The 277,954-nt window shown below is 39.4% G+C and overlaps 11 protein-coding genes, 2 long non-coding RNA genes and 1 other non-coding gene across 24 annotated transcripts; 8 read left to right on the top strand and 6 right to left on the bottom strand.

The window, feature by feature from the left end:
- Positions 1-15,317: 15,317 nt before the first annotated feature.
- On the bottom strand, positions 15,318-23,912 carry ak7a (adenylate kinase 7a). 2 transcript variants are annotated; one of them, XM_085432252.1, is made up of 18 exons: positions 23,668-23,912; positions 23,432-23,581; positions 21,677-21,791; positions 21,346-21,440; positions 21,159-21,269; positions 20,928-21,011; positions 20,755-20,843; positions 20,572-20,662; positions 19,796-19,873; positions 19,216-19,365; positions 18,346-18,474; positions 18,027-18,132; positions 17,592-17,720; positions 17,423-17,506; positions 17,139-17,336; positions 16,560-16,777; positions 16,309-16,464; positions 15,318-16,216 (listed from the first exon to the last, which is right to left on the bottom strand). In XM_085432252.1, the coding sequence occupies exons 1-18, from the start codon at positions 23,743-23,745 to the stop codon at positions 16,187-16,189; spliced, it is 2,091 nt and encodes a 696-aa protein (XP_085288378.1). In that variant the 5' UTR covers positions 23,746-23,912; the 3' UTR covers positions 15,318-16,186. The 2 variants fall into 2 exon arrangements, with proteins under 2 accessions (XP_085288378.1, XP_085288377.1); XM_085432251.1 differs by having other exon boundaries at positions 16,309-16,467; positions 23,668-23,911.
- Positions 23,913-29,990: 6,078 nt separating this feature from the next.
- actc1a (actin alpha cardiac muscle 1a) lies at positions 29,991-33,647 on the top strand. Of its 3 annotated transcripts, none has more exons than XM_085432248.1 (8): positions 29,991-30,058; positions 31,292-31,445; positions 31,560-31,688; positions 31,769-31,964; positions 32,057-32,218; positions 32,466-32,657; positions 33,056-33,237; positions 33,376-33,647. In XM_085432248.1, the coding sequence occupies exons 2-8, from the start codon at positions 31,317-31,319 to the stop codon at positions 33,517-33,519; spliced, it is 1,134 nt and encodes a 377-aa protein (XP_085288374.1). In that variant the 5' UTR covers positions 29,991-30,058; positions 31,292-31,316; the 3' UTR covers positions 33,520-33,647. The 3 variants fall into 3 exon arrangements, with proteins under 3 accessions (XP_085288374.1, XP_085288376.1, XP_085288375.1); XM_085432250.1 differs by having other exon boundaries at positions 30,022-30,058; positions 31,300-31,445; XM_085432249.1 differs by having other exon boundaries at positions 30,022-30,058; positions 31,296-31,445.
- Positions 33,648-35,726: 2,079 nt separating this feature from the next.
- LOC146692217 (uncharacterized) lies at positions 35,727-37,175 on the top strand. The gene is made up of 5 exons (XR_014915055.1): positions 35,727-35,763; positions 35,853-35,957; positions 36,173-36,325; positions 36,874-36,921; positions 37,026-37,175. It is a non-coding gene; the product is annotated as an uncharacterized LOC146692217 (long non-coding RNA).
- A 154-nt stretch (positions 37,176-37,329) lies between these two features.
- Positions 37,330-38,651, top strand: LOC146692216 (uncharacterized). Its single transcript, XR_014915057.1, has 4 exons — positions 37,330-37,371; positions 37,530-37,610; positions 37,839-37,992; positions 38,495-38,651. It is a non-coding gene; the product is annotated as an uncharacterized LOC146692216 (long non-coding RNA).
- A 6,070-nt stretch (positions 38,652-44,721) lies between these two features.
- Positions 44,722-46,986, top strand: LOC146692215 (inactive Rho GTPase-activating protein 11B-like). The gene is made up of 8 exons (XM_085433258.1): positions 44,722-44,897; positions 44,976-45,072; positions 45,411-45,667; positions 45,870-46,021; positions 46,115-46,222; positions 46,328-46,495; positions 46,576-46,666; positions 46,911-46,986. Exons 1-8 carry the CDS (start codon positions 44,722-44,724, stop codon positions 46,984-46,986), a joined length of 1,125 nt encoding a protein of 374 aa, XP_085289384.1.
- A 489-nt stretch (positions 46,987-47,475) lies between these two features.
- On the top strand, positions 47,476-52,782 carry scg5 (secretogranin V). Its single transcript, XM_085432246.1, has 6 exons — positions 47,476-47,760; positions 48,193-48,418; positions 49,752-49,901; positions 50,186-50,298; positions 51,462-51,515; positions 51,727-52,782. Exons 1-6 carry the CDS (start codon positions 47,689-47,691, stop codon positions 51,853-51,855), a joined length of 744 nt encoding a protein of 247 aa, XP_085288372.1. The 5' UTR covers positions 47,476-47,688; the 3' UTR covers positions 51,856-52,782.
- A 357-nt stretch (positions 52,783-53,139) lies between these two features.
- Positions 53,140-54,347, top strand: LOC146692213 (gremlin-1-like). The gene has a single exon (XM_085432245.1). It carries the CDS (start codon positions 53,173-53,175, stop codon positions 53,710-53,712), a length of 540 nt encoding a protein of 179 aa, XP_085288371.1. The 5' UTR covers positions 53,140-53,172; the 3' UTR covers positions 53,713-54,347.
- Positions 54,348-54,612: 265 nt separating this feature from the next.
- fmn1 (formin 1) lies at positions 54,613-82,967 on the bottom strand. 3 transcript variants are annotated; one of them, XM_085432242.1, is made up of 19 exons: positions 81,260-82,967; positions 76,848-77,020; positions 71,872-71,980; positions 71,383-71,409; positions 70,182-70,243; positions 68,255-68,940; positions 67,121-67,262; positions 66,686-66,773; positions 64,928-64,989; positions 64,756-64,844; positions 64,469-64,598; positions 64,224-64,370; positions 63,543-63,602; positions 63,041-63,161; positions 58,280-58,372; positions 56,200-56,251; positions 55,577-55,726; positions 54,982-55,063; positions 54,613-54,785 (listed from the first exon to the last, which is right to left on the bottom strand). In XM_085432242.1, exons 1-19 carry the CDS (start codon positions 82,932-82,934, stop codon positions 54,633-54,635), a joined length of 4,101 nt encoding a protein of 1,366 aa, XP_085288368.1. In that variant the 5' UTR covers positions 82,935-82,967; the 3' UTR covers positions 54,613-54,632. The 3 variants fall into 3 exon arrangements, with proteins under 3 accessions (XP_085288368.1, XP_085288369.1, XP_085288370.1); XM_085432243.1 differs by lacking the exons at positions 76,848-77,020; positions 81,260-82,967 and adding an exon at positions 72,174-73,918 and having other exon boundaries at positions 54,613-54,760; XM_085432244.1 differs by lacking the exons at positions 71,383-71,409; positions 76,848-77,020; positions 81,260-82,967 and adding an exon at positions 72,174-73,918 and having other exon boundaries at positions 54,613-54,760.
- On the bottom strand, positions 67,486-67,573 carry trnay-gua (transfer RNA tyrosine (anticodon GUA)). Its single transcript is given in 2 exon segments — positions 67,486-67,521; positions 67,537-67,573. It is a non-coding gene; the product is annotated as a tRNA-Tyr (tRNA).
- Positions 82,968-85,673: 2,706 nt separating the features above from the next.
- On the top strand, positions 85,674-199,714 carry ryr3 (ryanodine receptor 3). Of its 4 annotated transcripts, XM_085432231.1 has the most exons (107): positions 85,674-85,788; positions 101,459-101,578; positions 105,789-105,893; positions 109,818-109,838; positions 113,959-114,033; positions 115,977-116,055; positions 116,418-116,530; positions 118,961-119,060; positions 119,609-119,702; positions 120,397-120,471; positions 122,450-122,606; positions 125,025-125,189; positions 127,556-127,677; positions 127,790-127,970; positions 128,281-128,416; positions 131,050-131,145; positions 132,281-132,399; positions 133,497-133,630; positions 133,756-133,997; positions 135,976-136,168; positions 136,614-136,830; positions 137,341-137,445; positions 139,311-139,414; positions 139,927-140,010; positions 140,704-140,863; positions 140,978-141,122; positions 141,462-141,667; positions 141,995-142,169; positions 142,653-142,861; positions 143,038-143,201; positions 143,295-143,343; positions 143,456-143,616; positions 144,593-144,755; positions 145,771-145,857; positions 146,267-146,493; positions 147,552-147,764; positions 148,477-149,086; positions 149,499-149,699; positions 151,644-151,746; positions 152,710-152,844; positions 155,854-156,127; positions 156,269-156,383; positions 158,773-158,905; positions 160,556-160,659; positions 161,455-161,590; positions 162,834-163,017; positions 164,107-164,209; positions 164,320-164,440; positions 165,160-165,329; positions 166,725-166,945; positions 167,365-167,455; positions 167,668-167,808; positions 168,376-168,539; positions 168,646-168,724; positions 168,913-169,002; positions 169,552-169,695; positions 170,602-170,664; positions 170,755-170,830; positions 170,929-171,052; positions 171,370-171,485; positions 171,590-171,657; positions 171,751-171,872; positions 172,005-172,054; positions 172,136-172,196; positions 172,331-172,569; positions 172,885-172,966; positions 174,020-174,150; positions 174,309-174,427; positions 175,110-175,308; positions 175,904-175,998; positions 176,255-176,400; positions 176,619-176,706; positions 176,803-176,895; positions 178,504-178,671; positions 179,081-179,140; positions 179,237-179,371; positions 179,635-179,747; positions 180,720-180,816; positions 181,843-181,955; positions 182,190-182,241; positions 182,319-182,375; positions 182,464-182,563; positions 182,840-182,919; positions 183,023-183,099; positions 183,181-183,254; positions 184,194-184,208; positions 185,517-185,597; positions 185,739-185,827; positions 185,930-186,058; positions 186,157-186,261; positions 186,495-186,576; positions 186,741-188,023; positions 188,124-188,176; positions 188,260-188,422; positions 190,920-191,006; positions 191,402-191,602; positions 191,682-191,812; positions 192,294-192,336; positions 193,110-193,237; positions 193,556-193,616; positions 193,703-193,849; positions 194,984-195,118; positions 195,665-195,821; positions 195,924-195,988; positions 196,902-197,002; positions 197,078-197,129; positions 199,493-199,714. In XM_085432231.1, the coding sequence occupies exons 1-107, from the start codon at positions 85,741-85,743 to the stop codon at positions 199,586-199,588; spliced, it is 14,565 nt and encodes a 4,854-aa protein (XP_085288357.1). In that variant the 5' UTR covers positions 85,674-85,740; the 3' UTR covers positions 199,589-199,714. The 4 variants fall into 4 exon arrangements, with proteins under 4 accessions (XP_085288357.1, XP_085288359.1, XP_085288358.1 ...); XM_085432233.1 differs by lacking the exon at positions 109,818-109,838; XM_085432232.1 differs by lacking the exon at positions 184,194-184,208.
- Positions 199,715-200,240: 526 nt separating this feature from the next.
- aven (apoptosis, caspase activation inhibitor) lies at positions 200,241-240,471 on the bottom strand. The gene is made up of 6 exons (XM_085432236.1): positions 240,216-240,471; positions 237,832-238,003; positions 203,608-203,678; positions 203,246-203,341; positions 202,511-202,820; positions 200,241-201,112 (listed from the first exon to the last, which is right to left on the bottom strand). Exons 1-6 carry the CDS (start codon positions 240,393-240,395, stop codon positions 200,955-200,957), a joined length of 987 nt encoding a protein of 328 aa, XP_085288362.1. The 5' UTR covers positions 240,396-240,471; the 3' UTR covers positions 200,241-200,954.
- chrm5b (cholinergic receptor, muscarinic 5b) lies at positions 222,317-244,115 on the top strand. Its single transcript, XM_085432235.1, has 2 exons — positions 222,317-223,132; positions 240,936-244,115. Exon 2 carries the CDS (start codon positions 241,008-241,010, stop codon positions 242,538-242,540), a length of 1,533 nt encoding a protein of 510 aa, XP_085288361.1. The 5' UTR covers positions 222,317-223,132; positions 240,936-241,007; the 3' UTR covers positions 242,541-244,115.
- A 1,608-nt stretch (positions 244,116-245,723) lies between these two features.
- On the bottom strand, positions 245,724-251,554 carry emc7b (ER membrane protein complex subunit 7b). Its single transcript, XM_085432241.1, has 7 exons — positions 251,188-251,554; positions 249,572-249,691; positions 249,339-249,477; positions 248,642-248,722; positions 248,260-248,405; positions 247,100-247,123; positions 245,724-245,952 (listed from the first exon to the last, which is right to left on the bottom strand). The coding sequence occupies exons 1-7, from the start codon at positions 251,418-251,420 to the stop codon at positions 245,895-245,897; spliced, it is 801 nt and encodes a 266-aa protein (XP_085288367.1). The 5' UTR covers positions 251,421-251,554; the 3' UTR covers positions 245,724-245,894.
- A 543-nt stretch (positions 251,555-252,097) lies between these two features.
- katnbl1 (katanin p80 subunit B-like 1) lies at positions 252,098-257,990 on the bottom strand. 3 transcript variants are annotated; one of them, XM_085432237.1, is made up of 10 exons: positions 257,771-257,990; positions 257,100-257,227; positions 256,924-256,961; positions 255,929-256,193; positions 255,688-255,803; positions 255,541-255,591; positions 255,049-255,138; positions 254,662-254,766; positions 253,248-253,341; positions 252,098-252,688 (listed from the first exon to the last, which is right to left on the bottom strand). In XM_085432237.1, the coding sequence occupies exons 2-10, from the start codon at positions 257,211-257,213 to the stop codon at positions 252,656-252,658; spliced, it is 906 nt and encodes a 301-aa protein (XP_085288363.1). In that variant the 5' UTR covers positions 257,214-257,227; positions 257,771-257,990; the 3' UTR covers positions 252,098-252,655. The 3 variants fall into 3 exon arrangements, with proteins under 3 accessions (XP_085288363.1, XP_085288364.1, XP_085288366.1); XM_085432238.1 differs by having other exon boundaries at positions 257,100-257,224; XM_085432240.1 differs by lacking the exons at positions 256,924-256,961; positions 257,100-257,227 and having other exon boundaries at positions 257,771-257,989.
- Between the last annotated feature and the right edge of the window lie 19,964 nt (positions 257,991-277,954).

The raw sequence follows: 277,954 nt of genomic DNA, 5'->3' as shown, positions 1-277,954 counted from the left end.
ATGCAAACAATTGTGCAACTATGCTACATTTTTATTTGTTTTAAATACTTTACATACGCATCCCTCATTGTGCTTTTTTATTTAAACAATTATCATTTAATTATAGCCTACCTTGTTCACAATGTTCCGATCTTACTACCGCCCACCCTTGATGTCAGTTGCAGGATCATCAAGTGCTTGGACACACTCTGTATCCAATGGCAGGAATTATTTGCTAATTTCAGTTTGCACTTTGCACCACACGCTAACTTGGAAGGTATATTTGAGAACCTTAAACCTAAAACTTGCAGAGGTCACTGGAGGGGGGATTTTAATTACAGTTTCTTTACATATTATGAAGGCTCAGCATCTCTAACCCCAGACTCCTGTCAGAATAACACATAGCCAAAAGAGCAACAAATATTCATCATGTTTACCAGTGAAAATACTCTACTGTTGTCTTTTTGGTGCCCAAGTAAAGCTAACTGATTTTTTTGCTACTTATAGTTTATCTAGTAGATGTAGAAAAGTTTTGATTCACTTGAAAGTTGTATATTTTTTTTTTCAGATTACAACACTCAGTGACGCTGTAACATAAATAAGGAGCTGTCTGCTATGAGAAAATGTTCAAACCAAGGCATGTTGTGCTTACTGACCAGTATAAATCAACCCACCAGATTTGCTTTCACTTCAGAGTGAATTAAACTTCACTTTACAGAGTAAAAGCTCCAACTTCAAAATTTTCCTGAAAATCATTAATGGGGGGATGTAACACTTCTTCCCTCCCTCCACACCACAACTGGCTGGTGATAAAGAAGGTTCAGTAGTCGTAAAAGGCTGTATGTGGGAAACAGTTTATTACCAAAAACCCACAGGACCAATGTGTTCTGCTGATTGTGATGTGATGTCATGCCTGCACATGGCTGAACTGTGTAATGTAGAAAAAAAGCCCTGAACATCTGTAATTCACATTATAGGGTTAGGGTTAGTTGTCTTTTCAGCCCTCTTTGCCCTCCCATTTCTCAGGTGATATATTGCAGCCATAAGTAATTCTTTAATGGCCATGTTTAATTTAAACATGCTTACCTTTTTATTAAGATTGGCACCTCAAGCAGTGAAACTATTTACCTCTGTAAGTATAAAAGCTTTATAAATTAGATAACTTACTTTTCAATCTTCACTTGTCTCTTTAAGATAAAATTCTCCATTAAGAAGTCTGTTTGAGGGGTGGGGCGGGTCTTTTAGCTTTCTGTCTGTATGACAACTCGGCTTGTGTAATTTTAAGCATATTGACATTAAACCTGCCAGAAGTGGGAGGTAGCATACAGAGACATTACCTAACCTTCGTCAAGACACACATACATGCACGCACATATACCACAACATTTGAGACGTTAGCTAACTGTTGATTTGACAGGCCCCCAAAGAATTCATTACATAGACAGCTGTAAAAACACTCTGCTTTTCCCTGTGGCTCAGGTAACTCATACTATGTTTGTGTGTGTGAGAGAGAGGACAGATATCACACCTGCTGCAATGTGTGATTAACAAGTCACTGTTAAATAAACACATACTGGCTTACACTTGGAAAACACACACACACACAAAATCGTCACCAGTGATGTGGTAAAGACATTTTGAGGCAAGTTAGAGGCCCAGTTAGAGTAGTTTCACCTCAGCTCCTTCACATCCACCCAGTGTACAGTTCTCTTTATTGCCTCAGATGTCCACCAACACACTTGACTTCCAGAAACCCGACACAGTGCCTACTAGCCCAAAAACATGCATTGCGTTGACTGATGTGATTTGTTGTTTCGTTGCCCAAATACAAACAATTGCTAAGAAATTGAAGTTACATCTATACTTCCTCCATCCCTGTAGAATATACAATATATATTTTAATTATTTGTCAGAAGGTTCAATAAACACAATCCCAGGACAGGAACAAACTCCACCCAACAACTCAGCAGGCATGCCCAGGTGTCCACACCCTAAGAAAGAAAAGGAAAAAACCCACAGCCATCCTCTGGTGGGAGGAGTCACACATAAACACTGATAATAACACTCATGTTTGAAAAAACTGAGATTTATCTGGTCATAATTTCATGGTTCAGGCTTTAGAAGGGTTAAACTCTGACTTTAGGAGAATTCACAGAAATGTTCTATGTTCACATAATTTATATTAAAACACCATATGTGTGTGTATATACATATTTCATGTATCCACACACACACAAATATATACATATATAAATTCAAATACATATATATATATGCATGTATATGTGTAGATAGATAGATAGATAGATAGATAGATAGATAGATAGATAGATAGATAGACAGACAGACATATATGTGTGTGTGAAATATGGAACTGCAATACAGTTGTTAAATACACTATGGTTACATTAAGGTAAGATTCACCAAGTGAATCACCATGTAAAGACTAAGGAGAAAACTGGAAAGGTCTGTGACACAACTTCTGCCAAGTTTCAAGGCTCAGAGGCTCAAGATGAGAGATGGACTCAAACAAAGATTCAACCAAAGACTCAGGAAGTGATAAGCAAAGAACTTTATTTAACAGTGATGAAGTGCACATGGTAAACAGAGCTAAAGCTATGAACTGAGCACGAACTATGAACATGAACTAGAAACTCATAGCCAAGAGGGAAGGGGCAAATAACATGAACTGCAAGGGGACACTATGACGGCTGGGTGCGGGAACTTGACGAGGCAAAATGTGACAGGCCAAGGCATTGTCTGGAGGTGGAGAGAAGTAGGAGGGGAAGCCGAGAGACAGAGGTCTGGGTGAGTCCAAAATTCCAAGCAGTAGAATAGGGAGGCAGGCAGGTGAGAGTGGTGAGTAACAGAGAGGTTTTACCAGCAGCAGCAGCATGAATGAGACCAGCATCCAGGCAAGCAAGGCCATGGCATGGTTGCAATGATCGCTTCCGTGAACCGACTACAAGACAGGAAAGCAAGGTAAGTACAAATTCTGTGATTAGCAGGGTTTGGCGAGCGGTCACACACTAACATGCATTAGCTGACATTCTGGTGGAGACTGGTTGAGAATGTTGTTGGCCTGATTTCCATCAGGTGGGATTCCCAGGAGGAGCCATGAGGGCTCCGCCCAGAGGAGGAGAGCAAAGACTGTGGAAATGTACTGTGACTCACCCACAACCATGACACCAAGATTGTTACTATACAGCTAAATGTATATCTGCATTGCTGTGCCTGGAAGAGGCAACACTTGAACGAAAGAACCATGAAGGAGACTGTGACTATTATGAAGTGCCACCTCTGCTCTAAAGATAACCTCATAAAGTTTAATCCTGCATTTTCTACAACTAAATGTTTCACTCCAATATTTGCAACTTATCAAATACATAAACACACCCATATTTGAACATGTAATTCCTAGAAGACAGTGTTTACAGAGAAATCTTTGTGATGGTGATGTTTCTTTATTTATGGCTATCTGTTAACTTTGTTTAAGGTCTCTTTAGTTTGTAAATGTATGTTTATTAGATGGAAGGAAAGTAATGATATATTGGATTGATTATCATGGTATAGTTATGTAAATAATTATAAATAATTATGTAGTAATGATAAAGAAATGAACAAAGAACAAAGAACTCACTCGAAAACACAGACTTCAATTTTCATGTTACACACCTGTTTACCTTGAACATTCGCCCAGCTCTTAATCCACTTTCTAAGACTTTTACTCCCCCGGAGGAGAAATGGCTCGGCTAAAAATTCAGCTTCATGCAGACACCCTCAAGTCAAGTTATTTCAATAAGTAACCTTACATTTAATCCAGAAATGAAATTAAAGTATTATAAGTTTGTTTGCTCTGCATAGCTGCAAAGGAACATGATTTTTCCCCCATTTTTTTATTATAACCATGTGTTTTTATGAAGTTTTAAGAGAAGCTGCAGCCAAATAAGGAGGATTAGTCTGCAGCGACCAGCTGGAGAACATTTGGAGAACATTTTTGTCTGCATTTTATTTTTTGACACGCTGATGTTCCAGTGAACTTGCTGTCTGTTGTCAAGGTCTGTTTATGACAGTTGCAATGTAAACTTTCTTCTCATTAAAGTACTGGTAAGAAATACTGATAAATTGTTCCTCAGAAGTGTAAATCAAGGCATTACACAATTTTATGTGGTTTCATATAAATAAAAGAATCTTATGAACAACTCCAGAAATATGTTTAAGAGTGGGCCAAAGTTTCTTTGCCATTAAGTTGAAAATTGGTACATTTTTGTCTCTAGCTTTGATTCAGTTCTGGTTTATTTATATAGCACCAAATCACAACAACAGCTGTCTCATGGTGCTTTACGTGCAAAGTAAAGGCCCTACACTATTCAGGAGAAAATCTTAAGAAGACAGCAGCAACATGATGGTGGCTTGTTGTGGATTGGTGGGTTTTCTCGCTTTGCCTTTTCTCATTGGGTAAAACAGGCCTTATTCTGTCCTTTCCCCATATGGCTGACAGCTGTGAGGATGAGTCCTAAAAGTTTCACAACAATAAAAAAAAACCCAGCCATTTGTTTATAAAGTCAAAAAGAAAGAGATTCCTTCTGACTTTGTTATATCACTAGATCATAACACCAGTATAATTTTACTTTTACCACACGAAACAAGATAATGTCCAGTCTGCACATGTAGTGTTTTTGGATCAATGACAAGGTCATCTCTTTGCTCAGAATTCAACTAAACATCCAGTCTTTCACATCTGCTCCACATTTTAGGATAGGAAGTGTTATTGGGCTTTATGGGGAGCGATATCTGGGTATCATCTGTGCAAAAGGGAAAAGCAAAACCCCTTCTGCATATGATGACACTACAGGGATGCTTAAAATGTGCTTCCTACCTTAAACAAGGTCTGTTTCTTTAAAAACTGAGCCCAGCACATGACCTTGTACAGACACACAGCCAGACCCTTGGTTTACCCTCGTTCAGTGTTTTGGGAGGAGATGGAATATAAAATTAAAGCCCTCGCCTCATTTCCCTCTCTGTGTTTATAATAACAGAAACCCAGCTGCTTTGAATGGACACTGGTGTTTTCAGACTCTAGACTCTGCTGTCTCTGCTGTCTTTCCGTCTCACACTCATTTCAAGTGACGCTCAGCCTGCATGATTTAGCACAGCCGTCCTGACAAGAGGAAATGGGCTGGCCGTTACACATTTAAATAACCTCTATGCTGCTATACATCTTCCTTCACTACAAAAACGCAAACACAACAAAAATAAAAACAAGCACACATATGGGGAATAAAGAAGAGAGGAAAACTGGATCTATGCAGCCTTCATAATTCACTCAGAATAATGTGATGTGTTGAGTCTTTCAGAGATATGCATCCCATATCATCAGCTGCTTTTGTGCATGTAGGGACGTAATCATGTCATAGACAAACCTCAGTGATCCCAAAGACTTCACCACTGACATACAATAAAGTCAACAGTTTTTGATTTTCTTCCTCTGTTTTAAAATTCAGAGTTAGGAGCTCTTTGAGTTTTCACTAAAAGTGCTATATACATGACGACCGCATACCTAACATTATGTTGGTTCCCCTTTTTGCTGCACAAATGGCCCTGAACTGTTGAAGCGTGAACTCCAGCAGACCTCTGTAGGTGTGCCGATGTATCTGGAGTCAAGATGTTAGCAATCCTATCCTGTCCTGTATGTTGCAAGTGGGGCCTGGAGTGAGTTTGCAAAGCACAAAAATATGAAAGAATGGTCTGGTCCACAAAATAAATCTCAGAGCGAAACGTTAAAACTGCTTCTATAGTTTAAACTTGAAATATAATCAAATGTACCAATTAAAGCTGTAAAGCTGTGTAGCTACCAGTGTGTGGTCCTTTGCGTGCGAAAACCGCTGCTTATGTTTGTGTGTAGTCACGTGTACAATCTATAGCAGAACCATATGGCAATGTTGATAATAAATAGTTGTAAAGAATTCTCCTGAGTTAAGAGTTTGGGCGACACAGTGAAATGTGACAAACAAAACTGGTCCCGCATGTCATCATAGGTAATCATTTCCATAGGGAGGATATGAAGCGCAACCTATAAATGTGACAGAGCCTCAAATGTCGAAGGAAAGGTTGTAAGACTGTGGGTTTGAGGGAGCCTGGGTTCCCCACGGAATCACAGTTAAGTATAGGTGTGTGTGTGTGTGTGTGTGTGTGTGTGTGTGGGGGGGGGGGGGGGGGGGGTTATAAAGTTATTGCCTGAAAAATGCAACATTTAGTGGAGTCATTCCACTACATTTTTAACTGCTCAAGGTATTTATAGCCAGGTGACTGTTTTACTCTCCACAATTCTGGATTCTCATTGAAAATCCACTTTACTGAATGGCCAATGGAAATCTGATTCTCCACCATTTTTTCTGTATTGGATTACACGTCACATGTTCCTTTTTTGTATTCAAACATCCTCATTTTGGTCATCCAGAGAGAGAGAGACCATCGCAGAAGGTAGCTGCTCAGATATTTTTCCCCTGGGATTATGAGCTGCTTATTCCGAGGTGGACGGGAGTTAAACTGGATATTTACTGTACTTGAAATTTAAACTGATGCTCCAAGATGATTAAAGAAGTGTTGGCTGCTACCAAGAAGATGAGTGATTCCCATTTTTGCACCCTGTGTTGAAGGTGCAAGTGTTAAGTAGCTGATATGAATACACAGGAAATATTTTGGGGATGAAACAAGCATGCAGAAACATTTGCTTATCCATTAACTGAGGAGTCTGCTGATAAAATCTCTACCAAAACAAACAAACACGAAATAAATTAAAATTTTAAAAAAAGCAAAACAAATTTTATGATATTTTTTTTGTGTTTTTGTGTTATGTGTTGAGCACTCAAGAAATAAGAAACATCCAGTTTGCAAAAGGAAACAAATTAACGATTAAGGTTCAAGATTTCCACATGGTTTGACTTGTTTGGCATATTTATTCATATCAAAGCATTTTGTTTGACAATGAATGTAATAAACGGGGTGATAACGCAACATATCACCCACTTTTACGGTAAATATCCACATAATCATAAACATCTAGTGCAGAGGAACACACAAATAAAAGAGCTGCCAGATGAAGCAGCAGGACTCCACATGCTCAAAAGACGGGGGCGAGTGAAACCTTCTGAATCACACGATATGAATTAGCTGCATGTTCAAAGTCTTATCTGATCATAAGTGTGAGGACAACAGTCATCTAAATTTAAAGAGCAACTGCAGTGAAGTGATCTATTTAAAGCAAGATTATTTTATGATTTCATGATCAAGAGAAACTTCATAAAGGTATAAGAAACCTTTCTTCCGTGTGTAGCTTTAATTCTAGCAAAACAACTGCAGTAACTGTTTATGGTAGGCTAAAGTTTAAGGTGTTAAGGTGCAGTTTTATATATAGTCCCAAAATGTGTTAACCTGTTGGAAGCAAACATCAGAAGATGCAATTTCCGGAACTATATTCAGGTAGTCTGGTATTGGCGCAATGTTAGTGCTATGGGGTGTGCCATGGATCCATGCTTTCATAATTACACTAAATGCTGACTGTAACATCCAAAGGTTTCAGAATGAATCAAGACTCATCAGAGCAGCCGATGTTTTATTCCAATCTTCTATCGGCCTGTGTGAATTGTAGTCTCAGTTTCCTGTTCTCAGCTAACAGGAGTGGCACACAGTGTGGTCTTCTGCTGTTTTAGCCCATTTGCTTCAAGGTTCAATAACGTGGATTTAGAGATGCTCTTCTGTATCTTCTATATGGTGGTTGTAACAAGTGGCTATCTCTTCTGATCTCACATCAACATCATATTCATCCGGAAAACTGTTACTGAAAATATCCAGTATTTTCTGTTTTTTGTGTTGTTCTCTGTAAACTCAGGAGATGGTTTTGTGGGAAGATCTCAGTAGATCAACAGTTTTTCTGGCACCATGCCACAGTTAAAGTTACTTAAATCACCTTTCTCCTTTATTTTGATGCTCAGTTTGAAATTCAGCAGGTTGTCTCAGTGTTGCTATGTGACTATCTGATTAGATGTTTGACATTGAACGGAATAAAAGTATGCCATAAAGTGGCTGGTGAGTGCAGCTTCACAAGTTTTTTAGCAAAATTTAAGACTTTAACATCCTCTTTGTGGCATTGCTGATGCAATATCTGTAATATCTGAAGACCTCTTTTTACTGCTTATATAAAACCTGCATGAGTTCATGTTGTAAGATCTGTAATCAATCATCTGCTTGCTTGCTTTTTTGGCTTTTAGTCTATTCTTTACATCATGTCCACTTTCCCACACTGTCAAATAAGTGTTGACAACATCAACTTTGTGCCCGACATCTTCAAACAGTCAGCCTCTACTCTGCGTGCTTTAAATTTCCCTGCTCATCTGTCATTCTATCCTGCAGACTGCTTTATGCAACCTTCATCCTCCCATTCCAGAAATCTTATGAAGAAGTTAATTTGCGTGTTTAATGCTTGAGATCATTGTTTGTATGTCAACATTTGTTTGCAGTTCTACTACATATGTTCTGTAAGGATTCTGTCCCAGACTAGTTTAAGGACTCAAAGTATTTGTCTCATTCTGTTCCACAATATTGTGTCCCCCTCTCAGACACTTACATCGGATTACAGTAATAGTTAGTGTTGCTGGGTTACAGACCTCTAATCTAACTTGATGTGGCAAAAACATAATTTGGAAAACTAGCGAAACCACATCTTCAGCAGGAACACACAGACATCGTTTTGGTTAAAACAAATGACGTCTGACCTCTTAGACCCTGCCCCTATGGTTGGCTGGTTTGCATGCACAGTAAAGCATGTCTGTATGTACACACATGGACACAGACGCACACGCACTGCCACGGACTGGGCTGCAACGTCAGTTTCATTGTCCAAGAAAAGCAAGCACTGCTTTTAAACACAAAGTGTGTGTGTGTGTGTGTGTGTGTGTGTGTGTGTGTGTGTGTGTGTGTGTGTGTGTGTGTGTGTGTGTGTGTGTGTGGCTGATACATAGCAGTGGAATGATTTATTCCTTAAAGTGTGAAGACAAGATATGCAAGATTACATGTGACATCTATGGCATGTTTTTCTGTGTTATCACAATGACAAATACAGAAATGGTTCACTACACTTCCCCATCCAGTTAGAGCCATGGGTATAAAGGTGTGTGTGTGGTCCCCGTCTAACATGTTCAACCACCAGCAGATGTTAGGGTGACCACTACGGGGGTGGCATGCTATTTCCACTGCATGCGTGTGTGCGTGACCTGTACAAGGGGTGGTAGAGGTTGTTGTGACTGGAAGCCCAGCAGATAAAACAACACAGCTGAGACCACCACAGCCCTCACACTGACTCTTCTCTAACCCTCACCCCAACCCTAAACTGAGTCTCAACAACAAGATTAATACAAGCACACACACACACACTGGGACACACAAGCTGTGTGCAGACTACTCGGCACCATGGGTAATTTTACGGTTTTACACGGATGAATATATTCAGTCTTTTCTGCCTCTCATTTGCTGTAGGTGAAAAATGGATTGCAGAATGGAGAAAATGACAACATATTTCCTATACACTGGAATTTAAACACACACTCACAAACACACACACATTGACACACACACACACACACACACACACACACACACACACACACACACACACACGCAGTTGTTGTGTGGCTCAGCACCTAAAATGACCCGTATAAGATAAGCAGGGGAATTTAACTACATCTGAAAAGTGATAGAAGTGGAAAGGTGTTGTGTGCTATGTGTATTTATACTGCATAATGCAGTTATTATCTGAACTTTATGCTCATAGTCTTCAGATAATAAACAGGGCATGTAAACGGTACTATCGTCCAAGCAGCGAAACACAAAACAACATGACCCCCACCTGTCTCTGTAGCCCGACTAAGTATTTCATTCGTTTGCATGCTCTCCTCATGTTTGCGTGGATCTGGTACTCTGGGTAATTCGGCTTCCTCCCACAGCCCAAAGACATAGGAACTAGGAAGTGAAGTTTCCAAATTACCCAGCAAGCATTTCTACATTGAGCAACAGCCAGTTGACCGTCTGTTCCCGACATTTAGTCTTGGCTAAAAAAAGAGTTATTAACTGAAAGTCATGCCAGCATTAAAAATGCAGCCTCGATGTCTGCTGGATGTCCTCAGTGGAAAGTTTCTGTTCGAAAATTCAATCAAAATGAAACGAACAAAGCATTCTAGCTTCTGAGAAGAGTAACAAACTCATGAGAAACACTCTGGCTTTAGGTGCATTTCTTAGCTCGACAGTGTGAAGACACAGTTAGCACAATAAATATTACCACGCAGTAAATGAGACACAATACCATCAGATACACTGTGGATATTTGCAATTTGAACACAGGTGTTGTTTATATCTATCAAACAGACATCTAGGTTATGAATATCTATATTCAATTTCTTTATCACAATAATCTAATTGATATTTTTTTGCTTTTGTTAGAAATTCTCTGACATGTCCATCTATAGTTCAGTGTTATACCACAGCCAGTTTTGATCTGAGAAATAGTAACACTGTTTCCATCTGTTATATGTGGATTTATGGATCCAGGTTCACACTCACTCCAGATGTATTGTCTGGGACTGTAGCCCTCGTCTGTTTGTGAAATTACTTAGAAAACAACAGTGACCTTCCTGCTCAGCACCAAACAGCAGACACAAGTAGCGACTAGCTGGTGAATAATTGGACCAGTTAGTAGCAAAAGAGTCACCAAAAAAAAAAAAAAAGACATATGGAAATTTCTAAAATTCTTTTAGGAATAAAAACCAAATAAAGGCACTTTGAAAACTAGCTGAAAAATTGTGATAATAATTCTTACCTTCATAATCACCCATTAAGAGACCTAGCCTCCTTGTAGCAGATTCGTGGAAGCACAAGATTAATGGAATTTATGGCAACGTAATGGTGATGATGTATGTATGTATGGAATGACATATGTAAGACCATATGTGTTTTAAAAAGTAAAGTCATTTTTAAATTTATTATATTTTAATAATATTCAGTTATATTATTATGGTAGCTGGGTGAATGAATGGATTCCAACGGTAAAAAAAAAAAGGAGGGGGAAAGAAAAAATAGAGGGGTACCCAAAGGAAGGTGGAGAAAAGGGGGTAGCAGGTTAAGAGGGCAGGCCTGTTATGGTCTGTTTTAAGATGGGAGGGGTGATGCGATTCCTCTATTTGGAAATGGAGGTGGATGTTGTACTTGGAAAATAAAAGAGGAGGTTCTGATAGAGGCTGGATGTTTGGGGTGGTTGAATCATACGTGCAGTGAAAAGGCTGCACAATGGTATTATTATTTTTGTAACCAACAGTGACTTGGACATTGCTTTGCATGAGATGCGTTACTGATAAAATCCCCCAGTACGAACTTAAAATGACACATTACATCTACATCCAGGAAAAAAGAAGAGAAAAACACGATGATGTAAAATCAGGAAGCACCGAGAGGAAAACTGCACTCAAAATAAAGATGAAATAAATGAAACAAGTAATTTAAAAAAGGTCGAGGGAAGAGGATTTTCTTTCCATTTTAAGTCTTCTGTATTTCATCTGCTTGAGCTGACGCCCTTCATCACAGAATGAAACCTTTCTTCCCTGTCTGCTGCTTGTTCAGGTGAAAGTTCTCACTATTCCTGGCACCCAGGATTAAAGGCTTTCCACTGGAGAGCAGCCATTATCGTGGACCAGACACTGACCTCTGGCTGTTACTGCTGAGGAGTTTCACAAGTGAACACTCAACTCTTTGATTTAGTTTATATGAATGTTTAGATGTGCAATATGACTCTCAGTTTTACTATCAAATCAAAGGTGGAAAATTAATTAGACCATGAGTTGCCTCCATATTTTTTGTGTCTGTGGTTTTGAATTGATACTTATGGAAGGATTTGAACTGTAACCTGTTGTTCATATTTGTTAACTGCGTGCATGAATACAGGGGAGAGCTTAACTAGCAGTTCATAAATAAATGACTACTACTCTTTTTTCTCAGGACTCGCGTAACTAACAGTAGGTCAGTCACCCTGAGGACAAAATCCAATGGAATAACACCACCAGATGAAAAGGTCTTCACAAACCTTCTTTCTATGATCTTGAACCGTCCATGAAGTTACACAGATGAATCCTTTCCGTCAGCTTAAGTATCAAAAGTGATTTCTGAGTGGACTTTACAGAAAAAGGGGGATTCCCAACAAAGAGGAAAGCGCAATTGCATAACCCCGGTTCAACACCTTTTTTCTAACATGCAACAGAGAAGGTGAGAAGTTTTAGTATAACAGCAGTTGGACAAGCTCATGTGCTGGCTTTCAGAAACAAATACTACAGTTGTTTACAACAAATTCCCAGCATTCCTTTTGACTTTTCTGGAATGCCAGATGGGTGAAATTAAACTAAATTGATATCTGGCAAATGTAAACAAGTGGTGCATGTTAACACTATGAGAATCATTCACATTAAGTTCCTTTAAAAAATAAAACTTTTACCAAAACTGCAAAAAAGTACATAGTTAAAAAAAGAAAATAGCCTTTAATAGGTGGGATAATACAATCCTTTCCCAGCAGTAAAATACTGGAAACGAGGGAGGAGCTGGCTGAATTTTGGGGCCAGTAAAAGCTAAACCATGCACACATCTACACTGACATGAATTATGGGAACTATGGGAGTTTGGCAGGAGATTGCTCAATAAATATGAAATTAAATATCGGTGACAGAGCTGGACCTGCTCTCTGCAGGGGAAATCTGTTTTAATTTGCTTCTGCCAGACCAGTCAGGCTCTCACAGTGTGACTGCCAACACTTACTGTGGCTGATTGAGACGAACCTTTCACCTCCTGCTAATTATACCCTTCCTCGCCAGTATTTTACTCCTCTACACTCCATCTCTTCCACACATGCAAGGACATCGCCATCAAATTGAGAAGTTTGGTAGATCTCCTATTATTCTGATGTGATTTACATGCTAAAATTGAATTATTATTGAAGGAAAATCCCAAAATTAAAGAATGGTTTATACAGCAGACACACCTTTTGGGCACAGATCAGTCTAAATGCATGTGATTTTATCATTTATTACCTAAAGTGGTAAATAGTTCCCTCAACAGGAAGGTTAACCAAATCTCAGGAAGCTAAATGTGAGTCAGAGACTATGTATGTGTATAGGATAATATGGAACACACTGTTAATGCTGTGAGACAGCCTTAAAGGGACATGTGATGACATATGATGTGATGTGTGTCGTTTTATGTCATGTTCCTGTAAAAATGAAACGAGTCTTTGAAAAGCCTTCCACCACCTTTACCCCATTGGTTTCTCAGTATTTCTTGTAATTGCATCTAATTTACTTTATGCTGTCGTACAAGTTCTACTGAAATCTGAACATCTTGGAACTTTGAGGTGAATTATTTGTGTATAGCTAAGGCAGCAAAAGACGGTGATGGGTTATTTGACCTGAATTTGACCCATGATGACAGCCTTCCATGCTTTCTTCATAGCCAGAGGAGAAAAGCCAGGCATCAGAAACACCTCAATAATATAGTGTTGTCTTTTAAAAACTAGAGCCAACCAAAATGTGGAACAATATATCAATATGTGGCACAAGGGCTGAGGGAAAGAAATGCTGCCCTAGAAGGTGGTTGAAACCACACCAATTTAAAAGGAGGGTTGATATTACTTGCAACGCAAAGTAATATCTAGCAGCCTGTCAGAAAAAACCGAGATACAGAAAAACAGGAAGTGATAAATCCAAATTTGAGCATTTTTGGTTCAAGTCACTGCAAGTATGTACAAAGGAGGTCAGGTGAAAGGTACAACAGTGTTTATGGCCATCTGTAAAACACGGTGGAGGCTCTGTAATGGTTTACAGCCACATTTCAGTCAGTTGTGGATCTTGTTAAAACTGATGAAATTATGAATGCAGAAAAATACATGAAGATTTTCATGCACCAAGCAATGCCATCTGGAAAGCATCTGATTGACTTCACTTTCAAAGAAATGTGGGGTGTGTTATTTCTGTGTTACCTTACAGCCAGTCCAGGTTGAATCTTGCGACTGCGTTAAGCAGTTTGTTTGTTTTTTCCAAATAACTGATAATACTTGTTTCATGTACAGGGCACAAGTGGTACAAAAAATGGATATATAAGTATACATATCAGTTTGGGTAAGAGGTTTGTTAGCAAACATTAATAAACTGTACTGATCCACTGCACAGACACACAATGTTTAAGCATAAACCTTTGGATGTTTTTGAAAAGCATAGCAGACACAACTTGGTTAGCTAACTGTGTGTGTGTGTTTTAACTCACCCACTAGAGGTATGAAGGGTGAAACTATCCAAAAAAGAACAATTAGTAATGTTGTAAAAAAATAGCATTTTAACGTGACTCTGGTGGGCGGCCACTACAGGAACTGAAGTTTGAGTTTGCGTAGTGTATACTTTGAAAAATTAAATCATAATAAAGAGTAAAATAAGGCTCTTTGTCACCATATCTCCACAAGCCTTGTATGTAAATTAAATATTTACACACCAAGTATTTCTTTTTGAGACTGTTTGACACCGTAACATTATTTATTACACCATATTTGCTGCCACCACCATATTTGACAGTGGGCATGGTGTGTTCAGAGTGATGTGCAGTGTTAAGTTTTCCGCCACACATAGCGTTTTGCATTTTGGCCAAAAAGTTCCATTTTAGTCTCATCTGACCAGAGCACCTTCTTCCACATGTTTGCTGTGTCCCCCACATGGCTTGTGGCAAACTGCAAACGGGACATTTGCAGGGAATCACCATGTCACCATGGGCCTCTTGGCTGCATTTCTGATCAGCACTCTCCTTGTTCAGCCTGTGAGTTTAGGTGGATGGCCTTGTCTCGGTAGGTTTACAGTTGAGCCATACTTCTTCCATTTCTGAAAGATCACTTGAACAGTGCTCCGTGGGATGTTCAAGGCTTGGGAAACCTTTTTGTAGCCTAAGCCTGCTTTAAATTTCTCATTAACTTTATCCCTGACCTGTCTGGTGTCTAAATCCAATCGAGAATCTGTGGCAAGAAGGAATTCCAACAAAAATTGATTCATGTTTGTGGCTGTAATGTGAAAAAATGTGGAAAAGTTCAAGGGGGCCGAATACTTTTGCAAGCCACTGTATTCTCTATGGAGCATAAGTGAGCCTAGAGACAGCTCCCTCCTCAGTCACAGACTACAAAGCAGACTGCAGACTTGGCCTTTAATGACCACTACAACAGGAATGCCCCACTCTTATTTTATGACATATTTTACAAGAATATCACAACAAAGGCTTTTTCTTTGTGCAGACTAATTTATTCAGCACAGCAAGAAAGCAGAACAGCAGAACATAAACACTGTCTTGTTATTTGGAAGAATTGAGAAACACATAATTAAAAAAACCCAAACAGATTAACTGAAGTAACAATCTTTCCTTTCTCTGTAAAGTTTACAGAAAGACTACCTGCTCCATCTAGTGTTGAAAGAACAAATTTAAAAAAAAATGGCTGGAGTGAAGTCTCAAATTTTACTCACTGAATTTCTCCCTTGCAGTTTAATTTTATTTATTTTTATTATTAATAACTAGAAAAGCAACATCTATTTTTATTATTTTGATAAATATTAACATATGCAGAAAATACATTAGATTCCATTCCATATGAACAAGGTGTAACAATATATCAATGAAAATATATTTACAAAGTTCTACTTCAATACCTGCAGAGCCTTACACAGTGCTAATTCTAAATAGTACCGTGTTATCATAAAACCAGTCCCAGCATAGTTGTTCTTCCAGTAAGTGCTTACTCAGCAATAGTCTGAGCTGAGTCACCCACCAGCTGGATGCTCAGAGGGGACAGAGCTGTAATCATACTTCTACTACACCTATGAGCATGTAGTACAATTGATACTTAAGGTGTGTTAAAAATTAACTGTTAAAAGTTAATTTTACTGTCAATGCTAAATATTTATTTTTGGTGATGAGCTTTTTGTACAAGTTTTTTAATTGAATGCCGAGTTCATTTTGTAGTGTGCAGATAACACATTCTTTAACAAAATTCTCTTCAAACCATTTCATCTTAATTACAATACTGTAACAGTGTAACAACATAAAAATGCTGCTCAATAGCATCGGAGCACGGCCTTCATCGGAGCAATTCTCATTCTTCTTGTCGTAAAAGATATTCCGCCTGAAAAAACAATTTAAAAAAATTCAACTGCCGTATCAGCTCACTGATGTTCAACAAAGGTAATTCTGTTGGAAAGGGGTTTTTTTAAATACCAAAAAGTCAACAGGGTCCTCCGGTTTAATCTCGCTGCACTTTACCATGGCCTCAGTGAGCGAGGGCATCACATACTTCATCAGGTAGTTTCGCAGGGGAAGAGCTTGAACTTCCAGCTGCTCACTCTCTTGTCTCTTCACCTCTGATAAATTTTTCTGCTAATGATTAAATCATTTAACCTGCAGTTAGTATTTAAGAGTCATTTGCTCCTCTGCATCTTCTGGTATGAAACACTCACAGTGTTACTTACCCAGTCCTCATACTGAGCAGCCATCTCAGCCAGTACAGCCTCATTCCTGAGTTTCCTCTCAGCAGCCTCTGCGGACCGTTTCTGCCTCCTCTCTTCCTCTTTTTTCTGGTCCTGCTCCTCCTGCTCCTCTGGACTCAAGCCATAATTCTTAGGAGGGCCCACCACCCGTGTGATCATCTTCATGATGTCTGTGTATTCTGGATCATCTGTCCTGACCTCTGGAGAAGAAGAAATCACACAAACAGAGCCACTGTAAACAGGAAAGACCTTTTTTTCGTGGGTAACTGACTGCTAATAATGGTTGCAGTTTACTTTCTACCTTTCTGTACATGTATAGGGTTACACATTGAATCTACATAATATTATACATCTGGCCCCTGACGCTGAAAAGAGCAAAAGACTAATAGAAACAGACAATATGGAGACAGTCGGACACTCTCACAAAACATGTTCTGAAATGTTTGACAGCTTCACTGTTCTGTTCATGGTTTATCATTTATGGGCTCTTCAGTACTCTTTGCCTCTTGTTTGTGATCAGTTTATCAGAGTGCAGTGTTGTGGTGGCTTTGCAGACAGTACCGATATGTAATGGGTGAATCTCAATCTGATCAAAGTAGTCACACACTGTTTCCTCAGCTCCACTGAGCTGTCTGTGTTTTGTCAGGCGAGGTACAAATTCATCCTGGGTGTAGCGCATTTTTTCTGCCACGTTTTCTGGAAGTCCTTGTACTCTTCTTGTCAGGAAGTCATCTGATGCATCAAGGGCAAAAACATACTCTGCAACACATGTTGGAAACAGAAGTAAGTCCATTCTGATAAGTCAGCAAAGGCTTAGACAAAGACATAACAAAGACATAAACAACCTGGAGCGATGGCCTGTTTGTAGGCTGGTGCTTTGGACATCAATGCCAAATCCTCTTTCCCAGCATCCTCATCCACATTCACATCTGAGCAACAGAAACAAGCGCTATACTTTATGAGACAAAGACTTTAAAAGATTATACAGTGACTCAAATAATTGATGAAACCTACCAGAGAAAATCATCTTCGCTTGCTCATAAGTCTTAGGGAAACCATCAAGAACAAAGCCTTGGTTCTTACATGGCTTTGAGTTTAGTTTTTCTTCCACAATTTCAAAAAGGAGACGGTCAACCAGTCGACCTGATGGAACAAAACACTAGTTTGAATAAACCACAGAAATCTGAACACAGACACACAGAATCTGAGAGTTTGGGTAAATTGAAGCCTTTCGAAACAGAGACCCCGACAAATTGTGATTTACAATGCTGTCCATCCTTCCACAAAAGCGTGTTGTTTTAGAGACTTTTCAAGTAAGTTTCAAGTAAAAGAAAAAAAAACCTAGACTGAAAAAGACTTCAAAGAAAGATTTTTAAATAAATCAAACGTGTTTTGCAGTTTTCAGCCTCACAAGATTATATTATTTAGGGTTATAATTCTGTTACCAACCTTGATTTTCTTTCATGCTTTTGTGAATATTCCCCAGTTGTGTCTGTGCAGCAGTCATTATCTCTTGACTGATATTTTCAGGGTTAGGTCCATTTACTATCTCCTTCTGCAGCATACAAAAGAAACATAAGAGATTTTCTTTATTTTTAAATGTCACTGGTACCACATAACAAGTCTCAAAGTACACCTGCATTAGTACATCGACTGCCTTCACAGAAAGACTTCCACAGGAGGGCAGCACATTTTCCTGTAGCTGCAGGACAGCAGTGAGAGGAAAATCAACTGTCTGGTATGTATGTGCAGTTCTGCTTCCACTGACCAGTTGTGCAATCTTCTCTTCGAGGACCTCTTTGAGCTTGATTTGATGCAACCGGTAATGATGGCAGAGCTTTCCTGCAAGGGTGGTTTTCCCCACAGCTGGAGGTCCAAGCAGCAAGATTCGAATGGGCTAAACAAGAACAATTTTTTAAAAAGTCGATGATTCAGAAAAGTTTTTGTTTTTCAGAAATGATCAGCTGTCATGAAAGAACAAGCGAGAGATACAGAAACAAACACTGGATGCATTGTAGCTCAATTTTCAGTTTTCCTGCCACCAAGTGGGACACCTACATTTTGTAGGATACATACATTTTTACCTACATTTTCATACTCATTTTCTGTCTATGATTTACACACACAGTCGTATTTAACACTTGTGATTACGGCAGTGGAATGAAGAGCTAACGTTGTTGTCACACATTCCAGATAACAGTTGGGACAACTTTCGGTCTTCAATAGGTTTTTCAAAATCTCTTCAAATTGAACACATGGACTGGCATGAATCCCAAGATGAATCGATGAGCTCTTCATAATTAGTTGCTTAATTGATTATTCAGAGCAATGCAGTGTCCTCATCTGCAGCTGCAGTGCCTACCATCTGATAAATTTTTTGCAGAATGACCAGATGGTATTTTTTTAAAATTCTCCACAAATCAGAACGTATGAATTACAATATAATACTATAGTAATATAATGATGTGTAATATACAAATATACTGGGGAAAAAAGTGAGAAAAGTATTTTCTTTTCTATTTCAGGTTTTCTCAAAATTTATGATGACTTAAGCAAATGATGTAGCACATCCTAAACGATGCACTAATTTGCATAAATGGATTGATGAAATTTAATTTGACAGACTTGGAACACTCACAAGCAGCTGCCAGGCGTCTTTGTATTCCTGCACAATGTTATCCATGTTTTCAACCATCCCAGCTTCGGACGTCCAGCTTAGGTTGAAAAAGTCATTTATGATAAAGGTCTCCAGGCGGAGGTTGATGCCGAGGCACTCCAGTTCCTCTGGCTGAAATAAAAAGGTGTTAAATTACCAACAGTGTGTTTGATAATAAATATTTTTCAGCAAACATCTAAATAGCACAGATGTTTACTACAAGCCAAACAAACAGCAGATAGTTTATTTGATCCATATTTACAGAAACTGGAGTTGTAACAGCAAACAGCTCGGAAAGAAAATACATTTTAAATCTCTCAACAACAGAAATTGAACGCAAACTTTTGAGTCTTTTCCTTGTGTCACAAGCTGTTATTGCAACACTTTCAGGGACTAAAGAAAACATTTACATTTGCAAGTGACAGTAATAGCAGTACTAAGCTTGGGTGAGTAGTCTGCTTAAAATATTTATATGTAGAGCTCTAGATCTTTGCATTATAGGCAGAAAAAAAATCGAAATCATCTTAAAATGAAATAAAATAAATCACATAGTTTACAGTACCTTAAACGCCTTCATGACAATCGCTTCCTGTGGTGGTAATTTCTGAATTTCTTCTGGTCCAAGCACATGACTTATCATCTAAAGACATAAAGGTAAGAAAGAGATTGTTTTGTGTGTTTTTTCTCCTTCTTTGCCAAACGTGACTTCTGACAAAGGATCTCAGTTGGATTTTCATCACCTCAAAAGAGTATTCTTCCTATAAATACACTCACTGGACACTTTATGGGGCGCTCCTTACTAGTTATTAGATACCGTTTTACCTTCAAAGCTGCCTTAATTCTTCATGGCATAGATTCATCAAGGTGCTGGAAAAATTCCTCAGAAATTTTGACATGACATCATCACACAGTAGCTGGATCTCAAAATCCACCACCACATCTCAAAGGTGCTCTATTGGATTCTGATCGGGTGAATGGCAAGGCCATTTGAGTACACTGAAATGATGTCATCTGTCTGTCATCTTCAAGAAAAGTGTGAGATGATTTGAGCTTTGTGGCATGGTGTGTTATTTGCTGTTGCTATATATATTTTGGTGAGCCCATGTGAGTAGTTTTCCCTATAATGATGCTCGGTTTGAACTGCAGCAAGTCGGTTTGACCATGTCTACATGGCTATGTGCACTCAGTCGCTGCCATGTGAATGCTAACATTCACATTAACAAGCAACTGAATTACTATAACTAATAAGGTGGCCAGTGAGTGTAGTTTTCAATCTACTGTTTTTCTTCATAATGAAAAGTCTAGCTGTTCTAGTTGAAATTAGAATCACAAAATCACCTGTACAATATCCTCTAAAGTGTTCCTGGAATTATCAATGGCAACAATGTACTTTGGTCTTGGTCTGAGTTGAATGATGTTCTGGATCACTCTGCAAGACAAATATATATTTAGTCCAGGTCTGTGCCATTTATCTCCAAGTATATATAGCATATGTGCAGAAGTACAGTTAAATAAACTCACCCTCCAAGGTCAGATACATGAATCGTGGGAATGTAATTTGTGCCATGTCCAAATATGGGAACTTTTGGAAACTCCATCAGCCAAGAAACCTTTTAGAAATATCAAATACATATTATTCAAGCAGTATAGACAAAGACATGCAGTGTAAAAATGTGTTAATGTGTTAATATTACCTTGAAAAAGTAATGAAAGAGGTCCTCCCCCTTTCCATACTGAAGGCCACTAGCTACAACATAACTGGCAAGTTTGGACTTTTTCTGTAAGATTGAAAAATCAGAGCACTTTTAGTTAGTTTTAGATATATTTATTTTCCTGGGATCCTTATGAAATCTTGGGATGAATTGCTCCTGTTGTTGTGAAACATATTTTGGAGGATTCTGTGATTTTCAGCATCATAATCTTACCCCTTTAGCCAGGTTTAGCACAAGTTTTTCCAAACTGTGGTGTTTTCTGAATGCAGGGTGAGGCCTTCTTCTTATGAACTGTTCCTCTGATACCAGAACATCAGTTTCATCCTGAAGAGTAAGATTACACTCTCAGTCATGGAAATCTGACAAGTTCACACACTGTTTAGCTTTTCTCCAGACTCACTGGGTTTTGAGGTTTAGTCATGGCCCACGTCATTACAGTGGAGACTAAGATGAACAATTTCTGAGACGTGAAGCTCAGCATCTCATTATGAAGGGCTGTTTGTAAAAGAAGAACGGGCAGGGATGACAAACAACATTAGCATGTTATTGGAACAATGCAGTCTCTTTTAAATGTTGTCTCATGAAGATAGATAGCGATACATTTAAAATGAGCACATGAGGTACAATCTTGCAAACAGTGCCCTTTAAAGGTACCCGGCCTTTAAAAATCTTTGTCTATGATTTAAAAAATCGAATCCTTCACTGGTCTTGTAGAAGTCTTACAGTCATACCTGTAAGAACCCACGTTGCTTCTTCAACCTGTTGCTGTGTGGCACTTTCTGAGATGTTGTACACCACCACATCACACTCCAGCAGGTGCTGGAGGAGCTCATCACTGCTTGGTGACTGCAAAAGGAAATTGTATACCCTATTAAACGTTCAATTGTTCTTGCTGTGTCCATAAATATATTTAAATTAAAGTTGCTTAGTCTAAAAATAATTGGTTTTAAAAATACGGCATTTAAAATTATTTGTCCTTATCAGAATCTTAACGTATGATGTTCTATAAACACACTGCCCGGAGCAAAAAAATGTCACATACTCATATTATTCATAGGACCACCGTTAGCTTTGATGACGACACGCATTTGCAGGAGTATCGATTGGATAACTTTATGCAATGCCATGACATTTTTTTATACAGAGTTGCACTTATTTTTCACTAAATCTCAGTGGGGTTAAGGTCTGGACTCTGTGGTGGCCAATCCATGTGTGAAATTAATGTCTCCCAGAGCCACTCCTTTATGCCTTAAGCCCAATGAACCCTGGCGTGTATCTTGCATGTATACCTGTTTCATCAGGGAAGAAAAGCACCCATTGATGGAAAAACCTCCTCATTCAGTATATTCACATACTCAGCTGACCCAAATGTTTTGGCATATAATGTTGCTAATGGTGTTGGGTGCCATCTCCAACAACGATGAGGCGGCCTACATGGATGAAGTGAAGAATCTGGCATCGTGGTGCCAGGACAACCACCTCCAGCTGAACGTCAGCAAGACCAAGGAGCTGGTGGTGGACTTCAGAAGGGGTCAGCACAGAGACTACAAGCCCATTATCATCAATGGAGCTCCAGTGGAGAGGGTGCAGTCCTTCAAGTATCTTGGTGTCCACATCTCCTCAGACCTGACATGGGCTGCCCACATTCAGGTCCAGACCAAAAAGGCTAGGCAGCGCCTGTATCACCTACGACAACTGAAGAAGTTCAGGGTCTCTCCAAAGATCCTCAGGATTTTCTATACAGGCGCTGTGGAGAGCATCCTCACACAGAACATGACATCGTGGTTCGGGAACAGCTGTGTGAAGGACCAAAAAGCTCTCCAGAGAGTGATCCGTACAGCAGAACGCTGCTGCAGGATTGCTCTCCCCCCGCTTCAGGACACCTACACCAGGAGATGCCAGACTAGAGCAGCGCAGATACTGAAGGACCCGTCCCATCCTGGCAACAAACTGTTCCAACTTCTGCAATCTGGTAGAAGGTTACGCATCTTCCGGGCAAGGACAGAGAGACTCAAGAGGAGCTTCTATCCCCAAGCCATCTGTGCCCTAAACACACACACCCGCCCTCTCACATCATCTATAATTGACTGAGACAGGACTCTTCCAGACACTAAACCAAGGCACAATGTACATTTCAATTCCTTTAATTTTAAATATGTTTATATTGTCTATCCTGTAAAATAGTCAGATGTCTAGTCATATTAATGTACAGAATTCACCTGCTTGCTGCTACTACTGCACATTCACCCAGTGTATATACTATATGTATGTATATATATATATATATATATAATGTTCTTCCTCTACCCCCCCCCCAATTTTTGCACACGTCGAGGAGCGTGTCAGGCTACATTTCACTGCGTGTTATACTTGTATAACTATGCATGTGACAAATAATAAAGAACCTAGTACCTAACCTAACCAACTGGAGCAACCCCAGATCATGACAATGTCCCACAGTCTTTCGCATTTAGCACCTCGCTCACCTCATATTTCTCCCGTAGAAAATCCCACTTTTCACCTTTAGAGGAAGGAGACACCGTACCGACGACATGGAAAGCAGGTTCACCTTCATGGGAGGCTAATGCCTCTGCTTCTTCCTCATCCTCAGAGGTCACCACGCATGAGGCTAAAAACTGTTCAGACAAGTCAATAATATTAAAATGGACTAATGTGACTGGTTAGGCAGGAACAATAAAAACTCTCTTTTCCCTATATTTACCTTTGCGATGTGCTTGGAGGAATATCTGTCAACATCGTTGATAAAAATTCGCTTAGTTTGTTGCTTGTTGTCCCCCATTTTAAAAACTAACGCCTTGAGTGATTTAAAAAGCTATATTTATTACCAGACTGTAAGTTTTACAACAGGAAATGAGAAATACGAGAAAGACAGAGAAACTTCCATCTTGCACCTAGTCTTCTTAAATGTTGCTAGGGACTCGCTACTGTTGCTATGGCTGAGCCAATGAAGCTCGCTAGCTAGCTCTCGAGCGCTTCCATGGCAAGGGGTATGGAGGGCCAGGAGTGACAAAATTAATTAATTAAATACGCCATTAAATAATTAATTAAACGTGTCAATGGTTAATTAATTAATTAAATAAAATTTGAAATAATTTATTAAGTGTTTTAAATGAAATGAATAGGCATTTAATTAATTATTGACACGATGAATTAACTATTTAATGGTGTTTCTAATTAAATCATTTTGTCACTCATGGCTCTCCAAAGTGAGTAGCCCCCATTTTAAAACAACTTTTAAACATTATTAACATGTTTCATTTCCCCCTCATTTAACCCCTTCCTCTCTTCTGCCCTCTTTCCCCATTTAACATTATCTGCTTCTACTATGCCCTCTCATTGCCTCCTTGCTTTCGTTTGCTGCTTTCTTTCCACCCACTATTAGATCTCTGCCTTCCTCTTTCCTCTTCTTTCCCTCTCTTCCTTTCCAGCCCAATTCTTCACCTTTTAGATAGAAGCATGAAGAAAAAGGGTGAGGCTGTACCTCTCTGGACTGCTAACAGGGTTGGGCTGTGAGTTTTTTTCCCATTAAAGTGACAGTTAGCTACATGCAGAACAATTAGCTGGAATATTTCAAAGAGAGAATAAGATCCATCAGCGTGAACTATCGCATGTCCGGCATGAACTGCCCGAAACCGGAAGTGACGTCATTTTGCGGAAATGTAGTTTTTTACCATCGTGGCCATATGAGCCTATATTTGTGTTTTTAAAAGTTATGTTTGACTTTATGACTTTCTGTGTCGTTTCTGGGATGCTGAGGACTCATATTGCACTGCTGGAAATATTTTATTTTGATGCATATGCTGTTATTTTGCAAATTTGCACTATAATATATTTTTTCGTTTTTCCTGCAGTATATGAAAATTGGTGTATCTCAAAAATAAAACTATGAAGACACTTAAAATAAATTTCCTTTGGTGGGAAACTAGTTTGTGCAACTTTTTTGTATTTACAGTTTTGAGGGATAAGCCTCTTAAATTTCTCTAACTAGAAATATATGTTAAAAAAACAAAAACGATTTTAAATTTTTTTGTAGTTTATTGCACTTTTTTGCAATTTATGTAATTACTATGCACTTAATGCAGACATATTATTAAAATTTGGGCTATAATGGTTGTATTGATGTATAGCAACTTGAAATGCTCCAAAAAATGGCTCCACAGCATGTAAAAATATAATATAAGCTCTGGTGGACTTGGTTCTATGGTAGGTCTTAAAGGGTTAAAGAGACAGCGCTGTGCAAATGCATATTTGGTAAGTTTGACCTTTTATTGTTGTTTTATGAGCCTAAAGTGAACAATAAAGAGATCAATTGATGTGCTGGGTGCGTTTAACATTTCCTTTGTCCAGTCTTTGCTAGATTTCTTTGTCTTTCTTAATAACAAGATTTTTATGTCCTGTTACTCTGGAGATGGAGTCGTAGGTCTTCGGCTTCTTTTGTCCTCTTGTTGTACAGTTTGTACATCCCGAGGAACCCATGTTTTCTTTTTTTGAAAGGATACACGGCACACCATGCTAAGACATATCAAATGTTCTGCTAATAGCTCTTTCAAAATCAAAGTGATGTGGCAGTTTGCTGATTTCCGCCTGGTGACTAGGGATGGGTATCGAAAACCGGTTCTCAACAAGAACCGGTTCCCACTGTTTCAATTCCTTGGAATTGTTTGCCATTTTTGCAAACGATTCCCTTATCGATTCCAGTCGCCCCGAATGACGTCACCACGTTGCGGAGCGTCATTTACTCGGCAGGAAACACGGCGCCAGCGGCTCAAATGCTCAAACGTTTGGTCATACTTTACGAGAACGGATGACAACAGGGCAACTTGCAATACTTGCAAAGTAGATATTTCATTTAAGGGAGGAAACACTACGAATATGCAAAAGCATTTGCTCACAAAACACACGATAACCTTAAATGAATGTCGTGTTTTTAATTCCGCTCCGGACTCATGAATCTCAACCCAGCAGCAGCGGTAACGTTTGCACGTCCTCTCCCGTTAATGTGGCAGGTAAATAATCAACAACAGTGCATATTATGTTAGCTGCCTTATTACAAAACCTGCCATTACTGTGCATTTAGGTGACCGTGATGAGACAGACAGAGTCTGGCTGGCTCAGATGCTGGCAGTTCTCGCTGCAGTCTACCGGTAGCGTCTCCTTTCAGGCCAGGATAGACGAATGTCACCGAGCAGTGACTGAGTTTGTGGTCAAAGGCTTGCACCCATTTGCCACAGCAGATGCCCCCGATTTCACTTTGATAAGTGAATGTGTTTAATTGTAGGCAGGGACATTTCTGGATATTCTTGTGTAATTGCTACAGAATAATTTATGTTACACTTTGTTATTGCTACAGAAGAATATTTATTTTATTATTTTACATTTACATTTTTTTTCCTGGGGACCCTGTGACACCCCATTGAAGAGCCGTAGGCTGTGGATCTCTTAAGATCTCACTGTTGGGTTTGTAAGGCCATGTTACTCCTAAATTTCTATCTTGTTCAAAGAGAAGATATAAAACAAAGTTCTAAGCTAATCGACTTTAGTGTTCTCCTTTTTTAAAAATAAGAATCGATAAGAGAATCGATAAAGAATCGAATCGTTAAACAGAATCGAAAATGGAATCGGAATCGTTAAAATCTTATCAATACCCATCCCTACTGGTGACTTTCATGTTTATCAGCCCAGTAGTTTACAGACTTTCTCCCAGCTGAAGACAATTAACAAGAGGTTATTCATGTGCTCTAATTCCCCTTTTCCCTTTTTGTTATTTGTATTTTTTTTTTGTGTTTATTTTTGTCCTAGATGGCCTGACACAGCAGGTAGGGGTGAACTCTATGTCTGAGTTTGTCTTTGCTCAAGCTGTCCAGAAATGGCTCAGATGCGCTCCATATCGTATGGGTGGTGCAGGGCGCCCAACATCCATCCCCATCCCGGAGTAAATAACAAAAAGTGATGTGAAACAAAGAAATGTAAAAAGGAAACTGTCGTTTAATAAAGTATTTTGCAAATGATACATGTCTATTGGCCTTTTTTGTTGTTTGTTTTGTTGTTTGTTTTGTTGTTTGTTTTGTTGTTGTTTCTGATGCTTTATATTTTCGGGATATTACTATTGACATGATACATTGTAACATAATTTTTAACATATAAAGGGTGTCCAATTTGTACAATTATCTGGTGGTTTAAGTATTGATGGAAACTTGCAGTAGTTTAGTATTGATTAAAATAGCTATAGATTGTATATATTTGTAACTGTAGGTTTCCAGTCATGATTTTACTGTTGTTTCAATAGAAACCAACTGTGCAAAAGAGGTGGAAAATCAACGTCATAGTTCAACAGTGTTTAAATATCAGAATCTAACATTGTTTCAATATTAACAGTGTGTCATAATTATATGTTAAATCAATGTCAGCGTTCAACATTGGTTTCATATCAAAACCTGACGTTTCAGTATTAATAAGGGTGCAAGAGTGACGTTAGGTCAACATCAGATTTCAACGTTGATTCAATAGAATCACCTGATATTGACTAAACATTGTTTCAGTGTCTCCTTGCTCTCTGGGAACACACATTTAAAAAACTGTTTTTACATAATCTCAGACCTACTCAGGTTTAGAAGATATAAAAAACTATTTGAAAGCAATCTAACCTAAATTCAGCAGATTTTTTATAGCTTAACCTTACGGTCCTCAAATGCTGAAGAAATGAACTTTTACTCAAATTGCTAATGTGTAGCACTACATTTTTAGAAAATGTAGAGTCTTTTTTTTTTCTGAAAGGTATATTGTAAATGGTCAAATGATAAACAAACCCCTGTGTACCTAACAGGCTGTGCAGAAGCAGTTGTTGCTAACAGCTGCTTAAGTGTGTGCATGTGGACGTGGGGGGCTGCAAAGGAGGCAGCTGTCAAGACAGACATACTGTGTGCTTCCTACATTCCCTTATAAGGACGAATGTCCCTCAAAACCATGACCCATTTAAGACCATTCTCTTTTTTCCTGATTAAGACCTGGTGATAAAGATAGGACTGCCAAAAAGTGCTTCTTTGACTTGAAGGGAGCTGTTGACAAAACACAGAAGCAGTTTCACCCAAAGGCTGGTGTGATCTTTCTGCTTCATATGTTTTTGCTCAGAACAACAAGCCAGATTATGGTGAGCACACACTAACGCCATATTGAAACAGGTATATTTGAGCATTTCTGTTGTAACACTTTTACACTTTACTGCAGTAATTCTAGTTATTTTTTTATTCTTCACAAATAAAACACACAGTCTATAAAGTCTCAAATAAATAGCTCCAAAATAAATGCAGAGCCATATATAAAACTGCTTTATTTAACTCAGTTGCAGTTAAATATGATTTTTAACTACCACATATATCTATTTAATATGTAGAAAGTCCATCTTTGCCAACAACATGAGTGCACGTAAAAGCAGGAATTCATGTTTTCTTGTCCAACTATATGATCTGAATACTTTTTTCAATTCTAAGTCCTTTTGCAGATCATCAGAGGGCAAATGACTCCTGAAGCACTGCGGTCATGCACTATGATTGCTGCTGCTATAAAAATGTAAATATAGAAAATAGAAGAACACAGTGTTCAGATATGACCTGACATAATCTATGCACAGTCTATCCAACATCAACACAGGGCGGTCGTGCCTGATTTTCTTGTTGGAGTCCCCATAGACACTGAGATCACCAGTGATATATCAAGCTCTTTACAAGACCCCAGATCCTTTTCAAATCTGTCTTGATTACAAAAATGATTCTGCTCATGGTAGGTGAGAAAAGATTCCTTCCAACGTTACGCAGCAAATTTAATAAACTGGACAATTTAAGAAAGTTGCGATATCCAGTGAAAAAACAAATTTTTGGACGTTGAATTGTATAAACAGACCGTGAGAGTCAAAAAAATGTGAGTAGAAAAAAACAACAAGTAGGTTAGTAGTGCCTTTGCCTTGCACATGGCTACAAATGGAATATTTCAAAGTCTTGATGTTGCGGGGGGTATTTACATTCTTTCTGCACTCGCTGTTGCCTGTTCTGGCTTCAACATGGGGGTAGTGTGAGTTGACGAATAAGGAGTGTGAGCTACGCTGTGTGTGTGGCGACGTGCAGACTCTGGCACCTGCTGCTCTGTATTTCCCTAAAAGGACACTCTGGAGCCAATCAGAACAGAGAACGGATACTCGTCACTCTTGCATTTGCCATCCCAGGAGTCTGTTGTCTGGTGGAGGTTTTGGAACTGCCTTTAGCTCCCTCCATTTACCCCCTTACATGATTGCCTCTCAGCTATCTGGAATTTTATGGCCCCCACTCTTTACAAACGACGTTGGCAAACTCTCCCAGGCAGGTCCACCGTAGACGACTCCTTAACCAGACTGCTCAGGCAAGATCTCGTATTACTGTCACACCATCTAATCATCCACATCCCCAGGACCCTGTTTGAGCTTAGTCATATTAACACATCCCTCGGGATCTGAATGGCAGCTCCACAAACTATGAATGGGAGAAATGTGTTGCTATGCATAAATCTCCATTACAAACTATTTACTGATGGTTTTGCAGCTGATTGTTTTTCCCTGATGGGAGTACGACAAGCTCAGCTTTTATATTTATAAAGAATCCACAAAAATAATTTGACAGCTAAAATACAACTAAATTCACTATTTTCATGTACAAATAATATTGGTTTTAATAATACTCCCATGCATATAACATTAAAATCCTTAATCATATAGAAGATCCACATTCACTGTCATTTATCACATTTAACCTTCATGTACCTTTTAAATACTTCATAATGTAATCATCTATCTTTAATAAATTTTCCACTTGCTGCTTTCCCCCCCCCTTACTTCTATCTATGGCATTCAATGTCCAGGACAGCATCTCTATAGATTGGTGGTATTTCCTGACACAGGATCCACTTTAATGGACTATTTTGCTGAGCAACACTTAATTTGGGCTTGTGTGAACCCTTGAGCCCGCCCACCGTCCCCCAGCTCCAGGACGCAGAGGCATATTTAAGGAACCCCTTGCACCCTTGCCCCTTTGTCCCAGTGGAAACTCCAGTCTTGTGGTTACAACTTGGTGAGTCCTTTTGCTGGATCATTGCTGTGTTTCAGATGCTGCTTTTTGGAGGATAGGTGTCAGTGAGGATGACCAGATAGTGCTGCTGTATATTACAGCCAGTACATGGATATACTGTATTCATTACAGCTAGAAGTTGTTTCTTGCCTAAGCAGATGTTTTATTGTTTTGTTGAAGAGTGGTAAAAGGATAAGTTGTGTGTGCTGAATAGTTTAAGGGCTGCTGCGGTATATAAGGGCAAGTCAGTTGCCATCAAGACTTAGGGTGGAGGATATATGTGATGCTTGACTCGGAGAAACAGGCAAACAACACTAGCTCAGGTTAGACTCAACATAAGGAAAATTATCAGTTCATTATTTTTTCTTAAAAAGGCTTCCTCACTGATGCTTTACTGTTTTTACTGTTTTTAGCACAAGTTAAAGAGCATTCTGAAAAAGGTCATTTCCCACATTTCTAGGTTATATTTAAATGTCGGGCTGTGTAGTATGGAAAGCAACAGATAAAGATTTTTTACAGATTTTTATGTAACTGTTATGTTACTTGAACTAAACTGATAATTAGACTAATTTACTGAACATAATAATTGGTAAAATATACCTTTATATTCAAGTTTTATGTTTCTCAAAATCAAGTTTTTGTAACTTGGTCATATTCACAGTTACAGACAGCAGTCTCTAAGGTTTACAGGGTTGTGGCCTACTATAGGACATATTAGACAGAATAGGACAGCGGTAAGACTCTTCAAAGAGGGGATGCTGGCACTTGGGATGCAGGCTCAGGCCTGAGAGCCTGGAAGACTCCAAGCACATGGTCTCCATCCAAACAGAGGAGACTACTATGTGGCGACAGCTGAGAGGAGAGCCAGGCCTCCACTGCCACTTGTCAAAAGTCACACTGCCTCAGCTGTTAACTGGCTCTGGCTTAACGATGAGATACTAAGAAGGGGTTGTGGGGGCAGAGGGGGCTTTACAAGAGTCCAGAGGCTGAAAATAGACCCATGAGTGTGTGGTGGTGGTCCTGTTTTGGCTTTTCAAGCAGCTATAAGGCTCAGAGAGATTAGACTACTCAAAAGTGTCTTCATACTGAACATAGCGCTACATTATTTCATAGAATTGCACAACTTTGTTTCTTCATGTGAACTTCTGCTTCTTTAAATGGAAATAATATGCATTTAAACATTTCTGTAAATATACCATAAAATTCTGATTAATTTCTATTTTTTGTGTTATATAGAAAGCCAGCCCGGTACAGACCAAACATGTGTGACGACGACGAGACCACTGCCTTGGTGTGCGACAACGGTTCTGGCCTGGTCAAGGCTGGGTTTGCCGGTGATGATGCTCCCCGTGCTGTCTTCCCATCCATTGTTGGACGTCCTCGTCACCAGGTTGGAATACGGGAAAGGCCCCAAGTTTCTGGGAGATTACATATTTGTTGCCCTGTCACAAGATGTCTGTTTTTAAGTCTTGAGCTTGAGTTTGTTTGTTTTATTCATTCTCAGGGTGTGATGGTAGGTATGGGTCAGAAGGACAGCTACGTGGGAGACGAGGCCCAGAGCAAGAGGGGTATCCTGACTCTGAAGTACCCAATCGAGCATGGCATCATCACCAACTGGGACGACATGGAGAAGGTGCGAAAGATATAAAGATGTGGGAAAACTGAAATGTTATTTTTGTCAACAAATAACATCATTCTTTCCTGGATTCACAGATCTGGCACCACACCTTCTACAACGAGCTCCGTGTGGCCCCAGAGGAGCATCCCACCCTGCTGACAGAGGCTCCCCTCAATCCCAAAGCCAACAGAGAAAAGATGACCCAGATCATGTTTGAGACCTTCAACGTCCCAGCCATGTATGTGGCCATTCAGGCTGTGCTGTCCCTCTATGCCTCCGGCCGTACCACTGGTGAGCCCTCTTCTGTGCAATGTCGCATGTAAGTTAAACCATATCAATCTGTGCATATTTTCTTCTAACAAACTACTGCCTTCACTGGACAGGTATTGTGCTGGACTCCGGTGATGGTGTGACCCACAATGTGCCCATCTATGAAGGTTATGCTCTGCCCCACGCCATCATGCGTCTGGATCTGGCTGGTCGAGACCTGACTGACTACCTGATGAAGATCCTGACTGAGCGTGGTTACTCCTTTGTCACCACTGGTAAGAAAATTACCAACTTTAGCCAAAAACAATCCCACAGAATTTTAATGAAAAATGTAAACTGTAAACAGTGATCTATTTCAACATTTTTAGCCTTTTAATCACATGAGCTTACCTACAGTTTCCAAATTCCTGAACAGGCAATATGCATATACTGTGACCGTGCTTTGTCAAACGGAATTCTGAACGTTCTAGATATAAACAGACTTTTCCTGGTTGACTGAACTGTGATATTTCCTCCATTTAGCTGAGCGTGAGATTGTGCGTGACATCAAGGAGAAACTGTGTTACGTGGCTCTGGACTTTGAGAATGAGATGGCCACAGCCGCATCGTCCTCCTCCCTGGAGAAGAGCTATGAACTCCCTGACGGTCAGGTCATCACCATCGGAAACGAGCGTTTCCGTTGCCCGGAGACCTTGTTCCAGCCTTCTTTTATTGGTCAGTCGATCCACCGCACATTCACAGAAAGGCACAAAATATATTTTGGTTTCATACCAATACCAGCAATAGTAGTATCTACTTAGGTGTATTGTTCTCATGGGACCTAATGTCCCATAAGAACAATAAAGCCATATATAGGCTGTGTATAAATATAATTCATAATACACTATACTGGAGTTCTGAGTTCAGTATAGCCTCCCCTAATAGCCCTTTATATCTATAACGCTATTAATTCATAGACACTTACGAATCTTACTAAAATGATGTGTAAATGATAACTAGTAGCATTTTATCTCCTGAGTTTCTTCTTGTTTTATTGTCTACATCTTAAATGTATTGCAACGACCACCACTGTTAGCTGCATGAATACTTACCTCTTTACAACTTTTCCCCAGGTATGGAGTCTGCTGGCATTCATGAGACGGCCTACAACAGCATCATGAAGTGTGACATTGATATCCGTAAGGACCTGTATGCCAACAACGTGCTCTCTGGTGGTACCACCATGTACCCTGGTATTGCTGATCGTATGCAGAAAGAAATCACTGCCCTGGCTCCCAGCACAATGAAGATCAAAGTGAGTCCAAGGAGTGCAAAGTTATTAAAATGTATTTTGTCAAAGAAGAAATAAGCAAGCCTTTTGTTCAAATTTTGGCATGGTGTAAAATGTTCTAATATGTACTTCATTCCTGATTTTCCTATCCACTCCTTCCAGATCATTGCTCCCCCTGAGAGGAAATACTCCGTCTGGATCGGTGGCTCCATCCTGGCCTCTCTGTCCACCTTCCAGCAGATGTGGATCAGCAAGCAGGAGTACGATGAGGCTGGCCCCTCCATCGTCCACAGGAAGTGCTTCTAAATCTTCAGACATCACCAAAAATCTCAAAACCAACCACACCAGCTTTGCTTCTATTTCTGTATTTCTACTGTTCCTTTTGCTGTATATACATGTACTGTTGTAATAAATATAGTTCCTTTTATCAGTAATCCAGAGAGTTGGAGTCATGCTTTTTCCCCAAAGAACATCAAATATAATTCTGAAAAACAAATACAATACTTCAGATGAATAAATAGTGTGTTTGAAAAAGATGGCAACACAAATATACAGTATACTCTAAAAAAAGTGCACTTTTAGCAAAAGAGTGGTTACATAAACCATTTTAATGAAGACTAAATAAACTTTTAATTATTTTAACAAACTGCCCTTTTCAAGGCATTTTCAGTTTTCTATAGCTCAAAAGTTAAACTGCTTAAATAAACAATGATGGTCAACTACTATAGTTAAAGGGTTGAAAACTTCAGCAACACTATTCTGTGACTGCTTTCTTTCCTTATAGACCCTGCAGTTAATAAAATGATAAACTGATGCATTTATTATTATCAATTAGTATCTAAATAACGCCAGTCTTACACACATTATAGCAAGCTGGTTTTGATCAGTCTGTGGTTTACACAGAGTTTTATACATTTTGGTATGCAAGATAGAATAGTTGAAACACTGCTTTACCTTTATTGCTATCAGAAAAAACAAAAATAAATTAAAGCTGCAAGCAGCGTTATGAGGGCCCTCGAACCCCGGCACGTCGAGCCACGCCCAACACCTACAACCAGCACGTCTGATCTGATGTCACATTGATGGAATTCATGCATTTAACCACCAGCTAACAATTCATCTCATTCAATCACGATTATAGTCGTCCCACTAGGTGGCGCTCTAGCCATTACTGACAATTGGCATAACAAACATTTCCAAGCTCGAGTCTCATCATGCCTGCGACCGGAGAGATTGGACATTGTGTTTTTGAGTGACAGCAGATTACTGCTTTTTGGCGAGTGATTGAAACTCCACGTGCCGCCATGACCACCCCGTTTCCCTGAATGTAAAAAGCTTCGCAATTTAACATCACAAAGGTCTTTAGATTCCACACAGAAGATATCGCGTCAATCTGACGAAATCCCTTGGAGGAGTTCCGAACATTCCGGAACCTTGGCGCATTCTGAACATTCTGATTCTGGAATTCCGAACATTCCGATTCCGATTCCGGAATTCAGAACATTCCGGAATTCCGAACATTCCGGAACCTTGGCGCATTCCGGATTTCCGAACATTCCGATTCCGGAATTCCGAACATTCCGGAACTATGGCGCATTCCGTAATTCCGGAACCTTAGCGCATTCCGGAATTCCGAACATTCCGGAAATATGGCGCATTCCGAACATTCTGATTCCGGAATTCCGAACATTCCGATTCCGGAATTCCAAACATTCCGAAACTAAGGCATATTCCGGAATTCCGACCATTCCGGAACCTTGGTGCATTCCGGAATTCCGAACATTCCGGAACCTTGGCGCATTCCGGAATTCCAAACATTCCGGAACCTTGGCGCATTCCGAACATTCCGAACATTCAGATTCCGGAATTCCTAACATTCCGGAACTATGGCGCATTCCGAACATTCTGATTCCGGAATTCCGAACATTCCGATTCCGGAATTCCGAACATTCCGGAACTATGGCGCATTCTGAACATTCGGGAACCTTGGCGAATTCCGGAATTCCAAACATTCCGGAACCTTGGCGCATTCCGAACATTCTGAACATTCCGATTCCGGAATTCCTAACATTCCAGAACTATGGCGCATTCCGAACATTCCGATTCCGGAATTCCGAAAAATTCCAGAACTATGGCGCAGTCCAAACATTCCGAACATTCCGATTACGGAATTTCGAACATTCTGATTACGGAATTCCGAACATTCCGGAACTATGGCGTATTCCGGAATTCCGAACATTCCGGAACCTTGGTGCATTCTGAACATTCCGGAACCTTGACGCGTTCCGGAATTCCGAACATTCCGATTCCAGAATTCTGAACATTCCGGAAATATGGCGCATTCCGAACATTCGGGAACCTTGGCGAATTCCGGAATTCCGAACATTCCGGAATTATGGCGCATTCCGAACATTCCAATTACGGAATTCCGAACATTCTGATTACGGAATTCCGAACATTCCGGAACCTTGGCGCATTCCAAACATTCCGAACATTAGTCAGCAGAGCACCTGCTCTGCTGACTAATGATTTGACTTCAGCCAGAGAAAGGTAAAAAATGAAATGCTTGGGGCATCTTTGGCTGAAAGTTCCTTTTTAAAAATGGCTTTTGAACAATACTTGGTATATGTTAACTGCAGGACTGAATGAGTCACACATCCTGACTCACATCACATCCCATCCAAACATGACTCGGCTCAGTTGGACTGCTTTGGTTTTGTTAATGAGCATTTTGCAGGGTCCAGGTGAGTACATGAATTCTGCTGAATCTTTACAGGACATTTGTTATCTTAGCTAAACGTTCAGCAAGTGCTAGTGTATCACAATTCATTTTTCTTTAAATGAATTATACTTTTGAAACAAGATGACCAAAAATTTTGAATATCACAAGTTCAACTATGGTAGCTATAATGTCAGTGTTAACTAAATCGATAAAAATATTTGTCAATTTTTATTTCAGGGTCATCCAATTCTGGACATGACTGTTCAAGAAATGGAAATTCCAATAAAAATAATTTCATGGATATCAGAAACTGTTTCAAGCAGAAAAAAAGTTCTGTTGTTGTCGATAGTTTCTATGGCAATATCAATGCAACAAACTACTGGGGACAGAGTAAGTCAAATACACGTTTCAGTTACAACTGCTTCTCATTTTTCACAAGTTGCGATGAAATGAGATTCTCTGTTTTTGCAATCACCGTCCAACAAAGAGGAAGTTAAACAAAAGCCAAAGATTTGACCTGTTGAAATTAATTGGACTGGGATTGAGATTTCTGGGAACTTTGATTGGAAATGCAACATATAACGAACATTTCGGTTTGACATTTTAATATGAGACCTGGTTCGACAAGACTTTATGGAGATTAATTCATTTAAAGGAGCCTTTTGATGTGTTATAATCAGGTAACTTGAACAGGTTACTTAAGCATGTTGGGACAAACTCCAAGTTTAGATAAACATGAAGTGCAACACATTTACATGGATGTTTTGTCCTGTGTGAGATGCCTCATCCCTGTAAATGCACTTTATTTAGACCTTGTTAAAATGTCAATCCAATAAAATTCTGAAAATGTTTTTTTTTCTAGATATTGATTTATAGTTGTTAAGGCATGTAAAAGATTTAAATGTATTAAAAACACACACTGTTCTTTGCCTTTACAGCAAAAGTGAATTGCATAGTATTTGTAGAGACAAACGGAACTGAATTGGGTGAGTCCAGCTTAGTTTCATATTGTTTTAGTTGCCAATATTTGACTTTCTAATCAGCATTTTAGCAAATAAAAATGTATCTGTATGTTGTTTTTTAATACCAGAAAATTATACCAGAAAAATTCAGGACACTTGGCCAAAAATTAAAAACAATAGCAACATTTTGAAACTTCACATTTCAAAATGGCATATAGATCAACGTGTGCATATGTACGTTCTGTATGGGACATTCTGCAACGACACACAATTGAACTTTCCAGGTAAAACAACTCTTCAGTATTTTATATTTTTGAACTTCTTGTTTTTTCAGCATTGTTAGCAAATTAAAATAAAAAAGATTAAAAAATGATAAAATATGATAAATGATAAAATAAAAAAATATCTAATTAACCAAACATTTTTGTCATCCAGATCAAGGTGAAAACTGTAGCTTCAATACCACAGACACAGGTAAATTCATATCAATGAAAAGATAAAATGCAGAGCTAATAGGAAACATTTAAAAGTTGAAACCTTGAAAATAAGGATTAGAATGCAATGTTAATTTTTTTTCTCCTGCCTTTCTTTCTCTGATTGTGGTGGTAAAATCTGACAAAATAATGCTGAAGAGTTATGTCACATCAGATGTATCAATACAAACACGGTGTGTAAAAACTCTGCCTATGGTAAAGAAGAATGCAGTACCATGGGTAAGTTTAGATAAGTGCAGGCAAGTATCACACTTTCATAATAGTCATTTTTCCTGATGAGTGCACAATGAATCGGACAAATCTTGCCTAACAGAGTCTTTGCATTACGCCATAATTTGATTAAATAAAATTCATATAAGTAAAATGCTGAGAGTAAAATAACACCTTTCTTTATATTTTGTTAAATGTTGAGTTCTTAAGTTTAAACCTAAATTCTCCACCTTCCAGCTCCAAATCTCCAGAATGAATACATAATCAACATAAACTCAACAACCACCAACTGTATAAACTGTAACAATCCAGTGAAAAAGCCTGAGGAGAAAAAAGTACTTAATACAACACTTTCTGAAAAAGGAGGAGAAATTATTCCTGCAAATGCCGCGTAAGACACACTCACTTACCAAATGATATACTGCATGTATTCGTCATTTATTTTCTATTGAGTTATTTAAGAAGATCTATATCTAGAAGATCTAAATCTGAGTTTTCCACTCGGTTTTTCTCATTTTCCACTCACTGTCTAGTTTTGCTTTCACTTGCTACTTAGATTTAGGCACTACTACCTACTGGGCTCAGGATCAGTAAACCTTACTATTGAACTGAAGAGTTGAAAGTGATCTCCATATCTCACTAATACAATTAAACTGTGCGTCACACATTGCTGCCAAAAAACAACTTACGTGTAAGACATTCTAGCAGCTTTGAAAAACTCCTACATTATTTTCCCCAGAAGGAAAATGCTGAAAAGTTTAATTTGGTTTTTGACATTTAACCCCCCCCCCCCCCCCCCCCCACTGTAAAACATGTTTTTTTAAAAACTGGTTTTACGTACAGCATCTTACATTTATAGTATAATATAGAAATGTTCTCACATCTGTCTGCAGTAAACTAATGAATGACATGAGCAACTTGGCCGCCAACATAAATGGATCTTCAGCTGAAATATCTGTAGGAGAAGGAGTCAAAGGAGTTTTGGTGAAAGAAACACATAAAGACGAAGTAGAAGAAGTATTATTTGCTTATCAGTCTCCAAATGACAGCATAAATGTAGGTGGAATTAAATTTATTTTGACTTTTACACGTTCTATTGTTCTGTCCTAGCATTTCCTCCACTAAAATCCCAGCAGTAGCGGGTTCCCAAAATGTCATTGCTTCGATTTAAGATTTACCTAGAAATCATGACACCTACAAACTGGAAGGGGCCTTTGTCCATAATTGCATGTACAGTGGGGCAAAAAAGTATTTAGTCAGCCACCCATTGTGCAAGTTCCCCCACCTAAAATGATGACAGAGGTCAGTAATTTGCACCAGAGGTACACTTCAACTGTGAGAGACAGAATGTGAAAAAAAAATCCATGAATCCACATGGTAGGATTTGTAAAGAATTTATTCGTAAATTAGGGTGGAAAATAAGTATTTGGTCACCTCAAACAAGGAAAATCTCTGGCTCTCACAGACCTGTAACGTCTTCTGTAAGAAGCTTTTCTGTCCCCCACTCGTTACCTGTATGAATGGCACCTGTTTGAACTCATCATCTGTATAATAGACACCTGTCCACAGCCTCAAACAGTCAGACTCCAAACTCCGCCATGGCCAAGACCAAAGAGCTTTCGAAGGACACCAGGAAAAGTATTGTAGACCTGCACCAGACTGGGAAGAGTGAATCTACAATAGGCAAGCAGCTTGGTGTGAAAAAATCAACTGTGGGAGCAATCATCAGAAAATGGAAGACATACAAAACCACTGATAATCTCCCTCGATCTGGGGCTCCACGCAAGATCTCATCCCGTGGGGTCAAAATGATCATGAGAACGGTGAGCAAAGATCCCAGAACCACACGGGGGGACCTGGTGAATGACCTGCAGAGAGCTGGGACCAAAGTAACAAAGGTCACCATCAGTAACACACTACAACGGCAGGGAATCAAATCCCGCAGTGCCAGACGTGTTCCGCTGCTGAAGCCAGTGCATGTCCAGGCCCGTCTGAAGTTTGCCAGAGAGCACATGGATGATACAGCAGAGGATTGGGAGAATGTCATGTGGTCAGATGAAACCAAAGTAGAACTTTTTGGTATAAACTCAACTCGTCGTGTTTGGAGGAAGACAAATACTGAGTTGCATCCCAAGAACACCATACCTACTGTGAAGCATGGGGGTGGAAACATCATGCTATGGGGCTGTTTTTCTGCCAAGGGGACAGGACGACTGATCCGTGTTAAGGACAGAATGAATGGGGCCATGTATCGTGAGATTTTGAGCCAAAACCTCCTTCCATCAGTGAGAACTTTGAAGATGAAACGAGGCTGGGTCTTCCAACATGACAATGATCCAAAACACACCGCCCGGGCAACAAAGGAGTGGCTCCGTAAGAAGCATTTGAAAGTCCTGGAGTGGCCTAGCCAGTCTCCAGACCTCAACCCCATAGAAAATCTGTGGTGGGAGTTGAAAGTCCGTGTTGCTCGGCGACAGCCCCAAAACATCACTGCTCTCGAGAAGATCTGCATGGAGGAATGGGCCAAAATACCAGCTACTGTGTGTGCAAACCTGGTAAAGACCTATAGTAAACGTTTGACCTCTGTTATTGCCAACAAAGGTTATGTTACAAAGTATTGAGTTGTATTTTTGTTATTGACCAAATACTTATTTTCCACCCTGATTTACGAATAAATTCTTTACAAATCCTACCATGTGGATTCATGGATTTTTTTTTCACATTCTGTCTCTCACAGTTGAAGTGTACCTCTGGTGCAAATTACTGACCTCTGTCATCATTTTAAGTGGGGGAACTTGCACAATCGGTGGCTGACTAAATACTTTTTTGCCCCACTGTATCTCCCCCCACCACTTCCCCTGCAAGTGGCAGACACCCTCAGACATCGGTGCATTGCTTCTTTGTGTCCGGGGATGGGCGTCCAGGTACACACCAGCTCACTCCTTGGTGGCTGCTTATCGGGGCCTGGAGCCTGGGGCTCGCTCGGGCCACTTCGCGCCTTGAGGCGACTTTTGTTGTGATTTGGCGCTATATAAATAAAATTGAATTGAATTGAATTGAATTGAGGGTGGGGTGCCCTCTGCCTCTCAGCCCTTGGATCGGTCCCTCTGGCGCAGCTGGCTGCCGGCGGAGCGCACGGGCACGTCACTGCAACCCCCCCTGGCTTCTGCTCCGCGGCTGCTGAGTGACCCCTCATCTGGGGCTCTCCTCAGCTCTTTCTGGGATAGTGGCGTGGCTGCCCCTCTGTTGGTCTTCCTTGGTCTCTTGTGTTCTGGGGGCCTCTGGATGTTTGGAGTTTTGATCTCCTCCATACCTGCTTCATGCCCTGGTGGACGGGGCTGTGGCTCCCCACACCCTCTAGCAGATCATTACATGAAGGAACCTTTTAAAAACAAGCGGGTCCATGCTCACAGGTGTACACACGGGTGCTCACACACACAAACTACACTCTCTGTCAGTGCGCCCCAGGGCAGCTGTGGCTACAATGTAGCTTGCCATCGCCAGTGTGTGAATGTGTGTGTGAATGGGTGAATGACTGAATGTAGTGTGAAGCGCTTTGGGGTCCTTAGGGACTAGAAAAGCGCTATACAAATGCAGGCCATTTACCATTTACCATTTTTGGCTCCTACCTCAAAGCGCACTGTGCGCTGTCGATATTACGTGCACAATAATGTTTAACATTTAGTATTTACAGTTATATTCCCATATATCATCGTGATGTTGTTTATTATGTTGCTCTCGTTTTCTTCTGCTTGTTTTCTTTTTTCTTTCTCAACAGGTGATCCAGGTGATTGATATATGTATTTTTTTTGTCTGCTTATTTAGTTGGTTTTTGTTTTTTTGCCCTTTATCCCCATCCCTCTTCTCCGCTGTTTTTCTCCCCCCTCTTCCTTTCTCCCTTTTATTTTCCTCATTCAAGTCTGTTCCGTATCTAGCAAGTGAAAATAAAAAATAAATAAAATAAACAATAAAAGGTGAATAAAAAATAGACCATTATGGCAAGGCTGGGATGGTCAATTTGGTAAAGTAAATCCGTTGGGCATCTTTCTTCGCCTTTAGACAATAATTCTGATGGCAAAAGAACCAAACGGGACAGGCAGAAAAAAAAATAAAAATAAAAATAAAAATAAAAAAGAAGATGAGTGGCTGACTGAATGGGTGAAAGCACTGGAACCTGAACTCATGACAAAGTTAATGGCTAAACAGCGGACTGACAGCACACACTCACTACAGATAAATGGAAGCCACCTTAGTTGGGATTGTGTATTTGAACTAGGAGGGGTACGAAAACAGAAATCGGTTGAATGCAGTCTGCTATGTACTGACATCTAGTGTTGAGATTTTGCACACTGTTACTTTAATCTTGAATAATATTCACAATAAAAATATTAATCAAACATTTTGAAGACTGTATGTGTTTCACAGTGTCTAACTGTTCTGGTACATTTAAACCTAACAATTACTACATGATGGAAACACGTCATGTTATCTCTTTTAATAAAGTTTGTGTATGTATACACAGGTCATGCTGATATTGAACAAAAAACACAAAGATCAGATGTTAATCAGATTTATTTGCTCTCTTTCCTTCTTAAACATGTTTTTAATGTTAGTTATGATTCAGAATTGGTGACTGAAGACTCCACATGCCGCCATGACGACCCCGTTTCCCTGAATGTAAAAAGCTTTGCAATTTAACATCACAAAGGTCTTTAGATGCCACGCACTGCAGATCGGTCCAATCTGATGAAATCCCTTGGAGGAGTTCATCAAAGTACAGTGCCTGAAAAGAGGGGAAAATGTCGCTAAAATTACACATTAATTTTAAAATGGCTGACTTCCTGTTGGATTTGGCATATTGCTCCAAGAGACTTTTTTGTACATCTTAATATCTTCCATAAGCTTAACAGGTTTCAGACTCATAGATAAAACACAGAGCAGGGGCTGATGCTTTGAAATTTCAAGACTTTTTAAACTTTCCAAGCCCCTCAAAAGCCACTTCATCTTTCATGGTGAACCGCGTTGCCACCAGGGTGCGCCGTTTAGTTTAAAGTCACAATTTTCGCACTGAAGCATCATGAGGGACTGATGGTGATATTCACCGCTTTTGAGGTGGCCACGATGAACCTGTGGAAATCAGTACAACAAAGTGAAAGACATGACATTTCCTGTTGCCACTAGGTGGCGTTCTGCGTATTCCTGACAATGGGCACATCAATCTGTTCAGGTCGGCCCTGACATCACGCCTGTAAAGTCTGGTACTGATCAGACTGGATTTCATTGAGTTATACTAATTTGTTTCTTCATGGCGAGACATCAAAGTTCGCCATGCTTTCGGGGTCACACCCTTCTGCGAAAACTCACAGTTTTCACTGTAACCCAAGACCAACTCCTTAAGGCTTTCCTGGAGAAATTTGAGGCTGCAGATGTCACCCATCACTATACTGTACCCCAAAGTGTAAAACATGACATTTCCTGTTCCCACTAGGTGGCGCTGTCCTTGATGTCAAATATGGCAGTTGAAATATGTTCAGGGCTGGAGCCTTATCATATGTGTGCTCTTTGGCCCAGATTGGACAATGTATGACAGAATGAGAGGCAATACGATTTTCATGGCGAGTCATCGAAATTCGCCGTGGCTCTGCAATTTAACATGGCCCAGGTGTGTAGTTGACACTGACCAAAGATGAAGCTTATACGACCAAATCCCAAGGAGGAATTTGAAAAAGTTTGAGGCATGGAAATGGCAAAATTAGAGTCAAAATGTCACCTTCACTTCTAAATTGCGGACTTCCTGTTGGGTTTGCCTCAATGGGCCCACAGACTTTTTTGTTTGTCTTGGCATGGTACACATGTGTGCCAGATTTCATACATGTAGCTCAAACGATGTGGTCATAGGGCTGTATTTTACAAGGCATAGGTGGCGAATACAGAGCCATTTTCACATGCCCATATGTAAAACCATTAAAATACAAAATTTTTCACCAGACCTGGCATGTGTGCAAAATTTCATGAGTTTTTGAGCATGTTTAGGCCCTCAACAAGGCCCTTGTTTTGCCTGAATAATAATAATAATAATATTAAGAATAAGAATAAGAATAATAAGAATAAGAATAAGAATAAGAATAAGAAGAATAAGAATAAGAATAAGAATAAGAATAAGAAAAATAATAATAATAATAATAATAATAAGAAGAAGAAGAAGAAGAAGAAGAAGAAACGGAGCAGATACAATAGGGCCTTCGCACTCTCAGTGCTCGGGCCCTAAAAAGCTTCAGTCTAATTGCAGCATACTTCAGAAAGATGATAGTGGGAGTTTGAACCCTTTAACGACAAACATTAATGCTTTCGAATCACTTTTTTTGTTAGTTGCACTCCCACAACCCACCAACTAAATAACATCTTGGCTACAACGCCATCAGTATGCTGCTTCTGTTAAGCTACTGGCCTTTTAAGAGCCAAACCCACATTATGTAGTATAAGGTGGTATAATTTCCAGCAAAAGAAAATTCTAGGAATGAGGAATTTGTAGGCTACATCTGTGAATAATCATAAATGTCTTGCACAGCCACTGATGTCAGCGGTTCCAACATTTAGGCAGTAATTTTGTGGTGATGACTTTATCGGCCCCAGTGCTGGTATGTTTTCAGTAAAAATGCATTTAATCAGTTCTAGATTTGGGAGCTGGCACTCAAGTATGTTCAAACAAGTGCATTCACACTAGCATTTATTAGTATCACTGCGATCAATACTGAAAGATCTCAAACAGTATTTGGCTACAACTTTACAGTCTTCTGCACTTCTACAAATGTTTGTCGTACATGTGGGGAAATACTGCTGAAACACTGCTGATATAAAGATGTTGTGAAACTGAAACACCCACTTCCGGAAAAAAAGAATTACTGTAAAAGTGTTTCAATAGCAATCTAAAGTGACTCACGTTTTACACCACTCCTGAATGCATCACTTTCCCTTCAGCGCTCACTTCCTGTGTGGCAGGTGATACGGATTAGAATAATAAAGCCCACCTCCTTTACTCATTACTGAGTTTGCAGAGATTGTGGTACCACGGTGAAAGGCCGTTAATGTGCTTAGGTTTTTCTTTGCTTCCGGTCAAATCATGAAGCTTACAGACAGCAATGTCATTCGGTTCCACCTTCAAGTCCTTTATGGGATCTCTATCAAGAGTCTTGAGAAGAAAAGGGAGAGACTGATGATCAGCGGTTCAAAGATCTTTGGTGTTCCTCTGGAAAATTTGCCCAGGTGTTACATTCCTGAATTTGGGCTTGTACCTTGGTGAGTGGGAAAGGGAAATCATTAAATGTAACTTGGGAGGAACACTTCTAAAACTTTGCTTAATAATTTGTGTCCCAGCTTTTTGGTGGACGCTTGTTCTTTCCTTCTGGAGCGTGGTGGGACTGTGGGCCTTTTCAGAAAACCAGGCTGTCTTGCTCGTATTAAGACTCTCAGGGTAAGAGTCTCAATGTTTGTTTGTTTTAAGTCTTAGTTCCACAATATTTTCTGGAGCAATAGTGCCATCTAGTGGTTTAAGTCACTTTACTGACCTGTCACCTACACTTCTACATTTGCAGTAGTTGCCACATGTTTGTAGGGTACAAATGCAGGCAAATAAAATAGTTTTACGAATCCTTCAAAAAGGATGTTTGTTGAAACTGAATGGGTGTTTCTAATGTTAATTATATCTATTAAACAGTTTAATCTGGTTATAGCTAGACAAACTACTACAACAACACTACATGCAGATATGCTCTTTTTTTTTTTGTTTTGCTCTTGTTGTGTCTGGTTTAGGCCAAACTGAATCGAGGAGAGAGTTGTCTGTCCACTGCCCTCCCCTATGATGTGGCCACTCTGATCAAACAGTTTTGCAGGGAGCTGCCAGAGCCGCTGTTTCCCTCGGAGCTTCATGCAGCTATGCTCAAAGCTCAGTCTCTGCCCAACCTACAGGACAGGATGGCAGCCCTCCAGCTGCTGTCCTGTCTCCTTTCTGCAAGAAACGCCTCCTGTCTGCATTACATGTTCGACTACTTGGCAAAAGTTTCCCAGCGGTATGAAAGGATTTTTTTTTTAATTAAACGTTAGCAGAAATTAGTCGCATACACAAAGTGCCGATTTAAAGTAATTTTTGTCTAGGAAACAAGTGTTTCTGTCAAAGCTGGTTCTGCCCCAGGTTGTGTGCTTCAGATGGAAACAACATGATAGTTCAGGAGACCTGATATTGTTTTTTTTCACTGTATGTACTGCTGTCAGATGCAGTGAGAACTTGATGACCAGCTCCAACCTGGCTATAGTCTTCGCTCCATGTCTATTACCCCCGCCAAACACGACAGAGATGTCTGAAGGACGGCTTGAGCTCAGAGTTCTTGTTCTGCGCACCTTCATTGAAAATCCTCATTTATTTGGTAAAAGACCAGTTATTTGGTGTTGATAAAAAAATTTCAAGTGGCTTTATATGCAATGCTTTATATGCAATGTTTTAATCTGTATGACAATAGGTGTGATTCCCAAAACTGTAATCGATAGTATGGAATATCTGATGAACTTCCATTTTGTGAAAGATGTTGGCTCCAAAAGTAGAAGTAAAAAGCGGCACAGTTTCAAAGGTAAAAAGACCACAGAAGTTACTGAGCAAATCACTCCGTTCAAATTATGTTTAACCAGTTTTTACTATTTGAATTCTCGAGCTTAAATTTCTCAAACACATGCAGGAATGCGCTCTGTAAAGACGGTGCCCTTGATTCAGGGAGGGTCGAAGCTCAGGCCACCAGAGCAGAGCCACGGGTCCACATCAGGAGACAGACCAACGCTGAGGAGAAGCCTTGGCCTGGATTCTTTCCCCAACATCCTTTTGTTCAGGACCTACATGCCTTCAGCAGGTAATTATATGGCGAAAGAATCAGACTGGAATGTGTGAGAATATTTTATTTGTGCAGTCTAATCTAAAAACTGTTTCTAGATCAAAGCTTCAGGCCTGCAGCAGCTTTGTTGGATGATGTCATTGCAGCTGAAAAAAAGTTAAACAAGATGCCACAAGATGGTCTAAAAAGGTAAACGGTAAAGGTTTATAAATTTAACTTCAGTGTTCACTCTAACATCAGTGACAAATTAGAGAGCTAAGGCTTAGAGTTGATGCTACTTGGTTTCAGCATTTGGTTTCAAGGAGCCGCTTCAAGTAAAGCAAATGTTAACTGTAGAATAAACCATGGTGCTTATCAGCTTTGGCCAAATGCGCACTGTCTGCTGTGTATTTGTTCAATGTGCCTCTGTGCTTTACATATGGATCATCATCAGGTTCACCAGAGGTGTCGATGGCTCTCCTGCAGGAAAACTAAAGCTCATGCTTTGGAGAAGACGCTCGTCACTATAATTCATGCTTGTTTCCCTAAAGTCAAGACCTCTGATCAACCAGGAGGTTGACAAGAGTGGTTTGGGGGGAGCGGGGAGCTATGTTTTATGATTTGTTTTAGTTGTTTTTTTTAACTGTATTTATGTAACAAGAGACTGAACAATGTATGTACGGCTTTCCCATACATTTTTCATTAAATAAAGATATATTTTTAGTCTCTCTCCTTTCCTAAAGTCAATTTTATTAAATTTTCTGTGTATTATAGCCAAACCCAGTTTTGAGGAGTCCCATTTCCTTTCTTTATTGTTAAAAAAGAAATTATTCTGAAATATAAGAACATGGAAAACGGAGTAGCCACTACTAAATGGGGGAAAATGCATTTGGGCTCGGATTTGTAGCGTCAGTGTAGCGCTCCCGAAGAGTAAATGGCACTTTGTCATAGCCAATGGGAAAAGTGGATTTGCTGTTTCCTGGCAACTGCATCTGAACCGTGAAACGAGACGGATGCAAGGTTGTAAAATGTACACGTATGAAGACATCAGAAATCAACTCTTCAAAACAAAACGAGACGGAAAATAAAAAATTTTCACCAAACGCTGCCCATAAACGAATAATGCGCAGAACGCTGGTGAATCAACTTGGGACAGAGTGAATTTAGACGAAAATCTGTGTTTGGCTTTTTGTTCCTCCGCGTTTGTAAAGCTTTATTTTGAAGATCCGGAAATGTGCGTTTTCTTTGTGGACGACTTGACGGAGGTCTCCCTCAGCAGGTCTCCCTCCTTAAACGCAAACAAGGTAAGGGGAAAATGCAGAAATCTGATTTTTGATCCTTCGCGATTCCTTTGTAACAACAATAAATAAAAATCTATGTAATTACATGTTTATATTGAGTTTCATTATAAGTGAAGCCGTTTTTGGTTGATGGGGAGCTATTTATAGGCTTTTCACAACGGCCTTAATGACTCTGTTTACAGAGTAAGTGGCGCATCAAAGATTTATTCATTTTACGGACCACATGATGCCTTGTTTTTGTTTGTTTTGCCCACAATGACATTCAATTCAGGCGATTTTGTCGTATTATGGATCTTTATCCACAAATAATTGCGTATATGTTTATAACAGGAAATTCATCCGTGTTTGCACACGAATAAACATCTGTGAGCTACTGTGTGTGTGTGTGTGTGTGTGTGTGTGTGTGTGTGTGTGTGTGTGTGTTTCTCCCTGTAGATAACGAAAATGGGCTCGGCGGTGCGGTTATCGTTACTCAGCCTCCTGCTGTGCCTACTGCTCGGCAGAGCTCCAGCCCGCAGTCCCCGTACGGCTGACCAGGTGTCTGAGGCCGACATCCAGCGCCTCCTGCACGGTGTCATGGAGCAGCTCGGAATTGCTCGGCCCAGGGTGGAGTATCCTGCACACCAGGCTACCAACATTGTTGGGCCTCAGAGCATACAGGGTATGTTATAGAGATTTATGAAGGATCTTCTAGTTTAAGAATATTGGAGGCAATATTCCCCACCACTTCATCTGTCTTAACTCTGTATTTTTTATTTTTTTTCTTCAAATTTTCATCTTGTGGATAAAATCTAATAAAATCTAAACTTGAGGAAATCTTGAAATTTTCAGATAACCTGAAATATTGACTTATGGATGGGTAAAATGGGTAACAGATTTTCATATCCCCTTGAGACCAGAAAAATACTGAATGCTTAAACCCAACGGATATAAACATTAGGGCCATCATAGCTGGAAAAGTGGCAGGAGGGATCCTTGCAAAGCCTAAAATTAAAAGTTTGTTTTTATTTGCAGTTTTTCACCCTTTACAAATGAAGCCAAGTGGTTTAGTCCACACCATACTCTACAGCTAATTTATTCTATCAAAGTGGTAGCTAATGGACAAGAAGGAAGAAGTGGAGAGGGAGAGGACACGCACTCAGTGAGCTGTTAACAAAAAGAGAGACGAGTCTATGAATGGTTTAGCTATCAGTAGTTGTTTAAGGCAGTAAAGTGGTGTCAGATGTGACTCTGTGTCTATGAAATAACCCACCACAACTTAGCACAATTAAAAAACAATCTGCAAAACCATCAGTCTTTTCTTTCTGATGACATTAAAAGAACACTAACAAAAAATGGCCATAATATCATATAAGGTTAATTGTAAACTTGCTTTATGTTTATAATTGCTCACAGTTATCAGTATAATCACATTCACAGTTATTATGGTTTGCCTTGACCTCTGACCGCTGATATAGTTGAGTACTAAAAAGACTAAGAACAGTATTAGGCTGCAAGCAAGTTAAGAGGCTAATCTTGATCCTGTATGCTTCATTCTGTGTAGCAGACACTGAGCAAGATGATGCGATAAAGACTACCGTATGTTGAGAAATAAATGTTTAAAATGTGTGGAGATTTCAAACTGTGCAGACTTACAGGCACATCATAGATTTTTATTAACAATCTTATTCAGTTCAATTCAATTTTATTTATATGGTGCCAAATCACAACAACTGTTCCCTCAAGGCACTTTATTGTGTAAGGTATAGACCCTAGAATAATACAAGAGTTGATAATACAACATTATATGAACAGTTCCTTGCCTGCTATCGTGATGACAGCTCAGTTATTCATTCAAAAGCAATCAAAAATGTACGAAAGATTTGGATCATGAAAGGAAGGGGGACCACAGTTCTGTGCTGCCCCCCCGGTAAACAAAGCTATTTGGACTTGGAAGACATGTAACGCTGCATTTATGATTTTGTGGAGACTGTAGTGTCTGATTTGCCCACCAGGTGGTGCCCATGAGGGACTGCAGCATCTAGGCCCCTATGGAAACATCCCCAACATTGTGGCAGAGCTCACAGGGGACAATGTTCCCAAAGATTTCAGTGATGACCACAGCTACCCAGACCCACCAAACCCCTGTCCCCTGGGAAAGACAGGTAGGAATTCTTCCCCTGTGCAGAGTATTTTTAAAAAAACACTCATTTCTGCAGAATCAACACAGGCCTTTTATGGGGCTAATGGAAAATGTTGCTATTAATGCTGTTTTTAAGAATATGCATAGTTTTTCCATCTTCTTTTTGGCCTTTAAGGAAGTAATGACATAAATAAGTGCATTAATCGCTTTCTGATTCACTGCTAGCCTTTTCCAGAACACACATGGCTTGCCTAATGAACAGAAAAAAGTGACTCCCTCTCTGCTACCTATTTATTGCATACACAGCAGCAGATGGATGTTTGGAAAATGCTCCTGACACAGCTGAGTTCAGCAGAGAGTTTCAAAAACACCAGCACCTGTTTGACCCAGAACATGATTACCCTGCCCTGGCAAAGTGGGTGAGTACAAAACAGGACCTCAGGAATCGATTAATTTAATTATGGACTAATTACTTGGTTTATTTTGATTTATTGATTTTAATTTATTCTACTGCCCAGAGTCTCAGATTATTTGATAGCCAGAAGAAGTCCAGAACACAGAAAGATTTACCTCATAATGAAATGAAAGAGAGTAAAGCAACAAAGTAGTAATACTGCATAAATATTTTTCAGCAGGAGATCAAATAAATGTGCATTTGGAACACCAGAGTCATCATGATCAGGAGCAAATCACAACAACAGTTGCCTCAAGGTGCTTTATATTGTAAGGTCAAGACGGTACAACAATACAGAGAAACCCCTCGAGGTTTTCAAGCAATCATTAATCGATCGCAATCCACATCTCCACGGGCCAGGTTGGATGCATTAAAATCAAACTACCATAAAAACGAGAAGCTATTCATTTCTTTGTAAGGTGCAAACTTGCAAAATCAAATATTTTCCCAGTTTTAGTTTTGGTAGATACTGCAGACAGTTACGTTAAAATAACAAAGATTGGAAATAATGGAAAGCCCTCTTGATTGAATCATCACTTGGCATTTCTTTGTGCGCAGCTGGAATTCTCAGTCAGCTTTTTCCATATTGCTTCACATATTTGGGTGTTATTCACTATTAACCACATGGGCCACTTTAAGGTAAAGTACAGACTACAGATTGCCAACTGCATCATCTTACCTGCCAAACATGGCTTCTAATTAATTTGAGGTATTTGGACCATATTTGCTTTTTTACCATTTGAGGTTCATGTCAATTTTCCAAGGTCAGAAAAAGGCCATCAGTGTCAGCTGTTTGCCAAAAGAGGCTTATATAAGCCATTTTTTGCCATCGGAGATGGCAACATTGCAACAGTACTCATACTTGTGGATTCTGGGGTTCTGCTGCATTTCTAACCGCAGAAACAAAAAGTCAAGACTTCTGTTATTTGAAAGATCAGATAAAAGTTTCTTGTAATTAGCATGGATCCATTTCCCAGTTTGTCCTCTGATATGTCTGGTCTGAGGAAGTTATCCACTGAGAACACTGTTTTTATTCCCTAAAAGGAGCATTCAAACAATTTGTTGAGCGTAACAAATGAATACATGATTTTAGATCTGAAATCTGCTTTTTTATTCTTTTGTTTTCAGAACAAGGAACTTTTGTACCAAAAACTGAAGGGTGGACCAAAGAGAAGAAAACGGGTATACTATTTCTTGGTTGTCTTTTTGCTTTTCCTGTGTGGGATTGTGTCTGAGAAATCACAAAACTGAGCACTCTGCACTGAGTTTAACCCCTGGTGGGAGTTAAGCCAAGAGTCACACTTTGAATTTCTGTTGAATTTAATCAGATGCATGCAACTTATAGACATGTTTATAAGTTTGTGTACAAACAGTTTTATGCTTGTGTCCACAGAGTGTCAACCCATATTTATTGGGCCAGAGGTTGGACAATGTCGTTGCCAAAAAATCAGTTCCTCACTTCTCAGAGGAAGAGGAGGAAGACGGACCTTCTGTCCCCGCTGCCAGCAAATCCACAACCTAAACTCCTGCAATACCCACTGCAATATTACAACATACTGTCAGATAAAAGGTTTTAATAATTTAAGCATTTTGGTTAACAGTCAGTGGGTCTTTGTGTGTGTTTTGTAAATGCTTTGTTTGATTGTATTGCAAAAACATGGGATCTGTCAAGTTGTCTTTTGGTTTTAAAAAAATGTTTATTTCTTGATCTCAGAGCTTTGCAAACAGCAATTACAATGGACCTTGTTCTTTTCTTTTTTTAAAGATTGAAAAGCTATTTTTGGTTGGTAGTTTGAAATCTTGCCTTGGCAATAAAATAGGTTTTCCCTGAAACAACTCTGTCTCTTAGCAGAAATACTCACAAGTGAGATATAGGAATGAAAAAAGATCAGCCTGCCATGATATCTGTCATACTGTATTTATTAAAACACTGAAGATCTGGGCTCTTTATAGGGGGAAAAGGAGATCTCAGTTCATTTATACCAACTGTTTGCTTCTTTTCTTATTTTTAAGAGATGTAACACACTACCACATTGCCAGAGAATTAACCCTAAATCAACCCCAAAATAATAGAATATATGCTGGTAAATACTGATCTGACAGTGTACAGTATATCTATCCCTCTATCATAACAATACTTTGTATAAATATATATTGATCTGAACGAATGTTATATCAAAGTTTTTCTTGGATGTACAGAGATTGGTTTATTAATACAAATTCATTTTGTATGTGACGAATTACTTTGGTGTCTTGTGTAAGAAGTGTATTTCTATTTCCAATCAAATACTTGCCAGTAATTCTGGTAAAAGTCTTACTTTGCCATTCAAAGGATGATGGTGCAATACTTCACTATAGCATGTTCAGTATTTATTCACTGGGTTGCTTCATCTTGTCTAAATGGTTGTGTTCTGTTAAATCAAATAAACTGTTTATCTGCATCAACAAAGTTTGGAAGAGGATTTTGATTTGCATTCACAGACAGGCAGGATGGAGTGGATATGGGTTTGGGGGCGTGTTCTGGAGAAACTCAAAATTGGATATCTCCTCACTGTGTAATCCATAAAACCACAACTGAGGACGGCGGACCTCTAGAAGACACGCATGCTGACTGGATAATTGTTTTCACGCTAGGAGTTTAAAAAAAAAACAAAACCAAAAAACAGGTAACTCCACTTAACAGATATTGGTTCTGAAATGTGTATAATATATATATAACTTGTGTATAAAATTATCCACTGCTTGCTTCTATGGTGCTTTATGTGTGCGTAAAAGTTGTGCGTAAATTCCTTTCCATCGAGGACTTAACTTTTGTTCCGTTTTCCTTTCAGGTTCAACGATGCAGACACATTCAGTGCAGAGCTTTGCAGTCGTTTTGGCACTGCTACTCACCCCGCTGAATAATACGAAAGCTCAGAGCTTTCAAAGCGCGTTTCCACAGCCAAACAAACACAGCCCGAATGAATCGTCGACGTGTGTACAGCCCCCTCTTATTGGATTAATTTCTCGCGCAACGGGGCCAGTAACCTCAACATACGAAGTGCCGGAGTCCAGCCAGGAAGCGCTGCACGTCACTGAGCGTAGATACCTGCGGCTGGACTGGTGTAAGACACAGCCGCTCAAGCAGACCATAGAGGAGGAGGGCTGCCTTCGCCGCACCATCATTAACAGGTTTTGCTACGGACAGTGCAACTCCTTTTACATCCCGCGGAACAAGTACCAGGACGGAAACGCCTTTCGCTCCTGTTCGGCCTGCAAACCCAAAGCCTTCAGCACCGTCACATACACCCTCCTCTGTCCGGGACAGACGCCCAGCACTAAGAGGAAACGAGTCCAGCGCGTAAAGCTGTGCCGCTGCACTACTATCGATATGGATTAGCCACAAACTAAAACATACTGGCCAGTAATATTGTCTTCTGTGAAAAATATAGAAGGGAGAGTCTATTTTGCTTAAAAGGCGCATAAGTTGGAATAGAAAAGTGAGGAACATGCTTGGGGGGAGAGACAGTTGACCACTAAATCTGCTAAAAGACAGTACACACTGCTAAGTGGGAGATTCATGTGTCACGTTCTGTATAAGGTGATAATTTGACCTGCAAATACAACTTTACCACACAATGACCAAACATCTGCCAATTATCAGTCACCGCTTGCAGTTTTGTGAGTGTAAACAGACTTGGATGTGTTGGCACATGCACTTGCAGACAGGAAGTTTTAGGCCAATGCGAACCATTGAGGTGCAGGCTGGTTTGCGGCAGTCCAGTGACAAAATTTGTCCAAACAAACAAACAAACAAAAAAAACCCAACAAGCTAATGGATGTGCAAAAATATAAGATGACTTCAGAGGTTGCATTGTTTCCACTGTGTGGGACATGGAGCTGAAGGTTTTAGAGACATACACTTTTATACATGCACTGCTAAAAGCCACTTGATTTCATGGCTGTGCATAATTTGTGTATCATTCATTGTAATGGCACTTGTAAATAAAACTGCATTCAAGCTATTGCATCACAGTTTTCTATGAGCAATGATTTTATTTGTGGAAAAATATTGTAAAAGATTTGATTTTACAGTTTAGATTTGATGCAAAAATGTATCTGTCTATACACAGTTGAAGCTGTTACTTATGTCTAAATATTGCACAGAAGATTTTTTTTAATATTTAAAACTTAAATATATGTTAGACAACAAGTTATAATATGGTTATAATATAAATCTTCCACTTAACAAATACAAGTAAATACAAGTAAATAAATAAACTACATTTTTCAAGGACCATGCATGTTTGGTACCCTTGCTCACATCCTGTTGGATCCAGCTTTGTGAGGACATAATCCGGTGGTTAGAATGATTTGGATATAAACAATTTTTTTTGGTTTCTTTAAGTTGAAGATATGCTGGCTTCTTTCTGACGCAGTCGCTCTTTCTGTTGGGAGCAAATTTAGACTGGACTGAGAAAAGAAGAAATTTCCAAAAAGATTTTCTATTAAGTCGATAAAAGCAGCAATGCTAAAAAAGTAACTTTGCAAGAGAATTCCTGAGTTGGTATGAGTTGATCTGTTTTTCACATTTAAGGCCTAATTCCACAAATGTCATCTAAGGCAAATCTTTTTGCTTCCTCAGTAAATCAACTGATTCCAGTCTTACCAGGCTGCTGGGGTTGGTCTTTCTCGTCTCCACCTTCTTCTCTCCGGTAATCCTCTTCACTGACTGCTGAGCCTCTTTTAACCTGCAAAGTGAAGCATTTAGTAAATGAAAACACTCCAGAGAACCACAATGAGGCCAAGCTATTCTATAAATATGCAGCAAAACGTAAAGTAGAGAAATAGAAATGTGCAAAATACTCTTTAAGCCAGCAGTTACAGATGCACCTATACGTTGGATAAACACTGATGCCAGCTAATATATAAACAATATCACCTTTACTGATGTCACTGAGAGATATTTGCCTTTTGTGTCAGATTAATGTTGGATTGGTTAAATGTTAAAAAAGACTAATAAAGAGCTAAAAGGATTCATAACAGTTTTCTAATATTAGATATAATTGTTATGTTTCATTCTTATGTTGCAATAATTAAGTGAAGACAAACACATTGTTTTCCCACACAGGGTATCGGTAAGGTCTTTATTAGAGGATTATATTTCTTTAGTTTTTAATTTAGTGATTCCCCTTGAGGTGGTTTTTGTGAACCTGTTTACAAAGGGTGACACACACACATACACACACACAGCTATTACTTACCTCTCTTTAGAGATATTCTTGTTCTCCCTTTTCCACCTGGTCTTGAAGTCGGCAGAAAACTCAAACCAGAGCATGAAGAAATAGCCAGCTGTCACCTCCGTCTCCCCCGTCTTAGGCATTACCCCAAAGTACAGGATCAAGTCCTCGAAACTGAAAACAAGTATTTAAAAAAATCAAGATCAAAATTTTATTTTATCTTAGTGTTTGTGTCTCCTCTCATCTAAAAACATAACCCAGGTCCTCTGCTTTGTCCTCCTCAGCACTTTGTTTCAGTAATACCTGTTATTACACTTCTATAACTTTAACAGACTTTTACCATTTAGTTGGTATGATGTTTGGCCTGTTACTACGAAAATATTTATAGACATGAAAAAAAGACAAAAAGAGATATGATAACAAAGAGTCACAACGTAGCTAAAAGAAATGGAAAACAACGGGAATAACTAAAATGGCAAAAAAAAAAAAGAGTTGCAAGATAATAAAAAGAAAAAAAGGGAGGGAAAATGGGAAAGTGATAAAAATAGACACAATATTATGAATGGATGAACTGCAAATAGCTCTAGGAGCCAAATTCAGATAGAGACCTGCATGCTGCACATGAATGAACAACTTAATTTTCCTACCTTTTTCGTACAGTCATCATCTGATAAGAAGCTTCAGCGTGCTCTTTTCGTGCTGTTAAAAAAGTGTGCCGGTAAAAAGTTTAGTTTTTGCAAGACTTTCCAAAAAAAAAAAAAAAACAGATTAATTTTAAACTTTATGGAAAGTCTGTGAATCTAATTATTCATAGTTACACAATAAGATCCTCTTGTATGATGATGACCTTGTCTAATGGAGCCAGACAACCATTTGGTCTTAAAACACCAATTATGCAGTCAATGGAGCCATTCTTGCTATTATGCCATTATGTCAAATAACAGGTAGGCTACTTGTTATCTGTGTCTGTCTCTCTGTAATGTTTTGGAAGTCTCCTTCAGACCCAGAACAATAAAAAAAAAAATCAATTTTAAAAAGCTACAGAAATTACCCACTAATGAAATTTGTAAATAAAGACACACCCTCTCATAAAACCCAAATTCCAGTTCTTGTTTGAAGACTTTTTTTAAACTCTTGTGGTTTAATTCACATCTATATTTATCTAAGAGGAAGAGAATGCAGGAGGATAAACTTCAAATCTTAGAACAAAAGATAAAGTCTTGGAAAAAGATCCTGCATGCAGTCCAATTGTCTGGTGTAGTTTTAGAACAAATAAAACAAATGGGAGACAATAGACAAAAGATGATGATCTGAATAGGCGGCTCTCTTAAAGACACTGATTTTGAAGCTTGATTGTGATACCTTTGTTACTGGGTGGAGAGGAAAAAAGATGACGCTCACAAGAAGAATTATTAAGTATTCACTGAATACTCAAATGTGAAATGGGTCACTATAAACATTTTACACAACATGGAATTCCTCAGCTCATAAGAGTTAACTTTTTTTGCAGTGAAAGAGCTCCATAGAAGGCCCAGTGCCTGTGTGTCTCAGCCATTGCCAAATCTGTCTGATCCCTATCTGAGTGTCTAGGCTGTATTCTGAATTCATTCTGTCTCCCTCACATACAAATACCAAAGACACTCCATTGGTAATTTTCAGGCTACTAAAGACACAAAGACTACATTTATAAGAGGCAAGGAAAGACATGTCTTGATTGAATGACAAATTACTTTAAAAAAAAAAAAAAAAGAATCAACAGCAAACAGAAAACAGGTACAAAGATATCTCTTTGAAGCAATGACTCTTGCTTTTCTATGAGGGCTGGGGGGACTTTTACATGTCTGTCGACAGTATGGCTATCTAATAATCTGCTCATGAGTAGGGGTTATGGGGAAATAATTGAGGATAATTAAGAATGTGAAGAAGAGCAGTCAGTTTTTTAAGTGCAAGCAGGCAATTACATGTTAATTGCAGTAGAAGCTGCACGGAGCTTGGAGGATATTCAAAACAACAAAAATCTGTCTTTCAAAAGATTTTAACGCTTTTAAAACTGAGCTCATAATGTCAAATATTCAGCGTGTATGTGACCGTACTTCTCAATCATATTTCAAAAGATGTGCGCAACATTTAATTTCCTTGCTGGAATAATCATTACAAAAAATGTCATGGGAAACAAAAACTAAGTAGACTCCATAATTCAATAGCTTGTAGCACCACCTTTAGCAACAGTAACTACAGGTCTCATTCTCTTAATGATAAAGTCATATAGAGGAATTCTGGCCCACACTTCTTTACAACACTGTTTCTGTTGATTGAGCCTTGTGGGCATTTGTTTATATGAATGTGTCTCGTTTTCTCTTGCAGCTGATGTGACTGCTGTTTGTGCTGTCTTTGCTTTCTGCCACATGCTGCACTGTGCATTGTGACCAAACATCTCCACTTTGGTCTCATCTGTCTAAAGGACATTGTTCCAGAGGTCTTGGGTTTTGCCCAACCCTGGGAAGATTATAGCATTGTGTCAACACGCCTGAATGACCCAGTCGAGGAAACTACCAGAACCTCGACTTTTATAGGGATCAATTAATCAACCATATTTTATTCGCTGTATCTGGCTGCTAAATACCCTCTTAGTTCCTGTGGAAGCACTGTGGGCGCACTCTTTTTTTAATATGACTGTATCTCATTGATGTTTTTACATAACACATTAAATGAATGGTAACTCCTCACCACTGAGCACAAAAGCCTCCATCTTGTCTTTAAATGGCTGCAGGTATTCTTCAGGAGAGTCAGAGCAAACCTTCTGTACGTCTTTCTCGCACCCTGAAAAGAACACAATGATGACAAAATTCAGGAAGCATTACACTTTCAATATTTAGACAAAATTTCAGATAAGAGCCTGGAGAAGATTGAAGCTATGAAGAACATTTCTTTCTTCTTCTCTTTGTAACAATTTACGGCTTGTTTAAAATAACCATAAGAAGAGAATAAGACAACAAACACGTTTAAAGGTGACCTTTATGCCACCATCTTTTGTCTGAAACCAGAAGATGCTCAGATGCATTCCAGATTTGTAATTTCTGCCTTAAAAAACTATCCTATATTTGTTTATTTGTTTCCAAGTTTAAATATTGGACACACTCGTCTGAATTGGCAGTATTGTAAAGCTAGTATTGGGTTTTGTCAGTTTTAATGATGTTTTTAATACTACAAAATAAGTAATTAAGACCTTTCAATAGGGTTCTTCATTTATGTATAATTATATGACTTCATTGACTTTTCCACCTCATTTTGTGTCATTACTGTTTTAGCTGTATGTAAGAAAATTCTCAGTGCTACAATTATTTGACATGGTCAATAATCAATAACAGAATACTTTACAAAGACATAAAATGGATTTATAGAACCAGCAGTTAAATCTGATAAAATGCCTTTTTTACCCCAACATCTACAACAACCTCGGCTATTGCTCAATTCTCCCACAGATTTAAATGAAGGATTCTTCAAGTGTCATGTCTTTTCTTTATAAGGTCTCTGTCAGACGTGCAGATTCACATAGAGAAGGACGAGCTCTGGGTTGAACTAGGTCCACCTGTACCCCAGCGTGAGGTTATCTACGCCGCTTCCTCTTCAGATATCACTAGTTGAGATTCGTCCAGAGATGGCGACTGCTCCTCTCTCTCTCCCTTTTCCCCTTCCAGTCTGCGGCTCCACGTTGCTGTGTCCAATCAGTGGATCACAGGAGCCAGTCTGTGGAGCCAGTCATAATATAGGCTGAACCAACCCCACCCCCACCCCGATGCTCGATCAACATCTTTCAGATAAGATTACAAAAGAATACTGTTTTCATTCGGGTTTGTGTAAACTGTAGAGGCACGTATCTCCCTCTCTTTGCATTGTGTGGGGAGCCTTTCTTTCTTCTGTCTGCCTTTTGGGCCTGACAGACGTTTGCTTATTTCAGACTGAAGAGAGTTATGGACCTTCATGTAAATATAGCTGACTTCAAATGTGAGACTGCAATTACACAAACTGCACTGAAACAATGATTTTGATTCATAGTGAGGGATAAATGCTTTCTTAAGGAGGTTGACAGTATTTTGTGATGATATGCTAGAATTATTCATCTCTCAAATTACACCATTACTTCTGTAGGGGGGTAGTTTATATAGGACTGGTTCAAGTGACATTTTTAACAGTGTTCTTTACTTTGGAACAAGACAAGCAAATATGAAATTTGAACATTGTCCTTGTTTTATCCTTCCTTTTTTCTTATTTATTTGAGCTAAGGTCTTAAAGTGATGGCTCCACTGCCATTGCTCACAAAACAAGACAACACTAGTAGCTACACCTACAGCTTTGTGAGTACTTTGTGCTAGATGTATTGAAGTTTTGCAAACACATGACTACTAACCACATGATTTTATCTTTTCTCCACAATTCTGGACAAGTCACTGGTGAATATAGCCACAGTCACACAGGCTACTGGTAATGAGCGGAAAATCCTTGACCGGTTGGCAAGTGGTTGCTGGAGGCTGATGGCACTAGCCTGGAAATTGTTTGCTAAAGACCCAGTAAAAAAGACCCACAGACCAGTCAGTGACCTTCTGGCAACACGTTTCACTGAGTGTGTATTTCCTGTCCGAGGCAAAAACCTTCTTTAGATAGTTTTGGTTGCTAGCAGTGTTGGGTGTAATGCGTTACTAAGTAACGCGTTACTGTAATTAAATTACTTTTCCACTGAAAAAGTAGAGTAACTAAATACTGTTCATTTTTAGGTATTTTAATTACAGTTACTTACAATGTACTTGCATTACATTGTAAAATAATTAAACTCGCTGAATATCATTATTTAATTTCAATAATTTATCTTCTAAACGTAAAAGTAAATTCTGCCGCTTTAACATCGCTGTAGTGCAGCTGTACGTCATTTCCCACCAGTTTGCTGCATAGTTGTATTCTAAAGCGGAAGATGTCGGACTCGGCTGAAGCGAGTGGCTGCTTTATGAAATGGAAATATTCCCATCTCTTCACTTTTCTGAAACAAGCAGACAAGAATATTACAGTAATATGTAAGCTATGTCCTGGGAAGAAAAAACTATCGGCCGCTGTTAATAGCAGGAGTAATCTACTGAAGCGCCTGACACGAGAGCATAGACGAACACTTCTGAGTGATTCTTGTTCATCATCCATGGATAACACCGCGGCAACTCCTGCTAAGCAGGCAAAAGGTGATTTTACTTCAGCAGCACAGAAAGCGTCTGAAGGTGAGCTTAAAAACATTATTGCAGGCTACATTGTGGAAGAGATGCTACCGCTGCGTACTGTAGAGTCTCCGTCTTTTAAAAAAAAAAGTATTTATTATTTAAAGAGTTTAATTTCTATTGTTTGTCCGCTCAAGGTTTATAGGGATTTTAAAAAGTATCACACCACATTAGAACATCAGCTTTTATATTGTAAAGTAAAGACCCTACAGTAATATAGAAAAAAATGCCTACAATCAAATGACCCTCTAGGAGCAGGCAATTGGCAACAGTGGGAAGGAAAAACTCCTATTTCACAGGAAGAAAACCCGAGCAGACATCTGCCGTGATTGGTTGCCCAGAGTTTGCAATTTACCTTCACCAGCTCTCCAAGCAGCAGTGAAACTGTGAAAACTGGAAACCGAGAACATTTACTTTCAAAATAAAAGTGGCACATGCATTTGTTGGTGCAGCAGCCTCTTTATGACAGATTTCACAAAACAACTGCCAGCAACCTACAGCAACCAGTCCGGGAATATTCTTTTCCCCCTCGCAGGCAGTGGTTGTATCATGTGAAACATCATGGATAGCTCTTGATCACTGTGTGCATGGCATATACAAGTATATAAGCACTAAGCCAAAAATAAAAAAATAAAAAAATTGTAATTTGATATAATAAACTGTGTGGAGAATATAAAAAGGTGTACCAAATTCAGCAATAACAAATCGGACAGTTGTTGAGTTGTTATTAAGGAAAACCAAGAAATCACCAGAGTCGAGAAATCACTTAGGACCATGAATGCTTGTGCAAAAATATATGCATCTACCTGTAGGTGAAATAGCATGGACCAGCACAGACACAGACTGCTAGCATGGCTGAAACCATGACTGATATACAATAAAAAACAACTAAACAAAAAAAAAACCCTTTTGCAACTCTGTGGCTCAATAAACTACTTTTATTGCCACTGTAACAGACACAAGAAAATTTAAGGCCCAAGAAGGGTACACAATGTGTAGTTTTAAAAACCCAACTACAGATATAAATCCAAATCTGCATAGCTAGTTAGCTTTATTAATAATTTGAATGAACTTCCCAATGAATAACCCATGTAAATGCAATATAGTCTCAACATGGATGACTTAAGAGAAGTTTAACCACAACAAACAGAAAGATTTCATACCAGCCAAACAGAAAACAGAGGGAGAGTGACGAATGACAAAAGCAAAGCCTCAAACCAGGCATGAGGGCAGTTCAAACAGGCAGAACAAAAGGAACCTGCGACAGGCAAACCAGATTGCACGGTGGTTTGGGTAGACAGTGCGATAAGACAAAGCTGTGTTGAGAGGTAAAGAAAGCTATCTGTGGCACACATCTGGGGGCCACACTGGAGCCCAGGTGATACAGGTTAAGGATCCGTGCATTTCTGCAAAGATACCAGAGATACTAGGGGTCTGGAGATTACATAAGTGGGAAGCTACGGTCTCCCTGCACTGGCGACAGGGGCACAAAGCAACAACGATGGGAGATCTGATGGGCTAAGGATTAGAAGCTGGATCTGAAAGGCGCCAGGCCAGTATCAGCAGCAAGACTCCTGCTAGTCTCAGAATACATGCACATAAACACGCATTCAACAAAATGCATGCAAAATCACATGCATACGTAGGGACACAACAATGAACTCACTCATAATCATACTCATGCACAGTAAGCATTGTCCTCAGAATGACTTTTAACTGAGCGGCAGGCTGAATGGCGTCATATGCGCACACTTAGGCAGTGAAAAGAACACGCAAAAAAGGATTAGAAAGACAAGAGGAAGTCTTTTGTTCTTGAGCTTTCACTAACATGAGTTTGCTCACAGAGGAAAGCCGTTGGCCTTAAGTATAAACAGCTACTCAATGGCTGGGGCCAGTGATGGGAAACCAGGGTAGTGAAGGTGGGAGGGGGATGTCTGTGGAAAAACGATGCCAGACTGAGCCAAAGTTTGGTCTGTGGGAACCTCTGGAAAGTATCAGAAAATCACACTGACAGAGTTACACTGGCTGATTTTTTCAAACAAAAGCACACAACAAAATGACCACAAGTTGAGAATACTCCTGGTCACCCCAGTCACATGGAAGCTTGCCATCTGTCTGGAATGTGTGCAACCATCTAATAATATTAACTGAGAAAAGGGGACTGAGTCTGTTTGTTATTCTTCTTTTCAAAAACTCAGAGAACAGGAGATGGTATGGTAACGTCACGTACTTGTCAGATCTCGTCCAAGATGTCTCAGATCTCTGTCGAGGTCAACAAACTTGACCTGCGCTGCCAGGAAGATGTCCTGCGGTTCAGGAAGAGGGAACATACTCTTCTCTGTGCCTGCATTCTGGAAGGTGAAAACATTTTAGAAATGCATTACATCTGTGGATGCAGTGTGTGTGATGCTGAGTTAGGTGATTCCCAGCTGAAGGACGAGTCCAAACCTGTGTTTTATTGTCTAATATAGCCAATTTTCATAAGAATACAACACAAACACATCAATTTCTATGAAGGTAGTTCCATTTTAAGCATGCTAATCTACAATAAGGGCAGCTGTGGCTCAGGAGATAGAGGAGGTCATCCACCAGCTGGAAGGTCATGCATGCTGAAGCACCCATGGGCAAGATACTGAACCCTTAGCACTGTATGAATGTGTGTGTGGTGTGCTTTGAGTGCTCATTTAGGCTACTACATTTATTTTTTCAATTGCATATTTTTTTTAAAGTACCTTGTCCACATTGTGCAAGTAATATGACACCACGTAATCCACCAGGCTGATGCGATTGTCCTGAGAAGAAATGGAAGGACAACATGAAAGCTGGATGAACGATGAATGTAATGGACTCTTTTACCTAGAGTTTGGTCTCAAGCTACACATTCTAGTTTTGTCATTGGCAGATGCTGCTGAGGTTAAGCTTATGAGTTCAAATCTTCTTCTTTGTTCTGTTCTTTTAAGTACAATACCAAATATTCTCCCAGGAACAGATGCTTTATCTGAACACATACACAAATATGGCAACAGAGCACACCTTTTTAAAAGGTATCAGGAGTTGGGGTTTCAGTAAATGCAACAAACAAATTTCTATTACTCTTAATTTAAATTTCTTTCAGTAATAAGTATTGTTTTTCACACACCCTGATTTCACTGGCTTTTGAAGCCAAATCCTTATCACACTTATCACTGTGATAGACGATAATAACGGCACTTTATCGAATCAAGTCTGACTATTCTACTTTCCCCTCCACCTATACCACTGCAGGTTCTTTATTATGATGTATTTCACACCTACTTTCCCTCATCCTCGTGTTAGATTACAATCTCAGGCCAAACACTTGGCACACTTCCTGTGCTCTGTTCTGAAAGGCAGGCAAAAGAGCCACAGTGACTCCGTAGGTATCAAGGCCTTACCCTGCTCTTTACATCTTTGAGTTTTGGAAGGATTTCCAGGCCAAAGCCGTCAGCCTGGCCTCTAATCCTGCTTCCTCCATTCATGTGGTTCCCAAGAGCCAACACCAGTCCCATCACCTTGCTGACACTGTCGCTCTCCAGCAGAGCCTAGATAATCAACAGTTTTTTTCAAGACTGGGGTTCACGCCACTCCACGTCACATTATTTACTGGCCACCTTCAATGAACGTCACGTGCTTAGCTCACCTTACAGACATGGAAGACAGTGTTGAGCTTGCGTTGAATTGAGGTGATCCCATCGATGAAGGCTGACTGGAAGATGACACAGCGAGCTCTGCCTGCGAAGTCTGGAATCTGAGATAGTTCATACAGGAACCTGGAGCACAATCACATAAACACTGAGAGTCCACAATGCAATGACATTACCCATCCCTGTTAGAACTGTCAAATCAGAAGGTCTGGTATTTGTCTATTTAGTCCACAAATACAATCAATTACTGCTGTGCTCTCTAAACATCTGCTGAGGCACTCACTGCTCAGGTTTGTCCAGCAGCTTAACATCCTCTTCTTCTGACGTCTCGTAGTGTTTCCTGATCCTCTCCAGCTCCTCCGGCAGTGCTCTCTGCCAAATTGATAGCAACTTCTAAATTAAAGGTTCATCGTTGTACACAATTGTCTCACACAATTACGTGCCTAAATGCGTACATTTTCATACAGCGCTTCAATGGTCTCCAGGTCCACCACAGAGTGATCCACTGTCAGTACAGCTAGAAGTAAAAATACACAGAGAAGGGAGAGAGATTTAAAAAAAGCTGTGATTCATATATTGTCAGATCCAACTCAGAACATATATATACACACACACACATATATATATATATATATATATATATATATATATATATATATATATATATATATATATATATATATATACATATACATACACATACACATACACCTTCCACTAGCAGTAAAATAGAAATAACATGTCTATATGGTTAGAAACTGATCAGAAGACAGTATACTGCAAAGGAAGAAATGCTTACTAGGCTTCATTCACAATATTCCTCCTAGTATTGATCATTTATTGCTGAAACAATAGTGATCGCGCATTTTGACTTATGTCAAAGTTCAGCGGGCAAGAGTAGAGAAATTTATCATAGTACTCACATTTTAACACACTCAACCAGACAAATTCTAAAGATTGCGAAGGGAAGTGACAATGCTTTTCTAAAGTTGCTCTTCTGTATCAATGATGGATAATCAATACATATGATATCATAAACGTATCCATGGAAATACAAAAAAATAAATAAATAAAATGCATTGACAAAAATTGGCTTTCATGCTCCTCTTCCTGAAAGACAGTCTACTGTTTGCTCCAAAGATTTTTCAGTTTTGGATTAGAAATGCATATTGCCCGTCTTGCTGACATTGTGGTGAGCGTTTGGGCCACTAATCCTGCTTCAAATTCACCCCCAGCTCATATTCAGAGTGAAATACAGGGTACATTCTCTGTGACGCCGCGATTAAAGTCCAACCAAGGTTTATGTTCAGGGAGCTGTGGTTACCTGAATGTTTACTGCAGGTTCAAATTCTCAGACTGGCTGGGAAACCCAGCTAGTTTAGTGACCTACTGTAATCTATCTCTCATGTGATGGAAAAGATGATTACATGCACTTTGAGGATTTAACAGAGATGAGAATCTAAACGCTGTTCCAGAGGGTTTCCACCACAAGACGGTAAAAATTTGAAGATATATTTATTTATTTTGTTAACCTTTATTTATCTCAGAGAAAGGACTTGTGAAATTTAAAATCCCTTATGCAAGATTGTTCAAGACAGGCAGCAGCACCAATGTGTGTAAGCACCTATCCTTTATAAGCAAAATATACTTTAAATAATATGCCTGTTACATGTTTTACATTTTGACTGGTTATTGCATTTTGCCATCTTTTATATTTTACTAGAAAACTGTTTTGATTTTATTGTTATTTTACAGTTCTGCGTAAAAGTCTTGAGTCACCCTTCATTTCTTTATATTTGGCTCAGAAAATGTGAAAAATAGGTGCAGCGATTCTCTGACAAGAATTCCCATTGATAGCTGGCAGGCAATGTCACTGGTGGGACAATGCGTGGATGGCCAGTCCGGGCTCTGAGGAGGCCAATCCATGACTGATAGTGCTGTATTGTGTGCTTCTATTCAGTTATACTTTTACTGCACTGGCAGTTTGCTTGGGATCATTGTCATGCTGAACATGAAACCATTACCAATCAGATGCTTTCCAGTTGGCATTGCAAGTTCATGAGCATGACGATTCTGTTAAAAACAATGAAATTCAATTCACCTTTTTTTTTAAAAAAAAATTGGATCATGATAGAGTCCAGTTTTGCCTGTTATCAGTGTAGAAACAAAACGTTGTTTCCTTGCAGTACAATGAAGGAGTGAAATGACCTCACCTTGCTGAATATCTTTCATCTCAAGGTGGAGGCTTGATATGAGGATGCCCACAGCCTGAGAGCGTTTACCATCCAACAGTTTAATGATCTAAAACACACACAAACATGGTTACCATGACCACCTTACCAGTAGAAACCATTAGTGAGTCCTGAATAGAGAGCCTAGCATTTCATACCAGCGTTTCCATTTTCTCTTGTTTAAATGCTTCACTTCCTTCTTATATTTTACTAATGTCACTTGGTTTGTACTTTCCTCTTGCTTTAAAATCATAGTATTAAGAGCCATGATGTGGAGGAGTCTGTAAACCATGATGCATTACCCCCCTCTAGTGGACACATGCCATTAAGTATTGCAGCCTACATTTTCTTTAGCAATAGCTAAGGGATTCACAAGATGAATAAATGATAACATGATGACAGACGTTAATTTCTTACCTTCTTAGGCTTTGCTTTTTTCTCATAAGTCTCTGACAGCGGTTTCCTCTTTGTCTGTGTGGTGGTTTTAGCAAAGAGATCTTCAAACTCACTGGCATCAATTAAGTTTGGCTCTTCCAGAATATTCCATAATGTGTTGTTACTGCGGGAGAGAGCAAAACAGTCTGTTTAAAAAACGAAGAAAAAAACAACAAAAACATCAAGTTGCTGATATGAGGCCATCTAAGCAATAAAGCAGGATTCATTAATTTATTATGATTCAATATAAAAATCCAGTCAGTATTTATGAGGTCCTATTAAGAGGTGTAGTGGAATAGCTGTTTGCGCACGAGCGCGCTTCCTTTTATTTGGTGAAAACACAACACTCCTTCGAGCCGGATTCGAACCAGCGACCTAAGGATCTCCACTAGATACACCTACAGTCCTCCGCTCTACCAACTGAGCTATCGAAGGGTGATGAGTTTCAGGACGGCTCTTTCTCTCGAAAACTGCAGTTAGACAATAAAATGATGTAATCTCCAGAACATAATGATTCTGGCTGTTTGCAACTTGTGGAGTCAACCCAGGTAATTTGATCGTGTTTTACAGCAGCTACAGACAGGCTGGATGTCCCCTTGATCGTACCTCACCCACAATTCCGTTTATAACGTGGCCGGCCAATAATTTCCAGCCGTGAGGAGGAAACGGCAGTAAAACGTATCAGTTTCAGACTGCTCAGGGACTGTGCAGATCAGCTCTGTGGGCTGATTATGACATAAAACTCATGGCCTGTTCTCAGAACTGCTGTTTTGCCTGGATGGTCTTGTCTATAAAAGTTGGCCACGGAGTTTTGTGTATGGGGGTTTCTCCTGAATAGTCTTCCTACAGTGTTTTGCTTACTGCGTAAGCTCACTGAGCTACCTGCTTGTAAAGTTGCCGGGGTGGACCAGTTAGATGTGGGGCGAGTTGTCCTGGGAACTTGGGCTGCCATAAGATTTGCAGTTCTGCCATATTCTGTATATAGAGGGATTTTTGTGCCAGAACTATTGTGGGTGAAATTGGTGCCACACATTTCAGGTGGCAGGCAGCCTGTCGTAAATGTTTAAGGAGTACAGACTTTCAATATGCTCTTACACACTTCTTGAGTGGACCTACTCGTTGTCCTGGATCTGGATTCTGTTCCAGTAAAGAGGCTTCATGGGTCGGGAAGGCTCCACTGCCGGTTTCCTGGGAGGTTTATCAACTCCAAGACACAATGCTGGAGGAGGTGGAGGGAGCGATAACCCTGGCGTGGGTGGAGGAGGTGGAGGTGGGGGTAGTGGCAGGTCATTTGATGGCTGCATGTAGTTAATAGGTGGAGACGAACATGGTGGAGGTAGTGGAGGTGGAGGAGGAGGAGGAGGAGGAGAAGGAAAAACATCTGATTTAGCTGGTGATGCTGTCTGAGAAGGAGCTGGTGGTTGTTTTGAGCTACAAGGAGTTACAAGTGAAGAGGAGGAGGACAGTGTGCCTTCGATCTTGCCGGCGAAGCTGATGGAAGCAAGGTCCAACTTTTTGGGGGCCACCTTCTGCTGCTGAGAGCATGTACAGGTTCTCCCGGAACCTTCTTCATCCTGAGCAGTTTTGACAAATGTCTCCCGGTCGGTTTGAATGCAGACGGTGCGAAATGATTTGTGCAAAAAGTCATCTGCTGTAGACACAGCCATATCTTTAAGTTCCCCTTTACAGTGGGTCCCAACCTGGGAGAGTTTGTTCTGCAGCTCAGCAAGACTGAACTCCAGACGTGCAACATTTTCATCCTTGTCCAACCTCAGTCTGAAGAGTTCCTGATCATAGTCCTCCTGAAATAAATAATGTTGCCCAATTATTAATTAATAAATCTTAGTGATGATCATAATGATATCATTCACATTGCTAAATCTAAAGCCAGCTCTGCAAGGCTGAACTTCAGCATACATTGTTAGGGTCCTTGGGTCGTCGACCCAGTGTTTTGTGTTTTTGGTTCTTTGATTTTGTTATTTCATTATATTCTAGCTTTGCTTTATGGGTTTTAGGATTATTCTTAGTTTAGGTTCTCTGGGGTTTGGTTAGAGTTTTAGTGTTCTGGTTTTCTGTCTGTGTTCCATAGTTGCTGTCTCCCCTGTCTGCAGTATCCCCACGTCCAGTCTGTGTCTGCCCTGGTCCCACGTCTCTGTTCCCTTTGTTATAGTGCTTGCCTGTGAGTCTGTGTTATGTTTCCTGTTTTACTTTGAAAGTCCATGTCTCATGTTAATGTGTCTGGTTTTGCTTCCCCTTGTCTCGTTAGGCCTGATTTGCTCCAGCTGTGTCTCCCTCCTGTTGCCCATTCCCTGATTACTCCCTCTGTGTATTTAAGCCCTGTGTTTCAGTCTGTCAGTGTTGTGATCTATGCTTATCTATGCTCACTTATGCGGTGTGGGTTTCATGCCTGCGTTAATGTTTGTACTTTGGAAGTTTATTACTTTGAGTTCAGCATTAAAGCTGTTTTTTTGAGTTCACGTCTGTCTCTGGAGTCTGCACTTTGGGTCCTTTTCCTGCCTGCACACAGCCGTTCCATAACATACATGAGGGATCATCAGTCTCTGAAGCAAAATTCAGAGAAACCTGTTTAGGTCATTTACCATCATCACCAAGATTTATGAGACTCCAACTAAAATTTGTTTACATATTTCACTGAAAATACAAAAATCTTATCAGTCATATGGCCTCAGATCGCAATATGTTTTTGTGATGGTTCACACATTTACAGGGTTGCTGACAAACATTGAAAGGATTTTGTAGCTACCATCATTTAATTAAAAACAAATGTGCATTTGAGTCTATGATATATATACTCTCTCACTTTTAACAGAATAAAAGAAAACATTATTTATACATATTTTTCCAAGATGTAAAAACTGAAGTATCTTTTAAAATGTTGAAAAACAAGTGTGTATCTATGACTCAGCCCAAACTGGGACTGAACCAGGCAATGAGTGTGGTGGTAATACTGCAATGAAAGACTTTTTCTGTTTTTCTTCATGCAGTCATGGAAATTACCGTACAATCCCTCATCCTTACTGACCTTTAACTTCTCCAGCTCCTCTTTGCATTCTCTCTTCAGCTGCAGGAGAGCAGCCTGGTGCTCTGAGAAAAACAGATCCAAACATCATCAAAAAGTCTGTCTTTTTTAGAAAGCTTTATGATTTTAATGCTTTTTCTAGTAAAAGAAAAAAAAGTTGTTAATCATCACAAGCCTAGTTTGTAAGAGTATTTTTATTCCTGTGAACATAAGTCAGACTAGTGGCTGCTTACAACCCACAAAAGATGAAAACAATGCAACCTGTTACCACATGATGGCAGCAGAGTCCCAACTGTAAACTAGTACAGGCTCGCAGATTATAGAGGCTGGCATCTGTCTAAGCAAACATTTACAGCATCTGCTGTTAGATGACTGAGATAGTAAAAGGGCAGTTAGAAAGTATATTTACTGTAGGCTTCCTCACTGTGTCTACAGGGAGTGTATGTCAAGGGATATGGGCGTGTACACATGGTTTTGTCCCTGTTCAAACAGTGTTCGATAATCTTACTGATTACTGTGAAGTGGATAACAATTAACAAAGAAATTTTATCAACTCATCCATTAAAATACAAAAGCAAGCAGGAGTAGATTATGCCTTTAAAATGCAAGTAAACTGTGATTTATAATCACAAACTATTCAGCAATTTTAGCCCCCCCCCCAAAAGACTACGGTGAGAGTACAGTGTGTGATTAAAGAACTGCTTTTACAGATGGAGTCAGACTGTAGATGTTTACACATTTGCGGGTGGAGTTCAGTTTACCTTTGCAATCGAGCTTGATATTACATCCACCACACTGTAAAGTAGCTAGACACTGCTTCTCTGTCATGCATATTCAATGTGTAGAATTTCACATAATAATAGTATTTCTATTTAGATTTTATTCTCTTTTTACTGTGAGGTGAATACCTTTCCTTAACAGTCTAACCAGCGTACGGTCACAGGAGGCTAAAGTCTGTCTATTCCATAGCAAAGAGGGGGTACGCTCACCCTGACAACCACAAACTTTTACAAAGCCCAGTGAAAAACACCAGTTATTCCAACATGCATTGTTTCTGTGGGAGGAAAGTAGAGTCCTTGAAGAAAACCCACACAGGCAGAGGAGAACATGCAAACTGCACATGGAAAGGCCCCAGCCGAACAGGAGTAGCACTATAAACCAATCCATAATATTCACTTCATTAAATCCATTTCAGAACCATTACCTTTAACTGCTGCTTCTTCTTTTGACACTAAAGTTCACATCATTCAACATGAAAAAAGAATTAATCATACTTCTATTTTTTTAAAAAGCCTTTAAACTGTTACCACATTTCCAAAATTCCCTTAAGATGTGTTTTTGTACATATTTGAATTCAAGCAAATTTTAAATGCTGTCAAAATGTGACCTGTATACACAAATTGTAAAAAAAAAAATGTGAGGAATCGAGTTTTATTTTTGTTCCTTCTGTTTAATTTTGTTTGACACATACTTCTGAGTAACTTATTGGCAGCACGATTAATATGAAGTTATTCATAGTACATATTGATGGAGTTACTTTCTTCAGCAGCATTAGCAAACCGTATGACACTGATAAACTGAAGAATAAACTTAGAAAGTAGAACTTGGAGAGGTGTAATGTTAATGTCCTGGGTTGATTTATGTGGAGTAATGTTTTCATGCCAAGTTATGACATGCATACATTAGTCTGTACCTGCTTCTGTGTACTTCAGCCCAACTTTTTCTTCCTTAAGAGGTGGCCACACAGCTTGTAGGCGACCAGGAGTTCGTTCCTCTCCTTCACCTGGGCTCGATGTCTCTGACTATGAGTGAGAAAATTGACAGCAGATATTATTAATGACAGAATTAATAACAGAAGTTGCAGCTACATTGTAAAAATGACTGATGAATTGTGATTAAAAACACGCACAACGCTCAGAATTGCTTTGTTTTTTTATTTTTAGCCTGATTTAATCTTAAAAAGTAACAAAAATCACAGAGAGGACTAATTCCTACTTTGTCATCAGGTGGGTCCTTCTCAGGAGTCTTACTTGAGGTTCTCTCAAAAAGTGTTTTAAGTACATCTTTATCATTTCTTATCTTCTTCCTCAATGCCTCCAGGACAACTTTATCTCCTGGGTCCTTTTTTAAAGGCTTTGGTGTGAAGAAGGCCTTGAAGGCATCAAAAGCTGCCTCTGCACTGGACATGGAAGGTTTTGTAAGTTCACATGATTCTGAAACCTCTGTATTTTTATTTGTTTCTGGTTCTTTCTTCTCCTCCTCTTGGCTATCTTCACTTCCATTCACCCTTGTTTCATTCCGGTCTCCCTCAGCCTCCAACACCTCCTTCTCATCTCCTCTCTTTTCCCGACTCAGAAAATGAGAGATCTGGTCTAAGATGCTCCCTGGAACTTTGGTGTCCTTCTGCTTCTCTGTGAAATCTGCCCCTCGTCCTCCCACAGGAGATGGCTTAATGTGGGCCATGGTGTCATGCTCTGGTCCAGTGACCCCCTTCCTTAGGACCCTAAGGCCGCTGAAGAGAGCCGGGACCTGGATCTGCTTGTCTGCGGGGGAGCTCGGGGAGAAGGTGGCTCTGCTGAAGGTGGAGTCAGGTGGAGGATTATTAGTTGCAGATTTTATTGTCATCTCTGGCAAATTATCCTTTAGGCTGGGAAGATGGGGGGGTGAGTTGGGAGTCTCTGAATTTGCATCTTTTGACTCCTCCTCTTCAGCTTCATCCAAGATCTGTTCCAGCTCTTCAAGCGCGGGTCCTGTTCGAGTCACAGTTATCACTACATGTTTACTTTTCAATGGCCCAGTGTTTCCACATATCTGTGGATCAAAATTCATGTCTGAAGTGGAAGTAATTGTGTCAGAATCTTCCTGGCAGTGTTCCCTTTGAGCATTTTCATTGCTGTTTTCAGTATCCTCCGTGGCACTGATGGATACAACACAATCACCATCCGTATCCATGCAGTCAATTGAAATGTGTTGACAACTTGTCTGCAGAGATTCATTTAAGGCCCTTTCATCCAGTGGATTCTGTGATATGTGACAACCCTCTTTGCTGCAGCCATTAACTTTGTGTTCATCTGACAGGTTATTCTGGTCATGATTTGTTGCAAAGCTCTGTTTCTCGAGGCCTTTTTCAGTATTTACAGCCACGCTTTGCTGCTCGGTTACTTTATAATGACTCCTCTCCTCCTCTGTTATGTCTGAGTCATTTCCTTTTTCCCTCAAGCTTGAATTTCCCAGTGAGTTAGAGGTCTTTTCCTCTGCATGATGCAATATAACATATGACAAAAAATCACTAGAATGCTCGAGAGCATCTGTAAAGTCCACATCCCCATTTTTCTTCAGATCACCACTGATATCTTCCTGCATCATGTCTTCAGTTTCTCCCCCAGAGAGGTTCCTAAAAATTTCCAGGGTGGCTTTGGGCTGCTCCATTTACTGCAAGTCACAGGTGAAGTTATCCAGAATATAGTGAGTAGGAAGTGCTAGAGAAACTCGACTGCTCATAGTTAGACTTCCGTTTAGCATGCAGCACTTCTTTACGTGGTTCCGGTATCATGCAGTGTCAGATTATAATCAATAAACAAATGCAAGCAATGTTTGAGTTAATTAAAGTCTTATTCCTGAAAATCCAACCTGTTTTTGTGCCCCTGTTTGTCGAAAAGAAACAAGCATATCCACGCTGTGTTTTAACAGTGCCTTTTTGCCTTTCCAAAGTGCAAATTTTCCAAACCTAAAACTGGAAGTAGTTGTTAGTCACTCAGACTGACCAATGGCAAGAGAGAAATCCAGTCATGGAAAAAAAAAGGTTTCCAAGCTCAGCTCCATGGCTCTGTGTGGTGGAGTGACTCAGCTCAGCCACATTTGAAGTTAAGTTCCAGCTCCTTTTTCCCTCCGGCTCTTCTGTACCTGCTATAGTAGTTTACAGAGCAGCACCTTGGACATCATCCTGTGGATTGTCACAGAGTAATTGGAAACAGATGGTGTGTCCAGCCGTTGTTTCCGACAACACCCTGACATCCGTGAGCCGTATGGCAAAGGAAGCCACGCAGAACAGATGGAGGAGCACCACACCCAGAGCTGAAGGAGGGTAAATAGGACTGCCAGGGATCACTTGCTAAATGCTTGGCCTGTAAATCCACAGTTACAGGGAGGTCTCTCAATTCCCCTGCAGGTACACAGCAATGCTTGGCTAATCTGGGCATCCCAGCGGGTCTAACCCCACCTACACGGCACTGTTAATCAGCTCATATTGAAACTTGCATACAGGATCAATCGACAGAGAAGGTTTGTTTAAAGTTTCGGGAAACGAAAAGTGAAAATAGTGACAGTTTTCACTTGAATGTTTTAGTTAGAGTATTCTGAAACTTGATCTATAAATAAAATAGTTGCATAAATTGAATAAATAAGCAGAGAATAGTAAGTAGGTTTGAAATAACATTCAAGTTGGTGACACAGATCCAAACAAAACAAGGTAATAAGCAGGGAAAGTCACCAAATGGCCATAATTAAATCAGCAAACAAATATGCTGTTAAAATATATGTTTAAAAAAAGCAAAAACAACTAATTATCCTAAATAAAATGAAAAATTAGGTAGTAGAGTTAATGACCACTATCTTCATACTAATATCTTCACTACTATTAGTACTGGGTAGATTGCTTAACACAAAATATCAAAATAAGAGTCCAAACTTCCTCCTTTGTGTTTGAGTTATTCTTAGCTCTTGGGATCCACCCTTATTTACTTTGAATGTTATCAGAGGCAACAGGTTAGTGACAAACCTCATCTGTGATAACATCTTTACTGTATCAAATTACACTGTGTACATTTCTCTAATAGATATCGTACTCCATATGTTTGATGCATGCCTACACACCCTGCAATGAGTTCTTAATAGGGCTATACTAAAGCTCATGAATACTAATAAGGTGGTTTTTTGCATTCATTTGGTGAGGGACACTGTGGCCTTTATGTGAGTTTGTATGTTTATGAAACAGGAATGCATCCATAAAATCCTGTGAGATTAAAAATCATCTAGCTTCATGCTGAACAACTACAGTGTGTGCTGGATTATAAATCTCCAGGCTGTAATATAAATTAGGACTGTACTGACTGCTACAGTTCACTGCGTCCACAACAGAAGGAATAGATAAGATAAGATAAGATAAGATAAGATAAGATAAGATAAGATAAGATAAGATAAGATAAGATAAGATAAGATAAGATAAGATAAGATAAGATAAGATAAGATAAGATACCTTTATTAGTCCCACAAGGGGAAATTAGCTTCAATCACACAACTAAACAAAATATTTAAAGCTTAAATTAAATGATTGCATTGTAGTCCTCTAAATGTATAAAATAGAATCAGTTTCCGCTTTCAAATGGATGCACAAATCTCACTGAAAATGGTGAGCCACTTAAAATCAGCCACTTGGGTTACACACACAGTGACATTAGTGACTCTGCAGTTGGATAAGTCCCAGATAAAGGGTATAAGAAGAGCACATCAATAAACAGACTATTGGCCTGCTTGCAAGTGGCAGTGACAGCTATATATTACTGCATATTGTTGCTGAACATGTGCATTTGTTTTTCATCCCATGTAAATTACATCTTCAAAGTATTATAGCACCTTCAGTGTGAACAGTTTGGGGGCATTGGGGGGAATAGATGGAAAGTTCTTTGTGACACATGTGGTGGGAACAACATGTGTAATATGTACAATACCCCATTACAGAAGTAACCACATGCTAACTTCAGTGATATTTTCAATTCTTCATATTCTGTTTGGTAATCTTTTCTTTTAATCTTAAACAGAACACCTGTCTGTCCCAGATGATTTCCTGCCTGTTTCTCTCTGCTTTACTCTTTTCTCTTCATACTGTCAAATAAAGATTCAAAATGCCAAAACAATTAAACAAAACTTCAAATATTTTCAGCAAAGTTAGTCATGCATGCACACAGAAGGAAGGAAGTATTGAATTTATTAGTGCTTATCGTCTCTCCTACAATGCACTTACAGAGTTGCGTTAAATCCCTTCTATTATGCAACTACAGGGAACACAGAGCTCTTTGTAGCCCTGGACTGGCTCATGAGGCTGGGATTTACACAGTTGTAAAGCAAGGACAAGTTCATTGCCATAGTGATGCAGCACTGACTGATGCAGACGGGGATTTATTTCAGGAAGGTTTACAGAGAACAACGGCACTTAGACTCTTTGTAACTTTTCACACATGCAGAATGAAGAGTGTGTGCAGTATGTTGAAATTAAATTACGTTCTGGGAAAAACAGCTTTCGTATTCTTGCACAGTGAGCCGTTAATCGCAGCAGTTAACCGCACTCTCAATGCAACTGAATTAAAAATATTTTCCCACTGATTTATTTTTGCTCTTAAATATAGAGCACAGACTGCAAGTAATAAAGTTTTCTGAGTCTGATTCTGAGCTAGTAGAGCTCCATGCTTACATGCCTCACTCTCCTAATGCCATATACAGAACACAGCCTCTTGATCCTACAACTGACATACCAGTGCCATTAATACTTTGCAAAAGTGGCTGCTGTTTTCAACTGCTCCATCATCATCATCATCATCATCATCCACCTTTAGACTCTAAAACTCTGTGCTGTGTTGAGATGAGCTCAGAGCACATACTTTTCATTCTACTCACCCTCAAATCCTGGGGCACAGGTGTGGGTGTGTCAGTGATGTCATCATCGGGGGCAGTGATGCGCAGGAAATCAATGTGTTTGGGTCTGGATGGATCGGAAAGTGACCTGCAGATAGAGAGAGACTCCTCGATCTCCTGCTGCCAGATCTCCTCCTGCCTCTGCAGAGCTTCATCTGGAGAAAAGATACCTTGTATTAGTTTTGGAAGCAAATTAGGCTGTCTTAGTTTATTGTAGGTCTTTTAATATCACAGGTAGAGAGCTGATTTTAAACTTTGAAGCCCAACTAATTTTGCACACCACTGGCAAATGCTGCATGTTAAGCTTTAGTGTCACCACGAGGATGTAACAAAGAACTTCAGCTAAGAAATCTTACATTAACCTTTAGCATTTCATAAACAAGACAAAATTTCACTCCTGCTCTATGAGGAATTAAGCGCTGATTGATTCTTTATGCAAATGAGCAAATTCAACAACCATTAAAAGTAGTCTAGAGAGGAAGAGAAGGTTTTATGCAGCTTCATAATTTGAATTTAAATTTAAAGATGTTCCAGAGTTTCCACAACATGATGAATGCTTATCAGTATATAGCCAAGACTGCCACTCTGAACTGTTTTAATCCCACATTGGTCCATATAATAATGGTTCTCACAGACTTCAGGAAAGGTCAGGAAAGGAAAAATACCAGATTCAGTAAAAGGCAGCTGTGTGTGTGTTTACATTAATTTCCTCCCTCAAAGGTGACGATTAAGCCAGTGATTAAGGAAGTATTCAAATACTGAGCCATGACAGTGAAAAATTACAAATAAAAACCAAGATTTAAAATTTTATTAGAAAATAATCAATCAAATGTACCTAAAGTTAAAAAATGTGGGAGTGCTCAGTGCCGAAAAACACAGACATACATTGTCTGATGTATTAATGGAAAATATAATTTTACAGTTTGTACTTAGTTTAGGTGGGGCTGATTTTTTATATCAATTATTATATATAACTCTAATTATTATTATAAAATGTATTGCTGTTATTATAGTTTTATATTTTTTTATATGTTCTGTTTGCAAAAATCTCAACCTGTAAAGTGATAAAACATACAATTTAGTGGAAATGAAAGTAAAACATTAGGTAGAAAACAAAGCAAAACAGTAATGCACAGGGCAAATATCTCAACAGTGTATTTAAACACAGATCCTAAGTAAATGCATTAATGATAGCTTGACTGTAGTAAATGTGTGAGTATACTTTCAGATAAAATGCTATCAGAAACACTTGTGTCACTTTCAGAGGACACATAACCGTTCCAGAACATTAAACCGCTTATAGAAATGTGCTATCGCCCCGAGTTTGACCACACTGAACAGAAAACTGGATTTATGAAGATAACCCCCAGAAGGCTCTGAATATCTTTCTTCTCCTCTCACTAATCGCCGTCCTCCACACATTGGTTGTATTTCACAAAGCTTAGAGAATTAATCCTATTTGTTCAGCTAGCAGCCCTGCTGCCTGGTCTGAACAGAGTTTTATTGCTACAAAAATGAAGCGAGACAACAGAGTCTGTGCTGATCTGAGGGAATGCTCGACTCTGCTAAACATGCATTTATTAACAAGTATTTCCATGTACAAATGAGTTCAAGCGTTCCCTTTGTATTTCCCTAAAGAGTTAATTTAAATTATTTTATATTTAAATAAAATAATTTAAATCTACACTGTCTGTATATGGACACCGCACAGTAAAAGAGTTGTTAGTTTTTAAAAACAGGCTTGAAGCCCATTTGGCTGCACAGTTTGACTTCAAAGTGAAAAGACCAGCTGTTTCCTGCTATTAATCATTTACTGAAAAAGGATTAAAGAATTTGGAATCAGTTGAACTGATCCCAAATTCTGAAAATACTCCATCATCATACCATCTTCATCTCTCTCCCTATAAACATCAAAGACGTTTGATGGGTTTGAGTGCACACTCGGATTAAAAGTTATAAAACTATTGTTGATAATGTTTCGGTATTTAAAAATGGGGTTTTTTTTCACAACATTCAAATTTTGATTTTGTGGCCAAATAATTTGTAGCTTATAAAATGTCATACAGAATTATGATCTGTGAGAGACTAGAGACCTGTTGAGTGTGTAGCCAACATTTCACTCATTGTCGGTTTGGAGAGGCTCTGGCTCAGGGGTGTCCAACTTCAGGCCTCAAGAGCCGGTGCCCTGCAGGTTTTAGATGTCACCCTGAGTCAACACACCTGAATGATTAGTTCATTACCAGACCTCTGGAGAACTTCAAGACATGTTGAGGAGGTAATCTGGCCATTTGAATCAGCTTTGCTGGATCAAGGACACAAGAACACCGGCCCTTGAGGCCTGGAGTTCCTCACCCCTGCTCTAGCTTATAAATTGCTTAAGTAGATAAAAAAAAATGTATGAATGAACAGACGGACAGATGGATGAATAGATGGATTGTTAGCTGATGTTTATTTATTGTTTTATTTTGCAGGTACTGCTGATGCATTAACATGCACTTGGTTTACTAATCATCAGCAAGTGTGTCCACCTGTGTCACAGCAGATTTGGCAGGTTCCTCTCGAGCATTTAGGTGTGTTAAACACAATGCCACACAGGAAACATACCAGCAATTGCTGCTATACTCAGAAGAGTTATAAGAACATTTTCAAACAGTTTGACATCAATCGTTCCATGATGAAGAAGATTATTAACAGTTGAAAAATTTTAATGACCGCTTCAAGCTTCCCAGGAGAGGACAGCAAAATCACCCTAAGATTAGAGTCATGCTCCAAGAAACTACACGTTCTTTTTCACTTGACTTTATATATTTCCTTCCTGACTAGGCTACCTTGTGTTTTGATTTTAATATTTCCCCTCCTTGTTTTCTTTCTGTTTTAAACGAGGCTACATATTTTTTTTAATTCACATTTTTTATCACTGAATACTTATTTTAAACCCGGTGGACTAGAAGGATGGCAAAGGTTTGATACTGACTCTGAACTGGTGTTCACGAGCTGTTTTATGGCACATTTCAGTCAGAACAGATCTGTGATTACAAGTGTGTCCAAATCAGGTGCTCTCCGGTACTTTGTGCCTGAATGAACACACGCGTACTCAGTTATGATGGTATGTCAGAGCAGCAAGGGGTCATTATTCACGGACTGCCACACATCCGTTAGATCTGATGTGCGTGTGTGTTTAACAACCCAGAGAAGACTACAGCAGTGGATGAGATTGCACAAAGACTTTGTTTAGAGCATTTGTATCAGTGTTTTAATCAATGTTTAAATCTGACAGTCAGGCCTCACCATGTACCACTTCTAACACCATCTAACACTTCCTCTAATGTTCACTTCACTAATCAACTACTAATAGTTAAACTGAGCTCTTACACACACACACACACACACACACACACACACTTTACTCCTGCTGAGAACCTTCTGAAGGTATTTTATTCAGCTTAGTCCACTTTATGTTTAATGACCACGAAAGATTATCTGAGAGAGAGCCCAGTGTGACGTCTATGGTATGACCTTTTTAAAATAGTTCATTACACCTTTCACTTTCTACTTGACAGGATTCATGGAAACTACAGAAAATATGCTTTTGAGGATAAACTGCGATACATCAAAGCTTTAACTCCTCTGCCCCACACCCACCTCTGCAGTTAGCAGTAAAATAGTTGGGACTGTGATTGAATATTACTGTGCCAAAGTATTAAAAACCTGGCTCGTCTCTTCATATTATACACTGCAGTAACACTATGGATAATATCTATTAACAGCCTCAAGTTATAGACTACGCTGCTTGCTTTATCTTTTGATATCTAAGTAATTCTTTATTTTTATGTCTCACGAATATCTCCATAACATCTTTGTCAGCGTAACAGTTTCCTCACCCAGCTTTCCACCATTTAATTTTCCTGGATAAAGCCCAGCTATGGTCCTGTTTACCTATCAGCTCCAGCCAGCACTCAGCTACATATAACAACTGTTCCTATTACTCATTCAATTCATAACAACACTTCCAAAGGAATGGGTAACATGAGAAATGAAAGTCTGATTTGTGCACAGCAAGTTGGCATCCAACAGCATAGCTTCATATAGCTCTTTCAATACATTTCAGTTGTTTTTAAGGAGTTTTTATGCCACATAAAATATGTTGTACTACCAATAAAACAGTGTATTCTATGGCACAGAGTTTATGTTTTTTTTGTTTTTTTATCAGAGTCAAGATATAAATACCACGAAATAGTCATAATTCCACCGTCTACCATTGTTTTAATTCTAATGTGCTTCCACCAGTTATTCTGGAAATTAGAGTTTTGGGTAAGACTATCATATCACTACAATGACCTACCACTTGACAGCCTCCATCCATCTAAATTGTTGTTTTTTGTTAACATTTTTACCTGAAGAGAGCAGATAATCCTTCTCTGTAAACTGCTCCTGAGTGTCCCTGTGATCACTTTCTCTGGCACGTTCACCGTCTCGAGCCCCACAAATAATTGCGGTGTCTTCAAGTGGTTCAGTCCAAACTCTGTGTGATGTTTCTGCTTGCTGATCATCTGTGCTCAGTCTGGATATGAGCATAGGCGGCAGCATGGGGGACAGTCTTTCTAAGCTGCTTGATTTAATTGGAGAAACCTCCAGGTTTTCAGACAGAGAGGGCGTAGGAGAGATTTTTCCACCTGCTAAAAGAGGATGTGATGAGGCATTGTTTGGCACAACAGAGTTGATGAGGTAAGGAGGTGATTGTGGATTCAGAGACCCTTCTGTTGTGTGGCTCTGCTCACAAAAAGTCTCCTCGGGCTCTTTAAAGCCTTCACTCTCTGCTTTTGATCCCTCCATCCTCAGGGCCTGCTGCAGACTCCGTCTCAGAGCGTCACCCAGAGCACAAAGCTCCTCAACAAACAGAGGCTTGTCCCCACTGGACTCCCTGTTCTGGTCCTCCAGTGGGGACTGAGTACTGATTTCAGCTCTGCGACTTTTCTGCAGTGACACCTGTGTCTTCCATCCATCTGAGAGAAAGTAAGGTTCTTCTTCTCCTTTATGACATTCCTTGATCCAGTCCAAACTGGTGAGACTCACCCGGCGTATTCTTCCTTCCACCTCCTCAATCTTGCCCATTACTCGCCGAGCTGCAGCTCTCTGCCCCATCACCTCAAGCCTCTGCTGAGAGGACTTTATGTCTGCCTTCTCTTCATCTTGTTTTTGGCTTGCAGTCTTGTTACTCTTTGCCTCCATACTAGTGTTGGAGAAAAACATTGAGTACATCTCATTGTCATATTCAGAAAGGTCAGTGTCCGAGTCAGTAGGAGTATATTTTTCCTCTTCAGACATATTCTGTCTGGGAGAGAGATGGACTGTTTCGCTCTTTGATCTAGATAAGCTTGCAGAAGAAGTATTAGGCAACTTTACTCTCCAGAGTGGCTTTAACTCGTGCGTTAAAGTATTTATATCATCTCTTTCTCTCCTAATAATTTTCTTCCTTCTTACTGTGGGAGTGCAAATGATAGGTCTCTCTTCTTCAAAATCCCACTCCTCAAAGGAAGAAGACCTCAACCTCTGGAGCTTCCTCAGTCTCCTTGCCTTCAGAGGTGCCCGTGGAGTCCCGGACACCATCTTGAGGTTATCCTGAAGGTCACTGGTGTAAACATGCCCTTCAGCTCTTCTTCTTCTCTTCCAAGATATCTGGACTCTGGGGGAGTTTGATAAAGCATCCCAAGTTTCTGTGTAACTGTGACAATTTGGCTTAGGTTTGGTTCCCAGTTGGTTGCCCATGCTCATGAAAGCCTGGCAATCTGAACACAACGGTAACAATTCTGTAAGCCAGCAGCTCTCAGATGAGTCATCCAATGCTCTGAGGGTTTCTTTAAAGTCTGTGAGGCCAGATTTGTCTGCGTGGCCAAGCATTGCTGTTTCAGCTGGACCCTCCTCCCAGCGCTTAGAAAACAGTTTTTGTTGGAAGCTGGCGGGGGTTTTGGAGGGGGACGATAGACTCCTGCAAGGGGAGAGGGATGGACTCACGCAGCTCCTCTCTTTGATGGGTCTATAGAGGTGTAAGTTGCTATAAGTCCTCTGCATGGTTTTATTTAATTATCACAGACGATCAGTGACCAACCACTGGGCCTGCTACAAAAAGAAACAGAGAAACATTTATTTCAGACCATTTAAAAAAGTACTTGAACTTGTGTAGACTTACAGTTACACACTCTAACAATAAGTTAATTATGTTTTGCTCATTTTTTAAATATATTTTTTAAATGACTAATTAATGATTGCAAACTTAAAAAAAAAGGATAAAAGGATGAAAATAAATGGATAAATGTCCACTTACTCGTAGCGAACAGTAGTGTCTCTCCTTGAAGCACCAGGTCACCCCTCTGTTGCACTCAGCTGCACTTACTGTGACATTGAGGTAACTGACAACTCCACGCCCACTGATACAACAGGATCAGCCAATCACTGGTGCAAGCTGAAAATTCTGACAAATTCTATTGGCTGATCACCTAAAGATCACTACCACTAATTCCCTGATGCCTGACAGGTACTGACAGAAGCAGAAAAACTAACAGACGGCAGGCCCGGTGGGGATTTAGACTTATTGTAATCTTCTTGAATTCAAACTATACTGAAAGAAAGACAAAATAGTTATCACAGAGTTTTGCAGGAGTATATTTATGCTTTATCTCTGTACTAGGCTATCACTTTAGGGTTAAAAATTGGTGTATTGACTAAACCTTGTGAAACAGACAGCTATGCTCCACAGGACAATATATGATATGATTTAAATTGAAGTAAAATTAATAATAATGTTGTATAAAAACAAAAAGGTGTTTGATATTATAAATTAAACAAACAAACCATGAATTGCATAGTTGTTCAATATTGGTTCATGCTGTTTTACACCATTTTCACTCCAGTCCTAACATCCCATTGTTCAGTATTTATTTACGTTTCATCACCTCAGAATAAACTCAGAGAAATTCTGCTGTCAAATGTTCTGATTTATCTCAGTTTTAACTTGCATTATTTAACTCACATCTGCCCTTGCAGAAGTCCAGTGATCAGAGACTGTATTTAGGCCAACTGTTTTCCATGCCAAGCTGGACACTGGTCAGGCTAATCTGACTACTGGCCAGCTGTCTTTGATGGATCACAGAAACATTTACAGAAAGCAAACTGCTATTCATACTGCTACTAACTTTACAAAAAATAATACCTGTGACAAAGAAGATGGATGCTTATGAATCTGATTATGCAAAAATGGCATAACAGGGTGTCAAATTTAATGCGGAACAACAGTTGTTGTGAAGTGATTTTAATCTCCTATTATGTGATATTAATGTATGCACATGCAAGCCAGTGCTGCTATCTCTTCAGACCTGGCCACTGTACACTTCCCAAAACAGGAAAAAAAAAAGAATACTCTAATGGTAAAGAGTATTCTTTACCATTAGAGTACCATATCCCTTTTATAAAGACACTGGAGCAGATAAGCAAGTCAAAGACAGTCAAACAGGCCACGAAATTACCAGACGTTAGAAGGATTGCATAATTGGAAAAAATGGGAAAATGTGTAAATAGTGTTGCAACTTGTACAAAGAGTCAGTAAAAGTGACTGAGAGTTTAGTTAAACTGTATGAAGAAAGAGCAGAATTTCCTGGATGATACTGACATTTATTCTTTTGTTGTGGCCATAATGTGAAAACAACTAAACAGATCATGCGTGATAAAATGTACCGGGACCTCACAAGATGACCACTAGATGTCAGTCATGTCTTGACATGATGTGGAGTGCGTTTTCTCATGATCAGTTTTTTTTTTTCAAACCCACATGACTGACACCTGACTAATGCTGTAAATGCTTTACTTAGCATAGAGACGGATGTTAAATGCTTCGAAGTCAAATCCCAGTTAGATACCAGTTTGGTCATGCACAATATTTTGAATCACGAGCAGTAATCCTTAATTTTTATATCAAGTTATTTGATTTTATTTTTTTTTTGCATTTAATCTGCACTGCATCAAGTTATACTGTGAGTGAAATATTTCACACCCAGACAACTTTTATGCAATAAATATGTTATAATCGAATTTGATATTTCTTTCTGAAAACCTGACTACATTTAAGCACAATATATATATATATATATATATATATATATATATTCCTCACATAAAATCAGGCATTTAAGCACGTAATGAAGCAACACTTTAGGTATGTTCAACATGAAACAAGTAAAAAAAGTTTTTTTTAAAAGTCTCTACACTGATTCCACGTTGTGAAAACATAACTTTATATTTTCTTTATACTTTTTACACTTTTAAGTTATACATTGCAGAGCATTTCTCGAAACTAAATTTACACCAGTCTCCAGATTTTTGAAAAAACTGCTAAGTGTCGGAGACGGGGGGAGGATGGTGGTGCAGACAGAGAGACGGGGACGTTCAGAACTTTGCATTCAGCTCCACTGCTGCCAGTCAAGACCAGCATGCGTCATTATCAGACAGGGAGTGAGACCAAACCGCAAACATTTTAAAAGTAATACTATTTTAGCACAAGGACCCATCCTCGTACGCACCACCAGAGCATCAGCTGCCATCATCATCATCACCACTAGCACCACCGGGAGCTCGTCCCCTGATGCCCCGTCCGTCCGCTGATCCGCACTGCTGCTGCTAGGCGTCGGGGCGCGGAGAGGGGAGGGAAAGGAGGAGGAAGAGTGGATGAGGAGTAGGAAGGAGAGGAGTGGAGGGGGGCTCGGCCGGGCTGCCCTATATGGCTGTGGATGTGCTCTCTGCTAATATCGGCTTGAGAGGCACAGCATCGCGTTTCTGCCAGCAGTCAGTGGTGGCTTCCAGAGTCTAAGCAGGCTCCTTCACAGCCATGGCTGAGGGCGGAGAAGGGGAAGATGAGATCCAGTTCTTGAGAACTGTAAGTAAAGAAAATTTCCTCGGTGCGGACAGATAGAACCAATTCACATCATACACTTCACAGTCTCCTGTCGCCAATTAACGCATTCAGAGGCAGCAGACGGCTCGTGAATTAAAGAAATCTCTTATCCGAGGGGAATTATCAGGGAAGTTTTTGTTAACGCATTGCCGGTGGTTAACTTTGCTTTCGCATATGCATGATTAATGATTGTGGAAGTTGCCGCAGGTTGCACGCTGCACCCCGCGGCCACGGCGCACCTGTCGACGTGACTCTTTATGAGGCGAATCTCAATGAGACCCGTCTGCAGGTGCAAGGGCAAAAAAAAAAAAAAAAAAGGTGAACACCATCATGTCGTTTAATAACGCATTCCCTGCTCATTTTCATCCACCCATCATCCCTTTTTGGATTTCTCGAGAAACATTGCCCACCCCCCCTCGCCCAACGCACACAATCAGTCGCTGCTGTTTTGACTTTGTATGGTTATATTCTTTTGCCTGGGGGAGAAGAGTTTCAATAAGTTGTGCTCACACGCAATCCACCCTCTGCGATTACTATTTTAGTTGTTTGACGCAGATTGCTTACGGTGTAGCTGCTCTGCGTGGTTATGCACAGCAGATATCCTTGTAAATGATATGACAGCTTGTATGTTGGTGTGGTGGGAAAAGCTATCGTAGCGGTTTGACCGCGCTCGTATTCTTATTATCTGTTGAAGCTTTGTGACCCTGGTGTTGCGTGAGCAATAATATGACTCCCACAACATGGACAGAAGCGATGGCTACAATTTTTTTTATACTTCTTTATGAAGCTTTATTTTTTATTTATGTTTGAATCTCAGGAGGCATTTAGATGACTTTTTGCTGATTTGCACATTGGAAAGAGTTTTTCAGTTGTTGGATATATTGTAATTGGCCAATTTTCTAGTTATTGTTAATCTGTTGTCTAAATGAGAAATTTAATGAGATTATAAAGATCAGAAATACTCTTACTTGACATAAAATGTCATAAAATGCCTCTCAGTTTCTACTGTCACAATGGCATCCCAGTTATTTGATGACAACAGCGATTTGTGAGGGGGGGGGGCTTGTTATCAAACCTCTGTGGTGAGAGAAACGTGCCCCCACAGGAAGCCTTAAAATAAGAGCGCTAATTGAAATACACCCCATTACAAACTGTTGAACATTTAGGGATAAGCCTTTGCACGAGTGGTGTGTCTTTTGTGAAGGTAGCGGTCAAAAGTTTTTAAATGATTGTTGCCAACAAGTGACATTGTAGTATGGCTTTTGTTATGGATATGGAAGGAAAATAATTACCCGACCAAATATTTGGTAATTGCAGCTGCTATTTTAAGGAAAAACAAAACATAAGAAACAATGTAATTAAATGGCCAAATGTGCAAAGTGTCCAGCTTTGGATTCATCTTGTCAGATGGTAACAGAGGCCCAGACATTGTGATTTGCTTTAAGCATCAACGCTGCTGATGTGTAACTTTGAGAAAGCTGGCAGTCATGAGAGTTTCTCTGTCAAAGGTGAAGACAGCAGTTGCTTCTGAAACTTAATATTGTACCACCGAAGCTTACTCTCTGCTTTGATTCAGGGAGATGATTAATACTCCACCTTATGATACAATGAAATGATGCATTCATTGATTGAGACCAGGCTTTCTTTGAGCGTTTCATTTAGAATAAAAGTCATTGAGTTCATGACTTGGATCGGATTAAGGTTTATTCATTGACACTCCTCTGTTAACATATGTCAGTTAATCATTATTAAACTCTGGCCACTGGAAATACAAAAAAGGAGTATTTAGGCACTGATTTATGCATTTCGTTTCTCCTGAGAGCAGAGAGAGTTACAAGCAGTGTTTGTAGTAAATGACCAGACACATTATAAGCTAATCATTCTCCTAAAAGCCATAGTTTTAAAAACATAGTAAGTATGCAAGCTTGATAAATTAAGGATGTATTTTAGGATGAAAGAATAATGACCCAGGTCTAATAAAAGTAGGTTCCTTTTTTTCCTGGGTCTTTTACCACAATCATGTTTATAGTCTTCAAATTCATACTACCGTAAGAACATTTAGTGGAGTTTTTGCCTGAAAAATAAATAAGTTGGAATAATTAAACAACAAAATCTGCCAGAGAACATTATTTGTTCAGCCAGTGGCTGAAAACAAGAAGCCTGGTTTGTTTTGCTTCCAATCTGATTAAAATTTCCAACATTATCTCTGTAAAATGCAGCAGTGTCACATGAGAAAGCTTGACAGGAATAGCTACAGTATCAGTTGGGTTGGGTTTAACCTGTTCAGCTGCGGCTTTCTTTGTAGAAGTATTATTGGTATGTTTGCACTATACACACTTTAAAAATAAATAAATAATAAAACCTGTGTTGTCCAGGTGAGCTGCTGTTGCACTTTTTAAGCCAGGTGTTCAAGGCTTGCAGTCCACCAGTAGCTCCTCTGGGCTTATTTGGAGTTTATGTTGTTCTGGCAGCCTTCTGCATACCAAGGCGAGGACTTGAGGGGCTTAAATTTAGCCTTTTTAAAGATGATGCTTCCACAGCACATATAGCTTTGCTCGCCTGGCACTAAACTAAACCACACCAGGGGCAGTGCTTCAGCCGGGGACGCACAACACCAATGGCACTTTAACACCATTTTTATGGGGATAAAGTAGCATTTAGAAATCAAATGCTTAAACCACATAGTAATATACAGCTATTTCTGAAGCTTAGTGTGTCAAAGTAATGGACAGTGTCACTGTTCTTTCAGGTTTCAAATCAAACGTGTTGGTAGGTGCTGGTTGAAACATTTTGAGTAGGTTTGCAGAAAATATGCACTGATCTTAGTCCAAGACTTAAAGCTAAATTCCTCAAAGGGGAAAAATAGTCTAAAACTAGGTTTAATCCAACTTAAAGTGAGTAAATAATTACCAGATTACATCTTGGAGGATCTCTTCATGTAGAGTAAGGGTAACTGTTTGTGGTGCTTAATGAGTGGGGTAGAGTGCACATAACATTTATTCTTTTTTTTTTTTTCTAGAGTGGTTTTGCATCGACTCTTTAAGGTTAGGTATTTGAATATGAAAATCTGTTTCAGGCAACGTTAAAATTAAATCCTGTATTCTTGAAAATGTCATTTTAGTGCTCAGCAAAGATGAAAATGCAACAATATAATTTGCGTGTTTAATTTTCACACCTCTTTATAAATATATTATGTATCTTAAAGTTAAAAAGGTATAATCTTTGAAGTTATAAGCTGCCATACTTTGGGAAATATTCAGATGTTTTGTCAATTTAAAAAGAAATTAAAATACAATGGTGCAATTTCATTCACCTTTTTTGCAAGCAGATGCAGTTTCTAACTGTTTCACTATGGAAATGCTTGCTGAATGTTTAATAAATTGCATTGTGTGTATGTATACCATTTAACTTTCCATTTTAATATTTGAATATCGTTTCTAAAACTATTTGAAAATAAAGTGTAAACAGCTTCTCCTGTTTCATGTAATATGGATACAGAATAATGGCGATTATTGCATTTTCTTTTTTTTAAATAACACACGTTAATGTGGAAATACAGGTGTGGCATTTAATTTTCTTTTTTTGTTTATTATGGTCCTGCATGGCTTCCATATCTGACAGTAAATGAAGTGTAATGCCGTTCAACGCTGATTTCGAGCTACTCACAAACTAAACTGGAGAAAAATGAGACCACATATTCTGTCTTGCTTGTCCCCATAACTAATAATGAATAATTTCACAGAGGCAGCTTTGCATTTATAGCAGACGACTAAATCTAGCATAGCCAGCAATACTGAAAAGTAATGGGCATGTTAAAATTTCCATATCATGATTCTGCAAGGATCCACTGAGCGTGTGAGAGCAAGACTTCATGCAGACATCTGTGCGCCTGCCAGTTTTTTGTGACCGCTCGGGATGTGTCCATAGAGACAAAGCACTACAATGCATGAACTATCCACTTCAAGCGGGCTTCAAAGAAATATAACAGGTCTGTCTACTCATACACAACAGAATAAGTGGCACTGCAGCCTGATTGAAGGATGGAGCATGTTCCATGTTGCACTAGTTGGCGCCCTTGCAAAGTTTGTCTCTCTAATAAGATATGGAGTGTTGTCCTGTAGCCTCAGGTGAACCTCCCTGAGCTTGATCTAAATTGAATAAGAAGGATTTCCTCTGTATTGATTGAACACGCTGTGATGGCAAAGCAACTGCGTGTTCTCTGGCAGGTCCAGTTCTTTACAGTCATCAGAACTGAAGGACAGCGAGGCTGCTGCCATCCTCGCCATTTACACAACCTTGATGTAATGGTCGTGCACTAACTCTTCTCCATGCTTTAGATTTCTACATGCAAAACTAGGGCTGTTTAACTGAACAATAAATGAATTGGTCACACAAGATGATATAGATATAAGCTCACGTGGAGTTGCATTAGCAGGAAAATGTCTGTCTTTCATTGTTCTTCTGTTTGCTAAAGCTAGTGATACCTAATCTTCTCATTATTCAGTTTCCAGCCATTTTAACTAGTGTTGAACAGCTTATGTAATGCCCATAAAACATGAAGGAGGGAGGGAAAGGCTCTTGTCTCTTAACCCAGTGTGAGGCTTTTGGGTATGCCTTCACCTGGAGACCTTATGTAAGTGTTCATTCCCAAAAAGCTGCATGTAAAAGTTTCATATTTTGTTTTTGCTTTTAAAACAGCTATGCCTTGTTTTGCTATCCCACAAAAATGCTGTCCCCATAAGATGTAACCAGTTAAATGAGCAAACATTATGCAGTCATAATCAATAATTATCTCTAAAGTCACTTTATAGAGCAACATAATTTCAACCTACATGCCTTGAGTTTCATATCCCAACCAGGAATCCAAGCAAATGTAGTCTGTGTCTTGGATAGACTGTTCAGTTTCAGCTTCAGACGTTGTGCAGCAAGTTGCTGTGGGGGTCCAGGTAGAGTCAGCATGCGAATCCCAGTAGGCGCAGCAGCAGCGTGAGCGGACTCTCAACCTAAATAATTGCCTTCATTAATCAACAGAGGACAGCAAAAGGTGCAGGCACCGAGCCTCTTAAAGTTTAAGTGTCTCTTAGGTCACGTAGTTCATTTTCAGTTAAGCGCAGCACAGTTTAGCTTTTTGTTACATCTTTGGCCACAATGGTGTTTCCTACAGGAGCCAGTTAGCATTTTAGGTAAAAGAGGATTAATTAAGGCTTCAGGAGGGTATTTTCTCTATTTTTTTTTCCTTTTCTTTTTTCTCCAAACTACAAGAACCTACAAGAACACTTCATACAGTGACTGTTTTAGTTGTTTTGCATGAGAGATTTATATGCCCCCCCCCCCCCCCTCGGCCTGGAGTGGAAGCAGCACTCAAGGTAGTAAGAGTGAACTAAAACAAGCCAATCTACCAAACAATAAACTGTACTTTACGATAAAACTCCTTTGAGATGAGCAGAGCTGCAGATTCAGATGGCAGTTAATTATTTTCTCTTTGCCATTTGACGCAAGTTCTTTTTATAGGAGCTTTAAGTGTGCTGAGCATATAAGCATTTTTACAGGGACACCTTGGCATACAGTCAGTTGGGTGCCAAGTGCATTTTACAGTAATAATAAAGTTCAAGGACTCATTTCCACGTCATTTTAAATAAACAGAAATAGAAGTATTGTTTACATTACTGATCCCACCATTTAATAGCATTTTTAGATGTTCCACTGTTTTAGAAATAATTATTATGTTTGTCATGTCGCTAGTAATTCTCTCGTCATCGGTTTTTCAGTGAACTTCTATTTGTTGTGTGCATCCAGCCATGGCGGGTGCAGTGTAGAAATGACATCTTGCAGCAGGATGGATTTGGAATTCATGTCTAGCCTTTGTGCGGAGGGAGGTTTACCTTGTCTCAGACTGCTACTGATCTATGGCAAAACGCTTAAATGCTCAATGATTTTATCCTGTCACGTCTTCTATTGAGCCACAGCTGTCCAGTCTGTCAGAGGAATTAAAATTTGACCTTTGTGAAATGTGTTCTGAAGAAGCTGTATTTGCCCTAACATGTGTGAGGCTACAGTAGCATCAGAGCTAAAATTTGCATCAAATTTGACACACTCAGCGCTGACAGCATGTGGACTAATACACCTGATGCTATAGGCTAGGAGCTGAGTGCTTAGAGGGATAAAAGAAGGCTGAAGTCAGTCTCAGGTGAAAGTCTTCTCTTTACCTGATATCTGCAATTCTCTTCCTGTCTGGTTCTCAGTTCACGATCACACACATACACAATCTTCTCACAACCCACTACACTTTGCCTGTGTCCACTCTATCTCATCAGACAGGATGATAGACCGAGAGACTCCCCAGTTCCATCTCAAGCCCCCCCCCCCCCGCGCGCGATTTTTCAGCGCTTCTGCTGAGGTGGACGTCTCGGCCTTGCACGCATGGTGGCCTCTATTATTTGAAGCTGCTCTAAAGCAATATGCATACAAACTAAGCCAAGAAAATCCAATTTGTTATGAGGACACCATATAAATCTTGGGGTCTGTGATCCATGGCAGTGTACCGCTGGGCAAAACCTACCTGAATGCAGAATTTTATTTCTTTTTCTTTTTCTTTTTAAATATAGAGCTTAGATGTGTGGTGCATTATTCATTTTGAGCCATGATGTTATCTCAGGTATTCACACAAACTTGCATATGAACACCTACACATATAAAAGACTTTAATATACATCCAAGTTAAGCGTGACAGTGACTGTACAATATAAAATGCATCTTCAATGACAAATCGGTGTGTAGCTCCTGAGGCCTGCGAGATTCCTGTTTTGTTTTTTTTGTTTTTAAACATGTGCTGAAGACATGTTTCATTTAAAAAAAAAAAAAAAAAAAAGACTTTCCTCAAGGATTCTCCAAGACTGTCAGATAAGTTCAAACTATATTTTGTGATATTTTCTTAAGGGTTAGTTTTTTTTTGTTTTGTTTTTTATGAAAATCCCCATGGCAGTAATTATAGATGACGACAACAAGAACAAAATAAATGATGTATTGATTATACATGACATCAGCGTTTCATTGTTTTGTACAAATGACAGAAGCTTAAATGAGTTTAATTGAGTATTATTTTACAAAAGTGCTTCAGTTTCCTCTGTAGTTTACTGAGTGTAAAAGCGATATTATAGAAGCGATTAAAATTAATCTTCCAGTCATGTCTTAAATCCAGACAGATCCGTTGTTTCTCTAGTGGAAAGAGAGAGATGGGGGAAAGTTTTCACCTTCAGCCACTTGAAGTGTTTGACAGATAAACTATAATGTTTTTCTTCTCTTTTTCACGGCTATGAATACTATTATAGATTTAAAACAATAAGCTCAGCATTATATGTAAAAACACCAAAAATGGATAGAGCACTCAAGCTTCAGACTTTGCTTTTTATACTCCTGTTACTATATCATGTTAGTGATATAGTAACAGGCACACAGCTTTGGCTGTGTAAACAGCTGCTCCACCCAGCTGCTGTTTAAACCCTCGGTTTGTGAGAGACAGCCAATCAGAAGAAAGTTGGCTTAATGAGAGGGTTGCGTTAAAGGTAGAGGATCTAAAGCAGATTATTACAGACAGATTGATTCATATCTTGTATATGACTCATACTCATAGTGGTTTACACATTTGATTGGCAAACAAAAGGTTCCTGCGGTGGGGGAACAAATCTTTTTGTTTGCATCAGGAAGGGCCTCTGGTCTAAAACATCTGTCGAGTCAAACATGTGGAGCTGCCTGCTGTGGACCCCTTGTGATAAGGGAGCAGCTGAAAGTAACTATATAATTACATCCAATATGGCACTTATGCATTCAAGAATTTAAAAAAATGACCTGGGCTTTCTATGAAGAGAATTTAAATTTATTTTATTTTATTTTATTTAAAAACTGGTATAATTGAATTGGAAACTATCTTGAATAAGTTGAATGCTGATTGGTTGTTTTTGCTGATTTTTGTTTCTGTACTTTGGGACTCGTTATTGTGCAGTATAACTCTTTCCTAATGTTGTGTCGGGCTGTAAAACTGAAACCCCATCTTGACCAGCTTTTCTTAAAAATAGCTGCTACCTGCAACAAAGGTTAAATATAAATGAAAAACAACACATTTGTCGAGTGTGAGAATTCCAGGGTTTTTTTTATTTTTTATAGACCAGTAGATGGTAGAGGAGAAAAAGGTGAAACTTAGAGTTAAATCAAAACCGACTGAGTTCAGGGCCCCGCTACACATTGTCAAGAGAAGTGAAATTAGACGAGTTACAGCAAGACTTGCCTGTCAAACAACAAGATGACTGAGAATTGACAGGAGGGCTGGAGCAGTAAGTGACTACACAGGAAGCATGACTGCAAAGGTCAATGTTTCTCCCTTATATTTAGGAAAAACACATTATGCTTTCTGTCAATATGAAATGTTAATAATTTACATAGCTAATAATTTACTGCTCAGCGACTATAAATTATTCTGTACTTTTTTTATGCTGAATGATTTTTGTTTGTGCTCTGAGGCTGAATGTGTGTTTTGTTAAGAGATTTATAAGTAAAGGGAGAAGGGAGGCTAGCTTTTGTTGTTAATGACTCAAAACATTGACTGACGGAGTGTAACAGCTACTGCTGCTCACACACAGACTTGTATAGATGAGGAATTGTTATTCCAGGAGGGAGTGCTGTGGACTTCTGTGGAAGATTAAACATCTGGAATGAAAGGACATCTTTCTCCTTCTTGGACAATGCTGTCATTTATTTGTCTTTTGTTTTGTTTTTTAACAAAACACCTTAATTGTAATGAGTATGTTTTGCATGACAAGAATAAAGATTAAATAAATGTAAGATCAAATCAATAACTGGATTCCAGGTTTTATACTTGTGTGAGATTCAAGGATGGAGCGATTTCATGAATCTTAAAGCCAAATAGCTTTTCAGGTGTGAATGGTGTTATACCATCATGTTTTTTTTTTTTGTTTTTTTTTTTGTTTGTTTGTTTTTGCTTTGTTTGAGTTGGGCGTACTGTAATTTGAGCATTTATATAATTTTAAAGATTTTTTTTTACCTTAAGTATCAAGACAGTCAAGAATGAATTGGGCTTCAATTCATCATTTATTCCTTAAGATAGACCAACTAAAGACTGAGAAGCTACAGATATAACATTGCAGCTGACTGTTCTGCTAAAGTTCAGTTTGTCTCAAACAAAAATTGAGGCAGAGCAGAAAACAGGCTGTGGCCTAATCTGACGTACCTCGCCCATTAACCAGAAACACTGAGTCTTTGACTTGGGTCATTAGCTCTCATTCAGTGCAGAAGATTATTTCTACCTTCAGGGGCATCTTGGCTTTTGAAAAATGCTCATAAAGCTACAGTAAAATGTCAGATTACTAATTTATCAGGTTTTCAGTACTCCTGTCTTCTTCAAGTACTATTTCTCACTGCTACTACAGTCTGTCAGGCTTTTCTCTTATCATTTTCTTTTTACCCAAGGCACTTCAAGGTTATAAAAAAATTAACATAAGGTTGTGAGATTGTGAAAAATATCCTCACTTATAGTGAAGTTCTTGGAGTTGACTGATCAGTCATGAATGAATGAAATTTTTAGATCTGAAAAGCAGTTGTTTATGAAAAAATCTTGTTTTTCCATATCAGAAACTTAGATATCAGATCCATATCAGATGGGCATCAACATCAATGTATATCAAGCTTATCAGGTTGTAGTTCTCACACATCTACACTGTTTCTGCTTTGCTCTCCATGTTGTTAGCTAAGCTTCACTGAAAACTCGTAGCTCAATCTGTACTTAGCACCCTGCCTGACATTTATGAGAAACATGACTCCCGAGCAGACAGGGCAATTTTGACAGACTACCCACTGAGGCAGTGTGAACAAGGAGACGAATGTGCTGGGATTTCCTTGATTTCCTTACATTTCTAACCACCAAAGCCTGTCTGTGTTGATCTCCACTGAACGTGTGCAAAGCCTGCATATCAAAATAGAAACACTGAGGGATTGAACAGATTCACCTTTTCTCAAGTTCACATTGGTGGCAGCGCCGGGCGAGTTGTGGGAGTTTATTTGGTATGCTGGAGCACGGGGAGTTCTCGGGTGTCAGTTGGTGGATGCATCAGGCAGCGCACACACGCCCACCTGTTGCTGTCTGTTGAGCCAGGCTGGCTGTTCAGTTATTGAAGTAGAAGAAGAAAAAGAGTGTAGGAAATGCTGCAAGTCTGATAGAGAGTCAACACAGTTCCAGTGGTCATACAAGGAAATCTCTAACCAGTGTAAGAAACGATTTTGTATTCTTTAGATTGGAGATGTGTCAAACTCACAGGATTCAGAGGACGGGTGGGGTTGGTTTCGGTGTGGGCAGGGTCAAGTTCCCGCTCTACACTTGAAAGCTGAGGAATCAGCCACCCAACCCTCATTTACCTCCTCCTGCTACAGGACAGGGCCCTATACATAGTAATGATGCTGGTCTTTAGCTGTCTAGCAGATGGTCACGCTGTTTCTACAGGGATCACTTTGCCTTAGATTCACCAGATTCTCTGGCTTGGAATCAAGTCAAGAGTGCAGAGACAGACAGAAAGTGTCTTAAAGTGTCTTGGCTGTGGCCACACATGGCCATTTCATTACTTTTGGGAAACTGATCATAGAGATGGGATTTTTATGGGAGAAATTCACTCCTTACAGTGTCCCCTGTGGTTGTTTTTATTTAGAACCATCGTCCATTCTGCTCTTCCTCCTGTTGCTTCACACTGCTCAGATGACAGTTTGTCATCCAGTTTATGCAGATTCCTGATCTCAGTGCAACTCTGACCACTTCTGGTTCTAAAGCAACACTATCAAAGTGAAGCTGGCTCTGGAAGACACTGTGGTTGTCTGATTTTATTGATTTCAAATATGCACAAATCCGTAATAGTTGTCCAGTCTTCAGTGAAGGAGTTTCAACTTGTATTGCAACTTTTTCCTACTAACAAACAGAAAATTTCACTAAAAAGCCATCTGTGATTTGGTCATAGTCAAGTCACCCTAGGGTAAATATAGTATGCTGGTAATGGTGCCAGGCCCCATTACTTTCACAAGGCCACCAGAATTCCAAACAGCTGAAAAGAAAGAGCCGTATTTACTTGATTTTAAAGAGGTGACAAGTCTTGGGTCATCCTGTGGCCGTATTGAGTTTCTTCATCTGTAGCCTGTAAGAGCAAACTGTGTTTCCTCCATCACACTACTAGAAAGAAAGCTGCAGCATTGATTCTGAGGCAATACTGATGCTTTCTGCTATCAGTAATCACCTCCCTGAAGCCCACACTTGGATTGTGGGTTTTTAAAATGATGCCCATATGCGGTACTGTGCCAGTTTTACCACCTACTTATTTCACCATGACATTTCACTGGATTGTTTCACTTGGATCATATAGAACGACCAAAATATATTTTTAAAACCACAACTTTGTTTTTTTTAAATGCTTCTTAAAAATCCAATTGTTAGTTTCTTTATCCATTAATTTCTGACATTGTTTTAGCTGTATTTCAGTAGTGGTGAGGCATTAGAAATTTGCTTTTCTTGTGTTTAAACTTAAAGTTGGTGAAATGTACTTGCTGCCACTTAAGGTCAACTAATCCAGTTGCTGCTCATGTGGATCAAAGCCTTCAGTAGGATTAAAGTCACTGGTCAGTCTTTCACAGGACCAGCAGCCAGAAGAGCGATGTTTGCCCTCATCAATATATATTGCACTGTGCAACAGTCTTGAACAACCCCTCATTTCTTTATGTTTTGCTTCCAAGGAGATAGTTTATTGTATATTTTCATTCTTCAAACTAGTCTTGAGCTTTTTGAAGGTCTTTAACCCTTTCATGCATGTATTATGACAACCTCAAGCAGGATTTTTTTTCTTAAGTTTTTTTTTTTATTCATCTTTAGGCATGACAAAACTATTTTTGAACTTCATTTTTTAACATGTACTTTTCAGAGAGTTTCTTTTACATCCATTTAGGTGGACAACATATGTTTTGACCTATGAATTTGGTGTTTCCAAGTATACCATCAACACTGACACAAATACAAGAAAACAGCCTTTGAATAGCTATCCACTGTAGTGACCACTATAAGTGAAAGGGTTAAAAAGTTGTTGTTTTTTTGGGGGGAGGGGGGATTTTGGGTGTGTTGTTTTTTTTTTTTTTTTTTTGTAGCTGACCATTTTTAGAGGAGTTATTTTGTTGTTGTTCTTTTGTTTTTCTTAAGCTGTTTAACCCTAACCTATGAATCATTCATGCACAAAAATGCACCTAACTCAAGGGATGGACCAGTGTTGTTTACACATAACAGACAACTTGGCAAAGAACCAATTTTAAATCGTGTCCTTAGGCACTTTATCACAAAAATACAATTTTTTTCCTTGAATCTTCAAAAAAATCTTCAAAGAAGCTATTTGGTTACATTTCAGCCAATGGTGCTGGAAATTCTCTCAATATTAATTGAAGTATGACTACAGAAAATAAATTCCAGGTTGTAATCCACCATAAGAAAAGCACATTAGTGGGAACAGTTTTGTTTTTTTTAAGCATGACAAAGATCCCATATTTCCTATGCAATAACAGCTTATGTGGATAAACAAATACACAGCGGAAGAGTTTCAGTCATGGATTGGCCTCCTCAGAGCACAGACTTCAGCATTATTGAAGCAGTGTGGGATCACGTTCTCATGACAGGGAACAAATAAAAAGACTACTTAAATAAATTACAAAAAATATTGTCTAAGGGAGTTCAGACTGTGTTGAGGTTTAAGGACCAGATATTTATGTTCAAGCTTATTGGAATTGTTATTGCCTTATATACTGTATTTGCTGCTGATTGCTGTAGACTACCTGAAGAGCCTGTTCTAGCATTTGACACACTTTTTTCATGGTGGAAATTTGGAAGTAAAGACTCCTGGTATGCAACAACCGGTTTAATTGAACTGGAAAACTTTTAAGAAACAGCCAGGTGAACCGTTCTCCTGTTCATTTTATTTATGTATGGGTTTTTTTTATTTTTAAAAAAAGGTAAGTAAACTGGCTCTGGCCATGTATTTAGTATGCAGACAGACTATTGATTCATGCAAATCCAGACCTATTACTCCATTGGGTCCATCTTTAATATATGAATACCTCCTATATGTATGTAAGGAGATTCCAAACCATCTAGTGAACCCTCACGTTACATGTAGATGCCAGAAAGAGTAAGACTAATATGAAACACAGCTTGACTTTGAACCTTTACAACCTTGTTTTAACATTTTACGTCTGCTTAAAACAATTGACAGATTTGTCATTAGAGAAAATAGCTCCTGAAAGACGCATGCTTTCAGTTGTTTCCAATTCATTTTTATTCATAAAGCAGTGTGAAATTACCGACTGGAGACAATTTTCTCCTACATTGTAGGATTTGTATGAGCTGAAATTGAATGCTTTATGCATCAAGATTATTCGGCAATTAAAAACCCCACTTAAATGATTTTCCATGCTAGGGCTTTTATTTTGCAGTCACACCAAATTCCCTATGATTTAGGCTCCAATGTGCCATTATTTGAAATATTGTTAGGGTCTGTTATCTTGCCTCCTGAGTCTGTGGCTGCTGTACAGCCTGTATCTAAATCTATTGAATTAATACTGCTGTGAAGGAGGTGGGAGCCAGAACCATGGCAACCATCAGCTCAGATTAGTGTGGGATGTGAGCTGGCAGGAGACATGCACACACCACACATACTATACACTTGCATACGCAAACAAATCAATATCTGTGCATGCCTTGCCAAATAGAGCCTGCCCGCTCTCCACTCTAACAGATACAGATGTTCATTTGTTGTACTGATTGAGTTGAGGTCTGTCTTTATTTCACAGCGATACCAGAATCTGTGTAAATGGTTTAGAAATGATATCACTTCAAACTGGTTGCCCTCAGTACTTGATTAATGTAGTTTATCTCCTTTTCTGCTGTTGAATTGAACAAAAGGGATGCTCTAATGTAGTAGTCATCGGCAAGCTCCCAAACCCCCAAAACAACTGGACACTGGATACTGGACATCGGGCTGGTACTACCAGACTTAATAACAAGGAATATCCATTCAAAGTCAGTAAGAACCTACTGTTTTGCAGGAGCAACAGTCAGCAACATAATTAACAAGATCCCAAGTTTGTTGGATGAACATCCCACGGCTACATGGTGTGTTCTAACATCAGCAATCAGAGCTACTGAAACAGACTTTTACACGTCTCTTTAACTTACGTGAATATTGTTGTGAAAATCTTTCTAAAATTCCTGTTTTGTTCCAGTGTTGGTTGATAGTGTTGGTCAGTTCTCCAGATTCCTCTGGAAATACTTTAAAACTTCATCTTTGAGAAACTTTTTCAAGGAAGTGATAAAGTTCTGTTTTTGAAAATCACTAAGAATTCAGATATTTGCAAGACTTTTAAATTGCAATTAATTTTAGCTGGACTATTTTATATACACTTGTTATCTAACGCTATAGAGGTTGCGTTAGATAACAAGTGTAGCTATAATATTAGAATTTTTTTTCTTTTACTTTGATAAGCCATAGGGAGGTCTGCAGTAAACTGGCCACCTTAAACCCAAAGAAATCTAAGACCATCTTTCTTTACCTTAATGCCTATAAATCATATTCTTAATTTAACAGCCGCTACAAGCTACTTTTTGACCTTCCCCAAGGGACCCGTTTCTCCTCCTAAGATGGACCAGGGATATTTCATTTGTTAAGCAAATGTTTAAGACACTGCACTGTGGAGCCACTTAAGACTTGGTACAGGCAAAAATCCAGAAGTGTTGAATCCTGCACAGGTGCTCCTACTCCATAAATGTGGTAATAGTGATTTGAATAATTACCCCCAATACCCCCAATCTCAAAACTGTCTTGCCAAGCCAAAAACAAAGAAAAAAACTCATTACTTATTATTGCCAATGAATAACTTTATGATAGAATTCAGCAAATTTCTTCCAAGGATTTCAGGTCAAGTCCATTTACTCTTTATACAGGTGTTCCACAGGGACCCATTCTGGGACCTTTCTTATTCACCCTCTACAAAAACAATATTATCTCTGCCACCCAAAACTGTAATGTATATTTCTATGCAGATGACACTGTTTTATTTGCCACTGGCTGTTGATCTGGCCATTGAAAATATACAATCTCCTTTTGAAGCTTTTCAGAAATCTTTTATCACACATGAACTTGTTTTAAACTCTGGGAAAACTAAGTGCTTGCCATTTATAAGGACCCCTGAAAGTATCCAGCCTGTAGAGGCTAGATGTTAGACTCTCTTTTAAAACTCATGTGGAACACCTATCAGGAAAATTAAAGACAAAGATTGTATTCTTATATAAAAAAAACAATTCTTTTTCTTTTTATTCACGAGTCTCAAGATCATTGTACATTTATCTACAATCCACAGTTTTGGCTGTGCTTGATTATGCTGGAATATGCTTCTAAATCCATCTAGAACCCTCTTGATTCTTTTGGCTATTGTTTGTTATAAAATATGTAGGTATGCTGTTCAAAATACTACCTCCTGCCCCTGCCTAACTGTCTGCAAGATATCTGGTTTTTATTTGGGGTGGATTAATTTAAGTACATTCTTGGCTTTAACCCTCCTTTTCTTCTGGCAGGACGATGAGGTGGTGCTCCAGAGTGTGGCCACCATCCAGAAGGAGCATCGTAAGTTCTGCCTGGCCGTCGAGGGACTTGGAAACCGTCTATGTTACCTGGAATCAACATCTGAAGCTAAGGTGAGGATGCCCAAAAGCTTTCTTTACTGTGCTACTGAAGAGCATAGCAAATCTGATGTTGTTTACATATGTTGATTGCATATTAAACTAAAATTCATAGCTACTTATATTCAGAGTTGCCTCCCAGTAGTTGACCTGTGCAATTGCCTTGTGATTGAAAGTGTTCGCCTACTTCAAACTGGTCTCCAACAGGAAAAAAAAATTTCAGTGTAGTTACTGGATTTTTCTTTCCACTGAAACGAGGCAGTTGAGGTCTCATTTTGACTGAGCCATCACGCAGGGCTGGAAACCAAGCAGCAACCCCCTGGAAAAATGTGTATTCCCTAGCCAGTTTCAATGCGGTGGCTGGAGGTTCCTGGTTATCGATATGTGAAAGTTGTCGCCCTCCCAAAAACCTCTTTCTGATTGCTTTAATTGCTAGTGAACTGCATGATCATCTATAGTTTACATGGAAAACACTGGCTTGTCTTCAAACACTTGCTAACTACTTGCCAAGCGGTAGTCCGGTTTCACTAGCATCGTGCTGTGACCAATTTAACTTTGTAACAGCAGGCAACCTCTGGCAACCACTTGCCAACTACTTGGGAAGTACATTTTCTACCTTAGCAGTAGATCGTTGCCAGGGGGTTGTGCTGTTATTGTCTGCATAATTTTTTTTTCCCCTTATTTTTCAAACAACAGAGGTTTTCATCCATTCTTTGAAAGGTGTATTCTTTATCATTAATTTAACAGACTATTTCAATAAATTTGTATAGTTTAGTTTTATACGAATAATTACTGCTTCGCACTTTCTGACTTAACATGGGACAAGTATTACAGCTGAATGATCAAAACATAAAAAAGCTAAATATTTTTTCAGATTAGTTTAGCTTCTAGATTCAAGTAAAATTTGTTATTAGTGAACAGCCAGAAGTTTTAAGAGGCTGTAAGAAGCTGTTTTCTTGATTTAGCGGCATATTAAGGTTTTGGAAAACCTCATATCTAATGTTCAGTAGTCTTCAAATATATTCATCTGAGCAGCTTGCTTTCTTGAAATTGCTTCAGATAAGAATATTCTGACACAATTACACATATTCTCTCTTTTATTGTTTAAGAAAACTCATCTAATGGGATTAATCATACAGGCAGTTGTTCAACACCAATAGCGCTCTGTTGGCATCTCAGTTTTCTTGTCTTACATTATCATCGAGCAATTAAGCCGAGAACTGTTACTCACTGGACATTTTCTGGTTTTCTGACCATTCTCTGAAAATCCTAGGAGTCGTTGTATGGGAAAATCCAAATTCAGAAATGCCAAAAACTATTCCACATACATTCAAAATAACTTAAATCAAGTTTCCTCTACATTCTGATACTCACTTGGAACTTTAGTAGATCACCTTGACCCTGTCCGCCTGGCTAAATGCTGAATAAGTTGTTATGTCATTGTGTTAACAAGCAGTTGAACAGCTATAACTAATGAAGTGGCCATTAGTTATATCCGATGGCCACACAAACCTGGCTCTGCGGTGTTTTTTATGAGATGTGCATATTGGAGGTTTTAATTGGGCCACTGAGCATTATGACTTTGAATAAATTTTCTGGACCTGTGGGTATATTTTTGCTCACTCACCTGAAACTGTTGAGCTGGAGGGCAGCACCTGCAGAGCTCTAGACAGACTGTCATGAGCACCTTTCACCTTGGGATCAGTGACAATGCTTCTGGCCTCCTTGAGTGTGAAATGTGGTCGAGAATTAAGGCCGATAGCTGTGATTTTGCACGAAGTCTGCTAGCTTATCTCAGGTGTTGACACCTCCATTTCCAAGACTCTAACGAAGCCTGGCTGCTTACCAGTGCCAGAGAAAAGGCCAAAGTGAAACAACGGCTTTTGAGACAATGTTTTAAATATAATGTTTGCATTAATATGTGATATTATAAGCAATACTTCAGATACATTGAAAGCTTGTGTTATTTTATTTTTTTTAGCCACCATTCTTATAAACAAAGAAACAAAATCTGGTTCTTAAGGTTGTTGTTGTATGAGATACTATAGTCAGACTTACAAAGACCATGACTATTAGTAAGCTACATTTTGAAATATGACCAGATTTATCAAATAAAATGAAGTGACTTGACAATAGAATCACTATTGTAGTTGGATCTCTTCTGAATAGTTTTCATAAGAAATGGTATTCTTATGGAAAATCCTGTTCCTAAAGGATTATTTTACCCATTTTTATTGAGCGAAGCTCGCTCTGGAGGGCACGAAAGACATGAAACTTTCTAAAGGTGAATGTGACCACAGTGAGACACAGTGTCTGCTCTGCCCAGACCAGTCGGCGTGATCAGAGTGTCTTCCCAAGCCTGGAAGAAGTATGATAATTGGAAAATTGGTGGTGAATAATTCATAAGAGGTGCAAGGTTTGCAGCAGGTTGCGAGTTAGCACTGTAGAAGGTCGCATGACACCACAGGTGTAGCTGCATCGTGTCAAGACAAAACTCAATTTTAAAGTGAGCCTTTCTCAGTTTTATGTTCTTTGGGGTTTCTAGCCTTTAATAAAATGTTTTTTCATAACATAGCAAATGTGGACATCTTATCCTAATGTGCATGAAGGTAAAGAGAACCATAAATATCTGAGTGGACAGCAATTGTGTGCAGGTTGTTGGTTTTGGGACGCAATGAGACGGTTGCATACACAGACACCCTGTGGCTTTAGAGGTTCTTGTGCATGTTTGTGTTAAGTTGCACGGCAGCCCCATCCTCATTATCACCCAGCAGCCCTCCCCTCTGCTCACATTTCTCACCTCGCTGCAGCGGTCGAGGGTCAGACGGTTGTGTTACTCACTAAGGGCAATCACCCAGTACCTTAAATCACTGCTTGTAATCTTCTTTGCTGGAAAGAGATGGACATGATATATGATAGTCATGTTAGGTGAAGGTGACTGTTATGAAATGGAAATAAATCTGGGAGACACTGACTTAGAGCTATTTTGTTTTTGTACTTACTGTTTAACATGTCTTGTGGCCAGTGTAATGTTAATCAACAGTGCCATCTAGCAAATCACAAAGTATATATATATTTTTTTACTTTCACAAACAGATGCTAATGAATGGGCCAGCTTTAGTACTGCCTTTGAGCTACAAGTAATTTGGAGTACATATTATATATCTTTAAATGTCTTATTTTGTTCTCGAAGACCATCGCTATGAAATTTTTGAATAAACTTTGTATTTTTTTCACAATCATCCCAGGACCACATAACGCCCTGTTGTTGAAAAACTTTCATCACTGAATAATTTATAGAAGGCAGTTATTACTAAATTAACTGAAGCATAGCAAATGTGCTCTTCACTCTAAAAGCCAAATCTGATGCCTATTACAACAGAGTCAAACAACCCTGAGCCTTGAGGAATAAGGTCTAGCCAGACTAATAACTGGTCATTGTAGCTCCAGGCTGCACAGTTCCTCATAATCCCAGGATGGCAAAGAAGATGTGAGTTATTAGAATTATTTATGAGTGCCAGGAGTTTATATATTTCACTTGATTTGGTCTAAGATAAGGGCTTGCAACTAATTCAGTAACCATTTGTTTCTGTAAACAATTCTGCAATGTCGATCACATGTGCTTAAATAAATCAGTATATTTCAGCTCAAAGTAAGGTTAACATACATATTAACACCGCATGTTAAAAATGTGTATCTAAAATCGAATACACAAATGTAATTTCAATGCCCCTATGCTATTTAACCAGTATCATATGTATCATATTTATCCTCATATTTAGTTGCTGGTTTTGGATTAAAGCTACGTCACACTGTGACATTTATGTAGGCCAGCGGTTTGTTTGGATGGTGCACATCATCCGAATTATTAAATACATTTATAGAATAAGTTTCACAGTCAGTACGAGGTTTCTTCAAAGGTTGTGTCTCTGAACTTTTGAGTCTCAAGTTCTTTTTATATCAACCTATTTTCATCTCTGGAAAAAAAGTACTCCAGATTAGGGAAGCTGGGTGCAGAGGCCCTGCAGATGACATGAAAGGAAATTCTAGGAGGGTAAACTTTGTTCACATTTTTATTTATTTATTTTATTTTTGTACTGAGAAGAGTCTGATTTTGCTCAAAATACCTACATTCTCCAACTTTGATTTTGTTCCTCCTGAGCTTTTGTCCTTTCCTCATTCCCTGCACGCTAATTTTCTATTTTTCTTTTACTCTGTCATGCAGTATGTTCCTCCGGACCTTTGTGTCTGTAACTTTGTGCTGGAGCAGTCACTGTCAGTGCGAGCCCTGCAGGAGATGCTGGCTAACACTGGGCAGAGCAGCGAAGGGGTGAGTACATTCCTCCTCCCCACTGATGCCCCCTTGTTCTCTATCTAATGCATACAAACACACTCAAATGCTTGCAAGACAAACACATTCATGCACACAAACCTAAATTAATCAGTCTGTAATCTATCATTAATAGTCTGTTGTAAGATGAGCTTGAGCTTTTTTTTCTTTTCTTAACAGTAAACGTCTTGGTATTTAATAAGGCATAATATCAGTGTAAATTAACAATATTCTTCATTCCCTTTTCAAGCTAACACAATTTACCTTATTGTTATTTATAGTTAATCAACTTTAAAAGCTGGCCCTCACAGTCAGAGCAGTCAAAGTACTGGAAATATACAGTGGGGCAAAAAAGTATTTAGTCAGCCACCGATTGTGCAAGTTCCCCCACCTAAAATGATGACAGAGGTCAGTAATTTGCACCAGAGGTACACTTCAACTGTGAGAGACAGAATGTGAAAAAAAAATCCATGAATCCACATGGTAGGATTTGTAAAGAATTTATTCGTAAATCAGGGTGGAAAATAAGTATTTGGTCAATAACAAAAATACAACTCAATACTTTGTAACATAACCTTTGTTGGCAATAACAGAGGTCAAACGTTTACTATAGGTCTTTACCAGGTTTGCACACACAGTAGCTGGTATTTTGGCCCATTCCTCCATGCAGATCTTCTCGAGAGCAGTGATGTTTTGGGGCTGTCGCCAAGCAACACGGACTTTCAACTCCCGCCACAGATTTTCTATGGGGTTGAGGTCTGGAGACTGGCTAGGCCACTCCAGGACTTTCAAATGCTTCTTATGGAGCCACTCCTTTGTTGCCCGGGCGGTGTGTTTTGGATCATTGCCATGTTGGAAGACCCAGCCTCGTTTCATCTTCAAAGTTCTCACTGATGGAAGGAGGTTTTGGCTCAAAATCTCACGATACATGGCCCCATTCATTCTGTCCTTAACACGGATCAGTCGTCCTGTCCCCTTGGCAGAAAAACAGCCCCATAGCATGATGTTTCCACCCCCATGCTTCACAGTAGGTATGGTGTTCTTGGGATGCAACTCAGTATTCTTCTTCCTCCAAACACGACGAGTTGAGTTTATACCAAAAAGTTCTACTTTGGTTTCATCTGACCACATGACATTCTCCCAATCCTCTGCTGTATCATCCATGTGCTCTCTGGCAAACTTCAGACGGGCCTGGACATGCACTGGCTTCAGCAGCGGAACACGTCTGGCACTGCGGGATTTGATTCCCTGCCGTTGTAGTGTGTTACTGATGGTGACCTTTGTTACTTTGGTCCCAGCTCTCTGCAGGTCATTCACCAGGTCCCCCCGTGTGGTTCTGGGATCTTTGCTCACCGTTCTCATGATCATTTTGACCCCACGGGATGAGATCTTGCGTGGAGCCCCAGATCGAGGGAGATTATCAGTGGTCTTGTATGTCTTCCATTTTCTGATGATTGCTCCCACAGTTGATTTTTTCACACCAAGCTGCTTGCCTATTGTAGATTCACTCTTCCCAGTCTGGTGCAGGTCTACAATACTTTTCCTGGTGTCCTTCGAAAGCTCTTTGGTCTTGGCCATGGCGGAGTTTGGAGTCTGACTGTTTGAGGCTGTGGACAGGTGTCTTTTATACAGATGATGAGTTCAAACAGGTGCCATTCATACAGGTAACGAGTGGGGGACAGAAAAGCTTCTTACAGAAGACGTTATAGGTCTGTGAGAGCCAGAGATTTTCCTTGTTTGAGGTGACCAAATACTTATTTTCCACCCTGATTTACGAATAAATTCTTTACAAATCCTACCATGTGAATTCATGGATTTTTTTTTCACATTCTGTCTCTCACAGTTGAAGTGTACCTCTGGTGCAAATTACTGACCTCTGTCATCATTTTAAGTGGGGGAACTTGCACAATTGGTGGCTGACTAAATACTTTTTTGCCCCACTGTAAATACATGAAATCTACTTCAAGGGGCTTCTCACTTCAAACACTGGAATTTTTTGCAGGCCTCCCAGTCAAGGCTAATTCCAACCTTTACACCTATTTAAAGGCTGATTTTGAACATCAAATGAAAATCCAGCTGGTCAATGACAGACATTAATAGGTATAACAGAACCTGATCTGACCAACTAAACTAACAGAACTCCATGTTTGTGAAAGCTACCGGGATATTTGTTTTATGGCTGCGTATGCTTTATGCAGTTAGTATTTAGCTATAGTCATTAGTCATTATAGTCACAGTAGCTGTGATAATTAACATCAGCACACAAAGGAACATGACACAAGTAACTGTCCCATTTGGGTCATTACATCTTTTTTGTTGTCTGGTTGTGTCTGAGGGGTTCGAATTAAAATGTGTATGTTTGTATTATTTTTTTTTTGCTTGCTTTGATTGAAGCTTTTTTTTCTTTCAGCTGGTCAGCTTTTAGTTCCTTATGGGAAAGGTTTAAAGTGTAAAACTTTGAGAACATAATTTAGAACAGAGTGGTATGAATGGGGGGAAATAAGCTTGCTTTAACCATGACATCAAACACAGCTGCCTGAAATGTCAGTCCAAACTGAAAAAGGTTTATTTGTTAATGACAACTCCTGAGTAACTGTGTCTATATTTGAAACTTGAGCAGATTTTTAACTTTTTAAAGTTACAGTGGTAAAAATCAATAAGTAGCTTCAATCAAATCCCAGTAGCATTTAGACCAGACCAGACCAGACCTAGCAATGCTCTGAACTATTTTAACACTGAGAACTGTAATTGAATTCTAAGCAGAACCTGTCTCCCTTCATTCTCTGTAATACATTCCTGATAAGAGATAAATAAAGGTCACTGAGGGTGAAAGAAAGGGGGGAAATTATCTGTGAGTGCACTGCTGCATCCACCACATCCTCTCTTGATTTACACGACAGTGTGAGCCTCTCCCTCCCATCACTGCACCAGCTTACATGACATGTTTATTAGAGCAGGTAAGTAATATTGGATATGACAGATTCTCTGTAGTGCCATGGGGGTGTCATCGATCGCATGGAAGCCCTCCAGCGGGCTGGATGTGGTTTGTAAACCAGTCAGATGTCCATATTCACTCATGCTGCTGTGCTCTAAGAGAGCCATTTCATGTTTCATTTATTCTCATCACCCAGCACTTCTAGCACACATTATAGATTTAATAAAGCGAGGTCAGGCGATGGGTAGCGCTTGATACACCCTTGTTTACTCTAAATTTCTTCTGGGAAAAACAAAGAGAAAACAGTGCTCTAGTATTTAAATTTGGACAAACACCCACATACAAAAAAATGTTGTGCTTGTGTAATTGTTTGTATTTTTTTAGTCACTGTTCCTACTCAGTACACACGGTCTGTTCTTAGTTAGAAAGCATTCCTCAGGTGACGCATTCAGTTATTATTATGAGTTAAAACTTTGGATAGACCACTGGTACTGTAGGAATAGAGATGACAAAGCGATGGTAGCATGAATCATTGTGCAGTACAACTGTGGCAATTACAGGAACCCGACCACTACAGGGCATCACAGTTATTTGTAAGACAAGCTGAGTACAAAAGCTTACAATACTAATGCAAAATAGCCCAAGTGCTTAGTTGCTCTGCACAGCATAGGCCTCTGACACAGATGCTTCCCTAAGTGTCTTAGTTTGTAAACCACTTGGTTCCCCTCACTGGAAAATCAGCACTGCATTGTTATTAGCCTGGGTAGCAGATTTGTTTTGTGCTCAACAGTGCAGCATTGTTGGCTGGCCTTGTTTGGCAAGACAACATGATGTTGGCTAGAATACAAACTCTCTGGTAGCAAGGCTAATAAATCGCTGTACCTCCTCACACCACTATAATTCTCCCAATTTTTGCTCTCAACTTTGTATAATTGACTGCCATACATCCCGATAACACATTCTTTTTATTTGTATTTGTGTGTTATTAGAGCGCTGACCATGAAAAATGGGTAGGTCCATCAGTTTGTTCATCCATCATGTTGTCAGCGTGCATGACAGACGTACTTACTGGCAGTTAAATGGTTGAAACTTTAAGTGCTTTCACTTAAAGCAACGTCTATTTCTTGACTGTCTTGAAAGCTTTATTTGTCATGTATGTAGCTAGAAGACAGGTAGTATATTTTATACCACCATTATTATACCACTGGTGGTACATTTAAATGAATTTTCAATTAATAGAATTAAAAGGACACTTTTTTGGGGGGGATTGACATCCTCAAGATAGTAAATTAGGCTTTTTCCTCATCAGTGGTCAGACTAGTGTAGAGACAATTGATTAACTTGTCTCAGAGCTCTTATGGTAGTCTAGAAATAGACATCCATTGGTACTGTCAAACTGTGCTCATAATTAAAATGTCTTTGCCTGTATACCTTGTGTGTAAGCGCTTAAAAGTCTGCTAATCATTTGCTCAAGCATTTATTATCCCCGTTTGTTTTTTCATGGACTAAATTCAAGCCTTGATTTACAACTTGAAATATCTCTGCTAGATATCATAAATTTAGCTTACAAGTGGTATCCTTGGTCATTAATTTGTTTAATTTAGAAAACCCACATTTTGGCAGGAAACTCGCTTTGTGGTCTCGGTGTGCTTCTGTTTTCTCTGGGTTTGGTCTCTAACATCAATTGATTTCAAGAGTACTGACAAGAGGAAATGTCTTGAAATCAGTTTTGATTTCAGAGTCTTCACATGCACAGCTGTTGAGGATTATTCAGTGCACTTTTAATGTTTGGCATCAGATTACTGGATGAATGTTTTCATTATTATTATTGTTATTATTAACTACATGTCAAACATTGTACTTCACAATGCATATGATATTTAATGTGATTTTATTAAGTTAATGCAAAGCAAATTAAGCTGTATGTTATCCAGTGATTCGAAGGACAGCACATTAAATATGTACATGAAAGTCAATGTATCAGGTGGCACTTAGCAAATTAAACTGGGCTGAATTTTTTTTCCCCTCCTCCTTGGAAAATTGATTACTTTGCTTTTTCCCATCCTCAGGCCATTCCATATGAGATCAGACATTAACTGTACATTTAGGAAGATCCATTAGTCACAGTTTGCTATAAAACCTTCAGAAGCTTTACAGCAAGCCTTGGGGAAAAAATGGACAGTGATTAATTCTTGTAATTGTAAATGAGTATTGGCAATTGTACATACACATCACATTTTTAAATGCAAGCAAGAATATATTTGTGGGGATTATCTTAGTTACTCTAGGTATTAGGTTAGGTATAGTTGGTCAATAATTGATGAGCGTCCAGCAAAAAAGTAAGCATGGTAGAAAATGAAATCCTTGTAGTATGTGTTGCAGAAGCTGGTCATTGGTCAGAAAGGCAGATTTTACAGGATTTAATGTAAGCCTGTTCTTAAAAAAACACAAAACAAAAAGAACTTAGTTCCTGCTTACTTACCCTTTTAATTCCTATGGAAGCAGTAACAGCCAGGTACTGCTAATCAAATACAGCATATTAACTGATCTTCAGCAAGTTTGACCAGCTCTGTAAAAGAAGAAGTTCTGATAGTTTGCTGGTCTGGATTTTAACATATGCTCATAACCAGGAAAGGACATTTCAGCAAAGTCAACCCGAGGTCAAACTGTGCAAACTCTACAGGTCTCAGTTAGCATGTTAAAGTTGATGATGTGGCAATTAGAAAAAGACTGAACAAGTATGCCGTGTTTAGAGGGGTTGCCAGGAGAAATGAAAACATGGCAGCACCCTTTAGGTTTGCAAAGTTGAATCTGAACAAACCACTAGGCGTCTGGGAAATTGTCCTTTGGCTTGTCCTTTCGGTCATTATGCACAGCAAAAACACCTCATACCAACTGTCAGGCATGGCGGTGGCGCGGTAATGATCTTGGCTTGTTTTGCAGTCACAGGACCTGGGCACCTAGCAGTAAGAAAGTCAACCATGAAGTCCTCTGTTTACCAAAGGTTTGGTAGAGTAAAATATGAGAATATCTGTTTGAGAGCTAAAGGTTGGCTATAATTGACACAGGAAGACGGCGGCAAAGTCCAGACCTCAAACCCACTGAAATGCTGATGTTAAGAAAACTACAAATAAACACATTCCCACAAACCTCAATGACCTGAAGCAACGTCGTAAAGAAAAGTGGGGCCAAAGTCCGTCCACAACAACGTAGGACACTGAAACTCATATATAAATTGATTACTACAAGATACTGAAACATGGGATATGCTTTTCACCTATTACTTTAGCATTTTGGCTTCATACCCGAAACCGGTTTGGCTCAGATTTGTTTGTTTGTTTTGTTTTGTTTTTTAATGCCCTGATGAGTGAAACGTTAGAATTAAGGGGGCCTGCTTTTCTTTTATATTATATATAGTTATAAGAAGTACGGGCGATTTTGTGTGAATGAATTAGACTTTTATTCTGTACCATTTTCAGAAATTAGATTGGAGTGAGAAGAAAAATGTTTACCGAAGATTTCTTAAACTTGTTTTAGTCATCAATTCTATAAAACACCAAAATGATAAAATCACGCTACCTTTACTTTCCAGGAAGTGATTTCTGCAGATGTGAAAGTAACTGTTGGCGTTACTCCATAGAGTTATTTCAAAAAAATTCATGGAGTCCACATTAGTTCAAAATCATGAAATATGTTGCTCACTGCAACAGCATGGCAGTCTTTAGATTCAGAGACAATAAATGGTAGTATGAACAATTCATTGTCAGTTTTTTACCTCTTTATTTCCATCTCTGACTAGAAGAAAAATACTTCAAATCACCACAATTATCCATAAGTATACAGCACACACACCCTTTATCCTTTTGCAACAAAATACGAGACAAAGTAAGCGAGACAAAATACTGTCTAGCAAATTTCATAAAACAGTACTTGCTATTCATGATACAGTGCTTATACACAGGAGGGGCACCACACCAAAGGTCACAGTTCCTGGCAGTGATGTGTCAGCATGACAGCAGGCCTGAAATACAGGCTGGCTCTCTCTCGGTATCCCCTCCCAGCTGTTGCTGGATACTCTTCCCCCCCCCCCCCCCCTTTTTTTTCTTTTTCTTTTGATCGAACCTTCCATTTCCTTTTTCGTCTCACTTATTCAAGCCATCTGGGTGAGACTTTGAAGCCAAATGAGAATTAGCTAAGGGTCGTATTCAGGGGACCATTGGGAGTTCCCTTTAAGTTAATTTGAATGTAAACCTACCATTAAATACAAATTAATGTTGACAACTAGACTAGAGGGGAACCTCTATGCATTGCTTGAGTGGATGCAGGGCCTAATCATTGTTTGAACTGTAAAGAAATGTTAAATCCGAGTGGATACTCTAAATGTACTGTAGGTGAGAAGAAAGTGTCTGTTTACAGCTCTGATAATACGACTTTCAATACACGTGTGAGCTAAACTGTTTTAACATTTTGCAGTTTAAGGCCAAATTTGCTAATTACATTAAAGCAGGACCTTTAGAAATTAACAAGAACCTTCTCGTGCGTGTACGTATGAATCTTTGAGTTTGATTTAATTAATTCATTTAAATGTGAGCTGACTCCATGAATGCCAGAACCTTGCTTGTGCAGACCTGGTTTAGTTATTGCTGCTTATGGTCATCTTCTTTTTTGTTTTTATTCTGCTGCTAGAGGTTGATTAAAAAGGTAAGAAGCAATTTCTTTATTCACCATGATGATAAAGGATCCACTCTTTTTTTTTTTTTTTTTTTTTTGGCTCATCTGTTTCCTCACATTTCCTCAGGTGTTTTGCTACCAAACCTCACAGTTATTCTTGTTTGTCACAAGAATGAGCAAGTTGTCTACTGAGTGTGATACTATCTATGTGTTTGTTTGACTGTGAATGGAGTTTTTTGTGTTCCTCTTTTTCTCTTTGCCGCTTGCACTTGGAATGGTGATCTTCAGTAAAGGATATTTGATCCAGGACGTCCCATGCTTTGCTCGCACAGAGCGTAAAGCCACTCGCACTTTAATAACTGATGCAGAAGTAAAGTGGGAGATACTAACCTGTCAGGGTTCAGAGGTCAGGAGTGTTAGGGTATGATAATAATCTATTACCTGTTTATTTCCTGGCAGGCGGGTCAGGGGGGTGGACACCGGACCCTGCTCTACGGTCACGCCATCCTCCTACGCCACTCCTTCAGTGGCATGGTGAGTATTAATGTGCAAGAATGACAGAAAGTTAAAAGGGACAAGGATTTTCCTAGCTCACCATGGGGTCTGTTTATCAAGTATGCACGAGTTAACATAATTGGTCTTCATGTGGGAAAAGCAAAGTCTGTTACATTATTGATGACAGTTGCTTTTTTTTATATTATTTGTTCCCATTTGATGAGAAAGAAACCAAAAAATGAGTATATAAGACTCCAATTAATATGTAAAGTAAATGTATTATTATGTTGGAGATTTTCTTTTAGATCTACCTAAAAAGAATCTTTAATGAAAAAGCCCTGGTGTTTAAAAATATTAGAACCATGACGTGATTGTGAAGTCTTCAGTTGCTTTTGATTGAACTGAAGTTGGAAAAACATAATCTGCAATTCACACAATTCTTTGTAAAAGTCTTGAGCCACCACTTGTTTCTTTTTATTTCATTTCCAAAAAGAAAGACTGTCTTTTTTCTATAGTGGTCTTGAACAATAGTTCTTAAAGCTTTCTGGAGATCTTTCAAATATTTTCTTTGGACTTTGGCTGCTTTGTCACCCATTTTCAGTCCAGTCCTTGAACCTTATACTTTCAGAAGAATGACCTACAGTATGATTTCAACATAAGAAGCCACCTAACTCAAGTGATGAACCAGTTTTGCATCTGCACATAACACAACTTGGTAAAGAACCAATTTTAAATTGTATCTTTACATACGTTGTTACTAATGGCCTGTTGGAAAAATACACTTTTTTTTTTTTTTTGCTAAATCTACAAAAATAAAAAAAACAACAGTAACACAGTTTGGCAGAGATTAAATGGTATTTTTTGCACTAAGGTCACCAAGAGAGGTGTTGCCTTAGGAGTACCTTTGCATGATGTGTAGTCCTTAAAAAGTTTAAGGAATATGGATAAGTGGAAGATGAACTTATCAGGAGTAAACAAAACACAAATCTACAGCAGATGAACAGGATCTGCATGTATCTGTCCTTTTAAAAAAATCAACAAAGAGCTGACAAGAGACCTGATATATGGCTCTGACCTGTCAGTTAATCCACATACTGTTCACCGACACTTGGAGCAACGATTCTGGATTTTACAGTATTGTTTTAATATGTATTAGAAGAGGTCAGAAAAGAAGTACAGTAGTGAGTGTCTACAACCATTTGTAGAACATGATGGAGTCTCTAACATAGTTTGGGGTTACTTTTCATCCAGTGGGGTGTTCTTGTCAAATTTGATCAAATTAAGAACGAAGAAAGCACCATCAGATTTTGCTCGACCATCCAGTGCCATCTGGAAAACACTTTACTAGCAACTGCTTCATTTTTCAACATGACAAACATCCCAAACACATTGCCAGCGGAGGAAAAGCATGCATTAACTGCTAATGCAAAATGGACACTATCAGTCATGGACTGGCTTCCCCAGAGCTCAGACCTCAACATAATTGAAGCAGTGTGGGATCTTAATGGAGAACAGAACAAAAGGCAGCCAACATCGAAAGAGAAGCTTTGAATGTCCTTCGACCGTCTTCTAGAAGAATTTCTGAAGACTACTTGAAGAAAAGGCATGAAAGCTTGCCTAAGAGAGTTTAGGATAAGTTGAAGTATAAAGGTGACTTTCAAGCTTATTAGAATTGGACAAATTCTGTTTTGGTTTTATATCATTTATCTCCAAGTATGTTTGCACCCATTTTCTCATTTTTATATTAAAAAAAAGAGAAAGAAATAAGACCTGGCTCGAGACTTTTGCACAGTAGCATTTAATCATAACTTCAAACAGAAAATCAATGAATGAATTCCTTACTAATTGATTAATATACTAATTATATAACACTAAATTCACCCCTGTATTCTAATGAGACACTTTAACATGAGCTGAATTCCTCTTATGGCTAGTCTTAGTGTTTCATTTGACCTAACATTAGTTCATTTTTCACTCACCAGTACTTGACCTGTTTGAAGACATCAAGGTCTCTGACAGACAAGCTGTCATTTGATGTTGGACTGCAAGAAGATTCAATAGGTATGGTATGACTATTAGGCACTTCAGAGATTTTACTGCTTTCAGGTGAATTCAGCCTTTGGGAGTGATCATTTCAGGTTGATTTAACTTTGAGATTGAATTATTGGGAGAAATACTCAAACTCCACGTGTATGTGTGTGTGTGTGTGTGCACAGTACAGCTATATTTGACATTTGAACTAAAGCATAAGGTCATTTATCATATGGAAACAGTTCCACTGCTTCTACAGGATCTAACCAAAGACAGGAGGGATTTTAAAGGGCATGTATGTGTCTGCACTGCTCACTAGATTTTCCCAAGCTTTATATTCCACTTGTTGCCACTTATTTGAATATTATTTTTATGTGTATTTATGTCAATAGGAGAGTCCTGCTGGTGGACCATTCACCCTGCATCCAAGCAGAGATCTGAGGGAGAGAAAGTCCGCATTGGAGACGACCTGATTCTTGTCAGTGTGTCGACGGAGAGATATCTAGTAAGTCACATCTAAAAGAGCTTCACAAGAGCAGAAGGCATTAGAAGCGCACCTGTGACTGAGATTAATGTATGCATGATAAACCAAATGACCCCTCTGCCACAAATGATGACCATTTGAGGGGAAATAAACAGTTTTTCCAGTCATATAGGATTCATTACCAAGAAGCATTATTACAACAAAGAAATAATCCACCAAATGTAAATTTCCTTAGTTTTGTCCTAGTGTCACAAGCAAACAAGCTGTGTAGTTTTATCTCCAAGACTCTGTTTCATTGTTTTGGATAAGAGATGATTTTTTTTTTTTTTAATTGAATTCTGACATTGCAATCCAGTTAAACTTTATCCACCTGTAAAACTGTAGGAGTAGCTTGACTGAACCTTATCAATAATTTAGGCAAAACTACCTCTTCTTGTGATGATATGGAAGTTATTTAGCATCACAGGAAGCCATAAATACGATGCATTAATATACAAGCACATGGCGTATATTTTATTTGCAGCTTGCTAAATCAAAGCAACATTTACCAGCTTGCAGAAAAGAAAACAACATAATTTACTCTTCTGGTAACTTTCATTATAAAAACACTGTAGTTCACCAAAGTACTTAAGGACATCATTTATCCACCCACTAAAAATGAGGATGCAGCTTTTAAACATGATGACAGATTAATTGTAGCAGTTTTCATTAAATCAGATGCTCTTCCTTCATCTTTACTCCAGATTTCTCTCGTGAATGTGTACTGTTCTTCAAACAGTCAGATTACATCAGAGTCACTCTTGTGTTCCCGATACTCTGTGTATAATCTCTCGCTTTCTTTTGTGTGGTTTGCTTGTCAAATCTCACCTAGTTCAGATATTTTCTGCTGTTGTTTTGGAAGCTTTCTTATTTTACTGCCAGGTATTTATTTATTTTTTATTATTCTTTTTTTTTTTTTTTTATATCTGAGGTGATTTGTCTTCCTCTAAACTCGAAAGACCAAATGCGCCGTATGCAAAGAAGAGTGGTTCTGTTTTGAAGATTATTTGCCCCACATAGCTGGAGTTATCTGCTTTGGTTCACCGTCTGCCTGAAAAGGTACTTTGGAAAGTTTCGTAGCACTCGGATAACCCTGATATCGGTCTCACTCCCACCAACTTTGGAGTGACAAGGCAATTCAGGAGGGAAACTCAAAAAACCTTCGTTTGCTATCTGAACTAGAAATCCGATTACTTGTGAATCCCCTCCCATGCCCCCTCCACCCCCATGCAGGTCCTTTTTAATAATGTTTTTTATGAAACGCATCCGCCTGACTGATGAGCTTTGAGTTAATGCTGTCTCCACTATGCAGAGCTATACACCTGACCTCAATTAACTTACATGGAAAAGAGAGGAGAGGGGGATTTGAGGAGAAACCGAGGAAGAGGCAGCGCGAGAAATGGCAAAAGTGAGGGACATTGACGTGCCTGGCATGGGAAAGTGACTTGCACTCTCTTCTAGTGGCCATACCAGTCCTTCGGGGAGGAAAATATGCAATTAAAGCAAATCTGCCAAAGATACTGTAAAGCCTGTACCTGCAGTAGCTTGTCGGAAATTCAGGTATTGAAGAATGGGACACCTCAGAAATGCAAAAGCAATCACTGCATTATTACTGTCATTCATTACATCACAGTGAATGTATTGCTGTCATTTAGGACAGGGGCATTTATGTCTTTTTATCAAGTCAGGGTGATTTTGTTGGATAAATGTGAGGATGATAAAAACTGTTTTTGAGAGAGACAGTGCATAGATGTTTTGACTTGGCATGTCTACTGTTACAGATTAAGACATTTTTAAATGACATGCTAGGACAAATACAGGCAAATGAAAGAAAACTCAATTGGTGCTCATATTATCGTATGATAGTATGATGTTTTCAGGGGAATTTCGTAAAGACTTGTTTTCATGTTGTAGAATATATTTTGGAACAATTAAAGGACTTCCTAATGGTGTTCTAGGGTGTGAGCATTGGCAGCTGCTAAACCCTTTTGCCTGTATTGTATGTGTTAGAAATCCTTGCATCAATGCTTACTTGGGTGTAGCTTAAAGCTAAACTCATATCGACTCTTCACTTTCATCTGAATGCAACCTACCAGGAGTAGGTGTTTTTCAAATGTATTTATTTTTTCTTTCTTTCTTAATTTTTAATCTCAAAGGAATTATTGCATTATCTGGGCATGTTACATGGAGCAGTGCCTTTGGCCTGCAGTGATAAAAGAGATTAAAACATGTCGTCCTTCTCATGAGAAGGACGACATGTTTTAATCTCTTTTCAACTCCAGGCGCTTGGACATCTTCCTCGTCTGTGCACTGTTGCTAAATTGTGTTGTATGTCCCTGTTTTCCTGCTGCTAACACAGCTGGTTAACTCAAGGTCAACTGTTCCCCACGTAACTGTGCTTCTCTTTTCCAGCATCTCTCTATTTCCAATGGCAACTTTCACGTGGATGCCTCCTTCATGCAGACCCTGTGGAATGTCCAGCCTACCTGCTCATCAAGTAACATGGCAGTAGGTAAGCTTAAAAACCCCAACAACCATGTTAACATGTCTTTGTGGGGACCAAAAATTGGAAGTTTACTATACTTGTGGGGACCAACAGGCCCTTATGGGGACAAAATCCCCGTCTCCACAAGTTTGAAGACATTTCTGAGACTCAAAATGTGATTATTTTTTTTTTAGTGTCAGGGTTACAATTAGGTTAGGGTTAGGTTTAGACATTCATTTTTGATGCTTAATGTTAGGGTAAGCAGCTAAGGAAAGCATTATGTCAATTAGATGTCCCCACAAGGATGTGAAAACACAAGTGTGTGTGTGTGTGTGTGTGTGTGTGTGTGTGTGTGTGTGTGTGTGTGTGTGTCTAAATAAAAAAATCTGTTTAATTTAAACTCACAATTTTAAGTTAATGTTTCAAAGAAAGTTCACCTTTTTATAATTTAAAAATTTATTATTTCCTGTCATCATTTTAATGTACTGATGGTGTTTGAAAAACAAAGCAGCCATATATTAGAATAAATTATTTCTTTTTCATGAATAAATGGAACTTTTTTTTTTGCCTTTTAGGTTTTTTAATTGGTGGACATGTGATGCGTCTCTGTCATGGGCATGATGAGAGCCTGACCATCCCTGGAGCAGACAAGAGTGAAGAGGAGCAGAGGTTAGTAATTTAATTAATTAAATTAATAAAATCTTTCAAACTAACCATTGGGGAAAATAGTTTTGAGGATGATTAATAATAAACTAAAAAAATGTTGTCACTTTTAAGCTTCACTTTAAAACTGAAAAAAAGTTTTTGGTTTTTTGTCTTAAACTGTGAGGAAATACTGCAAACGTTTACACTTACCACATATGTTAAAGTTATAGGAGGAGTTCAAAATTTACTTTTCAATCCACTTTTTTGTGTTTGTTCTTTTGACGAAAATTCACCTGAGGCCTCTTTTTTTTTTTTTTCTTTTTTTTTTTTTTCAATCCAAACTCTTTCTGTTGTAATCCTGTGTGAAGGGTTACAAGGCTGTTATTTATTGAGAAGCACTGAAATAGCCTTCAACCCAACAGTTTTTTTTTTCTCCCTCCTGAGTCACTATCATAAAATATAAGAATCTCTTGTTTTCTGACCTGCACAGTAAGGTTTAAGCAGGAATAATCATATATATGGAGACACTGTGATATTTTTCTTGAGAACATCAAAATGTCTCCAAAAACAAATTAATCTGGAGCCAGATTTCCCTTGGGATCCAGTTCACAGAGGGTGTTTTTAGCTTTAACAGAAGCATACCATGTTGGACTGTTCATGTTGTTTCTGTCACTTAAATTACTTAACTGAGGCCCACATTTATTTCTTCTGCTTTTAGGATAGTTAACTATGAGGCTGGCAAGGGAGCATCAAGGGCCCGTTCACTGTGGAGAGTGGAGCCACTGAGGATCAGGTAACATCTGACTCAAAAACACAAATAAAATAAATAATATATGTTTATCTCAGAAATTACACAAAGGGATTGTTTTATTTGAGTGGGATATAAAAGAACATGAAAAAATTACATATTATTATCTAAACTGGATGAGGTGAGAAGTGGTCGGCCTAAAAAAATTACCTACAGTAAATAAACAGTATCTGAAAGTTATGTCCTTAAGTAACTGGACACAAACAGGGGACACAGGACTTAAAATCAATACGGCCGTTCAGTTAATCCTTCTACTGTTCACTAACGGTTCTTCACAAATGGTCTCAGTGGAAAGGCAGCTGTCACAAAGCCATTCTTAATGATGGAAATGGGGAGAAATTACTTTGCCAAATTACACAATAATTAGAATAACAATCAGTAACAGAATGTCTTAAGGGGTGATTATTCCAAATTTTGAATTTTTAGTTCAATTTGTCATCAGTTATGGTCAGGAGAGAGGCACAAAGTGTGTCTCTACAGCCATGTGTAGCCATAGCGGAGGTTTGGTCATGGTTTAGAGTTTGCATTTCAGCCAGTTGTTTTGGGGATCTTGTCAAAATTAATGGAATTATGAATGCAGAAATGTACAGTACCATCTGGAAAGCATTGGATTGGCAGCTTTTCAGCATGACTGTAATGCCAAACACACTGTCAATGTAGGAAAAGCATACCTGGATTAAAGACGCACAAACACACATGGATTGGCCTCCCCTGAGCCTAGATCTTAACATTTTTGAAGCAGTGTGGGATCATCTTGAGCGGGGGGGGGGGGGGAGGACATCAGTGTAGTGCAAACTCTGTTTCTCCATTATATACTATATTCCTATTGAGGTTTCCTTAGGTTTCAATAAATGACTACAAATATTTCCCTTTATTTAACAAAATACAAAGAAATTGTGGGAGGCTATAGGTTCCCAGGTTATATATAAACTTCATCTATCTCTTCTCCGAGCTGTCAGTACCAATTAACTGGCAGAGTTTCCAGAATTCGAGGCTCTGTTTACCACCCGCTTTGAACTACCTCTCTTCTATCACCGTCCCCCTTTCTCTCACATTTTCCTTTAACTGGCCACCCACGCAATTTTTCACCAGTTACATCGGCTGCCAGCTCTCACTGGGAATTCCTGTCAGACTCAGTACACTTTCAAAGTGCCACAGGTGCGACTATTAAGGCTCATGTCTCTACTTTTGACTTAAGGGAGAATTGTGAACAATGTTTCCCAAATTGCATCATCTGTAGAGAGAAACTGGAGCTGCTCTGAAGTTGATATGTGAAATCATTTTAGTTGGTAGTGCAATTAAAGGTTGTTTTTTACATGCATTTGAACATTCTTTTAAATAGGAAGAAGGGAAATATGGTAAATCCTACATTACTGGTGCGATATTCATTTCCTAGAATGAAGTCAGCTTTGTATTTTCAGAATAGTTTGGGCAATTTACGCAAATAACTCAGTTGTCTAGAGCACTTAGATCTAAATATTGTGCCTGCAGAGTCTGTGTTAATATAACGTGTTTTGTTTTGTTTTTTCTGTAGAGAAAACCTGGCAAAAATAATTTAAAAACTTCTTTTCAAATATTAAATTATGTCGACAGTCTCAATTTAGAGTACCTGTTACCTGTTATTGCAACAAAAGAATCAAATCAACCCCCCGTTGGTTCCATGGTGGGGAAAAAATAGAAAATGCTGAGAAAGTTTTTTTTTTTTTTCTAGCGATTACTCAATGGAGGTGGATGTGAGAATGAACACATGTGGGTGGGTGAATTCACTACTAGCCTGGAGGCTATATTCAGCAAGCTTCACCTAATGCAAACAGTCCATCTCCTGACGTGTGCTGCATGTGAGAAAAAGCATTTTCCAAGCCTGACTCTCCTTATGCTGTGAAAACAATCACAGATGACCAAGTCTAGAAATTTCAGGGCAATGTTGCACTCAAAGCTTGTGACACCAGTTCTCTGTGTTTAGCTGGAGTGGTAGCCACATCCGGTGGGGCCAGCCCTTCCGACTACGCCATCTCTCTACTGGCCATTATCTTGCTCTGACTGAAGACCGTGGACTGGTTCTGCAGGACAGAGTGAAGTCTGACACCACGGCCACTGCTTTCTGCTTTAGGGCCTCCAAGGTCAGTGCTCTGTTTGCCTGTATAAACATACTTTTTCACAACACTGTAAATTATTTTCTCCCTTCCTGATTTAGTATTTTTTTTTGTGTCTTTCTCACACTTAAATGTGGGAAAAAAGCTATCAAAATATATCTGGCTCTGTACGAAATAGTAATTGCACCCTTTGTTAAATCTCAAATTAAATGTGATTAACTACTTTTTTTGGTTTTGTTTTGTAGAAAGCAAAGTTTAATTTCCCTATCAGACCTGTTGATTCAAGAAATCACTTAAACAGACTCACAAAGCGAAGTAGAGTTAAAGATCTGAAAATGCAACACATCCTGTCACAATCTAAAGAAACTAAGAAACAAAGTCACTGACATCTATCAGTCTAGAAGGGGTTTCAAAGCCATTTCTAAGGCTTTGGGACTCCAGCGAACCATGGCTAGAGAGGCATTATCCACAAATGGATAAAACTTAGAACAACCTTGCCAGGAGTGGCCCGCCTACCAAAATTAATCCAAGAGCTCATCAACGACTCATCCAGGAGGTTACACAAGAGCCCAAAATAACATCTAATGAACTGCAGGCCTCACTTGCCTCTATTAAGGTGATTCTTATGATTCAGAAATAAGAAAGCGACTGTACAAAAACATCTTGATGTGCAAAAAGTTTAGGGAACAATTTTTTTATTTTATTTTTTTATTTAACATAGGGCCACGTAGGTTTGAATAACTACCTTAAGTAATAAAATCATAATTTAAAAACTCTCGTTTGTATTTACTCTGGTTATCTTTGTCTAATATTTAAATTTCCTTGATGATCGGAAACTTTAAAGTATCACAAATATGCAAAATCAGGAAGGGGGCAAATACTTTTTCACAACACTGTATACTATCTGTTTTAAAGCTAACTCTTATGTGCGCTTTGAGCAAGGCAGTTACAAGATCTGGAAGCCGTTCTGGGGGGTTGATGTAAATAAATGTTGTTAGTTAACTAACCTCATTAAAAGAGGACTCAAAATATCTCACCCTGACTACTTCATCAACAACTCCCAAAGCGAGTCTGTAAGCCCTTAATGAGCTCATGCCATTCCACTATAAAATAACCTTTTCATAGCTGCTGAGTTGACAACACTGTAAACGTTGGAGCAGGCAGTCATGTTGTCCATGTGCAATTGCAGCTGGTTTGCATATACTATAGCTGTTTTCAATTAGGGAGAAAAAATAAATTCACCCTCACCGCTGCAATATTAAAAATAATTATGATGCACTGATAGTGTTTTTCTTTTAGATACATACTTTGTAATCTCTTATTTGCCTTTAGTCATTTCTTTCCTGCAGTTGCACATCCATTTTTCTCCCACTCTCACTCTGTTGAACTCTGAGGGTTTGTGCGGCTCTCATTTGATAGCATGTAGTCCAAAAATAATGACTTGACGCTGGATATTACCACGAGAGAGGAGCACACGGTTTACTTGAAACAGTAATGGAAAGTCTTTTATTTATTCCCATGAATTTGGTACACACTGTTGTGTAAGTTGTGCAGTAGAAGGTAGCACAGGAGTGTGATAAAACTACAGGTTGTGTATTTTTTCTTTCTGTTGAGCTGTGATTTTTTTATTTTTTATTTTTTAACCACACCCAATAGGAGAAAAGACTAAATTTAGATGTATTTTTGTGCTGAACCTCCCTTACCTGAAGAGATCCAGCCTTTTTTTTTGGGGGGGGGGTTTACTGTTTTTATATGTGAACAATCCAAAATTATTATCCTTTCTTAAAATCGCTACAACCACATAAAGTGCACACTGAGTCACCTTCACAGAGCTCCATTTGTTCCCATGGATATCCCTTTATCCCCAGTGGATGCAGTGTAAAAATCCCTCTGACTCGCATCACTTCAAAGTCTTTTTCTATCGTACTCTTGGCAATGCAGCAAAACATTGCTCTTACTTAGAACTCATGTTTCTTTAGAAGAATATAGATTGTTTAATAACCCTCTTATTCTCCATCCCTTATCCACACCCCCTGCGCCTGCTATTTCCTGTATCTGGAAAGGTCAAAGCTTCGCCATGTTGAACATTGGCTTTAATATGTTTCTCGCTACTTGCTGTCGACTGCAATCAGTGGCATCGCTCCATCTCTGCTGTGCCAGAAATGTAGCAGAGCTAATGAGGCCGGCAGCAACCTCCTGGCAGGCCAATGAATGCATTCTCCGCAATCGGCATCTCTGATTACCATCTAATCACAATACATCTTCATTTGTCACATTTCCAGGCTTATATATATGCGTGTGTGTGTGTGTGTGTGTGTGTGTGTGTGTGTGTGTGTGTGTGTGTGTGTGTGTGTGTGTGTGTGTGTGTGTGTGTGTGTGTGTGTGTGTGAGTGAGTGATTTTATTTCTGAGTCTCTTTGCTAATCTGTGTATGTTCCTGCTACAGGAAAAGGGAGATACTGGCCCAAAGAGGGACATTGATGGCATGGGCGTGCCAGAGATCAAGTACGGAGACTCTGTGTGCTTCATCATGCATGTGGCAACAGGACTGTGGCTGTCCTACCAGGCGCCAGATGCCAAATCATCTCGTCTTGGTCCCCTAAAAAGAAGGGTAAATGCATTTTTTTTTCTTTATTTTAAAACTTGGATTTGGACTTGAATAAAATCAGCCTTCTGGGATTTTCTTACCTAGATGATTGAGTATGCATCAATAGACTTTGCAGTAACTTTTACTAATGTAGCTGGGATGTAGATGGGACCATTCAATGAACAGTTTAATTTTGCCTGTTTGATGAAAATAAATTGACCAGGGCTCTGTCCCTGCAGGACTGTCACAGCAAAACAATACATAAAATACACGTTGTTTATGTTTATTTAGATGAATCAAATTAGAAGCTGAATAGATCTTCTTCACACTTATTCAGACCCTTCATAGGGTATAATTACAGTGTATATTTAAGATACAGGTAATTATGGTCCCATTCCATTAAGTGCAACACCAGCAGCTATGCCCACCTGAATTGAACATGACCATAACAAATATTAATTATTACATCTCTCTTCATGCTGAATGTCAAAATAACTGCTATGAAAATAGCCAGGTAATCTGTTTTTTATTGGTCAAGGACAAACTTTTAATAAGTTTGCACCAAATTCTCTTCAACCTCCATATGCACAGCGCACTGTACTGTCGTTAGTCACTTGATTATATTTCACATGACCAATAAACAAAAGAAGTACTGCTGACCGGCCCCAGGTTTCCTGTGTGTTTATGCTAAAATGACTTTATTGGAAAAAATACTCCATCTCAGCATATTGTACACTAAAGTAATCAAGGTAGTATAATGAAGTTCTTGAGCAGAGCACTTCTGCTACTGACCCCTTCATCTGCTCCAACTAATAATATATAAGCCAGTCGATACTTTACTCCAATGGTGCAAATTAAGCAGAAAAGAAGGGGACTGGACTTCACAAAGTACAACAACTTCTTTTTTTAAGCTCCTCAGACTACCATGATGTGGATGACTGAGAACCTACACAGAGAAATTAGGAAGTAACTCACAGACAGTAAAACTCTGGGTTTGTTGCAGTTGTCCACTTTGCATGGTTGGATAAGCACCTATTTTGGGGTTGTTGTTTTTCTTTCTTTTTTATGGTTAGCATGAGTAAACAACTGCTCCAGGAATAATTACGAATAATTTATTGCACAGCACATACTGTAGTGATACAAATATGCAACATATATAGCTGCCATCTGTTTACAACATGACCATAAATGCCTGCCATTCCTCGAAGCCAATGAGTGCATACGCAAATAACACACAGTCAGAGCAGTGGGCTATATGGCTGGCCTTCCAAACACCCAACCAACTCAGGTCAAATGTTTTTCTTTTGGAACTGAAAACAATGTTTGCGGATGACACAACCCAGAAGAGCTAACTGATCAGGCTAGGAATCCGCAGTCTATTTACACCTATAGGCCAGTGGACTCTTTCAATGATGAGCAGGTACACATCCTGGACAGAGAGGAACGCTGGTTTGAGCGGTGAGTCAAGGAGGCCATCGAGGAGGACACATCTTTCACCATCTTACAGTGTTGTGATTGGAGCCATTCCCCAACTCTCTGTGACTGGTCATGACAATATGCATATTTATGATCATGAAACTGACCCCACAGCCCATTGTTAGTCAATGGTGCTAGTGTCAATCATTATGCAAATGTACTGTTTATAAGGTTGGGGAAACCTGCAGTCAGCTGAGACTGAAAAAGTCATATGAATGAGTGACAAAATAGAAAACACGACATCCAGATGAACAGAATCATCTTTTTTGGGATTTCCTTACCTGGATGATTGAGCATGCATTAAAAATGTTAGCCTTGGATACATCAGATGTGGTCACCCACACTCCACTCCCATCTTTTCTGCAGACACACAGAGAGTGCACATGAGGCTGAAACCCATTTAAACGTGATAATTGGCCACGTGGAGGGTGACAGTTAGTTTTGGGTGAGACAGAAGGATTAGGGTGGCATATAAACACTGCTCATCGCCGGGCGTTTGTCCAGGGACATCAAATACCACGTCGTGCTGGCGCCAGGCAGACCTTGCAGCCTTGGCCGCATGCCAAACCACCAGACGTGTTGGAGGTGACGGGTGGTGGGTTTACACTTAAATCCTCCCCCCACCCCCCCTGTCTTTTTTAATTAGGCTGCTTGATTACAGTAAGTCAGATTTCACTGAGCATCGGTGTTGTAAACTCACTAGCCATAGAAGACTGGCACATCACAAAAAGTGATTACATATATGCTTTTCGTTCTTACACCTGTTTATTTTAGGTTTTATTTTAGAATATTTGAGATATTACACAGATTAGTTTTCAAAAGTCTGACAGGACAGAAGTTTCCAGCAGGTTACTGGCATCTTGTTGCATCCTAGTTTAAAAAATTAATATTCACATCTGTGTTTGTCCTGCTAGGCCTGCCTACATTCTGAGGGCCACATGGATGACGGGCTCATCCTCCAGCGCTGTCAACATGAGGAGTCTCGGGCTGCACGCATCATCCGTAACACCACGTTCCTCTTTACCAACTTCATCAAGTAATTCTAGGAGGGTCCTCTTTGCTTCTAGCAAAAACTCCACACTAAATTTTTGTAAAATGTTACACATTGATCCACCCTCTCTGTCTTTTCTGCCTTTTTTTCCTCCCAGAGCTTTGGACAGCATTGCAGCAGGAGAGTCTACAGCAGTGGCCGGTTACGTTGAAGAGGTGCTACAGACACTGAATGATTTGATTGAGTACTTTAAGCAGCCCGATTCTGAGCTGGAGCATGAAGAGAAGCAGTGTCTTCTCCGTTCACTCATCAAACGTCAGGACCTCTTCAAAGAGGAGGTGAGAGTGGGTGGTGTGATTAATTTCTATGCAAAAAGAAAACCTCTCATACACTGATGTTTCTCATTTAGATGATGCTATGCAGGAAGTGTTTTTTTTTTTTTGTGTGTGTGGGGGGAAAAAGTGGTTAAAACCTTAGGTTCTTAAATGAATGTATGTTTCGACTTTGGTTACATAAATTTAATGTATTTTAATGAGTCCCTATTAATCTTTCATCATCTGTATTTGTTTAACTCCTTGCTATTCAGTTATTATCAATTCTTGTAAAAGAATACACAATAATTATGTGTATATCTTTTATTTTTCTCAGGGTATGCTGAGTCTTCTGTCCAAATGCATTGATCGAATGAACCTGTACGACAGTGCAGCCCACTTCGGGGAGGTGGCTGGGGAGGAAGCTGGCGCAGCGTGGAAGGACATTCTCAACCTGCTTTATGAACTCTTAGGTAAACAGTTGAGTGATGGATCACATGAAATATCCACATCGTTTGTTTTTTTCTTCTTTTTTTTTTAAAAACACTGTCAGCTGTTGGTTCAGGGTAGACGTGTAGTATTTATCTTCCTTCAGTGTCTTCATTGACTGAATTTGCCTTCTCTTCTATGTTTCTCATCTCACTAACCCCCCACCCCTTATTTCCTGTATTCCATATTGTAGCTTTTAGATCATCCTTAATGCCTCATTTCTTTCCTTCCTTTCCTTCGCTTCCCACCTTCTTTATTTTATCTTTTTTCTACTCCCTTCTGTCTTCACTTCCTCACTTTTTTTGTTGTTCACATTCTCACTCCACATCTGGAGTTAGCAGCTGGTCGCATCATTTAATTGACACTTAATGTCATTCTTTTCCTTCCTTCCTTCCTTCCTTCCTTCCTTCCTTCCTTCCTTCCTTCATTCAACATTTGCAGTTCAAAGCTGGTCACAGCACTTACATGACATTTGCAGTCTTACTGTCTGCCTTCGCTTTCATCTAGGTCACGAGTGTTTTGAAAGCAGTGTAGATATAATCATAGAGCATCGAGCTGAATATTTGAAGGCAAAATGGCATTGTTAACAAAATGCCAGCCATCGCAGGTGTTGGCATTATCTGATTCTCTCGGGGCCTCACACTGACCCTGAAAAGTTTTATTTCAGACCGCTTTCTCTTGGGTACTTTGTTTTCCTGTCATTGGAGTTTTCCCATCAACTGCTTCCACTTGGCTCACCTTGACTGCCTTTGTAATCATCACCACCTCCCCTACATGTACTTCCTCACATTACACACAAACACACGTGCTCAAAACCCACAAATACACTCCTCTGAGTACACTCTAGCCATCCCCACAGAGAGGTCACCCTCAGGATGGCGTAGCAGATTTTGCATGATGAATTGTGTCGGGGCCTTGTTTGTTCTGACCTTCTCTCTCTTATTGGTCTGTTATCTGTCCAAGTAGGCAGTGTGCTTGTTAAATGATGAGATTATGGACATCAATATCACCCCAAGCAGGAATTTTCCATGAGCCTCACTGTATTATACTATTGATGATCTTTACAAACTCGTATGAAGAGAGGGATTTCATTTGCAAAAATTAAGTCTACATGTCATCAGCTGTAATCTGATGAAAATGTCAATTTAATTAGCTTATTTGAGGCTAAATTAGCATGCATTTCTGCTACCCAGATATCCTGGCTGGAAGCCCTAAAAAGTCACGATCCCCAGAAGTTAAGTCAGGCTGTGTATTAAAGATAAACATAAAAACATCCCACCACTATTTACAATGGCCACCTGTTGTAGAGATTTTTACTAGTGTGGAGACATTACTCAACTTAAGCAGGTAAAGTTTGCCCAGTTTTCCTAGAGTTATAGATGTGCAACCTCCTCTACTGTGTGTCTACACCAAGCTACATTCAAAAATGCAGATGTAAGTCTAACATCTGAAATAACGATGTTCTAATTGGCTGGTTTGCATTATTCTAGACTTTAGTGGGTATTTATAATACACAAGATGCAAGATGTACAGTAATTATGCACATTTCTTGATTCACTCCTCTTTTTTATATTTTGCTAGGAAATGGGTATAGCAGCTTATTGAAACATGTCTAAAAATATGTGGAAATACATTATTTAGGGGAAAAACAGAGTTTGTGCAATTCTAATGAGCTTGAAATGCAATATTTGGTGTGACCGCTTTTATTCTTTAACACAGCCTTCTACTCTTGAAGCAGTCTTCGTGATTAGCTCTCCAGATGTCTTGAAGGAGGCACACATTCTAATGTCCTGTGTGCAAAAACTGAATAATATTAAAATGGATAAACACATTAATAAAATAAATATGGCTGCTTTGTCACATTTATTTTCTGACTGAACAATCTACTTTTTTCCTTGTTTGTTATTTATTTCTTTAATGAGATAAAATTGTTCTTGGACTCAGTGGGACAAATCGTTTCACTTTAAATTGATGTCTTCATTAAAGCCTTAGCAATATTACAGTATATCTTAATACACTGTATGATTATGTAACCATGGTTTAAAGCCTGTAGTCTGTGCAGCCCCAGGTTCTCCTGCCTGTCTTTGACCTTTGAATTTTACATTCACATCAGTCACAGTGAATATCCTTGCCCTCGACTCAAACTGTGGATCTAGCCATGTGTTCATTTTGAACTATAGCTTGGCTGAGAGCGCAGAATTAAAGGAGATTAGACACCCATCAGTATTCCTTCGGCACAGAGTGCTGTTAAAGTGTTTCACAGACATTATCCGTCTGCTGTCCCAGAATCTAAATGGTGAGAAATGAGACAGTATATTGATAAAGAGGCTTCTTAATGTCACCCACCGGTGTAGAGGATGGTACAAGAGAATACACCTCAACTTTTTATGGGGGATAGAGGTCTTGGTTTAATAGTGCCTTTACAATTTTTCTCATGTATTTTCTATTCAGATTTAATGAGTTTTCATATGCACATATGTCATATCAGGAAAACCTGACGCTTATTCATTAGTCAAAGTCAAATTGTTTGCAGTATCCACTCACCTGATATTCTGCTGCTGGAATGCACTTTTATAATATTAATATTTTATTTTTGAAATCTTTGTTGTTTGTTAAGCTGCACTGATTCGTGGAAACCGGAACAACTGTACCCAGTTTTCCCGAAAATTGGACTGGTTGGTCAGCAAACTGGAAAGACTGGAGTCTTCATCAGGTATGATGAGAAACTTTCAGTGGAAAAATTGAGGAGAGGAAAAAAAACTAAAACGATTTTTGATAGGCGCAAAGGACAAAAATGTGCTATTACCGGTGCCAAACCGGTACTTTTGAAACGGTGCCGGTGCTCAAACGGTGCTCGAACCGGTGCTTAAAGAATGAAGAACACAAACTTTGTCCAAAAACCTCTCATGTTTAGCTGGTTTTTTTGTAAAAAGATAACAATGTTGGTCTTCTCTGCAGCTATAGGGCATATATGGTATCACTCTTGGCTGGAAGCAGTGCTTAAACAATGGAAAAACACAAACTTTGTCCTAAAACCTCTCAGCTGTTTTCCACTTTTTCTTTGGGCATTTTAGCCTTTTTGGCCAGGGTGAAGGGAGTATCTGCCATCAAACAAGAAGACAGCCGCATGTAGCTATGATGATGTTTGCTAGTTCACCTTACATGCATTAATGTAATAACGTGGTTAGCCTACTGAACGTAAATTACACACGAACAACATTAAGCTACTCACGCAGAGAAGAACGGCTGCTGCTGCATCATCATCCGTCATCATTTCTGCTACACTGGCAGGGCTAGGGGCCAGGACTCTCCTCTTCGGGTTCATGTTGCTAACTCCTGGTCCGATAACAGGCACCACACCCGCAGTAGATGTGCAGGGTGTGAGGTCTTGCAGCAAGCTATCAAATACGGCGCATTTCTAGGCTTTTAAAAAAACGCTATGCGTCGCCAGGTGTTTCATCAGATTCGAGGTGTTACCTCCTTTGCACAGTATCAGCTTAAAGCACTTGTTGCAGGCTGCTGGGTTTGCATCTTTTGCTGTGAAGTACAGCCAGACTTTTGACCGCTTCGCCTTGGGCGTTTTTAATCTGTAGCTCTGCTCTAAAAGAACGTACGTACCTGGACCCGCCTACTATCCTCGGAAAGGTAAAATGATTGGCTAGAATCCAAAGTGTATGACATCTCAGAGAAAAAAAAGCACCGAAATAAAGCACTGAAATGTGCACTGCTTTTCGGTCTGGTTACTACAGTTTGTGTCAGATACTGGTACCCATCCCTAGCTATCAATGTTGGGATGTGGTCTAAATGTTTCTTTTGTTAAATGACAAACATTTTGTGTAACTCTATAGGTATTCTGGAAGTCCTCCACTGTATCTTGGTAGAAAGCCCAGAAGCTCTGAACATTATCCAGAAAGGTCACATTAAATCCATCGTCTCTCTGCTCTACAAGCATGGACGCAACCACAAGGTAAGCAGAAATATTAGACTAGAAAAGGTACAAGAAAGGAGCTTTTTGTGCCAATGCCAGTCTAGTGCCATATCTTCTAATTTTAGAGAAAACAACCTGGCTTCACACCAAACATTTCACAGGTTCTTCCTTTGTCCATGCTCCTCGTGGAGTATAGACAATTCACCTTGGCAGTTTTCACAATGCTCTTGCTGGTAGACAGACAGACTGCTTTGGTTTTATGCCTTGGCAGAGGATTTCTTGAAGTCAGAGTTGAGTTAGGATTGCCAATGCATACTTAGAATCATCAATCACCACTAAAAATGCAGAAGTGTGGTTTGATTTCCCCTATATAAGGTTTTTACATGATAAGTTTATATTTCTACAGCTACCGCTTCTTTAATGGGTCAATCCGGAAGTGCCAACACAATCATTGTCTCTGGTTTTTCTCAGAGCAATCAACAAATGCTGTTCGAATTTGCATCATGAAAACACTTGGCTAAGAAAAATACTCCACTGTGTCAGTGCAAAAACACAACTGGCTCAGTCGTTGTCACATTTTGGCTGTTGGTTGGTCCTTTGCGGGCAGAGGTGGGAGACATCTTTCCTCGTTGTGGTCTAGTCCAAATTGGGATCAACTTTGGTGCCAGTTGCTCTGTTTTTTTTTTTTTTAAACACAAACACTAAACACTAAAGACATTTAATTGGATTATAAAGCCTCAACAACTGTTAAAAAAAATTAAGCTGTCAAACTGGGTTTTAAAAACTGTACTAAAATCTTTATCATGGTTTCATTTGTTCCAGCCGAGTGATGTGTATACAGTGTTTAAATGTCAGTTTCCTAATATTTACACTGTCACTTGTTAGAAGACATCAAAGAGCTTTCTTGTAAACAGCAGTTGCTGATCATGAATGGCAGGTGGAGGACGATAGTTCTGCTTGAAGGCCCTCTTGCGCACTGTGAATGTGCTCCAAGCATCACAGCTTGCAGAGAATCTGTCTGAATAACTAATCATTTCCTCTCGGAGCATGTGAAACGCTGACACATTGTGGATGTGTGACATATTTTCACACAAAAAGGAAAAAGTGTCTGACACAAGTGTCTTTTTCTCTGTCAGATCCTGGATGTCCTTTGTTCCCTCTGTGTATGCAATGGAGTGGCAGTGAGAACCAATCAGAATCTGATCTGTGACAACCTCCTTCCCAATAGGGACCTGCTGCTTCAGACTCGATTGGTCAATGATGTTCAGAGGTAGAGAATTAAAGTATTGCACCGCTGCTGGATCCAGTAGCCCCAGTATACACAGCTGATTAAAGAGTGGAAATTTGGAGTGACGATTTCAATCCAGTGTTGACTTTCCCTGTTTTCATTTCCAGTATGAGACCAAATATCTTCCTGGGCATAGCTGAAGGTTCAGCTCAGTATAAGAAGTGGTATTATGAGCTGGTCATTGACCAAGTGGACCACTTTGTAACCAATGAGCCGACCCACCTGAGGGTAGGCTGGGCCAACACTAAAGGATATGCTCCATACCCTGGTGGAGGAGAAGGGTGGGGAGGCAATGGTGTTGGAGATGACCTGTACTCTTACAGCTTTGATGGACTGCATCTCTGGTCAGGTGAGCATCTTAATTTAATATTTCACTGCTGGTAGATCTGATATGTGGTTGAAATTCAAAACCCATGTATGTAAGAAAATATAGAGATAATGTATATTTAGTCTAGATGCATACAATCTTAAGGTTCAATGCTGTTTTTATCCTACGTTTAATCTACCTGACAACAAACAGTTTATGCACTGATCTGGATGATTCATAGTGAGTCAAGGTATCACATCAGTTTGAGAATGAAAATAGGCAGTATGCACAAAAAAGGTTTTTATCTCACGTAGTGTGTCATAATGGACAAAAACCAACAGTGCATCTTGGATAACTGATGACCTCCTGACAGAAAAGCTATCATACTGAAGCTGAAGAGAGGCTGAATCTGTGCAGTGGTTAACTATAAATACAAAACAAGAATGATGTTGTTGTGTAGGTCTGTGGAACTGTGAAACTGAGTAACCAGATGGCCATTATCACTGATTGGGTTTCCATTGTCTGGTTCTATTCTTTTCCTGGAAACTGCTAGGCAGTGTCTTCTTTCAGACATCACACATGCCATAAAAGAGATATCACATGACTGACTCTTGTGTCCTCAGTTCAAAACAAGGTGTGTTGAATACAGAGTTTATAACTTGTAAACTCTATATTTACCCAACATATTTTCCCCCAACCCCTTTCCCCTAAACATCAAACTAAGAGGAAATGATACAGTAATTACAAGGTAATGTTTTTACAGCTTGCCTCCAACAATGAAAGTATTACATGAAAACATAAAAAAAAAAACCCACTTAAATTAACATTTTAATGAGTCTACATTTAAGCAGTTTTTTTGGTAGGCACTACACCAGGGTGGGCAACTCCAGGCTTCGAGGGCCAGTGTCCTGCTAGTTTTAGATATGACTCTGGGTCAACACACCTGAATCAAATGATTAGTTCATTACCGGCACTCGAGGTCTGGAGTTGCCTACCCCTGCACTACTCCCTGTCACTAGAGTCACTAATGAAACTAACAGCACTAGAATTCAATGAAGTAATGCTACAGACTCAGTGAAGTCAACCACATTGAGAAACTTCAGAGATCTTTGTCTGAATCATGTTATTTTGTTTATTTCATTTTTCTTTTAAGATCTTGTGGTTCGGACTGAGATGATTAGCGGTCTGGTTCTGGCCCATTGGCCTTATTCTGTCCATGTGTCGTGTAATTACTAGGAACCATGCGCAGTCAAAGACAGTCTTACTGCAAAAAGGCAAATTTGATGGCCCTGGAAAGCTGGAAAAAGCACAGTCTAGCTTTTAACTTGCTCTGTTATCTCGTCTTTATATAATATAAACTTTTAAATTTGTTCCATGCTACTCTGCACTACTGCAGTTAGGTAACTCCAAGTTTGTGGAATTAAAAAAGGGTTATTGAAGGACTTTGCCCTGACAGAACCTTTTGTGAATAATGCAGGAGCCTGCTGTCCCCTCTTTACTTTGCTTTTTCATCTTTGGGACACTGATATAAAATTCCACTTTCCAACCTTTACCTGTTAGACTTCTCTTTTACATCTTCTGAAAAGCCTTGCAACGTCTCGAATGATTTTGATATGCATGCCGTACATATTCAGTTTGCATTCAAACGGAAAGCGCCAGCTGATTGCAGTTTCTTTTTTTTCTTTCTGCATAAGAAGAAGGAACCAGTCAGTAGTTTGAGTCCATATCTTTGTCCTCTTGGTGCTTCAGGGGTATAAGTCTCTTAGTCCCTCTCTTTTCCAATCTCAGCCTAACAGCATAAAAACTATTTCACCTCACTTCCCTTCTAAATCTGCTAAAAGACCCATCACCTCCCCTCATCCATTTCATGACATTCTTGTTAAAGCACTCACCACCCAACTCCCAACCTCTCTGCTCACTTCTCTTCTCCTTGCCCATCATCCTGCCCTACATTTGCAATGACTTTGCAGCTGTAACAGCCATCCATCCTCCCTATCTGTCTCTGCACACTGTTGTCTAGGCCGAATCCCAAGGGCCGTGGCCTCCATTAACCAGCACCTGCTGAACTCAGACGATGTGGTCAGCTGCTGTCTGGATTTGGGAGCTCCCAGTATGTCCTTCAGGATCAACGGGCAGCCTGTCCAGGGCATGTTTGAGGACTTCAACACAGACCGGTTCTTCTTCCCTGTAGTCAGTTTCTCTGCAGGTGTAAAGTAAGGCTCTGCATTTATAATTGTGTTTTTGCTGAGGCTCTTGATGAATTTGCACCTTATGAACTTTTGTAGGTTCACACAAAAACCAATGGCATAGCACCAAAATAAAGTAATTTTGTTACTGTGCTGCAGCTTCCTGGTATCTTAATTTTTATCTTAATGAGACAGAACAGGTCATACCAAAAGGGGAAAAATAAACCTGAAACCATTTCTTAAAATGTTTTCCTATCAAATGAAGTTATATTTGGTTTAAATTTATGTGATGTGTTATGCTTTATCTTACATTTTATCCCAACAGCATACCAGCAAACAATGAAATAAAAAAATAAAAATAACCAAAGAAGAACATTTAAGTCTCTACTGCAAGCCTGATATTATGTAATGCCAGAGATGTAGACGGATGTTAGCTGAAGTTATTTACTGCCTTTTACTGTCATCATCACAGGGTCCGGTTCCTGCTGGGCGGTCGCCATGGAGATTTCAAGTTCTTGCCACCTGCCGGTTACTCTCCGTGTTATGAAGCACTGTTGCCCAAAGAGAAGATGCATGTAGAGCCTGTGAAGGAGTACAAGAGGGACCACGATGGGGTCCGTGATCTGCTGGGAACCACCCAGTTCCTCTCTCAGGCCTCCTTTATTCCCACCCCTGTTGACACCAGTCAGGTGAGATGTTAAAGTGATGTTACACCCAAGGAAATTAAAAGCAGCGGTGTGAACGCTTGTGTTGAATATACAGTAAAATTATATTCTAGTTCTTTTGGTTGGTTTGCTCTGGTTCTAAAAAGTGTGCTATAAAATGTCCATGATGGGTACATGATTGCTGCTGTTTCTCGTCTGCTCCTTCTTGTTTGAGTGCTGTTTAAAAAGAAGACAAAGCTGTCTACTAGGCCGGCAGCGGTTTCAGGGAATTCATTTTGTGTTACGCACCTGTAATTTAACATTCAGTGCTGCAGAAGTGGCTCTGAAGTACAAATGGAAAATAGGTGCTGACTTTCTACCTCAGTGTAACAAAAGGGTAGGAAACTTGGCATAACCCCTAGGGATCTAACAATTGCATAGACATGAGGAAGAACGGTTTTCATTCGTCAGCCTTTTTTTTTTTTTTTTTTTTTTTTTTTTTGTCCAGCATCTTTTTGAATCCAACTGTACCATCTGTTCCCCTTCTCTCTGCAGATTGTTCTTCCCCCTCACTTGGAGAACATCCGGGACAAGCTGGCAGAAAACATTCACGAACTGTGGGGGATGAACAAGATTGAACTGGGCTGGACTTATGGCAAGGTAAACCTGTGATTCATCTGGAATATATTTATCTGGTATGTCTGGAAACACTGATAAAGGTCAACTCAAGTGGTCAAAATTGAAATGCTCGTTAATGGCTCATTAATTTGAAGATTTCAGTCCCTGACTGCAGGTATAATGGCCTGTTAACATATATATAGCTAGAGGGAGAAAATGACACTCACGAAAAATTGTTAAGCTTACAACTGAGTAAACCTTACTCACTAGTGATGGGACGTAATGTGTCGAGCTTCAGAGTGTGTCGAGAAATCCAAAAAACTTTCTTTTTATGAAGAACGTTTCAGGGCTTGTTCCTTTATAGGCAGCAATATGTCAGCAATGGCGTCTGAAGATCTCACTGCTTCAGAAAGTATGAGTGTTTGTAAGACATAAGAACATAGATAAAGTGGATTGGATCCATGCAATATTTGCATTGCATTCAAATTTCTCTAATTTGCCTGTAACATAGAGGTGCTTATTTTCATAGAAAGGAGGAGGGTTTCAGCTGTATGGCAACACTTGATCTCTCCCAAGAAAGTATTACACATAATACGCTTGTGAATAATGAAAACTGTGGAGGGCCATAAGTGCCAGAATTATGAAATACATCATTAAATAATTAATTAAATGTGCCATTAATTGATTAAACTGGGAGCAAAATTTATTCACTGCTTTAAATGAAAGGTTGAAAATAAATAACATGTTTTATCCAAAACTTAACAAAAAGCAAACAACAAAAACTTAAAATAGAGCGATGCAAGATTCAAGCTTAACCTCAAAAAAGCAAATCTGTAATAAAGTTCATCAATGTTAGAAAAACTCCAACAAGCAATAAAAAAAATCCTTTATTTGACACGGTGCCAAATCAACTCATGCAGAGTATCTAATTTTATGTTACTGAGCTTGTTTGTCAATCTCTAAATTGCTCAGTGTAACTATAGTTGAAGTCCTCTGTATCTAAAGACATTTTAATCATTCCTGTCTGCACTGCTTTCCTCTATCATTCTCTCATCATTTTCCTGTCAGTCACTCCTGTTTACTGTGGAACAGCTTGTTAGAAGTCTGATCACACATGCTGCCTCTTTTGTACTGTAGTGTGGTTATCACAGAATCATTTCCCACCGAGACTGTCATCGCAACAGCGGCCATTTAACAAACTTAATGAGCGTCTCACCTTCCAAGAGTATGACATTCAGATTAATTAAGACTGGGAGAAAGCTTCATTTGGGGTTAGCCGAGGTCCTATAGTTTTAGGGACAATCTTTAGGTCCAAGCAGCTGCTTAATGTTTTCATTTTAACAAGCTCAGGGAGCTCAGAGTGACATTGCACACAACCCGAGACTCTCTGGACAAACAGAAGATTCAGTAATAATAAAGTTGAATGCAGCATCATTGCTTTGTATCTTTGTGTATTGGTTTACTGTGTATTTTTCATACCCCGTGTGCACTTCATTTCTATTTAACTGCTGTCAGCAGCAGAGTGCATTATCAGGAGGAGTCACTGGCAGCGTCTTATTGAGAGACTGAGTGCAGCTGTAAATTTCCTCCCATCCACTCTCACAGATAGCCGAGCTACTGCGAGTCTATTCTCTGAACTGGGCTTATCTCACTTTATTTAAAAAAGGAAAGAAAAAAATCAACACCTGAGGCCCGAATTAGGCAGAGAAAAACAAACAAAATTTGCATCTCTGAGCAACAACTGCAGATAAATTCAGCTGCGGTCTACTTTTTATTTTCTGAATTCTGAGCCATTTTTGCTTATAAATCTATAAGACAAGAAGGTTCATAGAGCAAACAGTGGGTTTGGTGAGATGACACATGCAGTAGTAACACCTGACTGCTACCTTTTTCATTTTTTTTTTCAGGTTCGTGATGACAACAAGAGGCAGCACCCTTGCCTTGTGGATTTCGCCAAGCTGCCTGAAACTGAAAGGAACTACAACTTGCAGATGTCCAGTGAAACCCTAAAGTAAGGCCTGGGCTGTCCTCTGGATAATCCAGTTACCTATTCATTTCTTTCTGAAGCTCCCTCCTGAATGCTGAGCAAAAGCAGATTAAGGCTAAGATTAAAGCGGTGCTTGTAATGACTTGCATCTCCTGAGTGAATTCCATTATTGATTTTTTTTAACAAATATTGGATCCAAAGCTTATTTGAGCCAACTACTGAGTCATCTCACTGTAAAAACATTTGGCTCGGCTCAATAAAACATCCTCCTCTTAGAGGAAAGTTTAACTGGGTATGCAGTTTGTCAATTACATCTAGTTTGAGACCCAAATGGCATTTTTCCACGCAGCCCAACCTGAGTGCTGTTCTGTGTTATTATATTGATCGGAGGAGATTTATCAGTGTCTAATGAACAGTGTTAAAAATTTAGAACTCAGAAGAATCATTTTCATCTAACATAATGTAATGAAGCTTGAATATCGATGCTGGTTATAGACTTTCTCGCTCTTCCTATTCACATTTCCTTTTATCCTCAGGACCCTTTTAGCCCTGGGATGCCATGTTGCCCAGGTTAATATTCACGCTGAAGAGGATCTGAAGAAAATCAAATTACCCAAAAAGTAAGACTTCCTATAAATTTAAGTTATATTATAGCTCTATGTGTCTTTTTATCGGATACAACAAAAAAATGCTGAATTTTAGAGGCATTTATATAATCAGTGTCCTTTTTTAGGTACAAACCCAGTTCTAAAAAATTTAGGATGCTGTGTAAAATGTAAATAAAAACAAAATGCAATGATCTGAAAATCCATAATTTACTTACAGCAAGGAAAACAAATTGTTTTAGTTTGGGGTTTTTCAGGGAAGCCTTTCCATGTTTCAGCAAGACATGCATTTCACCAGCTGAAAGCATCATTATGTGAAAAAACCATGACAGAATCCGCGGGACTGTTGAGCAGCTAGAATCTTATATCAGACAAGAATGAAACTACATTCCTCTCAGAGGTACAGCAGTCTCCTCAGACTCTCGTTAAAAGAAGAAAGGATGATTCTGACCCTATCCCAGCTTTTTGGGGATGTGTTGCTGTCATTAAATTTAAAACAAACTAATAATTTCTTAAAATCTTAGATTTTCTCAGTTAAATTTAATGTTTTCTGTGCTCCGTTGCGATTAAAATATGTTTTTAAAAAATGTATATATATCAGCAAATCATTGCACTTTGTTTAATTTACATTTTATAGAGAGTCCCAACTTTTTGAGAAAATTTGGGTTGTAAGATACCCGTATCTTATCTTATCAATATCATTTGTAGCTACATGATGTCCAATGGATATAAGCCTGTGCCACTGGAACTCTCTGATGTGAGACTGAATGCTGGTCAAGAGGTTCTAGTTGATAAACTGGCCGAAAATGCGCACAATGTGTGGGCCAAAGATAGAATTAAACAAGGATGGACCTATGGCATCCAGCAGGTAAAGTTCATGCAGCATTTGAAGTGGAGAAAATGAAACTCATGTATTATTTTTACCGTTAATTTTAAATGACTTTAGTCCACTAGTACAGTTTCTTGTCACTGTTTGTGGTAGGATTTGAAGAGCAGGCGTAATCCTCGCCTGGTGCCATATGCTTTACTGGATGAACGCACCAAAAAATCTAACAGGGACAGTCTGAGAGAAGCTATCAGGACTATGGTTGGATATGGATATGAGATCGACCCCCCAGATCAAGAGGGTGAGACCCTGGCGCTGACACCGCAGTCATTTAAAGCTCTTAAAACTGATACAGGACCATCTACTGTATGTTCAAAGGCTACAGCAACAGCACTGCTTTCACCTAAGGTTTTGTAAACGTTTAGAAGCACACAGATTTTGCTAATATACTACAAATATATGTGGTACAACTCATAGTTATGCATGCAATATTTTTACACATTTCTTCAATCTGAAAGCCGGCACTGACGAATCCTCATTATAGCTATGGATTGATTGTAAAGTCTAATAGTAGTACTGAAAATACGAGCACGTGTATCCATGGTGTTAAATCCTCTGGTTTTCGTATCTTTGCCTAAAGTTGTGCACATGCTTGATGATCAGAGCATCGAGACGATACGCTTCTTCCGTGTGGAGCAGACCTACGCGGTGAAGACGGGGAAGTGGTACTTTGAGTTTGAGGCTCTGAGTGGAGGAGACATGAGGGTTGGCTGGGCCAGACCAGGCTGCAGACCTGATGTGGAGCTCGGAGTAGATGACCAAGCCTTCGTCTTTGATGGATATCGGGTAAACTGCATGTATCCTTTCTTTTAAACTAGTCATGGGAAGTTGTCTGAAGGCAACTTTTTGAAAGATCTAGATACTTTAGATGTATCGTCATGGACATTGCTACACTAATTAGAATATAAAAATGAGACTACGGAATGGTTATAAGAGTAACAAAATATATGTAGTTCAGCCATAAACTTTCTAAATTCAGGATTTCACCGTATATTATATCTTTTACATTTTAACAATACCTACAGTCACAGTCACAGAAACCGAAGCAACATTGTTGTTCCATTTATTAGCAAAGACAAAAACATGTGATTCTTGTTATGTTTTTTTTTCAAGGGACGGCGTATGCATGCAGGCAGCCGCTACTTTGGACAGCCTTGGAAAAAGGGCGACGTGGTTGGTTGCATGATCAACATGGAGGACAAATCCATGATTTTCACCCTCAACGGAGAACTCCTGATCACCAGTAAAGGATCCGAGCTTTGCTTCACTGACTTTGAGACAGAGGATGGTGAGGGCTTTGTATTTCAAGCCAACTTCATTTATTCTGCCTGTTTCCTTCAAAGTGTCGCTGGGAGTTTGACTGGGTTTGTTTGCATAAGATTTTAAGAAAAGCTTAAAATGATAAGAGTGTTTCATTTTAATTAAGTCCTTTGTGACACTGGCTCATTACTCTGTAAATGAACCATTGACTTTGGAAGAAGATGGTCACACAGGAATAAAGTAAAGTTGTTAGTTTGTTTTTAGATTTCATAAGTGATAGATTCTTAAACATATGACATTTGAGTTTTGGTGGATAAAGAAAAAAGGAAGTTAAATTTTTTTTTTAGAAGTACAGAATTCAAGAAAGCCGACTCACTGTTGCGTGCATGCATGTAAACCATTGGCGTTCTTTTTTTTTTTTTAATATATTTTTTTTTAACATGTTTCTGATTTGTAAAACGACAATATAAAATGCACATGTTAAAATAATACATTTTTCTAAATACACCAGGTTTCATCCCCGTGTGCAGTCTCCGCATGTCTCAGATCGGCCGTATGAACTTGGGCAAGGACGCCAGTACTTTCAAGTACTACACCATGTGTGGTCTACAGGAGGGTTTTGAACCCTTTGCTGTTAACATGAACAGAGAGGTCACCATGTGGTTCAGCAAGCGCCTGCCCACTTTTTTCAATGTACCTGAGGACCACCCTGATATTGAGGTACACACATTCTCAATATCATTAGTGTTTTTATTGCCTTTTAAGTTTGCTGCTAGAGTTGAGATTTGCTTTTTTTTAATTATCCTAGAGAGCTTTTTATAATAAACACTAGAGCTGGTGTTAATGGGCACATTGATATTATTGATCCCTCGCTTTGGGTTTCATTAACTCCTCAGGTGACGAGGATTGACGGAACAGTCGACAGTCCTCCTTGCCTTAAGGTCACTCACAAGACGTATGGCACTCAAAACAGCAACAATGACATGGTCTACTGTAGACTGAGCATGCCTGTGGAGTTTTATTCTGCAGACAAGCTCCTGGATGAATCACTGAAGCTCGGGTCAGACATCTCAATTTATACTTAAAGTTAAAAAATAAAGCCCATAGTGTTTAAGATAACTTAAATCTACTGTCATGTTTTTTGTTTCTGCAGCCATCCTCCAAAAGAAGATGGAAGTATTGACTTTGGAAGCATCACAACTGTAAATCCACATAGATTCTCAAATAAAAAAACTAAAAAAAAACTATAGTATTTCTCTCTGTATATTCAGATTAACCGATAGCACTGTTTGCCCTTTTTCTTTTAATTGGCAGTATTACTACTCAGTGCGAGTGTTTGCTGGACAGGACCCTGCTTCTGTGTGGGTGGGCTGGGTCACACCCGACTATCATTATTATAGCAAGAACTTCAGCCTCAGCAAAATGCGCACGGTCACAGTGACGCTGGGAGATGAGAGGGGCAGGGTCCATGAGAGGTATGCTCCCTGCATTTTTAATATCTGGAGTTCATATGAAATGTTTGATCCTTTTATTTGAAGAGGCTTTAATATTCCAGTGGGACATGTGCTTTCAGAAGTGCATTCTGTGGTGATACCTTCTTTAATAATTTTTTTGATTTCTCATGACAGCATTTTTCCTGTAGTTTTAATATAGTTATTGCTGCTAAATGTGCTTCTACCCGCTCCACACACTGCTTCTACATTTTGGCTTATTTCTTAGTATTTTTGAAATAAATAATGATACAGTTTAATATGCCATTAACTGTTGTTGTTCACGTGAGGTTGTATTTAAACAATTTTAGATAAGGATCCTAAGGATCAGATTATTTTTTGTGTGTTATGTCTTATAGGCATTGAAATATTACCTTTTTACTAGTAATTCTAAATGTAGCTGCATTTGTGACCAAATATGAAGGAATCCAATTTGAGCTGCACAAACATCAAAAAATATTACAACAAAAAATCCCTTAGCATGCTTACCAAGCTCTCTTGAAAGCTAGTTAAAAGCAAAGCAAATAATATGGCCATTCATTTTTTTTAAATGACTGCCATCCGGGGATAACCCATCCTTGCAAATGTATGTTCGTAATTTAAAAAAGCATGCATTTCAAAGTTTATACCACTAATACCTGTGTCATCGCTATGTGTTGATCAGTATGGCGAACATGCTCACAATTATTTTAGACAGACCAAACAAAAACATTTCAGTCATCTTTTCATAGCTGGTTTTCATCCTTATTTAGCATCCGGGGAGGTAAATGGGGAAGATGGCCTCTGTGTGTAGCAAATATGAATGAGGCAAAAGATCAATGAGTGTTGACCAAATGAAAATTTATTGTGCCTCCTATTTGACACCCCCCCACCCCCCCAAGTTGCCTATGTTGTCCTCTGCATATTTGCATTTACTTGTATTTATTGATGCTGAGTTCTTGTTGTGGTTGCTTTGCCGCAGTGTTCAGAGGAGTAACTGCTACATGGTGTGTGTAGCAGACGCAGTTACCCCGTCTTCGTCCAGCCGCTCTAGCTCCGACCTGGAGATTGGCTGTTTGGCTGACCTGGCCACTGGCCTTGTCTCCTTCAATGCCAATGGCAAAGAGCTCCCCACATCATATCAGGTAAGTAAGTATAATAGAAATCAGTTGGCAGAGGAGTGAAGCACAAGGTTTGGCTCGTAAACTTCAATAGACGTAAGCTATTACGACTTTCTCTTGTGGTTTAGTATTCTTCCCCTGCTTTGGCACACATGTTTGTTTGTTTTTTTTTTTAATATCCTGAACGCAAAAAGAAAAGAAACAGAAGCAGTTTGAGTCACTGCCTTAAATGAATATCTCTCTCAAACGATTTCACTCATCACATATTTGTACTGCCCACACACTCTCAGAACGATCTTCCCTCCTTTAATCCTTTCAGGTGTCATTAATTCATTTGTGCCACAGCAAATTAAACCTGCAGAGAGATAGAGTTGGGAAATTAAACCGCTGAATTCTCATCTGTTTTGTGAACTAGTCATACAAAGACAGACATCGGCTCAGTAATCCATGCCTTGCTTGCTGTCCTCATCTCTGGTTTTTAAAGCATCACATTGAATGCCTGACTAGACACTGAAATGGTGCACTGAGAATCTTCTACCGCCTGTGTTCTCCTTTTTTTTTATCTTGCATAATCTCCTGTTTCTCTCCTTTCATCTCGCTGCTTTATTTAGTCATGAATTGGCTTTTTAAGAAGGAGAAAGCCCTCTGAGGGAACCAGGAGGCTTTTAAGCTGATGAAAAGCTTCTTGTCCTGTTATTGCATCAAAGCTTTGGTTGTTTGTTCTCTTTCTTTGTAAAGTCTGTGATGGTTGTCATCAATATACCAGCTAATACTCATTGAACTTGGATTTCAAACTTCAACTAATCCACAAGCTTAGGGGTTAAAAGCCTTCTGACATTAGTTGAATTTGCCACCAGAGCAAACACGAGGCAAGCACAGTGCTCGTTGCATTAAATATATAAATTTTCAGATTCCACCATGGGCTGAGTTCAAGGAAGAGCTCTGTTCTGCATGTGTTGCTGCACTTTTGTCTCATTTTGGTGTTGTTGTAAACATGGGATAGGCTGATGTGGATAAGTATGGCTTTGTTTACTTTCAGGTGGAACCAAATACCAAGCTCTTCCCTGCTGTATTTGTCCTCCCCACCAGTGCAAACCTCTTCCAGTTTGAATTTGTTAAGATAAAGGTTTGTTTCTGTCCTAACCAAACAACACTGTACACAGTTTTAAGCACTTTTCATCAAGTTATGAAACAGCTATGTACTTTATCTTCCTCACACTAATTAAGAGGTGTTGAATTTTTAATGCCATTCATTCATAGTCATGGACTGCCCAGCTGGCCTATATTTTGACTTGGTGACCCATTTAGGATGCTCTTGCACTGATTAATTTTGTGTGTGTTTGGAAAACTAGTAATCAATATACATATTTACAGTGAAGAAAGGATGTCACAGAAAGCACTACGTATATAAAAATAACTGATTGCATCGCTATTGACTGAAAGGATGTGATATAACCAGATATTAATATAGTTTTCATTTAATCAAATTTTCTACTTAATGTGATTTTTCCTTCTTGTCCTCATTGTAATCCCAGGATGCCATGCCACTCTCATCAGCCATATTCAAGAGCGAGCACAGGAATCCGGTGCCACAGTGTCCGCCACGATTGGATGTGCAGACAATTGTGGCAGTGCTTTGGAGCCGGATGCCCAATACCTTTCTCAATGTGGAGACGGCTCGTGTTAGTGAAAGACATGGCTGGGTGGTCCAGTGTCTGGAGCCTATGCAGATGATGGCTGTACACATACCTGAAGAAAACAGGTGTGATTATAATACTCTATAAACCGTATAAACAGTGACAAGTGACTGTTTCACTTACAACGTGTTACTTTGTGTTCCCTTTAGTTGTTAGGGAGGATGTAGTGCGTTCAGTGTCTTTTCACATTTATAGCACTTAAATTAGCTTCCATAGACAAATGATTGAGTAACAATAGATACTTGTCATTCATTCTTTACTGTGAATTGGGCTGATGAAACACATTTAAGACAGATTAGCTGCTTCCAGAACAAACACTTCTTGGCACTACCTGGGCTGAGTACTCACTGGTGAGGGTCACTATAATTAAATTGAAGGTAGCTGCTAACAAAGACTTTAAAGTTTTGCCCAGATGAATCATAATCACAATGAATATTCTCCTTTTGCCTATACACTTAATCAAGCCTGTCATTCCATTTTTAGATAGATTTAGGGCTACACTACTAATGTTTCACAAATGTTCACACTTTTAATTGCTGTTGCTGCATCCATGTGTCTGACCAAATAATTGACATGGACCATGGACTTTGAAGTTACTAGACCATTTTTAATGGTTCCTATTTCATACAATTCAAATGTGCATTTTAACACGGAAAGACTCCTGTAAGCGGACATAACATTAAGGCGACAAACTACAAACCACACATAATGTGACATCATATAAAGTAATCTCAGTCAATTCTATGCACAGTGCTACAATTTTCATGTTAACTGCAGACTGTGATGGATTGAGATGCTAAGAGGTTTCTAATGTGTTTATTATTATTATTATTATTATTATTATTATTATTATTAATGTGTTTTGCAGCCCCATAGATGAACTCTTGTTTCGTAGCATGTGTATTTGTGTGTTCTGATATCAGAATACATACTGGAAAATAAGTTTTAATGATGAGTAAACAGGCCTTTAGTAATACATTTGTTTGCTGTTTACATAAAACAAACAGTTTTAATTAGAATATTGATGATTTTCATTAAGTTAATGCAAAGTCTTTCTGCTGTGATCAGCAGAGTAAATGACTTACTCGAGCTTACTTTGTTGTTGTGGTGTCTTTGTTTGCAGGTGTTTGGACATAATGGAGTTATCTGAGCACGAAGACTTAAGGAAGTTCCACTACCACACACTAAAGCTGTATTGTGCCCTTTGTGCACTGGGAAACACTCGTGTAGCTCACGCCCTCTGCAGCCATTTGGACCAATCACAGCTCCTCTACACAATCGACAATCAGTACCTCTCTGGCATGCTGAGAGAGGGCTTCTACAATGTCCTTATCAGGTGTGTTGGTGTGTTTCGATATATTTTATATACTTAAAATGTAAGTTGCTATGGATTGCTCAGCTGGTGTGAATTTTGATTTTTAATTTATCTTACTGAAAAAAATGACCTCAGTCAATGACCCGCCGTGCATCAAAACAAGAAGAAAGCTGCCGTGTTTTTACTCATCGGATCATTTAATGATGATACATGATAGAATTATGATTTGACAGTGTCATCTGCAACAACATTAACTGTTAAACTGATGCAGCATTACGTGAGATCACTGAGCAAATTTGTGCTATAAATCTTAATAATCCCTCTGCTGTGTTTGTTTTTCCACCTCACATCTCAGTGTTGTTGTTTAAACTGTCTTTTCTTCACATGATGTCAAATAGCAAACTCATGTGTACCTTCTATATTGCTGAAAATTCACTTTTAAGCAGTGATTGTTAAAGCCTTTGTAACGGGAGGGTTTGGTTTAAGAAATTTGATTATGAGTAACAGAGTTTGAGCAATCAGCACATTATTTGCTTGTCAGGCACTCATCACCACAACTACTATCTCTTACAGATGTATTGTGGTTATTGGGTACTGTTGGTTTGTGGAAACCATACTAATACAGCATAATTCATAGTTCTTAGGAGAGATCATGAATCATTTTTCTGCGTGTTTTTGTAATAGCCAGTGTCTTTACTCATGCTATGATTGAACTAATTCTACTTATTGTCAGCATTCATCTTGAGACAGCAAAGGAAGCCCGTCTAATGATGAACAACGAGTTCATTATCCCTGTGACGGATGAAACGCGCTCCATCAAGCTGTTCCCAGATGAGTCCAAGCGACATTCACTTCCTGGGGTGGACCTAAGCACCTCCCTTAAACCTCGGGTCAATTTCTCCCCTGTGGGAATCATCAACACCAAACGCCAACAGTTCCTCTACAGCCCCCAGATCCCATTGGGCATCCTAAAGGAAAAAGCCATCAGCATGCTAACCGAGGCAGTGCAAGGTGGAGGGACACACATCCGAGACCCAGTAGGCGGGAGTCTTGAGTACCAGTTTGTTCCCATTTTGAAACTGATTGGAACGCTGTTAATAATGGGAGTCCTGACCAGTGATGAGGTGAGGCTGATTCTCCTCCTGATCGACCCCAATGTGTTCGGAGAGACCAAAGAGGGTGAGGAAGTTAAGGGGGATGAGGTGGCCGTGTCAGGGGAGAAGGAGGAGGTGAGCAAGAATGAGGAGAAGGCTGTAGAAGCAGGGGAGGAAGAGACCAAGGAGAGCAAACCGCAAGTTAAAGGCCTGCTGGAGAAGTCTCTGCCAGAGTCTGTCAAACGCCAGGTGATGACAATAATCATGCACAGATGATTAAGCTCAGTGATAAACTGAAGATAGGAAATAGCTGAATTAAACTAACTCCATCAATTTATCTGCCAAGGTTTTAATTAAAATTTAATTTTGCCTTCATGAGATTAGGTACACTAATTCCCCATTTGTCAGCAGTTTTGATTTTTTTATGATTTATCGCTTGCTGAGAGATGAATTCATGAGTAGAAAGTAAGGCAGTGGCTGAATACTAATGTTCTATAAATGACTAAAACTTGCTAATAATAATCATGCATAATGGAGATGGAGCTATGAAGTTAAATCAAAAAAATGTCATTCATACAGTGAAACAAACAAAATCAAAACCAATAGAGACATAAAGAAACAGAAAACCTTTGAGTTGTTCACAGATTTCTGTCCTTTTCAGATGTGTGAGCTGCTCCACTACTTCTGTGACTGCGAGCTGAAGCACCGCATCGAATCCATTGTTTCCTTCTCCGACAGCTTCGTGTCCAAGCTGCAGTACAATCAGAAGTTCCGCTACAATGAGCTAATGCTGGCTCTCAACATGTCTGCCGCTGTCACTGCCAAAAAGACCAAAGAGTTTCGTTCACCTCCGCAGGAGCAGGTACAACACCGCAGAGGGGCCAGTGTATGAGAAAGTGTTTCCATCCTCTCTGAGATGTAATTTATGTTCAAGGTGGTTTCCGTTTGCATACTGTCATAAGACCCTGGACGGATCGCCTAGACCTTGGGGTAAAAACAAAATCAATGACCTTGAATAGAACAGAGTCAGAGGCAGACACTAGAACACAAGGTGCTGCAGTTCTCTAATTGCCTTTTAGTTTTCAGTTTATTAACTTTATTTTCTGCTGGAATTCCCGAAGGATAAACTGGGCCATATGTGCAGCTAAAATTAACTTAGGAGTGAATTGGCCCTGCAGTGATAGTTAAACCTTTGGCCTCTTACAGGGTAAAATTATTATTAGTCCCACAGGAGCACTTTATGTTACAGTGGGTTCATTTTTTATAAGTCAAATATGTTTAAGCAGAAGATGAACTTAAACAACTGGCACATGATTAATGAACCTTTCTATAGACCATTGTGAAAAATGTTTGCAAAATCTTAAGTTTATCAAAGTAAAAATGCCATCCATCCATCCATCCATCCATCACTGCTTTTCTGGGTTGCAGAGTCTATTCAGGGGAGCACTTTAAACAGACATACGGTTCATCTAATGGGACACCAAAAGTGTTCCTAAGCCAGCTGAGAGATATAACCGATATCTCTAAAGCATGTTCTGGTTGGGACTTGCCTGCAACACTTCAACTAGGAGAGCTCTTGGATGCATCCTGTTCAGATGCCCAAACTATTTCAATTGGTTCTTTCTTCACAAGAAGATATCAGTGCAGAGTCCACATCACTGCAGGATTGATCCATCTGTCAATCTCAGTCAATCATTCGCCCGTCACTTGTAAACAAGACCCTAAGATATTTAAACTCCACCACTTGGGGCAGAAACTCATCTCCAACCCAGAGGAGGGACTGCACCCTTTTCTGGCTGAGGACCATGGCCTTAGAGAACCATTCTTGCCACTTCACTGAAAATCTCTTCAGTACGATCTGGAGGTCATTGTCTGTTGAAGCCAGAAGAAAACAAAACGAGGTTACGCTGCTGTGAAAATCCAATATCCAGTGTTCTGCTAGATAGTATATTTTTATGTAAACTGTAGCATGTCTCTGAGCCAGACTAGAGAATAGGAAACATTGAGTAAATAAGGAAAGAAAATAAGGAATAAAGTCTCTGATGTGTTCTGTGTTCACATCGCTTGCCCTGTCCTGTAGTATTGTTGAAAACAACCTGGTAGTGACTAGACAAGGTTGCTGCATGACTGCAAAGCATTCATGTTTGAAATATTTAATTGTGCATCCTCTGAGCTGTGAAACCTTGAGGATAAGCACTTCCAAGATATATTCTGATCCCTGAAACTAAGTTGTGGTGGTCAGCAGCAGGTGCATACTGTAAGCGAGATTCTCCACAATAAGAAACCTCCCGTGGTTTATTAAAAAGCTCTGCCTAAAATAGACATGGGAATAGGCTAACCTGGACTCTGCGATGGATGCATCTCATTTATATTTAGTGTTTTATAGTTAACTTGTGACCTGTAGCAAGCACAGCAGATCTGTGGTTCTACATGATACATTAAGTATTTTCTGCATTATATTATGTAAATACCTGTTTAATGTTTTTAGTTTCACATTTGACTGGGTGTGATATAAAAATGCTCAGACTATTTCTGTCTGAGTTCATCAGATGGCCACTATCTGACAAGCCCATGTGAGCACTTACCGCAGGAGACTACATGAGTAATTATGCTGTGACTCTAAAATGGTAATGTGCTTGCCTCTGTGACTTTCCACTGCTCTCTACTGTGCAGTCCTTCTTTTATTCATTCTTTACCACTCTCCTTCCTTCTTTTGATCTCACTTCCTATCTAAAATTATTTTCCGTGTTGCTGTTCTCAAGTGCTTTCTGGTCTTATAATGTAAACACTCTTTTGTTTTCTGCAGATAAACATCCTGTTGAATTTCAGTGCAGGTGAGGACTGCCCCTGTCCCGTGGAGATCCAGGATGAGCTCAACTCGTTCCATGAAGAACTGCGGCTGCATTGTGGTAAAGTCCAACTGCTGACAGTTAATGTTGTTGATACAACTTGTATAAAGATGTTATGCATTTCTGTTCATAAATGTCTAAAGGTGTCACTGTAGATCTTCTGATAAGGACATCTTGTCACACAAAACTAACCATAGCATTATTCAGACAGGCCATGAAGTCGAGCTAAAACACTGTCCTCAAAAATAAGTTGAGGACTCTGCTAGAAAATCTCTGCCAACAGTTGCTGCACATCTGCAAGCCACTTTGCATCCCACCTCCACCCCACTTCTTTGAGATTTTATTCTTTGTGGTGCTCAGAATTCATATTAATAAGATTCTCTGAGCAGTTCTTGTGATGACAATACACAAAGGATACATACACATTGTAGCTTCACTCGTTTGGATTCAAGTGAAACTCTGAATTAATATTTAAAAAGGTTCTGAGCTGTAAGTTGCCAGGGTTCTTCTTACGTTACAGACCAGCAAAGACCTTATTCCAGCAGCCTGTCTCTCTGATCATCTGATCAGAGACTTCTGGTTGGTTCACACTCTTAATTTAAATCCAGAGCTTGTAGCACCTAATTTTGGAACAGCCATCCTCAGCCTTTCAGGACTTGTTTGTTTTAAATGACTGCGGAAAAATCATTTTATACAGTATGTTATTATATTCCCCAATCTTCTTCGCACCGACTGCTTGTATGGAATGAATGTATGTGTGAATGAATGTAAGAAGAACCTATACTATCCTATGATTGTCTGCTTGCATGCTGGGAACACTTCTTTTATTAAAATGTGAAGCACTATGTAACTGTGTGTTGTAAAAAGTGCTCTGCAAATTAAGTTAATATTATCTGGCAACATAAATATGTTTATGTTATGAGAATGATCGTTAAAATGGGTTTTTGTTTCCTTTACACAATGCACATGGAAGCAGTCGGTATACCAGGATAAATCTCTGAGCGCCTCCATTTCTCCTGGCAGGAATTCCAGTGGAGGAAGAAGAAGAAGAACAGGACACTTCAATTAAAGGCCGTCTTCTGGCTTTACTGTATAAAATCAAGGGCCCACCACAGAAGACAGAGCAGGAACCCACAGAGACTGAACAGGCTGCCCCCAGTAAGTAGCCTTTAACACCAAAGAAGAAAACAAGCTAGCGACCAGTAACTGTACTGAAGTTTAACAATAACTCAGCAATGCATACGGCAGTGCAAGGCTAAGGTTTATTATTTCAATTGTTTATCTTGGTGCTGCAACACGTAAGCAGGACTTTATTGTGGTTGCTATCAGTTTCTAAACATATACCACATAACTATGTTTAGCATTAAATATTATATTGACATTCAAAATCATAAAGCGGTACCGATTTATCCATAATAAATATTGCAGACCACAAAACACTTTCCAATCACTAGTTCTTTGCTTCAAGCTTTTTCTTTTTTGCTGCCCTTTGCTCAAAGTATGTTTTTGTTCTGTTTCAAATAATAGAATAAGACTAATGGACAGTTCCTGCAAGACTCTCTGCCATAAATTTTAATACCTTGCTCCAGCCTGCATTATTCAAAAGCATTATAAATGGACGGATGTTCTGATTCAAGATTATCCTGATGGATCTGCTTTAGCATGTCTACAAACCCAATTCCAAAAATGTTGCGATGCTAAGTAAAGTTTAAATAAAAACGGCATGCGATGATTTGCAAATGTCATGAACTGTATTTTATTCACAATAGAACATAGAAAATAGTTTAAATATTTGATTTGAGTCATTTTATTATATCATGAAAAAAATAAGCTTATGTTGAAATGTTTGGTAGTAATGTGCCTGACAAACGTTGGGACAGAGGAACAAAAAGCTGGAAAAGTGAGTGGTACAAAAAAAACAGTTGGAGGAACATTTTGCAACTAATTACATTAACATGCAATAGATCAGTAATAGGATTGGATATAAAAAAATAAATAATTAAAAAAACGTAACGTCTGAGAGAGACAAAGTTTCACCAATCCACAATTAACGGTGTCAGTATTGGATGGAGAAATCTTTGTCTGTGAATACACTTCCACAAATGCAGGTTAATGCAAAGAAGAATCCACACATAAAATTAATCCATAAACACCACCATCTTTGGGCCAAAGCTCATTAAAAATGTGCTAAAGAAAAGTGGAAAACTGCATCTCTGATTGTATGGAGGTGAATTACTGCCTCTGGAACTGGCAGTTTGCACATCTGGAAAGGCACCATGAGTGCTAAAACATATATGCAGGTTTTAGAGGGACATATTCACCCATCCAGATGCCATCTTTTTCAGAGAAGTCCTTGCATATTTAAGGAAGATGCTGCTAAACTGCAAACTCTATCTATTACAACAGTATGCTCTCATAGTTGGAGAGTCCAGATACTGAACTTGCCTACCTGCAGTCCAGATCTTTTACCAGCTGAAACTTTGGACACATCATAAAATTAAGAGAATCCCTAGAATCCCTTATCAGACCATTGGACATTATTACTAGTCTCCTCAGCTCCCAGACATTAACAGACTGTCACCTGACAGTGGTAAACATGGCCCAGTTTCAACTTTTTGGAGAGGTTTGGCTGCCATGAAATATTAAAAAAATAACCTTAGTTCTTTCTTCAAAGTGTACATTTTCACATTTTAAACTTTTACCACGTTTGCTGTGTTCTATTGTGAGTGAAATATGGGTTGAATTCTGCTTTTTCACTTGACTCAGCGTTGCAGCATTGTCAGAGTCTGTTTTGTTCATCAAATAAATTGATGAAACAGTCTGACAAAAGGATGGACGGGCGAAATAAGCTGCTTCTCTTGCCTGACAAAGTTAGAGCTGCTAATTTTTTCAACGTGTAATTTTATTGTCGGATCTTTATATGTCAGATTATATATAATTAATGCCTAGTCAGTCCTTTTGGGATGGGGATGATTACTTTCATTAACTGACGGTAACGCTCATTCACTGTTATAAAACTTTAAAGCCAGTAATTTGTCTCTAAAACTTTTGCTTCCTTATTCTTTTGATGAAAAGCATCGAAGCACCTATTGCTGATTTCACAGCATTGTTTAATTAGTCAGATTACTCAGAAGTTATAAAAACTTGGAATCATCCATAAGGCTTTTTGTTTTTTTTAGTTTGCCAACAGCTAAGGAGCTTATTTCCAAGATTTAAATGCCAGCTTTAATATCAACCGCCTTGGCTTGAACTTGTGATTAAATTTGTTTGTTTGTTCCTCTCTTTATATTCCTGCATCACTCTAGCGTGCTTCAGATATGCTGTTAGCATCCTCATAGACTCATCAGGAGATGATTGTGGGGTTACATCCAATATATTGACAAAATATTAAAGCTCCCAATTAGTTCCGACTAATAGACTAATTTACATTTTCTAAGAGCTTTAATTAAGCCAATTCAGTTCATGGTTTATGCTGACTTTGGAGTACAGCGCTGTGCCAGTGCTCATGTCTATATTTTTGCCTGTCATTTGCAGATTAGCACGCAGACTGCATAAGATTTCAGTGACTCCCTTGTGAGCCATGGTTTGAGATGATTCAGAGCAGATGTGAATTTGCAACACTTTCACCTTCAGGGCATCTACACCGTCTCTGTTGTCTCATTATGATTCTGCTTGAATCCGGCCCTTTGTTTTAAGCAGATGTTGCGCTATTTGGATTAAACGCTCAAGGTTCAGCGATGGCTTTGGAATTGCAGTGTTTTGAGAGGTGCAGCATTTAGCTACAACTTCATATGACTTCAAGTTTTTCTCCACTGGTCCTTGTTTTATTGGTGCTTGGCATCGTTAAGAGGGAAGTTTCACGAGACTTTAAGATAAAGTTTAAAATATACAGTTTTAAAACCTATACTACAGTTTAATTAGCTTGTCTTTGTATATCTCTGGAACAAAAAGAGAAAAAATAAAGAGCATATCATCCATCTTTCCTAATGAACAATGCTTTTGAAGTGCCCGGTCCATAGATTTTTATTTTTTCTCTAATTTGCTCATTCAAAGGTTTGAGAGACAACAAAAATCAACTGAAGCTTTGACAGATACACGATTGTAGAGCAACCTTTATTTACTGCTTCTATTTCTCAATTTAAGAATACTGAACTGTCTCTTCTCCAGCCAACCTGAAGGAGCTTATCTCCCAGACCATAACCAGTTGGGCTCAGGAGTCTCACATTCAGGACTCAGAGCTGGTGAGAGTGATGTTCAGCCTGCTGAGGAGACAGTATGACGGCATCGGGGAACTGCTTCGGGCCATGAAGAAGTCGTACACCATCAGTGCCGCATCTGTGCAAGATGCTATTAACCTGCTGGCATCTCTGGGTCAAATCAGATCTCTGCTATCAGTGCGAATGGGCAAGGAAGAGGAGAAACTCATGATTGATGGGCTCGGGTAAGAAAATATATTATGATGCGCACACTGTTATAAACGATAAAAACAATGCCCGATTCTAGAAATATATCATTGTGAACAGTGTACTCTCCCGCGGTTACAGTACTGTGGGCTTTATAAATCGCTTTCTTGTGTTCTTAGCGACATCATGAACAACAAGGTTTTCTACCAGCATCCTAATCTGATGAGAGTGCTGGGCATGCATGAGACAGTCATGGAGGTCATGGTGAACGTGCTTGGGGGAGACAAGTCACAGGTGAGCTTAACATTGCTCATGTTTTTGGTTTTCCTTGACCACTACAAACTATCGAGTCAGTCCTTTTTTAATGGATCGTATTCATTGAAACTGTTAACTTTTTAGTCATGTATGGAAATAGTAGCTCCCAATCTTAACTCTTGGAGAAGTTCTTTAAAACTCCTTATCCTGTTCATAATTTTTTAAAGAAGTTTGTACATGTTTTTGACGGATTCTTATTTGTTATGTGGCCTCTTTCACCATAATTAGGGGTACAATTCATCATGATTAATGTGTAGATTGTGTTAATAAAAAGTGGTTATAAAAGGAAAAGTGTTAATGAAAGCTGTTGTCTATACAAAATACAAAAAAAAGAAGTTTCCATAGTTGTTCAGAGCCCCGCCCACTTTCCTCACTTTCCTTATTTTGGTCAATAATTAGCCTTCAAGCCAAAAATCAGTTATTGTCATGGTTTGCCGGGGCAAGCCGTGTGGAATTATTTAGGACCAGGACGCGGCAGCTCTGGTGCAGGTGAGTATTTATTAACGAAGGAAATACAAACAACAAAGGCACTGGGAACATGAAACTGGAACCTAAACTGGGTAAAACTAACAAAACAAACCAGAAACGAAGATGCAGGGAGGTCCGGGGAAATACGCATGGAGAGATGCAGGGAGACCGAGGGAAAACAACACAGACGAACCAGCAACTACTAGGACAGAAGACACAACTAAAATACACTCAGAGAACACAGGGAGATTACACACAGGTGGGGAACACAGCTGGGAGTGATTAACGTGACGAGACTAGGGAGGCAAACTGAAAACACTCACATAAGACGCAGACCTTCACAATAAAACAGGAACTTACACATGAAAGGACACAAACTAAGAAACGCGGACTAAATACAGGAACACACGGGCAGAACAGAGTAAACACTAAACAGAGGAAGAACAGAACCAAAATCGCAAGAAGAGAAAACACAAAACGCTGGGTCAAAAGGACCCAGGATCATGACAGTTATGAATTAAATGTAGCAAAAGGAGGAGCAAATCATCAATTTTAAAGAACCCAAACAAGCGTGTTTTTGTTTTGGGTATTTTTGCTTGCAAAATGACTCATACAGTAAATCTGTTAGCAAAACATTTGCAGGTTAATTTTCTGTTACAAAGCTTAGTTTTAGGGGAAGAGTTTGAGTTTGTGACTGACAGAACTTTTAATGCTTAATAAGTTGTATACCGATCTCAGGAAAACAAAAGAGGCTGAAGTGAGCCAAGAGAAACTGCTTAATACCCAGAAAAACCGCAGCGTAATAGAGAGGACAGAGGAGTAAAGGTATCAGAGGGGTGACAGGAGGCCACTCAGACCTGTCCTTTTTGGGTGGTGCTGACAGAAGCTGGAAGAGCTGGTTGCGATTTAATGCTGCAGCCAGTGCCAAGCTTGAAGTGAACCTCAGACAGACGGACCTCAGGGAGACATTCAGACCTTCGTGTCTGTCTCTGGCACTGTGATCGCACAGGCTCATAGCATAAATTCCTGACTGGTTTCATGCCACTTGATACGTGTACCTCGCTCGCTGTGGCCATATACAGTGACAGTCGTGAATATAGATCAGGTTTTTAATATTTGCTGTTTGATTACCGCTGATGTTGTTTCAGTTGTGGCATGGTGCTGTATATTATGAGATTGTGCGAGTCGTAGGTTTTATCACGCAATCAAGACAGATGGTTTATAGAATATTATGAAGGAATAAATCTCTGAACTCGGACACTGACAGAAAGTTTGCTCCCGGTCACGCACAGCAGGACCGCATATGGGGAATCAACAAAGAAACTTGTTAAGCTGTATATTCTCAAAGTAAAATTGTTTGTGCTTTCAAAGTTTCTGTCAAATCTGCCTTTAGAGGTGGAAGCTTTGGCATGATTGAAAGTTCAATATTTGTCAGTTGTCTGATAAATGTGATTTTCTGTGCTGTGCATTTTTGCAGATTGTAATCTGCCTAAAGTAAAATGGGGTTTCTCTCCTCCTCTGCTGTCAATTACTTTTTCTGCATTTCTGCTACAGAGCAAATGACTCTAGTGATTTATGCTCACCCTGAGGCTTGGATTGAGCCCATGTGAGGACTTAGAAAAATGAGGATGGCACAGATCTAAAAGCATTAGATGCAAAAGGGCTTGAAGGTCAAACAATTTTTCAGTTTCTGTGTTCAAAACAGGAAATAGATTTTATTTATTGATTCCATGATACTCTTTATGATAGTTTAGATACCTTTATCAGACCCAAGCATCTAGTACTCTGCATCCTGTAGTGACATTAAAAAGAATTCTAATATTTCTGAGCTCCTACTGCAGCTTATTTGGGGCTATTTGGCTGCAGATTGATCCATACAGTCTACTTTTTTCTTCCACAGGAGATCGCCTTCCCCAAGATGGTAGCTAGCTGTTGTCGCTTCTTGTGCTATTTCTGCCGTATTAGCCGGCAAAACCAGAAAGCCATGTTTGACCACCTGAGCTACCTGCTGGAGAACAGCAGCGTCGGATTGGGTAAGTATATTTTGCCTTTTCATTATTTATTTGGAAAAAAAAAACTCAACTTAATTTATGCACAGCTGTCTTAAGACATTGACTGGGCCATTGCAACACATTGATTTTTCATTTTTAGCCATTATGTTGTAGAATTGTTGTTGCATTTTGGACCATTGCTCTGCTGCATGACCCAACATCAGCTGAGCTGTAGCTGTTGGACAGATGGCTTCCTATTTGACTCTAACATGCTTTGGTAAACAAAGGAGTTCATGGTTGCCTCAATGACTACAACATGCCCAAATCCTGTTTCTCTTGGGCTTTTAGCATTTTTTCCAAGCATTGCACAGTCTGACCTTGGAATTAGTTTGCAGGGATGTCCACTCCTGAGAAAAGTTTTGTATGCTTCTGAATAATCTTCTTCGCTGTAGAATGATGAACTTCAAACTAGAAATGGTCTTAGAACCCTTCCCAGATTGACGGGCAACAACAGTTGTCCCTTTAGGCCAATTCTATTGTCTTTGCTCCTCCTGGCATTGCATTAACACACTCCTGAATGTTTCAGACCAGCAAAGCCTCTGCATTTATGGAGGTGCTCACACTTGCTGACGATTAGGTGCATTCGATGAGCAACACGTGGCTCCAACTTCTTAATTCTATGAAATCTGTAAGGGTGTACTTATGTTATTCATACACTTCTTTGACATTGTGACTCAATTTTTGTTAAATATATACTGCTATGTTGTCACGTATGGTACAGGTTAGGAAGTATTTACCTAATTTTAGAACCTGATGAGGATTAGATGGTTTTATTTATTATGTCCTGATACATGAAAAATCTGAAATTGAATAGATTTTTTTTAATATGAAGGAAAGGAACAAGCTGGGGCAAAAACAGACAGTGGAGAACACACTGGTTATGAGGATGCCTTGGCATTTGAATATGTTCCTGAGTATTCTCCATACTGCGTCAATTAAACTTTTTTGCTGCTACATAATGTGTGCAGAAACCAATAGTTGCTACGGGCTGCAACAGTTTTTTTTCACTGCAGACTTATTGCTGATATTGTGGGAAGCAGCTGGTGAAGAAGAGTAACAGGCTCGATTTCAAAATGCCAGTATATCAAGTTGAAAGTGTAAGGGGCACAGAGGGAGGCAGCTGATAGAGAGAAGAATGGCGAGCAGTAAATGAGGGTTATTTAGGCGTCCAGAGCAGGACATGAGTCACAGAGATCTGCGTGCCTGTGTAACACGTAAACTAAAGCACCTGGCTCTGGAAGAGGACAGGGTCACATGATCTGAAGAGGACAGTTGAATGAAAACACACTAGTTGTTGCCCTTTTTATATGACACTTTTAGAATTTGCCTCTTTTACAAGCCACGTTTTCCTATAAATTAATAATATGTAACATAGTCTGCATTGTGCTGCAATATTAAGTGGTTTTGTAGTATCTGCTCGACTGCATTGACGCTTTAAAAATGGAGTAATATTGCAAAAAGGGCAGGTGTTGACAAACTGATTAATGGGACCTGGTATTCTGAGCTTCAAAGATGCAGACTGGAGAATATCAAGATTGATGTGCTGTGTCGGTACACTGCCCCCTGTTGTTTAATGCAGAACTAATGCAAAGTTTGCTCTGTTGCTGACGGCCTGTTTCTGTGTGTGTTTAGCCTCTGAAGCTATGCGGGGCTCCACTCCGCTGGATGTCGCAGCGTCTTCAGTGATGGACAACAACGGTCTGGCGCTGGCCCTGGAGGAGCCTGATCTGGAGAAGGTTTGATGACGAATGAAATCGCAGCCTTACTCAAAGAAATACTCAACAGCACAGCTAAAAATCACACAGCACTTTGTTTGCAGGCTCATTAGATTGTAGCCAGTTTCTATTCTGACCATAACTTGTTGTTGTTTTAGCAGATGTAGTGTTTAAAATTAGTTTGGAAAGTTGTGAATGAAACTGAACTGTACAACTAGCTAAATGTACAACCAGTATACTGATCACATGTTCATATTATCATCAAATACCAAAACAGATTGTACTATAAAACATATGCAGGATCCATTTAGTTATTTATAAAGTCAAACATTAAGAATTAGGGAATTATGTGGATACAGGATCTTATTCACTGTCTAAACCTTGCATTGCATTCTGCTGCTAGGTTTATTCTTCATCTCGAAAGTTTTTGCCAACACATTTCAGGCCACCATGTTGGTTTTGGTTTAAAATCTGGCTTTCGCCAACCCACAAGACATGTTCTTCCAATTATGTGCAGCTCAGTGTTCATAAAGTTTGAGGAGGCCACAGAAGAGGAAGAATACGTGCTAATCATCTGTCAATACTAGAACGCAGTGCTACTCGGATGACACATACAATTATAGAGGAAGCAAGTCAGATAAGAATAGAAAGCTCAGGCCACCAAAGTTTTCTATGAAAAGTGCTGAATGATTTTGTGACAGCTGGAAAAGCTTAGCTCAGCAGAGGCTTTCAAGCTGTCACTGTTGCTGACACTGAGTCAGAAAGACAGTGTGCCATTATAATACCCAGGAGTGAAGCAGAATTGCTTGACCGTAGGTGGTGACATACCTAGCAGGCTGTGGTCTTCAGAGCTGCGCCATGCTGGTGGCTAAGGGATACCCAGACCTCGGCTGGAACCCCATAGAGGGAGAGCGCTACCTCTCATTCCTGAGGTTCGCCGTTTTCTGCAACGGTATGTTTTATACTGAGCACTAAGATGACTTTTCATCCCTGGCAATTCTGTTCCTCTGCTCGTTTTGGTGCAGTGATATACTTGGCCTTTGGTTTGTTTCACAACAAAGCATGCCGACTGCACCCATCAGCATGCTGATTAGAAGTGCAACAGACTGGAAAATGTTAAATAAAGAAGGAAAACATTGCTTGTGGAGTTATCCTGTAAACACAGAAGTTTTTTGTCGATATCTGAGTGTACCATTGTGTGAAGCCTCCGCTTGTACCCAAGCCTGACATACATGACACCAGAGGCTATCTTAAAGTTCAAAGAGGCTTTAATTGTGGCATACATTTGAGTATACACGTGGTCAGTTCGACTTTGTCAGGAGAACAGACGAGGTCAGACACCAGGCTAAACCTATATGGTGCAAGGAATACTTAAAAGCTGAACACGTTGTATAAAGACAACATGGGAATGAGAAAGGAGACAGACAGGGGGAGGGGAATTTGGCAAGGGGTAAGCAAAGCAAACAAAGCAAAAACTATATTTTATATTGAGTGTTTTCATATATTCGTATGTGGTAAGGATATTTGGTGGATACATATGTATGTGGCGCTGTTGTGTTATGTGTGTGATTTATGATTTACTTGATTTTTGTTTTTTATTCGAGTCTTCTTTAATATCTGGATTTTAATTGAATGTGCAAAAACTAGTTACTGTGCAGTGTGTTACATAAAAAGTATTATTACAAACTAGAAAAACTTTCCCATAGCTTCAACCTCCCGAGGACACCCCCGAGATGCTTTTTAAAGACATTTTAAAGAAAATATAATCTAATTAAGTCGCTGAATATGTGTAACTGAGCAATAAATAAGTATTGAGATAAAACAAAAAAATGGCATCGCAACAAAGAAACAGTCTAGGGTGATTTTACTGCATCTGTATAATTGTGAGTATTGTGTATTAAAGCAGCAGGGGATTTAACAGTGATGCTGTTTTTGGAATAGAAATGAAAAACTGCACAGAAATTTAAAAAATCCACTGGTTAAAGATGCCAGGGTCCTGCTGAGGACTCACGTGGAAATGTGAGTCGGCTTTTCCTGGATAAAAAATGTAGCGGTGCTTTAGAAGCTGCTGAATACCACTTTCAGGGGTTTTACACTCTAGCTGACTCTCACCTTTCCTTTTGGGGATAATAACAATTTTCCTTTCCATTGGTCTGCTTTTTTTTCCTCCTTTTTTTTTTTCTTCCTCACACCAGGTGAGAGCGTGGAGGAAAATGCCAACGTGGTGGTGAAGCTGCTCATCAGACGTCCAGAGTGTTTCGGCCCAGCCTTGAGGGGCGAGGGAGGTCAGGGTCTGCTGGCTGCCATGGAAGAGGCCATCAAGATCTCTGAAGATCCTGCCCTGGACCTGCCCAAGACTCCTGCTGGAGTCACTACTGGGTAAAAACGACACCAGTTCTTTGTTTTCTTTTTCCACAGTGTTTAAAATCTACTGAATCAGCATTTTTATCACCACGAGACACTAAGAAACCCATTCAGAAACTCTAAAGCCAGTCTCTTGTGATTAAGGCTCTCATTATCTGGGTCTCTGTGTGAAATGTTACTTTTAGTTAGATTTCCCTGTGTGCTTAGCTAAACCAGCATTATTCTTTGTTGCTAGACCCTCAAATAGAGCCATATCACATTACGGGAAAAGAGATCTAAGTTTATTTCATTGCCTTTGCCCAGCAAGAGAACAGTGAAGAGAAAGAGAGAGGTAATTGCTGTTTGAAAGTGGAGTTTTATCAAATAATTGTCTTTTGTTCTCTCTCTTTAAAAAAAAAAACCTCCTACCAAAACAAGAAAATCTTCTTAATTTACTCTTTATTTAGCAAAATATAATTTACTTCAGCAGCTAAATTCACATTCATGTGTTTGAAGACACATTTAAGAACCACAAATTTTTTTTAAGCGATCATTTATCTCGGATGACTTTGACATTTTTTAAAAAAGAGGGGGAAAAATGAAAAACTTTTTCAACTACTGGAAAGTCTTATAATGCAACTGCAACCCAGGTGTTATTAAAGCAAGTCTTGAATAAAAAAATATCAGAGATTTTAAATCATAATTGGAGCCTAAGGACAGTATGAAAAAAGGTACTTTTCTGGAAGAATATGTAAAAGAAAGGAATACATTATCCCTGGCATTGGCTGTTTGTCCCTGCCTTTCTACAGAAGTATACAAAGCCTGTAACACTGACTGAATTTTAATGTTGAAAGTTTGTATGGCCTGAAGTGGGGAGAGAGATTGGAAAGCTGCTCAAAATCAATGTGTGTAACAGAATAGCCTGCAAGGAGATCATGTATTGTGCCAAAACATTATTATAAATGCTCACAAAATTGCCCAATTTACTGCGCCTCTGTTGCCCGCCGTATCCTGAAACCACGCTGCAGAGCTTGTCTGCAACTTCCAAGAAATGTTTCTCGTGTTCAGGATAATATTTATTATACTGTGCGTATAATTTTTATATAGTGTGTTTGTCTGTTTCAGGTCTGGTGAGGAGGAAGGGGAAGTGATTCACATGGGCAACGCCATCATGTCCTTCTACTCTGCCCTCATTGACCTGCTGGGACGCTGTGCTCCTGAGATGCATGTAAGGCCTTCGACAACAGCCTGAGCTGAAGAATGAGATTCTGTATAATGTCACAGGGACTCTTATGAGAAAGAGATTGTTTTTGTTTTGTGCCTGTGCATCTCTTACAGCTTATCAATGCAGGTAAAGGTGAGGCGCTGCGTATCAGAGCCATCCTGCGCTCTCTGGTTCCCACTTCGGACCTGGTGGGCGTCATCAGCATCCCCCTCAAAATGCCTGTCGTTAATAAAGGTATGCCGGTCTAAGTTTGCTTTAGGCAGTTTCTGATTGTTAAAAGGAAACGCATAAACAGAAGTGAATTAAGGTGAGACGGGAGGTCTAACTGGGGAAAGAAAAATGTTGTTTAGTTTAGATTCACGGCTGAAGGTGCACGGTAGTCTGATTAAAAATCTAATTTATACTCTACAGGCAAACCTGGGCTGCTGTAGATCACAAACAGTTTTTGCCACATCCTGCTGAACAAACATGCCGCATTACCTTACTGCCTTTCGGCAAATAATAAAAACTCTGCCTGGTACAGCATGTGTGTCGTGCTGCCAGATTAAGGAAGCTGAAATAATTTCATAACTCTGCAGAGTATCATCACAGCTCTGCTAACTGGACGTATATTATTGTAAGTGCCTTTGCAATGGCAGGAGACATCACTTAGGAGAGAGCCTTTGCTTCCCTCTACATCTCTGTGGAAAACCAATATGCCTACATTGTGTTTTTAGTACCTTTCTACTTTGTGCCTTGCTTATAAAATTATGGCTTACAACGATGCTCAACAGCAAGAACACCAGAAAATAAATACATTTCACATTTATGCTTGGTTTCCTCAGCTTATCGTGTCTGGGATTACATTTCCCTTAAACTCTAAAGCCTAATTTTATTCCGAAATCATGTTACATTTGAAACTTTCTTCAGTGAATCCCTTTCATTGGTTTTTGTTTTGCTCCACCAACCTTCAGATGGCACAGTGACCGAACCGGACATGTCAGCTTGTTTCTGTCCCGACCACAAGGCCCCCATGGTGCTCTTCCTGGACAGAGTTTACGGCATCGAGGACCAGAGCTTCCTGCTCCAGATGTTGGAGGTTGGCTTCCTGCCTGACCTCCGAGCCTCGGCGTCTCTGGATACGGTAAGTCCTAGAACATTCACGACACACACACACACACTTTCACCTTCAAAGTCCCATTTTGTCAATGACTACCTGCCAAAGAATTTGTATCCACTTCCTGAAAAAGTACATTTTAGTCTCTGCAAATACAAAGGATGTAAGCTCTAGTTGTACCTGACAGGTGTAATCGTCTCTGTCGTCTCTGCTCCTGTTACATTTTTGAGATCTTAAGTCTTTTATCATTTACTGATAATGAAATGAAGGTTTCTAGTTTGCTCATCAAATGTGCCACAGAGGGAATAAATCTTATCAAACATGAGCACCGATTGCTCAGAACAGTTACTAAGCCTGTTGCAAATTTTCAGAAATATTAACATAATATTCGGCCTACTGATCAGGTCACCCTTAGCTTTTAAACAGTTCAGTATAAAAACTTCACTCAGACTACATTTTTTCGTAACCCAGTTTATCCGGTCATTTGCTACACAGAACGATCTGGGAAGTTGCGAACACTTTGAAAGAAATATTTTGGTTGAATTATCCATTTGTCAGTCTAGCACAGATTAACAGTCAATCAAATCAATGAGCCAGAGGATCCTGAAAGTGGCAAAAGGGTAAAAACAAGCTGCAGACCGAGGAGCTTTGATAGATGATAAGAAACTAGATATAAAGTTTGAATTTCCTTTGGTGAGTTTTTGCTCTTTGTAAGGAGAATTTGTGCATCGAAGGTACACACTTGGAGTCATTTAAAATGACTTGACAGGTGATTAAATGAACCCTTGCTCTCATCACACTTACTACATACCCAAAATATGTTATGTATGTCTTATGTATAGTCTATGGATCAAATATAACGCAATATAGTCTAAAACAGCGAAGTAATTATCAACTAGTTCAATTATGGTTATTTTCCTTTAGTCCTTTACTTTGCTCCGTTATTATTCTTTTGTTTTTTAAAGGGAGAAAATTGTGAACAAATTCCCACCTTCACTGCTCTTAGTGCAGATTCATTTTCTACTAACAAATTGTCTTTCCATTATTTACGGTTGAATGGCTCACAGTAAGCCGTTTCCAGTTTTGAAAAGTATCCATCTGGAACTTTTTACATTTGGAACTTAATTTACATGCAAAAGGTAAATGACACCATCACAAACACCACCTGTTTCCCACAAAAATAACAAGAAGCTACAGAAAGACTTCTCAAACTTTGGTTTTAATGAATACAGTTATCCCCGCCTGTGACATCAGTGGAAATTGAAGCTCTTCAGCTTTGCTGTCATTTTCTGCTATTAGAGAACTGCATAATATTTACATTTGGCGGAACCTATAATCACTTCCACCTTCTGTTAATCTCTGCGTGTAGAGATTGGGCTGCTCTTCCTTTTTCAGTTACATGCATTGTTCTCTGTCTCACAGGAGGTGTTGAGCACCACAGAGACTGCGCTGGCCATGAACAGGTACATCGGCTCAGCTCTGCTGCCTCTGCTGACCCGCTGTGCCGCTCTCTTTGGCAGCACAGAGCACCACGCACAGCTGGTTGACTCCACGTTGCAGACTATCTACAGGCTGTCAAAAGGCCGCTCACTCACCAAAGCCCAAAGGGATGCCATTGAAGAGTGTCTGCTGGCAATCTGCAAGTAAGGCTTCTTTAGCTTTATTTAGTCTTAGCTGAGTTAAATTAAAGAAATCCGGATTTTCCCCCTGCTGGCCATTAAAAATAATGCAGGTTTAGGGCACTGGCTTCACTTTTCAAATCTTTCAATGGTTGCATCTTTTGTTTGTGTGTAAAATTTTCAAATTTTGTGTGATGGTAGAAAATTATAGCAGCTCAAGCTGCTTTAATTTTGGTGTAAATTTAACACATTTAGCGTGACCTTGATCCATGTCCTTACCTGGACTCGTGCAGCATGGTGCATAGAGTATATGCCTGCTACAAGGTTACAACATAAAAATTTTCCTTCTCACAGTTCTTAAAATATTCTTGGATGTGAGCACATGCACATAAGAGAAAATCATATTCCGCCTACACAGATGTAATTCTGCACTTATTTCACAGACACCTGCGTCCCTCTATGATGCAGCAGCTGCTCAGACGTCTGGTGTTCGACGTTCCAATGCTCAATGAATATTGCAAGATATCTCTCCGGGTGAGACGCAAAACACTTTCTTGTTAATATGTGTTTGATGTATGAGTCAGAAAGGTTATTGAAGAAATAACACAGGCAATCACTGGAATGTAAAATTTGGGAACCCGTTGTCTTCCTAACTTCCAGAGTTAAACAACATGATTGTAGCAATCGCAATTGGAGTGTAAAAATATTCAGGAATTTTTGTGCGTGTTTGTGTTTCTTATTTCTAGCTGCTGACCAATCACTATGAGCAGAACTGGAAGTACTACTGCCTGCCATCTGGTATGGGCAGCTTTGGTACTGCCTCTGAGGAGGAGCTCCTTCTCACCAAGAAACTCTTCTGGGGAATCTTTGACTCCCTTTCTCATAAGGTACAGCCAGGAATTTATTTATAAGTATTTATTATTAAAGATGAGCTGGCCCAGTGTGCATAGAGCTGTAAAAATTCTCTGTATTTTGCGTATTTGTTGTTCTCCGAGAATGAACCAGGACTAGAAGTGGTATTTTTCTGATCCGCATTTTTGCAGAACAAAATGTTTGGTAGCTGAGTGGTGCTTGTAAAACTCTGTTCTTCCATATTTAAAATATATATATATTCTTATTTATTTATTTATTTAAATCTTGAGTTTTCAACACTTGAGTGTGGATCTCCTGAGAGAAAAGTTCTCAGTAGTCAGAGGCAGTGAAGTGAAAGCTCAATGAAGTGCTTGTGAGCAGTGCAGCTGAGGCAAAGCCAAATCAGATGAATCATTTATCAGTCTGTGACAGGTCACTACATGGTGCAGACTTTTCCAGCTTTCATTTTCATTCCTTTTTGGGAGGGGGGCTGATCCTACTCTGCTCCACTGTAGTTGTCTCAGCAGACACGTTCTGAAAACATAAAAGTGAAATGGTGAAACGTCTAAGCACCCCTTTCCCTCTCTTCTTACATTTTGTAGAAATATGATACTGAACTTTTCAAAATGGCCATGTCATGCCTGTGTGCAATCGCTGGGGCCCTGCCTCCAGACTTTGTGGATTCCAGTTTAGGTGCAACGCTGGAGAAGCAGGCATCAATGGACGCACAGGGTAACTTTGACCCCAAACCCATCAGCACTGCCAAGTAAGTGTTCTAAAAATGCAGCCTTGTTAAAGCAGCATGTTTCATGTCATGTTTCTAAATGTTTTTATTCATATGTTATGACTTAAACACAATTTTGACTTTTCAGTATCTCCCTTCCTGAAAAACTTGAGTACATTGCCAACAAATATGCAGAGCATTCCCATGACAAGTGGTCCTCAGAGAAGGTTCGTGCCTTCGTGTTCTCAGTGTCTTCTTCACTCATGCTTGGAGTCGATTTATGTTATAAAAATCCAAAGAAATGCAAAGTTGTAATTGTACTTTGTAGTCTCAGTCATTTTACTAAAACAGTTTACATTTCATGGTTTAATAAAATGCGAGATGGTGTAATTAATTGAAATAAACTGTGTTGCAGATGTCAGTGGGCTGGAAACATGGAGACACTGTGGATGAGCAGGCCAAAACCCATCCACTCCTGAAGCCCTATAAATCTCTGAGTGAGAAGGTACGTGCACATTAGTGCTCACACAGCTGAGAAAGCTGGTCACCCTTGTTGAAGAATGGCACCTTGACAGCTTGAGAGTATTTCTGATGAGGCTTCTGTGAACAGTGGCTGGATCAACCAAAGGGGCAAATGCACCACTCGGGTTTTGTGTCAGGTGTTGGGTCAAAAACGAGAGGTGAAGGCCAAATATACTCTGTAAGATAAACTCTAAAACTCCTACTAAGGTAGCCAGAAAATATGCAAGGGTGGAGCCACAGACAAACAAATTTATACACTATCAAAGGTGGACAGACACACACACTTATGTTCTGAAAACTCTCTGAGGCGGTTTACTGAGACGGCAAGAAAAAAGCCACATCATAAGTAATGATTTTACAAGGACATTTTTATCAGAAGTTTGAAAAGAAATACATGTGTGTTTGTTTGATTTTTGTGTAAATGTTTTCACATTTTGTTAAGCTGTGACATCTGGTCTATAGGCCTATTCTATATAGCCTGCATGTCTTCTACAGGACAGAGTGTTAGACTGTGAATGTGTTCATTCTGTAGGAGAGAGAAACATATCGCTGGCCAGTGAGAGAGTCACTGAAGAGCATGTTGGCTATGGGCTGGAACATTGAGAGGACCAAAGAGGGTGAGGCGATGTTCCAGCAACGAGAGAGCGAAAAACAGCGGAAGATCTCGGAGTCCCAGGTAACACATTTATAAATGTTTCCTTTTGTGATGCATATTTACTATCTCATCAACTGACAACAATTCCCTAGACGCTCCTTTTTCATTTTTCTGTCTTTGGTGATTCACGCTACAGAAAGCAGACATCATTTATAACAGGAGCCCATTAAAAAGTAAATAGCAGGACCACTGTTGTCATGCAAGAATAATAAACACCAAACAACAGTCCCAATGGCTTGTATCAGTAATGAATACAAGTTTAATGAAGGCTTCATTTCTCAAGACCACTTTTTTAATGGAAATCTGTGTTTTGGGAACTGAGAAATGTCTGCTTTGTTTTTAACTTAAAGAATAAAGAGTCTTTTTTGATCCATAGAGAGTTCAAAGCACGTACTGTAGTAAAATACATAAAAGAAAATATTCACATTTTTTCAGACTGGAGATATTTTTACTGCTAGTCTTTTCAGCGTAGCATTTAAAACACACATTTTAAGCGTGGGTAGGGATCATTTTTATTGAGTCAATGAACAAAAATTCTACAGTTAACATTTAGCAGATCTTAAGAAATATTCAATTAAAAGCCACTGATGCAGAAATGCAGCATGGAAAAGACTTGACTATGAGTAAAGTGTGGATATATGCATATATTAGCATTTTGTCTGCAACATTTACTTGCAGATGTTTTTTAGTAGCCTAAATGATAAATCTGCTAGATCCAGTAGGGATGACAGCAGAAGGGCAATAAATGAATTTTCAGTCTGTTAGTGATGTTGGCAGTTAAAACTTCTCCGTTTGCTGTTCATAAATCACAGCCATCCATCATATCCTTTCATCTGTATTATCTTTTGCTGTTTTTTGTTAGCTTTTGCACATTTTGCCAGCTAAAACGCTGATTCAAAAGCAATTTGCTTCTTTTTTACTTTGTAGATTAATGGATTCAGTCCCGCTCCAATGGATCTGCACAATGTCACCTTGTCGAGAGAGCTGCAGGTTGGGTTTCATTTGACTCTTCCTAAATGTTCCCATGTATCTTCTAATACAAAATACAAAAAACTGAGAAAAGCTGCACTTTTTCTGCAGGGCATGGTGGAGGTGGTTGCAGAAAATTACCACAACATCTGGGCCAAGAAGAAGAAAACTGAGCTTGTCAGCAAAGGTGTGCAAATCGTAGTGAAGTTTTATGAACAGCAGTCGAGGTGTTATTTATTTGTGTTCAAAAGAAAGCGCCTGAAATGACTTTTCAATCTTGTCCAGGAGGAGGGACCCACCCACTGCTGGTACCCTATGATACCTTGACAGCTAAAGAGAAGTACAGAGACAGAGAGAAGGCCCAGGAGCTCTTCAAGTTCCTGCAGATTAGTGGCTATGCCATCACAAGGTCAGCCTCCTAATGCTCACGTTTTAAAGAAATGAAAATTTAGGCAACTGTATAGCACTTTACCAATGCTATACTGAAAACTTGGGGAAAATCCTAATGAGCACTTCTGCTACTATGGATGCTTGTTTCCACTACTGGAAAAAGCATTTTTTGGCTGTGTTGCTGTCTCAAAATTTTCTGTTATTATCTCAAAATTTACAGTTAGTACCTTAAAGTTTTGACTTTCTGAGTCAAACTGCTGAGTAAGTTGAAATTTTGAGATAATAAACCAAAGATTTGACTCTTGACTAGTAGTCAGTAGTGTTTCTGTCTCACAGAGGCTTGAAGGACATGGAGCAGGATTCATCATCAATGGAAAAACGCTTTTCTTACAAGTTCCTTAAGAGGTTGCTGAAGAATGTTGACTCTGCCCAGGAGTTCATTGCTCATCTTGGTAAGTCTGCTGCATTTTTATACGCAGATGCTGATGTACTTTTTTTAGTACTGTTCAGTGCTAAAAGCCTTGGCTGACATTGGTGTTCAACATCGTTAATCCAGAGGCGATGGCCACCAGTGGGAAGACCGACAAATCCCCTCATGACCAGGAAATCAAGTTCTTTGCCAAGGTTGGGAGCTCTGTTTGCAGCTGAGCCACTGATGTGCTGTTGTAGTTACTTTTTTTATTTTTATTAATTAAAGTGTTTATTTCTTCTCCCCAGGTGTTGCTTCCCCTGACTGATCAAACATTTAAAAACCACTGTCTGTACTTCCTGTCTACACCTAGTAAGAACCTGAGCAGTTGTGGTTGTGCCTCCAATAAAGAGAAGGAGATGGTCACCAGGTACTGTGATCATGTTTTTGCTGATCAGTGTGTTTTCTTGTATTTTCATAAAGCCCTTTCTTGTTTTCTTTCACTCGGTTGCTTTTTCCTAACATCTTCTTCAGTTTCGTTCTTACTTCCTTTCTTTTCCAGTCTGTTCTGTAAGCTGGCAGCTCTTGTCAGACACAGGATTTCTCTCTTTGGTAAGGTTGCTTCTGTTCATATGTTTGTGTGGCTTTTTGTTTGCAATCCTTTTGAGTATCTACATTAAATATATCCCACAGGAAGTGATTCAGCAATGATGGTGAGCTGTCTGCACATCCTTACTCACTCACTTGACACTAGGTAAGTGCGTATTACTTCATAAGACTTGTAATAAAGCTCAATAAAAGACACGCATGTATTATCTTTAAACCACTAACTCATAAAAAAAGTATTTTTGCATGCATACTAGCCTTTCTGTTCCCTCCTTCCTACAGAACAGTGATGAAGACTGGCTCGGAGCTGGTAAAAGTCGGGTTAAAGACTTTCTTTGAGAATGCAGCAGAAGACTTGGAGAAGCTGCTGGAGATGCTGAAACTGGGAAAGTTCATGCAATCCCGTGCCCAGATGAAGAGCGTCAGTCAAAGCATAAACTATGTGACAGTGGCACTGCTGCCTATCCTCACTGCCCTCTTTGAGCATATCAAAACATACGAGTTTGGAGTGGACTTGCTTTGTGAGTTTCCATGCTCAGTGTTTGCTGTTCTCGACTGTCTTTTTTTATAGTTTTTTTTCATACTGTAGTTATTTATCATAGTTAGCTAAGAGAAAAGTGAAAAGAATAAACAAAATACAGTTAAATACACCAAAAGCGAGATGGGAAATAGTTGATTTAGCCTTCTTTATATTCCCAGTTTGCACAGAATTCCTATTATATGGATTTTCTAATAGAAATATTCTAATATATTTTCCTATTTTTTGTACTGGTTTTCCCTCAAAGTTTCTCGTTTCTTTTTGCTGATGTTTAATGGATGCATGTTATTTGTTTCAGTGGATGACGTCCAGCTGTCTTGCTACAGAATTCTGACATGTTTGTACTCTCTGGGAACAGGAAAGAACTTGTTTGTGGAGAGGTAGGAGGCAAAACTTTTCTAATACAGAAAATCGGTATTATACACAGGTAAGTATGATATGGCTGACAAGATGTGCACTGTAAGATGGACCCACACACGCGATGGCTGTGTTCACAGTTCTCAGTTTTTATTGTCATGTACACACACAATGCCACAGTCTCCACTTAGCGCTGGTCTCAGCTCACACACACCATGCTCGTCTTTTGCTTCACTACGAAAAGAAACGACACTGTTATCATTCCAGTCGCTACCACCTGTGGCTTCACCTGCCTCCTGGCACCACCCCTCCCCTGCAGCTGAGCCCAGGACCACACCTTCACCACATGCACTTATTAAATACTTCATTGTTTAATGATGTACTTTGATTTATATGGCACATTTTATGGGAAAGGGCATCTGTTACAAAATTAAGGCAAAAATCAAGCCTACTGTTTAAGTTCAAGCTTCCATTAAACCAGTCTGATCCTCAATCTTGGAAGATCACCTGATCTTCAGTTCACATAAGCTGACACCTTTCTTTGGATCCAGTTGATAATTTCATAGCTCCTTTAGTCTGCCACAGCTGCTGGGCATCTGCAAGCCACTTTGCAACCCACCTCCACCCAAGGATCTCCTTTTCACTGTGTTTCTTCTGTAATCATTGTAGTGGTCTTGACTGAAATTATACATTTTTGTATTTTATATAGATCTACTTAAAATAGTAAATAACTAAATAAATAGAAATGGTTCCCCAAAACTAACATCTTAAAAAGCTGCTCTGAATGAGAAATTTTCAGCCAAGTCAAACTGTAAAAATAACAGCGGTGAAGTTTTAAAGTTTTTGACTGCAAACAGGGGAAAGGGGGGGGGGGGGGGGGAGTGTTTAAAAAACAAACAAACAAACAAACAAACACAAGCCAAAAAATATGTCTTTGCCTATTTCCGGCACCTGTAAAATCTTCCACCTTGCTCTTGTACATTTTGACATTTGACTTGTGTCTTTATCTGTGTGCTTATTTTGCATAAGTAATATCACACTATGCAAATTTCCATGTTGATTTGTATCATAAATAGGCATCTGCCAGCACTGGGGGAGAGCCTGGCGACTCTGGTTGGAGCCATGCCCGTAGCTTTCCTGGAGCCTCATCTAAACGCTCACAACCCACTCTCAGTCTTCAACACCAAGACCCCTCGAGAGCGAGCCAGTAAGAATCTCCCTGATCCTCATTTTTATTTTAATTTGATTGTTATTATATAATGTCTTTTGATAAACATATACTATTATTAACTTGGCGGTTTTAAGAATGCCAGCTTTTAGATAGAATCTCTGTGATTAATCACAGCGATTGTTTTCCTGTTCTAGTCCTGAGTATGCCTGACACAGTGGAGGAGATGTGCCCAGAGATGCCTCGTCTTGACAAACTTCTCAAAGACGTCAATGATGTGTCAGAGTCTGGTGCTCGCTATAGTGACATGCCACAGGTCAGAAGAGTTTATGGGATATTAGTATTATTAAACAAACATCTGGATTGTTTTTTTATTGCAACTGCTGACTACTTTTTTACTATTTAATTTGTAAAAATGTGTATACACACACACACACACGTAGGAAAATATTTAGTATACACATCCAGAAATGCATACACTATTATATATTGTACATATATTTATTAGTTTCAGGTTGGCCATTCTTGTATTTTGCTCGTTTGTGTTGTTGTGTTTGCACATCTCTGTTGCTTGTGGGGCTCGCACACAAGAATTTCACTCGCATGTGCTGTGCCAGTGTGCCTGCACATGTGATGTGACAATAAAAGTGATTTGATTTGATTTGGTTTGACTTTACATGCTATTAGTTTGTATTATTGGAAGTGCTGAATTCAATGTGAAGTATAAAAGGTCAGGCCACTGGAAGTCAGGCCATCTCAGCCTCAGCTCCATTAATTTTGATTGTTATTATAGTTATTATAAGTGAAATAAAATATTAACTATCCTTTTAATCAACTGGTATTTTATTTAATATTATTGAATAAATGTAAAATACGACATACAAAAAACATAGCAAAAATATAAAATCAATTCTGGAAGCTGTGCATTGATAATCTCACTTATGTCACAGTACACACACTCTGATTCAGACATTCAGCCTTCTGCCCATTTGCTGCAGGTTATAGAGGTAATCCTTCCCATGCTGTGTAACTATCTGTCCTACTGGTGGGAGAAAGGTCCAGAGAACTCGCCCCCAGATACTCAGTGCTGCACCATGGTGACCTCTGAACACCTCAGCATCATTCTGGGAAATATCCTCAAGATCCTCAACAGCAACCTGGGCATTGATGATGCTCCTTGGATGAAGAGGATTGCGGGTAAGCCCCCAGTATTATTGTTAGAGAAGTCAGTAAATGTATTCCAGTCGCGGGATTCTAATAAGTTATTTGGAGATGCTGTCTAACATCTTTTTTCCAGGGATCAAGGGATGACTTTTCACCTGTGTTCTTTAAAACTGTGACTCAGACCTTTTGCAAAAGCTGGCTTATTATTGTTTACAACTTGCATAGTTCTCACTTCTGTATAGCTGTATATCTCAGATTTCTGTAAAGTTATTTATTTCATATTCTGTATAGTTTTTCATATTTATATCCTGTACATAGCTTGTACTCACTACAGCCTGTACATACTTATAGTTATAGAATATTCACAACATACTTCATACCGTGTACATTATAACATACCATAATAGACCCATTTCTGTAATATACTTACATATCTATACTATTGCTAATATATATTGTAATATATCTATATCACTAAAGCACTTCTGGATGGATGCAAACTGCATTTCGTTGCCCTGTACCTGTGCATGTGCAATGACAATAAAGTTGAATTCTATTCTATTCTATTCTATTCTTGAAAATGTCAGTGTCTCAGCTGAGAAAATAATTTCCGGATGTTTATTCACAGTCTATTCTCAGCCAATCATCTGCAAAGCTGGAGCAGATCTGCTCAGAACCCATTTCCTGCACACACTGGATAAATTAAAGAAGAAGACGGTGAAGGTGAGCGCTTAAAATATACTGTACATGCTGTTGTAGTTGCACATTATATCCACTGTCAAGTGATGTCTGTGGTTCAAGTACTTTTTGTTTACTCAATTAATAGCTGCTGAAGTTGTGGTGTAAACATTCAGTAAATTTACATCCTTTTTGGAAAATAAAAATACTTCTTTGCTCAGAGAGAGGATGGAGAGAGGGGATTCTTATTGAAGATGTTCATACTAATAAACTGATTGTTGTTTATGCACTGCATATGCAGGTGGTGGCTGAAGAGGAGCTGCTGAAAGCTGACAGCAAAGGTGACAACCAGGAGGCAGAACTGCTCATCTTGGACGAGTTTGCTGTGCTCTGCAGGGACCTCTATGCTTTCTACCCCATCCTCATTCGTTATGTGGACAACAACAGGTGCAAAATATATACACGCTACTTCTTGACCATCTCTAAAATGTTATTTAGTGGATTTTAGTGATTTTGCAATTTTTATGTCAACATTCAATACACTGAGGGTTTTTTTTGTTTGTTTGTTTTGCTTTGGGGTTTTTTGGTCCAGTCCTGCACAGATGTAATCTGACAAATATTAAGTCCTTCCAGCTAAACATGCTTCATGTCTTTGTCCACTCCAGGTCCAGGTGGCTGAAGGAGCCGGATGGAGACTCCACTGAGCTCTTTAGGATGGTGGCTGAGATCTTCATCCTCTGGTGCAAGTCACATGTAAGCCTCGCTGTCCAGTCTTTCATGATAATAGTTACAATACCAAGATTAACTCATTAATTCCAGTCACGTTATTTCTTTGTTCTCTGAATCCAGAACTTTAAGCGTGAGGAGCAAAACTTTGTGGTTCAGAATGAAATCAACAATTTGGGCTTCCTAACTGGTGAAGGCAAGACTAAGATGTCTAAGGTAAAGATGGGGATGTGGGTCTTTGACTTGCTCCTGTGTCAGAATGATTTGAAACTTGGTGTGAGAACAGCTTTAAAATATCTTTAGTTTTAATTTTGTATCACTCAGCTTCGGCTGAAACAAAGAAATCCAAAAAAGAGAGATGTAAAATGTAAAAAAGATTAGACACTAACTGATGCTCACAACAATATAACTGAATCTGATAAAGTAAGAAATGTCATTAAAAAAAAAAAGAAAATATGAAATATTACTTAACATGCTATTATTGGACGAGATCCTACTATAGATTTAACTGATAATAAGAAAAATGTCATAAGGTCAGACTAACCAGATTTAATGAATAGCAAGTGTTCACAAATATTATCGCCTTGCTGAGAATGAACCATGTTAGAAGTCCTGATCAGATTTTATGGGTAATCAGATGATAATAATCATTCTTTGAGCTTCTTTTAATATGAATTCATAACATGAATATTTTTCATTCAAGACTCTTTCCTTTTAAGGAGGGACTTTATTATACTGTGATGTTAAAATTAAAGTTTTCACAGGACCATGCATCCTGTTAAAATCTCGATTCAACAACTTTCTTTTTCACAAGACTGTAGATGACCTTTGTCTTTATTCATGAGGGAGATAAAGGACAGTACATTTTAATCATCTCTGGGTTTAAGCTGAATTCATGTAGCTCTTCTTTCCTTTATAATATCAGCACTTTGGAAAAGCATAACCTGAATATCCTTTGTTGATGTTCCAATATCACAGGTTCTGCTAATGTAAAGAAAACTTACTTGAACAAGCACTTTATTATGTTTTTAATCGCCCCTTTAACACATGCTGAACAAGACAAATATGCAAATGTGAGCTGTTTTATGAATCAACTCAGTGAGTTCACACCCCTAAATTCACACCTACGCTAGGTTTACATTTGACATTTTTGTCGTAATAAAGTCTCTTAAAAATCTAGATGATGACAGCGTGTCGTCCAGCAGCCTCTCAACCAGCTGACACAGAGAGAGTTCGATGTTTATTTGTTTTGGCTGAGCATTTGATTTATTGGTACTCTGAGTGTCTTGGTTCAATTCTCACAGAAGAATTTTTTTTTAATTTTTTTTAAAGCTTCTCACCTTTTGAAGGACTCTGCTTGCTAAATGATTTATGGTGAAAGACTCCACTTTGGTCCCTTCGGTTGTGATTCATCTTTTTGAATGGTTTGTAGGTGAAACACCTTTTGCCCCCTTATTATAAAATGACTTAAATGTGATTTGAGAACCTGGTTGATCTATTCCGTTTTTTCCCTTACTTTTTGCTCTGTCTGTCTGTCTGTCTGTCTGTCTGCGTACGCATGCGCGCGCACACACAAACACTTTAAGAATTGATGCTCATATTAATCAGTATGTGGAAGTCCATGCGAGTAAAAAGCTCAGGTGTCAAACTGATCTAAACTCTCAATTTTCAAGAACTTTAATAATGACAATAAAGAAAATGTTAAGAGGAAAGGTATGTTTAAGGTCAAGGTAAATAATCATTATTTTTATAGTCTCTGATTACCTTCAGCTCTCACATTAGTCATCTTATGTTATGTCTCTTATATTTTCTTAACCTCTGTAGACAGGTGGGGACCAGGAGAGGAAACACAAGCTCCGACGTGGTGAATACTACTCCATTCAAACGTCTCTAATTGTAGCCGCCCTGAAGAAGATGCTACCCATCGGCCTTAACATGTGCACCCCAGGAGACCAGGAGCTCGTCTCTTTGGCCAAGATACGCTACAGCCTGGTGAGCTGACAAAATAGGACCTGGAACAAAGAATTTTAGATCACAGCATCTGTAGGGACGGCGTGCAAGGTCCACATATACATGTCTGTTATGTTAGATCATAGATGACTTTAATGAAGTTGCAAGTCCAAAAAAATATGGAATACTATGAAGTGCAACTTGCTCTCATCACTGGTAGGTCTACAGGTAGAGTGTAGTCTGTGCATCCATCTTTAAGATGATGATAGATGGTCAGTCAGTTTGGTCTTTTTTTTCCCATCAGCACTGCAGTCATCATACTTTGACACTTTCTTTCATAGGTGCACTTCTCTCAGGCTGGTGTGCTTTCTTTTGCATTGCACAAATAATCTGATGTTTTAATTAAATGAAGAAATATTTTAATAACACCACATTGCATGTCCCTTCATAGAAAGACACAGATGATGAGGTGAAGGAGCATTTGCGTCAGAATCTCCATCTCCAGGACAAGGTAAGATTGGTTCCAGTAGATTAGGTAATAAAACTGTTGATTTCATGTGCTTTTTTTTATTAGTCTTTTTTTAAATGATTGATTTTGGTGTTGTAGTCTGATGACCCAGCGGTCCAGTGGCAGATGAACCTGTACAAAGATGTTGTGGTGAAGAGCGAGGAACCAGCAAACCCAGAGCATACAGTGGACAGAGTCCAGAGCATCTCTGCTGCAGTCTTCCATCTGGAGCAGGTAAAAACATATTGACTGTTCACTACCGGACATTGACATGTTCTAGAATATTTAGTCATTTCAGTTTTTCAAATACCATTTTATTTCTTTGTGCAGCTAGCTTACTCACTGCTTTTGTCATTAACCTTCTGGACATTTTTTTCCCTATATTCTTTTACAATAAATTGAATTGTGGTTGTAGAATAATCCCAGTCTTAAAGGGTAGTTAAAAAGCTATGTGTAGCGTCCTTGTATAGTCACAAATGTCTACTATCCTCTTTTAGGTGGAGCAACCACTTAGGAATAAAAAGTGTGTGTGGCAGAAGCTGCTATCGAAACAGCGTAAACGTGCTGTAGTGGCTTGTTTCCGCATGGCTCCACTCTACAATTTACCCAGGTGAGTTAAAAAACAAACAAACACCTGCAACATTTCAGACAACGCAAAAAATGTCAATATCTAAATATTGGCATTCTCTATTTAAATAAACCAGTTAAGACATTGTCTTGTCTCAATCTAACCGTACATAACAAGCGATCACCAAATAGCCGTGGGAGGGTGGGCTCATTTTTCTTTTCTTGACTGTGTGCCCATGTAAAACCCCTCATCACCTCCCTAATGACATTCTCTCCTCTGTGTTGTTTTCTTGCATAACACTACCTCATCCTCCCTCAGATACAAAATTAATAATTACTTCCTGAATGGCTATCGGGAGGTTTGGCTGGAAAGGGCATTCAAAGCCTCCAGCTTTGACCGCCTGTTCTCCCTGCTGACGGTAAAGTGAAACTACGGGGTGAATGCTTCATCTGTTCAACCTCCCCCCTTCATCCACCAGGCTGTGGACCGATCTCTGCCTAGCAATCAACTGTCTCTGCACTGTTGATTCTGATTGGTCAGCTAGAATGAGCCTGAGAATTGAGTGAAACAAGCTTTATTGGAAAGTGGAAATGCACTGCAAGCCGCAGGCCTCTGTTTCATTTCAGGTGAACCCTAAAGGAAGCAATGAAGAAAGGAGAGAAGAAGAAAGGCAGAAAGAAATATATCAGTCTTGATTTTGTTAAGTTGATCAGCTGGTTTCCAACATTATGATTAGTTTCATTAAGATAAGAAAACAAAAACCCTCCTAAAGTGTGCATGCTCCTTTGACGAGGTAACTGCAGGTATTTTAGAGACCAAACATGACCAGTCAGAAGAGTCAGTGGATCCCACATTGACCAATCACCACCCTGCCTGAAATGCACTTCCTGTAATCCCTTCCTCCTCCCAACATCTCTCCTTCCTGTCTCCACCAAAAACTCACCAGAACCTACCCTAATGCCACTCTTACCTTCCCCTACCCCCCTTCATTCCTCCCCACCTCCCCCTCCTCAGGCATCGTGCTATCAACTTCTTCATCCCGGCCTATGAGAGACTTTGGATAGAGGCAGAGGAGTACTCCTTTGAGGAGAAGCTAGTTCAGGATCTGGCAGTAAGTACTGGGCTAGCCTTGGCCTCGCCCCATGTGCCCTGCGTTGGCACCCCTCTGCCAGTCCTGTCTGCCGAATGCTTCTTTAGCTCTGCACCTGTTGAGCCATGGGAGCGCCCCCGGGTGGGGACCTCGCCCAAAGCACCCAGGGTCCCCCGCTCTAGGCGCGCAAAACCCTTCAAACAGAGGTCCGTCAGGGGTCAGAGGCTGCATGATCAACTCAGGAGACACAGGGCCAGCTCCGGCACTCACAGCTCTAGAAAAGCAGGCTATGCCTTTCTGACAGCAGTGGTAAGGAGGGCCTTTCACTACAATAGGAGACTGTCACTAGCTGTTTGGCTGTCCGATCTGGATCCAACCCATCAGTTGTCGTTTTGCTGTACTCTGTAAGTCTGTAGTGTGAGTGTGAAGGTGAAATTCCAGTACTTTCTGTGGCCGTGACATCAGTGGCATGCTCGCGTAGTCATGTGAAGATCACATTTCATATTAGATCTTGCAGATGTGCAGCAAATTCATAAAAAAAAAAGGTTTCTCGCTGATTAAAGCTTTAAATACATGATGATTAGATTATAATCTGTTCCTTTTGGACGATTATTAATTTATTGTCAGTTTTATTTGACCAAACTGTCAGATTAGTTTGGGCTCTCGAAGACTGTGTGGTTTTGACAGTCCCTCTTTGTTAGGCTCCTTTGCCGTCTGGATCATTCCCCATGTTCAAATTCATATCACCCAACGGCTTACTGCTTGCATCTGTTTGCTGCAACATGCATGCATTTGAAAACGTGTTCCAACTCTGTTGTTCATGAGTCACTCTTAACGTCTTGTCCTATTCATGGATTACCAGGACCGAAAAAATCAAAATCATCTGCATGCTGGTACTAGGTGAATGTTAACAACTCATTTCAGTGTTTTGGACAAATGCGTGAAAGTGTCAGTGAGTTTGCAAAGATGTCAGTGAATCAAAGGTCTCGTGCATTGAGTAGTAAGCAGCTGCGATTTGAGCAGAGCTAATAGTTCACTCCTGTGCAGAAAACACCAATGAAGATTGTGGAGGAGGAGGAAGAGGAGGTGGCTGAGATCCAGCCCGACCCTCTCCACCAACTCATTCTGCACTTCAGCCACAATGCTCTGACAGAAAGAAGGTGAGATGGTTATGACTCTGCTTTTAAGCAATTAGCAAACTTTTTTTAATCACTTCCAGAGCACATATTACATATTTTGCCCCGTGGCCTGTTTTAATTTTTGTGTATCCAAGTTTGTGAGGTAGCTGCTGTGATAATTGTCTAACATTTAATCAATATCAATTTGTCCGTTTTGTGTACTTTAACCAGCAGAATATATGATATTAACACAACATGACTTTATTTTTTTCTCAGTCACTTGGAAGAAGATCCTTTGTATATTGCGTATGCAGACATGATGGCAAAGGTAGTGTTCTTTCAAATTTAATTCATCAATTATCAGCAAATGAAATCAAACCCTGAAGCGAGCCTTTGTGTTCTCAGAGCTGTGCAGAGGATGAGGAAGAAGAAGAGGAAGAAGGGAAAGAAAAGACATTCGAGGTACCCTGGTGGGGGCTTGTAGGAAAGGTGGTCAGTCTCCTTAAAATGTAGCTTTCCTCATTACTGTATGTGTGTGTTCGTCCCTCAGGAGAAGGAGATGGAAAAGCAGAAGATCCTTTATCAGCAGGCGAGGCTGCACGCTCGTGGCGCTGCTGAAATGGTGCTGCAGATGATCAGCTCCAGTAAAGGTAATGATCTGTTTCTTACTCAGCTACGCAGCTGATTTACTGTTGTGTCCGAAGCAGTGTTACAGCAGAAAATGGTTGCTCTTAATCCTCTGAGGTCTAAGTTGTCCTCCTTGTCTTCTCCATTTAAGTTTTTCATGCCTTATTTTTACCTGTTTGTGATCTGTAAAGCACTTTGTAACTATATTTAGAGAAGTGCGTGCTTGTATTTGTTTGTAGAGATTATGAATTACATTACCTGGCTGCTTTTTGTTTTTTATCTTAAATTTTTGCTATCAGGTCGTCTGGGCCCCATGGTGACCTGCACCCTCAAACTGGGCATCTCCATCCTAAATGGAGGCAACGTGCAAGTTCAGCAGGTGAGGTCATTCTGCACTGTGTGTACATACCGCCAGTTTATGACTTTAATTTCCCATTTCATTTTTTTGACAAGACTGTAATGCTTTACTTCACCCATCGCAGAAAATGCTCAATTACTTGAAAGAAAAAAGAGATGCAGGCTTTTTCAAGAGTCTTTCAGGACTAATGCAGTCCTGCAGGTCGGTACTATGATATTATTCTTCCTGGAAACAAACGCATGATTCATATGCTCATATTTGATTTTGAGGTTCTTCTCCTAGTGTCCTGGACTTGAATGCATTTGAGAGACAGAACAAAGCAGAAGGACTCGGCATGGTGACAGAGGAAGGTTCTAGTAAGTGAAGTGGACTTTCATTAGATGCATTGTGTGACATCTACTTTGTTTTCTCTTTCAAACTCCATATTTGTGGACGGTTTCTCTTGAGGTTCTCAGAGTAGACGCCTGCTGCTGAAACACCTGATATTATCCTTGATTACACCCAACAGAAGATTATACCCTTCCCCACCCCTCAATGAACTAATGCTGAACCATGCCAACTTTAACATCAGCATCTATTGAAAGCTCTTAATTAATGCTAATTCATAGTTTCTGTATGGCCTTTGAAATCAAAATTTATTTGCTATGGATGTAAATTTTGATTAATAGAAATAGTTTGCTGCTTGTCAGTGTGGTGTCTTTAATGTCTTTTTTTGCAGTAATCAAAGTACAAGTAAATTACATTTGTATATATATTTTTGGACTTTATACAGTGGAAGATATGGGATTATATTGGGTTACTGTATGGGTTTCTTAATGAAGGTTAGGTTAAATAAAAATATTTAGTCTTAGAGGACATGGTCCAGCATTAAAACAAGACCTATCATCTCTCTCTAACTTCCAACAAAAGCACTCTTCACTTGATGCTTCTCACATCAAAAGTCTGTTTGTTCATCATTCAGTTCTCTGCTAAACATTTCCACTGAGTTCTGTGTTTAACAGTTCACTGTTACTACTCGTGTCTGTTAACGTTACAAACTTTTCACCATGACTGAATTCTTATTTGGTCCTCATCTTATTAGATGGTACATAGAAATAACCCAGGCCTATGATTTTTATTTTTTTCTTTCTCCCCATCAGAAAACAAATTTCTTTTTAATTGCATGTCTTTGTTTTTCACTAGTAGCTGATATATTCATATCTCTTGGTATTGTAACTCAATGTCCTCTCTTTTTGCTTATGTCTTCGTGTATTGTTCGTCTCCTTCCTGTCATTTTAAAAACCCATCGATGGCAGTCCACACTGAGCGGGGTAAATAGCAAATTTAGATCATGCTGATATGGCTATGCTTTCACCCTGAATGTCCCCTCCATATCTGTGGTCCATACTCCTTGCTTTATATGGTACCCAGCCCTGCCCTTCCCCAGATGCCTATAGGGAGACACTGTGCATGCCAACTGTTAGAGTACACAGAAAGTGGATCTTCAGAATCCACTGACTGTCCTTTTCTGTGATATTTGTTCCCATTCCCTTCATGTTAACATTTACTAATGCAAATCCTATTACTGATGCTCAAATATGTCAGTCTAAGGCTATCAGTGCCACTTCCAAAGGGTTTGACTTGAAGGTCTGTGGATCATTCCACAGCCTTAAAAAGCTTTGTCTTGCTTTCTACTTGGGGCCTATTTCACAAAGCTGGTTATGATACAGATGTTTAACTTTCACATGGTTTTATATGCTTAAAGAACTGTACTGTGCTCATTTCATATAGCTCTGTTGACTAGCTGATTTTTAAAGTAAATTAGGTAATCCCGTCGGTCCGCTCTTTGTCAGGCCCAGTCATGGCCTGCATGTGAAAGTTATCAGGCTTCCTCCAGCTTATGGAAATGTCCTAGTGTTTCACTGTTGTTTAAGGAAAGAGCATTTTTACAAAAAAAAAAAAAAAGCACTTTGGATTCAGTTTTGAATCTGCAATCTAAAGGCCCCAGACTTCAAAATGTTTGGAACATGAAACCTGTCCTGCTTGCGTCATATTAATTGCTTTTGAGGGGAGATTCACATATTATTAGTATTATTGTTATTATTGTTATTATTCCTTCTCATGTTGAAATAAAAAGGTAATGCTTTATAATAAGGTTCTTGTATTAAGTGTTAGTTAATGTATAATAAGATGCTTGTAACTCCTGACAGAATGATTATTAACATTATGCAACCCAAATTAACCACCTTTTACAGTGTGTGCGTTGTTTTTTTAAGTTAGCTTTTATTATTTTATGTCTAATTTATTAAGAACATAGTGGACAGAATGACAGAGCTATGAAAAGCATTATTAATAAGTTAATAATAATATATTTACTAACCTTGTAAGCCATTGTTCTCACATTAAATGCAACAGTTGCAAAGAAAACATAGTTGGCTATTAAGTTCATAGTTTATAATACATTATTATATGTTATTGTTTAGTATGCTATGTATATAACATCTTATTAACATCTTAAGAAGGACTTATAAGAGCCTTACTGCTGTTAACTAACACTTATTACAAGGACTGCAATATGAAGTGTTACCAGTAAGTATTGCAGAGTTTCAGCTGTGTTCACCAAAATATTTCCTCTCAAGGCTCCAAGGTGCTACAGAATGATGAGTTTACTAAAGATCTTTTCCGGTTTTTGCAACTTCTGTGCGAGGGCCACAATGGAGGTGAGGCCCTCTTTGAGTTTATTCCAAATTTCTATTCCAAATTTCATCGGAAACACAAGAGTTTGTTTGCACAAGTTTAGTTTATTGCACCGGTTTTACAAAAAAGCATCGAGGCGTTGAGAATATTTGTTCATCTTTCAGATTTCCAGAATTTTCTGAGAACCCAAACTGGAAACACAACCACAGTCAACATCATTATCAGCACTGTGGACTATCTGCTCCGTCTTCAGGTGATTAAAGCACAAAACTGAGGGCTGGATCCATCTTTAGTATGATCGTCACCATCTTTATTGCGTTTGTTTGACCTGTTTCTCACTGTGGTTCTCCTTCAGGAATCTATCAGTGACTTCTACTGGTACTACTCTGGCAAAGAAGTAATTGATGAAACTGGAAAGCGAAACTTTTCCAAAGCGTTATCTGTAGCAAAGCAGATATTTAACTCGCTGACTGAGTACATCCAGGTAAGATGCTGATCTCTCGCTCAGCACTGTTGAGTTTGTCAAGTCGGGATTAAAATATTTCATGATGTTTTTTTCTTCACTGTATTTTTTTCCTGCAGGGTCCATGTATTGGGAACCAGCAGAGTTTAGCACACAGCAGACTGTGGGATGCAGTGGTGGGCTTCTTGCATGTTTTCGCCAACATGCAGATGAAGCTGTCTCAGGTATGATGCAACTTGTACAATTGTAACAGGCTAATAGACTTTCTCATTTCTGTGAGGAGGTGCATCGCTAAGTAGAGCATTGCAGCCACAGCATGTAGTTTGTTTTGTAGCAGAAAACATGTCATTTCTTATTATGATACTTACATACAGTATGCCATAACACCAAACATTGAGTGCAAATGGCTAATTGCTTAAGACAAACCACTGAATGATAGTTGACCATGTACTTGTAGGATGCCAGTCAAATTGAGCTGCTGAAAGAACTGATGGACTTACAGAAAGACATGGTGGTCATGCTGCTGTCTCTGCTTGAGGGTAAGAGCCTGAAGTTTTAATGTAATTTTGGAGAAAATACCAAAAACAGAAAAAAAATAATTGGGCTTTAAAGACTAAATACACATGTACAAAAAAAGTTGTCTTTTAAGTACATATGTCATTGTCTTTGTGTATGATTATAAAATGTGTGCCTTACTTCCCAGGTAATGTGGTTAATGGAACAATTGGAAAGCAGATGGTTGACACCCTGGTGGAGTCTTCCAGCAATGTGGAGATGATTCTCAAGTTCTTCGACATGTTCCTGAAATTGAAGGATCTCACGACCTCTGACAACTTCAAGGAGTATGACCCTGAGTGTAAAGGCATCATTTCTAAGAAGGAGTTCCAGAAGTCCATGGAGAGCCAGAAGCAGTACAGCCAGTCTGAGATCGAATTCTTGCTCTCGTGTGTAGAGGCGGACGAGAATGACATGTTCAACTACAAGGAGTTTGTGGAGCGGTTCCACGAGCCAGCCAAAGACATCGGTTTCAACGTGGCAGTCCTTTTGACCAACCTGTCTGAACACATGCCGCATGACTCCCGACTTGCCACTTTCTTAGATCTGGCTGAAAGTGTGCTTAGTTACTTTGAGCCTTACCTGGGTCGTATTGAAATCATGGGCAGCGCAAAGCGAATCGAGAGGGTTTACTTTGAGATCAGCGAGTCGAGCCGCGAGCAGTGGGAAAAGCCGCAGGTGAAAGAATCCAAGCGTCAGTTCATCTTTGACGTGGTGAACGAGGGCGGAGAGAGCGAGAAGATGGAGATGTTTGTGAATTTCTGCGAGGACACCATTTTTGAGATGCAGCTGGCCTCACAGATCTCTGAGCCAGAAGTGGTTGAACAGCCCGAAGAGGACGAAGAGGAAGATGGACACAGCATCCTGGAAGAGCTGACTGCAGAGGAAGAGCACGCCCTGGAGTCTGCCTCTGCCTTCACCACCGCATGTCGCTCAGTCAAGAGCAAGATTGCACACGTCCGCCAGATGTTTTCCATTAAAAACATGCGCAAGAAGTTGAAGAAACTCAAGAAGCTGAGCATCAAGGAGATAATCACAGGCTTCTTTGCCTTCTTCTGGATGCTGTTCACTGGGTTTTTTAAGGGTATCTACAGCCTCATCTTTGGTTTCTTCCACGTCATTTGGTCCTCCATGTTTGGTGGAGGTTTAGTCGAGGGAGCCAAGAACATAAAGGTGACGGACATCCTTGGAAACATGCCTGACCCGACTCAGTTCGGCATCCACGGAGATGTGATAGAGGGAGAGAAAGTGGAGGCTATAGAATCATTAGGAAACCTGGACATAGCGATGGCACCAACAGGGGACGTTGTAGAGGTTGACATGATGATGGAGATGCTGAACGCGCCTAAAAAAGAAGGAGGAAAACATGTGGAGCCAGGCCTGGGGGATGTTTGCGAGCTGAGTGCTGAGCCCTCCGCTGATCATAAGAAGGTCCATAGTCACAAACACAACTTAGATATCTGCCTTTAATTCCCCCTTCCATCCATCCTCTCATCTTATATAAATGTTTTTTTGTTTTTGTTCTTTGCAGAAAGCTGCTGCCAAGAAGGTTGAAACCCCTGAGAACGAACCAGAAAAAGCAGAGTGAGTAACACTAAGTGAAATTAAAAGTAATTGTCATCAAAATAAAATTAACTTTAAAGCAAATAAAAAAATGATAAATACAGCACAGAGAACCAAGAGAAGGAGGATAAACCAAAGGAGGAAGAGGCTAAGGAGCCAGTGACAGAGGAGAAGCCCAAGACCAGGTCAAGTCAGCCTAAAGAGCCAGCACCTGCGTTCATGTCCAGTATTTTTGCAGTTCTGGATGTCTATCTGAACAAGACGCTGGTAAGTCATCATATTTGGTTTCATTCCTCAAACAATATGTGGACTGTCCCACCAGGGGAGAGAAAACTTTAGACTTACTGTATGCTAACGTCAAGGATGCATACAGCTCCTCCTCCCTCCCCCCACTTGGTAGGTCAGATCATAACCTGATTCACCTCACCCCCCGCTATGTGCCAATTGTGAGGAGGGAACCTGTGACCACCAGGACTGTTAGGAGGTGGTCAGAGGAGGCCTTAGCAGAACTACAGGGCTGTTTCGAGGTGACCGACTGGGAAACACTCTGTGAGCCTCACGCCGAGGACATCAATGGGCTTACTGAGTGTATCACAGACTACATAACTTTCTGCACCGACTCCATTGTTCCAGCTCAGACTGTTCATTGTTACCCAAATAACAAGCCGTGGGTGACTAAGGACATCAAAGCCCTCCTCAACAACAAGAAGAGGGCTTTCAGAGGGGGCAACAAAGAGGAGGTGAGGAAGGTCCAGGTGTTACTAAAGGACAAGATCAGAGAGGCTAAGGACAATTACAGGAGGAAGCTGGAGTGGAAACTCCAGCAGAACAGCATGAGAGAGGTGTGGAGGGGCATGAAGACCATCACTGGATTCAGGCCAACCAACAGCAGGGGAGCTGAGGGAGGTGAGAATAGAGCCGACGAGTTGAATCTGTTTTTCAATAGATTCGACACCACAGTGTCTGCTCCCACCCCCACAACCTCACCTGCAGTCAGCCTGGAATCCAGAGCCACACCACTGTGCCAGCCTCTCTCTTCACATGTTGCCTCCTGTGAGATTCCTGACACCCCTCCCCCACCCATCACCTTCACTCAATACCAGGTTGAGATGCAAATGAGGAGACTTCACTCAGGCAAGTCTGCTGGACCAGACGGAGTGAGTCCCCTTGTCCTCAAGACCTGTGCCCCCCAGCTGTGTGGAGTCTTTCATAAACTGTTTATGCTGAGTCTGAGTCTGCAGAGGGTCCCGGTGATGTGGAAGACATCATGCCTCGTCCCTGTACCAAAGACGCCTCGTCCCAGTGGCCCCCAGGATTACAGGCCCGTGGCACTGACCTCCCACATCATGAAGACCCTGGAAAGGCTCATCCTGGACCAGCTGCGACCCATAGTAAGACCACATCTGGATCCCCTTCAGTTCGCTTATCAGCCTCGTCTCGGAACAGAGGACGCCATCATCTACCTGCTCAATCGTGTCTACACCCATCTGGACCAGCCGGCGAGCACTGTGAGGGTCATGTTTTTTGACTTTTCCAGTGCTTTCAACACCATCAGGCCGACCCTCCTGGGTGATAAGTTAGCAGCGATGCAGGTGGATGCTTCTCTGGTGTCCTGGATTGTTGATTACCTGACAGGAAGACCACAATATGTACGTCTCCCACAGTGTGTGTCTGACAAGGTGATTAGCAACACAGGGGCACCACAGGGGACTGTCCTCTCCCCCTTCCTCTTCACCCTCTACACCACAGACTTCAGCCACTGCACAGAGACATGCCATCTTCAGAAGTTTTCTGATGACTCTGCGGTGGTTGGATGCATCAGCAGGGATGATGAGACAGAGTACCGGGCTGTGGTCGACTCCTTTGTCACGTGGTGTGAGCAGAATCATCTGCAGCTCAACGTGGCAAAGACCAAGGAACTGATCGTGGACTTCAGGAAGACCAGGAAACACTTGACCCCTGTTTCAATCCAGGGGGTCAGTGTTGACATTGTGGAGGACTATAAATACCTTGGAGTACACATTGACAATAAACTGGACTGGGCTAAAAACACCACAGCACTTTACAGGAAGGGCCAGAGTCGTCTCTATTTTTTGAGGCGACTGAGGTCCTTCAACATCTGCCAGAAAATGCTGAGGATTTTCTATGAGTCTGTGGTGGCCAGTGCGATCCTCTATGCTGTTGCATGCTGGGGGAGCAGGCTGAGGGTCGCAGATGCCAACAGACTTAATAAACTGATCCGTAAGGCCAGCAATGTTGTGGGGATGGAGCTGGACTCCCTCAAGGTGGTGTCGGAGAGGCGGATGCTGTCCAAGATAAAGACAATGTTGGATAACACCTCCCACCCACTCCATGACATGTTGGTCAGTCACAGGAGCTCGTTCAGTGAGAGACTGAGATTACCGAAAAGCACCACTGAACGACACAGGAAATCATTCCTGCCTGTGGCCATCTCCCTGTACAACGCATCCACTTAACACACTGTTTGCTGCTACAACTACACATGTTTCTTTTCCAAATATTTATTTATAAGTGACTTATGTATGTATGTATGTATATATATGTATATATTGTACTATTCTTAGTTAGCGTATTGTCTGTCTTGTCTTAATGTTGGTTTAAAATGGAGCACTGTAACAAAAAATAATTTCCCCCAGGGATCAATAAAGTATTCTGATTCTGATTATGCAGTTATCTCTAAAATGTGGGCACACTTTGAAAGCTATCAATAGTTAGTCTTACTGTGAAACTTCTTTCCTCACAGAACTACCTGGCTCGTAACTTCTATAACCTCCGCTTCCTGGCGCTGTTTGTGTGTTTTGCCATCAACTTCATTCTGCTCTTCTACAAGGTAACTCAAGCGTTAAAGTTTCAGTCAAAGTGGAGCGCAGATTTTCCATAAAACTGAAAAGTGACAAAAGGTGACATGACATGAATATCACAAGTGAATTTGCGCTGCCACTTAAATAAGAAACACAAAACAAGGAAGTCTAAAACAAGTCATTAAAACTTTGACCAAAACTTTCATAAAAAAAGTCTGTTTAGACAGCCTTTAAAACAGCAACGTGTTGAGTGCTGTGTTGTAGCAGAGAGACATCAATCAATAACTCCTGAAAAGCTTCATATCGGTGGAGGCGTTCCCAATGATCATAGAAGTCAAAATGCAAAGATAAAGCTGGAAACATCTGGTAAAAATGTCCCAATATATTCATTATGTGAGTGTACAAGTTATTTTTTGCGCTTCAGGTCACTGGTGAAAGTGATGAAGAAACTGATGATGAAAACCGCTGGGGTGCTGACGAAGAGGATGACGAGAACACGTTCTTTGACATGGATGAGTTTGTGCTTCAGGAGAGCACCGGCTACATGTTACCAACGCTGCGCTTCTTGGCAATATTCCACACCGTCATCTCGCTCGTCTGCCTGGTCGGGTACTACTGCCTGAAGGTGGGGAATGCCTTTGTTTGGCTGAAAATGGTCACTTTCTAAAAGATGCAGTCTTACTGTCCCAGTGTTTTGATTTCAGGTTCCTTTGGTGGTTTTTAAGAGGGAGAAGGAAATTGCCAGAAAGCTTGAATTTGATGGGCTGTACATCACTGAGCAGCCATCTGACGATGATATCAAAGGCCAGTGGGATCGACTTGTAATCAACACCCCGTGAGTTTGTGGCCTTGTTAAAAATGTGGTTTGGATTTTGTTTGAAATTATCTCGTTTAAAAATAGTATATAAATATACGTTCATCTGGACGTAGCGTTTTCCAGATGAACAGAATCAGAGTCAGACTGTTACCTTTATAGCACACAAAGTGCTTTCTACTGTCTTCTTCACCCAGTCACATAAATATTCATACCAGGCTTTTATCTATCCCAAGCACTAAATTTTCCCACTCCGATAAACGCATTGGGTGCGACTTGGTTTTCAGTATTTTGCCTGAGGATGCTTTAACACATGGACTGGATGAACCGGAGATTGAGCCCAGATTGATTGATAAATAAACCAATTCCAGATGGATTTCTGATTCTCATTTATGTCTCCATTTGTTAATTGTCTGATCATTAAATATCTGATATTAGGGTTAAATATTAGACAATATTACAACAGGTGAACTGAGTCTCTGTTGTTCACTTTCCATTACAGATCCTTCCCAAACAACTACTGGGACAAATTTATCAAGCGCAAGGTGAGTGTGGAGGAATGAGATGACCATTTTCCTGGATTAATGTGGGATTAAACCTATTCTTAAATTGAAAACCTTTTCATGCTAGTTTTGAATGATTTTTTTTATTTTCTTCTTAGTTTGGGACTAGGCTTAATCTTCGATGTCAGGGAAGCTGGTTTGCAGGCTGTATTCTATTCTAAGCTTGACCCTTTAGCGCGATTAGACTAATGTCGGTGTAGCTCACACTGAATATGGAAAAAACACATATTTGTTTTTCTAAATTGCAAAATCCCCCGAGGGTACTTGTGTTTTAAGGGTGACTAGTGTCACTTTCTCTAAACTGAAATACTAGACAAACTCTCAAACACTTTAGACTTTCTTACCCACAGCTTGGAGTAATAGAAAGCCACTTTAAGCAAAAATACAGTTCATGATTTGTTGGGAGCTATTCGCCTGTTATTCTAAGATTGTTCCCCATCCCACCCACTGTCAGATGACTATGTATGTGTTGACTTTTAAATAAGATAAATAAAGATAGTTTTGAACTGTGAAACATGCAAAGCTGCCCTCGAAACAACTTAAGAATAAAATATGGAGCTGGAGGTGTAGGAAGAGCCTCTAATGGTGGTTGGCGAACAGCTTGTAGATACATTAACGCCACCCTCTGGTGGCAGTTGTGCATTACATTAGATACTACACAGTTAGTTGCATGCCATTCAGTTTTTGTTTTTTTTCATTGCTAGTTAAAGTTAACTAATGAACCTGTTCTCTCCTGTGCTCCTCTATATGTGCAGGTTATTAACAAATATGGTGATCTCTATGGAGCAGAACGCATTGCTGAGCTTTTAGGCCTAGATAAGAGCGCTTTGGACTTTGACCCCACAGTGGAAACTGTTGAGAAAGAAGCGTCCCTGGTATCCTGGTGAGAACACACCTCCCGTTTTCTTATTCCTCCTTCAGAGATGCGCATGCAGTAAACACATTTATATATTACATTACGTGACTCCAATGTTGTAATAGAGTACAGTCAAGGAGGGTTTTTAAGACTCTCCTTGACTAGAGATGAACAATTTTGAAGAGATGCACCTGGTCGTTGGCAAGAACTGCCACAGAAACTACAAAACTGTACCTACTCTTATCTATCTCTATTAACATGACTTGACCAAGTACAAACTCAGTTTTTGTTGATGAGTTTAAATATATATGTAAACACAAACGCCTTTCACTTTGTCATCAACAGGCTGAGCTCCATTGATACAAAGTACCACATCTGGAAACTGGGCGTGGTCTTGACTGACAATGTAAGTTTAAGTCCACATAAAATCTACCATCAGTGTGATGTTCAAAAAGAGCCTCATAAAAAAATATTTACCTTTTCCTCCTCCAGTCTTTCCTGTATCTCATTTGGTACACCACCATGTCTATTTTTGGACACTTCAACAACTTCTTCTTTGCTGCTCATCTGCTGGACATCGCCATGGGATTCAAGACCCTTCGCACCATCCTGTCATCTGTTACTCACAATGGCAAGCAGGCAAGTAGTTTTACCAGCAGAGGGAGCCAGAGTTCAAGGAAAAGCAACAATTGCACAATACAAGCGTTCTACTCGCTTGAACTCAAACAATGAAAGAAATGATTCCTGGTGCATTTTTGGCTCATCTTTAAAAAGTTTCAAAACTGTATAAAATGTATTTGTTTCAGCAAACAATCTTTGTCTGAGTCTATGATACATAACAGAGACCAAACAGGGATGAAAGAACTAGCATCGTGACTCATACTGAATATAAATATAATCAGATCATGAAAATAATACAAACAAGGAATGGCTCAGAAATCTGCTCCATGAAATATTAGATAAACAGTCATGAGAAATAAATAAAAAGACATAAAACAGTTAAGGACACAAGATTTTGCTTTTATTTTGAGGTTGTTGGAACATTCATGCAGATTTTCAGGAATAGGCCATTCCTACTGACTCCAAAAGCTGTCAGGAGGTGCCTAAAAACTAACTGCTAAATGAGCAAAGAGATGGATGACAGTATAATGTTTTGGGTTTTTTTTGGTTTTTTATTGTTGCTGTTTGTCTCTTTACTTGATGTTCAACGAAGCCTTCTGCAGAACATGATGGTCTGATTCTGTCGGCTCATCAGCTCAGGCATTTAGTTGCCAAGGCTTGTTAGGGCTTCATCTTTGTCTAATGTAGGAAGACAGGGCACGACCCTATTAACACTATGAAATATGTCAGACTGGAGTTAAAGTTTGCTTCTTTTCAACAGTTTCGACAGTTGGACTGAATGACAGTATATAAAACAGATGGTATACATATGCAAAGCATCAACGGGGAAAGATGATGTGTGATGGCACAAACCTTGGGTCTTGCACTTCTGAAGGTCTTGAAAGTCTGAATACTGATGAAAGCTAAGAAAGTACTTTAGTGCAGAACTTTATTTGAAGAAAAAAAAAAAACCACAGTAGCATTGACACTTTTCTACAGTCTGACAGAAACTGCAAAAATTACTCTCAAAATTTACAGTCAAACAAAAAGGAAGGCCCCAATTGTGCCTCTGAGACGAGTCTGTCTCCTCTATTGTTGCCTCTAATCGTCACTGAGATTAAAAGAATTTCAGATAAAATGTATCCAATTAAAATGAGTCTCCTCTCCTTTCAGCTCGTGCTGACTGTGGGTTTGCTGGCTGTGGTCGTCTATCTCTACACCGTGGTGGCCTTCAACTTCTTCAGGAAGTTTTACAATAAGAGCGAGGATGAAGACGAGCCCGACATGAAGTGCGACGATATGATGACGGTATGTCTGACCACCTCCGGTGCCTATTCATGTGAAAGTGGCTGAAAATTGAAAAATACCTTTCTTTTGTGGTGAAAATGAAAGACTTCATTCCTTAGCAAGGACACATTTTGAGCTGAAAGAAAAAAAACATGGGGCTTTTAGTTCGAATGGTTGACTTGAACATGTTTGCCTCTTAGCCTTGTTCAGGGTCCAGAGGTAGAAGGTGTCTATTGGACAGCATTTTCTTATCTTTTATAAATTATTTCCTAGTTAATGTTTCTACAAATGAAGCCTCTAAATAGAGTCTTTATACTGGAAGTACAGTAACAGCTTACAAACGATTTTTCATAATCTTTTGTAAAACGTAGACCTTGATGACTCCTTTTTTTTAACCTTACTCTAATAGATGGCTCAGAACCTCCAGCTGCATCTCCAGTGACACTCAGTCTTCAGCCATGTTTTGTAGTTTGAAATATAGAATGAAAAAAGAGAAGTTTCCACTTTCATACTTCCCAGCCAACACTGAATGAGGTGTAGCTTCCTTTAATGCCTGTTTCTCTGTAGTGCTATTTGTTCCACATGTACGTGGGTGTGAGAGCTGGAGGAGGTATTGGAGATGAGTTAGAGGACCCAGCTGGAGACCCATACGAGCTCTACCGCATCCTGTTCGACATCACCTTCTTCTTCTTTGTCATCGTCATCCTGCTGGCCATCATCCAGGGTACGTGAAACTATTTCTCATTATCTGCGTTTAAGTTAAAAACCACACAGGTCTTTGTTTTCTTCTCATGCTCCTCTAACAGAGAATTGCACCTTTCTTCAGGTTTAATCATTGATGCCTTTGGTGAGCTGAGAGACCAACAGGAGCAGGTGAAAGAAGACATGGAGGTAAGACTCTGCTCTAGCCAAGCTGTCTGTTGCCAGCTATATTGTTGCTTCAGCAAGTGACAGTATTCCCTTCCTGCTTTATGTGAGTTAAGGAGCATGAACACAGGAAGCAATTTATTTGCCTCCATCGCTCTTTAGCTGATGGTTTTTGCAAACAGACCTTTGATACCTGTTTGTCCTCTAATGCTTTTACAACCCCATCATAACTTTAATGACCGGAATCCTGTGTTCTCATTGGTGGTTCAATTGTTTGTCTAAAAATAGAGAAAAGTTTAACTTGACTTTTAATCACCGGTGATTATTTCACCCATCGTTGCGTGAAGTTGACAAATATCATTGACTTTAAACAGTCTCTGGTCACTACACTGCTGGTGATGTAATAATCCTATAGTCAGTCAATCCAACTCGAATTGTTTTTGAGTGTTTTCTTCATTAGTTAGTTTATCCCCTTGTGCCACAGACTAACTTAATTGTCTAATTGTCTATTCCTGTGAGCCACACTGTGCAGAGGAACAAAACTGGCACAAATAAATAAATGTGCTGATAAATTAACTGAGAATAAATATTACAAATAACTGCAGGCAATAATTAATTTAGGCATTTTTCTCCTATTTGTCTGTAATATAATGTTTTATTGCTCCAATTGTTTTATTCTCTCAGTTGTACGACACTTTGGTCAATACTTGTTGTTTTTAAATGTTGATAAGGTGACTTGACCAGAATGTATGGCAAACTTTTTTCTTGTTTTGCATCTATTTGCATTTGTTTCCATTTTAGCTTTCAATAATTCAAATTATTGTTCTTTTAACATATTTCACAAGAAAAAACTGATTAGCAGAAATCTACTTGGCAGGTTCAAATAGGATGATGACAGTCATCACTAATTTTCGATCCCCACTCATTTGTCTTCCAGACCAAATGTTTCATCTGTGGAATTGGGAATGATTACTTTGACCGGACGCCTCATGGCTTTGAAACTCACACCTTACAAGAACACAACCTAGCCAACTACCTGTAAGTACAGAAATATGACCAAACGTAATGTGACTGAAGTTTTCCCCCTTTAACACTTGTGCCTCCTGTCTGCAGGTTCTTCCTGATGTATCTGATTAACAAGGATGAGACTGAGCATACGGGTCAGGTATGTGAGCGAACACCAGTCTGTAGTATTTGGTCATTTTAAACACGATATGCATAATCTGCCGTCTGTGACCAATCTCAAAAGAACAAAAGGAAAAACTGGAATGTAACAGACTCTAACTTCAGTAGGTTTACTTATGCAACATATCAAGTGGGTTGAAATGTTGCACAAGGTACAGCTTTGCTGGAGAAAGAAGCAATGCGTGGGCTTCCTTTGACTTCTGATATTAAGTTGTTATTGTTGTGCACCTGAGATTCAACTTGGTTTTCTGTTTGATGTTTGTGTACTTTTTCTTAAGATACAAATTTAGCAAAGAAATAGAAAGCTTGCAGTTGTTATTCCTTTAAGCTGCAAAGGACCGCATTCAGCTACTAGGAGTGAATAAGTCACAAAAACAGTGTAATCACTGACATGCCGTTGAGCTACATCCTTAATCTGTCTACTGACGGGATATATAGTCACTGCAGATGGGATGAAACTATTTCACAACATCATATATCATCATAGTATTAATGCAACTAAACAAGTGTTCTATCGTTTGCAGTCAGACCATCTGAAATTTGTGACACAAAGGGCCAGATTTACTATGCAAGGCTTATTACCATGATAGTGCAATTGCAAAAACGTAATGATGGGAAGGAAAAGTTCTGAGGCTAATCTGCTTACAAGCCACCGATTTATAAACAAGAATGCAGTCAGTCTATTCATGGGCCAAGAACAGACAGACCTGATGAGGGAGCATGAGCGAGTGACTAATGTGCTAACAAAAGTACTGCATAAACACAGACACGCGTTCCTCTCTTAAAAAAAAGAAATAAATAAATAAGACAAACTGAACGTCTTTCATATAAGGGCGAAATCTTCTGCCAGAAATTACTGCCGCCTGCGTTTGGTCCTGAGGTCTGAGACTCAGGTGGCGCACAGGATTCATCAAGAGGAGGGCTGCGTCATGATCCTGTTCTACTGTATAAAAATGTAATCTGCGTAACGGCCGATCTGCTGTTATAACAATGAACACAGACTATTTATTAGGTACACATTGATAGTACCAAGGTGGACCCTCCTTTGCCAACAGATTTTGTTCCATATTGACTTGATGGCATCAGCTACACGCCCGTGATATGAATCTCAAATTCTCAGTTCCGGATTAGATTGAGACCTGATAACATTAGAGGTCATTTCAGTACATTAGACTCACTGTTACATTCAAGAAATCAGCTCAAAATGATGTTGAGACATGGCATGATGTGCTGTTAGATAGCAGCCATTAGAAGACGAGTACACTGTGGTCAGTGACACATTGGGGGGGCCAGACATGGTTAACACTAATACTCTGGCATGCTGTGGTGTTCAAATTAGTTGGTTTAAGGGGCCCAAAGTGTGTTAACAAAATATCTCCCACACTATTAAGCCATCAACATCGGGCTGACCCACTGATATGAGACAGGGTGGATACTTTCACATTGTTTATGCTAAATTCTGACCAGTATCGAAATATTGCAGCAGAAATTGTCTTGACCCTGTCTGCTGAGTCATTGCCGTGTGATTGGCAAATTAGATATGTGTTCATGTGGCTTAATGCACATCGCTTTTATTTTCTGCATGCGGTGTGACACTGTAGATAATTACTATAGTCAATATTACATATCGTAACATTTAGACATTAATCAAACAAACTAACACACTTTAATATATTAATACTTCAATATGGTGTGTAGGAGTATATAGGAGTCTAAAAAAAAAGTGTACACTGTTGATAAAAGACAAACAGATGTCTGTATAATATATTGATCTCTATGTAGAAACGTGACCAAGCTTAAAGCACTGAAAACTGCTCCACTCCCTCTAAAACAAGATGCATCTATGTGTCTTCTATTGGGATTATTAGTTAATCCATTTCATGTGGGACCCAGAGTTCCAGGAGAAATTCTGGCACTGCACTCCGAGCTCTGAGGCATCCACCTGTGCAAGATACGCACCCAGTCTCTCCCACTCTCCCATTCTCATTTCAAATAAATGAACAGTCCTTGCGGCAACTATCACAACCACATCAAGTTCAAAATAAGATGTGCTTTTTTCTACGTTGGCATGCATGCATGCAATAACGCAAGCCACAGAAACACCTGTGTCCACATCTTTGACTTGCAAAGGTGACTCTGCGCCTCTTTAGTAAAAGCACGACAGTAGCTTCTTAAAGCCAAAGGAGGTTTTTGTGATGACGCAGATTGTAGGTAAATCTGGCCCTAACAGTTTTCTGAGGACAGAGGTCAGCAAGACCGAACAGTACAAAAAGATCTGTGAATGAGTATAACCAAAACTATGTGCAGCCGTGGACCCTTTAAATCATTCCCTTCCCTTTTCAGGAGTCATACGTGTGGAAGATGTACCAGGAGAGATGCTGGGACTTCTTCCCCACTGGAGACTGCTTCCGTAAGCAATATGAGGACCAGCTGGGTTAGAGCGGGTCGCCTCGTCTGCTGCTCTGAACCCCAATCTCCACTTTGCTTCTACCTGGAAAAAAGACATTGAACTTGACTTCACCCTGTTACCAGAACACACACCGTCATAGTGTCGAAAAATGTAAATTCTGACACAAACGCAAAACATAACGACTCTAAAATTTACAACTGACGATTGGACATTTCGGGTTTGCGTGTTCTTCGTTGTTACTGAAATAGTCTCCTGCCACTACGCCTCTTTTATGCAAATAATTCTTTTAATTCTGATTCACATTGCCTTTTTTCACTTGCTTAACCCCAACCTGCTGCACAATTTGTTGTTTGTAGACATCTGATAATTGTGAAGGGTTACAGCATGACAACTGAATGTCGGAATATGCACAATTTCTAGATTAGCGCCAGGATGTTACGGTCACTTCCTACCCAAACCACAAGTGAATGGATGTGTGCTGCTAGTAATGATCTAGTTAACATCCAAAGAGTGAGACCTGATTTGCCTTTCAAAGCTGGTTCAAACCTGTCTGATGACATGAAGATGGTTCTTCCAGGACCAGAGACAACTCTCACTTTAGGTGTTTATCAAGTGCCGATGTGCCTTATGGAAAAAAAAAAAAACTATGCAAAAGAGAAAAAATATCATTTTTGCCCCTCCTAACACAAGCAGTGCTCTGTTCTGGATTAGCTATAAGCAAATTTAGGTAAAGCTAGTTTTGGGCTTTTACATTTAAAAAAAAGAAAAAAAAGAAAAAGAAATATTTGTTGTATAATATCTAGATGATCCTTGTGTAAATGTTGCTTAGTTTGGTTTTGTTCCTGAACTGTGGTGTCCTGCCCACCTGCACTTGTTTCTACAGTAGAGGAACCCCACAACAAACGGACAATTAAACAGCAAAACTTGGGTTGAGAATTTATTGACGACAAACTGGTTACCCGCTCTTGTCTGGCCATTTATATGTATGTAGTAGCTTTGGTAAACTGCACTTCTTTTTTGATGAGGGGAAGAAAATGAATAAAGTAAGTGACGCAGTGAACCAAACGTGTCGTCTGTGACCTCTTTCACTACCCGTCTGTCACCAATCCTCTGAAGCAAAACACTCCAGAGTCAAAACTTTCACAGGGAACAGAGAATTCTCTCTGAAACAGGGTGTGCTCCAGGAACGTTTTGACATACACTCACAAATGTTCGAGATGTACTGTCCCAACCTTTACACATATTGCCTCTCTTACAGCACGGGGGGGGGGGGGGGCAGGTCCGTGTGAAACGAGGAAGCATCAAACTTTAGCATCATAAACTTCCAGGTGGACGTAATTTTTCAAAGGATGGAAGTTGAAGCGATTGAACTGCCATGACCAAGTTCCCTGAGGGTCAGGAGATCATGCTGTCGAGCCAGTCCTCCAGGTCTTCCTCAGTCATTTCCTGTTTGCTGGGCGCAGACTGTGGAGGTGCGATGTCTTTGTCCTTCATCACCTCCATCATCTTCTCTTCTATTGGCTTTGCTGTCACGTCTTTCACTTCCTCACATTCTGCAGGTTAATAACATGATGGGAGACATATTTTTAGTCTTTCCTCTAAACTTGCCTTCTGCTAAGTAATTTTAACTTTATTATCTGTGCTTTGATTACACCACATGTGAATATTGCAATCATGCAAAGCATAAAATCAACAACCATCCAGCGTCTCTAAAACTCAGTAACATTATTATATTTAAAATACTAAGTGTTAAAAAAATTAATACTTCTGTGATATGAATCTCTGTTTCAGAGTTATGAGCCGGTAAGTGTTCAGTGCAACTGAAAAATTTGCTTTCAAGAAAATGTCTTAATTTGCTGCTTAATAAATATCCAGCTATTACTGCAAATAGCTGGATATTTTTCAATATGTAAAGAACAACCTGCTTAGTCTTCAATTTTTTTTGCGTTAACATTAGGCTTTAAACATTGCCCAAAGTAACTTGTCAGCACAAAAGGTGGAAGTTAACATCCTTGGTAGCTTATCTTATCTCTCTAGTAGTTAATCTAACACCACGTGTGTGGGGGGGGAAAAAAAAATCCTAAAATTGTAGGTTTTTTTGTTTTGTTTTTTGTTAAAAATAAATACTTAAAAAAATAAATGTATTTACATGCTTAGGTCCACGTTGCCTGACCGCCTGGCAGGGTAAAGATAATAAGCGATCAGTTTTTTACGGCTGAGGGGTAAAAACTAATTAAAATAAAAATATGTAGGAAAGATCCTTAGTGTTAGTATTTTTTTTTTAGTTGGGTACAATTTTATTACATCTTGCCTAATGAGCCATTGATGGCTGTTTATTGAGACTCTGGATGTCGGTGAGTCAAATGCTTTCAAAAAGCAGTTTTTCTTGTAATACCTGTACTGATTTTTCCAAATGTTGCCTACAACACATGACCGTCATACAATAATAACTAAAAACACTAAAATGAGCCTAATAATCTAAACTAAAACCAAACAATTTCAACAATAAAAAAAACAAAAAAATCCACTCTGCAAATTAGCTGAAACTAAACTGAATTTAAAAAAAAACAAAAACAAAAACTAGTCAATCCAAAATAATAAAAAATAATAATAACTCTATTAAGATCTATAGCTATCGAATCTTTAGGTCCCAAAGTTTCACAATGGCCACTTTTAAGGTTAAACTGCTAGCATGCCATGTTTTGTTTACTCTTTCCAGTTAAAAGATTATGATCTCACACAACTGTCAAAAAGATATATGTTGTGCATGACAAAGTAAATATACAGTATAATATTATTAATGAATTTCTTTCTTTACACTAAGCTAACTGAAGCTTACTATTCTCCACACAGACAAGACAAGACGAGAGCGACATTAATCTTCTACATTTCCCCCAGGCTATCACACATCGCTCAACGTGCAGGGACAGACTATCATTAAATATACTTGCCCTTCTCTTTAACAGCGCTCTCCATTTCTGCACCGCTGACAGGCTCGTTTCCTACATCACCTGACACTGGTTTCTGTAAGTTGAGCAGGTTGTCCAGCTCTTCATCAGCATCATCCACCAGAGTCTCAGTAGCAGCAGCTGAGGAAGAAAGCTGTGAGCCTGAGCCCCCCACTGGGTTTGCATCCACGGGGACTTTCTGGCTGATGCTGAGGCTTTTTGAAGCTGTGGATGGAGGTGTGAATTTGGACATTTTTGGCACTTCCTGTTTAGGTGCTAGAGTCATACTGGGCAGCTCTACTGGTGCTGAGACCTGAAACATCAGGTAAAGTAAAAAAAAAAAAAACAGCTCTTGTCATGCATGTCTCTGAGAAAAACACAAAGATACAGAAGCCATATTTTCTTTTTTCTCAGAAGGTAATCAACACAGTGTATTAATCTACTGGGTGAAAATAACCAGACATGTATCAATAAATACAAAAAGGTCAGTCTATTGTTTTATTTTTATATATACTTAATTTAACCTGACATGCCTCCATGCCATATCTTGCAACCCTAAATCCCAAAAAGTTGGGATGCTGTGTAAAATGTAATACATGAATGCAATGATTTGCAAATAAAATCTTTTGTTCACAGAAAACAGAAAACCTAATTCCTCCATATAAACATATTTGTGGTTAAAGTTTACCTCCCGAACAACACCCAACCACAGTGTGCTGGGCATCAGCTAACACTTGCCTGAATCAACTCGGGCTCCAGGTCGAGTTTCTGATGCAAAGGCACTTCTTGAAGAATCTGGGTAAGAGCTGGGAGGTCCAAAACAATCCCTGCCATCTGGAGAACAAATGAGAACACAGACTGCAAACAAATGTTTGTATCTACAGAGTTTAGGTGAGTGAGAGCACTATCAGATTCAAAGTCTTCATAATAAATGGATGAACTTTTGTCCAACATTAAGCACATGAACACTGTACTACAACAACAGTATGAATCTGATATCTTAATCGGAATATTCTTTATAACTGTAACTGCTGTGTATTTTAAAGACTTAAAACTCCATAAATCAATTTTAAAAAGGAGCGGTGGTGATATAATTTTACCTGACTGATATCAAGCTGGTCCATCTCCCATTCTTTTTCTTCTGCAAACCGGAAATGCGTGAACGAATCCCCTGTGAGAAAACGATGCACAGAAACAAAACGTTTTGGCGTTATGACCGCAGCAGTGTAATCCCCAAACTATCTGTTAAAGCTAAAACTCACAGACACATTCACTTTAGTATTTTTTTCACACAAACACAGCTCCTGCCTCTGCAGAGCTTGTACAAACCAACAGAGTGGCCTTCATGTCCACAATGTCTACGATGTTTTTCTCTGGAAGGCAAAAGCTTTGTGTAAACTCTTGATCAGTTTGAGCGTTACAGCAGAGCTAGTCTGCTTTCGCAGCATTACCGGTCTGAGGGCTCTTGTCACTACAAAGACACTGAGGATGTATTATTAATAAGCGCACAGCAGCGGTGCCACACACTCAGCAGACAGATGAACAAATGAGAAAACCGTCAAGATGAAACTTGTTGTTTGAGTGTAGCACAGCGCGCGAGGAGCACCTGAGTCAAAAAACAGCATCCAGAACAACAAGGCCACATGTCAGATGTGAAGCACCACTCTTACAGCTCCTCATTTTTGCATGTGGTTATTTCCACAATGTTCTAGGAGGATGTCATTTTGCTGGAAAAACAGGTCGCTTGTAGAAATTTTTACACTACAAAATGGAAGTCTTTCTTTATTCTAACTGAAATCTAAATATTCTTAAATCCCACAACATTTTCATCCTTCCTTTGTGAAGTAAAGAATGTGGGGATAACCTAAAAGGAACAGCTCATCTGAGATAACGCAACACTTAGCAGAACTAGGACACATCAATTAATCAATGAAAAAAAAGTGCTAAAACCATCAAAAAATAAAGTTAAACTAGACTTCTTTATACCCTCTGGAGTTTTTGTTTTAACTTTATTCCACTTAAAGGAAAATTCAAGGTTAGACACCTGCTAGAGATTTTAGTGTTAAAAATGATAGAGAGAGGTCTTGGAGAGAGTTCTGTCTGATTTATTATACACATTATTATTCAGAGAAGATATTAGGGACAGGATGAATGCTGAGGGGAGTGTGGTATAACAGAACACTTTATATTTTTTGTCTTTTTACCCTTTTAAGTTTGTGTGTGGCAGACTGTGGTCAGTCTGCCACACACAGATGGACAGTCAGTGGGAGATCTGACAGAAGAGCTGCAGTCAGATGCAGCTTCGCACTTTGTTATTCTGCCCTCTGCATATTGTATTATGGACACTCTGCCTTCAGGTGTGACCATTAGCACCATCTGCAGTTGTCAGTGATTTGTCGTTCAAGAAGCAAAAGGAGGTCAAGAAGGAGAAAATGCAGGAGGGCTTTTTATCTTCAGGCTGAGTCCCTGCTGTCAAACAGGGTGAATAAAGATGAGTTATGAAAAGGAGCATTACCGAGGTTACAATGACAGTGACGGAGATGGATTAAAAGAAAGGAATGGGAATGTCAGCTTTATGTGACGGCTGTTTGAGAGTACCTTTATGTTGAGACAAAGATTTTCCCCTTCACTGGGAAACTGTGAGAAAATAAGACCGGGATTTGGTAGACGAGAAATCGAACCACATCGCTGCTGGCATCTTAAACAGATCAATGATCATTTGCTAAAAATATTCTGCTAAATCAGAGGGAACCATTGCTCAGTGATAAGATCAAGAAACAGCTGCCAGAATTGAATCACCAAGCTGTGAGCTGAAACTCAAACTAGCTTTGCTAAACTACCTATTAATTACATCATTTATATTTTTTTTAAAGTACTCTTCACCTAACTACACAGGTCTACTGACCCTTTAAAATAAAGCTATGTCGCCATGCCATTGAAGAACTTTGTTTTATGTGTCTTCTACCTTTGAGTCTCTGTGCCACCACAACTGATCTGGTATTAAGTAATCAGCTTTAATTTATGAGATTTAAAAAAATGTTTTAACTGCTAAGGAATTATAGCAATTTATATTTAATCAGTTATTCACCAGCAAGGCCACCATGAGGCAATGGTATCTCTGATATTAGAATGTACCAAATTGCATAAATAAATCCTTTATGAGCTACATTTCAGACATATGTGTGGATTATTTTTAACTAGAAGTGTTCTTCTGCTGTTTTTATTTCCAATTATTTAATTTTTTCCTAATTTTTTCCTATCATTTTTTCATCACGGTTTTTAGGGCTGATGCCAGTAAAATTTAAGGAGCCAGTATCATTTAAGAGTGTGTGTGTGTGTGTGTGTGTGTGTGTGTGTGTGTGTGTGTGTGTGTGTGTGTGTGTGTGTGTGTGTGTGTGTGTGTTATATATACATATAAGCTTGTAATCTTAGTTGGAAATATCCATCCCCACCATGTGCTCAGCTGTGATGATATTCTGCTAAATGCACCATAGAAATGGCTGCTGCTCCCTGAGCTCTGATCTGCTGAAGGTTTCTACCTGTTAAAAGGGAGCTCTACCTTTCCACTTTTGCCAAGTGCAGCTCATTGGGTTTCTCTATATTATTGTGGAGACCCCACCATACCTTCAGGTGGCTGTTGCATAAACTAAACTTAGGTGAACTGAAAAGCTAAATTTGTACTAAAACATAAAACTGTCCCTGGTTAGCACTCTCCCTCCTTTTCTGTTTCCTACTCCTCTCTGTTTAACATCCCGTTCACTCAGTCTCCTTCAGTCCAACACAGAGATCTGCTGACATTGGTAAGCTGCCTCCCTCCTACATCTCAAAGCCCAGTGTCCTCCTGATCTGTGTCCATGGAAATATCATTGCATGTAATTCAGAGGCACTGATACAACCATGGCAACTGCTGCCAGCAGGGATGAGAGAAACTTCTGTCAAACCTCCATAAGACACAAAAAGAGAGGAGGAGGACATAAGCGAGACAACGAAGAGAATGAAAAAGGCAGACTTTTCCTTTCTGCTCAACTTCAGTACCCTGATGCTGTTTTCAGAGTCGATTCTAACATCTACAGGGAATGTGCCGCCTCAGATGTGTCACCCAGCAGTGTGAAAAACATGGCTGGTATTTTACTAAATACTGGTACTATGATTTAGTTCACATATAACAATAATATCTGGGCTTCATTTGAAAATGTTTAGCTGTACTAAAGCTGCCACAGTGAGCTTAATTATTGATTAGTCAATTAATTATTTTGCCTTTTTAGTATTTTCAGAAGTGAAAATCCACAAATAGGAAACATTTAGTCAGTTTTGCTTGAAAACATGCTTTAAAGGCTTAACTAAGTTCAAATAATCAATAGTAAAAAATGCATTTAATTAACTGTTTCTCAAACTCAGTGCTGTAAACGGTTTGAGTTTTGACGTTTTCAGAGAGGAAAAGGACCTTTCAGGTTCCAGACGGAGAAAGTATTTCTGATCAACCAAACTTCATGAAGCTTTTTTTTTAATTTAATTTTCTTTTCAGATTAAACAACTAAAGTAATATACCAAACCTATATGTTGCTGTTCACTCTAAAAGCTACTTACAGAGATGCACTGATTACAATTTTGTAGGCCAGTTTCCTTTTTTCCCCTGCCTGTAACTGACAGCATATACAAACAAAAATAAACTTTTTCCTAAATTTAAAATGTTATTTTCATATTAAAATATATTATTAAACTTTACTTTCCCCCAAATTGCAATAAGTTAGATCATTTACCAGTATGTTTATATGTCTACCTTTTTTTTTCTTTTTACACTCTAAATAAATAAATGATTTTCCTCATAATAGTTTTGTTTGCTGATACCGAGGCTACCGGTTGGTCGCTAGCTCTGAGCTCTGGCTTGATTTAGCATTAGCTACTTTTCGTTTGTTATGTTTTATAAATGCCCATGTGAGGTTTTTTTTGTTTGTTTGTTTTTTTTACTTACAGCATTAAGGATTTTAAAAACTTAATTTAGGCAAAATGAATTAGCTTTAATGTAACACTTTTCTATCAGATTTCTGCTTTCTTCTAATCTGTAAAGTAGATTCATTTATGAAAGTAGAGGTGTGGTAATTGTCCGTCCTCTAAAGCAAACCCAGTAAATTTATATAAATGTGATTGTTATTTTTGATTGTGTAACACTTTTATTTATGTATTTACAGTTATTCTTTCAAAAAATTGATAACTACTATTATTACGGTATGAAAACTGTTAATACTTCTGTTGAACTGTGGTAGGACTTACCGGTACGTGTGATCACTTACGTGATTTGGAGGTCTACGGTTACATTAAAAAATAATAATAATAATAATTTAAGTATAGCCATGTGATTGTTGGGAACCAAGAGTAAATATTAAATGAGCTGCAGGACATTTTTAGTCAGCTTCAATGTTTTGTTTTTCCAGATATGTTTTACTGTGTTATATTTAATCGGTGAAAGATAAATGTAACTTTGGAACCTTTTCATCATACTGTGTGGAAATTCTGTTAAATGCCATGAACCTAACCCATGCCAGCACATATACCCTCACTATACACAAATGATAAAAGATCAATTCAAAGTTCAAATGATTGTCTAAGTGTGTAAGTCTGGCCAGTAAACCTCGGTGAGTTATTCTCAGAGAATAAACACTGCTTCACTCATGCCGTGTGCTAAGTGGCTTAACTGGCATTGTGTAACTTTTTGTATAATGTGGTATCCTGTCTCTTGACATCTTGCTGGCTGAACCCCATTTTAACAAATGAGGTTTTCTGCTCGCAACCGCAGCTTTGCTGAGCTATCTATGGCCCACTCTCATCTTTTATATCTGGGATGTGTTGTTCGCTGTCGTTGGCTTAGCTCCTGCCTTTCTGTTCCACTCTGCTCTTTTCCTGCTCTACTCAACGCCACTCTGCTTTCACCTCGCCGCTATTCATCTTCACCCATCTCCTGAGATGTGCTCAGTGTGACAGTCGAGCTTTGGTAAAGTCATGATAAAGACAGGCTACGCTGGTTCTCTGTCACCTGGTTATAAGCACAATGAGGAATTGAAGAAATTTGTATAAACTGTAACAAGACTGCAGCTTTTCTAACCTAAAAGTCACATCAGAGAGTGGTGTTTTAGGACTTTGAAATGTATTTCTTTATTCATTTAGTTTGTAGCTTCTCCAATCTGTTTCTTTATTCTCTTTTATATGATTTTATATTAAGTGTATTCTTGATACACACAGCCTAAGCAAAACAAACTATTTGAAGGCATTTCCATGATCCCCGTTAAACTGGAACTGAACTCTTAACATGTTTTTTTTATGTTCAAGGTTACTGTGGTTGGTTTTGTGATGCATATTATTCACATTTTTAATGTGATCCAAGATTGGGTACCACAAGAAGAAGTGCGAAAGGAACTGACTTGAAAGATATTTTCATGCCGAAACCTGTACAGATCCTCTGTAGCTGGTTACCAAGTACTTGCTACTAATATCACAGATACAGACAATCATCAAACTAGGCATAGGATGTACTTCCTGAGGCAGCTGAAGAAATTCAACCTGCCAACACGGACGATGATGCAATTCTACACTGCAATCATCGAGTCCATCCTCACCTCCTCCATCACCGTGTGGTACGCTGGAGCCACTATCAGGGACAAACAGAGACTGCAGCGTGTTGTGCGCTCTGCTGAGAAGGTGATTGGCTGCAGATTCCCATCTCTGCAGGAGCTGTACACCTCCAGGACACTGGTGCGTGCCGCTCGGATCTCAGCTGACCCTTCTCACCCTGGACACAGTCTGTTTGACCTGCTCCCCTCAGGCAGGAGGCTCCGGTCCATTCGCACCAGAACCTCTCGCCACAAGAACAGTTTCTTCCCGTCTGCTGTTGAACACATGAACAATAACCGTATGACTGTTCCCACCACTAACACATGACCCTACGCTGTGTTCACTGCATCATTCCATGTTTGGCACTGTTCACCACCTGCACTCATGTATATATCTATCTACTTAGCACTTTTAATTCTTATTCTTATTTTTATTTTCATGTCTATTTAAGCGTTATATGACAGTATATTTGCACTAAGCACCGCAGCAATTTCCTAATGTTGTAAACCTGCTCAACATTTGGCAATAAAACCCATTCTGATTCTGATTCTAAAACGTGGTCTAGCATTAAGGGATAATCAGTATCCCTTCTACCCGTCGACAGCCCACAAATGTCCTGGCTTGTATTGATTTCTGTGGGGCCCTCCAGATGTTACCTCATCTGCCTAAGCAAGCCAAGGTATCCTACCAGATGACACGCAAAACACTCACACCCTTGTTAACAGGACCACACCTTATGTATATAGTCCTCTTCACCAACCAAAATCGGCTCACTGTATAAAACTGCGGTCCCACCTTAACCTTGATTACTCTTCTTTGCTGGAGCAGTGACTGGCTGAACAGAAACAGGAGGGATATGTAAGGAGATGCAATACCACTGTTCAGTCTCCACTAACACTTGCAGTGAAATGTTGACATTTTATGTGACTGGAAGAGGAATACACACATTCCCTGCTCGCCCTTCTGCCTCCATTTGCTACGAGAGTAATGTAGTGTGATCAGTGAATGATTACTTCTCTTTTAAACTGGCTGTCGTGGCAGATCCTCACTTGATAAGAGAGGAGCTAAAGCAAGGCAACTCATAAAAAACTTAAGAGCAACTGAGTGTTGTTATTATTATAACAGTGACAAATCCCATGTGATATGTCTTTGACAGTGCTAAGGGAGACAGACAGAATGGGAAATCTAAGTAAAGAAATAAGAGAAGAGGGCTGAAGGAAGAGGAAAAAATGACATCTAAAAGGGTGAAAAATGAGATGCACAGATTACAGAAAATGTGCAGGAAATACCGTTTAGAGAAACTCCAATTTGCGATGTGTGAAGCTGATTGTCTTTCTGAGAGCCCCAGCACCTCCAGCATGCTCCCTGTCACGCCTTTTTAACCAAACCAATTAGCCCAACATGACATGGCACTGAAACCCAACTACGCGTCGATAAATCACTGTCTGCGCTAATTGCAATTAAAATCCCGAGCAAACCAGGCGAGACAATAAAGAGGGCCGAAGCTATTTACTCTTAACTTTTAATGGTTATTGTGCGAGGCTGTGTTTATGTCAAAGTCATATCAGAAGAGCTCCAATCCACTCGAGGCTTCGTTCTCATTAGGAATGTATTTTCTTTGGCTTGTTTGGAGGTAAGAGGCTCAAGCTCGAGCACTTCTCTGCAAAACTCATCAATCACATTTAGCATTTGATGTGAATCTAGTTTAATTATCCCATCACTTTCTTTCATGGACGTTATTAGGTAACAGTAAGTGCTGTTTTTTTCATATTTTTATAAAATGTGGATGCAGTTGGAGAACACACAGGATTGTTCTCCTGTAGGACATTTCAGTCTCATAACCACTCTATACATTCACATGCTTACAAGACGTTGTAGCTGTATTTGAGGAGATTGAGTATGTTTTATAATCTGTAAAGAAAATCTCCTTTTTAGGACAGACGGATCATTTCAGTAACTCTAATGTAGCACTTTTGTCCTTCATGCGCTTTGGGAAATTGGTGAAGTTGTGCTAAAAACAAGGGAAAAAAGTATACTCTGATAAAACATCCACTTAGCAATACATTATCTTCCATGAAGGTCATAATGTTCAGTGGCAGGTATTTTGTCCACAGATATCGGTGAGGGTAGGCTTACTGCATAATGCAACATGACAAATTATATCCTGCCACAGAGGTGAATCATTACTTCTGTAGCAGAAGTGGGGAAAAAAACATCATGTCACAATATCGTGATAGTTGCCCATAGTAACAGTGGTATCTAAGGTTTGGCACAATGTTAAAATTTTCATTCCAACACCTGTACACTGCCAAAACTGGCAAGCAAAACAATCAGGAAGGCAAACCAAACAAACGAGGGGGAAAGTGTGGCGGAATCAGAGAATAATAAAATGCAGTAGGTAGCTCACGACAAATGTGTTGGACACAGGAGTGGAAACTTCTACATGTTCTATTGCACAACTCTCAACTCAAACTCAAACAAGGAATGAGTCCCTAGTTTGTAGCTCCATTAGCAGTGGTGCTGAATTAGGCCCCAGTTGAGCAAGCTTAGAGACTGGTCGGTGACAATCTGCCAACCACCAGTCACAAGAGTAAAATGTGAATTCCCCTAAAGGTTGGCAAATGGTTGATGAAGTGCCACTCTTTCACTTGTACCTACTCAGCTCTACTCTATTGATGGCTTTGATCATTTTCCATTACAATTGAGGACCACCTCAGTGTGCTTAGGGTCATTATGGCAACATGGCCGAAAGTCGCATGATGTCATTTGGATGCGACACATGCCACAACAATGGATGACATCAAGGTGATGGTATGGTGATCATTGAACCGGTGTTGTTTGTTTGCAGCCATTTGCCTCATTTGATTTCTGTGAAGGAGACGTTCTCATGACTCATTGAGCAATGCCATGGACCGACCAATCTGTGGCATGCAGTCTGTAAATGTCCCATTTTCAGATTGGCACAGAAGGTCCTAAAAAAATTAAATAAGCACTTGGTACCAGGTATTATCACCTAATGGAAACCTCTAAAAATTGAGTTGAGTTATGTAGGTACCAGTGAAAAAGGTGAAATCGGATTGAAGAACTTTCACCCTGAAAGTAAAAATTTCGCCCTACCGCTGCAGCCAACACGTTTCAAAATCCATAACTTCAACTTCGATACTGCTTGGGGAATAGCTGGGGGCAACAATACACTTGAACCGAAGGGCAAACATCAATAGTCAATATGTTTAGTTTAATCAATCAACCAAACATGCTGGTATCGTGATTATACAAGATCTGCTAACTTAAGAAGAATACTGAACAAAGGCTGCAAATGTGTACTTATTCAGTTTGTTGGTGTTTAGGAGGGTTTTACATTTTATCAGTTTTTACTCAGCTTTAGTAATGTGACTAATGAGCTCTCTAATTTGCTTCCCCTCTGAGAGTTTGTTCTTTTTAACCACAACTTAATTAACTTCCATTCACTTTTTTCATTCTTGATAAAAAAGCACCATGCATCATGTCTTTGGTAGCTGTGATTCTGGTAAATCAAACTGGCCGGGGAATGTCTTTAGAGCCACCGGATGTGTTAAAAATGGTAGTATTGTCTTGCAAAACAAAGCAATACAAAATGTTCCTGCAACAAGGTATTTCGTTCTACTTATACACTAATCCCACTCAGCTGGGTGCACTGCTAGAACTGATTTCAAATTGGTTCAAAATGTATAAAAGAGCCACAGAGCCTCACCAAGACCAATAATAAAAAAAAAAAAAGCTGTGCAAGAAATTGGCCGGTTATCATAAACAAGCAAATGATTTATCAGGTTCATCAGATAATATTTTAGATGTCTCAATCTGCTGTCAATAAGAATCTAAAAAAAAAAAAATCGCAGGAAATTAAATAAAATGAACAAAAACCTGAGAAAGAGATCTGTAAGTACGACAAACTGATACGTCTTTTTGTTTAGTTCAGTTCTAAAATATTAAGCTTTTCCTCACAGGCACGGCATTACTGGCATTTCTTTATATATATATATATATATATATATATATATATTAGGGGTGCAACGATACACAAAATTCACGGTTCGGTTCGATACTTTGGTGTCACGGTTCGATATTTTTTCGATACAAAAAAATGTTCATGCATTTTTAATTTGTCATTTATTAAAATTATAAATATATATTTTAACTCAAAAGTACAGTTTTTAAATTTAACCCTAACCCTTGTGCGTGTTTTTTATTTTGACAGCGAATGCGCACCTGCGGACCACTTATGTGCAGCCCTGGTTATTTAGCTCGTCATATTGCAGCCACAGAAATTCTTTTGTCCATGAAACCATAAAGCTGCACTTTCTTTTTGCCTTATAGTCTGATTTGTCATAACTTCTCCGTTTTGTGGTAAGCTTTTCTTTGGCTGTCACTTCTTCACCCTGACCTGTCTTATTTGGCTCAGCAGAACTAAAATATATATCTGTCTGTGAAGGTTCTGTCACGGTCCTGGGTCGGGTCGACCCAGCATTTTGAGTTTCTTATGTTTTGGTTTAATTTTGCATCATGGATTAGTTATTCTCTGGTGATACTGTTTTGATTACAATTATATTCTGATTCTTTAGTTATCTGATGATGATGTTGATGACGATGATGATTATTTCTGGTTTAGGTTTGTTATCTTGCCCTTATTTTTGGTTTAGGTTGCCTATGCTTAGTCTTCTCTGCCCATATGTCCCTCTGTTTGTCCATGATGTCATTATGCCTGTTTACGAGTCTGTCTCTGTCTGGCGTGTGCTTCCTGTTCTATTTTGTAGGTCTGTGTCCTTTGTCAGTGCGTTCAGCTTTGTGCTCTCCCTGTCTCGTCAGTGTAATCAACATCAGCCGTGTCTCCCAGCTGTTTCCTCTTTGCTCCGTTCACCTCTTGTATTTAGTGTCTGTGTCTTCCCCTACTCGGTGTCGCATCGTTAACGTCTGTTCACCCTCGCTTCCTCTGTGTGCTCCGTTTGCCAGCCAGCCTTCCTGCCTACTTATTCCGTTCTTCCAGTTTAGTTAGTGTTTTTCTGTTCTGCTTCTTACCAGCAATAAAGCTGTGTGTTTTGAATTACTTCCGCCTCAGTGAGTCCTGCATTTTGGGTCCTCCCTTCCTGCCTGCCCATACTCAGACATGACAGGTTCTCAGTCATCCAGGTCATCGTAGTCAAATATATATCCTGCTGCTTTTACACACGCACTCACATAAGCTCAGCGATTCTCTGCGCGATCAACCTCTCACATGTTTAAGCTGCAGGAGATTTCACTTGTCATGTTTGCATAGTAATCTAACGATTAATAAGACCATGTCAGAGGAATTGGTGCACAAATTATCATCACTCACAGATCAGTGCTGTCGCTCTCTATACACAGTTCGCGCGATTGCAAAGTGAACGCAAAAAACAAGCGCAAATTCAAACGCGATTTCAATATGTCACATATTGACAGTGGCTCACCGATGCCAATGACATAATTACCCAGCTACATTTCCGAAAGAATGCAAAACCATTGACATATATTTTTCCTTCCTACGATAGCCCGACGGGCAGGGAAGAGATCGATTTTGGTAGCCCGACTGGAAAAATCGGGATGTCGGCGATTTTGCGAACCCTGTATCTGATTGAGGAATCACTCATCTTTGGAAAAGAGTTTATTACAGAGAAATGGCTCTTTCCAAAATAAAAGCTATACTATACGCTTCTTCTGGGCTATATTCTCAGCAGCATATTAAACATATCAGGTCCCCATAAGAAGAATCATGTGCTAACGGCTGTCTAAATGACTCGGGTAAAGTTTGTAGCATGCGTGCTTGTTGTTTTTGTCTGCTTCCACTTGTCTTTGCACTAGGATGATGTCGGTGTAAATGTGCAGTCATATTTGTTGTGTTCCCACTAGTGCTGTCAGCGTAAATCTGGTTGAAATGACGTTAACGCCACAACACGGCAAATCTCCGTTAACGAGCTACCGCGGATCGCCCATGCATGGGGCTGGACGGCCAACACATTAACAAGCTAACTGCGCTAACACACTAGCTCCCACCCATGTAATTGAGCATTGCATGGCACATCCAACATACTGTTTTACTTTAGTCCATGACGCGCTTACCTTCAGGGTCATACCTCACATGAAAACCAAAATAGTTCCAAACGCCAAATCTGAATGAGGGTGGGGGAGGTTCAATTTGCCATGTTGCAAGGAGAGCTTAACTTCTGTCTCGCTAGCTTGCCCTGCGCTCAGTGAATCTGCTTTCGACTACTCCGCCTAGGCTGCACTGTGGAGCGCAGATCCACTGAGCGCTCAACACAGACAGCATCGTCAGAAGGAAAGTTGATAAAATAAATATAAAATTTATTTTGTATTGTTCGATATATATGGGTACCGAACCGAAAGCACTGTATCGAACGGTTCAATATCGATACGAGTATTGTTGCACCCCTAATATATATATACATATACATATATATATATATATATATATATACACACACACATATATATACACACACATATATATATATACACATATATATATATACACATATATATATACACATATATATATATATATATATACACATATATATATATATATATATATAAAAATATAAGAGTCTGAGGGTCAGAGAAGATAAGAATAATACACCCACTAGCAGCTAAATAAAGACCCGTGGACTGCCTTAAATAAAGACTAAACTGCCAGAAAGCACAAATGTTTCAATCCTTTGAAGGCTTGAGCGGATGAAATGTGACAGCCGCCGCAGATCTTAAATCCAAACAAGATGTCCAGAGCAGCCACACCAGTTGATATATTTGCTTCAGAAATCCCAAGTTCGTCCTTTCTTGTAGTAAAGTCATCAGAACTGTCTGTGTGTGACTGAATCATGACGCTGCAGTCTCATTGACACAAAACACACGCCACCACCTGCACTCTGTAAAGATCCACTTAAACACAGAGTCGTTCATTGTAATGCACAAAGACACAAAGATTTCTGTTCACTGACAAAGCTGCTGCTGCAGTGAAAAGAGTTTTGGTGTGTTTTATGACGTTCCTTTTTTTTTTTTATATCAGTAACAATTATGTTTTAAATCACTGGCATGTGTTGTCAGAGTATGTTTATCATTATTACTTAATTAGCTCCCTGATTTGCTTTCTTCTCTTATCTGCCATTTTTTGTGAGTTCCCTCTTTGTTACTGCATGTTGGTTAACTTTCACTCATTTGCTAAGCACCACCACAAGTAGGAAACAGTGACCCCAAGTCACTGTTTTAAATTTGCAGGGGGATCCATTCAGAGCGCCTGAGGCTTCAATAAAATATTGATATTTGGGGTCAGAAGAAAACAACACAATATGCTGGGTATCAATATTTTGCCCAACTTCTATTCAGTGGTGCATCACTCTTCATTTCGTGTCAACAAGAATGTGTCTGCATTATTAGGTCAGGGTTCTGTTCCCTTGCAGACTTGCACAGAGGCAGCTGTGGACACCGTGGTGTAGGGCTGCGCAATGTGACCAAAATCTCATATCCCGATATAAGAATTCTATCGTCCTGATAACGATATAAATCACAAAAATGTAACATTTTCTGTAAATTCTGTGAATCTCGGGCAGCTCGTCTTGCGGGAAATGTTTCCAGCTGGGTGTAGTGTAACTGGAGTCCAGTTTTAACCGATGCATGAAACTATACATTTTTAGACATAAGTTGTAAAGGCCACCGTTTTCTTTGTATTTATTACACGGCGTGCTGCGGGGAAAAGCCTGTTCTAACGTTTGAGTCTAAGGTTTATTTTTTAGCACCTGGCGGCTCTTTTTTACTTCTCATCTGTAAATAATCTGCTCTTTCACGTGATTCAGTTTATTTTGAAAAGTCGCAACAGGATCTTGAGCTTTATTGTGAAAGGTTTGTTGCTAACGCCAACGCATAAAAACAGGTGCTTGTCCGTCTGTAGTGTGGTTATGTAAAATATAAGATAAAGACAGAACTTTAAGAAATTAATGTAGCCACTACAGTGACATCAAAACGATGAAAAAATATTGCCATAAACAGTTTATTTTGCGACACCACGAAACAAACGATAGCATAAAATGAAACCATAGACGTTTTTATATCGTCATCCAATATATATCGTTATATCGAACAGCCCTACCGTGGTGCTTTTATTATACTAATTTTCAGTCTAGTGGGAATATCCAAGTCATGTATTTGTAGTTTAGTGTTCTCCTGTAGCGTAGTGTCTACACTTGGTCACACTAAGACGAAAAAACGAAGATTACATTTTGTCAAAATTGTAATGATTCAGCAAATAATTCTACTAGCCAATCTATCTGTGGTCACACCTTGGTGCCTTTTTGTATATGTCTTTGGCAACACAGAGGGACCTAACATATGCATAAGCTATAGAGATTCACCTGCATGCACTCATCCAAAAAAAGCAAACAGGGTATAGTCAGACAGCAAAGACACACCCATAAGTAAAATGCTGCTTGGTTGAAAAGCTGCCTTGAACAGTGCGGCGACATGAGAACTTGCCACAAGCAAGGAGAAAAATCATCTATAACATTACAACAACAAAAAGTGCACAGAGAATGGCTTACAGTTCTCATTTCATTGGATAAAAGTTTGCACATAAAGACTTCTACCTTCATCTTCATTGCAGGAGCTAAGCTAAAGGGCCAACATTGCCAGCTGTTGAATGCCTCCTGAAGAAAACACTGTACAAGACTGCAGTGCTGGTTAAATACTTTGAAGCTTACCAGGGCAGCTTCTGGCTCTTAAATACATGATTACGTTAGCACAACTGGACTTTGCGACAATTTAGTTCTATTACTTCACCACTAAGGGATTCGACTTAAACAGCCATGTTTCCGGGTTAATCCATATTGAAACATTCAAAACATTGAGCCTGAATAATAATTTTGGCCTCAACCGCTTTATTCAGAAGTGATCAAATCAAAAACGTGGAGGAGATAAAGGCCTCTCGGATTACACATGCAGAGTGGTTTCATCATGGAAATCAAGACCTTGAGAGACCAGCTCTACAGGAAGGTAACATCACACGAGAAAAGCCTCACATTAACAAAAGTCACAGTCACTGCTAGACATCTTCCACTGAAGACCATTATAGGAAGATATCAATTAAGAGGTCAAAGTCTACTCAGTGCAGCGGTGAAAAACCATTTCATATTGATTATTTGTAGCTTGTCATGCATTAGTATAAATGCATTAGCTATTGACGTCTCTATCTACACACCCACATGGCACAATACGACCAGGTGGTCACAGAAAGGTAAGGAGGTCAGAATCAATTAATTAGTAGCCAAGTAAACAGCTTTTACATAAGACTTTATCTTTCTGTTGATTTATTACAAGAATAACCTGTGTAGTAAAAATATGTTTCATATATTAACCATACCATTTAACAACTACTACTCTCCATTAAAGAGCATCTTGTTCTTGTTACCTCCATTTCAGACTGAGATTCATATGCAAAGGTCAGCTCTTCAGGACTTCAGAGAAATGAGAGCAATAAGTTTTCCTTAGGGGGGTAGTATTTAGAAAGCTCATTTAAAATGACTCATCGCATAATTTTGTTTTATACATTATTCACTCTGGGGGAAGACTACATCTGAACTAAGCAGTTGTAGCTGATGTTTGCTTCCAGAGAACTGGTTGCACACAGATTGGTTTTTGCTTGAACAACAACCAATTTGACCGGTAACAAATGCAACAGTTGGTTGGCCACAGCTAATGAGCGGGTTGAGCTGACATTAAATGTAAAAATGCATAGCTTCCAAACAACCAGACATGTTTGGAAGCTATGCATCTAATGGAAAGCTTTATATGCCAAATATTATCACCGCCGCTCGTGTGTGGGAGGTGTGAAGCACATCAAGCAATTATCTTTAATTGAAACAGAATCGCACCATTAAATGACTAATTTGCTTTTTACTTTTTGAAACCACACTGGCTTTAAAATAACTAGCTTGATTTGGGGGAGTTAAAGGTTATTTTACAATGTTATTCTGCCACTCTTATATGTCATGTGAGGGCAAAAATCTATAGTCAACCTATAAATCAATATTTTGACAGCTTCAGATGCTGTCCACAGGTAACACGGTTGTCAATACATTAACTTACCGAGAAAGTAGAGAAGTTTTCTCTACAAGGACATGAGAAAGCTTCATACATGCAATACAGCCTTGATCTTTAAGCATTTCCCACAAAAGCTGCAAAGGTCCTACATAGTCAGATCAGCAATTAAACGTCCATGGTTGTTCAGTCAGCTGGATTGGGTTCTTGGGCTTTGTAATATACAGAGTAAACATTAGCAGCAAAGGATAACAATATTCTGGAGTTCAGTTTAAGTTATCTGCAAAGGCTTCCAGCAAGGTGGACTTTTTTTCTTGATTCGTTTACCTCAAGCACAATTAACTTAGTCTCAGTATAAATCACTGGCACACCGTGACTGGGCACAAATATAAAATACACCACGAGCACTGAAAGAATGAACTGTTATCTAATCGTTGCATCGGCTTTTATCCTGTGGCATGAGAATGAGCCCAAAGTTGCTCCAAATGACAACCAAGAACCTTGTGGGAGTTTCAGTGCCGCTGATGCATGAAGTACTGTGTGAACAGGTGCAACAGAAAGACAGTTAGGCGAGTTGAGAGGTGCTACATAAGCCCTATACAGGTTACACAAGTCATTTCATCTTGAGGGAGCTCATCTCAAGTACAAAGTAAACATTAAACAAACTAAAGGGAACACACAATATACTTTTAAAAACCTGCTTTTGCTCCCTTTTTAAATTTTCTTTTTCACTTTTTTCCACAAACGTATATGATAATCTTCAAATACTGTAAGAAGCACAATTCATCAGTTATGGCTGATTAATTAGGCTTCTATTAGTCAAGCCTAAAATAACCATTGTCAAGTGTTGGTCCACAGTACCTTGACATAATTCTGGTGTCAAAGTGACCAATTGTCTAGGTGGAAGCCTACAATGTCTCCAATCAACAGATATTAGGCAATCATATATGTGTGCCTCATTACATGAAGAAACTGAGGAATCCATATGCGTGCATTTTCAATATCTGGGATAATCAATAGCAAGGCAGTGAATCGGTGGTTCAGAGGAACATGCATGATATAGACACATTAAAGGGAAAAAGCTTCAGCCCATTCTAGTCACACAGTTTAATCACAGAAGAATCAGCTGCTCAAGCAAGATGCGATTTGTGAAAAAGCTGGACATATGCGCTTTCAGTGAGTGGGTCTGGAGGCTGACTGGGGCAACAGGGTGATGAATAATAGGAAAAAAGGCCTCCATTTTCATAAAAGCATAATTCAGCAATCATTTTCAAAACTAATTCCTTTGTTTTTATTGTGAAAAAGATTCATCTATGCCAGCACGGGAATTTATTATGCACCAAGTGACTTCATTTTTTCCACAACTTGGATAAACATTACTGTATTAACTCTAGAGTTCGTAATGTCCTTTTTCAGTTAGTGTTTAATTAAGCAGCAGGGTTCCAACCAAGTTTCTGCAACTCTTCGTCAAGCCAAAATTTTGTTTTTCGTTTTAATTAGGTCTGAAATATATCATTTCCACTTGCTCGACTAGGACCTATTCGTGCTGCTGAAAACAAATCCGGCAATAACTTACAAATGTTTTTATGTCTGGGATGAAAAGAATTTAGGGATTTAGCCTGGATTACTCGCAAAAAGAATAAAAGGGACTGTTCCCAATAAGTAAACATGGAGGTATCTTTTTAACTGCCGATATCGTCACTAAAACACTGAGCGGTTATACGTCATATCTGACCTAGTATTATTTGTTGACATTGGCAACAGAAACGGTTGCGTGATAAAAGCTATGATGAGAAGATCTGCATCTGTGTCATTTGGTGCATTAAGCTGTTATAACAGTTGCACTGTGATTGTTCCTAGCTCTAAAAAGTCAGAGTGCAACTTCAGAGCCTGTGTACATAGATACTGAAGATAAGGGGCAACTCTTTGTCCCTCCTCCAAACTCTAAATCCAGCTATAGCTGACTTTCTTACAGGTGAGCCGAAGGTTGGTTTCTGTAGGTTTACGGTTGTACTTCAGGACTTCACACAGCACCAGCTTGTTGGGGTCTTTGCGGAATGGATCGCGGAACATGGCTGCGGGGATCAGATACAGCACAAATACAGCACAAATAACATCTAGTACCACAAAGATCCTTGTTGTTCACTAGTATGTTGCTTCAACTTATTACACGCGTGACTGGTGCTGACAACATGCGATACAATTTACATCAATGTGTTTGTTTCATTATGTCAGCAGCAGACACAGAAGTTCTCCCCTTTTAAGTGGGCCCTGCTTACTAATATGAAGAGCTGCTTGGGAATCAATGCAGCAAACAGATATTTCTGCATGGCCTTATCAACAACAGACTAAAAAGGTAGATTTAAGCCACAACCAAAATTTAAGCCAAAAACACTGACCTAAATCTTGTTAAGCAGTTATTGAAAAAAACCCTAGAATCTTTATAACTGCCTGTCTACTTTAAAATGTTCCTGTTACTGAATCAGCATTATTTATGTTTGATTTTGATTGATAAGGAGATGATTCATAGCATACCATGAAATAAGAGAAATGTTATTTAGATCCACATATAATTATTTTCTTAGTCACAATAAATGTAAAAAAGATTTTGTTGAACTTTTACTCAGATTTAATCCATGGCTCGCAGAGGATAGAGTGAGACTCTAAGCAAGTTGACTTTCATCTCAAAAAACAAAACAAAAAAACATTTCCTTGAGAAGGAAACAATGTTTGCACTCTTTACTTTGTAACTACAGCAAGAACCTTATCTGCAAAAGGAAGCTCATTCCAAAAAACCCACAAAACAAACAGAGAAAGCAATTTAAAAATCCTACAAGAGGCGCATGGTCAAAAGGCTTTCAGGACTACCAAACACCATCGTGAAGTGGGACATGTGTAGCTGATTGAGAAGCGAGCCATTTCTCTGTGATGAAGACATACAGGTCTACCGTTGCAAAGGCAAACATTCAGCTTATGCTGAACTGCTACTGAGACATGTGAGCTCCTCCTCTGGCTCCTCCCCCTATGTTTCATCCTACTACTCCACCTCTTCCACCTCCTCCTCCCTTGTCTTACATATTGCCTAGTGCTCTGATACAGGAGGCTTCAACCTATGCGGGAATTTTTCCTAGTAGTTGCTCACGGCTGAATCTGCGTGTCAGAGAGGATGACAGCGCAGCCTGCATCCAAGCAGGGTTTTCAGAAGCAGCAAGCAGGAGACTGTTGGGAGGGAAAAAGTCTGTCTGCGCAGCCCTGAGCACTGAAGAAGCTTTACTTAATTCCATTGCCAGTGGAGTTGCTATAACTTTGCAGAAAGTGTGAGGAGCTGAGAAATTACCTTTGATTTTTCAGAAGATTTTCGAGCTCACGAGTTCATCTTCAGTGAAAGAGAAGACTCTTCGAAGAGACCTTCGGCTGATCATTGTTCGTGATAACGAGGAGCTCTTTTTCAGTCATTCTCTGTGAAAAATGTCTGAACAGCATCGAGGCACCTCAGCAGTTTTGTCACATGGACGTTGACGCCAAACAGCTGTTGCATTTACCATCTTTTCTCAGAACGAAGCTGGAATATTGAGGAGCTAGAGCCTACTGCACCGATGATGCTGACCGGTCTGTTTGCATCGAAGTGCTTTGTACTTAGCAACTGATGAGGATGCGAGACAGTGTGATGACCTACCTATATTTGGCAAATGTGTTTTTCACCTCGTTGGAGAGAAGAGCACAGAGGAAAAAAGTCAACGAGAGAGAACAGGAGAGGGGAAGAGAAAGCCAACAAGAGAAAGTGTGAGGCAAACAGTCAAAGGGAAGATCTACAGAGCCAACTCTGCCAAACTGAAGACGAAGTCAAAGAAAAACAACCTATCAAACACTTGGCCACATGCCCGTTTAATGCTGGAGCATTGTGTTCGCTCGGCGCGATACAGGGTGAGTATGTATTCTGTTTGAAGTGGCTATTAGGCAGGAAATTAAAGAGCTCAGAGGAGCAGCTGTCAACTGACCCTACTTACTGTTTACTAAAGACGTATTAGAAATTCTGACATGATAAAATTTTGATTACTGAATAGCAAATGCGGCCTCAGTTACTATATTAAGGAACTGTGGAACATGTTCTGTGGCTCACAGTTGCAGAGCTGTGCAGTACATTTTGTACTGTGTGGATTTAAAACCATCATAAAAACATGGTTTAATTGACCTTAGATACACTTAAATAATTCACAAAGGGTTTGCTGGCATGTTGTGCATTTACTTAATGCAGAAGGTACAAGTAAAGTAATTCAGTTTAAAGTATCATTAAAAGTCATGGGTTTGATAAGCCAGCATCCTGACGCTTGATCTGCTGTTTTATTGGAGGCATAAAAACTTTGGGACTTGGTGGCTTTCAATGTCCTTTAATTTACTTGTTATTTTCTTAATTATTATTACTTTGCTCTTGAAACGCAAACAGAAGCTGTTATACCAAATGTTTTGTCTTGCTCGGCAAAAACATGTAAGACCAAAAAAGCAACAAATTATCACATTTGAGAAGCTAAAACGGTTTTTATTTCTTTGGTTGGAAAAAAAAAATTCTTCTACTCAGAAATAATATTTTCTGAGATTTTTAAAACACAAAGCTCTAATAAAAAGCTACATAAAAAGAGCAATCCAGAGATTTTTCCTCTATAGGAAACTGATTTATTTTTATAGTTTTCTTTAATGAAACACAGCAAATTGTAATGGAGAAAATAATTGAGACTGAAAAAAAAAGCCTTGCTACAATTTTTCAGTCAACTATCAAATCAGTTTTCAAGCAATTATGTCAAACATCTATTAGTAAAAAGCCATCTAAGCCCATCAACTGTGACTTTGTAAAACTGAAATTAATTTTTTTCAACCTTTCATAATCTGGTGAAAATAAAAAGTTAATGTAATGGCACTCAAACAAAGGCACAGGTATTTAAAGACGAAAGTGGGTGGGCTGATCAGTGGGATGATCTCAGTGAAGTGTCTATGATCCACCCGCAGCTTTATTTAACCTCACACCATAACCCCACTGGCGTCATCTTAATGAGCAGTTCCAGGGAAACAAACAAAGCACCTGTAATGCTTTGTTTCCTATTTGTGCTAACCAGACAGTACATAATTGGCCTCATTCCTCTGCTTTGACGCCAGTCTCTTCCAGCGTACATGGCAAATCTAGTATCTATAACAACACCGGAACATACATATTAATGGAATGATTGGGACTATTAATCTCAGTTAGGAAATCATCCTTGTGTGTGTCAATCTGGTTAGCCGAATCACAGAAGCTCTAATGTGATTTCCTTTTGTTTCATTATGATTGAGCTTTGATAGAGGCCCATTAGCAGCCTTGGTAAACTACGGCTGCGGGGGAGCAGGATTGATCCTTGTGTTAATGTGTACAGATAGATGACAGTGTGAGGATGTAAATAACTGGGCAGTAATTTCCCAGTCATACAGGCGCATGGACTCACATGTACAGAATAAGGGAACTGCATCATTGGTTCATTTCTCCTAGCAACAGAATAATCAACCTCCAATGATGTGAGGACTAAAACTGACTCTGTAAAGCTAAAAAAAAAAAAAAAAAAAAGAGGAAAAAAAGAAAAGAATTCTTGAGAATTGAAAGCAACTTAGTAGATTAAAATTCAACAAATGCATCTGTTGTTCACCTTATTCATGACCGAGGTGATGAAAACCTTTCTGCACAAAAGAAGCTTTAGAATGAACTGCTCGCAAAATATCTCAAGTATCAAAAGCACCAAGGTTTCATCCTTGAAAAGTTACCTCACTCTGGAATCTGCAGTCATGAAAAGGGTCTGTTGTCTCCTGACACATTGGAAGCACTGGATGTTATAGAAGGTGTAATCAGAGTCTTTCAAAACACATGAATGCTAAAAGCACTTGGGATGTTTGGACAAGCAGGAGGGCTACATAATAGCCATTTGTCAGGCCACAAACAACAGAAATCAGCTCGACCTTCAATTCAAATCAAACAGTCTGTTTACATAATTTCCCTGTTGGGCTCCATTTTTCATAATCACACCAAGTAGAGGTTTTAATAGAGCTTTTGCAAACACAAAGTCAGGCACTGTATCTCCCAACAGCTCAATTATATATGTTTAAACAGACTGGCAAAGGAAATTCACCAAATGTCTACAGGTCTTTATCAGGGCTGCGCTAAATTTTCCAGTTGGATTTTGGACGTGTGCTTGAATTTGTCCAGCATGCATATATCCATGCTGAGAGATGAATCACTGCAGCAGCAAATGCATCTGGACACATAAAAAGTCCAAATGAAATCTAAACAGCCTGAAGTGATACAAATAGAGACTATATCAAGAGCAAGGAAAGCTCTGAATCTCTGAATGTAAAGAAACGCACTGGTGCATATATGTGATATAGATACCATATTTCATTATCAGGAAATAATGATAATAATAATAATAATTATTATTATTCTGTTCTTATTAGCTAAATACATCAGATGAACAAAAACACAATAACTAAGCCAAAATATATAAGCAAGTACACCCTTACTTCTTCCATAGTAATTAAGAGAGCAGCTAAAAACCCAAGAGCTACAATCTGAGTACAATTAGAAAAAGACCAAAAAAAGTATAGCTTGTCTGGAAGTGCAGCCAGAAGCAAACGAAAATGGAAGCACAGCATAGTCTGCATCTGAACAAACCACAAGACTTATAGAACAATGTCCTTTGGACAGACAAGACCAAGGTGGAGATGTCTGGCCACAGTGCACAATCCAACATTTGGCAAAAAACAAAGCACAAACTCCTCATAACAACTGTGAAGCATGGTGGTGGAGGGATAATGATATGGGCTTGTCTTGCACCCTGGGCGCTTTGCATTGAGTGGACCATGAACCTTTCTGTATTATCAAAGTATTCTCTAACCAAATGTGATTGGATGCAAGACAGTGTGATTGGCCAATCTGACCAACAACTAAAGCTTGACCTATATTGGGCTGTGCAACAGGATAACTGTCCTGAGCAAACCATCAAATCTCCATCAGAAAAAGAATCAAAGAGATCCAATGGTCCAGTCAACATCAACCAAACCCAATATCCCCAGACCTGTTGTTGTTCAATAAACGTAATATTAAACTTACTAAGGTTGGACTTAAATTATTTTAGACCCAAGTAAGGGTCGGATTAATTTGATGATGATGGATAAACCTTGAAAGAGGGTGCACTTTCTATTTTAACATTACATAATACCAACTTTTCAGTTGATCAAGGAATCCTTGTTTTAGATTAAAAAAAAACAAAAAACACACTTCCACTCATTAAGATTCAAGAGCAACTACATGAAAACTTCCCTCAAACGGTTTTGAAACATTCCATTATGTAACACTGTAGGTTCTGACAGCCGTGCCTCAGTGAGAATTATAATTATAAAACTGGCCTCTAACCTGTCCAACTGTTGACTCATTTTAAGAAGACGCTCACTGCATATCTCCATCTGGCAGCGATGTCAAGAAAAAGTAGCTGCCAAAATTAAAAGGGTAATTTTATCTTTTCCGAGTCATTTCTTTGTCCCAGTAGTGGTGTTAAAGGTGCTGACAAAACTATTTACACTACTCAGGACAGGAAGAGGAGCTAATGACAGTGATTTATTTTTTTCCACGCAGCCTTCCTTCCGCCTACATTCATTTCTCGGCTGTTTTGCTTGACGAACAACACTCCCTTTCTTCGGTTCAGTAAAGTGGTGATTTATTTTTGTGATTTACAGCAGCCCGACTTACAGTGATAAGTTATACATCACATAGAGGCACAACTTGTTATATTTTCAGCTTTCTATGTCAACACAGACGGCAAATTCAACTAAAGTGCAGATACTCAAGAATCGTTTGCAGGCAATGACTGCCTAAAGCCTGGAATCCACGAACATAAAAAAGCAGATTTCCTCCTTGACGATATTTTGCGAGGCCTTTACAACCGCTTCTTTGTGGATCTCTCTGTCTTTCATTTTGACTTCACATACATTTCAGTATATTTTAGTTAACTGTTCTTCTGTACAAGTGCTATTTTGCAGGATTTGACCAAATCTGACCAAAAGAATATGTGACTATACTTTAAAATTCATCAGCGTTTTTTTATTGGAACCTTTATTATCTCTTGTGATTTCTTGATCTTGTGATCTTTTGTGGATTTCTAAAATAACCTTCTTTTTCTTAGAACATACCAAGCTCTTTATTTTCCAATTCCTACCGTTCCCGCCATCTGCCTGATGGTTTAGTTTGGTTTTTGGAGCTTAGGACTCGCCAGTTTCTTTCAAGAGTTACAAACTTTCAGATTTAAAAAACAATAACAACAAAAAAAAGGTCAAAATTATACTCTATGGAATAAGGTATAGAGACAACTCTGAGAGTCAACGGCGTGAACACACAAAATCTGGGTAGGAGAATTTTTTAATGAATCATATAAACACAAGATTTGACAGAAAGTACATCAAGGACTGGAAATTGCCCCATTATTAATGCCAAAACATCAAACTATTCTACATGGATATATTATGGACGGCAAAGTTTTTCTGTGAGCAGAACAATTTGTGTTTTAGTCACATTATTGCTACAAATAAATGTATCCATAATAACAATTGCAAGGAGAACAGAAGCCTCAGCATGTCTTCACTCAACAGTACACACACACAAAGCGCTCTGCAACATCACATTTCATGTATTTTGCTACATATTTTGCAGTTATATAACATATTGGAATGTCTGTCAAAGTACCCTTATTAACATGACTCAGACAGATCTGAAACATGCTTGAAAAATGTCTGAATAATACATTGTGTTGTACAAGAAGCCTGGAATTTGCAGAAACTGTCTGTTGTCAGTTGGTGACTGTGAGTCAGACTCTTCCCCTGACCTCTGAAAAATACCTGCAATCTCACACAGCCTGTAGAAAAAAAAAACAGTACAAGCACTCATGCACAGCGAGTAGTACTAGTAGGTTTATTAATTCAGTGAATTAGTGTTTTGTGATCGTCTACAGCAGGTCAGCTGTTAGAAGTCCCAATCTGGATAAATCCTCTGCCCCACTTCAGCTGTCAGATTTATCCAGTAAACAGCTGACGCAGCAACAAAGGCTTCACATACTTTCCATCAATTTATGATGGAAGATGATGCTCTGATATCAAAACATATTAATTCTCCTTCATTTATTCTGCCTCTCCCTGCTCTGAACTGTCATGCTGTTTCTTGAGTGAAACACACCAGTAACTTATTCATCTGATCCCCTCGTTTGTGACCCACTCGTGTGCACCGCTTTCAGAAATTCGTGCTGGTCGTAATTAACTGACTGTTTCGGTTTGTGCTAATAGATTTCTCCGAGAGCTTTCCACTTTTGCTTTTTTCTGATCAGGGCCTCACACTGATTTGCTCAAATATGTTTTGGCACTTGAAACAACTAGGGATCGAACCAGCATCCCCACACTCTCTGGACATCCTGCTGTACCTCCACAGTCATTTACAACAACAAAATCTTGCTGTTTTCTCCAATAAATGTCAGGAATATCAGGAAAAACAATCCACACCCACTCATATATTTAAACTGTTTTGTTTTGGGTTGCCAAATGTACTCAGCTCCTATAGAGGAGATCACAATATTATTTGCTCTCATCATGTAGAGTATAATGTACTTGATGAGAAAACAAAACATCTACTTGATTAAAATGTTGTTTAAAAAAAAAGAATCAGCTCACGTCTAACGCCTCCATCACACTGTAGGTAAAGCTCTGCTCTCGACCCGTCTGCCCTGGGATTTCGAATCTCGTAAGAATTGCAAGGTGCATAACAAAAGGTTGAGAAACACTGCTGCAGGCCATTTCTCTCTTGAAATACATAGAAGTACTTCCGACCTGTACATTCTGTCAAATCTTGTTAATAAAGCAAACAAAATACCTCAACACCCTTACAAGATAAATAAATAAAGTCCACAATAAGTATTTTGTGAAAAGCAAAGCGGAAACAGGTGGTTTTTATAGTGAATTCCTGTTTTCATGGCTACCTTAATTGGCCAGAAAAACTACTCTTAAAAGCATCGCCGCCCACGTACAATTAAGTATCCTCTAAAGAGCGGCAGCCTCTTGCTGTATGCCATGACTAATCTGGCAATGTGGGCAAAACACAGAGACGAGAGATCGGAGTCAAACAACTCACAAGAGCACCTTTGGCATTTACACTACAAGAGAAGGAGAGAGAGCGACACGGCGCTGCAACACTCCAACTTTCTAATGGCGTGAGGAAAAAAACCCCCACAATCCTACAAAAACAGTTCACTGCTGAAAACACTCACCCGAAGTTAAAAATGGCCTCATGACTTTCCCCAAAAGCATCAGCCTGCACAGTTCAATCAGTGTGAATGCCTGGATACTCAACTGAAAAACATAACTGACAGAAGACATGCTACTTGGAATAATGTGCCATACTCGGCGAGCTCTTGATTAGTAACATGTGCGATGGAATTCGGCTAATTAGAGCTTGGAACCAAAAATAAATGAGGATGACTGATGAGGTTTGTCAAACATGAGTTTCTGATCATCATTGAATTTGTGAATTTTCAAGCCAGAAATTGCAATAACTAGTCTTCAGCCCAGAATGTTGTTAAAACCAGTTAAAGCAGCATCATTTCATTTTGTTGCCAACTGTGGCAACACAATGCTGAAGTAAAACACTGGAATTCACAAAACAGCTGCCAATTTATAAATCCAGCATGCTGAGGAACAAATTAAGATTTATCTTAAGTGATGTTTCTTACCATCTGATAAATGGGAGTCCAGTATTTACAGGCCTCCTATATTTGTAGCTGTAAGAAAGAGACAGACCATACAGCTAAAGCTACAACAGTTACCCAAAGACTACATTTTTATAAGCTACACCTGTCATAATAGAGATCATTTTAAGCCTATAAATATTGGTAAGTGCAGCTTTAGCACCATGTAAGACAATAAAGTCATTTACATGACATAAAAAAGGGGAAATGTAATCATCTGCATGACTGCTTAGCTTTCATTAGTTAAACCAAGTGCAATGTGTTGGTGTGACCCTACTTTGAATAATGGCATCTTAATGACCATATCACATCCTACTGCTCCAAAAGTTTAAATGATCTAATGTTTGATGACTTTTTTTAGACTTCCACAGCAAAACAGTAATTTATCCAGTCAAGTACTCTGCCACCTGCAGCAGTGTGTTATGCAACGTACTCAGTCAAGCTGACAAGAGACTGGAAGTAGAAGGAAAGCAAAGTGCAGGGAGATTTGTACTTTAGCATTCCTGCCAGAAATGTGTAAGAGGAAGGAAGCTAAGCAAAGTCAAATTCAGAATAACCTTTATTATCCCTTATTGAGGACAAAAGAAGAAGTGTCAGGCCTAAAAGCCTGTCTACAGAAGATGAACAGAATCTAAAAGTCATGTTCTTTAGAAAGAAGAAAAAAAATCCAGCAAAGACCTGACACCAGACCTGAAAGATGTTCATCCATTTACTGTTCATCGAAGCCTCATAAGAAATTCTCTCGGTGGAAAAGTGGCTGTCAAAAAGCCGTTCTTCAGGATGGGAGGCAGGGGGAAAGGCTGACATATGTCAAATGACACAAGAACTAGACTGAAAATCAGTGGCAACCTGTCTGACGGAGTGATGAATCCAAATTTGATATTTTTAGTTTAATATGTCGATTAGGAGGTCAAAAGAGAGTTACAACAATGAGTGTTTCCTGTAAAAAACAGATGTTTTGGAGACTGTGTCATGGTTTACCTAGTGATGTTGGAGATCCAATCTAATGTTACTGAAAATACAGTCAGATTTTAATTACCATGCAATACCATCTGGAAAGCATCTGATTGACAGTGGCTTCATTTTTCAGTATGACGGTGATCACAAACAGTCATGCACTGGCCTCCCAGAGCCCAGACCTCGACATTAATAAAGCACCGAGGGATCTTGATAGAACAGAACAAGAGGCAGCCAGCATCCAAAGAAGAGCTTTAAATGTCCTTCAAGAAGCCTGAAGAACTAATCCCGAAGACTACTTAAAGAAATGACAAAAAAGCTTGCCTAAGAGTTCAGGCTGTGCTGAAGAATAAAAGTGGTCATATCAAATACTGACTTTGAAACTCAGAGTTATACTGCATTTCCATTTATATCTGCAGAAGTTTCATAAAATCGCTAAATCACTAAGTCCTAACAAAGAAGAACAAGAAAATAACACCCTTGATTCTTCTGTATTAGACTCTGCACTGATTTTCAGGCAGTCTTGGATAAATCAGCAAAGTATTCTTTAGAAGAATACTGCCATATAAAAACAACCTAGATATATACTGGTCACATAATACATACTCCATGTAGAGATGTGGTTAAAGCTGTGAAAGAGTTCACTGAAGTGGAAAAGAGGCACTGAGTCATAGCTAACCATAGAATTTAACACCACTACAACAGTGTCAAATGTTAGCAGGATGTATGATTGATTCTTTAAATGCATGGAGTAATCATGTTTCGTCTCTTACATTCAGAGCGCCTAGAAAGAGGTTTGCATCCACAACATGAAATCCAGTTTTTGTAGCAGGCTTGAAACAGAGGCAATCCCTGAAATATGTATTAGTATATATTTCTGGTAGTGTTTCCAACGACACATCACAGATCAACCAGCATTACTGAAAAGTAGACGATTACAGATACGCCTCTTCAACTTGTTTCATGTCGTTTTCAATTTCATCAGCGTCTAAAATTGACGGACATAACTTGAAGAAAAAAAGAACAACCCAAGCCAAATTCTTTCTTGAACCAGTAGTCCAGACTGTGACGAGGGTGAATCAGCTCAGTTAATCAGTACCCATGGCATATCTGACGGAAGCAGAAAAAACATGACAGTAACTGTAAAAAGAAAACTTTTTTTTTTAAACTTCAAACTGCCAAATCACCAGGGAGGGATTTGTCACCGCAGAAAGCCTAACGCAAATAAAGCTCAAGAAAAGGAGATGAAGATGTGCCATGAAAACCAGAATGTTGGCAGACGTTTCAGGTCATGATTACTGATTTCAATGCCATCAGCCTGGGAATAGTCAGGATGTTTACAAGGCAAGACAAGCTGCTCACTGAAACTCAAAAAAATTACTGAGCTATGGTAACCTGCTTGTACCTCAAGCTCATGATGCTGCCAAATCTACACCAGTCACAGTTAATTAATTACCAGAAAGCCAGCAGGAATTCAAAACAAGTATGAACTATTTTGTGATTTATGTTCAGGAGCTGGGAAAATGAAAAAAAAAAATGTTCCTAAAATATTTCTAGACTGTTTTTAGATGTTTGCATATACTCAGCATGTCATGCTAATTCGGGCATTGTAATGATATCTTTGAAATGTTCTTTTTCCAAGGTGCAATGTGCAACATATATCTTTAATGACAACAACAACAAATTGGGTTCAAACATTTGAATTTATTTTGAATTTTCTCTAATACACAAGGGCTTACAAGTACAGTGGGGCAAAAAAGTATTTAGTCAGCCACCCATTGTGCAAGTTCCCCCACCTAAAATGATGACAGAGGTCAGTAATTTGCACCAGAGGTACACTTCAACTGTGAGAGACAGAATGTGAAAAAAAAAATCCATGAATCCACATGGTAGGATTTGTAAAGAATTTATTCGTAAATCAGGGTGGAAAATAAGTATTTGGTCAATAACAAAAATACAACTCAATACTTTGTAACATAACCTTTGTTGGCAATAACAGAGGTCAAACGTTTACTATAGGTCTTTACCAGGTTTGCACACACAGTAGCTGGTATTTTGGCCCATTCCTCCATGCAGATCTTCTCGAGAGCAGTGATGTTTTGGGGCTGTCGCCGAGCAACACGGACTTTCAACTCCCGCCACAGATTTTCTATGGGGTTGAGGTCTGGAGACTGGTGTTAAGAAAAAACATCTTATTTCAAATCTCACTGTGTATCATTTACATGCCCTGTCATTATTTCATCATTATTTCATTAGTCTGCATCACTGATCATCAGTTTATCATCAATATTATCATTGATCACTTAGTAGATCTGCTATTCCAGAATAAAACACATTCTAGATATAATACTATACTCTGTCATGCAAATAGCACCAGAGGAGCTGGAGGTCCAGGTGCTCCACAGCGAGTCAGATAAGGACAGTGGACTTTTGTTGGCCTGAACCCACAATTGCACAACATATCACACACTTGTTTGTCTCTAAAGTAGCAGCTGATGTCTATATAAGGAGAACTTTTTGGGTGTAGGGAACTGTGATCATTTCCAGTAAGATCTAACTGTGACGTCATCAGGGTTATATAAGAATGGGGAGCGGTCTGCTCGACGAAGTCCACTTTCCCGCACTGTACTGTGCGTTTTAATAAAATAATTTGTGTTGACCCACTATGGACTCTCAGTCGTATGTCTCTTCCTCAAATTCGAACCACAACACTGGCTAGGCCACTCCAGGACTTTCAAATGCTTCTTACGGAGCCACTCCTTTGTTGCCCGGGCGGTGTGTTTTGGATCATTGTCATGTTGGAAGACCCAGCCTCGTTTCATCTTCAAAGTTCTCACTGATGGAAGGAGGTTTTGGCTCAAAATCTCACGATACATGGCCCCATTCATTCTGTCCTTAACACGGATCAGTCGTCCTGTCCCCTTGGCAGAAAAACAGCCCCATAGCATGATGTTTCCACCCCCATGCTTCACAGTAGGTATGGTGTTCTTGGGATGCAACTCAGTATTCTTCTTCCTCCAAACACGACGAGTTGAGTTTATACCAAAAAGTTCTACTTTGGTTTCATCTGACCACATGACATTCTCCCAATCCTCTGCTGTATCATCCATGTGCTCTCTGGCAAACTTCAGACGGGCCTCGACATGCACTGGCTTCAGCAGCGGAACACGTCTGGCACTGCAGGATTTGATTCCCTGCCGTTGTAGTGTGTTACTGATGGTGACCTTTGTTACTTTGGTCCCAGCTCTCTGCAGGTCATTCACCAGGTCCCCCCGTGTGGTTCTGGGATCTTTGCTCACCGTTCTCATGATCATTTTGACCCCACGGGATGAGATCTTGCGTGGAGCCCCAGATCGAGGGAGATTATCAGTGGTCTTGTATGTCTTCCATTTTCTGATGATTGCTCCCACAGTTGATTTTTTCACACCAAGCTGCTTGCCTATTGTAGATTCACTCTTCCCAGTCTGGTGCAGGTCTACAATACTTTTCCTGGTGTCCTTCGAAAGCTCTTTGGTCTTGGCCATGGCGGAGTTTGGAGTCTGACTGTTTGAGGCTGTGGACAGGTGTCTATTATACAGATGATGAGTTCAAACAGGTGCCATTCATACAGGTAACGAGTGGGGGACAGAAAAGCTTCTTACAGAAGACATTACAGGTCTGTGAGAGCCAGAGATTTTCCATGTTTGAGGTGACCAAATACTTATTTTCCACCCTAATTTACGAATAAATTCTTTACAAATCCTACCATGTGGATTCATGGATTTTTTTTTCACATTCTGTCTCTCACAGTTGAAGTGTACCTCTGGTGCAAATTACTGACCTCTGTCATCATTTTAAGTGGGGGAACTTGCACAATTGGTGGCTGACTAAATACTTTTTTGCCCCACTGTATATGAACTGAGAGGTCAACACCCTCTCGGTCCATGGTAGAGTTCCTTTAAACTGGTCGTCTTCCTGGCAGGAACCGGGCTTTTAAGCACAGCTCAAAGATTTTCAATACAATTGAGATCAGGGTTTTGGGAAGGCCATTCCAGAAGCTTAATGTTGGCCCACGTTATTCCTTCCAAAACCAGTTATGATGTGTGTTTGGGATCATTGTTCTACTGAAACAACCAACTCTGTGCTATCTGACATGAGACTGAAGAATTTCAAGGCAATCCTTTTTCTTCATTATTCCATGCACTTTGTGCAATGTACCAGTACCACTGGCAGCAAAGCAACCTCAGAGCATGATGATATCGCCACCATGCTTACAGCTGGTACAGTGCCCTTAGGTTTAAAACAGGGGTGGGGAACTCCATGCCTCAAGGGCCGGTGTCCTGCAGGTTTTAGATCTCACCCTGGGTCAACACACATGAATCAAATGATTAGTTCATTACCAGGTCTCTGGAGAACTTCAAGACATGTTGAGGAGGTCATTTAGCCATTTAAATCAGCTGTGTTGGATCAAGGACACATCTAAAACCTGCAGGACACCTGCACTTGAGGCCTGGAGTTCCCAACCCTTGTTTTAAAAGGTTGCCCTTTAATCCTTCAAAAATACCTTTTGTCCTTGTAGCCAAATCATTTCACTGTGGTGTTCCTGCAGTTTCCATTTCATGGCAGGCTTGAGTGTTTGTGGTTTCTGGTTTGTTCTTAAACCAATTTCCTCTCCTTTGAGGGTGACTGTCTGAGACTTCTTCTAGACCAGGGGTCTCAAACTCGCACCCCGGGGCCACTTGCAGCCCACATCACCCCTACTTGCGGCCGTATATTGACCTGAAGAAATATAATGCAATTTGGCCCTTGAAGTTACTTTTTTTGTTAGCGAGGAATTGTTTGTTGTTGAGTGCAATGTTAAAATAATTTCTTTAAAAAGCAAAAAATGATTTAATATGAAGTAGGGCTGCACAATTAATCGTTAGAAAATCGCAATCTCAATTCATACTTATGTGCGATCTCATTTCCAAATGACAACGATTTTAAAAAATTTTTTAAAAAAGAAGACGACGATTGTACCGCATTTTGATCCGGGACGTAATCTGCATGAAAACAAGCGCTCACTCTTCCTGCTCAACAAATGACAAGGGCGGAGCCTTATACCACGTGATACAGAAGCTGGCTGCTAAAATTAGCAGGGAAAAAACAACGGAGAGCACGTCAGGGATGACGAGAAAGTGACAGGAGAAAATCCGTCCCGGTCAACCACCCAAACACCAATAACGGGAACCTTATACAGCGCTTCCCTATACCCGTCGAACTCCCGCAGGCACAAAGAAATTACGGAGGCTATCACTTATCACCTGACCAAAGATATGACTCCCGTCAACACTGTGCAAAACGAGGGATTTAGGAAAATGATGAACACCCTAGACAAACGCTACACAGTGCCATCCCGCAACTATTTTTCTATTGTTGCACTACCTGCTCTATACACGCAGCGTCGAGCAACGGTGGAGATGGTACAACATTTTGCGGCAACGACAAAATGTGAGACATTTGTTGTTTTTATGTTTATTTATTGTTTTTATGTTCAGTCTCAACTGTTACGAAGTTGATGTGCAGTTAATAAGTGCAATAAATATTTATAATGGAAAAGAAAATCGTGAGAGAATCGTGATCTCAATTCTAAGCAAAAAAAAATCGTGATTCTCATTTTATGCAAAATCGTGCAGCCCTAATATGAAGGCAATATGAGCAGAGAGTGCAAACATGTTCAGGGATTGCATATTAGTTCAGTCAGAGAGTTTGTGTAAAGAGAACAATTTTCAATAGCAGTCAAAAACTAATATGTCTGCATTTTTATTTTGTTAAATACGAACAAAATTATAGCAGAAGTGCTGCCACTTGTACACGTGTGCCACGTACATACAACTGGTTAGAAAAAGGCTCCAAGAGATCTTCCCAAAATGTGTAAATCTATGGTCCTCTTTCTTAGATTTTCAATGAGTTCTTTGGACTTTCCTATTGCTCTTATTGGTCAGTCCAGCAAGTGCTGTCAAACAAATCCTTTATTTGCTGGCAAAGAGAAACTATCACTTATACTCAGTCCTGATAACTAAAGTTAACAGGCCTTGTCAAGTTAGATGACATTGTACTACCTTCATGCAATACTAACTGAAAGATATGAGTGAATGCATATATTTGAGCCTGTATGCCTTCTGAATTCACTAAAACTATATGCTGTGCAATCATTCCAAGAACAGTTTAAAGAAATCATTAAAATCCCAAAATTGTCATGACATCCATGCCCATGATGAGTCTTAAACTTCTGACCACAACTATAAACAATCTTGAATATTAAGCTAAACGTGACAGCTCGACACTGGGGCTGAGAATCAGGGAAATATCTGAAAAAACTTGAGATCTGCTCTTATTAAACTGAACTTCCCTAACTATGATCCTTGGGGGAAAGAAACAGCAACAGAATCAGAGACTGTAGAGAGCCCAGGGGCCCCGACACTGACCACTGAGGCTGAAATTAGCAAACAAGACAAACAAGGATCCTCCATGCAGCTATCTGACAGCAATGTCCATACAGAGCAATTAAAGTCCCTAAGGACAGCAGCAAACATTTCTAGCTAATTAGGAAACGGAGGCAACTTTGGAAAACTACAACTTGACTCAGTGGAGTATTTGCACTAAGTCTACAACACACACGAAAGGTCAACACTCTTTAGAAAAACTGAGTCAACATTTATTTGTGCCAAGTGAAGCGTGATGGTGAAGCATCAAATAAAAACGTAAAAAACTGACTGACTGTTAATCACTTAAGCTTCTAGAACAAAGTAAAAGGTAAAACCCATCCCTCCTGTTGTGGGCTGTATGAGCTTTGCAGGTGTGGCTGGTAAAACAAACATCCTCCTCCAACATCTTGTGGTCACATCTTACCTGCTGAGGCCAGCAACACATGAAAGTCTGTTCCTCTCTGAGTAGGCGTGTCATCATCCGGCTCTGGCCTCTCCGACTCCTTGTACCGGTCCCAGTTTGACTCCAGCTTCCTCCTGGAGAACACCTGTGTGCTATCATCGTCCTCCTGATAACTGTCCCCTTCATCTTGGTCCTGAAGGAGAACATTGCAGGGTATACAATGACCAATATGACACTCAAGAAAATCAGAAAGCAGAATCAGACAAGAAATCTTAAGAATAGCTAGATAAAATAAATCTGTCAGCTAAGAGACTCAAGTTGAGCGTCCTCTGATCCAAATTCTTATACGCAACAGAAGAACATCTTAATCTGAAACATACTTTTATCCACCTGTTCATTTTAACCAATTTAAATGGAGTATTGGTGAGCTGGGTTAAAGAAAATGATTAACTTAGGACAGAAATAAACAATACTCTGAAAATTTCTTGCATCCATCTTGCTACAACATTTTTATATGTAGCACATCCATCGGCCACTTCATTGGGTACACCTATTCAACCTGTTCAAGGCAAATGTAAAAATAATAGAGCAAAGAATGTCAAACTGTATAGCAGCCTCCCACCAGCAAACTGATGGCTGCATCCAGTAGAATAACAAACTGTCTCACAAACCCAAAATCATCTCAAAGAATTAAAGCAGTTCTGAATTAAATCTAACCCAGTTCCAGAATACGTAACAAAAAAAAGAAAACAAAAACACCTAAAAAAGTGATTTTATATTGCAGTGGGATTTGGGGACCATTCCTTTGTAAACCAAAAAAAAAAATTATAATAATTAGGAGAAAAAAGATTTTGAGCTGGAAAAAATTTTGGCAACTATTTCTATAATTACCATTTCAAGAACAAATGCCAACTTCATTCAAACTCTGGCACTTTGAGGATTTTCTGAGTTTCTATTTCTAGTCAAAGTAATTTAAATATCTGTTTATTTTTAAGATGTCACCTGTGCTTTAGGAAAATAACACAACTAAACTATTAATTTAGGAAGTAAGCAACAATAAATTAATACTGAAAGTACTCTTTTATTAGCAAACTGCAGGAGGACTGCCTAAACACACAGATCCCAAACATGTTTGCAAATTCCTGACAAATGTGCATAGAAACATCCATTTCAATTGAATTTCTCTGCAAGTATTTTTTTTCCTCCAGTACCAGAAGAGACTTTTCAGAGTCTGTTATGGGTTTATTGGCTAGGGAATGTATGTAAAGCACAATATTTAGATTTTAAATCCTGGTTTCTGTGAATAATTTTGGTGTTATAGATCACAATGCAAAAACAAAAAACAAAAACAAAAAAACAGTCTGGAAAGAAGTCTAATTGTTCTAACTTTTAAAAAGTCTAAACTGCATACCTTTAGTACTGTCACTATGATTTTCCTGCAACAGAAATAATAATTCATTTTGTGCTTCACAAATTGAAAGACAATTTTTTTTAAAGTGTTCATTAGCACATAGCTCTTATTTATAATTGGTAGCTAAGCGTCATAATTGGGTGAAGGTATAAACAAAGAATAAACATCACTGCCAAAACTGAACTCATTAAGTTTGCCTGAGTAACGCATTTATCCCCGCTATCTCACACATCTGCAAAAAAAATCTTTTCATAATACTGCCATGGAAAAACCGTGCTTTCTTCTGAACAAGATCATCAAAGAGCTATGGATGCACCAAAAAAACAGAGAAAATGATTGCAATCAAGAGCTCCAACGAACCAAGGGAGATTTTGATGACTGTAATCACAGAGCCCCTATTGTTTCTCTTCTACTGCTGTAGGTACCACAGCAGGGGCATTAACTGTCTGAACATCCCAGTGGAAAAACAACTGCAGCCTCTAGGGTCATATCGACAGGCAGATTGTAAAGTGACAAAGTTAAATTGCTGTGGGAAAAATTTCAAGAGCTTGATCAAAATGTTGACACATGTAAAAGGGCTCAGTGTAGCTCTATACAGTGCATGCTGGTAGGATTTATTAGATGACGATAGCACGAACAACAAATAATAAGCATGGATGGATTTAGCTTATATTTGCACACTTCTCATGTCAGCTAATGCATATTGACTCGAAACTTACTGTGAGTTTGCACATTATTTCAATACATAGCTATATTTCAAAGTTTGCACCAGCTGCTGGGATTGTTTTGCTCAGACTAACTATAACACTGCCTAACTATCACCCTGAAATGAGTTTTAGTTAGGCCGAATTGAAGAAGTAATCCCATGTAGCTTTGCAATAGCATCTGTGAATGTGTGCGTCAGCGCAGTGACGTAAACTACAGGATTCAAAAATATTTTTCAACAAAGTTTAGGACTAACGTAAGGGGACTCGGATTCCCTGCTCTCTCTCACCCGCTGATGGAATTCAGCAGCATGGGCGCCTCCTCCACGTCCACGGCCGCGATGATGTTCTCGTTTACCCCGCCCGCGGTGGTGGCCTCCTCTCCCTCGGCGTTCACCACCAAAACTGTTGCCGTCGTTTCCACCGCGGCCACCTCTTCTCCTACTGCCTCTGGTTACTCTACCTTCCATTACTGTCAACAGTGGCCGGACAGCTGAGCGTGTGACGCCTCACAGTTGAAATAGGTGTTACACCCAATGATATCCCACGGCAAAATTGTTTTGATTTGATAGTTCCGGGCCTCAATTTGGCTAAATGAATATCTATCAGTACCATATAAAAATAATTAACTTTTCACGTTTGAATGTTTTATATATTCTTAATGAAGAAACTCTATGTCAACTAGAACTTATAAGCAAATAAATACTGCATATATTATTATATTATATGTATTATAATATATAGTATTATTATTATTATTAATGACATATAGAATTTTATAATACATTACATGCACACACACATATATAATGATGAACCTAATGTTTTATTCTACCGTATAAATATTATACTTAGATTACAATAAATCTGTAACGCTTTTTACGAACTACGTATACAAGTTAAAAATTTAAGTAAGCTACCGTCACTCTGATCAAAAGTGAATTGTGCTAACTCATTAAAAACATCTCTGTGTGTAATTATATCTCATTGCTGTTCTCTTTTCATTGCAGGTAACTGCTGAATCCGCATGAGGCTACAAAGAGATATTTTCCAACAGTAACACAGCTCTGTAACAAACCGTAATGGATGCTTCAAACAGTACTTTTGGCAACACTTCACAAGTCTCCGCTGCTCCTCACAGCCTTTGGGAGGCTATAACCATCGCCACGGTGTCGGCCATTGTCAGCCTGATAACAATAGTTGGTAATGTGCTAGTTATGCTGTCCTTTAAAGTAAACAGTCAACTTAAAACTGTAAACAACTACTACCTACTGAGTCTGGCGTTTGCAGACCTCATCATAGGAGTTTTATCCATGAACCTGTATACCACATATATACTAATGGGTTACTGGTCCCTGGGGAACCTTGCATGTGACCTCTGGCTAGCAGTAGATTATGTAGCCAGCAATGCTTCAGTTATGAACTTACTTGTTATCAGTTTTGACAGATACTTCTCCATTACAAGGCCACTGACATACAGGGCAAAGAGGACTCCAAAGAGGGCTGCCATTATGATTGGTCTGGCATGGTTGGTGTCATTTGTCCTTTGGGCTCCACCCATTCTGTGCTGGCAGTACTTTGTAGGAGAGAGAAAAGTGCAAATGGACCAGTGCCAAATCCAGTTTTTAACAGAGCCCGTCATCACATTTGGGACAGCCATTGCTGCGTTCTACATCCCAGTCTCTATTATGACCATTCTTTACTGCAGGATTTACAAAGAGACGCAAAAACGGACAAAAGATCTAGCAGAGCTGCAAGGGCTCACAAAGGAACATGTTCCAGAGGGGGCTAAACCACAGAAAACTCTTATTCGTTCATGTTTTCATTTCACCCGAGAGCCAAGAGATCAGAGTCAGGCCTCCTGGTCCTCATCTAATCAAAGTAATGCCACAAAAACTACCACGAGGTCAGATGAGGCATGGGCGAAAGCAGACCAGATCACGTCTTTTAATAGCTACACGTCCTCAGAAGAAGAGGAACAACACGTTTCAGTAGAAACCCCACAAGGATCCTTCAAAGAGCCAGGAAGTGGAGAAACTAATAAAAATGGACAGGTGACTGATTATGCAGAAGATGAGTATTTTTCCACACCTCAAAAAAAGAGCAGCAAAAAGTGTATCTCATATAGGTTTAAACTTGGCTCAAAGGGTAAAAACAGAAATCCTATGAGCGCAACATCATGCCCCCTTGAAGCAGAGCTGCCCACCAAAAATGCCTCCCCCTCCTCATCCTCCACTACCTCCAAACCCATGGACACTGCCCTGAAGAACCAGATTACTAAGAGAAAGAGGATGGTGCTGGTGAAGGAGAAAAAAGCAGCCCAGACTCTTAGCGCCATCCTCCTGGCTTTCATCCTGACATGGACGCCATACAACATCATGGTGCTTATCTCTACTTTCTGTGTCGAATGCATCCCGACATCTCTGTGGCACCTGGGCTACTGGCTGTGCTACGTCAACAGCACCATCAACCCAATGTGCTACGCTCTTTGCAACAAGACCTTCCAGAAGACGTTCCGCATGCTTCTGCTGTGTCAGTGGAGGAAGAGGAGGAGAGGTGAGGATAAGCTATACTGGGGTGGACAAAACCCAAATGTCAACAATAAAATGACTTAATGTGTCCCTGCAATATTACACCAGACTTACTTTTGTCCACTTTGTTGGATTTTCTTGACATATACAGTAGTCAGTGGTCTTCTTCAGCATGAAGTGCCACATGTGATTTTTGTGTTAAAATATCTGCTGGTTCAAAATGAGCTGAGCCTGATGAAGCGCCTAAACGTCTGCTGTTATAAGAAAGAAAGGTGTCTGCACATTCTCACATAATTAAAGGTTAACGAACAGGTTCAGATGTTTTCTAGTCGGTCTTGAAGCGATATACCACTGCTTCTACACATTAAAGTCTGATTACAGACCTACAGATTGCATGGCCGCTGAGGGAGCTGCGTGAAGTAGGGCTGTCCGTGATGTTTAAAAAATGAAATATCAACATTGTGCTAATAATGCATGTATGATAATCATAAATAATTGTGTATTTGTTCTTTTTGTATGCTTTTGTATAGTTATATGGATTTAGACTCTATTGCCACCTGAATGCATTTGTGAGGTTAATTAATGTAAAAAAGACACAATAAACAAAGTTACTGATTAATTTGAATGATAGAATTATTGCTATTTTTAATAGATATCGTGATAATAGCAATATTGTGAATCTTTGTTTTTGTTGTTTTTTGGTAATCATGCAGAAACGTGATATCATGACAGCCCTAGTATGAAGTCTGATAAACTGCCTTGTGCTACATCATATCACTTGAGTCAGCGTCCGTTTTAGATGTCTAAGGGGTGTTGAGTTTAGAAACAAGTGATCTTATCAAACTTCTGTAGGCTAATGGCTGTGTGACATGGACAAAACTGTTTTTGGTTAAGTTGTATGGTGGGTAATACAGGCACTAGTTGTTGTTTTTTTTGTTGTTGTTGTTTTTGTTACAAGAATAGGAAAGTCAGCAATGAGATATATCTCTCTTTCAACTCCTGTCATTAATAGTTCAAAACGAGTTAATGGCGCACACATTTAAATATTTGTAATATACTTACACTCCCATATCCTTCCTCTCCATATGGGCAATACTGCTATCCCTTTGCAACTGAGATCTAAATGTACTCAGACACTAAAATATATGGTACATAACATATATTATGACTAAACAGTCAACACTTTTATTGCAAGAAAAAAGTGACATTTACATAAGGCAAAAAAAAAAAAGCAGAAGAAACAAAAAGTACAGAAGGAAATAAATCCGGTGTAAAGGTTGTTATGGCTTTATGTAACGGGTGTCAGACACTTTGTCTTCTATCAAGTCTTTCTGACCTACATCAATAAGGTGAGGCGCTGTTATGCGTGTTTATTAATCCCTTTGTCCAGTCTGATTTTGTGGCAGTGTGCAAACTGCTTGCTCAACTCATACTAACTTTATCATAATAATAATAATGGATTGCATTTATATAGCGCTTTTCGAGACCCACAGTTATTAAAAAGAATTAAGAAATGTTAACTAGAAGATGTTCGTAACACAGACAATCTCAAAACCTGCTCTTGGTACGCTGCACTGATATCTCTTGTACACATTTTTTTTTTTTAAATTTGTCTTGTTTTCTGTTTTCAGTACCTGTGGACAGGCAGGAAATCATTAATGAATTGCAAAATGTGTCTTTTTTTCTGACAATGTAAGAATGAAAAACAAAATTGGGTCAATATTTATTTTTAAATGAATTTTTATCCTTTGAGACTGTTAAACACTATAAAAGTCTGATGTCTGTAGTTCCCCCAATATCGAGTCGCTCATTTAACTACAAAACCTGCTTTTACTTTACATTTTTAAGGAATTTGTAAAAAGTGATGTCAGGTATTCAGTTACACTGTTAAACACCATACTGATGATATTTTTAGGCTAAGGACTTTTAAATTGTTCACAGCTGCCCTAGCTTCATTTGAAGACATAATTCCAAACCCAGCTATATTGTCCTTTATCATCTGTTTACATAGCAGCTTCTAGTACTGGACTTCTAACCTGTTTTCTATTTGCATCTATATTGTGATCCTCTGTGACCTGCTTATTACATGTTTATATAGTAAACAGAGAGTAAAGCGCTTAGTTCTGCCAACATCACCAGGATTACAATCATTTTCAATATAGCTAATTTACAAGATAATAAATAAGCTGTGTTTATAATTTACACATGAACTGTAACTTCTGCAAGGGGACACCTGCAAAATAAATAAAATAAAATTCCTCCCTCCCTTGAGATTGTGGAGCAATGGTAACCATCTCCAAAATGGGTTATTTTGTGTTGAAAAGACTGCAACTTTAAAACGTCCAGTAAAGATGGTAACTCTTCCTCTAGTTGAACTTCCAACTCCAGGAATGTCGACTGTCATTCTGTTTTAAAGTCTTGTATTGTCATTTAAACAGTGAATTATTATTATTTTTTAACATTATGTATTTGTTTGCATTTGGGGACATTTGCAGAAGTACCTTGAAGTAGCTGTCAGTGGCTGCAAAGCAGCAACTACAACTGGTTCACTGGTTAATAAACCAAATAAAAATTAAAAATCAAACATGGTAATAAAATAGTATTCTTTCCAAACCAGTGGCCCAAGCAACAACCACGGCCCCTCCTTCAATGGCAAGCCTGTCTCAAGCCTGATTACAGTTGTAACAATCTTTTTTAGTAAAATATCCTGGAGTCAAAATCTCTGATCCTATCCTTTCAACCTCACACAATTCATAATTCTCCTTTATACTCTTGCACTGTGTATAAATGACATAGCATAAGCTCACATATTTCAAAACAAATCTGTAACAGGAATAACATATTTCACAGATTGTGTCGGATTTTACACTTCACAAATGGTGAATGTAAATTGTTTACAGTATATTATTGTTCAGTGAATGTCTTTTCCTCTGTTTTCTATCTTGTTGATATTTGATCATGTGTATAAGGGCTAATCGGTACATTTATGTGCATTTACAGTTGCATTAGTTTAACACTAGTAATATGAGATTAAGATTGTTATGGACACCTCTTGTCTTCTTTTTGCTGTAAAAAGATGAGTGATGTTGTAAATTATTTCACTTTTTTGTCTATTATGATGTAATGTTAAATGTATCTTTCTGATCTGAACTCTGTGCCTTTTGTTCTGCTCATAGCAGCAAAGATTCCTTTGTGAAGGCGCTTGTGCTTACTGTCCGTCTGCACTTCTGTGTCTTTGTGTAATAATATACACAGTAAAATACAAACTTCAAGGCAAACATTTAATGACCAACAGACATGTTGAAGACTGTCTCATTTGTCAATAATTCGTCTTTGAGAGGTGAAGCAAATCGTTACCATCCTCCAATGGTTGACTACCCAAATGTGCCATGTACCAACGCCATGGCACTAAACAAATCCCCGACGTCACCGGAGATTTTACTGGTCCCAAGAGTCCAGGTCAGCACTGTTGTTCTGCATTGAGAGTTTCTTTGCTCTAATGCAACACCACATGAAAAGAACAAAGCCATTAATTAACTGATCTCATTAACAGGACTCGGCGTTTTCACAGTCTGATAAAGCTCAGTTGACCTGTGATGTCACTGAAACACTAATAAAAAACTATTTCCCTGGAGAACTCACCTTTGTTTATGGAAGCTCGTTTTCACCACTGGAAAAAAAACATTTTTTGTCCCCAACAAGTCAAAATATTGGATCATTGTTTGAAAATTTTGAGTTCGGTATCTCGAGATCTTAACTTACCAACTCAAACTTTCAAAATAAATACGTCAGAATTCAGAAAATAATATGAAACTTTAGTTAAAATTTTGAGATAACCCCAAATTTTAAATTATGGGTGGCATTTTTTTCCCTTTCCCCTCCAGTGGCAGAAATAGGCTTGTATATGTGCTGAATGAACTCTGGTACTGTAGTTTCTCTTTAATCTCAAATACAAAATGCAACCGTGAAACCCTAAAACACCAAAATGCAGCTGAAAATAGTGTTTGGTTAATATTTGCACCCATTTGGTAAAAATGAGTTTTTAGCAGTTTAGCTCTAGCTTTTAAATAAAACATTTAGAGTCAAAATAAGAACTAAATTGCTTTGGTCTAAGAGCCACAGTGATGATTGAAACTTTGGAAAATATTAGGGAAAACAAGCGTTCTTTTATTTTGATGCTTTCACTTAACTCATTTAGCATGAGTAATCTACAGGACGCTGTCATGCGCATTCTTCACACAGCAACTCATTCTTAACCTTGGAAAAAGGCGATTTGATGAAAACGACTGATTTTAAATTGTGTCACACCATCTCCATTTACCTGTGGACGGGGTATCCCTGGAAAAAGATGCAACTGCATGCAAGTTGACCTAATTCACGACGCTTTTCGTCTACTCTGTGCTTGAGAGATAACTTTTAGATTATATTTATATTCACTACTTCTCACCAAAACACATTCTGTGCATCATAAACATCTGATCTGACTTTAAAGCATTTTTTGAGCCCTGTGGTTATTATCGACAGTGATTGTGCCCAGCGGGCCCTCGTGCATAACACTAAGACTCAAAAGCTTAAGCAGTTATTTGGAACACAGCCAGCAAACTTGTTTCTTTTGCTTGTATTGACCCACATGCTTCTCCTACCTTGATGCGCCAGAATGTTTTCCCCTGAAAAAGGGAAGACAAGGTAATTCATCTTTTTGTGTTACCACTGCTAAGCACTGATCAGTGAAACAGCAGGAATATACAGTAAATATAATCTTGCATAGATGCATATGATGCAAACAAAACAAAAACCCACTCTTTCTCACTTCTGGGTAACTTTGAAGCCAAAATCAAAACCATAGCAACAACGGAGCTTTTGTGCCAAAAGGACTATCTCCTCAACAAATAGATAAATGCTGATGATGAACATATTTGGCTCAAAGTTCAGGAGAAAGCTAGTGACTCAACCTTGAGCTGAGCGGTCTCTATATTTAATAACATTACTCATTATTGTTTCATTTTAAAACACGTCCTGTCAGCCAGTGCTAACACATTCTACAATAATGATTTTACTATGGACTTTAATGTCTATTTTATTACAAAGTAAAACCAGTTACACTTTGTAGAGCTTTTAAAAAGCAACCATACATTTCTCTCTTTGTACTTCCAGTGATTATCATTTTAATTTTTACACCTCAGGCACATAATGTACAGCGTGTGAATTCTAACCATACAGTTCACCACAATTCATAAAATGAGAAAGTCACGTGTTCACTCAAAGAAATGAATGGTGTGAAATAAAAACACAGCTGTCATATACCATGGCAATTTATTTATCTAGGTTTTTAAATAAGAATTTATCTGCCTTAAAATTCAATTTCTCTTCATTCACAGTCGTATTACTGAAGTTACTTAAACAAGAAAATCTCTGAATTGTGTATATATGCTCTCTTTCAGGTAGTGGAAGTAGCAGCAGTGGAAAATATACAATGGAGGTTTTAGCACAGAAAAGACTGATGAGTAGTAGGGTCACCTGTAGAAAGTATCGCGCAAATTAAGAATAACAGCTTTCGCAACAAATGTTATCAGTGCAGTATGAGAAAAAAAACCTAGGAAAAAAAAAATTTTTGCTCAGTTCGTAATAGCATATTAGAAATCCAGATGTGCTCAAAACATCTAATATTAATGAAATCTGTACAATAAACCCAGAGAGAGAGAGAGAGAGAGAAAAAAAATGACACTTTAAAACCTTGCTTCCATGACATAAATCAAGCTTTTTTCTTTTTAGGTGGATTTTTAGGAGGCATGTACAGTACTACCTCCTCTTGGCAGCTGGCCTGGTGCCTTTGCTGCTGCTGCCTGCCTTGCTGGAGCCTTTGGAGCCAGAGAAGAGCTTGGTCATGAGCTCAGAGACATCAGGAAGCTCAGGGTTGGGGTTCAGCATGTTCATGGACTGCTCCATTTCCTGTAAAGAAAGGGAGGCAGAGAATGAACAGCTGTTTTTGGAGAGCGAAAGGCTGTGTACAGACTCAATGTTCTCTCTGATGTTAAAAATGTATCACAATCAGTCACATCTGTTACAGTTAGCACTTTACCACAATAAGCAATTCAAAAGGAGACAAGGATAGGGTTAGGATTTAAAACATCACAACGTCTGTTGTTTCTTCTATTTAGCTCAGAGACACAGCACAATGAACATACCTTTCTCATCTCTGGGTCATTGGTGTTGACCACTTTGGGTAGCAAAACAATGATAAGCAGGGGCAGAACCATCATCATAACCTGCAGGAGCAACAAAGACATTGATTGACATGTAACAAATTCAGATGCAATCTTCTTTGACAACTTGTTTTTACAGTTCCTTTTTTTCAACGGTTTTATCTGTCAGCACAGAAGCCCAATATTCTCTTTTTGAGTTTGTGGGCCATCCAATCAAGAAAAAAAGTTTGGCATAAGGAAAACGCAACCTTAAAAAGGAAAGGAGCTAAAAAAAAAAAGAAAAGCAAAAAAAAAAAAGCTTGTGTCAGACAGTGGATGGCCTGTACTACCCGGGATAAATCAGGTTTATTTTCAACTCTGATTGATAGAAAGCTGCTCAAGAGTTCATAAGTATAAAAATATGCAGTAGAAATGAGTAAAAAAGGTCACTGTAAGGAATGGAAATGTGACTTCATGGTCATGAAACTTCTGTTCATTATCGTCAATATTGTGCACCAGCTTATCAAAATTAATTAACATCTGTAGTTCTCTAAATGGGGCTACAGCCAATGGACTCTAACAGTACAAATGGTAGAAAGCATATGTTTAATCAGAGTATTAGGATAATGGTGGGATCCTAGGAAATGTTTCTTTTGTGACATACACATGCAATTCCCACTTAATCAACGCATTTTCTTACCATTGGGTTCATAAGGAAGTCTGTCCAGCCCCAGGTTTCTCGCTTCATAAAGTAGCTGTGAGGTCCACTACTCCTGATCTGAAGAGGGTACGGCTGGCGAATTACCTCTGACGTTTTGATGTAATTCACAAGTCGCGCTCTGTGAAATCACACATTGCTTCAGTGGGTCAGAGTTGCCACAGGCCAACCGCTAATTTTTGCAAGTTTTGTGTTTTTCACTATAGTGGCCATACCTCATTTTACCCTTGGATGTGATATCAACACGGACAGCTTCAAATCTATAGGTGGGAGTAACAACTTCAACAACATACGACCCAGAGGGGACATCGTTCACAGCAAAACTCCCATCGGTTCTGTAACAAAAACATAAAGCAATTTTTTCAAGACAGCAGCTGCTTATAATTTAAAAAAAGGTACACCTATATTAGTTCAACCTAAAGTTCGTCTAAAATATTAATCCTGAAATAAATGGAGAACGAACTAAATAGCAAAGTATTATCAAACTATCTTACTAAAGCAGAAATACAAATGGTTAAGACAAATAAATAAACAAATGTGGTAAAAACGTTAAAGGTCTTGCCAGTCAATAAAAATTTTCAATTAAATATCTGAAAGTGGGACATCTACAAAGGTCACCTAATTAGGTGTATAAGTATCTAAGAATTCAAGTAGTATGCTTATTAAGTTGAAATTTGAACTTAATAAGCAAGTTAGTTATGCTTCTTTTCACGCGCAAATTATGAGTTTCTTATATACATGCATTGTTACATTCTGTGATGCAAATAACCTATTAAAAATAAAAATATAGTGATAACTCTATGAATAATCTGAGACTTATTTTTTTTAAATACATTTTGTTATAGTTGCATAGTTAAAAGTGACTACTTCTATACCCTTTATGTGCCTGAAAAAACAAAACAGTAAACAAAATTTGTCTTCATCAAAATCATTCCTTTGGGCACAATCTATGTACATAATTTGATATACTAATAGAGCCAGTAGGGATGTAACAGTGAGACACATAAAACACAACACTACTAATGCCACTACTTCTTCTGCTAATAATAATGCATTTATAAAAACAAGAACCTTAGAATCTCTTTCTAAGTGTGTTCCATCCAATATCCTTGAATTTATACTTGTATCACAGACAAATGTATGTATTAGCCATCATTTATACTCTCATCTTTGGTGAAATACACTACTGTACACTAGTCATACAATAATTAAAACTATTGCTAAGACAATCGATTAAACCCTTGTGAGCTAAGAAGAACACGAATGATTATTTTATTACGGATGATACGGTAACATGGTTAAAGATAACAGGGTTAAATAACATGATATATTATGTTTATTTGTCCATTACTACACACGTGACAAATAAATACTATAGAACATGCTTAATAATATGTTTGAGTATGTGTGTAATATGTTATAATATGTTCAACACACGTTTGTGCAGCAAACCAGTGCTGGTACTGGTGTTTTCTCATAAACATATGCTAGCTGTGGAAACATAATAGATTATATATACACAAGTCTCTTGTGGACGTTTTGTGTTGTGGTTACCGCTGCAGTAGGACCAAAAAGGCCTCATGTTGAAATGAAACGCTAATTGATTGACACTCGGACAAGAGTTACAAAAGGAAAGCTGTGCATGATCTACAACATTTGGTACCTGCCATCTGCCACAGGCAGATGCAGTCGTTATCGGGTTTGACTTCGAGTTTGACCCTAACCACCAGCTAGCAACGGCTAGGTGCTAATGCTACTTACGTAGCATTAGCACGTATTGTAGCACGTACCATGCTAGCTAGTTATCCAATGAACTATGGATATTTCTTACCTCAAAAATCCCACATGTTCTTCACCATCTACTAGCACTCTAGCCGTGGAGACCCAGTCTTGTGTTTTCACTCCGGGAACTATCGCTCTTCCTTCGATTTTGAACCGATCTCCGTTAGTCTGCGTCGACATAGCTGCGCCAGGCCCCGCTTCCATTTCAGTAAAACACCACCCTACGACGAGTACAGACTGGACGAAAGCCAGTAGCAGCGGTATTCTTTCCCTGTGCCACATACTGCCTCGTCTTTAATAAACTAAAATCGTTTTTCACCGTTTCTCCACCAACATGCAGTCAAGAGCTTTTTAGCGAAGGAGCGGAAGCCTCGCTGAATCAGCTGTCTCTGCGGAAAATGACGTCACTTCAAAAAAAACCTTTATTGTACAAACCAGAAGCGCCACTCGCTCGTTTTTGCACAAAGATTCCCTTTTATTCTTAAAACTCAAAATGAAACTCATTGAAATTTTAAATCGAACTAGGAGGCAGAATAAGTATTTTCCTTGAAGGTTTCCCACGTCAGTACATTTTTTTAATTTTGAAAAAGACTAAAAAAAATTATAAAATAGATCCTTTTTTCCGTTTAGCAATGCAGCTTTGAAAACTAATCAATTTTTAATAAAGATTAAAAAAAAAAATCACGAGGTCAAATTAACGCTGCAGGAGCATGTTTAAAAACTCGTTTAGCCACTTTAACTTGGTGAGCAAGATCTTTTTACTTTTATTGTTACTTTGGCATTCACTATTCCAAAACGGTATTTTCAAAATTTTAATGAGCTTAGCCAGTTAAAACAATAAAAAACAAACAAACAAACAAACAAAAAAAACAAAACAAAACTGTGGTCTTATTTCTGCTGCAGTTTAACAGGACATCATCCCAGTACCATTTGATAATCTGAAGACAAAAAACAAACAATAAAATTGCATTTTTAATTTATTTAAAAGATGATTAAAAGAATCACTTGTTTTTACATTTTACATTACACAGTCAAATGTCAAAGGAAGAGGCAAAACGAAAAAACAAGAAAAGCAAGCTCTAATAACTTAAGACTGTTGCAGATTCAAGCTCCTTCTTTCGGAGAACTCAAGATGCAAAACATCAACAACATCCACAAGCGCATCTGCATTCCATGAAAGAGAGTGGTGTAGTGAGAGACAAAGACCTTGGCACTTCATAGAGCGAAATTACACCCAGTCTCATGGAGGTCCACTAAACATGCCCCTCAAAAAAGACAATCCACTTCAATGTGAAGCAGTCATTTGCTGTCCAGGAAGGCTCTCTTCGCCCTCCCTTCAGAGGTTCCAGCTCAAACGTGAGGGAAGTGTTTGAATTGTCAAGTTCAGTCCCAGTTAAGAGGTTTGAGTTTGAAGTAGCAAAAGTAACTGGTCTATTTCTCTTGCACCATTATCAGTTCGAAACATAGTCATGATTGACTGTAGTGGTCACATCCCAAGAGTGCTACATTGACAACTGTCAGGGCAGCTGCGACAGATAAGCCTCGATGCCCTGCAACACAAAGCAGAGATAGCACATGAGAAGTCGTCAGAGCTAGTAAATGCAGATAAACTGGATCACTCAACACTATTAATTTGATGCTGATTTGACATTTCAGCTGCTACAAACATGTAAAAATTAGTGAATGCATTTCCTTTTAAAAGATTTAATAAAACAAATCTTTTGTGGTTTCATTTTCTTCTCCTCCCACTATAAAACAGGATGTGAAGACTGAAAAAAGATCAACCACAAAAGCAAATGGTGGATCTGTGTCTTTTCTTTTTAGGATGGGAGTGGTTGGCTGAATCCACCTAAGATCAACAGAAGGTGAAATAACAGCAGGAGCACCTGTGGAGCCTGAAAACAGTTCTGCAACAGAAATATCAGTGTGACAAAACACTCCTTTCTAAAAACGTTAATGCAGCTCTATTATATATTTTCTATTTACTTTTAACAAGAAATCAATGTGGTGCTTTAGTATAAACAATCCATACAAAACAGTAGCGGTCTTCACTCTGACCTATATCACGATGGAAAAAAAAAAAAATCCCTTATGAGGGATGGTTCTCACCTTTGCCAGCTCTCCCGTAGTTCCTGGAACCAAACATAATTGGGTTCCTTCCTTCCACAAGTCCTTTAGCCGCTGCTTCATGACTTCCATGTTCCTACAATAAACACACAAACATTACTGATGGCAATGACTGATAATGATATATAACCTTAATTAGCTATAGTTATTATTCATTCATCACATGACTGTAATTATTTGATTATTTATTTATTATTTTCTCACATTCTGTATATTTGCATTATACCTATATTGGTATTATATTAATGTCCTGTGCATATTGATGATATCTGATTTCTGGTTAGAGGTTAACTGCATTTGGTGCCTTAAACTTGAACTTGTAAAATGACAATAAAGTTTAATCTAATCTAATCTGATTTAATTACTGATCCAATACATGGAAAGTGCAAAAGAGATGCAATCTTGGCACAGTCTTCGTGGAAATGTTTAAGGATACCATTAGGGCCTGTGCGATATGACCAAAATCTCATATCCTGATATAAGTCATCTATCGTCCCGATAATGAGATAAATCACAAAAATTTAACAGTTTCTGTAAATTCTGTGAATCTCGGGCAGCTCGACTTGCGTGAAGTGTTTCCAGCTGGGAGCCGTGTACCTGGAGTCGAGTGTTTTAACGATGTATGAAACTATACATTTTTAGACATAAGTTTTAACAGCCGCCATTTTCTTTGGGAGTATTTATTACACGGCGTGCTGCGGGGAAAAGCCTGTTCTAACGTTTGAGTCTAAGGTTTATTTTTTAGCAACTGGCGGCTCTTTTTTAATTCTCATCAGTAAATAATCTGCTCTTTCACGTGATTCAGTTCATTTTGAAAAGTCTCAACAGGATCTTGAGCTTTATTGTGAAAGGTTTATGTGGAAAATAATAAAAGCAGACACACGATGGTTTTACCGTCGTTGTTGCTAACGACAACGCATAAAAGCAGGCACTCATCCGTCTATAGTGTGGTTATTTAAAATATAAGAGAAAGAGAGAACTTTAAGAAGTTAATATAGCCACTACAGTGACCATCAAAACGGTGAAAAAAAAAATCCAGCATAAGGGCGTGGCTGCCTGGATGACAAATGTTTAGAAAATGAAAGCAAGCAACAGGATGTTTCCTGTGACAACACAGGCAACTAGCATGCCCGAATTCAGCAGATTATATTCATAAGATCGAAACAAAAGTGAATAACTAAAAACATTTACTGGATTTCAAATATTCATCTTAAAAATTTAATATCTGTTGGTTTTATCCCCATGCATTCTTTTTTTCTTTAAATTGATCCAACTTTCCAAGATTTATTTAGAATTACTCACCAGACAGTGAAAACTAGAAAAATAATATGATTTTAAACATCTACATTGAAACTCTGGAGGTTGCATTAGGTTTATTAAAGCGCACAGGGCTCACCTGTCTTCTGCACAACTGTCCTGCAGTCTTTTTTCAGTTCTAGAAAGTTCTGGCCACCATTTCCTGATGACGGATTGAACCCAGTGTAAACCCACAGTTATCTGTCTGTCAGAAAACAAAAAACAAAAACAGTTAGTTGAATCCAAAATGTTATTACATATGAGATTTAAAGGTCAAAGGAATTTCTCGACTCCTTCAAGAGGCTTTAGCTGCTCTCTCCTCTGTTCATTATCTATTTATCAGACAAGCTTAAACTTCCCGGAGGAGAACACAATCATCTTTAGGTTTATAAACAACAACTCTAACTGCTTTAAACTCAGCACACCTTCATATAATGATCAAAAAGAAAAAAAAAGATAAATATTATTAGAATGAATTGCCACTTACTCTTCATATTTACTGGTGAGGATCATTTTGACTTGGGGCATGAGGTCAACACAGCAGCCAAGTGACAAACATGGTGCTTCTGTTTGAAGGCTGATGAGAGAGGAGATAACACAAGTTCAAATGAGGTGATCATCAGCAATCAGGCATGAAGAAGAAAAATAAGAAAAATGGCCAACATGTCCACCGCAGAACAACAGAAAAATCTAACAAGCTGTCAGAGCTGCACGAGGTTTGGTTTTCACTAGGCCACCATGCTTCAACAGCTCCATATAGGTATCATGGTGCGACTATGCATGCTTGTATACTGCAATTTCAGAATTGTTACCAAAACATGACTATTTCCTGCTTTACAAATTATTGTCTTACAAACTGTACAATCTTTGTAAATTAACAGCTGACTGGACGAATGTGCAGCACGGTCACTGGAGGTAAAGCTGAAACACTAAAAGCTAAAATGTAAATAAACAAACAAAAAAAAATAACATTACTTACTTGTTTGTTAAGACAGGTAAGCAGTCAAGCAGCACACCTGTGTCTTGAATTCTGGGAAACCACAAACATGTGATGTGAAGATGACAAATTGTGAGTAATTACAGAATAAACACAACCATCAACCAACAGTAGCCACAAGTGTTTTACCTTATTAGGTAGGCCACTAATTCACTTGCACTTTTTCGCCATAGTGTTAGGGCTACTTTAAGTCGAAGACTTCTTCCAAAAAGAACCTGGGTCATAGCTTCATGGTCCTTTGATAGCTATGTATAGACAAACAATGAAAAAAAATGGAACTCAGTGTTTTCAGTGTTGCAGTTTTCAATCAACAAGCCTTCATATTTCATATGAAATAAAAACAATCAGTGGCTCGAGCTCTGTTTCTCACCTCAGCAAAATCACTGTACTTGGAGCTGGCCCCCGCCATCTTGGAGGCCTCTGCAGAGTTCACCGGAAATCCACAGCCCCGGACATCATCGGAGCAGGTCAGCTCATTTTCCTTGTTGGCCATGCCGGGGTCACATAAACGGCCTACATCTGATGATCTGCGGTGCAGCTTTACGCCCACCTCCGCCAATCCACAACTCTTTCTTTTGCAAGATGTCGCCCGCTTCACTTTTCCTGGACTGTGTACTCTGTAATGCACCTGAAATCTGCCAAATGGAGAAGTTGAGATTGGCCAGATGCAAAGCAGTCACAGGTTAAACCCCCCCCCCACATAAATACAAATTAAAGCCACCATGATAACGGTTAATGGTAAATGAAAGATGCTTTAATGGTTCAGTGACTGGTTGTACATCCACACTAACATGTTTTTTATGTTGACATTTGTTAATTTTAAGACCCCTAAACATCAAGACTTTGTTTCTGCCCCTCCAGTCAACATCATTTCCCAGACACCTATGTTTGCTTCTTTATCAGTCATAATTATGAAGCCAAAATATCACAGCCACTCTCACATACGTTCTATGATTTCGTGCTTTTCATGTGTATCTTTTCCATGGCGTCATACAGTGACGGCTCCCAGTAGCCTTCTAATATGTTGCTGTATTTGCTTTGCGACAGCTCCCTATTGTCACTGATCCAAGCAAACAAAAACAAAAAAATCTCTGGTCTTACTATTTGCTTTTCCTTCTTCAATATATTTTCAAAAAACAACTAACCCACTGCTTCTTAATTACACCAGTACACAGACCCAGTGTGGGTGAATGGTTAAGGTAATGTGTTTACAGAGGGTTTAGTACAAAAGGAAATTTTACTTTCATATTAAAACAGCTTAAAAACAAAAAACATATTAGTGTGGATGCAAGGATGATCTGTGGGAAACAGGCAGTGAGTGATCATAATTTGATGAACCCCCTCAGATGTGGATCAGAGACTCACCTGTCTTTATCTAATTCTTCCTTATTAATAATATCCACCTAAAACAAAAGGATAGGGGATGAGGCCACTACTGCTACAATGCCACTGAACTGTACTTCACAGTCACCAGGATTTAAAAGACACATGGGCAGCTGTTTACACAATTAGTCATAGTATTTCCCATTATATCCTTATACCTGCTTCATATTCTTCTCAGCAGAACTAGGCACGCTGGGTCGCAGAAAGCCATTGGAGTTTTTGTGGTTGACCTTCGAGACTGCTCGTTGCCAAACATGCTTACCAGCTGCCATAATAAGGAACACTGCTGGAGAAACAAATTGGAAAATAATTAAGAGGCTAAGGAGCCAAAAGCCAGGACTATGTTGTGGCACAACTATGAATAGGCCAGCTAAAAGTCAAGAGCATACGCTCCCAGATGTAACAGTTTGACTCAAATTAGCTCAGTGAAACAAGATAAACTAAACCAAAATGCTCAATTTTAGTTTCAAAGGCGTTAGCTCCCATTAGCTCGTATGGCTGAACGTCGCAAAAACATAATATGCTGTAAAAGTTAGGGCTGTAAGTTTGCTGCTTTGCAAGTGTCAAAATAAACGATGACAAAAGAGGTGTAAAGTTGCATTTCGTGACGCCTCCCATTAAAATAAATGTCTATAATCTCATTGTAATGTCTAGGTTAGCTTTAACTGTTAGCATTTAGCTCAACTCACAAGACAACACGGGAGACGTAGAAAGCAACAAGCTGGGCCGCTAGTGCGAGCTAGCTAGCTGGTTAGCCTTGTGAACGTATGTCTTCGTCAAAGATAAAGTTGTCACTTTTAACATGTACGCCCCGGAGTTGAATACCAACCGATTCATTTTGTGAGATGTTACGATCGCTCCTCAGATGTGTAAAATCCAAAACGTGAAAAACTGGTTAAACACTAAAGCAACTCCCTCGATGCACGATCGGAAGCGTTTCACAGTTTTACCATTCAAATGAATACACCGCCGGTGCGTGAGGATTGTGGGATTGATTTTGGCAAAGAAAAGCTGCAGTTTTAGCGACGACTGCCGGACATTACAACACAAATTTGTGCTGTGGCGCCACCTGGTGTCAAATAGTGTGATACAAGAATGCGGTCTTGCAGAAGCTGAAATCTTACACCACTAACTGTGAAGTACATATACTTCTTTTTAAATTATTTCCATCCTTAATGAGGATAAATTTAGAAAAAAAACCAATGTAAATAAAAAAAAAGAGCTTATAGTATACTGTTGTTGGGTTTACGTTACATTTTAACAATCACAATGGAAAGGGAAAAAAAACCCTGAATAAATGTGGCATTTTTCCATCTTTACTCAAACCTAAAATCTAAAAATACTTAACTTGACATCCCCAGACCTGTGTAGAAAGGCTGGAACCACTCATGACATTAAAAAAATATATATTTTCTTGAAAAACTGGAGAAATTAGCAAGTTCATTTCAAGTTTCACATTTTGCATAACTTATTTAATTAGATTTTACCTGTATTTACCTGTGTAGCATGTACATTTCTGAAAGCGTCCGGACTCCCACAAACAAATGTGAATCAACACAAGCACTGCTTTAGTTTAGTAAAAGTAAATGCATACATACTGTAAAAACTATAACAGTCTCTAAGACTGTAATTTTCCTTAAAAGTATGCCAAAAGTGTAACTTCCAACATGGCAGCCAGGATGATGGCCCAAAGCCCAGTTGAAATAACACAATTGGTATCTCCTCATTGTATGGACTGCGTGTGCGCTATATTTAGTGAAAGGTGGGTTATAACCATTCTACTATATGTTTAAGCCATGGTTCTATCGGCGAGTCAAAGCCTAACTTTATTTATACAGTACACATTTTCCTTATGAACCGAGTTTTATTTGCGACTATGCACTCAATCATTTTCCACTCCATTGATTAAAAACAGATGACTTTTCTGAGGTGTTTTGATGGCCATGATTAGAAGTGTATTACTGGAACATCCTGACCTTGCTTTCTGTCATTTATGAGAAATGCAGTTGAACCTGTTATCCATTTTTGCATAGTTGCAAATTGTTGCAACTATGCAACAATTTGTTTTTCTGCAGATGTCACTACATTATACATTGTGATTAGCAAGCCAAAGTAAAAGAAAAAAAGTGGCTATAAAAACAGGAAGAAGAGAGGAGAGAAGGATGAGTATACACCACTTTGGATTATATGACTGTTGTCACTGACTTTGCTGATGAAGTTCTGATTGCTGAGCAGTTTGTCTTTGTGTTTTGTTAAAGGATTGGAACACTATCACCACTTATATGTTAAAAATATGCATTCATACTGTAGTCCATTTGTTATATATCTAAAAGCTGGTCCACTGGAAATTGTGATTGAATTCTATAACTGAAAGTGCTTGTTTGTTATGATGAACTCGTCCAGTCAGTCTGTTTGGACCTGCGGTTAAAGGGCTTCTCTCATTTGTTCCATGGTTACAGACATTACATTTGCCTTTATGTTATTTCGCAAAGCTCAGTCTGTTAACCGTGACTTAACCTTACACTTCTTGTTAGTTTTAGTTGCTGTTGATGTAAGGTTGCTTCTAGTTAGTTCCCTTTTGTGTTCCTTTGTGTCCCAGTCTCATCTGTGTTCATCCTTCATCTTTCTGTGCTCCCTGGTCCTTCTGCGTCCCTCCCCCATGTCAAGTTAATCGTGATTACCCGTTCTGTTGTGTCTTCCTGTTTTATTTTGCTAACTGTAGTTCTGTGTCTTGTGTTTTGTTTACTTCCCCTCCCTCCTTATGTCTGTAGTTTCCAGCCACTCTGTCCTGTCTCTGTTTCCCTCTGTTCATTGTTGCCGTGCCCCGTCTGTTTGTGCATTACACAATTGATTTCATGCTCCGTCCTTTGAGAACTACAATTGGGTCTGCCACACAGCCATCACATGACAAATAGGTGCTGCACACAGGCTATTCTCTGTGTTTTTTGCTTAAGATTCCTTTCACAGTATGCCTCATTTTAGGCTGAGCGAACGCTTGGTTCTTCTGTTATTTTAATAATTTTAAAAACAGGGAAAGTTTCCTGGCACATGCCGGCTTCACTGAAACTCAATGAAAATGCCAAGAAATACAAAACAATTTGAAGTGATTGAAAAATTTATGTCTTGATGGAGAGGTAATTTTCTTGGAATTGTACTGTCTACGTAGGCTCTGAATGGTCATTGAAAAGGTGAATGAAAATAAAAAACAATGCAAATAACTCACTATGGCTGGTGCTGTCAACCACTCAGGCACCACTCAACTCCTCTTGCAGTGGCACTGGAAACAACATGCTCCACAATTACAAGGAAAAGGTGTAAAAGACTGGAAAATCTCTAGAAGGTATAATAGGTTTGTGAAATGTGTAGAATGCATGCCAGCGCACACTGAAAAGCCTGCAATGGTCCAAGAGTCTGCTAAACCATCTTTTGCCCAGACAGCCACAAAAATTAAAATGCCTGGTGGCTGTAATGGTTGATCATGTCTAGGAATCAAAGCGCAGCTGCATGTACCAACCCAAACATACCAAATCTTGGAAATGTTTTGGTTTGTTTTCATTTTTGAGAGAAACCGAAATGAATGTTCTGTTAATGGACATGAACAGCCTCCAAATAAAATGTTCCCGTTGTCTGACAAAGGCTTTAAGTAAATTTAGGCAAATCTCTGGTAAATTTCTTATACACTTGTAGTCTAAAAGATTCAAATCCTCTTTAGGTATCCAACAAAAGCTGTCAATATTCAAAACAATAGTGCTTTTACAGGCATGAGAAAAGAGACTAAGAATTGGATCAGATGTGTTGTTTTGACAGTTTTCAGACTGAATGCTAGCTTAAAGCGTTGGCTGAATGTAGCATTTGTGCTGCTTTATGCTGACTCTTGTTTGTCTTCTTTTAAATAACCCTGCAAACCTTTGTGGCCCCACATGGCCTCTGACTTTTGCCCGAGGCAAAAGTAAATGGCACAGTAACAAGTCTGAGCTTTAAAACGGAAGGATTTGCATTTGGTGGATTTGCATTAAATCTTCGGAAACTTTTAGGGTCTTACTAGCAGGGAGAAAAGCTCCTTCAAGTATCGACCCATTGTCTTGTCACATTTGATTCTTATCAAATAAGTATCAACGTAGGCAAAAGCTGGAGATAATTCTCTAGTTTGCAGTGAATATGTAGCTGTCTGTGCTATTGCATCCACGCCATATAAATTACACAATGGTGGTGCTGTAACATAAGAGCAGGGCAGTCTTGTGAGCAGATGTTAGCTATTAAAGAGACCATTGTCTCAGTATGAAACCAATTATCATGCAGATGTTTTAGCTTAAAGACAAGGCTGATTTGATTATTGTAACTGAGCATCACCAGTAATGCAATTTAAGCCTTAACAAGTTAGGGAGGCATTCTTTCTTTGATTATTTGAGTGAATAAAATGTTATGCAGAAGCAAAAACAATAAAATTTGCAGACTTACGATATATCCTAAATATGCTCTTTCCTGAAACCAATTATTTATACATTAATCCACATTTCTCAAAAAAAAAAAACCCTGAACTAAATTATTTACAGCAGCTTCACTCCATGAATCTGTTCATTTAAATCATTTTTTACACTGTGAAGGTTTATGAATTGTATAGGATCAGTCCACAGAGAGAACTTGAAAAGCCACAAACTGTGTTCGTTTCTGTCCTCCATTTTGGAAAAATGAGTTCGAGATAAACATGTAGCACTAAATCAGATTTTCTCAAACAAAAGTAACCACCCACAAAGGCAGTAAGAGTATTATGAGATTTACATTAGCAAGGAGGGATTTACATGACAAGGGTTTCTCCAGACAAATCAGACTGCTTGTTAGAGTCTGTGGGTGTTAGAAATTTAAGCTGGAATTTGCCTGAAGTACAGAAAAATACCCTTCATATTTGTGAAAGGCTAAATCTCTCTTAGCAGGATGTGCTTATTGGTAAGAAGGAGGCTTGCAATAGCGGAAATCTTTGCAGTTAGACACAAATGGGACTACACGGGGAGACTCTGGCTCAAATGCATTCCTGGGCATCAATTAATGCCCTTTTGTGAAAAGCTGCTGGATTTGTCTTTTACACAGATGGTGTCCTTGTGCAGCAGAGTGTGGCACACCAGGTTATGGCATTAGTTAAATGGGCTTGTAACTCCCAACTTCTTAATTTTCAAAGTGAAGGATTACTGTTATGATGAAGTATATTTTACTCTAAACCCCACCACTTGTCCTACACCTAACCAAGACGTTTTAAACGCCAAAAAAAATCTAAGCAGCAAATGGAACCAAAAGTAAATTCTGAGTAAAATCAAACAAATTGGTAAATGAAATAAGTGACAAAATAAAAAGCTTTCAACTGGATGTAAATCTTGGTTTCCTTTCCGGCGAAAGGCTCTAAACAAAAATGAAATCTCTTGGCAGGAAAGGCATCGACTGTGGCTGAATTGTTGTTCTAAGGATGACAGTGTTTGTCTGTCTGTGAATCACTTTGACCGAGACTGAAATAATAAATAACCTGATATCCATGAACTTTGGTTCATGTATCCATGCTGCCAAGAGGATGAATGCTAATAAATTTTAGATTAACAGTGGTTTATCTCCTATCTTTTTCTCCAATGTCATCAAGTGGTTAACATGTTTGGTTTTTGAATGAAACATCTCTCTAGGACTGGATAAACATCCTGACGTTTTATACTCAGCCTTCTCACATTAGCATTTGCCTCCTCAGGTAGCTTCAAAGCACCATAAGGCTGCACAATGGGTTAAAACCCAGGTGGGGTTTTCTATACAGACTTTGCATGTTCTCCTAGTGCAGGGTTAGTATTATTGTTTGCTTTAATCTGTAGTAAGAATCAAGACATAATTCATTAATGCCTCAATTATATTGGCCTAAAGACCAGTCAGTGACCTCCTGGTAACTTCTGGCCTCTATGGAAAAATGTGAATTCTCTGAGTGGTTGGTAAGTGGTTGCTGGCAACCATTAGAGGAATTGTGTTGCAATGAGGAATGCTGTGCTGGACCAAAAACGTATTTGCAATTGTTTTGGTTGCTAGCAGGTTGCTACGGTCGGTAGTTTGATACTGATTTGTCTGAAAACACTTGCAAACTAATAACTAACACAACAACCAGTCATCAGCCAGGAGGTCACTGACCACTGACCAGTTTCTAGACCTGTGTGGCTGAGGCCTACTGGCACTAGTCTTCTTTGCACTGTAGGGGGATGGATAGGCTGGAACAAAAAATTTGCATAATATCCAATGTCTAGCCACGTTTATCTGTTTTACATTCAAATATCAGGTTAAACTATGTAAACTATGGCCTGCGATAAGAACGAGATGTGATATTGTCTAAACAGGGAGATATAGTGGATATTTTTAGACAGTTTCCTTGAGACATTTATAGAATGTTGCACTTGTCTTTTGCATGAAAAGCTGATTTGCTTCTTGCTGGAGACATAGGTCACACCATGCTTTTTCACTGCACGTGTCCTAATTTTTTTCATTAAGAGGAAGAGCTGGAAGAGGAAGAATTGAAAACTGGAAGTGTCAGTTTCAGAAATGGTCAGACAGCCTCTTTGAAAACATACACAATTATCTATGAGCAATCAAAGTCACTTTAAAGCATACTAAAAAGTAACAGTGAAAGTCTGCAAAGTAATCTGTTGTTATCTTATTTTGTCAAGTGAGAAAGAGGCCATGCTACTGAATACACTACTCCACAAAAGCCCTCAGATCAGGGAATGGAAAAACTCTGGCTGCTGGCCTTGAATTTACTTGTAGCCATCAGAGCTTAATGTTAGTAACTGTGTTCAGGTTATGTAAGACTGTTTTGAGAGGTGCTTCACACACAGCATCTCTGCTCTCACAGCAGCTCTTTGCCCCAATGAAGAGTTCAGGGTCCCCATCCACAAACCACATCAAAATGATGCCAGAGATGTCAGGAATGGAGTGATGGTGGTAATTTCTACATTTTTGTCACATGATTCAGTGACAGATTCCCCGGACAAAGTTTACGAATGTCTCAGGCAAAGCTCTCAGTGCTCTGACTCATCAAGTGAAGGGGTGACGTTCCCAGGAGAATTCTAATAGCCCCTCAAACAAATAAAATTCAATCTCAGATGCTCTTCCTTATAAGTCTATATTTACACCATCCTCAAATCTACTTCTTAGGTAGTGAAAGAGCATATTTAGAGAGATAGAAAGAGACACGCTGATGTCATTTTTACTTCATTATTAAAGCAATGATACCTAATTTGGTGTGGGACTGTTTCATCCTTATTCATGGACTTCATAGAATAGCACTTTTTCAATTCCAATTTTATCTTTCAAATTTTAAAGATGAATAGTTAAAAAAAGCCTTTAATCTACAAAAAAAAATATATATATATAAAAAATTTGAGTAGTTCTACATAAATGTTTGTAGAAAACGCCCCAAACCTTTGTGATTTCCATTCTGCTTCTCAATCACTGGCTTTCTCAAGGTTTCTACCAAAACACATGCATCAAGTGTCTCAGTTTCTAAACATCCATAGGAGGCAACAAAGCACAAGTTGCATGTTTATTTTACGGTATAAGAATAAGTCATCATGCAGCCTGTCTGGATTTGTTTTCTGCCAAGTTTGTTTGCAATTTTAGGCTTTAGTGCTGATTTATTTGAGCCTTTAGTCTGCAGGGGAGGTACGTTTGGATGAGTGGCTGAGTTGGGACATAGGTTGCAGATCTCCATGTAGGTGGCCCTTTACAGCAAACAGATGCCCAGGGTATTAGCTCTGTCATCTGTTGAGAGCTCATTCCAGCACTAGATGGCAGTGCGTGTCTGTAACTGCAGGACATCTGGGTGGGCGTCTTGACAGAGAAGGTTTGCTGCCAGCTACGGTGAGATCAGATCATTCATTCCACCTCAAATGGTCTCACAAAGATTTTTTGCACAGTCACAGGACTGCCAAAGTCTGTTCCACTGAAGCCACAACAATTATGCAAAGAAAGTCAGTGAGTGCACAGAATGAAAGAAGACGCTCACATCATAAGACATACTGTAGAAAAGATGGCCTGATGTTCTGTCTCACATGATTTATTAGGCTTTAAGATGCCTTTTCTGGGGTTTACACCCCAACAGGTGGTGTTTTTAAAAATAGAAAAGCTTTTGCTTGAAATTTCTTTATGCAACCATAAGTGTTTTTTTGCAGGGGATTTAATAGATCAGAGTCAGATTTCATTCATCTGAGCTACCTAGGTGGGAAAACCTGAGTGTAGTGAAGTGTTTGTTCATTCATCTGACTCCATATGATCAAAAGAAACATTTAATTCTACATTCTCATTGCTCACTCTTACTATGTACACACTGTGCACTGTAATTATGTTGCTGAATATCAAGTGCTTTTAAAGCGTACACCCACATGGGTGTTATTTAAGGCGGAGATTAGTGTCAGGATGACATTTGGGGGAGCTATGAAAAGAATTTAATGAATTTAACAAACACTAAGCACTTATAAGAATAGCTGAGCGCCATGTGGCTTGTGCACATGCTGTCCACATAAATTGAGTGCAGGTGAAGCTGGCTCTGAAAGCAAATCACTTCCTATGTGCTCCCATGTTAAAAAGTCAAACTTTAGAGCAGAAATAAACACATATTAAGCCTAAAAGTTAGGAAAAGATAAGGTGACAGGTGAGTGCTGACACAGTCTGGTAGGCCTCAGCTAATTCAAATCACTCAACTGGACTTTGAGAGGTTTTTTTTGGTGTCAGTACTTTTTCAAGCAGTTTTAATGCAGTAATATAATAATAAAATAATAATAATAATAATACTGTGGTTTGTTGACTGGTTGCACCAGCATGCTATTCTTTTTTGGTGAGCAAAAATCAATGTTATTCTATTCATCCACTTATCCTTTTCAGGGTCGCGGGGCACTGGAAAAGTCCCAGCTGTCATAGTGTAAGAGGCAGGGTACAGCATGGAAAGGGCACCAGTCTAACACACAGAGACAGATTCGCACAATTTAGATTGTTGCCCATAGGAGACTCCTCCTGAGGGAGGAAGCCAGAGTACCTGGGGAAAACCCACGCAAACACGAGGAGAACATGCAAACCCCAGCCTGGTGGTGGAATTGAACTCTCAACCTTCTTGCTAAATATGCGGCAACAGTGCTAACCACCGTGCCACCGCACTGCCACAAACAGATGCCCATATTTAGCATTATTCACCTAATTATCATCTGTGCATCTGTGAAGCAAACACAGTCTATGGTAACAGCTGTCACTACCTTTACTGTATCGCTCCACCGTCTTTCCCCAAATATGTTTAGTTCTGTTTCTTTCTGACCAAAATGTCAAATCTGAGCGCTCAAAACAACAAGCCATAAACTCTGGTGGATGTCATGATGGTTACTGCTTTCTTTTGTGTAAAGAGTTTTTAGAAAATGATGTCTTAACACTCTCACTCCCATCAGAGTCATGTCTAGAACTGGATGTTCAGCATCATTTTAATTTTAAACCTTCCACATGTTTGCAAAGAGAAAGTACAGTATAATTTAAAGGTTATTCAGAAGATTTATTTTTATAAATCTGTGTTTACATGTTGGCTTTGCTTAATTTAACCGAACTATTTCTTCTGCCAAACTGAAACAGAAAAAAAAAACATGCATAAAAGAAGCTATTGTGTGTGTAGTTGTGGAAGAATATGTGTGAAGCTCGGTCCTCTCTGGCACAGCTGGCTGCCGGCAGAGCCTGCGGGCATGCCACTGCAACCCCCTCTGGCCTCTCGTTTGGGGCTCTACTCAGCTCTTCCCAGGAGGGTGGCACGGTTCCCCCCCCTTTGGTGGTCCTCCTCGGGTCCTTTTACTCTGGGGCCTCTGGATATCTGGGGCCTGGATCTCCTCCATACCTGCTTCATACCCTGGTGGACGGGGCTGTGGCCCCCCCACACTCCTTAGCAGATCGTTACATGGAGAAACCTTTGGAATACAAGCATGCTGATCCACACAGGTATGCACAGGTTCACAGACGCGGACTACACCTTTCTTGGCTGCTGCCTCAAAGCACATTGTGCGCTGTCTATCTTGCGTGCTGCACAATATCGTTTATTATTTAGTATCTACTGATATCTACTGCTAGCTAGTTTATTGTGATGGTGCCGTTCTTTTTTTTATTATGTTGCTCTTTGTTGTTTGCTTTCTCTTCTGTTTTTTTTTCTCCATACAGGTGATCCAGGTGTTTTGTTTGTTTGTTTGTTTTCTTTCTTCCCCCCTTCTCACCGTCTCTTCTCCCCTTTGGTTTTCTTTCTCTCCCTCTCTTTCTTTCATTCTTTCTCCCTGTCCTATCCCCCAGTCATGTCTGTCCCGTTTGTAGCAACCGAAAAAAAAATAAATTCATAATTATAATAAAGGTCAATCAAATGGACCAATATGGCAAGGCCATGATGATCCACTTGGTAAAATAAATCCGCTTGGCATCTTTCTTGGCCTTAAGACAACAATTCTGATGGCTAAAGATCCAAACGGGACAAAAAAAAAGAATATGTGTGATAGTGTGAAAAGAGTGAAAAGACATTCATCAGGTACGTGCAATATTTCCTTAAGGTGCGGATGTCTGCCATTACCATTTACAACAAGGTCAAAGGGCAGTGTTTTCAGTAATTACAGCACAGCATGACATGGGTGATAACTCAGAGCCCTCCCTGAAACCATCCTGTTCTAGGCATCCTAAATCTCAGGTGTCCTTTTCACATTTGACCTTTGACATTGAGTTATCACTCATCTTTTTTACCTAACACATTGGCTACTTTTAATGTATCCATTCCACTGTATCTGCTTATTAATCTAGTAGCTCCTGAGTGCTGCTGGGGAATATAATATAATCAAATGCCTTGATTAGGAACAATAACCCTTAGATTCAGTATGTGAAACACAGTCCTGGCCAATAAAAATACCCTTGTGTACCTTCATGCCATGTGCACAGACCAAATGATGATAAAGTGCCCCCACACTTGAAGGCTAAAAACACATTCCGTAGGATGCGCGGACCATATGGTTGCACTGAGGTTCTCTTTATATTTGTTCAGCCAGAAATGTATAGGTTGATTTTGTGAGATGTATATTTTGGCTTGAGGTTTTGTTCTCAGCTTTGGTTATTCAAAGCACAGACCATGAAATTACATGAACTGTATGTGCTGTGACTCTCAGATGGATCACAGTAAGTCATACAGTCATGATAAAAAAAACAAAAACTGTAATGCTGTGATATCAATAATGTAGCGATACCATGTGCCATATAGCACACACAACAATGAAACGAGCCCAGACACATCTCAGACTTAGAGCAGAGTGCAAGGCTCTGATGGCAATTACATAAAAAAGGAAACTGCATCAACAATCTCCAACAAAGCACCGTACTTTACAAACTATGAAAGAAAACTGCTTCTGGTGAAGGTGGAAACAAAGCGCTTATTTCACCACACAAAAACACACCTTACCTCTTGCCCAGTGTTGATATACTTGATATAGTCCTAAGCCCCCTGTGACCCTTTCTGGATAAGCAGGGGTCACAGGGGAATGAAGGTCTTTCACAGGTCTTATTAGCCCATGATAGCATCCACTACTTTCATTGGAGAAAATACTTAAATTGCACATAATATGCCTTGTTAGTACAGTAAAGTAATTCAAACTTCAGTATGGTTCCCAACTACTAGCATGAGAGGTAACAGTAGAGACGGCCTTCACTTTAAATTCATTACATGTTCTTGATACTTTGCATTAACTTTACACACATACAGATGTTTGAATTAACAACCTGCTTTCACTGGGATGAACCACTAACCTTAAGCTCTAAAGGTAGCAGGAAAAAGTGGTCTTATTGCCACTTAGCTTCCCGTTTTTGTTTCCCCCAGCTTGCTAACCTACAGGCCAAAGAAGAAGGCATGCAAGGGTGGCCGTTTACAGGAGGTTAGCTGTCTAATTCCCAGAATTCAGGAGTTAAGTCACTATTCCACACAGCTATATACAGCTCACTTTGTATATGGGTGAATAGAAATGACTACCATCCCCTGAAAGAGAGATTTGCTCCAATGACTACACCAAAACAGCCTCTAATTTTAAATATAGGGCAGCAAGAGGGTGTTGGACTGTGAAGCTGATGCTCAGTGTTACTTTGGGAGTCAGGATTTTGCTTTCTGAATGTGTGTGCGGATATATGATTTCATGCACGCATCCAACCATGCATATAAACAAACTTAAATATAGCAGTAAATTGGTGGGAAAATACACAGAATTACAAATAGAGTACTCAGAAAATGTTGAACACTGTACCTAAACAGTGATCAACAGTACATAACAGTAGTTAGCATCATATATTGTATCGTTACCTAATAGTAGAGTAAGGTGTCATTTCAGGTAACAGCAGGTAGACTGTTTTGTAGCATTTTGCTGACAGGTTTTTTAATATCTATGTTGCTTTCTAAAAAGAGATCATCCATAGCAATTGGCGGCCCTAAGTTAATTGCATATTTTTCTTCAGATGTCAGGAAAGCTCAAAGCTCATTGATTTTAGAACGGTCATTAAAAAGTCATTTAAATTGTCACAACCCAGTGGCGCCTCTCCTCCTGTCTTGTAGGCCTTCCTAGGAGCTAAAATGGGTGATAGGGGAGAATGTTAACTAATGGAGTTCATTTGGGTCTTCCAGCCTGACCGAAAAAGCTTACTAATGTGCTCACATTCTCTCATTCATTCAACTTTCATTCACTGTTTTTTATTTATATAATATCCCTATTAGAGCTATAGAGAGCTCAGGCCAATGTTTTGCTTGAATGTATTGAGCCATATTTAAAAATTTTGTTATGATCTTTAATTTGTACCAAGTTTATTTTGTAATTTACGATATTAGATATTAATTAATCCTGATTTTGTGAATCCAGTTTTTTTTTTTTGTTGCTGTTGTTCTAAAGCACAGGTGTCGAACTCCAGGCCTTGAGGGCCGGTGTCCTGCAGGTTTTGAATGTGTCCTTGACCCAACACAGCTGATTCGAATGGCTAAATGACCTCCTCAACATGTCTTGTAGTTCTCCAGAGGCCTGGCAATGAACTACTCATTTGATTCAGGTGTGTTCACCCAGGGTGTTATCTAAAACCTGCAGGACCCCGGCCCTCGAGGCCTGGACTTCGACACCCCTGTTCTAAAGTGTACCTAGCTGTTGTGAAGTGGTGTGTGTAGTTGGGCCAGCATGTATAGATTTTTTAATACTGATTGGCATTAAAGCTGCCTCCTAAAAGGCCCGAGTCAGAAACTGTATGTGCTGCAGAAGCAGCGAAGACTTCGTTGGCTTAGTTTTATTACATTATAAATCCAAGTTCTTAAATTTGATTGAATTCAATATTGCTTGTCCGTGTCCTTGTGGGTGTGCGATATTAAAGAAGCTTGAGTAAGCTGACAAGTAGACTGCCGTTATATGACTTGAAGAAATAATCAAGGCAACTCATGAGTAATTTCACTGAGTAACAAATTATTCAACCACGAATGTTTTATTCCTCGGAAACAAGAACAGAAGACGGCCACACACAAGTTTCTCAAAATTTCACCGCTGACAAAAATAAACGACTGTAAATGTGAGAGCAAAACGAAACAGTTACCGAGTTTATTCTTTTTTGCGTGTCTCACGATGGAAGCCCGTGAGGCGTTATATAATTTCCTTGCATATAACAGTCTTTATTTTTTGAGTGCGGAGGTCTGCAAAAGCAATAAAGAAGATTCATGTCTGAGTGGCTTTAGAGGTTTTAAGCAGAGGCTGGTACTGTCAGAGGTCTCACCTCCACGAAACACTACACTCACTGCTTGTGGTCTGAGTGTGTATGTGTGCGCATGCCTGTGTGTGCATGTGCATGCACACGCTTGCCTCACAAAACACATACGCTATTTGAAATAAATTTCCATTTGGCATTTTTCTGGAGTCCTTCCACTGGTGGTACGTGCCTCGCCTGGCAACTTCACTGGGTCTCTGGAGAAAGTTACCATCTGCACGTTCATGTACTAGTCTCTTTGGCTTGGTTAATTTCAAGTTGGAGGAGTATTTAAAAGACTGACGTCCAAAACTGATATCCTGTGAGAGTCAACAACCAATCCCTCAACTCTTCGGCCTCATGGAAAATCACTTCACAACACACATGTGCATGTCATAGCCAGTTCAAGCATTTCTAATCAGTTTACTTTACTGCTAAGGAGCAAGACGCTGTTTGGAGAATACACGCAAGAATGTTTGAATACAGTAATTTGATAATGCATCCTTGTGTAGGTTCTCATCTTACGATAAACAGTGGATTCTTTTAACAACATCAACACTATCAGAGTGGAATACACAAGCAAGGTCATCGCACTCGACATTGGTTTCCATTTAATCACTATAGCTCCCATTTCTGTATGTGTGTTGAATGCTTGGAAAAAAACTTAAACCTAACAGTAGCTTGCAATTAACGCCACTGTAAGATCATTGCTGATGACATATTTTGTAACATAATCGAAACATTTTGTCAAACAAGATTTAGCCACAGTGTTCCGTCAGACTGTGAAGTCAACCTTAGCTGCAGTCCCGGCAGATCAGGTGATGTTAAAGCCAGCACATGTCACCTGAGACCCCTATATGCTTCCAGCTGACAAATCTAATATTGGGGGTTTGCAGACATGTGAACATTAACCATGTGAGGTTATTTTCTGCCATTCTATGACAATCGTGGTGACAATGTATGCTCAAATGAATGAGACCTCAGTCACACAGGCTTACAGACTGGTCTGTGACTAACTGGCAACCACTGTTTGTGAGGGAAAAATCTGTATTTCCTGACCGGTTGTGAGTGTTTGCTTGAAGTTGTTGGGAAAATAATTGATAGAAGGCCCAGTCAGACAGGCTGACAGACTGGTCAGTACCCCCGGCAAGCCCCCTGTGTAAAGGGAAAAATGTGTGTTTGCACTGGAAAAAAACCCTTTGAGATTGGTTTGGTTGCTAGCTTATTTCTGTAGTCATCGTTTGAATGGAAGTGACGGACTTGACTACCAGTACTGGCCGGATACTCTCTGAGCTGAAGCGACACTGAAAAGCGGGTCACAAACCAAAAGATGGAGACTATTTGACTTCAAAGTAAAAGTTATGCCCTTTGAACCATGTTGGCTGTGCAATTGGCACAAGTTGAATTATCTCCATTTCTGGATTGCTTTATCAAGTTGTACATGTATCTCCACTAGGCTAGTGGTTAACAATTATAGACAAATATGAAAAACTACAGGCAACTGTGGCAATCTGCTCGCAAGCAAAGTATTCACTAGGACCACTGCCATTGCCAACCATGTGTATGCCCATGGTACTTTCTGAAACTACCCTCAATATGGCAGACGGCAGTTGTGCAACCTCATTAGGGAAGTAACCCCTCAATTCTTCATACGTATCATGTCTGTCTGTGAAAGGGAAAGGATCCAAAACAGAAGACTGTGGAAAGCAGGGGTGCTGTAGCAACTCTGCAACACTTTAAACGCTACTCCTCTCCTTATTTTTGTTCAAAATGAGCAATTTAGGAATTTGTGCAGGACAATCCCAGTAGTGGTTTGAGCATCAGGTGGTCGTATTGAACTAGTCTACATAGGATTGCTGCCATTTGATTGCCTGACTAGATATTTGTGCTAACAAGCAGTTGAATAGGTACGCCTAATGAAGTGGCCATTAAGTGTACATAGTCCTTAAGTGGCTCTAATGGGTATAAAAGAGGAAGTCAAGCACTATACATAACAAGTGGCTGGTTCAACAAAACTTTAGCAGATCATTTTTTCTTTCAAACCTTTAATTGGGACTGTTTCAGTTACTAAACCATTACTAAAATGAAAAGTTATTGTATCTATATAATGATACTTCCTGAAAACAAACCCAGTTTAAACTTAATGGCCTGTTTACTCTTGCACTTTTACAGAAATGTGAAAGTTTATTTATTTTCAATAGTGTTTCAGCTATGTGTTTGTTGTAGCAAATTTCCTTCCACAGGACATAAACTGAACTGCAGTTAACCTGTTGCATATTATCCATTTGTCATTAAAGACTCCAAAATCAGTTTGATGGATGACAGCCCACGAACATTCCTCCATCATCCGTCCTCTCCTGCTCGGTACTGGACTCTCACCAATGTACCATCCAGCCATGCTGGACTGCAACAAGATTTCCACTGCTCTCTCACTCAACCTTCAAAGGGCTAATTGGACACACCTGGGAAAAGCACGAATCACGGGCCACTTCACCAAAAAAATATCTGACTACAATTTAAATCAAAAGGCAGAGATAAAGGGAGTAAATGGCTAAGGGGAGAGGGGGCACACTCAGCAAATACAACTATCAGAACACGCTACAACTTCCCATGCAGAGCTAAACAGCTCTGTCAATGAGCCACAAGAAAGTATCAGGAACAGACTGTGACTTCTGCTGGATGGCGTGTCAAGCCATGAGAGTGTCTGGATGAGAAGTCTTTTAAAATGTGTGGGCTGACACTTTGCCCTCCGAAGCTGAGCAGGTCGCCTGCACATTGCCCTAGTCTAACTCTGCGTGCTGTCACCACCAGCTACTGGTCAGATGACGACCCAGCCAATGACTTGGAACTGAAAACGTAGCAACATGCTTGACATATGTGAGAAACCTGCCTGTGGCTCTCTGTGGTGCTGGAATAACACTCTGCAGAGCAACACATGAAAAAGAAAAAAAAAGCACTCACAGTCACGTTCTGAACAGCATGCCAGGCATTCGGCCCCATAGTTTGGAAAGGTCAGCTGAGAGAAGTGGTAAATGTTGCTGCTCTTTAAACTGTCTGCTGGAGCGTCTTTAACTAATGATAGGGCACAGAGTTAGAATACCTCTTATAGACTAATACCTACAGTGCACTAGATTGGGTGACAGTGGATTCCATTCACACTGCACACACTAGAGACTCATAATATAAGTGATAAACACTTTCATATGCACAAGGTTAAAATGACACCAGGCCCCATTCCACTAAGCCTAAATTATGGTTTGTGGCAAACACTGGCAGTCTGCTGCTGCATCGGTGCGAGCTATGCTTTTCAGAGTTTTACACTAGTCCAAGTGTGACGCCCACAAGTGTATGGTCACAATTGTAATTTTGTTGTGAATTGTTTTTGATGTAAAAGACCTGATTTTATGGTGGTATTGCACTTTTCATTTAGCGTTATGGACAATGTAATTGCGTGGCATTGCCACAAGGGGGAGATAGTGGTGAGTGCGATAGGCCGTTGCAACGCGTCTCTGCCTCAGACGAGGAAGAGCCTGCAGACCGAACGCAACTGATGTCTCCTGTCTCTGCTTTTCTGTTAAAAAAACAGGTTAGTGGTTCAAGTTTGCTCACTGCAATGTACATATAAAGGCAAGAAACCTTTTTCTGTCTTTGTTTAAAGACCACGAATGTTGTGAGAGAGTGTGTTTTCACTGACTGAGAGAAAGCTAACTATACCGCCATTTGTAATGGAAGCCGCCATTTCACTCGTAGTCTAAATAGGCAGCTGGTCTTATTACCTGTTTTATTTTGTGACAAATGGAGCTCTTAGACACTTCTTTTATCCTGACATTATTGGAAGTTACAGTTGATTAGGACCTACCCAGTTCTTATGTGTCAAATGTAAATAGTCTGATGTATACTGTTTGTGGATGATTGTGAACTGTTTGTGAGCAATGGAAGAATATTTTTGTTTATTGGTTACAAATGTAATATATTGTTTGAATCTGTTAAAGTATAAGAAAAGTATAAAGGTGACATAAGCGGGTTAATTGCAGTGTTAGTGGTGCTGCACAGAAATGTTTTGATGCTGAAATGCAGTAAAATTGGTTACAGATTTATTGTAAATAAGGATGTTCATATACAATGATTATTTTGTAAGTTTATTCTTGTGAGAGTGCAAGGTAACCAAAAGGGTTTGAGCAATGGACCTAATTGAATGTTTGTGTTGTTAAAAGCGAAATGTGTGTCTAAATGAAAAGAAAAGGACGTTGTTAAACTCTGTTAATAAATCAGACGAGGAAGAGCCTGCAGACCGAACGCAACTGATGTCTCCTGTCTCTGCTTTTCTGTTAAAAAAACAGTTTAAAAACAGACCCCATCGAAGGCCTGTAACACAAGCACGTGTTTCAAACCGGCAGCCACTAAAAGAAATAACTGCTTTGACTAAGTTGGAAAAAAAGAAGTGTGAAACAAAACTATTATAAACGATCCTAGGCATCTTTCTTCCACTCTAAGCTGGTGGCATTCAGTCTTGGAGATGGGAAATTTACACAATGTCAGAAAATAAATCTAAAAGAACACAAGAAATGTCAGAAAATAAACATTTGTTACATAAAGTGTTCTCAACTGAATACATTTAAATATGGAGGCTGCAGCAAAGCACACAACCAAACCACAATTTGTAATGTACTCACATTCACAGAGCACTCTTTCCTGTCATTAACTTAATAAAATTTGACTTTGCCTTGCACTTGGTGATGTAAGCCGCTTGATTTTAAAAGTGATGGAAACACATGAAATCAATGATTTGGATGAGTGAAAGAATACTTTTGGCAATATAGTGTAACTTGAGCTGCTGAGTTCAAGTTCAACCAGAAATCTTACAATGTCTGCCAAATTATTAATACATTTTTTAAATTAATATTAATTCATTATTATTAATATTAATAAGTAGCAGGAGCAAGCTTCACCATTTCAGAATCACCAAATACCTCAACATGTCTTTGGACTGTGGGAGGAAGCTGGAATACCTGGAGGAAAACCCACTAAGGCACAAGGAAAACATTAAGTTCAACAACTGCACACAGAAAAGCCCCAACCAGGGTTTGAACAGCAAAGCTGCTTTTTGTAAGACAGTGATAACCACTCTGCTACCCTGTCACTCAACAGAAGCAGCAGCAAACAGAGGAATAAATAAACAATATATATACACACACACACACACACACACACACACACACACACATATATATATATATATATATATATATATATATATATATATATATATATATATATATATATATGTCTGATGTGTAGCCAGTATTGTGTGACAAATGCCAGGCACCATGTTTGTTCATTGATTTGTGCAGCTCCCAGCTGGATAGCATAGTGGTTAGACTACACGCCTTTGGAACCCAGGATCGCAAGTTCGATTCCTGCCTGGGGCGTCTGTATCCAGTAAGGGTCCTAAGGCTAGACCCCCTATGCTAAGCGAGCCTACCGCAGACATGAGCGAGACAGATAAATATGAAGGCATGCCGGCTCGGACGTCGCCCGGATCAACAAGGTCCGCGTCAGGTGTTGAGGAACCAGGGCACCCTGACGAACAGACATCCAGAGGCCCCCAGAACACAAGAAACCATGGAAGACCAACAGAGGGGCAGCCGCGCCACTGTTCCAGTAAGAGCTGAGGAGAGTCCCAGATGAGGGCTCACTCAGCAGCCGCGGAGCAGTTCCAGGGGGAGTTGCAGTGACGCGCCCGTGAGCTCCGCCGGCCGCCAGCTGTGCCTGAGTGACCGAGCCCCAGGCCGAGAGGCAGGGGGCACCCCACCCCCGAAGGGGCCCGAGCGAGCCCCAGGCCCCGATAAGCGGCCGCCAAGGAGTGAGCCGGTGTGTACCTGGACGCCCACCCCCAGACACAAAGAACCACCAACGCACCGACACCTGAGGGAGTCCGCCACCGGCAGGGGAAGTGGTGGTAGGTGGAGATAGGCCTCCAAACCTTGGAGGGCCTGAGGTGTCCCCAGATAGGTGGCGTCTGATACCCAACCTGACATATAGACACAGACATACAGGCACACACAGACACAAAAACGTCCATTCCCCCCCTCATGCTCTCATATGCACTCACTCCACACTCAACCAACGTGGAGACAGACATAAAGAGACGCTGTACACACGATCACACTCCCCAAGCATACTCTACAAACCGGGTCTAGGTACCCTTGCTCCTGGAGGGGGGAACTGCACCCAGACCCAGGTGGTGTTACCCTTTTCCCTGCGGTGGGGAGAGGCAGACCACCCCGACTCCGTAGCAGCAGGGAGGCCCCACACTCCAGACCGCAGTCGGACGGCCAACTCCACCTAGCCCTCCCGCTCCAGCAGGCCGCAGAGAATGGGGGTGGGAGAAGACTCCAAACCTCCCTCCACCCGCTCATTGTAGTGTTGATGCATGTGTGTTCTAAGGTGCAATTAAAACCCAGGAGGGCATGGAGCAGCAGGTAAGCGCATAGTCCCTCCTGATAGCCCTCAATGTCTAAGTGTATTTAAAATTGAGAGGTGGGCAACGACGCCAGGGGTGAGGTGTACACCCTGATGGTAATTTGGACTCCGTGATTGTGCCCACCCCCAAGATCCTATATGTATGTGTAATGAGAGTGTGAATAATGTGAATGTCTAAGTTGTGGGATAAAATTGAGGCAGAGGCAGCCAGAAGGGGACAGAGGGGGGGGGGTAGCCTCCTCTGCACCCTGGTGACATACCCCTACTCCAAGGCCCTGCATGTGTGGGTGGTTGTGGTGGAGCGGGAAGAGAGAGGCAGCTGGAGATGGGGAGGGAAGGAATGGAGGGGCAGGTAACCCCTCCCTGGGGCCAGCTCCCCCGCTGACCCCAGTAGGCACTCCCACACTCCGCGACCCGCCAGGGAAAGGGGGCCCAGGCCCATCCAGACCGGGGCCCAGTGCAGCAGCGCCTCCCGGCCCCACAGAGCCCGGGACAGTCCACCCAACCCCACCACAGAGAAAACTGCACCCACCCCACCATCCACTCATCTTCCAGACTACATAAGACAGTAAACGCCCAGGCTGAGATCTTCCTCCACCTCTCCTGTATCTCCCCCTCCTGCAGAGAGAGTTCCTGAAGAGAGGAAAGCTCCTGCAAGATGTGACCATCTCCCCCACCAGTTGAAGAGCCCCCCAGGTGGTTCGACGCACCGGCGGCACCCCGCTCCAGGGCCGGGCCCCCATGCACCCACCCGCCCACAACCCCGGCA

Source organism: Copadichromis virginalis, linkage group LG15 (assembly GCF_057382275.1).
Source record: "Copadichromis virginalis isolate Kocher_CV1m ecotype Utaka linkage group LG15, C_Virginalis_male_GT1.1, whole genome shotgun sequence".
Classification (NCBI taxonomy): Eukaryota; Metazoa; Chordata; class Actinopteri; order Cichliformes; family Cichlidae; genus Copadichromis; species Copadichromis virginalis.
Note: the sequence above shows the minus strand (reverse complement) of the source record. Positions and strands in the feature narration are given on the sequence as shown.

Bases quoted from the DNA above. Each gene is read 5' to 3' on its own strand.
- ak7a (XM_085432251.1), bottom strand. From the start codon at position 23,745: ATGGGGGACAACAAGCAACAAACTAAGCGAATTTTTATCAACGATGTT. The intron at 21,270-21,345 runs GTGAGTCTGGAG...CTTACTCTTCAG, and splicing joins TGACTAAACCTCAAAACCCA to GATGAAACTGATGTTCTGGT. The intron at 19,874-20,571 runs GTGATTTTGTGA...TTATGTCTTTAG, and splicing joins CTTTAGAGGATATTGTACAG to ATGATAAGTCATGTGCTTGG.
- actc1a (XM_085432248.1), top strand. From the start codon at position 31,317: ATGTGTGACGACGACGAGACCACTGCCTTGGTGTGCGACAACGGTTCT. The intron at 31,965-32,056 runs GTGAGCCCTCTT...TTCACTGGACAG, and splicing joins TGCCTCCGGCCGTACCACTG to GTATTGTGCTGGACTCCGGT. The intron at 33,238-33,375 runs GTGAGTCCAAGG...CACTCCTTCCAG, and splicing joins CCAGCACAATGAAGATCAAA to ATCATTGCTCCCCCTGAGAG.
- LOC146692215 (XM_085433258.1), top strand. From the start codon at position 44,722: ATGAAGCTTACAGACAGCAATGTCATTCGGTTCCACCTTCAAGTCCTT. The intron at 46,223-46,327 runs GTAAAAAGACCA...AAACACATGCAG, and splicing joins AAAGCGGCACAGTTTCAAAG to GAATGCGCTCTGTAAAGACG. The intron at 46,667-46,910 runs GTAAACGGTAAA...GATCATCATCAG, and splicing joins CCACAAGATGGTCTAAAAAG to GTTCACCAGAGGTGTCGATG.
- scg5 (XM_085432246.1), top strand. From the start codon at position 47,689: ATGTGCGTTTTCTTTGTGGACGACTTGACGGAGGTCTCCCTCAGCAGG. The intron at 47,761-48,192 runs GTAAGGGGAAAA...TTCTCCCTGTAG, and splicing joins CCTCCTTAAACGCAAACAAG to ATAACGAAAATGGGCTCGGC. The intron at 49,902-50,185 runs GTAGGAATTCTT...TTGCATACACAG, and splicing joins CTGTCCCCTGGGAAAGACAG to CAGCAGATGGATGTTTGGAA.
- LOC146692213 (XM_085432245.1), top strand. From the start codon at position 53,173: ATGCAGACACATTCAGTGCAGAGCTTTGCAGTCGTTTTGGCACTGCTA.
- fmn1 (XM_085432242.1), bottom strand. From the start codon at position 82,934: ATGCAGAGGACTTATAGCAACTTACACCTCTATAGACCCATCAAAGAG. The intron at 64,371-64,468 runs GTGAGCTAAGCA...TTGATTATCTAG, and splicing joins CTGTCTTCCATGTCTGTAAG to GCTCTGCTGGAGAGCGACAG. The intron at 58,373-63,040 runs GTACGTGACGTT...TGTTCTTTTCAG, and splicing joins TCTTGGACGAGATCTGACAA to GGTGCGAGAAAGACGTACAG.
- ryr3 (XM_085432231.1), top strand. From the start codon at position 85,741: ATGGCTGAGGGCGGAGAAGGGGAAGATGAGATCCAGTTCTTGAGAACT. The intron at 128,417-131,049 runs GTAAACAGTTGA...TTGTTTGTTAAG, and splicing joins CCTGCTTTATGAACTCTTAG to CTGCACTGATTCGTGGAAAC. The intron at 170,665-170,754 runs GTTGGGTTTCAT...CTTTTTCTGCAG, and splicing joins CCTTGTCGAGAGAGCTGCAG to GGCATGGTGGAGGTGGTTGC.
- aven (XM_085432236.1), bottom strand. From the start codon at position 240,395: ATGGAAGGTAGAGTAACCAGAGGCAGTAGGAGAAGAGGTGGCCGCGGT. The intron at 238,004-240,215 runs GTGAGAGAGAGC...GTTCTCCTTCAG, and splicing joins CTGCTGAATTCCATCAGCGG to GACCAAGATGAAGGGGACAG. The intron at 202,821-203,245 runs GCAAGTGTTAGC...CTGATGTTTCAG, and splicing joins TGGAGCCCGAGTTGATTCAG to GTCTCAGCACCAGTAGAGCT.
- chrm5b (XM_085432235.1), top strand. From the start codon at position 241,008: ATGGATGCTTCAAACAGTACTTTTGGCAACACTTCACAAGTCTCCGCT.
- emc7b (XM_085432241.1), bottom strand. From the start codon at position 251,420: ATGTGGCACAGGGAAAGAATACCGCTGCTACTGGCTTTCGTCCAGTCT. The intron at 249,692-251,187 runs GTAAGAAATATC...TTTTTGTTACAG, and splicing joins GAACATGTGGGATTTTTGAG to AACCGATGGGAGTTTTGCTG. The intron at 248,406-248,641 runs GTATGTTCATTG...CTTTCTTTACAG, and splicing joins ATGACCCAGAGATGAGAAAG to GAAATGGAGCAGTCCATGAA.
- katnbl1 (XM_085432237.1), bottom strand. From the start codon at position 257,213: ATGGCAGCTGGTAAGCATGTTTGGCAACGAGCAGTCTCGAAGGTCAAC. The intron at 255,804-255,928 runs GTGAGAAACAGA...GTCTATACATAG, and splicing joins AGTACAGTGATTTTGCTGAG to CTATCAAAGGACCATGAAGC. The intron at 252,689-253,247 runs GTGAGAACCATC...TTTGTGTTGCAG, and splicing joins CTACGGGAGAGCTGGCAAAG to GGCATCGAGGCTTATCTGTC.